This window comes from Nannobrachium achirus, assembly GCF_963921795.1.
Source record: "Nannobrachium achirus genome assembly, chromosome: 11".
Classification (NCBI taxonomy): Eukaryota; Metazoa; Chordata; class Actinopteri; order Myctophiformes; family Myctophidae; genus Nannobrachium; species Nannobrachium achirus.
Window position 1 is genome coordinate 54,523,996 of NC_137820.1, and position 224,849 is coordinate 54,748,844.

The 224,849-nt window shown below is 41.6% G+C and overlaps 11 protein-coding genes across 14 annotated transcripts; 5 read left to right on the plus strand and 6 right to left on the minus strand.

Annotated features, from left to right (window-relative positions):
- Nucleotides 1–39,293: 39,293 nt before the first annotated feature.
- Nucleotides 39,294–72,026, plus strand: LOC308294463 (diacylglycerol kinase zeta-like; the record flags this gene model as incomplete). Its single annotated transcript, XM_080737196.1, has 33 exons — nt 39,294–40,210; nt 40,738–40,846; nt 41,068–41,163; nt 41,702–41,779; nt 42,601–42,657; nt 42,763–42,831; nt 43,760–43,831; nt 44,506–44,622; nt 46,100–46,168; nt 46,402–46,500; nt 47,229–47,311; nt 47,581–47,641; nt 47,804–47,917; nt 48,514–48,654; nt 49,347–49,425; nt 49,939–49,994; nt 51,445–51,507; nt 52,709–52,782; nt 53,339–53,441; nt 55,813–56,012; nt 56,577–56,677; nt 56,897–56,982; nt 57,551–57,599; nt 59,169–59,209; nt 59,618–59,763; nt 60,973–61,050; nt 62,015–62,083; nt 62,224–62,249; nt 62,395–62,438; nt 68,829–68,949; nt 69,390–69,426; nt 70,056–70,155; nt 71,910–72,026. 33 exons carry the CDS (start codon nt 39,294–39,296, stop codon nt 72,024–72,026), a joined length of 3,672 nt encoding a protein of 1,223 aa, XP_080593322.1.
- Nucleotides 72,027–77,148: 5,122 nt separating this feature from the next.
- LOC308293873 (midkine-like) lies at nt 77,149–88,795 on the plus strand. Its single transcript, XM_080736517.1, has 5 exons — nt 77,149–77,182; nt 84,862–84,947; nt 85,634–85,801; nt 86,541–86,699; nt 88,707–88,795. Exons 2-5 carry the CDS (start codon nt 84,863–84,865, stop codon nt 88,727–88,729), a joined length of 435 nt encoding a protein of 144 aa, XP_080592643.1. The 5' UTR covers nt 77,149–77,182; nt 84,862; the 3' UTR covers nt 88,730–88,795.
- A 3,997-nt stretch (nt 88,796–92,792) lies between these two features.
- LOC308294676 (nucleobindin-2-like) lies at nt 92,793–114,990 on the plus strand. Its single transcript, XM_080737455.1, has 13 exons — nt 92,793–92,921; nt 93,992–94,150; nt 95,941–96,048; nt 97,236–97,368; nt 101,987–102,090; nt 105,704–105,889; nt 107,842–107,932; nt 108,745–108,803; nt 108,954–109,046; nt 109,762–109,851; nt 111,111–111,284; nt 112,508–112,592; nt 113,292–114,990. The coding sequence occupies exons 2-13, from the start codon at nt 93,992–93,994 to the stop codon at nt 113,387–113,389; spliced, it is 1,380 nt and encodes a 459-aa protein (XP_080593581.1). The 5' UTR covers nt 92,793–92,921; the 3' UTR covers nt 113,390–114,990.
- Nucleotides 114,991–115,152: 162 nt separating this feature from the next.
- LOC308293515 (uncharacterized protein) lies at nt 115,153–120,980 on the minus strand. Its single transcript, XM_080736083.1, has 7 exons — nt 120,770–120,980; nt 119,863–119,987; nt 119,415–119,481; nt 118,949–119,105; nt 118,205–118,350; nt 117,771–117,881; nt 115,153–116,515 (listed from the first exon to the last, which is right to left on the minus strand). Exons 1-7 carry the CDS (start codon nt 120,920–120,922, stop codon nt 116,336–116,338), a joined length of 939 nt encoding a protein of 312 aa, XP_080592209.1. The 5' UTR covers nt 120,923–120,980; the 3' UTR covers nt 115,153–116,335.
- A 625-nt stretch (nt 120,981–121,605) lies between these two features.
- On the plus strand, nt 121,606–134,153 carry LOC308294464 (patatin-like phospholipase domain-containing protein 2; the record flags this gene model as incomplete). Its single annotated transcript, XM_080737197.1, has 9 exons — nt 121,606–121,792; nt 124,592–124,824; nt 126,045–126,110; nt 127,319–127,528; nt 128,888–128,948; nt 129,210–129,356; nt 131,308–131,395; nt 132,313–132,420; nt 133,898–134,153. 9 exons carry the CDS (start codon nt 121,606–121,608, stop codon nt 134,151–134,153), a joined length of 1,356 nt encoding a protein of 451 aa, XP_080593323.1.
- Nucleotides 134,154–137,155: 3,002 nt separating this feature from the next.
- Nucleotides 137,156–145,060, plus strand: LOC308293832 (patatin-like phospholipase domain-containing protein 2). Of its 3 annotated transcripts, none has more exons than XR_013962494.1 (9): nt 137,156–137,371; nt 138,373–138,605; nt 140,155–140,220; nt 140,476–140,685; nt 141,366–141,426; nt 142,591–142,749; nt 143,474–143,608; nt 144,153–144,213; nt 144,423–145,060. XR_013962494.1 is itself a non-coding variant. In XM_080736470.1 (8 exons), exons 1-8 carry the CDS (start codon nt 137,173–137,175, stop codon nt 144,158–144,160), a joined length of 1,071 nt encoding a protein of 356 aa, XP_080592596.1. In that variant the 5' UTR covers nt 137,156–137,172; the 3' UTR covers nt 144,161–145,060. The 3 variants fall into 3 exon arrangements, 1 of the variants encoding a protein (XP_080592596.1); XR_013962495.1 differs by having other exon boundaries at nt 144,426–145,060; XM_080736470.1 differs by having other exon boundaries at nt 144,153–145,060.
- Nucleotides 145,061–152,445: 7,385 nt separating this feature from the next.
- On the minus strand, nt 152,446–163,013 carry tdg.1 (thymine DNA glycosylase, tandem duplicate 1). The gene is made up of 11 exons (XM_080737491.1): nt 162,882–163,013; nt 161,771–161,842; nt 159,744–160,027; nt 158,925–159,253; nt 158,708–158,777; nt 157,447–157,582; nt 156,246–156,328; nt 156,061–156,155; nt 155,745–155,916; nt 154,802–154,948; nt 152,446–153,774 (listed from the first exon to the last, which is right to left on the minus strand). The coding sequence occupies exons 2-11, from the start codon at nt 161,824–161,826 to the stop codon at nt 153,638–153,640; spliced, it is 1,509 nt and encodes a 502-aa protein (XP_080593617.1). The 5' UTR covers nt 161,827–161,842; nt 162,882–163,013; the 3' UTR covers nt 152,446–153,637.
- A 3,344-nt stretch (nt 163,014–166,357) lies between these two features.
- LOC308293787 (creatine kinase U-type, mitochondrial-like) lies at nt 166,358–188,387 on the minus strand. Of its 2 annotated transcripts, none has more exons than XM_080736415.1 (10): nt 188,253–188,387; nt 185,123–185,327; nt 179,161–179,359; nt 178,280–178,375; nt 177,630–177,854; nt 176,705–176,790; nt 171,979–172,102; nt 170,661–170,795; nt 169,807–169,932; nt 166,358–167,893 (listed from the first exon to the last, which is right to left on the minus strand). In XM_080736415.1, exons 2-10 carry the CDS (start codon nt 185,269–185,271, stop codon nt 167,780–167,782), a joined length of 1,254 nt encoding a protein of 417 aa, XP_080592541.1. In that variant the 5' UTR covers nt 185,272–185,327; nt 188,253–188,387; the 3' UTR covers nt 166,358–167,779. The 2 variants fall into 2 exon arrangements, with proteins under 2 accessions (XP_080592541.1, XP_080592542.1); XM_080736416.1 differs by having other exon boundaries at nt 185,123–185,378; nt 188,253–188,329.
- Nucleotides 188,388–189,827: 1,440 nt separating this feature from the next.
- ticrr (TopBP1-interacting, checkpoint, and replication regulator) lies at nt 189,828–207,662 on the minus strand (the record flags this gene model as incomplete). Its single annotated transcript, XM_080737198.1, has 21 exons — nt 189,828–189,962; nt 190,667–190,786; nt 191,714–193,820; nt 194,293–194,558; nt 194,734–194,792; nt 194,923–195,013; nt 195,667–195,798; nt 196,895–196,967; nt 197,100–197,187; nt 199,449–199,682; nt 200,502–200,584; nt 201,400–201,490; nt 202,078–202,178; nt 202,626–202,771; nt 202,870–203,070; nt 203,657–203,802; nt 204,269–204,413; nt 205,144–205,351; nt 205,707–205,942; nt 206,254–206,512; nt 206,994–207,662. The coding sequence occupies 21 exons, from the start codon at nt 207,660–207,662 to the stop codon at nt 189,865–189,867; spliced, it is 5,553 nt and encodes a 1,850-aa protein (XP_080593324.1). The 3' UTR covers nt 189,828–189,864.
- Nucleotides 207,663–211,275: 3,613 nt separating this feature from the next.
- Nucleotides 211,276–213,820, minus strand: cUnh11orf96 (chromosome Un C11orf96 homolog). Its single transcript, XM_080736102.1, has 2 exons — nt 213,489–213,820; nt 211,276–212,895 (listed from the first exon to the last, which is right to left on the minus strand). The coding sequence occupies exon 2, from the start codon at nt 212,848–212,850 to the stop codon at nt 212,434–212,436; it is 417 nt and encodes a 138-aa protein (XP_080592228.1). The 5' UTR covers nt 212,851–212,895; nt 213,489–213,820; the 3' UTR covers nt 211,276–212,433.
- A 3,375-nt stretch (nt 213,821–217,195) lies between these two features.
- LOC308294466 (kinesin-like protein KIF2A) lies at nt 217,196–219,031 on the minus strand (the record flags this gene model as incomplete). Its single annotated transcript, XM_080737199.1, has 1 exon — nt 217,196–219,031. The coding sequence occupies one exon, from the start codon at nt 219,029–219,031 to the stop codon at nt 217,196–217,198; it is 1,836 nt and encodes a 611-aa protein (XP_080593325.1).
- Between the last annotated feature and the right edge of the window lie 5,818 nt (nt 219,032–224,849).

Sequence of the window (224,849 nt, forward strand, 5' to 3'; positions counted from 1 at the left end):
GGCGACCCCCATTTAATGGCATTTCTATGTTAATTTAACTCTGACAGTGTACAAATGGAACCAAATTGATCCGTTAGGGCCATTTGGTTCCATTTCTGTACACTCATAAGGGTCCATTTGGTTCCTAAGTTGGGGTTTATGATGGGTCTGCTCTTTCCAAGTGAAATGCTGCTCATAGGGCTCAATTCTGTAAATAGGACTTTGAGCCCTGATATGTATAATTTTCATCAGGTGTTGTTATACTTTATTAATACTTTTAACCTTTGTTTTAGATTTGTATTCCTATTTATTGTTATGTGAACTTGGCCAAAAATCAGATTCTCATTCTTCTCTGGATCCCACCAAATTGTAAACTCATTCCTTTTGTACTTAGTATAGCCTAAAATACAAAATAATAAGTACTATTCTAAATACCTGCCTCTACCAATACTATCATAAATACAGTGACTTTAATCCACATTACCATCTTTGTTTGCCAGACCCATGAAATGGGTAGGCCTACATAAGCAAATGTCTGTCCGGGTTTTCTATATAAAGGGTAGACCTATATATGATGATGACATGATGATGACATGCCTACAAAAGGCATGATGTCATAAATGATGATGACAGACAGGGGGTCTGGCACAACCAGGTTGACCTGGTCTAGTTTACTTAAGATGTATTTATTTATTATTATTATGCTATTATTAGGCCTATTGTTATTATTATATAGATTTTATTTGTATTAAAATTATTTTTGTAGGCCTAAGTGTTTAGATAGATCTTTCTTCTTTCAGTTTGAATATGAGGCTAATAGTTATCTTTAAGCAGGTGCAGGCAGGGCAGAGGAGGCCTGGAGGCCACATAATGCTGTTCTGTGTATCCAAAAGGCTGCAGAGATGCTCTCTGCAACAGTCAATCTTACCAACGTCTTCCCTATCCTCTCATGGTTCAGTTTGGTTCTGCCACAGCGTTCCCCCCATTCTTTAATTTCTTTGGTCGGATCTTTTGTCAGATCACTCACTGAGGGCTGGTGGTGACTTGTGCTACGGCTCCCCTCTGAGGACAAACCGTACAAAACTACCGTTACCGTGTCCTTAATACTCAAGTTTGTGTGACTTAGTCCATTACATAGTTATTGACATTGACATGTTTGTGTTTCTTTGTTATTCCGGGCAGTCAATAGTGCCCTCGCTCCAGTAAGCAAGTTATAAATGTCATCCCTGTGAAACGCATAATACTTTAGTTTAGTGTATTTAGTGTATTTCAGACCAGAGGACGGACGAGGAGCATGATTGAAAACAACACATTTTTTTGCATCCAGGTTTCATTTCTAAAATACACCACAAGGGGTCGCTGTCTGCCTGTATAATCCAGGATGCTCTCACAGACCAACTCCATTTATGACTACAATGACAATCCTATTACCACTCGCCAACACCTTTCAAAATCTTACAATGTGGTTTACATAACAAACTAATCAAACATAATCAAATGATATACAATCAAAAGAAAACTAATTTAAGAGGTATGGGATGGGACCTTTACAATTAGCCTTAGAGCCTTTAGATTCATTAGTCTACTCCTGAAGACAGGAATATAATTTATTATACTTGGAAGAATTTGAAAATGAAATAGATTTAAGACGAAAATATGTTTTAGGAAAAGTATTTTCTTTTTAGCAGATTTTATATGTACGCTTGGGGGGGTTGCGGGAGTTTTTCTATATGTGCACCTCAATGATTTATATGTTGTGTCCTATACATATATTAAATGAGAATCAAAATTATTTTATTGCAAGGTATTTTTGACCCACACAGGATATTTGTCTCAGTGTACTAGTAGCCTATATAAATATTCCACAATGCACTTGAATGAATAAATAATTATTGAAGTTATTGTAGTGATTAATAATTTAATAAAACACATTTTATGACTTTAAAAGGTCAATATATAAAATAAACAAATTACTTTAAAAATACTTTCTTCCCAATACCCCTATAAAAAAGTTGTTTGGTTCAGTCAAAATGATATGTGAGAGAGAGATATGAAACTAGAAGCAGTGCTCTTCCGAGCACAGGTCTCCACCAGGCCAGGTAGGTCCTGGTGGTGCTAAATGTGAAAAGGGTGCCACTGCCATGTCTTCTTTGGCCTTTAATGGCAATGTATACGCTGCATGCATGATTTGAGGCATTTTGTTCCAAAAATTAGTCTGGGAAAAGTCAACCTGCTGGTTGCGCTATAACAGGCCAATGTGAAAAGAGTGGCATTTGTTCCTTGACCTAGTGGGAATGTGCATGCAGAATTTCTCTGTAATCCCAAACTGCGTTCACGATTTAATTCAATTTGTCCAAAATGGACCAATCCTGCAAACTTTGGAAGCAAATGTTAGCCAATTAGGATGGAATATGAAATATCGGACAGATCCGTCTTGATCACATAAGAGATACTGTGTACTGATTTGCATGGTTTTTGGATAAGATCTCAAGGAATAATAGGATTCTTTTTTTTACATAAGTCCTGGTGGCGCTATAAAAGGCAGATATGAAATATGCAGGGCAAAGGTTTTCCTTCGCCTCTAGGGAGTGCACATACAAAGTTGTACACTGATCAGTGGAATTATAGGTAAAAACACGAATCGGCCTGTTATAGAGCCACCATGAGGCTGATTTGAAGTGGCATTTATTCCTCTGCCTATTGGCACCAAAATCGCACACTGCATTCAGGCATTTTATACAAAACGGACCAATCCTGCAAACTTTGGAAGCCAGTTTTAGCCAATCAGGATGGAATATGGAAAATCGGACAGATCAATGTCGATCACATGACTGTAGAGAGTTAGACAGTATGTCTAACGTTTGCGTGATTTTTGGACGAAATCTGTAGGAGTACTGCATGGCCAAAAGTTGATTTAGCAAAAGTCGGCCTCCTGGTGGCGCTAGAACAGGCCCATGCGAAAGATTTGGGGCAGAGGTTCAGAATTGGTATCCACTAGTGTGTGTGCACAGTTTGGCAGCGACCGGGCCAACGGCGCCGGAGATTAGCTGGTAACGGACAGACGCACGGACTCACGGACGGACGGACGGACAGACAGGGGCGAAAACGTACTCTCCCCCATGCCTTCGGCTGGTGGAGACAATAACAAGACCCCCTAAAAGGGGATAATTTAGATTCAGATCTTCATGAGTTGAGCACATCAGTCAACAGCGGCAGCAGCACAGCACAGCAGCAGAGCAAGGAATGAGCAGGCAAACAGGAGGGTTTAACCCGCAAATAGCATGCATCTGAGTTGCTGCTATACTTTGAGTTGGCTGCCGGAACTAGCTCTGCAGGTTCTCCAGATAAACAGACAGTGGCAACACTAATGCCTCATTCACACTACAGATATATAGTTGAACGTTTTGCTTGGTAATTCAATGTAATCTCAATGGAAACCAGCGTTAAAGGCTGGATTCCAAGGACAGCCGACATGCCCAGCCTTTAAAGCTGGTTTCCATTGAGATTACATTGAATTACCAAGCAAAACGTTCAACTATATATCTGTAGTGTGAATGAGGCATTAGATTTCTTTTTTCCATCCACACCATGGTTTCTGCAGTGCAAATACATAGTCCAAAATGAACAATGCATTGGAACCCTAACCCGAGGTCATTTTAGCAGTAGAATTCATTTCTGCTTGGGGCATTTTTGTATCGTACATATTTAATTATATAATTTTCTGGATTCTTGCACAGATATTTGCAGTGTAACCAGTGTATGTTATGTATTATGTATGTGTAAGAGAGACGTGGCACTAGATCAGACACCAGAGGGGACTGATTGACATAGGAAAAGGTACATAGTGCACAGTTCACTGGTACAAGGTCAACTAAAAGGATAATCACAACAAGAAAGCCTTTGGCTTGTTTCAATTGGATAAAAAAACTAAACAAAACAATGAATAACTAGAAGCAGTGCTCTTCCGAGCACAGGTCTCCACCAGGTCAGGCGCTATAATAGGGCAATGTGAAAAGAGTGCCATGTCTTCTTTGGCCTTTCACAGCGATCGGATGCTGCATGCATAATCTGAGGCATTTGGTTCCAAAAATATTAGAAAACTAGAAAAGAAAATTTCGAAGAAATTTTAAGTGTGCCTGCAGCTCGCTAAGTGTGTGCAACCTTGTATGTGTTAACATTAGCATCTTTGTTAGCATTAGCATGTGTTAGCATTAGCAATATGGTTTCTTGTTTTTAAGAAATAGGCTCCTCCCACAAGTTCCGCAAGGCGATTACGTTGTCCCGTCGCTCCCGAGATCGTTTGTGTTTCGTTTTGAGAGGGTCGTTCCCCCTGAAAAACACGTTTTGGCATGAAACGGTTACGTTTTGCGCGTTTGTGGTGCCCGGTCGAAGTGGAAATGCTTTTGGGTATATGTTCAGTATAGCGCCTCCCACTTATGGTTAAAATTTGGTGTTGACTGGATGTTTCGTTTGTGATTTATGGCTACTTCTTACAAAACGGGCTCCTCCCGCTAACTTTGGAACCCTGTTACGGAAGAACGGTATGGACTATCAAAATATCGTTTAAATATGTTTATCGCATGAGTCCATAGATCGTGTGTATCGATTTTTGTGACATTTGGAGAAAATATGTAGGAAAAGGAGCAAAAAGTGTGTTTTGAAGAAAATTCAAAATGGCGGAAAATCTATCCTGACGCAAATGGGCGTGGCCTATATGAGGAGATGCGTCATGACCCAAGAAATCCAGGGAAAAAGGAATTTTAATTTTCCGACCCACGGTTCAAGAGTTACAGGCCGAAAGGTAAAGTGGACTGTTATAGCGCCACCATGAGGCCAACTGACGAAATTATTTTTTATTTAATCCTTGATATCATTATAAATCTCCTCTCCAAGTTTTGAAACTGTAGCCCCTATGGTTTGCGAGAAAAAAAATATTGAATGTGAGTTTTTGCGTTTCCCATTATAAGTCAATGGGTAAAATTAATTCACTAATAAATTAATATCAATTAAACGATACAACTTTTCTCTTAGAAAAGTAATAGCACACCATTCCCGGCCGAGCCGCACGTTTTGATGTATATATTGCGGCGGTGGCGTAAATTGTGCGGCAGTTATTAGCGCACCAAATTTGTGGGATCATTAACTACCCTAATTAAGTATGGCGGATTACAATAAGTGTTTTGCCATTGCATGGCAGGCACACTTAATTAGAAATTGTGAATATATACTGTAGATCTACTATCTTTACTACCATATGAAGAACGGAAAGACAGATTTTGTTCGGCGGTTCCCGACATTCGGTCGTGTTGGAAGTCACCATTATTACAGAAATATATACTGCATGCTATGCTGAACGTAATCCACTTACTGTCATCTTTTCAAAATGCATATTTACTGTACAGTTTGTGTTTGTATGCTTATTTCGCAATACCTATTGCGCAATCCTCTGTAGAGTGAGTTTGTCATTATCATCACGAAGGTATCGGGTTTCAAGAGGGAAGGGGGGGGTTAGAGAGAGAGAGAGAGGAGAGAGAGAAGAGAGAGAGAAGAGAGAGAGAGAGAGAGAGAGAGAGAGAGAGAGGTACAGTAAGATACAGTAGATTACAGTACAGTAAGATACAGTATAGCACAGCATAGTACAGTACAATACGGTACAGCAAGGTACAGTAGAGTACAGCAAAGTACAGTACAATACGGTACAGCAAGGTACAGCAGAGTACAGCAAAGTACAGTACAATACGGTACAGCAAGGTACAGTAGAGTACAGCAAAGTACAGTACAATACGGTACAGCAAGGTACAGTAGAGTACAGCAAAGTACAGTACAATACGGTACAGTCAGGTACAGTAGAGTAAAGCAAAGTACAGTAAGGTAAAGTAGAGTACAGTACAATATGGTACAGTCAGGTACAGTAGAGTACAGCAAAGTACAGTACAATACGGTACAGTCAGGTACAGTAGAGTACAGCAAAGTACAGTAAGGTAAAGTAGAGTACAGTAGAGTACAGCAAAGTACAGTAAGGTAAAGTAGAGTACAGTAGAGTACATTAAAGTACAGTACAGTAAGGTAAATTAGAGTACAGTAGAGTACATTAAAGTACAGTACAGTAAGGTACAGTAGAGTACAGTAGAGTACATTAAAGTACAGTACAGTAAGGTAAAGTAAGGTACAGTAGAGTACATTAAAGTACAGTAAGGTATAGTAAGGTACAGTAGAGTACATTAAAGTACAGTACAGTAAGGTATAGGGATGTGAAAAAAAATCGGAAATCGACGCGTCGATCGACTCACGCTCACAGCGACTCAAAAAGTACGAGTCGAAAAGTCGAAGAATATATATATTTTTTTATTTTTCAAAAGTTTTTCCCCCAAAAAAGGTTTTAATCGTTCAAAAACGTTATAAGCGTTAATGTTTTCCATATGTGAGAGGACCGTGTGTGTGTGTGTGTGTGTGTGTGTGTGTGTGTGTGTGTGTGTGTGTGTCTGTCTGTGTCGGAGACGAGTGCATGCCGCCTGCATGTGTTGTGCATTCGCATGCATGCGGCGCTAGTCAGGTCCGCGGACTACTGGTTGAGAAACACTGCTGGACCGTGCTGATGTGCGCGTCATAGCAGTGCGCGCTGACTTGCCTGACTGTATCTCTATGGACTGGATGCTTTTGTTTACCTCCTGCCTCTGCATGCACGCTTGACACGAAAGCTCGCTTGTTAATGGCAGCGTCGCCGTTGTGTGCGATGATCACAAACCACACTACTCGTCGTTAACGTTAATGCGACACACCGGGGATATATGAGAGCGAGCGGAGCGGTCAGCGCTCCCGCACGTTCCATGGACTTATTGTCACTCCGCTTCTAGTCTCTAGAGAACAGACTCCATGCTAACAAGGAAGAGCAATTATGTATTATCATTATTATTAGGGCTTTGATGCAAGTTCTGATGGGTGCAGCATACGTTGTGTTGTTTAAAGTAATGCGCCGTTGTGCTGCTCTCCTCTCAGCTGCTGCTTAGCGGAAAAAAAAAGTGAAAAAAGTCGATCGACGCGTCGATTTTCGGCCGCGACGCGTCGATTCGCCAATAATGCGTCGATTAACATCCCTAGTAAGGTATAGTAAGGTACAGTAGAGTACATTAAAGTACAGTATAGTAAGGTACAGTAGAGTACATTAAAGTACAGTACAGTAAGGTACAGTAGAGTACAGTAAAGTACAGTACAGTAAGGTACAGTACAGTACAGTAAGGTACAGTAGAGTACAGTAAAGTACAGTACAGTAAGTGGATGGATGGATGGATGGATGGATGGATGGATGGATGTGGATGGATGGATGCATGGATGGATGGATGGATGGATGTGGATGGATGGATGGATGGATGTGGATGGATGCATGGATGGATGGATGTGAATGGATGGATGTGGATGGATGGATGGATGTGGATGGATGGATGGATGGATGGATGTGGATGGATGGATGGATGGATGGATGTGGATGGATGGATGGATGTGGATGGACGGATGGATGGATGTGGATGGGTGGATGGGTGGATGGATGTGGATGGATGTGGATGGATGGACGGATGGATGGATGGATGGATGGATGTGGATGGATGTGGATGGATGGATGGATGCATGGATGCATGGATGGATGTGGATGGATGTGGATGGATGGATGGATGGATGCATGGATGGATGGATGCATGGATGGATGGATGGATGGATGTGGATGGATGGATGTGGATGGATGCATGTATGTGGATGGATGGATGCATGGATGTGGATGGATGTGGATGGATGGATGGATGTGGATGGATGGATGTGGATGGATGGATGGATGGATGGATGGATGTGGATGGATGGATGGATGGATGGATGGATGTGTGGATGGATGGATGGATGGATGTGGATGGATGGATGTGGATGGATGGATGGAAGTGGGTGGATCACTGCTGCAACGTAGCTGTGAGCGCCTGCGAAGCAGGCGCGATCTCTAGATGTGAGCGGCCCGAAGGGCCGCGAACCTCTAGTTTTCACAATAGAACCATGTTATACAAAATGTAATGCCTCAACTCTTAGTCCTCGTCAGGGTGAGGGGGTCCCCAGTTAAGCTACATGGACTAATCCAACACAGCTATATCCAGGAACAATTGGTGCCACAAGCCTTTGTTCAAGGACTCCTGTCTTCGAGACCATATCTGTGTCTCCAGCCTATACATGCCAGATGCCACGGTGCCCTCAGAGGAGCAGATCTGATAGTCCATACAGTATATTTTATCAACCATGCTTCGACTGACCCTGCCTTCATCTAACTAGCCAAGTGGGAGGACAATGTTGGGGACAGTGAGGAGCCAGTACAGTAAGTGTCTCCAGTTTCTCCTCACCAGTCACAAGTGACACTGGAAAGACAGAGGAAAGGCCAATTCTCTGCATGGCTGCTATACCACATAGTGTAAAATTGCAATCAAAGTCAAACCGCTGTAGAAACTGATCAGTCCCCTGGAACATCAGAGGGCTGTGCAACTTCCTTCCTGGGCCTGGTATCGTTATCATGGTTCATGCAGGACATGATCAACACCAGCCCCTCACACAGGCTGACACAAATAAGGACAGGCATTCTTTTGAGACGAGGCCTGCCACACTGCCTTTCATCAGTTATGGAAGGTGCTCACTAAAACCACATCCTGGCATACCCTGACCCAAATAGGCTGTTCATCATCAGCATGATGGCAACAGATGCCATCGATGGGGGCCTGTGCACAGTTCTGTCTCAAAAGGAGAAGAACAAAGAAAGAGTGTTTGCAATACTACAGCTGTTCCCTGAACTGTGCCAAGAGGAAGTTGAGGAACGCATGGCGTGACGAGAGCTGTCCGTGGTGCTGCGGGCTGTGAGGCATTTCCACCTGTATGGACACAAGTTCCTGTTCGACCACACATGTCTGACCTTATACTCCTAAATTGTAGAAGGACAGTTGACCCGGTGGCTTGAAATAACTTTGGTGTGCGCCATCAAGCAGGTTATCTCCATTGCAACACAGTTACAGTGCCCGATAGGAACCACGACAGCCCTGATTCCCCTGAACCCCTTCACCTACTGTACACAATCTGCAATGAGAGCAGAACAGCGACGTGGTCCAGCCACAACCAGGTTCGGAGTTGGATCAAAACTTCTCAGCGTGATCAGTGAAACCTTTGAGTAAAGAAAACAATGTATACTCGCAGTGGACCGGCCTCACTGCAATCAACAGCTTATGTATCGCTGTGTCAACAGAAGGTTAGTAAATTAAGTTTGTTATGTGACTTCTATCTGACAAACATAGCTTGCATGCAGGAACATTTGAAAAGGTCTACACACATAATGTAGTGGCAAGCAACATTATCCCACACCAGAGGACAATGCCTGGCAGCAGCAAATAATTCCAAACAAAGACACTTATAAACAGGCATAGTGATAGTAACGCTGATGTCACCAATGGTGTCAGAGAAGACAGTGGGGAATTCGTCCCCTATTTTTCTTTTTAATTGATATATTGATGATCTTTCTAAGCAGCTGATCTATTTAAGCTATCTTTTCATATTCACAGTGTCTGTACTCTGTAGTAAAGTCAAATATCTTGGACATTTTATTACAGAGCAAATGACAGATGGTGATTCACAGACAGTGCCGCTGGACATATGCATTGCACAAACAAACATGCTCACAAGTACTGTACGTTAAGCATGTGCTCAGAAGCACTTATTTAGACCGAGCTTACTGTACACCGCTCTACACTGCCCACTTGTGGTCAAGCTACAAAAAAAGCAAGTTTACAGAAACTGAAGGACTGTATTTTGATTGTCTTAAGTACCAGCTCTTATGCCTTAACTTAAAGCCCTGTCCATACTGTATCCGACCACTGAACTTTTCGTCAGAGAGTTCCGACTTTTGGACGTGCAGCTTTCCGAACTTTAATTTGTGGTAATTCTTTTCAGAAGATGCGAGTGACGTCATTTTGTAGTTGAACCAGACCTTTCAGACGAAAAGTTCGGTGGTTGAAGACAGTATGGACAGACCTTTAAGTTAAGGCATAAGAGCTGGTACTTAAGACAATCAAAATAGAGCCCTTAGTTCCTAATAATAATGATGCCTTGAGAATGTTAATCAAAATCCTAGATTGTGCAGTTTTGGGCTGCAAGAGTCAATACGTTTAAAGCGGTTCGTCTGAACTTAATACATAAATTCATGTGTCGCTTGGATCAGTCTGTGAATAGCATCATTGTCAGTAACCCTGTGAAGAGCTGCTATAGATACTAGCCTTATAGGCATTGGCTTAAGAGCCTGTACTTAAATTAACTGTCACAAATGCCCTGTCTAACATACAGTATGTTCATGGACTGTTTTCTGTTTACAGTATGTTCATTGTTGTATGTAATTGTATGTTTTTCTATGGACCATGAGTCTGCAATAAAGAGTAAAGACATTCATTCATTCATTCATTCATTCATTCACTCACAACACATTATGTTCTGGTGTAGATGGATGGATGGATGGATGGATGGATGGATGGATGGATGGATGGATGGATGGATAGATAGATAGATGGATGGATGGATGGATGGATGGATGGATGGATGGATGGATGGATGGATGGATGGATGGATGGATGGATGGATGGATGGATAGATAGATAGATAGATAGATAGATAGATAGATAGATAGATAGATAGATAGATAGATAGATAGATAGATAGATAGAGGGCTGAAGTGGTTAGTGTAGGTCTTGTAATAATAATCATAATAATCATAAAGTAACTAGTAATTTAAGTTTCCAAATATTTGTAGTGGAGTAAAAGTACATTATTTGCCTCTGAGATAGTGGAGTAGAAGTAGAAGTATTGAAAATTTGTACTTGAGGAAATGTACTTACTTTACACCACTGTTTAATGCTTTCCTTCCCATATACCTGTTTAGCTGATTCAGCTTTCTAACAATGAGCCTGACAAATCACTTTCCATTCCGCATGTCACTCTCTCTCTATCAACATGATGAAAATAGAATTCTGGCAATTTTCATATAGCCTACATATAAATAGGCCTACAATACATAAACATTACATAACCTAGCTGTCCTGACCTGAGGTGAAAGATATTTCTAGCTGGCAGGGTATTTTACATTACAGAAAACCGATCACATCATAGAGTCGGAACGTGTCGGTGTCATATTTCGGTGGGTCACCAGTTTCCGTATAACAGCGCAGAGGTAGAAGTGGAAGTGATGATGAATGGCGAAAAACAAGTTAAGGTGTGTTGTTAATGTCCGGAAGAAGAAGGTATTCACCATTGAATTTCACCGGCGACAGAGAGACAACAACAGCAGCCGACATGAACGAGTCAGCTCTGGCGATACATCAGCAGCTCTGCATGTGAGTTTCAAAATGAAATTAATCTGTCGTTTCACTTGTTCAACGCACGTTTTAGGATAACTTCTGGTTGTTTACAACCGACCAGTGGTTGGTACTGTAGTAACTACTTACTATTTTGAGGTATTTCTACTTTACTTGAGTAGCCTATTTCCAATTTACACACACACACACACACACACACACACACACACACACACACACACACACACACACACACACACACACACACACACACACAGTGGTTAGAGTAAATAAGTACATTTACTTAAGTACTGTAGTCAAGGTATTTGTTCTTTACTTTACAATTTCCAATAATTTTACTTCTACTACATCTCGGATCCAAATATTGTACTTTCCACTACATTTATTTGAAAACTTTAGTTACTAGTTACTTTGCAGATATACATTATTATATTATAAACCATACATTAACCACCTGAGCCCTATTTCATACATATGGCTATTTGAAAATAGCGTCACGTTGTGAGCTTATAGATTTGCTATTTTCAAACATTTTAGAACTTTTACTTGATGCCAATACTTTTGTACTTTTACTCAAGTACCATTTGGAACACAGGCCTTCTACACAGTATTTCTACATTCCATATTGATACTTTTACCTAAGTAAACAATGTGAGTAGGCTACTTTTCCACCCCTGCTATGTGGGTTGTTCTCACCACATTTGTCAATACAATCTTCCGGCATGAAAGCCTGAACCTTGTTGTTGTTGTTGTTGTTGTTGTTGTTGTTGTTGTTGTTGTTGTTGTTGTCTTAGTAGTAGTACCCCCTAAACTTCCTCGGGTTTAGGGGGCTGTTGTTGGGAGCTTGTGTGACCAATCAGGTTATTAGTGTCGGTCTAAAAGGTATTACGTCATATAGTGCAGGGGTCTTCAACAGGGACCCCTAGGCCTAGGAGGTCCTCAGAGTTACTATAGGGGGTCCTCCAAATCTTTGAGTGATAGAACGTTTTTTTCTCCTTTTTTTATATTAACCACTTGAACCCTAGTGTCCATATTTTGAGAACTTTAGCCAAAAAGAGCAGATCTACAAGCTTACAACGCCTCGCAGCGCGAGACGTTGTGAGCTTGTAGATTGGCTCTTTTCGGCAAAGTGGTTTGGTGTAGAGGGGAAAAAGAGCAGACCCAGTAGTGAAAGGTCAAGTTTATTAAGTATTGATGGTTCAAGTGGTTAAATATTTGAAAACACAAATTGACATGAATCCAAAATACACTGATGATTGTGCTGTCAAACGATGAAACTATGGAATCTATGATAAGGTTGTAGGGGTCCCTGCTTCATCAATCATCTCTCTCTCAACTAAGGGGTCCTTGGTGCGAAAACATTGAAGACCCCTGATATAGTGTGTTGTTTTCTCTTGTGTCCTTTAACTTGATTTAACACCATCTGGTGGTCTCTGCCCAGTCGCTGTCTGTCCAGCATCATCAATCATCTGCTCCCTCCCATAATAACATCCTCTCGGAGTCTGTCCCAGGCCCCATTATTATTATTATTATTACTACACATAATGTCATTACAGAGGTGTGTTCTGGCTAACGGGGTAACAGCCCCTCTCTTCAGGAGTCCTCCAGATGGGGTCTGCTCTCCTCTGATCATGGAATGCCCCTCCCGCTCAAATGACGAAAACGATACGCCTGGCTCGCTTCGCCGTGACTTAACGTGGCTTTGTGTGACAGAGTCTTGTGTCTGTGGCTGAGTTGAAAAGCAGAACGTGTTTGATCCTGGTGCAGTGTGTCGGCACATCAAAGTAATGAGAGAGGAGAATATTTTTCTCTCAACACAGTCATTAATTCATTTCTGGTTATGCCTGGTAGCTCAGCCCTTGCTTTAGTGATGATTGATTGATTGAATATTTTATTTGACAGAAATGTAAAACAGCACGAGTACAGTCAAAACACTTGGACTAAAAGGATTACAGTACACCAAAAAAAGGTCCTTGCAGTCTTGTCTCCATTGGGGTCCTTTGTATTAAATTAATCAAAGTAGCATCAAAAACATTCAATATCATTAAAACATTCAATATCATCATCAAGTATAAAACACTATGTACAGAGTAGAAAATAGGGTGGGGGTAAAGTAAATGTCTAATAGGGCAGGGGTTTTCAAAGTGGATGCCGGGGCACCCTGGGGTGCCGTGACGACAGTCCAGGGGTGCCGCGAGATAATTTGATAATATTTGGACACAAAATAATATAGCCTATATATTTAAACCTACAACCAATCAGAGTAGCGCAAAGGTGATAGGCCCACCCTACCTTTTCATACTGGGCCCTGGTAGGTTTCTCACGACCTAAAGCCCGCCATACTTTTGCATACTGGGCCCCTGGTTGGTTCCTCACGACTTGTGAGCCCTGAAATATTTGAATAACTGAGCAGGGCCAGAGCTAATTTGCCAAGGGCAAATTTTCTCTGCAATAGCAGATTCGTCTGGCTATGCAAGGCTAAGTTCTGATTGCTCATGATGGTAGCTGTGGATAAGAGTGTCAGTTCATATGCAAATCGTGAGATAAGCTCTCGCCGGAGGGCAAGTATTAGATCAGAGACGGCACTGAATTAGTATGTTTACTTTAAGCGTACTTTTGAAAACACGATGGCACACAACAAACTACAACATACCCACACAATACACCAGTAAGACTCCCTAATTGGGAGATAAGCAACCGTTACGTCGCATACAAATTGTAGCTGAAGTAACAAAATGATGTGGTCGAGTAGTGTCAATGTAAACTAACATGTGACCCGTGAGCTTGTAGATAGGCTATTTTTGTTACTTTTATGCAGAGCTGTCATCATATGAAGTATAAAATAGGACAGGGGTCTTCAACAGGGGGTCCGGGACCCTCAGAGTTACTACAGGGGGTCATCCAAATCTTGCGATAGTAGCTTTTTTTTCTCCTTTTCATTAACCGCTTGAACCTTAGCTTCCAATTCTGCGAACTTTAGCCAAAAATAGCAGATCTCACAACGCCTCGCAGCACGAGGCGTTGTGAGATCTGCTATTTTTGGCTAAAGAGGTTTCGTGTAGAGGGGAAAAGAACATATTAAGTAGGCAAAGAGGTTTCGTGTAGAGGGGAAAAATACTAAGTACAGAGTGAAAGGTCAAGTTTATTAAGTACTGACAGTTCAAGTGGTTAAATATCTGAAAACACAAATTGACATGGATCCAAAATATACTGATGATCGATCGGACTGTCAAACAATGAAACAATATGGAATCTATGAAAAGGTTGTGGGGGTCCCTGCTTCATCTCTCTCTCAGCTAGGGGGTCCTTTGCCTGAAAATGTTGAAGACCCCTGAAATAGGACATTAATTGGTGGAGAAAAAAAACATTAAAAGATGAAATATGGAGATACACGTTTTCTGCCTGACAGCAACGTTATCTTCCTTAAAGGAGTAGTTCACCCCAAAATGGCTTTTCTTCTATTGATTGCTCACATGGGGACTTGAGTTCAATATCTTTTTGTATTTGTTGCATTCCTAAGACAAAAATGTGATTATAGTAAATTTACCCCCATTGATTCCGGATGGGGACCCGAATAGATTTGGGTCCCCATCCGGAATCAATGTGGGTACATTTCTTGCAATCAATTTTTTGTCTCAGGAATGCAACAAAAAACAAAAAATATTATTGTACTCAAGTCTCCATGGCATGAGTAATCAATAGGGGAAAAAAAAGTCATTTTGGTGGTGAACTACTCCTTTAAATGGCTGTTTAGTTTTGAATAACTATGCATCAGTGTTGGTTATTATAGGTGAGTAATGTCTTATCTGTAACCCTAGTCAATCTGGGACAGGTTAGTTACCATGACAACCTGTAATCCTTGTTGTGCACACAGGCAGGATCTAGGGCACCTCACCTCTCCACCACCACCACATAGGGGTGGGCGATATGGTGATAAATATCGTTGAGATGATACATTGTCTTCACAATATGCCTTTTCAGAGATATCGTATATATCGTGATACACTGAGGGAGCCATATAAAAGATCCTGTTGAATTGTTAATTCAGAGATTCATTGCAGAATCCATTAAACCTGCATTTTGGTCCAAATCAGTGGTTCTCAAACTTTTAAATGTCAAGGTCTCCCCTTAACTCTGACAGCGGGTCCATTTGGTTTATTTTTTTATTCTGTCAGAGTTACATACTTATAAGGATCAATTTAGACCTCCCAAAAGGAACCCAGAGAGTCCCTGACTCCCTGGACACCACTTTGAGGACCACCTTTTGTTACCTTGTACTGTAGGTGGTTGTACTGTTAAGTAACTTGAAAAATAACCATAAAAACCAACATGAAAAAGAATCGTGATAAGATTGTGTATCGTGATACAGCTTGGAAAAATATTGTGATATTGTATTTTTCCATATCGCCCACCCCTAACCACCATTGTCTTCTTCATCACTAGCAGCAGGTCTTGTCCTCACAAATAAAGTACTGTTATTATTAATATTATTATTAAGCATAATTGTCATTCGCTTCATCTTTGTGTGTGAAAGCTCAGATTAAGACCAAAGATATTAACCATTACATTATAAAAAAAAAAATCCTTTTGATTGAACAGTATGTGTAACATTTTAGAGCGAAGTGTTTTAAAGAGTTGTCACTGGACCATACACTGATCTTTGTGTCCATGGTTTCATGCTTTCTCTTAACTTGACGCACATTAACAATTTTCATAATGCTCATTAAAAAATATCAATTGTGTTGAATTACCCAGCAGTGGTGTAAAGTAACTAAGTACTTTTACTTAAGTATTGTACTTAAGTACAGTTTTGAGGTATTTGTACTTTACTTGAGGATTTCCGATTTCCAATACTTTTACTTCTACTCCACTACATCTGGGATCCAAATGTTGTACTTTTACTCCACTACATTTATTTGAACACTTTAGTTACTATTTATTTTTCAGATACTTATAATATTCTAAAATGTTTTATACCTAGGCTGTTTGAAAATAGCCGATCTACAAGCTCACAATGTGTCGCATAATCGCATTGCGACACGTTGTAGATCTGCTATTTTCAAAGATTTTGTACTTTTACTTTTGGTACTTTAAGTACATTTTGATGCCAATACTTTCGTACTTTTACTCAAGTTCATTTTGAATTCCGGATTTTTACTTGTAACAGAGTACTTCTACTTTGCAGCATTGATACTTTTACTTAAGTAAAGAATGTGAGTACTTTTTCCACCACTGTTACCCAGTCTATGGTCTGGTCTGACCCTTTTGTAGTTAGCAAGTGTTACCTGGTCTGACACTACAAGGGAGCCCCCAGGGGTGACTGTCAGTACTGCGAGGTGAAAGAGACTGGATCCCAGTGGTGATTTTGATTTTCTTTTAATTGGCTGTCTAAAATAACAGCAAGGCTGAACTCAGGGGGGGGGGGGGACCCAGGGGACAGATCAGCACCACCAGCCACACGTGGATCACCGCTGTTTTGGCCTCGGTGCGTCCGTGCAGGCGTGCAACCTCTGCTTTTACTGCAGTATGCTCCTCTCTCCTCTTTCTCGGGTGTAGGCAGGTCGTTTATGTAAAGAGTGATGTGGGAGGGAGGCACGTTGCAGAGTGCAGCAGTAGAAATGTGAGGAGTGAGAGGCAGGTCAGGCAAGAATATGAAGCTACAAATGTTAATGCGCTTCAGAATCCGTTACTCGGCTGTATTGGACACGGAGGCTGTGACCTCCTCTCCAGCGCTATCGTGCAAGTTGTCCGTCATTGGTCAAGGTTAAGACCTCCACACACACCCACGTGTACCTTCTCAGGTGATTTATGATCTTGAAATACATAGGGTGCACTGTAAATCCTCAGTGTTAATTTGACTTTGTCTGACAGTTACAAATGGATACATCATGAACTTTCCCTTGATGATCATGATGAATATATCATTATGATCATCAACAACATGAACATTGAAGATTTTACTGTGTAATTGGCCTTATTTATATGGAGTTTACCTAAAAGCAGAGTTTACAAAAGCATAATATCAAGGAATAGTTACAGTATATGATTAAATGGAGACACATTAAGAAGTCAAGTGGACTCCACACCTGCAATACATCTGAGTCGCCTGTAGGTGGTGACTGGTGACATGCACAGTGCACACAGCACAGCAGCACTCTTCTCAACCAATCAAAGCAGAGTGTAGGAGGGGCAGAGAGAAAGAGAGGGAGAGTGGCTGAGATAAAAGTATGTGGAGAAGGGGAGAGATAAAGACAGATGACTGAGAGAAAAGAAGACGGGAAGCAACAGGTAGAGAGAGAGACGGCGAGAGAGACAGAGGGAGAGAGATGAGTGCATGTCTGTCTTCTCCCTTAAGCTTTGTTTTGATCAAGTCTCCTTTTTTGACACTTCCTGGATTGCTGGTGAGAGAGCAGCGTGCCTGGTGCTAGAGAGACAGCATGACAGCATGAGAATGTCATGGAGAGATAGATAGAAAGAGAGGGATAGAAAGAGAGCCAGCCAACAGGGATAAAGATAAAGATAGAAGTTTTGGGTGGGAGCAGGCGGATGGGGAAAGAGTATGACAAAACAGAGGTCTTTTAGAAAGAGTTTGGGTTTGAAAGGAAGGAAGTAACTAAGGAAGGAGAAGTTAGGAGAAGCTCACAAACTCACAGAGTCAGGAGGAGAATGGTTGGTTTTGTTTTTGACTCTGCGGCTGCAGCACTGGCTGAAGCAACCCCACACAGCGGGGAAGAACACACCATCCGTAAAAGAGGAGGAGAAAGATTGAAGCCTAAAAGTTGTTTTACTGTTTGTCCAACAACATTAACCTCCTCCTATTCAGTCTGACCGGCAGGGTAAATAATTAGGGTTAAGTCAGTAATACTACGTTCAGGTCCGTAAGGTCGTAGTATTATTATTATTAGTGCTTATTATAATATTATTAACCAGGTTATGGTTTTGCGGGATGTTTGGTTTAGGTGAGTAGTAGTCGTAGTTGATGTCCTACAGCTGTTGACCACTGAGCAGGGTTGGGGTCAGAGGTCAGTTTGGGTATAGGGGTGCAGAGCAGAAGGAACATCGGTCACCATGGAGGAGCAGCAGGCTGTAGAGGACCAGAGAGCAGGAACACCACCACCCCCTGCTCCTCCCCAGCCCAACAACACCTCCTTACACGATGGAGAAGAGGAACCTCTCACTGACGCCTCTGCTGTCAGTGTCTTCTCCTCGTCCTCTTCAACGTCGTCCGCCTCGTCGTGCAACGATGCCGGGTCGTGCGACGATGCCGCGCCGCCCTCGCCGGCCGCGCCTCCTTCCCCCCACTGCCCCGTGCACACCGGCCGGACGTTCGGCGGGCTCAAGATGTTCTGCAGGAGGTGAGCCCACAAAACTGGCATTTTGTGTTCCCCACATCTAGCAGTTAGATCTGAGGTTCAGATCCCAGGTCAGCAACGAACGTTGTGCTAAACCAATAGTAAGGCATACAAGAGTAAAGAACCAGGTGGGAGACCAGAGATGAGAAGGGAGACTAGAGGGAGAAGAGGGGGCAGACGGAGCCGTTTCTTTTATTTCTCACTGCACGTTATATTCTATACCAGTGTTTCTCAAACTTTCAAATTTCAAGGTCTCCCCTTAACTCTGACAGTGCACGAAATTTGTACACTGTCAGAGTTACATACTTGTATTCGTCAATTTATACCCCCTTAAAGGAACTTACAGAGTCCCTGGAATCCACTTTGAGAACCACTGTTCTATATTATAATACAAATATTAGCATATTCGTATTCTGTTGCTGATTACATTTATCTTTTGTCTTCGGTTTTATGTAAAGCACTTTGTAACTTTGTTTTGATAAGTGTTTATAAGTAACATTTATTATTATTGGTCTTATTTGTATTTATTATAATGAAGAAGAGGAGTTGGAGACAGAAGGTGGAAAAGAGGAGGTACGAACAGGAGAGTCAAGTGTCAGAGCCATAGTTCACACAGACATTCCTGTGATTCTGAAAGATCATGGAAGGAGGAGCTGACAGAGCCAGAACAGAAGTGGATTATCTATAGATGATGGTTGCATGTACAGTAGGTCCAACTGATGCTTGTCATACCCTGGAGGTCAGTCACAGTTCCTGAAACCCCAGGATACAATCTATCATAGTGCAGTTTTATCCGACGTCAGACGTCAACGCAAATGAACATCACACTACTGAGTGCCTGGATTATGTCTAAATATGGCCATGGCTGATGTCAACATACTGACATCATAGCTGACTGACATCTCTCCCAGTGCTGGGTGCTGAACACGCTGATCAACACCTCACAAAGCAATGACGAAACCTCGGCTGTACTTGATACTGTACTGTATTTACAACTGTACTGTATACTGTATTTATATTTAGAGATACAGCTACCCAGTGTTGATGGGTACTAACAATCTACAAGCTTTATTTTTGTCTTCTCTAGGCCAACAGACAAATACTATATTTTCTCCCCGTCTTTCGTGTATCATCATCCTTGATTATTGGGTGGCAACATTTGTTTCACAAGATTTTCTTGTTACTTGCAGGGGAGGCCACATGGAGGCTGTCGTCTTCTCCCCCATTTTCTCCCCTGTCTCTGTGTGAATCTTATGACACCACTGGACCGGTTGCTGTCAAACTTTGTATGCACACTCCCAGTAGGCCAAGGGTCTTCCACTTTCACCCCAAATTGTTCAGATCAGCCTCATGGTGGCGCTATACCAGGACCCTTTAGCTTTGGGCCTATACTTGTCTAATCTCATATGGCGTACAATAAAAAAATCAAAACAGTAATTTGCACCAAACTAGCAAAGACCACATCCCCAAGTGCAATAGTGCACATGGGAACTTCTGTAATTCAGTGAAGCCCCACCAGATAAACTACACATTTCTCTTCTCTCAACTCTAGTCTTCATTCTGCCTCTTTACATCAGGGATTCTCTGTGATTCTTTCTGAGTTACAGACCTGTTAATCGTAAATTTGGTTCCTAACAATTAATAATAAGCTTGTGTGCATAACTGTAGTTCCCTTTTCCAGAAAATGGCATAAACTTGTTCTGTTTCCCATAGCTTCATTTCATTGACTCAGCAGCAGATTTGAAGGCGTTTTTGGTTCAAATCTGCTGCTGAGCCAAACGTTTATGCCACCTGGAAAAGGGATCTACTGTTTTGCACAGCTAAGAGTCTATTTAGCTGGGGGCACCCAGGAACCCCCCAAGGACCCCTGGGGGTCCCCAGACCCCAGGTTCAGAACCAGTGCATTAACATCTGTGGATAAGAGAGTAACATAACTGATCAGAGTAATACACCTGGAGGTCTGCAAGCATGTCATAAAACCTTTCCCACTACTAGTAAAAAAAACAAAAAGTGTTGTTCCAGGTGCCACAAAAGTTGTTTGCCAACATGGCACAATACATGGCTGATTAATAGTCATTTCTGACAATCATAATCAGGCCGGCATGTGTCACATTTGGACCAACAATTCTGTAATCTCACTGCGAACGCTTGATTTTTAATATGATGTAATTTAGGAAATGAATGTTATTCTACTGCTTTGACTCAAGTGCTAGTCTGTGTAAGAGTGTCAGAAAATAATTCTAAATGTAAAATATAAATATGAATACAAGTGCATTTTGAAATTGAGGAGGAGGTTGTTAATCTCCCAGTGATCTCTTCCCCACTACTCTAATTATAGCTGCTATTAATGGATTGGAATAGAAATTAATTACAAGCGGTCATTTTTAGGGCCTAGTGGGAGCACTGTCCCTCTAGAGTGCAGAGAATTATATCTCTCTCCTCTCACAGGAGGGGAGTCGAGTCCAAGTCAACGCGGAGGGCACATTTGATATTTTAGTCGTTTATCTGACACACTTATGCACAGAGACCTGCCTCGACTGAGCAGGTTGGCGTTCAGTGTCTAGCTCAAGGACATCAGGACGAATGGCTCTGTTGGGGTACAGACGGTGAATTTGCTGTTAACAGGACGATTAATCTGTGCCAGAGAGTGGCTCCAGAGATGAAGCTTTCAGCACAAGACTGCTTGAGATATTTTGTGACCTTTCAACCGTCATATTGGAGTATCTTCTGGCCACTATGGCTCTGACCCTTGTAACACATACGGCTGTAATTTTTGTGATGGTCGTGATCTTGGAATTTAAGCCTTTTTTTACAATTCTTTATTCCTTTTCCTTTTTCTCCCAATTTAGTCACCAAATCCTGATTCTCTGTGTATTCTAGTTCGTTTAGTGAATGTAGGAGTCACTCCTACAGTTGGTTGCAAGAGAGAGCACAAATAGCCGCGCGCCTCCTTCGATACACGTGATGTCAAGGCCGCTCCTTTTCACCTGACAGCGAGAAGTTTCACTGGGAGGATGTAACACATGGAGAGGTACATGCTATTCTTCTCAGTTCCCCACCCCACTGTACAGGCACCTTAACCCAAACCTGTAGGAGTTGCTATAGTGCAGTGTCAGAGATTGCCCTCCCCGCACGGTTTGGCTTCCAACCCGCAGCGTGAACAGTGTGATTTGTGTTCATGGAGTGCGTGCGCCAAATTGTTTACTGCTGCTGAGCTACTATAATACAAAAAGTCAGTTTATGCAGAAGATAAATTATGCAATAGATCAGACTTCAGCACTCTCTTGAAACCATCAATAGTTGCACTTTCTTTTAAGTGTCTGCATAAGAGCTTAAGCTAGATGACTTATTTAAATGGGACGTATTGAGTCTCAGGATCAGTGCAGCCAGCTGCCAACTGTGTCTAACTTGATTAGGGCAGCTGGCAGGATGTATGGCTGCTCTGTGATTATTTTCGGTTATCATTATTACTGTCATATATAAATAACGCAGCTTCTGGAACCTGTCAATCACATGCAACCCTTCCTATACCTACCTGCAGCTAAGACACTACTATACAATACAAGACCAGGACTGTAGAGTCAACAACGGTATGGATTAAAGTTCTCAGTCGCCATGACCGATGTCATTTGCATTCCATACAAATCAGCCTTTGATGGAAGCATGTCCCACACCCCCCATAAATAGGCTATGTATCTACAAGATTACAATAAGCTTATAGACAGTCTATTTTCAGTTATTAGATTTAAGATTTGTTTTGGGGCTTTTATGCCTTTATTGATAGGACAGTAGACTGGAAATGGGGAGAGAGAGAGATGGAGAGTGACACGCAGCAAAGGTCGTTGGGACTCGGACCCACAACACGCTGTCAGGCATCAGAGCCTATGTGGTATGCGCCTGGACCGGTAGGCCAGTGGGCACCCCCAGTTATTAGTTATTTTAACTAAGATTAAAGAGTATTTGAAGAAACTACTAACTAGCATGTTCAATCTTCCAGAAAATGATCTGGGATATTTTATAAAAGCGAAGGTCAATCTGCAATTTCTTCAACTATATGCGTGTATAGCTAACCAAACATCATAATTTTACATATTGTGCTAATTGATTATGAAACACAGCGCTAGTGTGTGGAGCTTCTTTCACGCCGTTTCACAAATCACAGATTAGGACTTTGCCTAAGAAAGACGTGAGATTTGCCTAAGAAGTCGTGGACGATTTTTTTAAAACACATTTTTGGACACTGACTGCTCCCACAGATTTTGCCCTAAAATCACGCAAACCGGTCTACAGTCATGTCATCAAAATGCATCTGTCCCATCTAGCGCCACAATCCTCTTCTAGCGCCACCATGAGGCCGATTCTTACAAGACACAATTTTGGACACTGCTCCTACTGATTTTGCCCTAAAATCACGCAAACCGGTACACAGTATCTCTACAGTCATGTAATCAAAACGCATCTCTCCCATCTAGCGCCACCATCTGGACAATTTTTGAAAAACACACTTTTGGCCTATTTGTGTATTCAAATAGATAAGCGACCTAACGGTCTGTTATTGAGCCCAGCGGTCATTAACACACCGTTGAATTCACTAATTGACAAATCAGAACTAAGCATTCAACCAAGCTTTGTAATAAACGATTATTGCGACCATCAGGTCGCAGTTACTATCAAAACCTCGACCAGCTGGCCGTCAGTCCGTCCGTCCGTCCGTCCGTCAGTCCGTCCGTCCGTCCGTCCGTCCGTCCGTCCGTCTGTCCGTCCGTCTGTCCGTCAGTCTGTCTGTCACACGTCACATGTCACACTTTTGCCCTGCTCATATCTCCGCAACCGTTGCCCCGATCCATGCCAAATTTTGCATACACACTCCTTGCCTGCCAAACCACAACCTCCAATCAAATCACTACCTCCAATCAATTCTCACATGACCCTCTAGTCTTCTAGCGCCATCATGAGGCCGATTCTTGCAAAACACATTTATGGACACAGTTCCTACAGTTTTTTACCTAAATCGGTACACAGTATGTCTACACCCATGTCATCAACATGGATCTGTCCCATATAGCACCACCATCAGGCTGATTTTTTCAAACACGTTTTTGGACACTGCTCCTACAGATTTTGCCCTGAAATCACGCTGCGACCTGACGGTCGCTTATCTCCCGATTAGGGAGTCTTACTGGTATAGTATATTAAAGCTGCAAGCAGCAATGACCGGGCTCTCGCGGCTCTACCCCCGTCACTAGGGGTAGCAGCCACCATGAGGTTACCACAATTGGAGTGTATTTAGTGTGAAACTATTACTCCAAATACCAGGTTTAATGGACTAGGTTTAATGTTTGTGGTTTAACTGATTCACAGCCAAATCGCCAAAAATCGCCATTTTGGGGGGGGGCTGAGGCAACCAGATCGCCAAACGTCGCCTTTCTGATAATTTTCTGATTTTTTGGAAATTTTTAGAGCAAAAACTGACATTTCTAGGTTCATATAAGCTTAAGCAATGAATTTGCGATGGAAATGACGTCATCGCCGGAAACCGGAAATCGAGCGTTTCTCCCATGTAAACAACCATATTTTTTACATTGGAAGCCATTACAGCATCACCGCTAAATCTCAGCATCAATACGTCGGATTTTGATCCGGTTTGAAGTGTCTGTGCGTCTATTGCGCATCTAAGGCCATAGTCGCTAAGTTTTTTTAGACCATCAAGCGCGCGTATGGCGTGCACGGGTCCCGCGCTGTTCCATGCTAACGCTAACTTGAGGCCTTCTAGCAATCGCCAGAGACCTTAATCGTTGGCGACATCTAGTGTACATTATATAGACTACAGCCTACTAAAATTTCATGCATATGAGGGAGATCTACTGTGACTCTGAAAAATTAATAATATTCCTGGCAGTATAGGCGCACAAGCATATTGTAAATGGCTGTGAGTGGTTAAGGGTTAAGTTTAGTGATTCATTAGGATTGAGTGTTCTCAGAAGAACATGGTTTCAAAAGATTAGGGTTAGGGTTCAGGGGTTAGAGCTCATGTTGGTGTTGGCAGTGTCTGATGTCTGTGACTGGCCACTGAATGAGCTGCCGTAATCTGATAATACCACACCTGTGTGTGTGTGTGTGTGTGTGTGTGTGTGTGTGTGTGTGTGTGTGTGTGTGTGTGTGTGTGTGTGTGTGTGTGTGTGTGTGTGTGTGTGTGTGTGTGTGTGTGTGTGTGTGTGTGAAATCTGTCAAGTTTGCTCCCATGCCAGCTCAGTCATCTATAACCCGCTGTTATTACCGTTTATTACACGCCGTGGTTGAATGCTTGATTCTGATTCGTCAATCACTGAATTCATCTGTGTGTTATTTCTTGATAATGACCGCTCCGCTCAATAACTGGCCGCTGTCTAATCAAAGGCTGCTTGAATTTTATGCTGTATCAAACACTACATGGCTGTCAAACCTTTTGGGCTTCAATAGCCCCTTTTCCTGATTGCTGAATCCAAGTACCCCCTCTAATCGACAACATTTTGAACGAAATATACTGACATGTCAAAAGATCACTTTTTAGGTCAATATGCTGAAAATAAAAGTAATCAATTTCCATCTCTCAAGTACCCCCTGTCCTGTAGTACCTCTGCATACCCCTAGGGGTACACGTACCCCCATTTGAGAAACACTCTCCTAGAGTTTTCAGGCAAGGACCCCTTAGTTGAGAGAGAGATGAAGCAGGGACCCCCACAACCTCTTCATAGATTCCATATTATAGTTTAATTATTTGACAGCACAATCATCAGTGTATTTTGGATTCATGTGAATTTGTGTTTTCAGTTATTTAACCACTTGAACTGTCATTACCTAATAAACTTGACCTTTTATCTGTACTTGGTCTGCTCTGTATCCCCTTTACATCAAACCTCTTTGCCGAAAATAGCCGATAGATTATCCAACACGTTTTTATTACTCTTTCTTTAAATATTTCTCTCTTACACACACATTTGTGGATACAAATCACATAAATAGTTTGGCAAAGCGGAATTACTTGACATACGTAGTAGCTCGCTCGCTCCAACTTGAACATTATGACTGTAGCCCAGAGCAGGTAGGTATTCCTGTCTGTTACAATTGTTTCATTTAAGCTGGTAAATTCCTGCCCTGGTAACAATAGAGCATAGGCCTTTGTGCAAAAAACTAGAGGTCACACCTACATTGCACCGCCTATCCGAGCGATATGTCTGAGTCATAGTGTCTTTGTCAGAGTACCAATTGTTCCATTTTGTGCATATGTTCAGTATGTAGATCTTTGTATCTGTCTCTGTTGGGTTTGTTTATGGTTATTTGTGAGTCTTAGTGATATGCATATATGGGCATATCGGGTTTGTTGCGACCGACGGGTCGCACTTAGTATGAAAACGTCCAGCTCATGTCCGTGAGTCACGGTGCTAGAGTTCTCAAAGGGCCTGAAAATGAAGGCCCGGCCCTAACTGGGCCCTAACTGGGCATTGAGCCCAAGGACCTTTGTCAAGTCCCGCCCGTTGTCCCGCCCCTCTTCGCACCCATTGGTTGATGTGTCTTGGTGGGACAAAAGTAATTTCTCTCCATCCACTACCATTGAAATTCAGTTGCTTCTTATTGTTATTTTGTGTTTTCAATTCTCATTTTAATCTTGGTTTCAGTAAAAAGGAGCCTCTCAGGTGCAGTATAGTGACTGGGCATGTTTTTAAATGTTTTTATTTCTCCAAAAATGATGTTTTAGCAAATTCAACATAAAGGCGGGACAAGGCAGAAAGAGCCTGCTGGTTGGTCAGTCAGGGACCAATCAGAAGGCTGACAAAGGGTGCATTAGCATACATTTTAGGCCCTACCTGGCCCTAAATGTCGGTTCATATGGTTGGGTTCAGGCAGAATTTGAGAACTCTAAGTCAAGCTCATGTCCGTGAGCGAGTGATTCACGCTAATGCACAACATTTCGTTACCTATCGACTTCAGTTCCTCCCTCCCATCCATGAAGGCAGGTCACTACATTTGGTGTAACACTCACTCCATGGCTCTGTGGCGCGTCACTGATTGGCTCTCGTGTGTGTGTGTGTGTGTGTGTGTGTGTGTGTGTGTGTGTGTGTGTGTGTGTGTGTGTGTGTGTGTGTGTGTGTGTGTGTGTGTGTGTGTGTGTGTGTGTGTGTGTGTGTGTGTGTGTGTGTGTGTGTGTGTGTGTGTGTGTGTGTGTGTGTGTGTGTGTGTGTGCCTCAATATGTACAGTACGTATGAGTCAGAGTGACGTGGCATTCTGGGGTTTGTTTATGGTTGTGTCTGAGTCAGGACATGGCTGTGGTCTGCCAGCCGCCAGACGGCCAGTCCTCCCTTAAGCCAATTTTAATATAGGATAGGAATAGACCATTTTTTCATTTTAATGAAAATAAGTGTTTGAACAATATAATGTCCAATCAGACAGGATTGGTCAAGCTTCACTTGACATCACAATATGTAGGCACCACATTTGCAATTTCCCAGAATTGCACCTTTCTAGTTATTAATTGTTTTTGGAAGTACATTTTCACATTCTAATATCATTTGTTCTTGGAAGTTAATTTCCCCATTAGAACGTTCGAATGTAAATGCCTGCACGTGTGGGTGTGCGCGCACGCTCGTGTGTGTGTGTGTGTGTGTGTGTGTGGTGACACAGACCTAGTTCCTGCTCTATCTGTGTCTCCGACCTCCTTCTATCTATAGTCTGCCCTGGAGACACACAGGGAGCAGGAGAGAGGAGGACAGAGGAGACGAGGATGTGGATAGAGGAGGAGTGAGGAGAAGAGTAGGAGCACAGGAGGAGAAAGAAGGAGGTTGAGGAGACAGGAGAAAGAGGAAGACAAGGGGAAGAGGAGAGAAAGCAGGGGGGATGAGCCAGAGGAGTTAACTACTAAATCCATATAATACTTTGTTGTATGACAAATACCAAAGATAGCTTGCCTATTTTCACTATTTTGGTGGGGGTGTGCTATTTTTGAAACCAAAATGTAAAATAGAAAATTGTCCAAAAATAAGGATGCCTTGGTTAATGTGGTTAATCCCTGATTATACATGCCTCTTGCCAAGGGGGTCTGCAGACAGTGGATCATGCGACGTGGTTCTGATGATACTTACATTTGGTGTAGTGCAAGAGAGCAACACAAGCTGCACTCTGTACAATACAACTTCATTACCCTTTCTTCCAGACAACTGACGGACTTATGCCATGGCAAGACTACTGTCCAAGTTAACTCCTAACTTGTGTCAATTATTTCTTTGCATTCCTGTAATTCTGAAGACCTCAAATGCCTTACTTCAGAAAAACTTTGAGGTGTATTTTCATTCAGTTCTGCTTTTACCATTTAACAATCTTGCCAACGAACATCTTTCTCGAAGTCGTCCTCAGACAAACCCTCCATCGTCATTCGTCACCTCCAGTCATCCCGGTTCTCCATACATACACAACATTGTGCATCTTTCTTGAGTATGTTAATGTGGATGTTCTCGTATCCAGTGCCCTTGTGTTGGTTCCCACAGCACACATTTGCTGGCTGACAGTTCTTGATGTCTTTGGCCGTGTCCTGCTAATCTCATTCTGATGGCTGCTATTTTCTCACCCTTGGTATTCCCTCATACAGATCTGACGTCTCATTACTCCGATTGCGTGGCTACGTGTGCGGTTAGGGTTAGAGATGAGGTTAATGGGGAGAGTCGGACGAACACAACGCCCCCAACATGTTCACTCTTGCTGATGTTACTGTACAGCAGTATCACAACATTCGGCAAGCACACACGCACGCAACATTCTGTGTAGCACCCAGATTTCTGCAGAGTTAGATTCAGGGTCCAGCATTTGCTGCCATATAGGACAGTGGTTCTCAACCTGTGGGTTGGGACCCCCAGGGGGTCCCAAAATTATTTTGAGGGGGTCCCCAGATGATTAACTTAATATGCTTTGTTTTCTCACTCAACAGTAAACAAACCAACTTAAAAATTAAGTTAGAGGGTACCTGCACATTTCTAAAGTGACAATTTAAGGACTTTTTAATACCTCTAAAATGACAAATTAAACATTTACCAAATTGTCAAATATTTGATGCAGAATGTGTGAAAATAGCAGATCTGCTATTTTCACAATAGAACCGTGTTATACAAAACGTAATGCCTCAACTCTTAGTGCTCGTCAGGGTGGAGGGTACCCAGTTAAAATATGATTATGTTGGGGGTCGCGGCCTGAAAAGGTTGAGAACCACTGATATACAGTAGGAGGACAGAGACTATCGTTGCATACAAGAAGCTTAGTTTGATTTCTTTCAGGGGAGTTCCATACACTGTATTTCCAAACTGTATTCTGTATCCCAAGGAAGGATCAATCTGAAATGTTGTACTACACTTACTAGTTGTACCTTTTTAAATATTTTATTAATAACTATTTATTTTGTACTATACTGTTAGTCTGGTGGATACTGCCAATTCTGCCAATTCAACACTAATTGAATACAATCTTGTATTGCTCAGTGACTTAGGATAAAACCAACTAACTCTTCCTCTTAGCTCTCATCCTTACATAATCGTGCACAGTCTTTGACCAAATTTCTACTATATCGCGCACAGTGCTGACAAGGTTGTAATGGAGTATAAATGGAACTTTTCCTAGGATCACTTACACAAAAATGATCTGTCCTCTATGTCCCTGATCCTCTATTACTCTTATCCTAGTGCGCTTATCCTAGAAAGTTGCTGATAGGAACTTAAGAATATTGATTGTTGTCTAAATGTTGAAAGAACCTATTAATAATAGACAGACACTCACAGACAAACATTTATTTGTTTCTAATCCATTGTGATTACTGGGATGAAAGTCGAGTTTTTTATTTGCAAGATACAAACCTCATCACTAGATGGCAGCACTTCTGCATTGTATCAGTTTGAGGTTTCATGGGCAGATGCAATAAGAGAAGACTAAAATAATTTGCAGGTGGATGAGTCAATGAAGGTGCTGATGCAGAATTACAGAGCATACATTATGATGAGAGTTGAATGTGGAATGAATTGCAAAGAGGTGGATGTTTTGATGCAGAATTGCCTGACATTATCTTTATTTACTTTTTTTTTTTTATATAATTTTTATCCCACAATTTTGTAACCCATTTTTTCACCCAGTGCTAATTGCCTATGTAATCCTGGGCTCTGCTCTCCCTCTGCCGCGCCTGGGGAGACAACGGACTGACCTCATGCTTCCCTCTATGCATGAGGAGTCCAAGTTGCTTCTTTTCACCTGACAGTGGAGATTTCCCTGGTCTGGACGTAGCGCGTGGAAGGAACACGTTATTCCAACCAGTTCCTTTCCCCTCCATCAGGCGCCCTGGCTGGCCAGGGGGAGGCATTATTGAGACCAGGATTACGTGCATGTTTTTGTGAGGGTATCAACCCTAGGAGACACGGGGAGAACATGCAAACTCCACACAGAAAGGCCCTATCGCCAACCCCACCTAGGGTGTGGGCGCTGATGACGCGGAGGAGGAACACGCCGCCAGCGCCCACAGCGTCCCCCGGCGGGAATCGAACCCAGGACCTTCTAGCTCTTTACTAAGAGAAGCCAATATATTTCTCCCTTTTTTCTCATAATTGAGTCGTTATGCCAGTTCCCAAATCTTCCACACATTGCTGTGTAGTCTTGTCACTGTTGGCCCTCGTCACAGGGCCTCGTGGCTCACCTGCCAGTGAGGAACCCCCACAGAGAGGACTTGGGACCTCCATCTTACTCCTTTATTGTTCAACACCACCGCCGACAGGTGCCACCTATGGTACATCAATACCCGCCCTGTCCTACCCACCTGACTTCCCTCTATGAACATAGCCAATTGTGTTCATGTGGACACTCGGCCAAGCTGGAGACACTGTGGAGGATTCAGACCCCAATAACTTTACTCCTGTGCCACCCGAGCTGCACCAGGGGTAAAGGGAGCTTTGTTGCATCAACTTTAGCCATTTGCCAAATGAGCATGACATTGAACCTGCTCATTTTGTGTAAAATGGATAAAAGTTTAAGAAAAGACAACGCCCATGCCATGCCCAGCACTAGAACGGACAGATGGATTGACATTGCCTTCCATAGAGCCCTGCTGCTAGCATAAAAACACTCATCAGACTCTGTGCAGAGGACCGATTAGCAGGCACTCCAAAGCATAGATCTTTGCTGTTGCACTGGTGACTCTACTGGTTGGTCATGCAGGGTGCCTGTTCAGCAGGGAGGGGAACTGCTAGTTTGTTCCTCCGCGTGTGTTACCTTCCTCTGAATCCTCTCCCAATGAAACTCTTCACTGTCAGGTGAAAAGATGCGGCTGGTGAATCCATGTGTATCAGAGGATACTGATTTTGTTAATTGGACCTATTATATAGTCTCATTTCTTCTTACAGAATACAAATCACAAGGCTGGTTGCTATCCTGACAACTGCACAAATGGCCACCAGAATGTGGTTTGTCCCCCAGAAGCTGTTATTGGCTAGCTAGCGTTAGTTACTGTAGTTAGTTGGCTCCCGAATTAATTTCAGTCATTGTTGATGTTAACAGCTGTCCTTTGATTCAATGAATGTCTGCAATCTAAAGTCTACCAGAGAGTACATGACGTCTTTCTTTGTGCTTTTTGCCAAATTAACATTCAAGCTGCTGCTGTTTAGCTTTTTAAATGGACCAAGAACACTGCAGCCTGATGGCCTTGAAGTGTTAATGAGGAATATTATGGGATACCAGCCCTTTCATCTGTACAGAAGCTCAAGTGAGCTGATCACAAAAGACACAGAACTGTCGATCAGACAAACTGACTGACTGACATACAGACAGACCAGTCTTGGGTTGATGCCCAGAGAGATGTGACTCAGGTGGTGGATGTGGTGGTGGGGAGGGGGGTGTTAACTCATAAGCTTAGAGAGAGTGTTCATCCATTCCAGACTTAGCAACGGTTATTTTAAAACTGAAGCACTGCCCACCCTCTGTCTCATTTGCCTCTCTCTCTCTCTCTCTCTCTCTCTCTCTCTCTCTCTCTCTCTCTCGCTCTCTCTCTCTCTCGCTCTCTCTCTCTCTCTCTCTCTCTCTCTCGCTCTCTCTCTCTCTCTCTCTCTCTCCCTCTCTCTCTCTCTCTCTCTCTCTCTCTCTCTCTCTCTCTCTCTCTCTCTCTCTCTCTCTCTCTCTCTCTCTTGCTTTCCTCTCCTCTTTATCAGTATCTATTTGTTGTTCCATTTCACTCATTCTGACTGACAGCTGGACTGACGGGGTGACTCAGGTTGTATGCAGCCACTACTCTTACATTATAGTTGATTATGTCCACATGTTACACTTGTAGGCTCATAGATGTGTTTGTTAACTCAGTGGTAACATTGGTAGTTCAGTGCTTTTTGATTTTGTGTCTCAGGTTATTAAAAATTACTAGTATCACCTGTAGGTAGTGATAGTAAAACCAGTTACCAGACGGATAACTACACTAATAATAATAACAAATTTCATGTGCAACTGACGTGTAACCGTCTGTAGCTCTAGCAACTAGGAGATTGATAGAAATAAAGTAACATTGACATTTACAGTAGGTTGGTAGAAGTATACTAATGTAAATTTAAAATAATTATAGGCATATTTGTTGACAGAAGGCTAGTAATATAGATTGATATAAGTATAGTAATAATTGATGGTAGTCTAGTAATAATTATAGATTGAAGTACAGTATAGCGGAGGTTAACAGAATAGTAATATTGGTTGATAAAATAATAGGTTGATGGAAGTAATATAGTTTGATACAAGGGAAATGTATACATTGACACAAGTCTAAAAATATACAGTTGGTTCATAGAATTACCATTAATTAGTTCAGTAATGTACGTTGATAGAAGTTAATAATATAGGATGATTGGATTGTCATTGAATGTGGCAATTCTGTCCCTGTAAAGATTATTCATTCGTTTTTTTTTTTGTAAATTTACTATAAAGTAAATTTACAGTAAAGTAGCACAGAATTGTGTTTTTTATAAAATTGCAACGTAACTTCGTTCTGAGCATTTCTGATATAAAGTTATGAATGACAATAAAGAGGAGCTTGAACTTGAACATGAGCACTGGTGCTCCCAATTTCAAAGAAATAAAGGGATATTACACTTGAGATAAATAATTGGGTCCTTTTATCTTTACTCAGGCTTTTGTGAATACCCCAGACAGTTTTTAATTTGCTCGATTCAGTATTTAGATATTTGATATTCATTTTATCAGACACACCCCCTTCCTATACAAACCCATTTTAACTCCAAACTCTGTCGACAACACCCGTCCGTGGTTCTGGTGACTCATAATACCCTCCTAATACACGAGGGGGGCATTCTTTCGATTACTTTTTTTCCTATTTCTTTCTTATTTTATTTTATTATAAACAATAACAAAATAAATGTTCAAATAAATGAAGAAAGTAATTGAAAGAACACTCACATAATTAGATGGGCAGTACGAGTCACCAGAACCAAGGACGGGTGATTTTGATGAATCTATCATGGATTAAAATGCAGTTTGAAGTATAACCCTAACCCTTTGTATAGTTTATGTGTGTATTGTTTGCTTTTTCATTGTATAATTGAAGTTAAATGTTATTTGCATATACAGTATATATTGGTCAAAACATCAGTGGTCTGGGACTCAAACATCTGCATTGGACTAATACAATCTGGCATCTGTCAGTCTCTAATATACAAGTGAGATAAGCATATGCAATGAATTGATTTGATTGATTGATTATTTTTATTTGACAAAAATGGAGAACAGTATAGTATAGTTAAACACCCTGCCTAAAAGGAACATCCCAAATAAGACTTTTTACGGTCTTTTTTTCCGTTGGAAGCCTGTCACAATGCTGTAAAACAGTAATCCTGGTTTCTGGAATAATAACTTGAATTTATATATCGCCTTTCAAAAACTCAAGAATTCTTAGCAATACAAAGATAAACATTTCCCAAAAGCGTGAGTAAACAAGTGTCTCTTTAGTGAAAGGAAGGGTAATTGTAGTTGCTGTTTTAAGGCTTCATCGTAGAATGATTTGGAATCTCCCCAATAGCCTATATTTCAGGAATATGACACATGTATTGGTTATATATTTATGCTGTATCCTCTGTTGTGAGAGCTAGATTATGAATGGGAAACTTTCATCTGCTTGTTTTGTGGACTGTTGGATTGTATTAATAGGGCAATATATCAATATTGTATTGATATTGTGATATGACATTAGATAACCTGGGATTTTCTATATCATAATACATGTCATTTTTGTCAAGCAACATGATCATATGACGAAACCTTAGTTAAATTAAAACAGATAAACCAGTAAGACGCCAAAGGGCGAAAAGCGACCTCGCCCTTTATCTGTCTTGGCCATATATGGATTATGTTAGTGTGGTTCTCCTAACAGGGCATCATCTGGGATACAATCCCTTTTATGCCCACATATGGAGATCCCTGACAGAATCCCTTTTATGCCCATATATGGAGATCCCTGACAGAATCCCTTTTATGCCCACATATGGAGATCCCTGCTTTGAGTATCTGACGTCACTGTACGATGTTACCTGTTTAAGCCCATATATGCAGATCCCTGCTCTGAGTATCTGACATCACTGTGATGTCACCTGTGATGTCACAGTGATGTGTCAGGGGAACCACAGTGTCAGGCGTTACCCGTCCGGTCGACGGTTCTGATAGTAAACTGTGACCTACGGTCGCAATAATATTAAGGGTTCAGTGTTTAACACCTAAGGCCACTTTGCAAGGATACACTTTGGCTAGGGTCAGGCAATTACTGTATAGGTTAATCGAATAATCAAAAAGCAGTGTATACTGTATATATATAAATGTGTTTATATAAATGTATAAATTACTTTTGTTAAATATCAACAAATCAATATTCAAAAAGAAAATGGTACCGTACAAAAATGAATTCAATGTTATCTCATCCGATCGTTAATCATAATCGAGGCAAAAGTTTGAATTAATCACACTATTGATGCAAAAAAGACCAAGGCACTCTTGAGGGACAGTTAGACCTTTGTGACATAATCACACTATTGATTTGAAGTCATGATATTGCCCTAACATTGGCAATAGTGAAATGGACCCGGAGACCTTTAGAGTTAAAGGGCAGTCAATTCTATACCCACTGGCTACCATGCCAACGTACAGTAAGGTGCCGCTTGATTAGCTGACAGGACAGGAAGCGGAGGAGAAGGTGCTATAAATGGATTGTTACCCAGCAGGTCACTAATCTGCTGGCAGGTTGTCCTGACGATAATCAGTACTGTATATAAAGGTTTTCCTTGTTCTCCGCTGCTCACATCACTTCCTGTTATTAACCATTCAGAATGGGTACACATTATTGAGTATTATTATTTTATGCTTTAACTTTTAAAAAATAGCAGATATACAAGCTGGTGCCGCGCTGCGAGCTTTGTAGATCTGCTATTTTTGACCCGATTCTATAAGTGTCTTTTGTTTTTTGGAAACACCTATGTTTCTATGTCAGCAATCTGGCCAGCCATCGTCAAAGAAAAGGTCCTTTTCACTTAACTGGAGCTCAGTTAGTCTGTTCTTGAGAGACTACTTTGTCAGTGGTTCTCAAACTTTTTTGTTTGAAGGACCCCCAAAATGATATGTATTTGGCCACGGACCCACATCTCAAAATATTTAGTTCCAGGGACCCCCCAGAAGCAAAATTTGAGTAACAGACTTTTGCTTTAAAAATACATATATTCAAAGATTTGCACACATTTTCACGACTTTTTTCAAAAATATCAGATCTACAAGCTCGCAGCGCGGCTGTGAGCTTGTATATCTGCTATTTTTCAACAGCTAAAGCATTCAATAATCCTAGGCCTAAATGGGATTTAGGCCTAGAATTATTGAATGCTTTAACTATTGAAAAATAGCAGATATACAAGCTCACTGCGAGCTTTTAGATCTGCTATTTTTGAGAAATTGTGATTTGAAGCCTTTGAATATATCTTTTTAAAAGCAAACATTTGTATCTCACATATTTGCTTCTGGGTGGTCCCTGGAATAACATATTTTGAGTTCACAGGCCAATTACTTGTCATTTTGGGGGCCTTTGACAGGGAAAAAGTTTGAGAACCACTGATTTAGAAGAAGGATTTAGAAGACATTTATACAGAACTTGTATACGGTTATATTTCCAGATCCTAGATCAGCAACATTTCTTTCAACCAACTGTAAGGAATATGAGGTTCAGGGACAACGTTGACAGTAGACCCTTGAAAGTTTATGAAAACTCGATTGTGTACTGTGTCGCATACCGAAAATAGCCAGTCTACTATCTAGCTTCTGGAGCGGCTATTTCAGCCACACAACTAAGTGTAAATGGGCAGCAGTGGCTCAGGAGGTAGAGCGGCCGCTTGTGAACCGGAAGGTTGCCAGTTCGATCCCGGGCTCCCCAGAGTTGGTGTCGAAGTGTCCTTGAGCAAGACGCCCCTAATTGCTCCCGATAAGCAAGTTGGTGCCTTGCATGTTTGATTCTGCCAGCGGTGTATGAATGAGTGTGTGAATGGGTGAATGTATTGCACAATCATTGTAAAGCGCCCTGGATAAAGGCACTATATAAATGCACCATTTACCATTTATAAATTAGGTTTTAATTACTCTACGGTATATTAGTGTAGCCAATAGGACATGTTAGCGGGGGTGAAGTGAGGAATGGTTGTTGTTGAACAATGAACAGTGTCGAAGTAAATTGCCATCTTTTATCTCTTGCTCGGTCAAGTCAGTACTCAGTTTATCCTGGGGTTAATATCATCCTATTCTTATATTGTATCATCAGGAGAGATACACACACACACACGCACACGCACGCACACACACACACACACACACACACACACACACACACACACACACACACACACACACACACACACACACACACACACACACACAGTCACCACAGAGAAGAACAACATATGGTTCTGTATTTAATAATTGACACCAGTTTTGAGAAGTATGTTCATTGTAATCACATTACGGCTGGGCTACACCAAGCCGTTTTCGTATGCGGGGCGTGCACACTTATGCACGTTTTGGATAGATCCAATGTATATCAATTCAGCCGGCTACACCAGGCTCACGGATAGCGCGAACCACGGATACGCATGCTGTAAAAATAGTATCGGTTCTATTTTTTACATACGCGTATGCGTTTTGTACACAGACTCTCTGGTCTCCCGCACATATACCTCCTCCTTGGTGTAGCCAGGGGCTTTTCGCACACGCACAGACAGCGCACGCATACGCGCGCGTTTTCTGGTGTAGTCCGGCTGTAAGTATTGACAGCGCTTAGTGCTAGTACAAATTGTGTGTTGCATCATGTGAACTGTTCTCATGAGTATTTTGGTATACCGTTAATGGGATGGGGATGTGGGTGTGGGTGTGGGTGGAGGTTTGGAGCTGAGAGTCCAGTGAGTCAACGGTGTGCCTCTACACCTGTTAGTTGTACTGAGGTTCTCTTGGGATGTTTGAGATTAAGTGTTTAGTTACCACCAATCATTCTCTTCCTTGAATTTCAAGGACAGCTTTGTGCTGCATAAATGTCAAGTATTTTGTTTCCTATAGTATTGGCACTACGTAATCAAGTATCAAACGGAGTAAAAATTATGTTGGAGCTTATTTCCTGTCCTATAGAAAGTATTAGTACAGAATTTGATTGTATATCACTTCATAAGATTTATGGAAAGAAGTTGTTTGTTAAAGGAGCATTGAATTTGAAGTCAGGTCCAACAGTTCTCGAGATACGTGGATTACAGACGTAGGCCTACATTTTTACACAGTCATACATACAGAGATTCTGTGCATTTATTGTAAAGATAAGGCTGAAAAAATCGTGGTCCTTTAAGTGTAATGTAAGTGTTCTCTTATCGTTGGTTACTAAATAGTTTCTGTCCTGCAGAAAGGATCCAGATTATCTTAACTACCAGTAAGACTCCCTAATCGGGAGATAAGCGACCGTTGGTCGCTTATCTCCACAAATAGGCCAAAAGTTTGTTTTACCAATTATTACACTCTATGTGAACATTTACATCAACAAATCCCAAGTACTGTTTTTTAGGGGTGCTGAGTGTGGCGCAGCAGCGTGTCATGCATTTTCTGCAGGGCCTTGTCAATGGCTTTGCGTTCTTGCTGCTTTTTGTTGTTGTTGATCCTCTGAAAGCGCGCCCACTCGTTTGCGTGCAAATCAGCTGGATAGAGGCACAAGCCTTGCAGGGAGGTAACTCTGGAACAGCCAACGTAAGTGATACCCAAGGAGTGCTCAGAGGTTCCGATGTCAAGGCGCACTTTGTCGCGAGTCCAACCTTGGCTCTTGTGAATGGTGACAGCGAAGGCCAGAGAATAGCAACCATGTTTTTTACCTTAGCAACCAACTGTTTACCCTAGCAACCAACTGTTTACCACAGCAACCATGTTTTTTTTTACCCTAGCAACCAACTGTTTACCCTAGCAACCAATTGTTTACCATAGCAACCATGTTTTCTTACCCTAGCAGCAACCAACTGTTTACCCTAGCAACCAACTGTTTACCCTAGCAACCAACTGTTTACCATAGCAACCATGTTTTTTACCTTAGCAACCAACTGGTTACCATAGCAACCACTGTTTTAGACCGGTCTTATATAAGGGTCATTTGTGTACGGTGTGATGTCATACTGATGTCAGCAGTGTGATGTCATACTGATGCGGAGATATGAGCAGGGCAAAGGTGTGACGTGTGACCGACGGACGGACGGACGGACTGCCGGTGGAGGTTTTGATACTAAACTGCGACCTAACGGTCGCAATAACTGTACATATACCGTATGTTTATTGCTACTAGTATTGATGATGTCTTGTACCGGTCCGGTATAGTATTATGTCTTTAACTCATTTACTGCCCCAACCCGAGAATCCAGAGAAATAGCCGTTGGTCAGGGCTGCCATGCCCGAGAATCTCTTTTATAATTACTTTTATAAAAATGTACCCAAAACTTCGCAGTACCGAAGTGCCCCCAAAACAGTACTTCCTGTCTAGACCGGAAACTTAACCTGATCTAATTTTTTTTGTTTTTTCCTTTTAGCATCATTGTATAATCATACCACTGTGCTATTTGAAAACTCTTTATAAAGTTTCCAATCAAACGACACACGTGCATATCTCCTTGTATGGGCTGTTCTGTCTGTGACATCAGCGACTTTATGTGTATGAGAACCGATCTCCATACGTGGCCGGCACCTTAACCTTTAATGTGTCATGGCATCAGGCGCAAACAAATCAGACAACTCTATATATGGGCACAAAAGGGAGTATGCCCATATATGGGCATATACTGGTGACACCAGCGATCTCCATATATGGGCATTGACAAGGATCAACAGATACAAAGATCTACATATAAAGGCATATTGGTCGGATTGGATGTGCGACGTAGGTGTGATGGCCTCCTAGCGGCCTTAACTGTAGATCTCTAGTTAGTTACTAATAGTTTCTGACTGGTTTCTGCCCTGCCAGTTGTAGAGGTTTGACCTGCTGCTGGATGACTTTCCAACATGGACACTTTTTTCCGACGTCACTTTAAGAGGAAGGAGACTGCTGGGATTCACAGGCACTCAGAGGACACAGCCTGTCCCCAGCGGAGGCCAAGTGTCGCTCTGCCGACCAGCAAGGTCCGACGGCGCTCCAGTGTGGGCGTGGCCTCATCCAGCCTATCGCAGCGCAGACGCTCCAGCCTCCTGCTGCAAGGGGGGGTGCTACCCTTTGTAGGGGGACACTGTGCTGGGGGTGGGAGGCTTGGCAAGTCAGCCAGTCGCAGCAAAAGGGTGGCGCAGGGTCGCAGGCGCTCCAGCACCACCACCCCCATCTTTAATCCGCGATATGCTGTCCGGCGGAGGAAGGTGGGGAAACTTAGGACTATTGATACCCCGCTGCTGGGTCCTTCCATGCTATTGGCCAGTCTGATCCAGATGACCGACGAGGAGGAGGAGCTACCAGCTGGAGAACAACAGGTGGAGTTTAGGGACGGAGTAAGGACTCTGTCTCGCTCCAGCAGCCTCCAATCAGACGGAGACGAAGACAACTACACCAATGATGACGACAGCCAATCAGATAGCAGCCTGCTGTCGGAGGCAGAGCAGCTGGCTGAGGAGGATGAAGGCCCATCCTGCTTTAATCGTCCTAGCTCCTCTGCCTGCCCACCTTCACCCTCGCGGCCCCTGATCCGGGCCCCTCGTTGCCTGAGAAGGAATTCCTCTCACATCTTAGCCTTACCCCCTGACTCTGCCCCCTACACTCGGCCCAGCGCCTCCAGCCGCAAGCGGAGGAAGAGGAAGGTGTCAACAGTGGTGAAGCCTGGCAGCCCCTGGCCGGGTAAAGGCAGGATGTCACTATGCTACCTCCATCACCCTGCCTTCTCCAGGGGCCCCGGCTACTGTGACCCCCAGCTCAACAACTGGAGCACTTTCCTGCTGTATGTAACCCCCGATCGACCCCCCCTAACCTTCTATAGGAGACAACAGGCTAGTGGCCTTGAGGCAGAGCTTGTCTCTCTGAACAGAAGCTGTTAGATACAATCTCCAAACAGTTTGGGGATCGATTGTTCACACTCAGAGAGAAAGTAAAACAAAGAATAAGATCCATTCCTCAGCGCATCAAAACATCCTCTGTGTAGCTGGCTAATGAAAAGCGAACTCATTTGTGCCTAATGCTAACAATGAGGCCGAATCACTGACTATGTGTTTGTATGATGAGTTTTGGTAAAATCTTTGGTTTTCCCAAGTTAACCTCGTTCACGCATGGAAACATAACATTAACTTTGTATCAGCCATGTAAGATAATGTGTTTATGTAATATACTGTATTATTCTATCTACAGAACTGGAGATTTAAATGTGCGATTTAAGTTTTTTTGTAGTTAATAATTGAATACTTTTAAGATTTTCCTTGTAGCCTTCAAATGTTGTCTGTCTCTCCATCTGTTTGTCTATGTGTCTGACAGGAAGACTCAAGGTAAAGCAGCTGGACAGCATGCTGCAGCCCAGCCCAGTGTGTCAGCCCCCAGTGGAACTGAAACGCACCGAGAACTAAGTAGCACAGTGGACTGGAGCGTGAGTCACACACACACGCACGCACGCACGCACGCACGCACGCACGCACGCACGCACACACACACACACACACACACACACACACACACACACACACACACACACAGTATACGTCTAACATAATGTCATTGACTGACTTTATTCTACACATAGTGCAGACATCCTGTGTGCATCCAAAAGACGGGTATCTTTACTCCCTGTTGTGTCTGTTCTGTTGCCAGGACAATGCTCTGTTCGGTGATCATATTTGGTTCGAAACCAGCGGTTCTGGAGACTTCTGTTACGTTGGAGAGCAGCACTGCATCGCCAAGACTCTGGTGAGCCACCATTGACTTGACAACTGGTTTTCAGTCCTACCAGGACTTTGAAGACAGGTTTGGTTGACAACTGCTCTAGGAAGTCAATCAGATGTACTCATGAATTAAAGATCTCAGCCGCCATGACTGATTTCAGTCATTTGGATTCCATGATAGAAGCCAGCACGTCTTCAGTGGAAGCATGTTGTGCAGTGAAAACAGCTTAACTTAATAGATTGTTGGTTTAAGGTTATTATTTTAAACATGACTAAAACATGTGTTAATTGTGTAGGTTTCACAAGTCGCACATTAGGATTTGGTCATACAAACGTCGTGAGATTTGATTGTGCCATGCGTACTTGACTTCCCCCGACACTTCTTGAACAGACTTATAAAACCATGTTATACTTAGTTGCACGCCAAAAATGTCAGATCCACAAGCTCACAACGTGTCGCAGCTTGACGTGTTGTGAGCTATTTTTAGTGTGTGACACTGCATGTAACCAATTCTAAATCGGGCAATACAGAACCTGCTGTGACTGTTTTCCCCCCCCTGCAGCAAAAATCTGTGGCCAGGAAGAAATGTGCTGGATGTAAGATCTCAGTCCACATAATGTGCATGGAGCAACTGGAGACGGTATGGAAACACCACAAAACCATCACAATAACACTACAAACACCGCTCACATACTGGGTGTAGTAGCCTAGCATAGCCAGACAAAAGGTACAACTCTCACTCACCACAGCCTGAGGTTGCTTCCTCAAATGTGCCTCTGGCTTTATCGGGCTCTCCACGAACACAATTGGCAGTGTTCATGTGTGTCTCCTGTCCTTACACTAGTAACAGTTCGATACAGACAATGCATGTATTTATAGTTTATAGTAAATAATGCACGATACAGATGTGATGAACGTTTAATAGTGCATCCCTCATTTGGATAGGTTTCTCAATTGTTACTGACAAAATGGAAACGAACTAGAGCAGCACAACGTAACTTCGAAACGTCATTACTGATAAACGCGAAATGTGTTATGTGTTATATTTATTAATAACCTACTGTCTAGCAGTAAGCCCAGCCCACTGTGTCGCTGTCCGTGGTGCTGAAATGGTCTCTCTCTCTCTCTCTCTTTCTCACACACACACACACACACACACACACACACACACACACACACACACACACACACACACACACACACACACACAATGAAACCATTGTGGGAACGGACAGGAATGGTCAGAAATCCAACGGGAGCTGGAGGTAGCGGGACTAAGAAAGCTCTCGTAGGGCTCTAGTTGTTGGTGGTGACAGGGACCACTGTACACGAAAGGGAATTGGCAGTGGATCAGAACAAACAAACAAAAAATACCACCCAGAAATAATAAGCGATTAAAATGCCACATTTGTTTTGTTTTCTCTGTTTAACACGTACACATATGTTGATGCCTTTCTTCAGATAAACTTCAGGTGTAAGCCTTCCTTCAGGGAGCCAGGAACACGTGCAACCAGGGAGGTCAGTACCTGAATGGATGAACAGCGAGACGGACTGAAGATATATAAATAAGCACCTTTTTTCCCTCTCCATATTAAATCTTATTTTGTCTCTCCAATGTTTTAGCCCAGCACGGTGCGTCATCACTGGGTTCACAGACGCCGGCAGACTGGAAAATGTCGACACTGTGGAAAGGTCAGTCTCAAATCAACTGAAACTGCAGCAAAGCTCTCTCTCTCCAACCACTGCAAATTTTCTCCAATAGATCTAAACTCTCCACGGAAAATGAAACCACATCGCTTTGAGACCTTGAAAAGAGTATTTTCTCAGGCTTATGGAAAATAGTTCTTTGTTGTTTTGTTTTAGTTTTTTTGTTTTGTTCATTGTTTTTGGGTCTTTGGGTTCATGAAAGGCACTTTATAAAGTCAAGCTACTATTATTATTATTATTATTATGTCAACAGATGAAGGTAGCTGAAGGCCTTATAGCCTTATACAGTTACTCGAGTCAACCAGCTGCTAGCAAAGCAGTCAAGCGGTGCAAAGCTGTATGCAGTGCAAACTTAATCTTTACATGTTACGCCATGGTATGGCACAGTAGCTGCATACGCAGAGTGCAATCCATAGGATAGTGTAACTATACCCGCCACCGGAGAGACTTAAAATAAATAATGATTGGATTTGAAAAAGTAGAATTGAGGGAAATAGGGGTCCAGCATATTATCAAGAATCTGTTTATAAACTCCAAAACAACTCTCTCAGCGTAATGCCAAGTGTTCTGTAACCAATCATATGCCCAATACTTCCAAAACATCACTATTAAGCTGAAAATGTTTTTTCCGGTGTTAACCGTCTATTGCACGAGCAAGGAATGCACCTGGGCATGTGCAAAGGTTTCAATGCGAGCTTAATTCACATACCCACAAGCCTTTTTAGCCAGTTTCAAACAAAGTGTCAGCAAACGAGCCGTGTTATGTGGGAGATAACACAGACTGATGTTGTTGTTTTTGAGTTTCTAAAGTTTTGCTGTAATTAATGTTGGGCCCTCTTTTTCAACACAAACCCCACTCTAACCCTGTCTACATTTATTTCAGTTCTCATAATCGGTTGTGATTTTTCTCCAGGGCTTCCAGCAGAAGTTTTCGTTCCACAGTAAAGACATTGTCGCCATTAGCTGCTCCTGGTGCAAACAGGCTGTAAGTACCACAACAGATAGTACCATAACAGGTTGCTAATACAAAATATAAATGTTCTATTTACTCTACAAGAAGAAAACTCCAGTCTCTACATGCCCAGTATTGTGGGGTTGTGCTCTGACATCATGTTGCGAAGCGATGATCAGCACGTTCAGGTTCTGGTACCCAACATTGCTCGGGTTAATGTGTGGGTAAAATAGCCTCTTTCTCTCTCTCTCTCCCCAGTCTCCCTCTCCCTATCCATATCTCCATATTTGTCTCTGCCTCTGAGCAAGCTGTAGTCTGACACTACACACACACACACACAACCCCCTGCCTCCTCCTCTCCTCCTCCTCCCTGTCCCTATCCCACTGTCCCCCTCTCTCTTGCTTATTGAGCTCTGATCTGACCCGGGCAATGGTGGGTTACTGAAGCCCGAACACGCTGAACATCCATCGTGTGCTTCATGGCGTGTCGTCAGCGCAATATCCCTGTCAATGCTGGGCAAGTTGATAACGTGGTTTAAACATCAAGTCCCAAATAAAGAGTGTGTGTGTGTGTGTGTGTGTGTGTGTGTGTGTGTGTGTGTGTGTGTGTGTGTGTGTGTGTGTGTGTGTGTGTGTGTGTGTGTGTGTGTGTGTGTGTGTGTGTGTGTGTGTGTGTGTGTGTGTGTGTGTGTGTGTGTGTGTTTCAGTATCATAACAAGGTGACATGCTTCATGCTGCAGCAGATTGGAGAGAGCTGTGGTCTGGGTGCTCATGCTGCCCTCATTGTCCCTCCAACCTGGATTGTCAGAGTACGCAAACCACAGGTACACAGTACACACACGCACGCGCGTGCACACACAAAATACTAAATGTATACTAGTCCAGTAAACATGATGGAGAACACATGCTGTGAGGGAGAGTGGTTAGTCCTCATCCCTTTGAACTTTATTTACATTTTTTAAGATGGTAAGTACGAAAGCTGAGAGGGAAGGCGTAGATGGAGCAATGTATAACCCAGTGTCCAAAATTGCTTTAAAAGTCAATTGTGATTATTGTTATTATTTCCATGGCCATCTGAACTTTTGTCTACTTTATTACCTTCTTCACTTTCTATTTTCTTTCTACTTTCAATTTAAATGATGGCTTTGAACTAGAGATGGACCGATTGCAAAATTCTTGGCCGATACCGATCCTCCGGTTTTATGAAGGTCTGACCTGCCAAAGCCGATTTTTCCGATACCGATTTCTTTAGCTAAGAACTAGAAAATAGGGTTGCTCAAGTACCCTTTTTTCAGGCCAAGTAGGCCTACAAGACATACTTCAATTTGAGTACCAATAAGCTAGAAGAACACTAATGCCAAATCAATCACAATAGTACAATATCCAAAAACACAGATAATATCCAGTCTAATATGACCGTCTGTTTTTTTACTCCTTCTTTTTGGAGACGACATTGACACAGGATTATGGAATATATCCTTACATTGCAGTAATCAGCACCATTTGTATTCTGTAGGCTCCCACTAAGTAGACTGGCTGCTACTTGCTAATGTTTACTTTAGTCACAGGACCAGAGCATTATGCTGTGCAGTGCCATAGACACAATTGGCATACAACCGGTTTTATGTCAGTGACCTGCCGATCACCGATTCGGCCGGTTTGATATGATACCTGCCGATTTTTGATATTGGCTGATACCGATGTCCATCCCTACTTTGAACTTTTCAAAGCACTATAGACAATTACAGACGGTGAGAAGAATTGTCACATTGACATCATCCAAAGAAGTTTATAGCTATAAGGGGTAAGGCATGGATAAAGATTGAAGATATAGCTGGGAATCTCAACAAAAGACACAACAACAAAAGTCATGTTGTCTACATGACAAGAAAGACACTGGTGGTGTCTACATATTGACAAGAAAGAGACAGAGGAGAAAGTGGTACAGTCAGCTGGGGCATTATAGGCCACTGTGGCTTCAGGTCATGCCAAGGCCAAACTGAGGGGCAACGACGGCCATGGCCTTCATGGCCTCCCTGAAATTCCTGCCCTGGCCCTAACTCTTGATGAGGTGGTTGATTCCCTGTGTGTGTTTTCTGTTGTTCCCCCACAGGATAATAAAGGTATCTATTTATTGTAAAGATTGTAAAGCGCTTTAGATAAAGGCACTGTAGAAATGCTACGACTATCTTACCATTTACACACTCGCACACCTTCACTTCCTCTGCCTACACAACTACGGCTAGCCCAGAAGGTGCAATATACTGTACACATGTCTGAGTGTTGTCTTCTCTCATCTAGTCGTCTTTAAAATCCAGTAAAAAGAAGAAAAGAACATCACTGAAGAACAAGAACAGGAGGGTTGGAGAGGTGAGATAATAAGCACATGGATCAAATACAGTATGTGTGTTCATGCTACACAATAGATTATGGGATTATATCCTATTTTAACCAGAAATAGTGACTCAGCTTTGAGTAGTCCTCGACTCCTCGTCTGTAAACATTACAATTATGATTCATAATTATACTTAGTTTCTGTTTTCTGCTGTCTTTGTACCGTTTTAACTTGTTTTTGTTTCTTTTGCCTTTTGTGTTTTTAGCTCCCAGATGGCCGTTGGAGGCCCTTCCTTATTAAGCCCATCCCCTCTCAGCTGATGAAGCCTCTTCTAGTGTTTGTTAATCCAAAGAGTGGAGGAAACCAGGTAAACCGTCTGTCCCACACTCCTTTATTGTTCAATAATATCGCCTTTCAGCAGACCTGCTTGATCCTTTAAAAGATTTTCATTAGTTGGTTATTTGTTACATACAGTATTTGGTTGTACATCTTTGTTTTTATTTAAATTCTTATAGAATAGAATATTATGTGTTGCGACGATCCGTCCGTGGGTGGTCTCAACAGATGCACATGGGTTTCCTACTGCCGGGGGGAAGTATGGTCCGGCCGAGATAATCCTTTGCAGTGTTATAGCTAGTTGAATATGGCTTGTTTTTGCCAAAAAGAAGCACAAAGCAGAGAATTTTTCTTCATAAGAAGGGCTAGGAGTTTGTGGGTGCGCAACGGCACATCAGGTTCTCCTCTCTGCCATGTTTGTTGATCTTTTAAGCCCTGCCTCTTCGCAATTTTGATTCGACTGTCAATGAGTCATGTTGATGAGTGGTGTTGGTATCCAAATATTGAACTCATTTCTACAAAAGGTGTTGGCTGCCTGTTGTGTTCCGTTAAAACACAAGGTGCATGCATGGTAGAAAGACGCTGGCGGCTCAGAAATTATTTCTGTGGATACATCCCCTGAGAGGGTTATATGATGACGGTCTCACTGTACATGATCCATTATGTATGTAAAACAACTTGCTCATTGTAAACACAAAGAATGTTTTTCTTTTTTTCTTTAATCATTTCACTGAGCTGGATAAAATTGTTTATCTCTAGGGAACCAAGATCATCCAGTCTTTTATGTGGTATTTGAACCCACGACAAGTTTTTGACCTCACAAGGGGAGGGCCTAAAGAGGGGTAAGAGAGAACACGCTTGCGCATACACACACACACACACACACACACGCATACACACACACACACACACACACACACACACACACGCACGCGATAATGAACATTGCAGTCTTCCCAGTTTTAATTTGTGTGTGTGTGTGTGTGTGTGTGTGTGTGTGTGTGTGTGTGTGTGTGTGTGTGTGTGTGTGTGTGTGTGTGTGTGTGTGTGTGTGTGTGTGTGTGTGTGTGTGTGTGTGTGTGTGTGTGTGTGTGTGTGCGCGTGTCTCAAGGTTGGAACTGTTCTCCAGGGTTCCTAACCTGAGGGTCCTGGCCTGTGGAGGAGACGGCACGGTGAGGACGAGCCACTAATCATTCATTTACCATTTCACAATTCGTTTTGAGTAATGGGTTTTAAAATGTTGATAAGGGTGGACTGAATATAAACAGTGATAGACGCACAGACCTACTGCTACTAGTACTACTAAACATTATAAATGTCCTGTCTGTCTATAGGTTGGTTGGCTTCTGTCTGTTTTAGATGAGCTTCAGTTGAACCCGCAGCCTCCTGTAGCCATACTTCCCCTGGGGACGGGGAATGACCTGGCTAGGACACTCAACTGGGGAGGGGTGAGTGGACATTTATTTGTCCAGTGCTTCCCCAAACATAAGAACTAGACCCATTTTGTTGTTGTTGTTGTTGCTTTTTTCCCCAAAAAATGTTTTTAGTAGATAATTCAGTAAAATAAAATGGTTTATATCTACAGAGACAAAAGACTCCATTCCATCCATTCAATTCACTGTTGCTTTCAGACAGACACATCACAGAGCTTTAAAACAGTGGCTCTCAAAGTGGGGTCTGAGGACCCCTAGGGGTCTTTGAGGGTGTTCCAAGGGGTCCCCAGCAAGATTTGTAAATATGGCATAACCTTAACCACTTGAACCGTAATTCATACTTAAGCTATTAAAAATAAGATATCATTTTTTAAGATTATCTTTTAAGATTATTATATGAAATTTTTAACTACACAAATCTTCTTTTATGGTGCTCCGTGGCACAACACCTTTTCAGGTGGGGGACTGCGGAAATATCCGTTTGAGGGGGTACATATGTGATAGGACAGGTCGTTTGGGAGGTCCATATGTGATAGGACAGGTCGTTTGGGGGGTCCATATGTGATAGGACAGGTCGTCCCTGACTTCTAACACCTGACCTTTAACCCCAGGGTTACACTGACGAACCGGTGACCAAAATCCTGTCTCATGTGGAAGAGGGAACTGTCGTCCAATTAGATCGCTGGAATCTGGAGGTGGAGCCTAACCCTGACGCCCAGCAGGAGGAGCGGGAGGAGCATCAGACGGACAAGGTCAGTCGACCAATCAGAGCTCAGACTGCTAGATACTCAACCAGTATTAGATATAGCTCAATACATAATAATTATATACATTCCTAATTTGGTGAATGTTGGCTAAATATCATCGCACACATGCATTATCTCGGTGGTTCTCAACTTGTGGGTCGGGTCCCCCATGGGGGGTCCCTAAATTATTTTAGGGGGTCCCCAGATGATTAACTTAATGTGCAACATTGTTCTCTCACTCAACAGTAAACAAACCAACATCAAGTTTAAGTGTACAGAGGGTATCTGCACATTTCTAAAGTGACAATTTAAGGACTTTTTAATACCTCTAAAATGACAAATTAAACATTGGCCAAATTGTCAAATACTAGAGGGAGAAATTGTGAAAATAGCAGATCTACATGCTCACAACGCCTCAAACTGTGTTATACAAAATGTAATGCTTCAAGAGGTGCTAAAATATGATTATTTAGGGGTCGCTGCCTCTAAAGGTTGAGAACCACTGCATTATCTCATAACGCTAATGCAACTTTGAAAAAGAAATATGAAGATGGAGAAATAAGATGTCTGACAAAAATGTTAGTGAAGTGAAAAAACAAACAAAAAAACATTTGGCTCATCACCAGACAAACGGAGGATGTGCGTTATATGTTTTCTTCGACAAAAACAAATGGCAATCTCGTCAACTTGTTTTTCAGCTTCCAATCGATGTCTTCAACAACTACTTCAGTCTTGGCTTTGACGCTCACGTCACCCTGGGCTTCCATGAATCTAGAGGTACAACAGTACTGTATTGTGCTTTAACTATTAGCAGATATACATTGTAGGTCTGCTATTTTTGAAAAATCTTGAAAATTTGTGCAAGTCTTTGAATATTTCAAATCCTTCTTGGTTTTTTGATAAACCTATGTTTATTTCAGTGTTTCTCAAACCTTTTTCATGTGAACAACCCCCAAAATTATATATAGGGATTATATTTAGTTCCAGGGATCTCCCAGAAGCAAAATTTTAGTAACAAATATACGCTTAAAATTTGGATTTGCACACATTTTCAGGAGATCTACAGATCTACAAGCTCGCAGCGTGGCACTCGGAGCCGCGCTGTGAGCTTGTATACCTGCTATTTTTCAATAGCTAAAGTATAAAATAATTAAGGCCCCCCACCTTGGGCCCTAGTAACTCAGTCCCACTTTTCCCCCCCTTGTGACGCCCCTGGACACTAATGATTAATGACTAATCACAGCAATGCTAGAACCTGTTGAGCTCAAAGTTATTTTGTTTGTCTTTCAGAGGCCAACCCAGAGAAATTCAACAGCCGCTTCCGCAATAAGATGTTCTATGCAGGGGTGAGTGTCACACTTATCTATCTACAGTAGGGATGCACCGAACCTTCGGCCACCGAAAACATTCGGCCGAATAGTGCCAAAAACCGCATATTCGGTTTTGCGGCCAAATAAATATTACCGAATATCAAATACAGAATATTACCGAATACTACAGAATAATGTACAATATAGGCTATTCAACATTCTATTTGTTTTTATTGTATTTATTTATTTTTAATCATTTATTTAATTCTTTACATTGATATTTCTTTATTATGCAATATTTCAACTGTATGGCATGTTCATATTTTGAGACATATTGTCCTTTATTACAAATTTACTACACAATAGTAAATAAATAATTCTACACAATAAATAAATATAAGTTATAAATAACTGATCTCAATATGGACCCTTATACTTTTTGCCATAATCATGTAGCTCTACAACAGAGGCACAGCCATGAAAACATTGGTACCAAAAAAAATTATATATACCGGTAATTAACCCTAATCGTGCCTATCCCGAACAAGTTCGGCTTTATTTCAATCCAATACAATATTTTATTTGCTATTTTACTTACCCTGAGCTGCTTGGACCAACGTGGGTGGTCCTGGCTCGTCCAGCGCCTACCAACGAGAGACGCTAGATGGTCCGACGATTTATTCCATTGAAAATGGTTTAAAATAAAGTTTAGAGCCCCCCCAAAAAAACTCAATCTATACTGTCGGCGGCGTGACGTATTCCAGGGTGCCTATCCCGGACTAGTCCGGGATATTTAATAAAATGAATTAATTAATCGGAGGCCTCAACGGAGCCCCGGTCTAAATTTCCATCCATGGCCCGGGCCCCACTCGGCCATCCACGGGCCGTAATCGCGCAACGCGGCCGCATCGGGCCGCCCACTCCAATAATAAGTCACATCTTTAGAGAGGGTTTTCTCTGATTTCTGATTTGTGAACAACCAGAACGTTTTCTTTGCGACTGAAATAGCTTTAGATCTAAAAAATAAAACAGTGAATGGCTAAGTGTTAGCCAACTTCCTCCTCTAGTCCCCCATAGCAGCGGCTGCAGTGAAAACACAAGGCAGTACTAGTGTCTTCTTCTACGGTAGCTAGAGCGAAGGCCTATACAGATATTTCTGGCACTCTAGCGGCCACTTGTGGCCCGGGGCACTGTATGAGTTAAGAATTCGGCTATTCGGTTTTCGGCCAAGTGTTTCCTATATTCGGTATTCTGTTTCGGCCAAGAATTCTCCTTTTGGTACATCCCTAATCTACAGTATCTTTGCGTCCAACTATCTGTCCGTCTGTCCAGTATACAGTACATGAACTGTGTGTGTGTGTGTGTGTGTGTGTGTGTGTGTGTGTGTGTGTGTGTGTGTGTGTGTGTGTGTGTGTGTGTGTGTGTGTGTGTGTGTGTGTGTGTGTGTGTGTGTGTGTGTGTGTGTGTGTGTGTGTGTGTTTTTCAGACAGCCTTCTCAGACTTCTTGAGTGGTAGCTCCAAAGACCTAGCCAAGCACATCAAAGTTGAGGTGAGAACAACCTAACACGATTACATTAACACTAAAGATAACATATTAACTTGAACAACTTAACAGTTAACAAGGTAACATAATTTGTGTTGTATTAATATGTAGAATCTAACATTAAAATGAATGGTATCAACAATAACGCTATAATTAACTACAGAACACACAAATGGCGATGCTAACTGCTAATAACACTTACTGCATCATATTTGCTTTGAATTCAATCAGCCCTTTGATCAAGTGAACAGAAACACGAAATGATATTTTAGCCTTCGTAATTACGAGAGTAACTTTGTGTTCAGGCCGTAAATAGTGCTGCAAAACTGTACTTTGGTGTTCCCATTAGACTACTGTATATTAATGACACATAATGAAGTGGAGCCCACAATATTTGGATATTTCATATTTAACCAACTCACCACTCTGCACATGCAAATATAAAACAAGAATATAGCATCACATTATGGGCAATATTTGAGTTCGATGTGAACGGATTTGATTAGTAGCTCAGAGGGTGCACTGTAATTAACTTGACCTACGGTTTTGCTCAAAATTATTCAACCCCCCTCTCTCTGCAAATCTCGTTTATTGGCTAAATTCACAAACTGACAACTGAATGAGATAAATCAATCATACAAGAACAATGTTTTTTTTTAATTCAATGCTAAATGCCACTTTCAACGCAACTTTCACTTTCAATTATTCAACTCTTAATTATACCTGAAAACATCTGTAATCAACTGCAATCGACTAACCAAAGGCTTAAATAGTTGCATCAGATGTGCAATCTGGCCTGACAAGACGTTTGTTGACTTGTTGACTGTGATTAGAAACATGGCTAAGTTTAAGGAATGGTCAGAAAAGTTCAGAGAAGAGATTATTGCTTTGTAAAAAAGGAAAAGGTACAGTTTTGAGCATAGTTGACAAGTTCTAAGTCAAAGGAACAGTGGTTACACTAATGAACATATTTGTCAGAGGTGGTTGAATAATTTCGAGCACAACTGTAGATAATTAATGGATTGGACTGGCACTTTGTGATGTGAGAAGAACAACATCGATGGGAATGCCCAGAGGGTCGAAGGGCTAGCAAGAGGTGCTGAGAGGGATGACAATTACAATGGGATGGAGCCACTTAACTTCTAACCTACCTGTAGCATCTCCTGATCATGTGATTATGGTCTTTTCTGTGATTGGCTCTCTCCAGTGTGATGGGGTGGATCTGACCTCCAAAGTCCAGGAACTGAAGTTACTGTGCCTACTGTTCCTCAACATCCCCAGGTACAGCAAGCCTGGTGGGCCTAAAGACCTCTACTCTGGCCTGTATCTCAACAGGCCCAATCTTTAAGCGTCCGTAGCTGAGTGGTTAGAGAGGCTGTGTGGATATCAGAAGGTCACATGTCTTTTATGATATGAAAGTTATATTTTATTTTTACGTAACAGAATATTTCTACATTGTGCAGGGTCCCCACGGTCATGAAATTCCTGGAAATATTTTGAAATTCGGAAACGAAATATCTAACATAGTTTTTCGCCGAACGGGCTGCGTGATTGCAGCTTAATGTGTACCGGACTTGTGCTGGTGGTCACAATGTGCTGGTGGTATAGCAAAAAATGTGGCACGAAATTTGGAATGGAATTATAGTATTCTATGCTTTATTTTTTCTACACTGTCTGTCTTTGGGCATTGCACATAGGAGTAAGAGACTCATTATTGCGCTGAATGTTTGTTATATAGTCCTAGAAATTAGATTAAATATTCTGGAAAACTTTTGGAAATTCATTGGTAAAAATGTGTGGGAACCCTGATTGTGGTATTGCTGTGGCTGTGCTGTAGGTACTGTGCAGGGACCACGCCCTGGGGTCACCCCAGTGACTTTGACCCACAGCGCCAGGATGACGGCTTCATCGAGGTCATCGGCTTCACCTTGACTTCTCTGGTGAGTCCAGATACCTACCGTATTACTGAACTGTACTGTAACTAGATGTTCGCAGACCTTCGGGTTGCTCACGTCTAGAGATTGCATCCGCGGGGGCGCTCACAGCTTCATTGCAGCAGTGATCCAACTGATATGGCCATATATGGAGATCTGTAGCCTATCTGTCAGTCCTTGCTCAGAAGAATTTCACTTACGCCCTTTCCTCTCCAAGCCCTCGATATATAGAGATCTCTCTCTCTCTATAGAGATAGATAGATGTCTCTTTGTATGTCTGTGTATATTCACTGCCATGCACCTTTTAAGCCATCAGAGGGTGACCTCTAGTGGAGAAAAAGGACTCTTTTTCATTGGCATAGAGACACACGCCTACAAATATGGCCGCCCTATTGTGATAGCGACCCCACTTCGGTAAGGATGAACGGTGAACTGCAGCTGCCAATGCAATCCCAATGAGAGGCATTGTGAAATATCATAATTTCAGTGGTTGACTACTGAGTCCATAGCGATTTTTTTTGTGTTCTAATAAAGTGTCCCATGAGTTTAATTTTGCCTTTTTAAAGTGGCATATCTGTCATCTTGACACACTACCTACAATATACTTTAATATACTTCATCTGTGAGTCAAAAGTGCTAGCATTGGAAATCTTAAGTTTAGGTGGTCGCATGGTACATACGTCATGAACGCATCCCTTGAGGGTTTCAATACCCAGATTATGCTTGTCTCTCATGTATAATTAGGCTGTTTATTTTTGGAAAATGATCGCATCTCGCTTCTTCCAAACGGAGTCTTGCAGGTTATTTTTTGATTAATAATAACCTGGAGAATCCACTCTGTAGTTGAAAAGATCGGGATCTCATAAACGCACAGCAGTAAAGACAGTGATGTCACTGAAAAGCGACAGGTTTTCTCTCTGCCGTTTCCGCTCTTCTCTGTTAACATTATGGGTAATCCATTCAAGTGGCAAATTAAACGTGACACACATCATGTATTTAGCAAACAAGAAGATATGTTATCAGGGTCAGGCCATACATTTGAAAACAAATTTTTATTTAAATCAATATAGTCTTCAGTTCGTGTATGATTATTTTAATATTAGGCTAACCAAGGGTGAATTGCAATGACTTTCTATGGGCTGGCTTGCAGTTCACCGTTCTCCCTTACCCGAAGCGGGGCCGCTGTTTCAATTGTGGGCGTGAATTTGTAGGAGCCCGTCTGTCTCTATGTTCTGGGATTGACTTCATGGAATTTCCCACTGCACACACACGGCAAACAGATGAGTAGAAAAATATTAGCTACTATTAGCCCCATTTTGACTGAGTTTTCTCCCTCTCGCTCTCTCATCCAATCTCTCTCTCACACACTTTCTATGTGCGACGCGAGCATGTGTGGTGTTGCATATTATATGTCCAGTTGTCCAATTCTGTGACCTGCTTTAATGAAGGAGAGGGGAGATAACTGTATGTACTGAATAACTGAATGTACAGTAGCCGAAGCTTTTGAACCAGATTAGAAGATGCATAGTGTGAGTGTGTCAGGAGGGCAAGGCCTCCTTCAGAGGGGCCATGACTCAGTATAATCATGAATAGGTCTACATCGTTGGACATAATACAATCCTGACATATGAAAGACTTACTATTTAAAGACCTGACATATAAAATACTTATTATTCAAAGAGCTGACATTTAAAGGGACATTGGGGACCCCCTTGAAAAGATGAGGCATCTCAAGGGGGTTATCCTTCTAACAAAGGTACAACCACCAGTATTAAAACTAGTGGTTAATGGAATATGATCCTTGTTGATGACATGACTTTAGAGATACTGTGTACCGCTTTGTGTGATTTTAGGCCACAATCTGTAGGAGCAGTGTCCAAAAATGTGTTTTGCAAAAATCTGCCTGATGGTGGCGCTAGAAGAGGGCCATGTGAGAAATCATTTGTGTTTGTGATTTGCCATCCAAGGAGTGTGTGTGCAAAGTTTGGCATTAATAGGGCCAACGGTGGCAGAGATAAGAGTAGGAGCAAAAGTGTGACGTGATGTGACGTCGCGTGACGTGGCGGACGGACGGACGGACGGACGGACAGACAGACAGCCGGTGGCGCTTTTCATAGTAACTTGCGACCTGACAGTCGCAATTACGGCCATTTGAGAATAGCCATTTCAATGGGAATGGAGCGGTTTGTTGCCATTTAAAATAATAATAATTTAAAAAAAAATGCACTGGCAGAATCTGCCCACATAGGTAGAATAAAAGTGTGGCGTGACCGTGCCCTAACAGAGTATTTCTACATTGCAGTAATGATACTTTAACTCAAGTAAAAAAATGTATGACTCTTTCCACTGCTGTTATCTGCATGTTGTCTCTCTCCAGGCCACCCTGCAGGTGGGAGGTCACGGTGAGCGGTTAGCTCAGTGCAAGGAGGCGGTGCTGACCACCTATAAGAGCATCCCCATGCAGGTGGACGGAGAGCCCTGCAAACTGTCTCCTTCTGTCATCACAATCACCCTGAGGAACCAAGCCAACATGATCCAGAAGACCAAGAGACGGATCAACATCCCTCAGCTCAACGAGTAAGAACCGCTGCTTTCCTGACCTTTTTCTCTGGATCAGAGCCCACTTGAAAATCTCAAAAGTGTTTGCGTCCCTCCCACCTGACCACTTAACACGGCAGCCAAAAGAAAAAAATACCATGACGTTTTTTTGTTTTGTTTACATAACTTTTAAAAACAAATGTTAACTTTTTATATTAATGTTACTGTATGTTATAATCTGCTAAAATCTGCTACTTTTGGAGGTTAGCGTTAAATGTTGTTTATTATCGGTCTTCCAGTCGGAACTCCTTCCTACAGGGAATCGTCAGATTGCACCAAAGTACAGAAAAAATTCTTACGTCAGCTCCTGTGGGACAATGTCCCATTGGCCAGAGGGGATGTCAATCAAGTCCCTATAAGACCTGTGTCTTCCTTTTCGTTCTGTCTCTCTTAACAAATGTTAACTTTTTATATTAATGTTACTGTATGTTATAATCTGCTAAAATCTGTTACTTTTGGAGGTTAGCGTTAAATGTTGATTTTGTGTGTGTGTGTGTGTGTGTGGTGTGTGTGGTGTGTGTGCGCGCGCATACATGTGTGTAGTCAGCAGGTCTTTCCAGAGCAATTGGAGGTTACAGTGAAGAGGATCAACATGTACGACTATGAAACGCTTCACTACGACACACAGCAGCTTAAACACTCCTGTCAGTACCTGGAACCCAGACCACACACACACACACATACACAATGTTATAGTCTTTAGAGAAGTTGAAAAACATTTACAGCATGGTTATTGTGAAAAATATACCAGTGAAAGATTATAACAAAAATTACTTTTGTTTAATTGAAGAGGTTGCAGTTTTGTTTAATGTTAATGCCAATGTGTGGGCAGATAAATATTGATAGATTTGTTCTGCTTTCAGCCATCTCTCTAGGAGTCATTGTTGTCCCCGGAGACAGTGATCTGGAGACCTGTCGATCTCACATAGAACGTCTCCATGACGACCAGGTACTAGAGGTGTGTGTGTGTGTGTGCGTGCGTGTTGTAATAATAATCAAAATCTACAAAGTAACTTGTAACTATCGAGTGAACTGCTTCAGTCTGAAATCAGGCTAATTAGTAACTAAAGTTTTCAAATAAATGTATTGAAGTAAAAGTACAATATTTCGATCCGAGATGTAGTGGAGTAGAAGTAAAAGAATTGGAATTTGGAAATATTCAAATAGAGTACAAATGCCTCAAAATTGTAATTAAGTACAGTACTTTAATAAATGTACTTAGTTACTTTACACCACTGGAGTTTTTAGTGTGTTGGTGTAATACAGTTTGAGAGAACACATAACATATACTAGCTTAGTATGCACGTTGCCTGGCTGTTAGTTCACTATCTTCTCAAATTACCTTTTGTAGAATAGATTCAAACGGAGAATAGAAACCAGTGAGTAAAATAAAATGGAATACATAGTTTGTAGAATAGAAGTTGAGGTTGTCTGTACTGTAGGCTCTCCGTTGGCCTCTCTTGTCTGTTTGCCTGTCAGATTTGAGCAGGACAACATTGTGTCCCTCTGTTTTTCAGGAGAGCCCGTCACCACAGAGGCTCTCTCATCGGTGGTGTTTTCTTGACTGTAAGTCTAAACACATTCATTAACCTAGAATTATTGAATGCTTTAACCAGTGAAAAATAGCAGATATACAAGCTCACAGCGCGGCACCGAGTGCCGCGCTGCGAGCTTGTAGATCTGCTATTTTTGAAAAAAAGTCGTGAAAATGTGTGCAAATCTTTGAATATGTGTATTTTCAAAAGCGAACGTTTGTAACTCAAATTTTGCTTCTGGGTGGTCCCTGGAACTAGATATTTTGAGATGCGTGTCCGTGGTCAAATAAATATCAGTTTGGGGGTCCTTCACATGAAAAGGTTTGAGAACCACTGACATAGTAGTCTCTCAAGAACAGACTAACTGAGCTCCAGTTAAGTGAAAAGGACCTTTTCTTTGACGATGGCTAGCCAGATTGCTGACATAGAAACATAGGTTTTTCAAAAAACCTTAGAAGGATTCAAAAGACACTTATAGAATCGGGTCAAAATTCTAATCTTCACGATTTTTCAAAAATAGCAGATCTACAAGCTCGCAGCGCAGCACTCGGTGCCGCGCTGTGAGCTTGTATATCTGCTATTTTTCAATAGTTAAAGCATAAAATAATGATACACATTACACAATATAGTGTATAGTGTACCCGTTCTGAATGGGTTAATGTATAGCTGTTGTTGCACACATGTAGACCATATAACTGATCTAGGTAGGTTGCTCTGTAAGGGTCTGTGTCCACGATATTTTTTTTTCCTGAGCGCAGCTTTTGTTTTGAATTGTTTTCAATGGGAGCAGCTATTCCGTGCTTTGCCTCCACATATGGCATTTTTAGTTTGGAAGGGTTACTTTTTAGGCGAGCACCTTGCGTTTTCAGCTATGAAGAAGCGCTTTGGTGGGCAATACAAATCCAGGCCTCCACAAATACTTGTCACAAGAGCTTGAACATACATGGTGATTGATTCCAGTTATTCTAAACCAGTAGTCAACAAACTAAGATCACACAGAAGATTTGTTTCTCAAATCAGATCTTGGAGGGCTGACTGTCCATTTACTGTCTATTTGCAAGTGATCAGATTTGTGTTCAGACATCGCCGAAAATAGCCGATAGTCTATTTTTGATTGTCTATTTTCGACCAAAGCAGGCCCAAGTGACCAGACTGAGACATGTCTTGAGAATCTAATTTCAAACCTCCTCGCAATGGGGTTCAAATTTGATTCACAAAATGAAATGTGTTTTTTCTGCTGTTCATAAATCTAATTTGATTCCAATCTCAACAGGCCTGATGATGACTTGTCTAAAACATTTGACTATGTGACAACATGACATTAAAGACACATTTCAGTAGATCTGACATTTTGAGTACATTCAAGAGCACTACTTCCGTAATCACTTTGAACCAGACGTGCCTATTTTGTGCATGACGTTTTAAGGAAATTATTATTTATTATGCCTTACTGTGACAATTAGATCACCTATTTATACTGTGCGACACCATTGTATGACAATGTTTAAATCAAGTTAGTACTAGTTAGTGATGCTAGTTAGTGCTCTTCTGTGGTGCATTCCATGTTGGAGAATTGAAGAAGGTCTTGTTTATTTTTCAGGTACAACAGCGGATCGTTTCTACAGGATAGACCGGGCTCAGGTACTACTCATCATTAAAAGTGCTTGAAGTATCCTTTCTATACTCCATTGTGCCTCACGTGATTTGCTGGAAAGAACTGATTGTGACATGTTGTGGTTCTTGTCTGTGCAATGGATTACAAATTAAGATAGTCTCCTGTGTATGGTACCTACCGTACATCACATCCTTTTTATTGCTATTTAGCAGAATTCTGTGTATTGTGTTCTTTATTTCCAACCTATCATTGGTCATTTTAACTGTTTCCGTCAGACTATATTAAAGCAATAAGCCATCCGTCTGTGATTTACCACAGGACTCAAGAATCAAGGATTGGAACTGTCGGCTTTAGCATGCTTGTTTTTTTACCACTGTTTTGTAAAATGCATTGTAATGAAACTCTCAGTTGCCATCTCCTCTAATCACTTCCAGGAGCATCTAAACTTTGTGTCAGAGATCTCCCAGGAGGAGCTGTACATCCTCGACCCAGAGCTGGTGCAGAAGGAGACTGTCGGCACCTCCCCTAATCGTGCCTCTTCCGCCACCTCCACCCCCAACTCCTCTCCCACCACCATAAGGTAGGGGGGTGTGTGTGTGTGTGTGTGTGTGTGTGTGTGTGTGTGTGTGTGTGTGTGTGTGTGTGTGTGTGTGTGTGTGTGTGTGTGTGTGTGTGTGTGTGTGTGTGTGTGTGTGTGTGTGTGTGTGTGTGTGTGTGTGTGTGTGTGTGTGTGTGTGTGTGTGTGTGTGTGTGTGAGTGAGAGACTGACTGAAGGTGGACACTGGGCAGTAATTTACAGGCAGGCATCACTCCACTCATGTAATCTGGTATTATGACCTGTCGTGTTTACAGGCTGTTCTGTCCTACTTTATTATTAGTGTGGTTGCCTACAGGGCAACCAGACTATAGTTCTCGTCCAGGTTTATTATGTAAGGGATAATGAATGGCTCCGCGGTGATTGACGATACATAACAGACCGACAGCCTGATAACTCCCTGAGGCGCCAGCCAAGGGGAGTTATCAGGCTGAAGGGATGTTATGTATCGTCAATCACCAAGGAGCCATTCATTATCCCGCTTATTACCCGGCTACTAAATAAAATTAATAATTTGACTCAAAACTAAAAACAAAACAATGTATTTCCTTGTTTTCAGACTGCTGAAAGTATTCCACAAGTGTTGCGATGTGCGTCCCCCCCAGTGCAACACGGTCGCCTTGGAAAACAAGGAAGTGCTGATCAAAGAGAATTCATTTTCTGATACTGCGTCGTCTACTTCTCGCCTCAAATGTTTCTAAAACATTCTTGAGTGCAACGTTTAGTTGTAAATGACACTGTGTGTTTGTTTACATGGCTGACATGTTGGATACAGCACTAAATTCACGCAGTGCAGCCTGAATACAGCAGGTGCTCTGAGCCGTTGATGAGGCAGCAGTGAATTATAGAGTGGAGCGGTCATTATACGCCTATAATTCACTGCTGATTTCAGCGCTCGACCAATCAGAATCAAGCATTCAACCAAGCCGGGTAATAATATTATTTAATCTAGTAACCCCAAAATCATTGGGTTCAATTAACTGATATCAGTGTACTGGTATCAGTTAATTAACTAATATCAGTGTACTTTATCACAAACGCACCCGTTGCGAGGTCATGAGTAAGGTTTAGATTTTCTGTATGGCCTGTTAATGATACTAAACACTGTCCTTCCCTCCATGTCTCTCTCCTGTTCCCACTCTCTTTCTCTCTCCTCCTCTCTCTCTCTCACCTTCATCTCTTTCTTGCTCTCAGGGCAAGATACCTTCAGAGGAAGAGTATTTCTATTGACAGTTCATTGACTGATGCTGTGGCAAAGACTGCCCTCTGCAGGTAGGAAAAGGGATGAGTTGTGTTGTGTTCTATTACTGGTTTTCTATTCTACCAGGACCCTTGGTACCACTGTTCTCCTGTTCTACCAGGGCACCTAGCACTTCTGGTTTTCTATCCTCCCATGACCCTTAAAGGCCCGCTGACACGCCCCGAAATTATAATAGTATGATACAGGTCACGTGGTCTCTGAAACTCATGTCACAGTGTAATCTGCCCCTCGCTCCCAAACAACAGCTGACCAGTACAGTCAATTATTTTGATTGGCTCCCACAATGACATCATAAAAATATTAACTCATATTTTACCCCTGTGATTTGTACCCCTTTGATATAGCTGTTTTCTATCATACCAGGACCACTGTGTTAGTATATGTCAATATTATTATTAATAATAATAATAACTCGAATTTTTATAGAATTTATATACTGTATAACTTATTTATATATAACATTAGATTAAGGTAATAAAACGCCTTGTCAGGAATTCTCCTTTATCAAAAATAAACAAACTATTTGAGCAACAAATAGCAAACAATGTGTCTGTTCAGTGTGGACTTGAAAGAGGCCAATGCTATTGCTGGGTTTCTATCCTACTAGGACATTATTTGTCAAGCCTTCATCAGCGTTGTGACACAACGTGTACATTGTTCTGTCTGCTCTAGTATAGCAGTTTAGTATAACTTAAATGTGTAAATAAAAGTACCTTAAAAGACAGTTCCGTAAAGTAACTTTTCCATGCGCCCAGTATGAAAGCTCAGTAATATTGAAACTACAGTAGTTGGAGTCGTGCTCTCACCACAACAGACAGCATCTCCAAGGACAACCCTTGTCCTTACAGTTCCATGTATACAGTATTACATCCACATACATACTCTGCCTTTCTTTGTTGGTTGTTGTTGGTGTTGTTGTGCCAAAGTTGTTCATTGCCCATACTGTCTGCATTGTGCCATGTCTCTTATTTGAAGGCGAGGAGCTAAGATCATTAATTTCCATCGCTCCAACTCACCGCTCCCTATTTTCACACCCGTGCTTAGGTATGGTATTTGTGTGTGTCTATGTGTGTGTGTGTAGCATTTTTGTGTGTTATTCCATCTCTCTGTAGTGGGTTTGATTGATGATGGTGAATATCTGTGTACAATGTCTGACAATGTCTTTCTCTGCTAAACTCCTCCAGCCCTCCCTCATCTGACACTGAGAAAGGTAATCAGTTTGACTCTGTAATAAGTTGTATCGCCCTGTTATCTTCTGTTGCTGACTGGCTATTATTTAAGTTCTGTTTCAGTGTAAAAAGTCAGTGCAGTTGTCTGTGTTTCTGTGTAAACAGTGGGTTGTCTGTTTGTTTCAGTGTCAGAATTAATTAACTGCATCAAGTCTGAAGACATGGATAGAGTAAGTACCGTAACTATTTATTCTCTGCTAATGCAAGCTTCAGTTTTTTATGCAAAGTCGATTAAATATCTGTTCTGAAAAGAAACTAATATCTCTTTACTAAAAATCCTCAACTTAAAGGGATATTACACTTTCAAAAAACTTTTGGTCATTGTATGGTCTAATCAGGCTTGTATGAACACCCTGAACAGTTTTTAATTTGCTTCATTCAGTATTTAGATATTTGATGTAAATGTTACCAGCTCCAACACGCCCAGGCCCTCTCCACATACACACCCATTGTAACTTCAAACTCCATTTTAACCATGATAGATTCATTAAAAACACCCATTATTTTTTCTGGTGACTCATAATACCCTCCTAATACGTGAGCGTGTTTTTTCAATAACTTTTTTCATTTATTTTCAATAAAATATTATTGTATTTAATGTTTTCTATTTTCCCAAAGAATTATTAAAAATAAAAGAAAAAAGTTATTGAAAAAACACGGTCTGCTCACGTATTAGGAGGGTATTATGAGTCACCAGAAAAAATAATGGGTGTTTTTGATGAATCTATCATGGTTAAAATGGAGTTTGAAGTTACAATGGGTGTGTATGTGGAGAGGGCCTGGGCGTGTTGGAGCTGGTAACATTTACATCAAATATCTAAATACTGAATGAAGCAAATTAAAAACTGTTCAGGGTGTTCATACAAGCCTGATTAGACGATACAATGACAAAAAGTTTTTTGAAAGTGTAATATCCCTTTAACTTGGTTGTGTTGTGTGGCGCTGGTTAAGCATTATCTGACTGATATGCCCATATACTGTGTGGAGATCTCTGTGTCAGTCCCTTTTATGCCCATATATGGCCATGCTTCTTTTTTTACCCATATATGGAGCTGGCTGATTTGTGCCTGAGGTTAGACAACAAACTCCATATTTGAGCATAGCTCCATTGGGAACTTCTAAGTAACGAAGTTTGACGTCATTTACACATCCTACCTGGTTCGCCCCCCCCCCATTCTGAATTCCCATAGACTTTTTTCATATCGCGTCATATAAGAACTGTGTTTCAAACATAATCAAATGATCTCAGCGGTTTGACTCATATGGATATGAAGAATGAGAAAACGCTAATGTTACTGTCGCCGAATTATACCCAGGGGGCAAACCAGCCTTTTTTTAGGAAACCTGCATTTGCCCCGACATAAAAGGTTGTCCACCAGAAATATTATCTATGACCCAGTAGGATCACAACCTATATGGACAACCCGGTCAATTTGTACGGCAAAGTTCCAATATGGCCGCCTCAATATTAGCCCCTATTAGTTTTAATGGGGGGTGAATATGGAAAAATTTTAAACTGAGGGATATTTCCACGAAACTTCACAGGTTGATCAATGGTATACATATGAACATTTTTTGTATTGCAAGTTTCCATGAAATCCAATATGGCCGCCACAATATGGCCGCCATAATGTAAGGACCCAGAAAATAGGTTTTGCCTCTAACTTCTGAACCAGATGAGCTAGAAACGCAAACTTGGTGTCTATTTCATGGTGTCTGACCATGGGAGACTCAATGGAATAGCTAATTTTATTATTGGGTGTGTCTGGACCTTTATTGTGCATATTTGCAAGATGGTGGACTCCCAAAATAGAGCTTTAACATAATTTCTACCATGATTGTTGACTGCTTTTGCAAATACAAGCAATATGAATCCATTTGCTAAGATGTATGGCACAGAAGGGACTTATACCTGTATTATTCTTGAGTTTGCATGTTGTCAAAATGGCTGTAAACGAGATATTATATTTCCTGTCCGCAGTGTTGTACCCGAACGCGTTCAAAGAACGATCGTTCATGAACACGTTCATATTTTGGGCGAACGTGAACTGAACGTAATTGTTTTCGCTTGATGAACGATATTGTCGAACGCGGTCATTCTGACGCCCGTGAACGACGTTCGTCGGCGTTCGTCGGCCGTTCATGCGGCGGTCCGCGCCTCCGCGGTCGTCTGTCCTCTGCTCCTCTCGTCTCTCTTTTCATTCACATGCTCCAATAGTAGGCACTGCACGCAGCTCCTCGTGAACGTTCCTCCGTTGATATGCGGTGCTGTCTGCACTCTGCTGCTGCACTGTGAATCTCCTCCTCGTCTCGCAAGCCTGACTGACTATACTTTGTCCTATGTGTGTTGCACGGCGAAAATAGCTGATCTGCAAGCTCACAACGCGTCGCATCCACGAGACAATGTGAGCTTGTAGATCAGCTATTTTAACCAACGCGGAAACATGCTGTGCACGGTTTAGAAACGTCTGCCTTCTAGTGGGGTTCCTTGTACATGTAATTTTTTGGTTTTTTTCTAGTGGGGTTCCTTGTACATGTAATTTTTTGTTTTCATTTCAAATGTGTGTTAAAGTTTCTTTCACTTCCAATTTGTAGATTATGGTTTATAGAACAATTTTGGTTAGAGTGTCAAGACAGTAGATTGAAGAAAAATATATTTTTTGCCCCATTTCCAAAATGACCAAAATCGGAATTGTGTTTTTTGAACAATGTCTTAGTTTTCTGCTGTGTAATATATATATTTTTTTATTGCTATATCAAGTCAATACTGTGTGGGGAATCAATTGGAGTCAAATATTTGTTTTGAATATTATGATATTTCACACAATGAGACAATAACATGGTTATTACATTCAGCCCTTCACAATAAGGGTGCAGGAAGACTGGGAACTAGGCAGTGGGCACATAAATATTGTGGGCACCTCAATGTTAAGTTGGATGAAATTATTGCTGTGTGTGGTTCTATATGGGCTGAGTCAATAATGTTGACAAATAATAGCATGCAGCAACGTCTAAACATTTATATATATATAGACCTTTATATATTTTTTTTTCCTTTTTTTTTTTTTTTTGAATAGCCAAAAGTATAAAAAAAATATGGTTAAAAAAAGAACTAAAAAAGAACTATGTAGTTCATTTTGGGGAACCATGAACGTAAGTTCATAATGGGGAATTATGAACTAAAAATGAACTAGTTCATTTTAGAAGTTCTGAACTTGAACTTGAACTAGTTCGTTTTTAAAGTGAACTTTCCCAACACTGCCTGTCCGATTCTACTGTATGTAGTTGTAGCAATGACTTCAGATAAAATCAGAGACCAAAACAATGTATCTTAGAAATTATTTTTTTATTTAAAAAATTAATAAAAAAAGAGAGAGATTATCTCAATGAAATGAATGCAACTGCCCTTTTGGGTCTTTCACACATAGACATGCACATGCTTTCCAACAACTTCAGCTTCAGGGAAATTATAATGAACACATGATTAAAACAGGCTGCATTATAATGCAAATAATTGCTAGTCACTATCACTGTCATGTGTACCTATCCTGCTGCATCTTGTCTCCAGTCCTTGGCAACGACACCCCAAGTAGCATGCAATTCCCTTCTTCGCACATGAAGTTCAATCACCCGAGAGAGACTTGGAGTAGAACCGCTGCTCCTTCACTTGGAAAGGAGTCAGCTTAGGTGGTTCGGGCATCTAGTACGGATGCCCCCCGAGCGCCTTCCTAGGAAGGTCCTCGATGCACGTCCCACTGGGAGGAGACCCCGTGGCAGACCTAAGACCAGATGGAAGGATTATATCTCCAGACTGGCCTGGGAACGCCTCGGTATACTCCCAGAGGGAGTGGAGGAAGTTAGGCAGGATAAGGAAATCTGGAAGTCTCAGTTGGAACCGTTACCCCCGCGACCCGATTCCGGATAAGCGGTTGAAGATGGATGGATGGATGGATGGCACATGAACAGTTTTTCTGGCAGCCTTTGATACAGCTACATGATATTGCCTTGTCCATTGATATAGGCCAGGCTGGCTCTGTAGATGGACAGGGGACTGCCTTCCCATCACTGAGAGACCATCCATATTCAGTGAAGCAAGGGATGTCTGGCTTCGCGATGTGTGCAGTTTTATCTATTATGGCTGCAAGAGCAGCTCTTTTCAGGTGCAGGCCAAAGGCATTTTCTGTAGGTGGCAGCAGCTTCAACAGGGTTGATCGGTTATTTAGGAACTTGTACACTCTCAGCTTTGCCAGGTCAAAGTCCTCCGAATGGTCAGCTTTTGATGCATATACAGCTATCGTGAGGTCTCTAGCCTGATTCTTGACATCCTCTGAGAGGGAATAAGAGGAATTTTCACCAAACTCCTGAAGTGCAGGGAGATCTAGACCCATGCTGGTCTTGAACCATGCCTTCTTTCCAGTGAAAAAGGGATAGCTGGTGGTATCTCTGCCACTCAGGCTGTGAATAAAGGGCAGGGCACGACACTGTGCGAGTCCAAGGGCTGAGACCATGTGATGGATAGGAAGATATGCATCCTGCTCTGTTCTCACCCACAGCTCTGGAAGGTCTAGGAGGTGGGTGGCAGCATGATATAGATGCCTATATCATGCTGCCGCCATGGGAAGGCAGTCCCCTGTCCATCTACAGAGCCAGCCTGGCCTATATCAATGGACAAGGCAATATCATGTAGCTGTATCAAAGGCTGCCAGAAAAACTGTTCATGTGCGAAGAAGGGAATTGCATGCTACTTGGGGTGTCGTTGCCAAGGACTGGAGACAAGATGCAGCAGGATAGGTACACATGACAGTGAATGATAATATTTCTGGTGGACAACCTTTTATGTCGGGGCAAATGCAGCACACCTTCCTTTGCCCCCTGGGTATTAGTTACATTTTCGCTGGAAACGGACTGTATCAAATATTAGTCACTGACTATCAAAAAACATATACAGAGCCACCTCCCCGTCCCCGACAATATCGTGGAGACCGTTTGTTTATTTTTGGACCACAATGCTTATACTGTATGAGACGATTTTAAGATGACCCGATGTTATTCTCCATAGAGAAATTACTTCCGTGGAACCGTCATGACTTTGTTACTCTATGGCTGGGTCATGGTGACATGAGCGTGATGACGTTAATAATAGAATGCAAATTTAAATAAAATAAAAATAGAAGAAAAAAACCCCACATAACACACAGAATGCTGTGACAATACAAACAAACAAATCTCTACCCAAAATCCTAGTTATATCTCTCACTTTCCCCTGACCCCTAACCTGTCTGTGTGTTACAATCACCCTAAAGACTACAAACCAATGAATGACCTCTAGACCTACTGCATACGTATATAAACAGAGCTGAGGCTTTTTTTTTTTTGGTATTCTATTTCAAATCGTTTTGAGAAAAAATGCTTCTATTGCTTCTATTTGTTTCAAAAAGCTATATACGCTGTATATTGTGTGTGTGTGTGTGTGTATATATGTCACGTTTTTTTTGCGTCTCAGAGAATTAGAGAAACGGAGCGCTTGCCGTGCCGCACAGGGCGGAACAAGCGGTCGCCACAACAACGTCCTCCAGGCGGAGCCACTCGATTGTCCACGACATTGCAAGCGGCGCGAAGGCCAGCGGACCTTGGTCCTGCTCTTCGCCCCCGAGCGCCGCAGGCGCGAGTGGCCGCGAAGAGCGGGCCAGGGCCGCGCGGCCGGCGGAGCGCCGCGCGAGTTACGAAGCCGTGGTGAATGCAATCGTTATATTTATAAGCCCACGATAAACGCCCTGTCCAAGTGACTACAATGGAGCTAATGGCTAAGCTAGGCTAGGCTAGGCTAGGCTAGGCTAGGCTAGTAAATAAAGAAAGAGAGTCGCAAACGAGTGACGTCAGGGCCTTCACTATTGAATGGCTGCGTCGCCATCTGGTGGTGATTAGTGTGTGGTGAACTACAAAACGAGCGCTCTTACCACAGTCTCCCTGAGTTACCCAGTTACCCTGTAACATATATATATATATATATATATATATATATATATATATATATATATAGATATATAAAAACAACAAAATGAAATATATATTTCTGTTTACACAATGCTGTCCCTGTCCAACTGTATATATGTTCCCTTTTTCAACAGTCTTTTATTATATTTTGACACTTGCTTTGGCAATGTAAACATATCTCATGCCAATAAAGCTCCTTTGAATTCACCCTTTGTTAGCCTCCTGGTTGGTCCCTGACTGACCAACCAGCAGGCTCTATCTGCCTTGTCCCGCCCTGGTTCCGCCTTTTTTATGTTGAATTAGCTAAAACATAATTTTTGGAGAAATAAAAACATTTAAAAACATGCTGATTCACTATGCTGCCACTGAGCAGCTCCAATTGACTGAAACACAGTTTGAAATTAGAATTGAGCACACAGAATAACAATATGAAGCAACTGAATTAACATGGCAGTGGATGGAATGTCCCACTGAATGTCCCACCAAGACACAGCAACCAATGGGTGTGGAGAGGGGCAGGACAATGGGCGGGACTTGACAAAGGGTGAATTGAATTGTGTGTTTAGCTGGTACAGCTCCACCAGCAGGGGGCAGACCTGTTGGTCCAGGACTCTGAGGGCCGGACGTTAATTCACCATGCTGTCCAGACCGGCAACAAGGACCTCACCAAGTACCTCCTAGACCATGGTACTAACCTGTCCAAGCATTGGACATCACCAATAACTCATCAGCAGTGTTATCATTGATTTACTTTAGTCATAGACATAATCTTTTGAATGACATTTATTTTACTTTTTGTCATATTTTTGTCATCTGAAAAGTTTTAGTCTAGTTTTATCTGCGCAACACCTGACCACAGCCAAACATATTTAGTTCTACTGGATTTCTTCTCCACTAGTCCCTCCCTAACATTTAATCTAGTTTTTATTTGTTGACGAAATTGTAATTTTTATTGTTTTCGTCAGTGAAAAAAGGTAGTAAATGAAAATGTCTGTCAGTTTAGTCAACGAAATGAACACTGCTCCTCAGCCAACAGTCATGTCAACCTGTTATAAAATAATCCCAGTTTTACTGTATTCCTTTCCCCTGTGTTTTGGGTGTTAACGTGCCTGTGTATCTGTGTTCAGTGCCCACAATTCACCTGGACCTGACGGAAAAAGAAACGTAAGTGGAACTCTCACTGCATGTGAGGAGAGAACAAATTTTACTTTATCAAATTTGTTAGAATAGAATAACATGATTTAGTCTTGGTTACCTACTAAATGTTGGGTACCATGGAATTGTACAATCAATTAACTCTTAAACATGCTGTCAGCGTGGATAACTGAGTCTAATATTATCATAACATTTTAAATAAGCCCTAACTTCTTCAAAAGTATAATGTTTCTTCTTGTAGAACAGGGTTCCCCAGGGTTGCGAGGCGTTGTGTGCTTGTAGATCTGCTGTTTTCACTACTTTTGTGCGACGGCCTTGTATGATTTGCAAAAGAACGTACAAATTTGGAGATACGAGATTTCCACCCGACAACGACGATATACTAGTGTTGTTGCTGCTCTTATACCACCATTATTACTGGGGCTGGTGTGGGCCAGACAGTAGCCCCCCGCGGGCCGCCTATTGGGGAACCCTGTTGAAGAATGTACAGTTTTACCACAGATGTACATGGACACCTATTGTCTTAGTCAAACTAATATCATTAGTATGGTGTAGTATAACAGTTTCTCTCTCTCTCTCTCTCTCTCTCTCTCTCTCTCTTTGTGTGTGTGTGTGTGTGTGTGTGTGTGCGTGTGCAGAGGTGAGACAGCGCTTCATAAAGCAGCCACATCCTGTCAGAGGGCCATATGTCACTTCCTGGTGGAGGCAGGAGCCTCCCTCAGCAAGACAGACCTTAAGGTATCCCCTGACCAGTGTTGCCATGTCTGCTTATTATAAGCCACTTTGGGCTTTGTTTTGCTTGTAAATAGTGGTGGTTGCGGTTCCTAAATGTTGTTTCTTTCTTTTCAAATATTTTTATTACGTGTCTTTTTACAAAGCCCCGGCCCGGGGCAAGTATACACAATGTCTTAAACTTGAATGTATCACAAATATATAATAAAAAAATGCAAATAGAACTAAATGATGTTGTTTAAACCAGTCGTTCTCAAACATTTTTGTTCAAATTGAATGTATTTGTCCCTCTCTAACCCCTGTCTGAAAATATGTTGTGCCAGTAGGGAGCCCCATACCAGATTTTTTTAAATGTTTTTAAAAATCTTACAAATATTTCACATATTATTTAAAGATTCTTTTTTTAAATAGATCTATAAGCTCACAACACGTCACATTGGCGATTTTCAATTTGCCGATATAGTTTTAAAGCGCTTGTGTGGCCTGGTTGTTTCTTTTGAGCTTGGGAGCTTATTTCTCTCTGGCAACACTGCCCCTGACATCCAACCTCGCTCTAACCACTTTCAACCTGCTGTCTGTATTTTGGGCATATAATTCTAGGTGAAAATGTTGCAAGCATTTTCGGAAATAGCCAAAAACAGCTGGCTAATGAGGTTGTTTTTGCTCCATTGCGTCATATCAGACAAGCCGCACAAAGCAGCCGTATGTATCACAACTGTTCAGCATGGCAACAACTAGAAAAATGAGGCCCAAGTTGAAAAAGCAAAATGGACCTATTCTTTTAATCAGGGTATGATCAAATTATTACTGTGCATGTAAACACACTCAGTATGTGAACGGTGTGTTGGTATGTGAAGCTGTCTTTAACAATGATTAATGTTGCTTGTCAGAGAAAAATGGCATCATGGCAGGGCGCCTGGCGATGCTCCCAACCCGCACAATGGCGGTAGTGCTCTGTTACCATGGACGAGCTAATGGCAACTGGAAACAGCCCATAATATGAGAGATGTTTTTTTCCCCCCTCAACGGCCAATGAAAGGAATTGATAGATCAGTGACTGTGTCCATAATCTCCATATATGGCAACAAGAAAGCCTAGTTTTCTCTCGATTTCAGTTTCTCGTTCTTTCTTCTCATATCTGTCCATCCTTACGGTTTCTTTCAGTCTCTCAACTTCAAATGATCTTCTTTCGGCCTTCTCCGTCAGACAACAGACTAGACACTACATCTATTCACACAGTAGCCTTTGCATTAGATACTACTACATCCATTCAGACAGTAGACTACACATTAGACACAACAGCCATTCAAATGGTAGAATATCGTCGTTGTCGGGTGAAAAAACCTTGTATGTCCAAAACGTTTTGCATTTATCATTTTAAAAATGATTTAAACTAGTGAAAACAGCCGATCTACATGCACACAACGCCTCGCACCGCGAGGCGTTGTGTGCTTGTAGATCTGCTGTTTTCACTACTTTTGTGGGCCATGATAAAGCAGGGCTTTACTTTGCGAAAGAACGTACACATTTGAAACTTGGAGATACGAGGTTTCCACCCTACAACGACGATATACATTAGATACAGTGCACCATCATCCATTCAGACAGTAGGCTACACATAAAACACTACATCCATTCAGACATTTGAAAGACACTTTGTTGAATGTTGTGCTTGTGCATTTATTATTCTTGGTGAATAAAATAGCTTTGTGATAAAGTAAAATGATAATTATGCTAACTTAGTGTGTTGTTCACGTCAGGGCGACAGTCCCCGCCGGAGAGCGGAGGCTGCAGGTGACGAGGAGCTTTCTCACTACCTGGAAAACAGACAGCTTCAACAGACCCTCCAGACGCAGGACCATGAGACTACCGTCTGACTGCCTTTCTGACTGTCTGCAAGTCTGGCAGTCTCTGCCTGTCTCTCTCTCTCTTTAGTGCAGGGGTCAGCAACCCGTGGCTCTAGAGCCGCATGCGGCTCTTTAGCGCCACCCTAGTGGCTCCCTGGAGCTTTCTCAAAAATGTATGAAAATGAAAAAAGATGGGGGGGAAAAATGTATTTTTTGTTTTAAAGATTTTTTTAGCGTCACTGTCGGGCAGAAACCTTGTTATCTTCAAGTTTCAAATGTGTATGTTTTTTTTCCCCCGCAAAGTAAAGCATCATCATACAAGACTGACGCACAAAAGTAGTGAAAACAGCAGATCTACAAGCACACAACGCCTCGCACCGCGAGGCGTTGTGTGCTTGTAGATCGGCTGTTTTCACTAGTTTAGTTCATTTTGTAAATGATGAATACAAAACAAAGTATTGGACATACAAGGTTTCCACCCGACAACGACAATATATAAGGCTTTTATATTTTTTTGCGGCTCCAGACAGATTTGCTTTGGGTTTTTTGGGTCCAATATGGCTCTTTCAACATTTTGGGTTGCCGACCCCTGCTTTAGTGTCAGCTAGTGCTTCTGCTGTAGACATGTAGGTGAATATACAGATATAGACAGGGAGATGAACAAAGAGACGTGTAAAGGGATAGACGGATACTGTATAACACGAGTAGAAGAGATCGAGCATGTTCATTGTTTAGCATCTTTGAGTTAACCAGACAGACGAGACTGTGTGCAGACACACTGAAAGTGGTAAACTGTCAAAACTATTAGCTACCTGATTCTGTACAGATTACAGAACCTGTTGCCAGTCAGTTGTCTGTCTGACATGAAGTCAGTCCTGGGGAGGTCTTTGTCTTAACAACAGCTGAGGTTCCACAAAACATCTCTACAGAACTTGTTTTTTTTAAATGGACCAATCATGGGTATTGAGACGTGCCTGTGTTGTTCAAATGGACAAATCAGTGCTGGCTGTAGTTATCATGTCATTAGAACTGGATGTCTTTTCTTTTTCTTTGTCCAGTCCGAACAAATGACAGCTCTCAGCATTTGTGTGTGTTTCTGACTCTTAGATCTTTTTGTTTACTTGAATAAAACTGTTTGTTCAGCCTCTGATATTTAACTTAACTTAAATGTGTTATTTACTGTTAAACTATTTATAGAGAAGAGTATGTTCCATAATGGTTTCACTTGTTATTTTCCTTATTCTTCTTTGATTAGAATTAGTTTGGGATATTTCTATATAACTACAGTATGATAAATCTTTAAGATGTTTAGTTAGCATGGTGGTTTCTCTGTTAAGATTAATGTTAAGTGAAATGATCTTCTAAATGCTTACAGTCTCGTGATCTGGAGTCAGTGCTTGAATAGATTCTCTATTCTACTTCTTTCACCTCCTCTCGTTTCCTCCTGTTCTTTGACAGACTCTGGCTCTGTTTATACCTGGTCAGTAAAATGTGTCCCTGGTGTACTAATGGTGGCGCTAGAGGAAAGCCATTGGGCTACCAAAATCGGTAAGGGTCGTTCTCTGCAGAGCATGAACGGTGCACAGCAAATTCCATTGCAGTCAAGCCAGGAGTTTTTGACAAGCATTGTTTGGGGCAAAAGTGATGGACCAACATTGCCATTCGTAGACCCCCTGCTAGCAGGTCTAAAAAATACTACTGGCATTAATTTGTAATCTGAGCTGAATGTCATTTTTTCTTTATTTTTGTTTACTTTAGGTGAACTTCCTAGTTGTCTCAGCACATGAATGTTTATTTCCTTCCACATACCTGTAGTTCTGATGTGGACTGGAGATGTATTGCATTTTCACATTATTACTAATGTGGCCAAATGTATCTCAAACCGCCTCCTAAAGTAGTTTCACTAATTATAAGATATCGGCTCTTCTTCAATACATCTTGGAAGCATATACACCTGGATTATTTGTTTGTTTAAAAAGCACCAGCCGACAGCTGCATTATCTGATCACCCAAGATAGCAGAGGTAGGCTAAACATAATATGCATTAATAATATCTGGACGCATTCAAGATTCAAGATATTTTTTAATGGCAGATAGATCATCAGATTGAATCGCCAGGAATAGAAAACAAAGTAGAACATACAGACTGGTTACCACCCGGGACAGTAGATGTCTGATCCGTTGGAATGTATTTTACAGGCAGTTTGTTTCTGCTAAGGTCAGTCTGTGAGTGCCTATTCCATGTTAACAGACTAATGCCAGATTTATTCTTGTGTTACGCTCCTAAAATAGCAGATCTACAAGCTCACAACGCGTAATGGATGTGACAGTATTCAGGTCCGTCTTAAAGCTAACTTTGTCAAATGGCAGTCATTTGCTTCCACACTTTTCCCCACATTTTTTAAAATGGTTTTATTTTCTGACAGTCATTTGATAAAGTATAGCCTTTACATTAACACTGATTGTATCTTCTCTCCTCTCCAGCCAAACTAGTTAGCTGCTGTGAACATTTAGTTTTATAAACTTTCTTTAAACTGCCTCTTTTTTTCCTTCTTCTTTTTTGCCATGATGGAGGAATGCTTGTAAAAGCTGAGTTTTATGATTGCTTTATTGTTTGAGTTGCTGTGCAATTCACATACTGAGATGTTTGACTGTCATGAAATTAGATGTTTTTGTACTGGCCACAGCTCTTTGAAATGTAAAATAATAATAATAATAATAGTAATGAATGATCTACTGTTCCAGCTGCCATAATGGCAGTTGTGTACTTTTTCTCTGGAACCTAATAAATCTTCCAGTATGGAGTCAACACATGTGTGATTTTGTTTATGATGCTTCCCTTCAGTCAGATTACATGACATGCAGTGGTTCTCTATTATCCTCGACCTCTTTACCACAGAGGTAATAATAAGAACTTGAATTTATATATAGCGCCTTTCAAAAACCCAAGGACGCTTTACATCAACACAAATAAACAATTTGCCAAAAGCTTGAGAGTCTCTTCAGTGTGGACTGTACTCATGGTACTGTATCACCTAACTACAACATCATGGGTTTGATCCTGCCTGATCTTTCTAACATCTCGGCTCTGTATCTCTGCGTTCTGTCCTTTTCCTCTACCTCGTCTCTCTTACTGTCCTGTTTCTGTGCCGTGTCTCTCTTTCTGTCCTTATTTTCTGCCTTGTCTCTCTGCTTTCTGTCCTGTTTCACTGTCTTATCTGTCTCAGCTTTCTGCCTGTCTCCTATCTCTCTGCTCTCTTGCCTGTCTCTTCCTGTCCAGTCTGTCTTTCTCCTCTGCCATTTCTCTTTATCTTTCTGATCTCTGTCTTGTCTCTCTCTGTTCTCTCCTCTGCCTTGTCTCAAACCTCTGTATATTACAGTGGTTCTCAAAGTGTGCCACGAGGACCCCCAAGGGTCCTTGAAGCGGTTCCAGGGGGTCTCCAGCAATATGAGTTTACCACTCAAACTCTGATATACCCTTATACTAACTAGACCTACAAGCTCACGATGGGACGTGGGCTTGACACTTTCCTAACAACACAAATCTCTTGTGGGAGTCCATGTCAGGACTTCTTTTCAGATTTGGGTCCTTGATGTGAAAATGTTTGAGAACCACTGCCACGTAAAGAGATTGATGTTGTGGATTGATCTTTTTACTGACCTGGTGGTGAAGGGGGGGATCTTAAGGAGAAATACTCCTAGCTACCCCCCTCCTCTTTCTCCTCTAACACAAAGGCTGCTCCGCATGAATGCTCCTTCACAGCACACAGGCACCTGCTGCTCTCCTGCTGACTGAAGCTTAATGTTACTTTGTCCTACGACATCTCGCTGGCCATCATGTTTACTATAGCATATTATACACTAGTAAGACACCTCAGGGCAACAAGAGACCTCACCTCGCCCTTTTGCGCCACAGTGATGTGGACACCAGGGATGTGGACATCACAGATCTCCATATATGGGCATAACAGAGATTTGTTCCCCTGGCATCACAGGGATTTCCATATCTCCATATATGGGCATAAAAGGGATTTGTTCCTCTGGCATCACAGGGATCTCTCTAACAGGGCTTCATTAATATTGATGAGATCAGGGAACTCCATATTGACCATATATGGGCATAAAAGGGAGTCTGTTAGTGTGACATCACAGTGAAGCCAGAGCGTGATGTCAAAGCAGCAAACCCATTCTGGTGGAGTTGTTCCCCTGACATCACAGTGACATCAGAGCATGATGACACATTTCGACGGTCTATGGGTTTGCCCATAGACTGTCTACACGCGGACAAGCCATGACCTTTCTCATGGTAAACTGCGACCTTCGGTTCGCAATAACATGCAGATTTAGTTCCAACACGCCTATTGACAGTTTTGACTTTATCTCTGTAGGACAGTTACACCTGTTTGTAGGAAATACGGTAGCATTGTCATAGGTACATTGAGTTCTGTAGCGTACAGCAGGCTATACATTTTGCTGTACTGTACATGATGTAGGTTCTTTACCAACCTCTGGCCTGCATATACTGTACCAACCTCATTCCAACCGGTTGAATCATTTGCCAGCAGCGTTATTGTTCTCTTGTTGGAGTCACTGAGTCACTGCGTTTTTATCTCATAGTAAATCACTATCTGTACAGTTCTGCCCAGTTTACATTCTAATAATGTCTTTGTGTGCGTGCGTGTGTCTCCAATCCATAGAAGACTTCCTCCAGCACCTCCCAGTAGAACAGTTCTGTTCCTATCAGCAGCAGTACAAACAACCAACACCAGTAGAAGGCTCATAATATTCCTGCTATTCGGGATGTACCACACGTATTTGTGTTATTGTCATTGTCTTGTTTTGTTGTTGTTGAAATGAGCTGGTCTTGTTTTGTTCCTGATCCTGTGGATTAAAGAGTGGTTTGTGTGTGTGTGTGTGTGTGTGTGTGTGTGTGTGTGTGTCTGTGTGTGTGTGTGTGTGTGTGTGTGTGTGTGTGTGTGTGTGTGAGAGAGAGAGAGAGAGAGAGGGGGAGAGAGAGAGCTAGAGAGATGGGTGGGGTGCGTGCTTGTGTGCAGGCGGGCGGGCAAGCGGGGCGTGCATGAGTGTGTGTGTGTGTGTGTGTGTGTGTGTGTACAAGCAGATGTATTCAGGCAGCCACAGAAGCCATCAGTTCCTCTGTGTGATCAACTGCTCCCTGAGAAGAACAAGTGAGTTTGTCTTATTTATTCTTCTTTTTTCTTTAGTTTATTTGGTTTTATTTTATTTTGCATCATTATTATTATTAGTAATAAATAGTGTTATTAATAATGGATATACAGTACAGTAGGTGTGTTGCTTTCAGAATATGTTTCCATGTTCCATTATTATGAGTTGTCTTAATACGCAGCATCACATCAATATTACACACAATGTTGAGCTGAAACTTTCAGACTCTGAATGTCGTTTTGTTGGCCTTGATATCATTTGATTTGTTAGCTGCTTACATACATATTAGGCATAAACAAATGTACAAGTTATAGTACTTGCACAAAGTGATAAGTATTCAAAATAGACATTTGAAGATAGAATAAAAAGGAATTTGTCAAAAGACAAGAAATCTATAAGAATATATGCGTATTTCTATTTACAGAAATCTTTTTACAGATACTGGCATATATAGTCTGTGAATGAATATATATGCTTACCGCAACTGCACTTTATACTGTTTAAAAGCGCATTTATATACACTATGCAGTACATACAGTGTTGGAGAGCATTAAACTACATAGTGAACTATACGTAGTTGAATTAAATTTTGCTGTAGCTTGCTGGTAGTTAAAATAATAATAATTATTAACTTGATTTGTATAGCACTTTTCAAAAGCAAGTTTACAAAGCGCTTCACATCACAAAGCCCCAACAACAGTGTGGGAGAAGAAAAATAAAACCCCTGTTTTAAAGTTTTAAGAAGAGTTTTAAAATTAGGCAGTGAAGTAGCCTGTCTAACTTCCAGAGGAAGATTGTTCCACAAATGTGCAGCCCTTACGGCAAATACTCTACCTTCTGAGACAAGGTTTGCCGTTTTGACATCAATACATTCATATTTGTGTGGCGCGTCATTAGTTTAACTAATGTATTTGTAACTTTCCTACCCCGGCTTTGGACCCGGATCTCCTGCTAAAGTGCTGAAATATTTACCATTGAGATAATCAAGCCTGCCTGCTTGCTCAAGGGATACATTGAATCTTGACCTTTGTCGAAAAGGTTGTGCAAAAACAGAAACAAACTGGTAATCTTTTCCAGCTAAATAATTATTGCAGACCATCGAGACACACACCCACACACACACACACACACACACTGTACACAGATGTGGTGAAGGAGGAGGATAGGGTGACATATATTGTGATATTGTGCTGACAATGTGTCACTTTGCGAGGTGTTTTGTTATCCAGCATAAGATGATGTCAGTCAACTATGATGTCAGTATTGTGACATTAGATAATACAGTATGTCCATATTTGGGATTTTGGGCATAATCCAGGAACTTAGTACTGTGACTTGCTGTACTGTACACATTGATTTAACTGTTGCCATGTATGGGCATAATCTGGGTACACACACCCACAGGTGCCTTCATGGGTGCATGTGTGGCGTGCTGATTTGCACTGACATTGGGCATGTCCATCCACATGCGTACACATTATCAGCCTGCCCATCGTTGCCAGGATTATTGCGATAAAAATGTGTCTCGAATGTCCAGTCCATATATGGGCATATCTGCATAACCGCCACAGACAGACAGACAGACAGACGTGCAAGCAACTTCAATGGCCGGTTGACATGTATATTGTTCTGTCTTCATGGCTGTCTTATTTTATATTAGATTTATTTTTTAATCTACATTGCTGAGGAAAGTTTACAATATTTCAGTCATACTATTAATTAATTTATCCGTACATTTATCCAGTCCTTATATTCATTCATTGACACTATTATGACATTCATATTTTTCAAGTCATAATATTCATTTGTGTATTCATTCATTCATTCATTCATTCATTCATTCATTCATTCATTCATTCATGTATTCATTCATTCATAGAATTCATTCATACTATATACTGCTTTTATTGTCTACCATTGATGTTACATTTGTTTGGGATCCCGCTGCTTGTCAGCTGTCACATGTCAAAGCAGGAAGTGGTCGTGACTAGCTCTTTGTCTGGCGGTTCACTGGCTGTTCATTTCACTCAAGTTAAAGTAGTTAAAGTAGTCAGTTAATCTGAATAAATCAGATCCCTCAGTCCAAATGAACTTAAACAGTCTGTTATGTTGCCCTTATTTGTCCATACATTTTGGACAATAAACCTGAATCTCCATTAGCCTTGAAGGTTTCTGAAAATGCAGTATGCAGTGTACATTAGACAATATGCGACAACACAACATATAGTGGCCTATAAACGTTTGATATACCAACATTTTAAAATATTCTGGACGTTTCCACAGGATACATTACATGTTCTATGCAAGAGTCAAATTCTATTCACAAGAGGTTTCTCAACTCGTCTCAAACCGACTCATTCTCTTCTCTGCATCTTCACACTCATGTTTTAAAGCAGGCGTCTTCAACGTTTTCAGGCCAGGGACCCCCAAACTGATGGGGAGATGTAGCAGGGACCCCCTGCCTCGTAGGGTGGGGGTGGGGCTACAACATATATAGTATATTTATGTATAACATTGTGTTGTGTGTGTATAAACATACCATGTTATTGTCCATTCAATACTATGCCATTAAAATTATAGACTAATATATTCATGCTTTTATTTTAAGCATGTACAAGTGGCCGTACCACTGTCATTTATAAACGAGTGCATCTCTCCGTTCCGACATGTCTCCAATCCGACACTAACCCCTAACCTTAACCTCTATGGAAGTGTTGCCACTCCGACAATAAGAAGTCACTGTCGGAGTGGCGACATGTCGGAATGGAGAGCGCCCCCCCTTTATAAACATAACTTATTTACTGAGAACCAATGTCAATACTATCAATCTATCACTAACAATCTGTCAATTGCACAATAATCATGTATACAAGCTATTCAAAAGAGACCGACATTTTTTTAATTAAAAAATATATATAAAAAGTATCATGCAGTATCTCCATGGACCCCCTGTTGAAGACCCCTGTTTTAAAGTTCCTCCAGAGCCTGTCCCCAACACTGCCACCTCTGAACACCCCCACATCTCCATCCCCCCACACTTGTCCATGCCCACACCTCTTAACCTCCACCATGCCGCTTTCCCACCCACAACTTCCACCTGACTGGGTAGTTGTGTCGTATTGGTTGTGTGGCTGTGTGTGGGTTGTGTTGCTGCAGTGACCTTAGCTGAAGCTAGCAGAGTGAACTCGGGGCTCCATGAGGAAGTTCTCAGAATGTTCCTGTGGGTTTTTCCTAAAGAGAGCAGCTCACTGCCTTTCTTCAGCTCCACTCTCTATTGTCTCCTCATGCAAATCACTTTGTATTCACAACTGGGGCTGAAGCCAGGCGGGGAGGGGGGGGGGGGATGCTGGATATCGTTGCTGTCATTTGGAAACCTCACATGTCCAAAACTGTTTCTGTTCAGGATTAAAAAATAAAAAAATAGCAAAGATAGCAGATCTACGAGCTCAAAACACGTCACATTTTAAGCGTTTAGATCTGCTATTTTTGCTACTTTCGTGTGACCCTGTACAGCGTGACAAGGTAGGGCGTTAATTTACGAGAAAAAGTTAAAATATGGAGATACAAGGTTTTCTGCCCCGACTGCAACGATATGTGGGGGTCATTGGGCTGGGAGGGGGTTGAAAGCAGGTTGTTGGAGGCTGGCTGTTGTTCGGGGGCCATTGAATCAGAGTTCCATTGAAGAGGAGAAGTTTTAAAGAGGCTTTTTGAGATGCTCACTACAGACCTCCTTCCCCCACCCCTCCACACACACATGCACGCACGCACGCAAGCAAGCACAGATACACAGATACACGAATGCACATAGATACATATAGACACATATACACTAAAATTCATAAACATAAAGACATATGGTATATTATGTGCATTCACACATTTGCATTCACATACGGACACGCACGCACACACACACACACACACACACACACACACACACACACACACACACACACACGCACACACACACACACACACACACACACACACACACACACACACACACACACACATAGTGGTGTAAAGTAACTAAGTACATTTACTTAAGTACTGTACTTAAGTACAATTTTGAGGTATTTGTTCTTTACTTGAATATTCCCAATTTCCAATACTTTTACTTCTACTCCACTACATCTCGGATCCAAATATTGTACTTTTACTCCACTACATTTATTTGAAAACTTTAGTTACTTTGCAGATATAAATTATACTATTATAAAACATATTATAAAACTTGTAGAGCTGCTATTTTCAAACATTTTGTACTTTTACTTTTGGTAGGCCTACTTTAAGTAATTCTTTATGCCAAGACTTTCATATTTTTACTCGAGTGCATTTTGAATTCCGGACTTTTACTTGTAGAGTATTTCTATATTGCAGTATTGATACTTTTACTTCTGTTCTGTTACCCTCTGGACCCGATTCCGGATAAGCGTTTGAAGAAAGATGGATGGCTGGATGGATGCATTCGCTTTCGCGCTCGCGCGCGCACACACACACACACACACACACACACACACACACACACACACACACACACACACACACACACACACACACACACACACACACACACACACACACACACTGTCATTGAAGCAGGGCAGACTGGGGCCCCCTGCTGAGACGCTGTTCTGTTGAACACAAAAGGGGCCTGAAGGCCCTCAGCGGGAAGGGCTTCCATAGAGGAACACACATTCACTCACAGCATCGCTTTAATAGAGCTCTGAAAGAGAAGATGTGTGTGTGTGTGTGTGTGTGTGTGTGTGTGTGTGTGTGTGTGTGTGTGTGTGTGTGTGTGTGTGTGTGTGTGTGTGTGTGTGTGCGTGCGTGTGCACACACACACACACATGCACGCGCATTTTAGCGAGTGCGTACGTGTGTGACATGTGAAAGAAGAGCATCACTTTAATGGAGAGTACAAAAGCTGGAAAGAGAAAGTGTGTGTGTGCATTTGTGTGTGTCTGTGTGTGAGACACACACACACACACACACATACGCACAGAGCACATTATATGTCTGTATGTATTTACATGTCATGTGTAATGTGTACACGTATTTGTAAAACATAATGATCCGGAAACATTACATTTATTTATGGATGTCCAGCAGTGAGAACCATAATGGAATATGGTTTATGAACACACTTTAATGATGAACGAAGGCTCCAGACAGTACAACAACATGTGTGCCATGAACAGTAGCCATATGTGAATACATTAGCCTAGTTTCCTAATCCTACAGAGGACTCGGAGCCCACATGGATACAATGGACAGATTAGATGGATTAAGCATGCTGAGATTTGGGGCTTTGGGCTTTGATTTTGGACCTGATTGGAACCATTGGGGTCAGGCAGATCCACGCAGGCCTGATACTGGTGCTGTTCCAGTTGAACAGAACCAAGGAAAACCGCAGAACAGGAGACTTTAGCCACTTGAATCCTCTCATCCCTATACTGGGAGGAAGATTCGCCCCAAAATAGCTACAAGCTTCTAAAGCGATGCTTTGCAACACGCTGTGAGCTTGGAGATTGGCTATTTAGCTTGTAGATAGATAGATGAGTTTGTAGATCGGCTATTTCCGGTGAAGAGATTCTTTGTTGAGGGAAATACATGCATGGGAACTCCAGTCAAATACTTTAAGTATTGGGTTTAAACAGCCAACGTGCTGATCATCCCTGTGTCAGTTGTGTATTAGGTAGCCGTGTGTGTTTAAAGGGATATTACACTTTCAAAGTCATTTTATCGTCTAATCAGGCTTTTATGAACACCCTGAACAGTTTTTAATTTGCTTGATTCAATATTTAGATATTTGATGTAAATGTTACCAGGCCCGACACGCCCAGGCCCTCTCCACATACACACCCATTGTAACTTCAAACTCCATTTTAACCATGATAGATTCATTAAAAACACCTGTTGTTTTTTCTGTTGACTCATACTACCCTCCTAATACGTGAGCAGGCCGTGTTTTTTCGATAACTTTTTTCATTAATTTTTAATAATTATTTGGGAAAATGAAAAATATTTAATACAAAAATGGATTATTAAAAATAAATGAAAAAAGTTATCGAAAAAACACGGCCTGCTCACGTATTAGGAGGGTAGTTTGAGTCAGTTACAATGGGTGTGTATGTGGAGAGGGCCTGGGCGTGTCGGGCCTGGTAACATTTACATCAAATATCTAAATATTGAATCAAGCAAATTAAAAACTGTTCAGGGTGTTCATAAAAGCCTGATTAGACGATAAAATGACTTTGAAAGTGTAATATCCCTTTAAGCCTGTAGCCCAATCAGGGACCAGAATTTCTGGTAACATCATCATTAACAGCCAATGAGGGACCAGCATTCCTGGTGATGCCTGGTGAGGCCTACTTATGCTGGCGCATAAGTAGGCCATGCAGTGTAGCAAGTTGGCACCTCGACAGAGTGCAGTTCTAGTAGATTTTGGCCTAAAATCCCACAAAGCGGTACACAGTATCTCTAAAGTCATGTCATCAACATGGATCTGTCCCATTTCCCATATACCCTCCTGATTGGCTAAGATTGCCTTCTAAAGTTTGTGTATGCGACGTGACGGACGGTCATCTCCCGATTAGGGAGTCTTAAGCCTGTATCAGAGTCGGGTGTAGTGCCGTGTAGTCTTTTTGAGTCATAAAACTACAACGTTAACGCTCAAAAAGACTACACGGCACGACCGACTCTGATACGGGCTTTACTGGTTTATTTTACTTAGGGTTAGGGTTAGGGTCACTTTGTATTTGAGCTTAGCTCTTATTGTTACTCTTTTCTGTTACCACAATTTCTTACAGGAACCAATAGTTTTTGAATGTATGTAGGGGAAGACTGAGCAAGCTAACCTGATAATGTGCATCACTCATTCCTCCCAGGGAAGGAACGACTGAGTGAATGCACATTACCAGGCTGGCTTGCCAGGCTAAAGCTGGCCCACCCCTGTATCTAGAAAGCTCTACACATTGTGTTGTCATGTGAGCATACATTTAGTAAGCAGCCAACATTTCTATTTGTCTGTGAAGTTGGGAAGCACATGGAGAAAGTGGAAACCATTATTATACACACTGTTTTAGTACAAGTACAAGAAGATTTAGCCAGGCCTTATATATCATGCATGTTGGTGATTTGCCATGTGAATCATTATTAGCTAAAGATTTGGCTGAGGTATTATACTAGTAACTTAGACCACTGTTTCACAAATCATTTTTATGGGTCACGACCAGAGTAAAAATCTAATTTTATTTTCATATGTTTATATATTTCAGGAAGGAAATAATAATTAAGAAGTAGCGAAAACAGACGATCTACAAGCTCACAACGCAGCACGAAGTGACGTGTTGTGAGCTTGTAGATCTGCTATTTTCACAGATTTGAGTCCCGGGTAAACATCTATTTTCAATTTTGGGTCTCGAGCTAAAAGGTTTGGGAACCATTGACTTAGACAGTCCTGTCTAAAACGGTGGTTGTGGTGCAAAATGCTGCGGGTTAAATTGCGCCAATGATTCAATTAATCACCATTCATATACCAAATAAATATGTTTTACAGCAAGGTATGTTTGCACTATAAATAAAGACAATAATCATTGCGCTGTGGGAATGTTGTGATATGTGTTGGTGGTGTGTGGTTGTATTCACTTGTTCTTACTGTACTTTGTAATGTGTCCAGGATGAGAGGCCTGTTGTCAGTCAGTCTGCTGCTGCTGGCTCTGCTACTAGCGACCGCTGCTGGGAAACACAGACACCATCGCAAAGGTGAGAAGTCTGAGAATGGAACGGAGAAGGGTAAAGACTGGTCTAGTTACAGTAGTTGCACGGCAAAAAGTGCACATCTACAAGCTTACAGCACGTTATGAGCTTGGAGATGAGATTTATTTTGCACGATGCACAACCCAGTATACCAGTAAATCAGGTATAACTGACGCAAACACGTAAGATCCAGGAGGTCACCTGATTGCTCCACTGGAGCAGCCCATGCAGAGGCCAATAGTAGAAGACTGTCTGTGGTTGTACTGGGAAGCTCCCAGTAGTCAACAGAAGAGTTTTGTTGTGCTGGACAGCTCGATCCCAGTGGCCAAGTGGTCAACAGAAGAGTGTGGTTGTATTGGGCAGAATGCAGGTGTGAATATAACTCTATAAGTGTGAAATAAAGCAGTTATCCTTTCCTAGACACAAGAGGTACATTTTGACTAGAACTATCTCACAGGCTTGGCAAGATGACTTAGCATTTAACGTGTTGAGAGTTTGTAGATTCTATTTTTGCAGATTTTGAAAACTCTTACATTTATTAAAATCAAAGATAGCCTACTATTTGTCATATTTTGAAGATTTTTTCATTTGTTTGCCTAACATGCCCAACATAGGGATGTTAGGTTTAATGTGGTTACATGTCTGACCTGTACATTGAACGAGCTTTGTGTGCCGTGTGTCTGTCTGTGCAGGTCATAACAAACATGACAAGGCAGGCCTGGAGTGCTCCACTGACACCGAGTACGGGAAATGTGTTCCTGAGTCCGGGGACTGTGGGCCGGGCCTGAGGGAAGCCACCTGCAAGGACCGCACCGAGAAGATCCACTGTTCCATCCCCTGCAACTGGAAGAAAGACATCTGTAAGATACAGATTTATAGCTCTCTTAATCCAAGATTATCTCACCATCATTTATAATCCATTATAAAACATTTGTAATGTATGATTTGTCACGTACTACGTCCTCTTGGAGGCAATTGCAGCGGCTTGAACCATAGCCTTGAAATACCGTCTCATCTTACATTGTGTTTTAGTTCTAGTTTTTAAAATAATTAAAAGGGCCCTAACTTATCTCACCTTATCTAAACTGGTTCATCATAAAGTATGGCTGTTAAGAGATGTATAAACCATTAAAATATATCCTTAAAATTGGTGTAATGTGAGGTGTGTTGGTACTGGTCAGTGGTCAGTACCAGCTGAGCAGCTGAATTTTAACTGTAACTGACCTATAGTTTGTGTTTTGCTAGACCAGACATAAGAGCATTACAGTAATCCACCCTGCATGTCATAAAAGCATGCATTAGTCTCTTTAGTGTTGGCTTTAGAAAGAAACAGCCTTATTTGAGCAATATTCTTAAGATGATAAAATGCAGTGAAATGCATATTTTGTTCTAATAGCACAGAGAGGAATGATGTGAAGACACTGCAAAGAGACATATCACCACTTGTCTGTGTCATGTATTGTGCATCATCATGTATTGTGTACGCTTTACTGATTAAAGCATAGACAAGACGTAAAAACCAACAACCAACCAACAACACCAAACATGATGTATAGACAGTCCCCCACTAAACAATTGCACATGTTGTTTTTCCATCAGCTGACTGCAAGTATAAGTTTGGTGAATGGGGACCGTGTGACCCAGAAACCCTCACTAAGAGTCGATCTGGGACTTTCAAGAAGGCCTTCTTCAACGCTAAGTGTCAGAACACAATCAAGGTCTCCAAACCCTGTGCTACGAAACCCAAGAAGACAAGAGGTAGGCTAATCGAACATGGCAGACTGACACATCTGCAAATACACAGGATAATTTACCAACCAAAACGATGTGGTCTAACTGGTTAAGGGAAACCCCAATTTGTCCTTGGGTTGTCTTGCCAGGGGTTTTCAACTGGTGGTCTGTGGACCACTGATGGTCTGTGGAGGTGCATTCAGTATTGTAGGAAAGTTTTGTTATTTACGTTTAATTTTTCTTTTTTCATTATCTTTTAATTTTGGACAAACTTACTTAGTAACTTGGTATTTGAGGTCAGGGAAATTAAAGGCATCATTAGTATTATCAGTGGTTCTTTAAAGAGGCCATATTCTTCAATTCCTAAAGTACAATTCTTAACAACTACAAAAGAGAATCAGCTCATTGCCATGTCCACAGACTGTCAAGAGGCACATGAACACAGTCGCTTGTGAAGTTGTGGATGCGTAGCCACCAGGCAGAATTCCCAGAGCTAACAGTAAAAGCAAAATGTATTTGACCTTTTGTAACTACGTATCTCTGTGACAGTAGTATTTTCATGCTGGCATAGGGTACCTGAGGAATATGTACAGGGCAAGGTTCGAGCCAGAAAATGACATGAGACATGAGACTCCACTACATAGCCAAGAAGAGACAGACATGGACATGGACTGTAATCGTATCATGGACTGCTAGTGGTCCATGGACCACTGGTAGAGAAGTAGAGCAGTTACTGGGAAATAGGAGGTCAATAACATCCACAGAAAAGGACGTTTGAATCTCAAGAAGGAGAAGTGTACCGGATTGCCATAGTCATCATTAGTAGGAAATGTATTAGTCTGCTCACACATACAGTACATAAGTTACAAATCAGTATATCAGTTAACATGAGTTAGAAGGCTGGACAAAGTAAGAGAACATCACAGAAACACTTATTTCATTATTTATGAACATGTGTCCATGGACATTGAGAAACAAAAAGGGTTATGTGTATTTTATTTTTCAAAGCCTGCAGTTTCAGTGGAGTAGATCATTGAACCGTGATTGCTCTACATTCTGATAGTTATATCATTGATATAGCTAATAGTATGGACAACTTTAAGCACATGAATCCCAGATGAGCTGTATAACTTCCAGAGGTGCTTACTTTAACTTTGAGCTAGGAACACACTGAAGCCTTGTTCTGATCAGTAAACAACAATGTGGCATATAATATAATGTAAGGACAGTGAACACATCAGCATCTCTATAAAGTCCTGGCTGTGAATATAGGAGGAACTAGAACTGCACTCTGTCGAGGTGCCAACTTGCGCTTTGTGCACAAGTAGGCCATGTATGGCCTCCTTGTGCGCCAGCAGAGCGCGCCATGAGGTGCGCTCACCACTGGCATCACCAGGAATGCTGATCCTCATTAGCTGATTGGGCTGCAGGCTTTAACAAAGAAGGACACTGACATACATACGCAGCCGAACGCAGTACTTGCACGCTCTGCTGGCAGCCTGGCACAAGTAATAACGCGCCAAGAACACTTTTCTGATTTCTGATTTCTCAAGTTGAGAATTGATTTGACCAAAAAACATGACGCATTAACCACTTTCAACTTGGTGCCTAAAATGACTTATTCACGCCTACTACTACCCCTTCTGGGACATAGGCTGACAGCAAGCGATCTCCAGGCATCTCTGTCTTGAGCTGTTCTCTCCAGTTGGTTCCAGGTCATCTTCATGGTCTTGGTGTCTGCCTCCAGGTCTCGGTGCCAGGTGTTTCTTGGGAGAGCCTTTTCCGCTTGCCCAGCTGGTTCCATGTTAGGACTAGGTCTAATGATGGGAATGGGCATGTAACTCAAAACGTACAACATATATTAAGACATGTTCAACATTATAAAAAAAAGAAAAAAAAAAGAAACAGATCTACAAGCTCACAACCTGATGTGATGCAATGTGTTTTGCACATGTTGAATGAATAGTATTTTGAATAGGGCATAGTGTAAGTGTTTATGCCTGCTTTCTAACCATATCCCTTGTTTTTGTCCAGTTCCACAAGAGAAGACACAGTAAAGGAGGAGGCAGGAGATGACAGAAGAGGACAGGTTCTCCCCTCTCCCCTGCAGCACAACAATTGCCTTCCCCCAGAAACGACAAAATATCATTTTTTGTTCATGGCTTTTTTTGCCCTTACGTACTTCTCATCTTTTCGGTTCAGACTTTTCCTTTTCTTTTTTGAGTTTCTGTAAGTCTGTAAAGTTGTTTTCCAGGTATTTTGTCCAACTAGATAATGATGGTTAACTCTGTGCTACATGTCAATAGTTTTTCATTTTTAATGGAAAGTCCAGGAGTTCATCCTTAGCTAGTGGTTTATTGTAGCTGCTCTTGTCTGTAGAGCCTATGCATGTGCACCAGGGTCCAGTTGCATAAACTTTGTTTAAGACAGTTTAAAACATTAGATTATCTTAAATGAACCAATTTGAACAGACTATTACGTAATATGAGCCTACTGTATATTATTGTACAACAGCTAAAGGATCGTACAAGTAATGCTTCTGTATTATAATATATATTATGAGCCTTGTATTATTGTACAATAGCTAAAAGATCATACAAGTAATGCTTCTAGCTTTTAAATACTGTACATTTCTTTCTTTTTACATACAGTAGCTACATTTCAGGACCTATTTTTCATCTTTAAATCTAAATTGTGGCACAATTGAAAGAAATGACAGCTACCAGGCAATTTATATGCTAGCTGCCTGCTTTATTTGGTCATGCTTTCTTTCACATTTCAATCTATGTCTGATTAAAGTGACCAAAACATGAACTTGAATATGATGGTGTTGCTCGCCGAAAGCAACTGATTGTCAAATTAATGCAATGCATAGGGTCTTGTTTTGTTTTTTTAGGTGAGCGACATTGTTGTGTAAGTAAGCTTAATTTACTTCATCGCGTGAGCTTGTTGCTTGCAACACTGTCGTACTATATAGTATATTAGGCTTTATAAATTTGACTTTTTCTTTGTTATGCAACTGGCCCCAGCATGTCTGCTCTGTCCTACTCTTTTTTTACAACCAGATTTTGAAATATGCATACAGTATATGGGACTTCAGTACATCAGTAGATGGGTCTGTAATAGTGAAATCAATCATTCATTAAATCTATTTTTGAACTATAGATTTTGTCATTGCAAAATGAGGCTTGTATAATGGAGTAAAATAAATGTATAAAATAAATACTGTTTGTCTATTTGTCTCTCCTACACTGTCTCCCTCTCGGATACAGTACTTTCTGTCTCTCCTATACGCCGTCTCCCTCCGTCTTTCTCCCACACGTCTCTCCTACACTTTCTCCCTCTCAGCTTTCCTATCATCTCTCTCCTCTACAGTGTCTCCCTCTCATTTTTCATAAGCCTAGACTAGAGTGTGTCTCCTTTACACTGTCTCCCTTTCAGCTTTGTCAACAGTCTTTGTCAGTGAAGAAGCAATAAAAAGTTAAGTGGTCTGGTAAGATTCTTTCTACCACCAGGTATTGTTTGATCTTCGTTACAGCAGTTACGCCCCACCTAAAACAAACATTAGCGACATGCGCCTCAGGATCCATTTACATCAGTAAAAAATCAAATAGGCTAATAAGCATGGGAGATGAAGTTTGAAAATCATTTTCTCCGTTTCAAAACAGTACTCTTCATCTCTGTAGGACAGACTAGACTTTGATAACTTCTTTGCTTCAGTGATCTTAACCTGAGCAAAATAAATTGCCTTGAAACGTGTTTATAAATAACAATAAATGGGGTGCCCGCTGACCTACCGGTCCAGACGCATTCCACTTTTAGGCTCAGTGTAGCCTGACAGCGTGTCACTGGTTTGATTCCCGATCCCGACCAACCTTTTCTAATAGAATTTACTGTTAGAATGTATGCATGTTAGAATGTATGCATTTAGCAGATGCTTTTCATCCAGAGCAATTTACAAAGAGCAAGATCGGAGTAAACAGAAGGAATTCAACTCTACTCAACCAATAACAGCGTAAGTAAGCAGTCAAGTGCAGCCATAACTGATTAGGTAAAGATGCCTACTGTACTGGGAAATATAAGGTTTGTGCCTTGGCCCCGATCTAAATGTGTTGAAGTGTTCCTGAGCAAAATACTGCCCTGTAGTCCCCACTGCATCCTAATAATTAGGATGGGTAAAGGCAGAGGACAAATTTAATGTATGTGCAATGTAGTGACCAAAAAGTGGCAAGAAATCAGTGCTAGAATAACGGTTAGACAATAAACATTTATCTAAATCTTAATTTGCTTGATTCAATATTTAGATATTCATTTTATCAGACACTCCCCATCCAGGGCCCATTACAAACCCATTGTAACTTCAAACTCCATTTTAACCATGATAGATTCATCAAAAACAGCCATCTTTTTTCTGGTGACTCATACTACCCTCCTAATACGTGAGCTGGCCATGTTTTTTTGATAACCTTTTTCATTTATTTTTAATAATTCTTTGGGAAAATGGGGGAAAATAATTATACAATAGATTTATTAAAAATAAATGAAAACATTTATCGGAAAAAAGGGCCAGCTCACGTATTAGGAGGGTAGTAACCAGAAAAAAAAGACAGGTGTTTTTGATACAATGTTTGTGTTGATTAATGTTCCTCATTTTTCAAGATATTTTGGCAATAGCAGATCTACAGGCTTAAATGGAAACAGCTGGCTACATAAAGTTTCATAAAATTGATGATGAATGCACCAATTCAATTCTGCCTAAGCTGATTTCTGGAAGTGACAAACAACACGTATCTAATAGTGAACTGAGACTCAAGAAGGTGGAGGTTTATTTTCTTCTTGTACTTTTTTGTTTGAGTTCATGCTAATTAATCATGGTCTCATAGGCTATTCATTATTTAATTAAAAAGATCTATATAATATGCATGTGTTAACTAATTACATTGAGGTCAATTTATTAAATGGGCTTCACATTTGAATGGAAACAGGAAAATATCTGAAAAATCCACAAACATAATATGTAATTGTTGAATAACCCACTTATTACCCACTCTGTTACAGGTTACTTACAACTTGGTTTAGAAAACTATCATTGAATAGAAGGAGAGAGATTATTCAAGTAAGTAACCGGCTCAATGCTGCCACCTAGTGGTTTTCTGTACAGTCTGTCTGTGGTGTTCTAACCTCGCATCACCAGGCTTTCCGCTAGTGGTGTTCTGGGAGGGGATGGTGTTTTTTACTGGTGTTTCAGTCCGAGTGTGGGGAAAGGGTGCGTTCGGAAATGCGCACCGGACTGCGCGGGCGTTTATCGTGGGCTTGCCCAGGCCTTACGGCCTGGGCATAAATATAACGATTGCATTCACCACGGCTTCGTAACTCGCGCGGCGCTCCGCCGGCCGCGCGGCCCTGGCCCGCTCTTCGCGGCCACTCGCGCCTGCGGCGCTCGGGGGCGAAGAGCAGGACCAAGGTCCGCTGGCCTTCGCGCCGCTTGCAATGTCGTGGACAATAAAACGAGCGCACCCTTTCATACACTCTGACTGAATCACCAGTAAAAAACACTCTCTCGTTCTGGGAGAGCCGTTGAGAAGTGCTGTATGTATGTTGTTGTGAATAAAGAACACACATTTGGAACAATAGCCTATTAGCTTTATTAGCCTACTATGCAAAATTATATATGTTATTATCATAATTGCATTATGGTAATATTATGATAATACATAGACATACATTAATTGTGTTTTGAAATGTGTTAATGACAGGCATTATGAGCTGAGCTGAGTCTTATTTTGGCCTATTATTAATTATTGTATTTGTATATTCACTGTTTTTGCTAGCAGGTTTATAACTTTTCATTGAGATGATAAATATGCATAACTTGCGGGGTGACAAACTATCAAAACTGTGATGGTGTAAACCGCATGTAAACCAAACGCCACGTACCCTTTGCCTCTACGCACCTTGACCACAATAATAACGGTTGTTATTTTGAATGACACATCCTGTCGACCAATCGGCAGCCAACGCGAGTATTTTCCAACGAGAATAAATACTTTCGCCCAATAGACGTTGAGGGAGGCGGGGCGTTGCCATGGTAAGTTCTAATAAGTGTCTGTCTAGGTTGCGCCCCGCTATAAGACATGAGCGTTTAACTGACAGCTGTAAACAAGGGGCAGTCCATTTCTACCAGTTAACGGATTAACTGAAGGTCCCTGAAGCCCAGAGGAAAAAGGAAGGAAGAAAGACAAACGTAGGGTAAGTGTAAAATGACTCAATTGTGTTTGTATTTATTCTTACGATAACCTTAAACATTGATATTGCTTTGAAGATTTATCTCAAGTCAGAGGATGTTGACAATGTTTTAAAAAGGCTATTTTGTCTTATGTCTGGTTCTAATTCTAATTGAGACATCATTACCATTCTAAAGTGAACATGCCACCGTTATAGGGATGCATAACGGTAGGCTACTTGTCAGTTGTCACTGCCACATGGAATGAATGATTGACATACAATGCAGGAGAAAACGCAACTTTTGTGTGGTGGCTGGTAGGCTACTGGTTTTCAAAATGCAGTTATTCTGTACTGGAGCCAGTCAATTCTGTACAGTATGTCAGTCAATTAAAATGTGAAGATATGGATTGAGGAACAGAACAGGGGGGGTTGATTCAAGAAAATGCAAGCGTCATTTAATAATTGCACAATTAGGCTACTAGGATTATGAACATAATGTTTTGTGGTCATAATGTTGCAATAATTTCTCAAAGGCAACAATGCAATGCTTATGAGTCAGACATGGTAATGGCTTTAACCCCATATGGTGGTGTGGATGGCTGGCTGTGGCCTTGATCCATCACACACGTGTTTGTTGCATACTGTAGTCTTTTGCTTGTGGCTGCAGAGAGCTTGCTTTTGAGATTAAGCTTAAGTTACTTAACTGTTCTCACTGGGTGCTGTTTTGACTTGTAACTCAAAACTGTGAAGATTGCAAGCTTTAAGGTTTCACAAGTGATGCTGTTCAATAGCATAGTAGCAGCATGTTCTGACATTGCACTGAGCAAACATAGCCCTCCAAGCACTGAGAAAAGAATGAATAACATTTATAAAATTGTCAATTTAGGCATTTAGCAGACGTTCTTAATTCAGAGCGATTTACAATATGTACCTTTTACAGTTTTGTTACATGCAGTTTATGTACATTGCAGTTTATGTACATTGCAGTGTTTGCAGAAGATATTTGAATATGTTAACCTATAATGACATGCCCAATTTAGAGGTACAGTAGCAGGGTTAAAGTGGTTAACTTGTTCTATCTTGTCCTCTTGTAGATGTGGATAAAAGCGGTACACAGGTGCAAAGCCTTGTGCCACTGTGGGCTGCTTCTGGCCACCCTGTGGCTGGCGTGTATCCAGGCAGTGCCTGTAGCTGTTGTTGATAAGACCAAAGTCACCACCGCCCCAGAGCACCTGGACCCCCCACAGCCTGCCGTGAGTATTTACTGTGTGGGGACCTTGATATGAGCCATGATCTCTAAATGGAGAATGATGTCCTAAAGCAGGGGTCTTCAACGTTTTCAGGCTAAGGACCCCTTAGTTGAGAGAGAGATGAAGCAGGGACCCACACAACCTTTTCATAGATTCCATATAGTTTCATCGTTTGACAGCACAATCATCAGTGTGTTTTGGATTCATGTCAATTTGTGTTTTCATTTAACCACTTGAACCGTCAATACTTAATAAATTTGACCTTTCACTCTGTACTTAGTCTGCTCTTTTTCCCCTCTACACCAAACCTCTTTGCTGAAAATAGCCGATCTACAAGCTCATTGTGAGCTAAGCTTGTAGATCTGCTATTTTTGGCTAAAGTTCTCAGAATATGGATGCTAGGGTTCAAGTGGTTAATATATCACACTAAGATTTGGAGGACCCCCGGTAGTAACAATGAGAACCCCCTAGGGGTCCCGGACCCCCTGTTGAAGACCCCTGTCCTAAAGAGCAATACAAACACCTGGTAGAAAAATGTTGTCAAATGTCATACTGCACAGTGCATAGCATACTGGTACCTCATAGAATATCATGGAAGGCCTCCAGCAATTCCTTTGCAAGTTTATCTAGTTTTAATGACATGGGATTGGTCCATCAAGAAAATACATTTGTACCGTATACCTTTGTTAATGTGTTTATTTAGGCAAATTAATTAGTGGGAGCATCTGCTTCCTGTATTAACTTGCATGTCCAACAGTCAATACTTTTAACAGAATCAATTAGTGGGAGCAGCTGCTTCATACAGTACATTTCCTTCAGCTTGCATGTACAGTATAATACTGTTAATCATGTGTATTAGTTGGAAGGGTTGCTTAATGCAGCTTGAATGTTCAAAACTCTTAACAAAAATAATTGTTAGGAGCCATTGTTCACCCTGCCAGCAAACATAAAATATTTCAGTTATCTTAAAGAGAATCTATGTTGGTCCAAAGAATTATATTTGATATACAAGGACGTGTGCTTTTATGCAGCAACTTGGCAAGCACATAAAAGTTTTCTTTTAATACATAGGGTTTCTTTTTTGCCTCAGAAAGAGGAAGCTTGCTTTCAGTTTGAAGCAGATCTTTACTCTTCAGTCTTCACTGGAAACAGAAGTCGGACAAAATGGCTCTACACAGCCCTTTCAAAGCACCTCTAGCAATCTGGTATTATCAGTGGTTTAGAAATGCCCCATCTTTGTTAAAGGTCCTACACCATGCATTTAAAAATAATTTATATAACACTGTTTGTGTCCCAAAAACGTTTTTGAAAAGGTTTGAGGCTAAATTACCACTCCTGAATACAGAGCCCCTGTCATTTCTGCCTGGCTTTCAGAGCATTTTCAGCTGCAGTACCACCTTGTCCTGAGTGGGAGGACTGCGCTATTGAGCCAGTTTTGGCCCCACACTCCTCCCCACCTCCTGCTCAGCAGGCCTGCCCACCCCTCCCCTCTCCCAGCTCCTCCTGCCTCCTTCTCAGGCCTGCCCACCCCTCCCCAACCCTCTCCCAGCTCCTCCTGCCTCCTTCTCAGGCCTTGTGACATCACAAATCTGACATTTCACAATCAGGACCGTTCTGAGACATGCTAACATAGATCTGCCCATAAACTGAGAAAGACACAATGGTCAGAAATAGGACTTTGTGAGGATAGAAGTTGCTGGTGGGACACCAAGAAAATACATAAAAATTGGAAAAATGAAAATTCATGGTGTAGGCCCTTTAATGACAACAACCTGCTGGGATTTGTGCTTCAGGACACAGGACTGCACTATGACCGTTACCTCAGAGAGGTCATCGACTTTCTGGAGAAAGACAAGCACTTTAGAGAAAAACTCCATGACACAGATATGGACGCCATCAAGGTAGGACCGATACTGCCACTGAGAGCAGTTATTCCATTGTTTATTATGTCTTCTATTCACAATAGAACCGCAACTAACGTCTATTTTTGAATATTTGATTAATCTGTGATTAATGAGTGTAAATGCATATGGTACAGTATAATATATGAGACATCACTAAGGCCCTATTTACACTGGCAGTCAAATCCAGCCTGAATCAGATCTGTGCCACATCCAGATTGGAATCCGATTGGTTTAAATGGTCACATGGTCACACAGAACCAAATAGATAGCAATCTGGATGTGACACACATAGACATAAAAAGGTAGGCGCCTCCTTCGGATGTGGGGCATCCGTCTTGGTTGATAGGCAACTTTTCCAAGAATGTATGGCTCCAGGTGTGGACGCTTCCGCGTGTGTCACAGAAGGGGACGTTCGGTTGAGTTGAAGTCCTGGAAAACATGCGCTGCGATTGGCCAGTCGTTTTTTTGAGTGGTAGCCTGCCCTCGACACTTACGCATTTCTGCCTATCAATTTTGACGGGTCTCTCAAATGAACTCCAGCGGTGGACGAGGTATCTAGATTTTTATATCTGTGGTGACACAGATCTGATTCAGGCTCGATTTGGCTGCCAGTGTAAATGGGGCCTAATGTGATTATTTCATTAATTTGATTCATTTGCTGTCGATCGATGTAATCAATTTCACCCCTATTTCTGAATAATAAGACAGGGGTTGACACTATGGAATGTCCTATTGCCCGTCCAGGGCAAGAAAATATAGTCAGGAAAGTGAACATGATCTTTGTGGAAATAGAACATGACCTGTACTTTTGAGACCTCAGTGTCAACCCCTGTAAGGTAGTTCTGTACTAATGGTAGTAGAACATGGTACACTCACACAGAGAAATCAGGAGTGTTATTCTAACTCTGAGAGTATAAACCCTTATGGGTCTGTTTTTTACTCTGTCAAAGTTAAATACATACTCCAGATTTTACTGTGTGCCTGCACTGCAAGGGTTAGGTGACCCTCTCTGTGTGTAGCTCAATTAGCAGCGCCTGGCATTAACAGGTTCAGGGGTTCAGTTGACGTTGGGACCAAACCGTTTTAAATGAATGACACCCTTGCCGTTGTACTGTATCATGAGGTGCTTCGGATAAAACTGTCCACCAAATGATATACAGTATGTTCTGTTTGTTTGTTTGTAGGACGGAAAGCTTGCCAAAGAGTTGGACTTTGTGGGCCACCATGTACGAACACAGCTAGATGAGTTGAAGAGACAGGAAGTCAGCAGACTGAGGATGCTGATCAAAGTCAAACATGACATGGAGGGAGGGGTCGGTATGTGGTCCATGCTAAATGCTGAAAGAAAATATATTTTTTCATGTCAAAATATATGTCAAAAAATCTTCCATGAGGGAACAAAAAGCTTGTGAATTCTTTATATTGAACTGTATAAAATGGTTCAAAGTACAGTAGAAAACTTTGGGGGGCATATATGAGAAGCTACAGTATAGCTCCCTTTTCAGTTCCATATTTTGTATTTTTTTGGGTCAACTAAATTCACAACAACTGAAAAGGCTGCCAGTTACAATACAGGCTGGGTGGTGAAATCATCAGCAATAAGGAAGTGACTAGGCTATTTAAGCTTTGGGCGGCTACGGCAGATGACAATCGTAACCGGAAATGAATAGCGCTCGATAGATAAACCTGCCGCCACCGCGGCCTTCTCTACAACGGCAGAAGCTACCTTTCCACGTAGCGTCTACAACGTCTGCTGCGTATAGACGCGTCGCCATGGGAACCAAAGTGTTCAGTAAAAGGGGTGGGACCCCGTCGCCGACGGCTGTTTGCTTAACGATTTGGACCACAGCGGTCATCGCAGCCGTAGTCCCGCCTCATGTTGCGGTAGTAGAAACGGGCTCCTGAAATTCCCTAATGTCAGGCACAAGAACATGGCAATGTACCAATACACCTTATCATACTAACAGCCATACTGAAGAGGATCCTTAAAGGGAATACCACTCATTTTCAACATTGAACTATGTCATTAATATACCTTAGAATTGTTGTGTGGAAATAAGAAAAAAAGTCCCCCCTTCATGTGATCAGTGACATCATGAAGATGTACTCTTTGGCTTTCAGAGTGTCACTGAAACTTTATATACTTTGTTGTACGTAATGTCAATAGCAGAAATAGCCGCTATCCACCTGTTTCCGCGAGAATTTACTGTAGCATTATTTGCAGGACACTTCCGGTTAACAGCAGACATACAGGCTCACATCGCGTCGCAGATGCAACCGCTGTGAGCTTGTAGATCACTCTCGGCTGCTGCGCCGGAAGCTGCCTGCACATTCTGCGCAATGCACGATGGGATGTTGGAAAGTTGTGGATATACAAGTTTAACGTTTGCCTATTTTTGCCAAATGTTCTTCTAGTTTATAGTCTATATTGATAGGGGGGGGAAAGTAAACTCAAGAAGGCTTATGCAAGCAAGCTAGAAAAGACACCGTTAAGGAACAAATAATAACAGGAAGGAAGGAAAGGAGTTGTAAAAAGAGAAGAAAGGGGATGGAAAGTAAGAAAGTGAGAAAGAAAGAAAAATGCTGAGAATTAGGCTCTGCCAAATCCGATTTTTGGCCTATCTGGATTGGAATGAAATTAGTTTTATTAAGGCTTAACACCAAAACAACACATGGAAAGTGGTATGAAATGGGATTCAAGGAGAGACAGCCGCTGATACGAACGACCTACGGCCTGGTCGCGACCTAGGCCACGACCTGGAGGTCGTAGGTCCCGGTTCTGGAGGTCGTAGTTCGCGGTACATACTTGTTAGGTCGCGGCCGGTCTAGTTTCGCGACCCCCGGCCGTGGTTGCGCCACCTCGGTCGTCCCCGGGCCGTCTTTTTGCAGAATATTCTAGAGCAGCAGCGCTATTCAACCTTTTGAAGCTTGTGATTGGCTGAACCGGAGGTAGGAAGCGCTCCATTGTAGTCACTTGGACCGCGCGAGGTGCACCAAAACCTATCCTTAACCCTAACCCCAACTCTAACTCTAACCCTAACCTTAACCCTAACCCCAACTCTAACCCTAACCCTAACCCTAACCCTAACCCTAACCCTAACCTGCCGACACTGAGCTAACCTGCCGACGCTGTTGAAAACGAGCGCTCCTTCCCTTAGCAAGCGTAGAGTTTCTAAACTCGCGTCCCTTCCCTTAGCAAGCGTAGAGTTTCGATCGCGGCGCTCCTTCCCTTAGCAAGCGTAGAGTTTCTAAACTCGCGTCCCTTCCCTTAGCAAGCGTAGAGTTTCGATCGCGGACTTCCCAGGTCGCTGAATTACGACCGAGATCGCGCAAAACCTCCAGAACCGGGACCTACGACCTCCAAGTCGTGGCCTAAGTCGCGACCAGGCCGTAGGTCGTTTGTATCAGCGGCTCTTGCTGGAGACAAGTCTGATTTCCAGTGATGTCTCATTCTGGATAGTCAGAGGCTGAAGCTTGATTTATACTTTGCATCCCTCTGATTCTTTTACACGTTGTGAGCCTGTCGATTGGCTATTTTCTGCTATGTCTGAATATACACTTCCAATCTAATAACTTGCAAATAATAGTGTGGACACAGTTAGTTCTAAAGATTATATTTGAGAAACAGGTGGGATTTGCCGCAGTCTGAACAAAGCCTTATATACAGTGCAAGGAAAGTTGTGCAAGTAAGCCAGAGACTTTGGAGACTGAACAGATTACTAGCTAACATGTACATGTAACATTGCCTATGGTAGTAGATTATTCTGTTATCAAAGCAAAGTTGATCCAATTTCTATTAGTTGTGTGCCCATTTTTTGTCATGCAGTGTGGCGTGTTTTAGTGAAGCACCTTGATATGGAAGAGCCTTGATGAGAGCAGTGATGACGCATTAATAATTATATTTAGCCATAAGTCTGCGACTCTATTGGATTCCATCATCTTTAATATCATTGCTTTTATCAGTGTGTTCCCTCAGAATGCATGTGCCTTTTCAGAAATACCTGTTGCATACAGGTACATACATGCTGTACATGGGAGCTGCCCAGTGCAACCACATTCTTCAGATGTTGGTCACAGGACAGAGTGGACGCTGTAACCCTACAACCACAGTCTTCTGCTTTTGGTTCCTTGGAAGCTGCCCAGCACAACCAAAGCCATCTGCTGTTGGCTGCTGGGAGCTGCCCAGCACAAGCACAGTCTACCATTATCATATATATATATTTTTTTTTTATATATATCTTTATTCATGTCACATATGTTTCAACAGTATACATTAAACCAGTCAATATTGCAAAGACATTTTTTTTTCTTTTTTTCCCCCTTTCCCCAACCCTCCCCCCATATTGCTATCTTTAATCACTCCTTGAAAAATAATAAAGAGAAAATAATAATAAATAGAAAACAATAGATCAGCGTACACATTATACATGACAGTAAGGAAAAAGTTACACAAACAAGGTTAAGTACAGTAAATTAAAAGGAAAAAATAAATAAATAAAACATTGGAATTAAGTCTTCTAGAAATCATCGTTGTACTATTTACACAGATCAAGTCGATAGAGTGCTAACAGACATCATCCTTCTCAATTATGTATATTATTACAAGTTGCCCCGTCAGGTGGCCATTGAATATTCTGGGTTATACAGTGTTGGTCAATCTAAAGGCCACTTTTAACCGCACAGATTCGTCGACGATTCGGCGGCGGAAGGCGGTGGATAGCGTCGGTTGCCGAACGGGAGCTCATCGTCAGGTTTTCGGCAGCGGGTCGGGAACCTTATCGACCGAAAACTGGGAAACTGGACTTGCCCGGTTTTGTTGAGTCGGTCCCTTGACGGTCGGCAGTGAAATGAGCCAACGAGAGCGGATAAAAGACAACACACAATCCGCTGGTAGCTATCTGTTTGGCATACTGTTTCCACACAGTCACAGAGGACACCGAGACAACACACTACACATAACTGAATAAAGTGGGCGCGAGTGAACTGCCTAGCGCGATGTAGAAGTTGCCCAATTGCTACGCTTAGAAAGGTGCTTGATTGTATAATATCCACGTTTCAACTGGGTCCAGTTTGGTTATCTAGATTACCTCCTCTTTCAGCTGTGAAAAGCTGGATGTGTGCTTCAGCGTATGACGGTGCGTGTCGAGCATAGCAGACATACAAGCTCACAACGCTTCAAGTTCCGACATGTTGTGAGCTTGTAGCTCTGATATTTTCAATGCGCGACGTCACACGGAGGCAGAACGCTGAAGCAGCAACAAGATGTTGTGAAAGTGTCAGATCATGATACAATTTTAAATGATTATGATTGGTTTTAAAGGTTGTTCTACACTTCTACTTTATCCAAATAATAATATAAATAATAGGCTTAATAACAGCATTTTCCGACAGCGACGGCATGCAGGGACGATCAAGTATGGAGTGAAAATAGCCTTTCAGACTACTGCCACCTCCTGGTTTGGAATGGTATTTCATGCTATATCTCCCCGCATGCGCACAACTGCATACAGTAAGTACAGTCGGCATACAGTCGGCAGACAAAGTTCTGTGCAGTTCTTTGCAAGTTCTTTGCAGTTCTTTGCAGTCCTTTGCAAGTTCTTTGCAGTCCTTTGCAGACTTTTTGGTGTGGAGAGGCCTTAATGCAAGTTTCCTCAGACCCTCAAAGTATGTGATGAGTGGTTGCCAGGTTGAGAAAAATCTTTCTACCGATCCCCTCAGTGTGAATTTTATTTTTTCCAACCATTATCATATATTTTAGAGGCAGTGCATCTTTGCCAGGGACTGTAATGTGCAACTGAAACCGAGTGGTGCTTATTTTGCATTTACATAAACATCAGCCAGTGTACAGTACACTGTCACTCATGGCATAATGCAAAGCAAATTGAAAATCTACTGTATGAAATGGTCTCCTCACTGACACACCTCTGTCTTCCAGACAAAGCTATGGACCACAAGGCTTTGATGAGACAGTTTGAGTACCTCAACCACAAGAATCCACACACCTTTGAGGTGGAGGACCTGGATCGCCTCATCAAATCGGTATGGACTGTTGATGGTTTTCTACTGTAATTCATTCATTAAATATTTAATGCACGGTAAACTTTGACCTTTGGTGGTCCCAAGAGTCCCAATAAGAACGATTGTTCAATTTAACAATTTAAACTATTAATACTTTTGGTTCAAAATGGTTTGTGGCACTGCTTCTGGAACTGCAATCATGTAGTTAGCGAGGGGCCTGGGGTTAAAATGTATCTTGTGTCCCATGAGCCTTTGCGTGAAAGTTGGGCATCGCTCACTTCCTGTTCCTTTTGTGAGGCCCCGCCGAGCGAGCGGCATCGATCGGGGGGGAAATCTCGCTCTTTCGAATGACAGTCATTTCGACAAAGGAGCGTCGGGAGGGAGCGACTCACCCCACGGAGGTTAGGTTTAGGGTAAGGGTTAGAGTTGGGTGTCGAAAAAGATGACACGTAGTAACAGCGAAACGCTCCAGCGATCGAGTCGCCGGGCTGAGTGGTTCGAAGGTCGCATGAGCCGACTCAGCACAGTTGGAGTTACATATCGTCGTTGTCGGGTGGAAACCTTGTATCTCCAAGTTTCAAATTTGTACATTCTTTCGCAAAGTAAAGCCCTGCTTCATCATACAAGGCCGTCACACAAAAGTAGTGAAAACAGCAGATCTACAAGCACACAACGCCTCGTGGTGCGAGGCGTTGTGTGCTTGTAGATCGGCTGTTTTCACTAGTTTAAATCATTATTAAAATGATAAATAAACGGTTTTGGACATACAAGGTTTTCACCCGACAACGACGATATACTGGGGGACACAATAGTAAATATTGTCCTGAGGACTGCTTCTGCGTCCCAATGCGGCTCAAAGGGACTTCAGCCAATCACACGCTGGCTGGGTGGGGTTTGTCAAAATGCGGCTTCATATTGATATGATGCGTTTCATTCTGACTTGTTGCTGCTGCTACTGTGAGCCTGTGACACCTGAATCTCTGCATGGTGATTACATGATGCTTGTTGAGTGATTTGAATCAGCTGTGTAGAGGAAGTGAAGCCCACATTAATACATCCCCTTTTCCAGAGTAAGCTTGTTGGGAAACGTGTGGATACTATTACTGTTCTGCCAAACTGCTACAAACAATGAAGAGATCCATTTTGTGCTGACTCATTTAAGAGAAAAACAAACACCCCAAGAGGGAGGGCGAGTGCCAAAGTGCGGCCTGCACCCCAAAGCGTTCTACCATCAAACCACACTAACTGTTCAAACAGCACACATGGCTGAACAGGTTTGTGCTATCACAGCATACAGGCCATGTCAAGAGATACTTGCATTTACACTTTCCTGAGTAGACTACACTTTCCTGAGTAGACTACACTCAGTCTGTCTATTAATGCTCTGGAATTGATTAAGCTGAGCAGTAATGCTTGCGTTAACTCTGTAGTAGTTAACATTCGAGCGGTGCTAACAGTTCCAAACGTGTAATGCCCATTGAATGACATAAGAGACTGACACAATATGTCCATATGTGGGCATTCCCAGATAATATTGATGACATCAGGGATCTCCATATATGGGCATAAAAGGGACAAGGACAGAATTCATTTGCAAGTGTGGTTGCCGTGACGTGAGTCACACTTGCAAATGAATTCTGTCTTGGCCATATATGGAGCATGACATGAGGCGTGACTTACGGACTGACTGACTGACTGACTGACTGACTCACAACTACACATGACATGACGTCACATGCTCACTTCACACACTTCAGATTTTTCTATACAATACATGTTCTCCAAAAACACTTCAATAGGTTATTTTTAATGAAGTGGTTATAAAATGTGGAATGATTCTGTATTCTGATCGCCGATCCTGAATATGTGTTTCCTTCTGCCATTTTACCCTGTATGAATAAATGTTGGATTGTTCCGTCTGTCAGTTCTGTTAACCAGACCGGCCCCTTTCACTTGTAGATGTGTTAATACATGGAGGCACTGAGGTGATCAGAACTATTTTTCCTTTGTTGAAGAAGGATGGCTTGCCCAAGGTAACTTCCCAATCAGCTGTGACAGTGTAGTGACATGGGGAAATTACATATGGGGACATTGCCTGTGAGCTAAACTGGAAAAACAAACAGGGATATTTGCTTAATGGTGGAATGACCCTCCTTGTTTGCTTGATTCTTGTATCCCTCTGCATGCCCCTCCGATCTCTGTTGCTAAGTGAATGGAATTATACTGTAGTGTGGGTTTAATCTTTAAGCTTCTATCTTTCTCATGCAATGGTCAGCATGGTTGGTTGACTAAAACATAGTGGCCTTACTATTGCAACAGGCACATTAGCTTTTACAGTGAGATTGCCTGTACAAAAAAGCTCCTGGAAGAATCGTTGAACTGTCAGTAAACAGCCTACGGTACTTTATACAAAGCATTGGGCTGAAGCTAGGATTATGTTACTCTCCCTCTATATCACTGGTTCTCAAGCATTGTCATGTCAAGGACACACAAATTGATTTATAATACGATATGTATTAGGCAACAGACCTCCATTTGAAAGGAGTTTGTGCCAGGGATAGATCATTTGTCAAGATCTTTCAATACGTTTCTGAAACTTTCAAAAGAAAGAAAAAAAAGCTCACAACATGTCACATCGTGACATCGTTTAAGTGTTTAAACTGTTCCTCATTTTGTTTGGGACATCCTCCCTCAAGCAACCACTGCTTTATACTGTATGTCAGAGTCTCAGTTAAAACTCAGGCAAGCTTTAAGTAACCCCCCATACTGGACATCAAGTATCATTAAAACTGTTCAGCTGATAATAACCAGAGAGACATAAAGATGACTATTAACAATCTTTCCAGCAAAAAAAGCTCTTTTCATTGTGGGATGGGCCGGGAGAATAACATGAAGATAGCCATCGCCCCAGCTGGGTTCATGAAATAGAAACGTGAGGAATGATCAAAGATCACACAACCAAATCTTATTAAGAGATGTGTCGGTCTTCTTCACTACCCACTCTCTCAGCCAAAGGGACATAATTTCCATTGCCTGAATTAACCACAAAGAGCATGTTTCTAATTAAAAAGCATTAGAGTGTAGTCTCGCTCCCACCTGTGTTTTCTACATTAATATTCTGTAGACAGGAATGTTCACGATGCCTTATTTATAGTTAGTTGTATGATGATGTCCTGTGCTTAAAATGGCAAATATACAAGACCTACAAGCGTCATGGGACACATTGTGAGCTTGTAGATTTGCTATTTCTGGCATGGTACATACACCTTGACATTTATTGACTGGGACTCTGGGAGGCTGTTTGCTTTTGCCCTTGCGCTCCTTGGTTGCTTCTAAAATTGATGATTGGGCAGAATGGGCACTTACATTTTGCTGTGCTGCACTGATAGCAGCGTGGGCCTTCCTATTTGTTCTTAACTTCATAGGTAAGACTACTAACAAAACCAGCTTAATGATCTGCAGAGCATGTCATCATCCCCTGTTGCTATCATTTATCTCTGCAAAGCATTGACCACTAACTAAAGCCCCACCCCGAAGTCCATCTTGATCTTTTGTGTGTTCTGTGTGTGTGTGTGTGTGTGTGTGTGTGTGTGTGTGTGTGTGTGTGTGTGTGTGTGTGTGTGTGTGTGTGTAGGCCACCAGTGACCTGGAGAACTACGACAAGGACCGCCACGATGATTTCAAGAAGTACGAGATGGTGAAGGAGCACCACAGGAGAGAGAGGCTCAAGAACATGGACGAGGAGCACCGCAAGAACGAGGAGATGCATTACGAGGAGCTGAAGAAGAAACATGCAGAACACCCCAAAGTCCACCACCCTGTGAGACATGCACACACACACACACACACACACACACACACACACACACACACACACACACACACACATGCACATGCACACACATGGACGCATGCACAGGTTGGTGCAGGGGTTTCTCCGCCGCAATAATGCACATTATAAAACTCTTTTGATAAACTCGTATATACATTTACCATTTACACACGCGCACGCACACCTGGTCACACTTAGTTTAGATTGTGTAAGGGTGGATATGTTGGATATGTAATATTTAACACCATCGTTCCAACTGCCATTTATTGGGCATTCAGCCCAGCGATGCTAATGATAAGTAAAATAAAATAGAAAGATGGACTTCTGAGAAATTGCAAGTGTGGTTGCCCTGATGCGAGTCACAATGAATCAGCCGGGAAATGTATTCCGTCTTACCATTTGTCCCTTTCATGCCCATATATGGATATCTCTGTATCTGTCAGTCCTTGTCCCTATATGTGCTAACCATTCCGTCCTTGTCCCTTTTATGCCCATATATGGAGATCCCTGATGTCATCAATATTAAGCCCATAATCTTGGAATGCCCATAATATATGGACATACTGTGTCAGTCTTATGTGGTCTATGACGTCAGACATATATGATGTCTGTCATCTCCAAATTAGGGAAAAGTAAAATTTTTGCATTTTCCCATTCAAGTCAATGGAGAAAATGTATTCACAAATAAATGTATATAAATTAAACGTTAATTATAACATATCTCTTAGCAAAATGCAAGCAGACGAGTCCCGATGAAGCCCGTCGATTTGACATGTGGCAAAACTGTGGGAGGAGTAGCGTGTAAAAATAAAGTTTATCCGGAAAGATGGAAAGAAAGAAAGAATAGTCTGGTTGCCCTGTTAAGTACCATGCATAGTAGTACATAAGAACCGCAGGAATACATAAGCAACGGAGGGTGAGTTAAATTTCGTCCGGTTTGTCCGGTCTGTCTCCCACGCCTCCGTACTCCGGATGATTTATCTCCGTATACGGACCCTTACGGACAGCTCCCAACTGGACGGACTGAACGTACAAGATGTATCCGTAGAAGAAGTACCCACGGCCACCGTTATAAAACATAGGCGCAGTTGTGATGAAATTAACTCTGCTCTAACAGCGGTTCTCAAACTGTGTGTCCCAATAATAAATTATATTTTATCAAGAAACGGAAAAGGTCGCACAACCACTTGAAGAGGACGCCTCGACCTCTCTCTCTCTCTCTCTCTCTCTCTCTCTCTCTCTCTCTCTCTCTCTCTCTCTCACACACACACACACACCGCAACAACATTCATCAGCACAGACAGCGAGGCACAAGTCACAAGAAGAGATGATGATGCGGCTCATTTATTACTTGGATTATGTTCAATATATGAGCGGGTGTGTACGTGTGTTTTGTTATAATTACTCCGGGTCCGCATCCATGTGTTTAAATTTGTACCCTCGCGGAGTTGCATTTACCGCGATAACGTTGCTGAGTGCTGACAGTCAGCAGAACGAGTCCAGACTCCAGACTGTTACCACTTATTATTTATACCAAACATCACGGCGGGTCCAAAATCTGTGGTTCTACATATTTTGGCTAAATGCTAAGGTTTTTACACGTGTGAGAACCACCTTCATGTGGCGCGCGGCCAAAACGGGAGCAGAATTGGAGCGGAGAGCGGGTCGGAACATAAATAACGTGCATGTCTACTATGCATGGCGACGCGATTACCGTACGTAGTTCCTCACCCAAAACGTACACAAAATCAACCATACGTAACTATAAATGGCCCTTTAGGGAAATCACACTAAACAGTATATGAAATTTGGATAGGTAAAAACATTCCTTGAAATGTGTGTGTGTGTGTGTGTGTGTGTGTGTGTGTGTGTGTGTGTGTGTGTGTGTGTGTGTGTGTGTGTGTGTGTGTGTGTGTGTGTGTGTGTGTGTGTGTGTGTAGGGCAGTAAGGACCAGCTGAAGGAGGTATGGGAGGAGACAGACAAATTGGACCCAAAGGACTTTGACGCAAAGACCTTCTTCAATCTCCACGGTAACCAAGTATGGATGAAATGATAGCTAATACACGAAGAGTAAATCTTGGGAACATATAGCATAATGTAAATATAAACCTGGAGGTGTAAGGCAGCATATTTAGATCTACATCTCTCACTGTGACAATTTTAATGTATGGTTATTTCTTTACTTTACTGGAGTACTTCCAATTTTCAATAATTTTACTTCAAAATATTGTACTTTTACACCACTACAATTATTTGAAAACTTTAGTTACTGGTTACTTTGTAGATTTGTATTATTATTACAAAACCATTTCAGACCTATATATTCTTTGGCAATTTGAAAAAGCCATTGCTCTACATGTAAAGTGTCTTGAAACAACTTGTGATTACTGATTATATGATAATATTTTATTATGTCTTAATAAAACATTAATCGGACATTTGGCCTTGACCTTTTGGACCCAAACGTGAATCATCTCTTCTGGGCAACCCATTGATCATATCCCTCCTCTCATGTTATTAATGATAACAGAATGTGCAGAGTGACACCATTTGATGGTACAGTGGGGACATCACAGACGGCAAAGAATTACTTGATTGAATGCTCCAAGAGGAAACTAATGTGGCAAACCTCTGAGAGATGACCTGTTTATGTAATTATTTACTTTGACTTGTCCGACCCGAAAGTTATCTTACTGATCCTAGACACGCAGACAAACACACAGACAGGGGCGATTACAGTAACCTGCCATGCATTGCTGAAAGCAGTGTGATTGTACATAATAATGGAGATGAATCTGGTCTTTAAAGCCATCTGTTATTATTATTATTTTATTTTTTGCAGACACCAATGGAGATGGCTTCTTCGATGAACAGGAACTGGAGGCTCTCTTCACTAAAGAGGTGAAAACGGTGCATGTTTACCAGGTCTGGTTTTATATGCATCAGTCTACAATGGGACTGAAGAAGTGTGTGTGTGTGTGTGTGTGTGTGTGTGTGTGTGTGTGTGTGTGTGTGTGTGTGTGTGTGTGCACGTGCGTGTGTGTGTTTCAGCTGGAGAAGGTGTATGACCCCAACCGTGAGGAGGATGACATGGTAGAGATGGAGGAAGAGAGGCTGCGTATGAGAGAACACGTTTTCAACGAGGTCAGTGACACTCTCAGTGGCACTGTCTCACCGTCATAACTGTACTGTATGGACACACCTTCATGTGTCATCCAAGTTTTGATTCTTTTTTTCAAAGATCGTAAACATTTGTGCAAGTCTTTTGAATATTTTCTTTTTTTTTTACCAACGTGGCATATCTCCATGTTGATATTTTATTTTACACGGTACTTCACCTTAGTGGATGCAATAGCATTAATAACTTTTGTAATTGTAGAATTTAAATGATCTATAAGTCCATGACCGAGGCCCAAGTGTGGGTGGGTGGGTGGGTGTGGTAGAGAAAGTCAGAATAAATATTTCATTGATGAAGAACATAGATCCTCTCCCTCTAGGCTCTGATTACTCTCTTGTTTTAACCAAAGCTCTCTTCAGGTGGCGGCATTGGCTGCTTCTCTCAAAGGTCTTTGCCACTCTTATCTGCTCCTTTCCACTTGCTCTTGTCAACAGATGGGTGACACAGGAAGTAAAACATATGTTAGAGAAAAATATTTACTCCTGATTTGAAGTCCATCTTCCGTAAAAAGATGTTTGCGTTAAGGTGGCTTTTCACCAAACAGACTACAGGAGACTCCTTCTGTCTGTACACAGACTGCAAAGAAAAGACTAAGCACAGCTCTTTCTTATCAAAGCACTCTCCACTCTCCTTTTTTTTTTATGTACCGACATCCATGTTTCCATGTGTGTCCATGTCCAGGTGGACACCAACAAAGACAGGCTGATATCCAGGGAGGAATTCATGGCTGCCACCCAAAAGAAGGAGTTCCAGGAGGAAGCGCCCTGGGAGGTGAGATAACCAAACGCTAAACACTACCCATTATTTTATGCTTTAAAGAGGGGGTGCCATGATTCCCCCCCCCCCCCTCTAAAACATGATTGTCAGGTATTATGATTATACTAGGAGGAAGATTTTTTCCAAAAAAGTATACAGAAAGAGTTAAAATTGGGTTTTTATGTGGCCACACCCCCAGTTCATTAAGTATGCATGGATGGCATGGTGGGTGGTGACCCAGCTGATATAGCCACACCCCACAGTGTTGGGTGAATGGCAATTGGGGAGGAGTTGATACTGTGACACACTTAGTATCTGTGTTTTTTAACTGACACTTTTGACCACAAGGGGCAGCCTCCAAGAGAAAACAAACAAATACTAAGAGAATACATCATTTCTCAAAAAAAACACATCAGGGGGTCTAATGAAGTACTTTCAACCTCCTAGACACATGAAAAACAGAAAAAGTACAAAACTATGGCACCACCTCTTTAACTATTAAAAAATAGCAGATATACAAGCTCACAGCGCGGCACCGAGTGCCGCGCTGCGAGCTTGTAGATCTGCTATTTTTGAAAAATCGTGAAAATTAGAATTTTGACCCGATTTTATAAGTGTCTTTTGAATCCTTCTAAGATTTTTTGAAAAACCCTATGTTTCTATGTCAGCAATCTGGCTATAGCCATCGTCAAAGAAAAGGTCCTTTTCGCTTAACTGGAGCTCAGTTAGTCTGTTCTTGACTGAGAGACTATCATGTCAGTGGTTCTCAAACCTTTTCATGTGAAGGACCCCCAAAATGATATTTATTTGGCCACGGACTCCTATCTCAAAATATTTAGTTCCAGGGACCCCCCAGAAGCAAAATTTGAGTTACAAACGTTCGCTTTGAAAATTCATATATTCAAAGATTTGCACACATTTTCACAACTTTTTCAAAAATAGCAGATCTACAAGCTCGCAGCGCGGCACTCGGTGCCGCGCTGTGAGCTTGTATATCTGCTATTTTTCAATAGTTAAAGCATTAAATAATTCTAGGCCTAAATGGGTTAATTTATAAACTGTCTTCTTCTTTTGGCCAACTATCCCTGTATGATGGACAGGTGGTGTGCTCATCATATGGAACACGTTAGACAATTATCATGTACTGTAAGAGAGGTGAATACTAGGAATGGAAGGAAAACATAACACAATTATATCTCCTCTCCTCTTCCCCTGGCTCCTCTTCTCTCCTGTCGCTTCTTTCCCTTGGATGCTAAAATATAAAATTCCCCTAGACCTTGGAGCAGCAGAACCCTGTGTACACAGAGGAAGAGATGAGGGAGTATGAGGAGCAGTTGGCACGGGAGGAGAGCGAGTTGCAGCGCAAAACAGAGGAGCTGCAGAAACAGAAGGATGAGCTGCAACGACAGCAGGAAACGCTCGACTCCGAGAAGAGGGACCTGCAGCAGGTAAACCTGCACCTGGAATCCAACACAATCTACAAATACGTCAATTTTGTACACCTTTTCCTGTCCCCAGAGCTACACATCCGTATATCCTTAGAATTCATAATTATTCAATAATATATTTCAATAAATTGTATAAAATAAAGTAGGTATTTTTCAATTGGAGATACATTCCCCAGCGCAAACTTCTGTTAGACACAAATTAAAGTTTCAAAATAAAAATTCATATTAACACATTCCCCGCCATTTAACAATACCTTCGTACTCTCCCCTGCCTCTGTCTCCATAGACTTCCATGTAATTCATAGTGCACGGATCATGCACACCCATGCCTAGATAATGCACCACGTGTCTGCACATTGCTCACAGCTTTCAAACAAAAAAATCCGAATGGAAATCCGTTCAGGCATTCATGAGATAGCAGCCATTATGTTTTCCTAAAATGTAAACAAAGATGGCTGCCATGTTTGAAAGATGGGGTTGCTATGGGGGTTAAACATGCAATTTCGCGATTGCTATCATGCCTACTAAAGTTTTTGGGGTCCAAACATTTTTTGATTTTTTTTTTTTTTTTTTTTTTTTTTTTTCTCGGGATTATCGGGCCTGGCGGGGAAAGACATTGAAATAATCTCGGGACTATCGGGCCTGGCATGCAATGATTAATGGCAATTAATGTTAATAAAGTAGTTAGAAAACCCCAGCAAGCACGGTCAGGACCTGGACCAATCAGTGACGTCTCAATTGGGGCCAGATCGAGTCAAACCATATAGTCAGATCTGACCTAGAATATCACCTGATTCCAACCAACATAAATCCTGCCCACAAAAACAGATGTCCTGGATTAATCAGAGAGGGTCCAATCGAGGCCAGACAAATATAACTAGTCAGATATGTCCCAGAATATAACCTTACATGCTCATATTTCAACTAACATTACAAACAATAACAATAATCCTATAGTCCATATGACGTCCTGATAATGACGTCAAGATCATCCCCATATGGGCTGAGATCTGGCCTAGTTCTGAACGTTAGTTCTGAACGTCACCAGAGTCACCGGAGGACGTTATCATAACGTCATCATGACGTCATTTGGCTTGCAGGGTCAGGTCGAGCCACCGGGGGGGTGGGACTATATTTAGTTTGAAGATCTGTTCTTGTCAGCAAGCGACATGTTCATACTATAGTTAGGCTTTATAATGCCATTCTTCATCTTTTTCCCTCAGGCAGTACAAGATATGGAGAAATTGAAATCTGAAAATGCACAAAATCCACCTGGGGTTAAAGGACAACATCCACCTGGGGTTAAAGGTCAGTATCGGTTCTTGCTAATGAGGATGATTCAACAGTGTGTGACTTTCACCATCACTTACTTTCATTCACTGGCATTCAAGATGACAATGACACGGTTGGCATTCAGTCATATGTTCTATATTGAGAGAGCTTTCTGATATACCCTCTGGTCTTAAATGTTTTAGTCAGTGGTGATATGTTTTATCTCTGCTTCTTGTCAGACTGATGAATTATATACATGCATTTCCTTTTGGAAAATGTAAACTGTCTTATATGAGATATTCATGTTTGATTATATCAATTTAACAATATATATTGTTATTTATTTTAGAAATGTAAAAATCACACCCAGAGTGTGAAGTGAGCGGTGCCTTTGAGCAGTCCATTTCATTAAGCTATATATATGAATTCTTATGTTGTCCATTCATTTCAAGTGTTGGAGCTGTCAAGGCTCAACAGCGCCACTTGGGTCACCCAGCGGTATTGCAGCTGTTGAGGCCATCCTCATACATACACAGTTACACACTGAGGAACCGCCCACAAATATATATACGCTGATAATGGCTATTTTTCTGCTATTTGTCATACAAAGTATATATATAGGGCTTACATGGTATATTAATTAATTGCTTGGCCCTCCCATGGCACATAATCAGGCAGGCACCCAACTTGCATTCAGGATAATGTGGGTATTTTTCCCTTCTCTGTTCTGTGTAGAGCCCGCAGGCCAAAAAGCCCCAGCTATACCGGGAAGCAGTCAGCCTATGTCTCCTGATCACCAGCAACCAAACGCACCAGTGTCTGTACACTCTTAGCAGGTCCTGTATGTGGATGGATGTGTGTGTGTGTGTGTGTGTGTGTGTGTGCGCGCGCACACACGTGTGTGTGTGTGTGTGTGTGTGTGTGTGTTTACAGGGCATGAGTGTGTTGTTTGAGAGGGTATACAGTACATTCCCAAGTTCCTCTTCATACTGTACCATTCTCCAGCTCACCAATGCAGTTACATAATCAAGAGTTGAAATTATCTCCGGTCCATTCCCCACCAATAGCTTTTTTTGTTGTCATTGTTCCTTTTTCGTCCCCAACAGGGGATCTGTAATCTGTTTGTGTTGTGTTTACTTTTAATATGCCCCAGCCTAGAGCTTCTATTCACTGTTGGAGAGATTGGTATTTCTGTTTGTGTACTGTACAGTATAGAATTTATGTTTTTCTCACCAGAAGTGTCTTGTTAACGGGTATGTAAGAAAGAAACCTAAAGAGGTAAATATTTAACGAAAAAACAGAATTGTGCATGCTGTTCACTTGTACCGTAGGCTATGTCTTAATAGGTACATTTCAGCCACAAGACATTCAATCAGGCAAGAGTTCAGGCTTCAGACCAAAAATGTAGCCCAAAACACAAGTGAACACTGTGCGTGAATTAAAACTTGATTAATGTTAGCCATGTGACTGCAGAAATAATGCACTGCAGCTAGGTTCTGAATGAAAAAGCACTATACTCATGTCGTTACAGAAGTTTGGCACCTATTCATAAAACAAGTAATGCTGAATTCATAAAATAAATGAAAATATATTTTGACCACATTTCTTAAGCCATTGATTTACATTTGATCACGGTCGTGGTCATTTTTTTCTTCTTTGCATATTGATGCTGACAGTAAATTAAAATACTCCCAAGTCCCAAATAGTTCAAATTAATTTGTACCCACTGTACTACTGTTCATTCCTTTGCTAAAGTTTCCCTTGTGTAGCACACATTTTGTCAAAGTGGGGGGGCCACCAGCAGCCAGTGTTAATGGAAAAATAAATTCAATGAATATGTTTATTGTGCCAGTTTTAACTTTCAACCTGGTGTCTGTCAGGTCTATCTACAAGCTCACAACAGGTCGTGATGTGATGCATTGTGTCCTTGTAGATGCTTTTTTTAAAGCCTTGCCTTGTCAGCATTTATTTGGAAGTGGAGTGATGAAGATACAATATATGGGTTTACAGCCAAATCCAGACCTTATTTGAATGTTTTATTTAATGAGTGTATGGGTTCAGAAGCAGCTATGTGTGTTCATGAAAGTATGTATAGTATGTGTTCTTGACTCATTTGGAGTTCAGTTCAGTTCAGTTCATTAATTTATGTGGGTGGTGGTGGGCCCACATATGGTCACATTATTATAAGGAGCCTCTGTGAGTTCCCCAGCAGGAACCCCTTGGATCCTTCATAGGTTACAGCAGAAAAGTTGCATTTATTTGTCTTGATAAAATTCAATTGCAATATTCAATACTTTGATTAATTTTTAAAACTCCAATATGACATTGCTCTTGCAGAGCAGTTCATCTACACCCCCAGAACTTGCGGCGTGACAAATCCATAATGCTGTATATGGTTTGAATGAAGATATTAAAAGATGACAATGAGACTGCATGATGGATTCTTCTGTCTTTTATCATACATGAGCTACAGGCTCATACATGCATTTATAATGTCACGTTTATAAAGAATCACTTGTGCTCAAGTGTGCTTTCAAACATACAGTACTAGCGCAGTGTGCGTTTTGCAGCTGGACACAGTTTGGAATGTGTGTGCATTCAGTGCGGTCTGGTTCTGGAGAACCACTCATCATCCAATTGACACTGCACTACTAAGTGTCATGATGATCGGGTTGGGCTGCAACTATCCATTATTTTCGTAATGATTATTCGATCGATTATCGATTAACAGTTTATATATCAACAAATCATTAAGGCCAAACCGCACCAATGCAACTACTCGCAACATGCAGAATTTATTTGATCAGAATTTATTGAGAGGATAGCCCCTTGAGATGCAGCATAGCATTTTAGAGGGGGTCCTATACATAAGTGAACATTACATACCGGTACAGTACAAACATACAATATACACACACGTACAAGTACAGTATCTCACACCCACACCCCCAACCCCTCAACTAATTTTAAACTAAAAAGAATGGGGAATACAGTACTTTGACCTGTATCAAAGTTAGAAATAAAGTATTAGAAGCATGAACAGGTTCTTTCGAGATGTGAATACAAGGAAGTCTTGAAGTGGCCAAGAGAGGTAATAGATCTGAGTGAAAGAGGAAGATTGTTCCAGTCAGATGGAGCTTTGCAGTGGAATGACCTGCGTCCAGCTTCAGAAGATATTTTGCATTGGTGTGGTTTGGCCTTACATAAGTGTTATTTTATACTTAATCACACAATGGTATCATGCAAACATAGTGACAATAGCACATCTACAAGTTTAATAGGCTATCATGTACAGGTATATTATGTTTTATTTAGATTAACGAATCAATATGAAAGATTCCAAGTTTCTACAGAAGCCCATAAACATAGTATGATGTTAATATAATGTTTGTTTATGATTATTTCAAAATCTATTTGACATTAAATCGATTAGTTCAACAAACTATTGCAGCCCTATAGTACAAGTTTGTGAGATTAACTTTAGTTTGGACAGACACGCACTCTGCCTGGCAGAGATGAAGCAAAACTTCTTAATAAAATAAAAACATTTAAAACAGTGATTTGTGACTTCATATCAAATATCTAAGGATAACAGTTGAGATTTCCAAATTATTGAATCAATCTGTTAAATCATTAAAAAGAAAATCATTAAAATAGAGTTTTGATCATTTTTTCAAGAATACACCGTAGTGTACATGTCACACACAGTCTCAATTTAACATCCAAACTGTAAATCATTTTGTGAAAACACTATGTATTTAATATTTAGGGAGGAAATTTCATTTGTGTCCGTAAGAGTCTTGGAAGCGTTCCATGAGATAGGCGCCTCCCTTAACAGGAGGGTACTTATCAGAGCCATCGCAACACGTGATGAGAGCCTCGTCATCTGGTTGAACAAAGAATGCCAGAGATTGACGTGTGCTGGAGTCACCAGGTGGTGGCATCAAAACCTTATGAACCTGTAGAGAGGAAGAAACAACAGTCTCAAGTTTGATTAAAGATATAAAGAAGTTCAATACAAATTATCAGGAGGAATGCTTCACTTGTAGTTACAGGCAGAGAAGGAACATAAGTTACATAATTATAGTTTAAGGTAAATAAACTACCAACTAAAAGTTTGTAAACGTAACTTTTGTCGATTATATCTCCCTGTAATATTGTTCTGTTGGTATTCACCCTCGTTTTGAGTTGCTTGATGCATTGAAAGATTTCACTCTCCCACAGTAATAAGAAAAATGTAAAACACCACATATTGGCCATTTTTACACAATTAATTTTACACTCAGTGTCAGGGACCTCAGCCACAACAGCTTGGCACCTCCTTCACCTTGGAGTGAATGACAGCAGAACAATATTGCATGGGATTTTGGGGGGCGCTACCCACACGTTTAGCTGTGGTGCTCATTCCACAAATGCCCAATGCTTACAAGCTGTACCTCATTGTAAAGGTGACTAATCAACGATAAATATTATAATAAGACAATACCAATTGGTATTGAGTGCCTATCCCGAACTAGTTCGGCTTTATTATCGCATCCCAGAGTGCCAATCCCGAACTAGTTCGGCTTTTTAATAAAAAAAAAATAAAAAAAAATGATTTTTTTTTTTTGTCCTCTGTTTACAGAGGACGATATTTGCCGATATTTGCTGATATTTACCATCCACTCCAATGCAATCCAGGATCTTTAGAGCTCATTTTCTCTGTTTTTTCTCCCATGCATGAGGTGTGCAAGGTTTAATCATGGCTAAGTTGACGAAAATATAAATCTAAAATGCTTGGTAGCCAATAGCTAACTTCAAGCTAACTTCATCCTCTTCCTGTACATGCACAAAGGAAAGTGTTCTGGCAAGTCATGGCTCCAGGGCTTGGGCATGCATTACCAGCATATCTCTATTATTCTCTGGCCACTGGGCGCCCTCTAGTGGTGATAGGCTGGCATTAAATGAGTTAGATATAATCAACCAAAGTTTAGTTTCCGAACTTTTTGTGGGTAGTTTATTTTACTAATTTATTAGTATGATCATACATTGTTTAAGGTTGGCCAACAGTGGTGTGAGGCCTATCTGTAAAAGCACAAAATAAACAGAAATGAATGGGATTCGACCAAAACGTCGCGATCCTGAAAATTAACTAATGACATAATAATAATCACAATGATGTCATCTCGCAGATTACTTTAGGATCATTAGGTTCACACAAACATGTAAACTCACAGCAGAGATAAATGTGTCGCTCGTCCATCGCTGCATCAGGTCTGCAATGTTAATGAGCACTGTGCCGGGGATGCTGGGAGCGGAGATGTAGTCCCCTGACCGACCCAGGACCTACAGTATGTGAGAATGGGCATTCAAGAGATCACCTCCCTGAATATTATGTCCAGTTTAGCATGATTTAACACTTTGTCTTGCAGTGAGGCTGGAGCCAGCCTGGAATCACACACAATCGGCAAGGGAGCTGGAAAGCCATTCTCTCTGCTGCAGAGTCTATAGAGATCATTTGACTATTGTCAGTGCTTGCAATTGTATAGTTTGTGTGTCTGTGTGTTGCTGAAAAAGGGCAGATCTTATAGATGGCAAAAAAATACAGAGGAGAAGTGTTATTCAAGCCTATGGTTGCGAGTGTGTGTATGGGAGTCTATGTTTGTTACCTGCAGTCCTCCCTCCTGGCTCTGGAACACCAGTGTGATGCTCCCATAATCAGAATGTTCTCCGCACCGTAGCTGTCCCTCCTTCACCTTCCCACTGTCCACGGGGGGATAGTAGAGCGATCTGAGAGTTGAGCCATTCTCATCACCTGCAGGACACCACACCACAGTCATTTGTAAAATACATACATACATACACAAACACTCTGAGAGTGTACAAATGGAAACAAAAGGACCTGTAACGCAGGGGTCTTCAACATTTTCAGGCCAGGGACCCCTTAGTTGAGAGAGAGATGAAGCAGGGACCCCCACAACCTTTTCATAGATTCCATATAGTTTCATCATTTGATAGCACAATCATCAGTGTATTTTGGATTCATGTCAATTTGTGTTTTCAGATATTAAACCACTTGAACTGTTAATACTTAATAAAATTGACCTTTCACTCTGTACTTGGTCTGCTCTTTTTCCCCTCTACAAAACCTCTTTGCTGAAAATAGCGATCTACAAGCTCTGCGAGGCGTTGTGAGCTTGTAGATCAGCTATTTTTGGCTAAAGTTCTCAGAATATGGAGGCTAAGGTTCAAGTTGTTAATATAAAAAGGAATGGAAGATTTGGAGAACCCCCTGTAGTAACTCTGAGGACCCCCTAGGGATCCTGGACCCCTGTTGAAGACCCCTGTCGTAACGGATTTGTACATTCTCAGAGTCCCCGGAGCTCTGAGAACCACTACAATAGATTACCTACTCCCAATTAATGAGTGAGCGTCGAGAAAGATGGCTGGCTGCAGTTCCAGACTGAGTGCCATCACCCTGAGCACCCTGAGACACAGCTCCTTACAGCGCAGGAAAAATTCTGTCTGCACCTCTCGAAACCCTGACACCACACCACCCGACGGCCACTTCTACAATGGAATGGAAAGTTGATGGTTACAGTATAAATAGAATAAGCTAATCCATAGAACAGAATACATGTAGATCAAGCTTATAATTGAAACTCTAGGTTGTAAATTATTGTTAGTCAAAGCAGATAATGTCTATCACAAGAGCTGTAATTATAAAGAGACAATAAATACATCAACAGATCAAGAGTGCTCATATCTTGTATTGCAGTACAAACTTCATAGCAGTTAAAAGGTGATGATCATCATCAAAAGCAAAGTCAGAAGGTTAGCTTTATGAAATGTATTGAGCCAGAAGTTAAGAGTTCTCACTATGTCTGGGTGCAGACACGCAGTATTGAAGGCTTCCTTTAGATCCCCTGGTCGCCGTGGGTTCAGCCTGTGTAGTTAGTGTGTAGTCATTCATTGTAAATGCATTGTCTGTTACAAAGGACAAGTAGTACGTACTTTTGTTGAAGATGCTTAAAACTCTACTGGGGCTGTGTAGCTGTCTGTGTGTCTATCAGCAGGAAATGGTGCAAATATTGCTTTAGTTCCCTCTGGCTTATGGGATGTACTTGCAAGATTAACACGCACACACACACACACACACACACACACACACACACACACACATATAAACATGTAAACATCCCACAAACTGCAAGTCTTAAAGACCTTTTTTCCACACTTTTAAAGCATATCAGTGGTCATAATGAGGATATTTTAACAATGGATGCCAAAACATAAGTTAAATAATTAAAGAAATCTAATTTAAAACCTTTCAGTTTCTGATGAAACCCAGCCGTGATTCATGTTGTTGGAAAAGCTACCCCTGCTAAAGGGCAACTTCAATTCATCTGACTGCAGAAAGAACTTCTTGGAAATGTCCATAACATTGTTCACCTGGAAAAAACCCGAGAAGAAGAGGTATTAGTCCTCATCAATAAGATAACTTAATTCATAAACTTAATTCAATTGTAATGAAAGGATAAGGAACATTTATGTTATTGACTAACAAAAACATTCAATATAAAATAGGGGTGACTGGGGAAGTTACAACTGGATGGTTGCAACAGTCTCCTCCAACCAGATAAATGATAGCTAGAAACTAGTGATGACTCTCTGTGACATGGTTTTGTGTCAAGGTCAGATGTGTGTCTAGCTAGCACATGATGTTCTGTCATGAATGTGGCCATATCAAAACAATTACACATTACAACAGTATTATCAACATAAACAAGTGAAGTCAATTAGGGCAACCAGATACCTTGCAAAAACACACCACTTTTCATAAATAGTCAAAATAGATATCACTTCATATCAAATTAGCCTCTGATTTACAATACACTACAAAAAAATAAACTTTTAAATCCTTTAATCAAATTATTTGCGTATAGTTACTGCACTTTGGTAGAATAACATATTTAGTTTTTCACAAACCCGTGGAGGATCCGCTCCTCGCCACCGGGATAACACTGGCACCGAGATGACAGAGAGACCGCGCGGAACTTTGAACAGTGTAGCATACTAATACCTCGTCCTCACCCAGCGGAGAGAGAGGTTCTATTACGAGGCACACACCCGAGCCCAGCAAGCAAATCGCAAACTAGGGACCGAGTTATAGATCTAACAATGATTGATCCCAGCCCAGGTAAAGTCTATTTGTCACCTTTGCTTTGACTCACCTCTTCTTGAGAAATCCCAGTGTTTTTCAGGTAGACAAATCCCACTTCTGTGAAGGCTGCTTTTAGCTGTTCACTTAACTGAGTAAATTGATCGTCTAAAACAGTCTTTTCACTCAAGCTGTATAAACCAAAATCCACCACAGGAATCTTCATCTTGGACAAAAGGTGCAGATCACAGTCACAGACTGTGTTGCAGCCCAGCAGACCAGTATCAACAAATGCCTCTGCGACTGCGACTCTTCTGCTGCAGTGAACTTTGTTAGTTGGGTACGGTAAGCAACGGACTTGTGTTTTAGGACTTCAAAATAAAAGTAAAATAGACTACATGTCAAAAATAAAGAATCTTTTAGTGAACGGCTATGTAAAGTTTCTGGCCTAATAATAATAAAATATAGGCCTATATTTTCAATACAGTGAGACTGGGACTTAGCTGGCTGCACACAGTAACCAAATTCCCTATCATATTTTTCTCGTGTGGTTCTGAATTTTACTTTGAAGGTGCATTTCAAGCCCACCCCTCCACGCACGACGGCCCCTTCCTTCCCTCCCTCCCTCCCTCCCTCCCTCCCAGCCCACCCACACACCCACCATCACCCGTGCTGCAATGAGTGCAATCTGGGTTATCTCACTAAGAACAACTCATCTGTTGATTGGGGGAAATTGCACAACAACAACCATGTATTGGATTGTCAATGTCATAAATCTGCTTCACCCTAGATGTGATGTGAATGAAACCAGATTATTAGTAGGCTTACTTGTTTCAGGCTGCCAGCATAGAGCTTTAGGTCAACACACAGACACAGGTTCAATTTGTCTAATTATTACACCTGTGCAAGATGTTCGACCTGAAAAAAGAATGGAGTATCTCTTTCGCTGGCTGTGGCTTCATGGGGATTTATTATGTTGGAGCCTCAAGTTGTATCCTGGAGCGTTTTCCTGTGCTCATCGAAAACGCATCTAAAATATATGGGGCCTCGGCAGGTGCTCTAATCGCAGCGGCCCTCACAGTCGGAATCCCCATAGGTGAGAAACTGAGAATAAACAATTAAGAGATTTGATCATTTGAGTTAACAATGGCCCGTCTTTGCATGCAGGTAGGCCTATTTGGGATTGTGTTAAGATTTTTTTTTCTGTTCTCCTAAATTCATGTTGTGCAGTAATGACCAGAATCAGGTATGATGTAGCCAGGCCTAATCATGATATTAGCACAGGGAATTTCACTTGGTGAGACTGCTCTCTTGTAATGAATATGGCCTACACTTTTAAAATATTAACAAAATGAATGATTAAATAATAATGATTAGAATTGGGCTATATGGAGGTTGTAAAATTACTTGGGATGTAATACCATATAAGTTCTGCATTGCACTTGTTTTGTGTGTGTGTGTGTGTGTGTGTGTGTGTGTGTGTGTGTGTGTGTGTGTGTGTGTGTGTGTGTGTGTGTGTGTGTGTGTGTGTGTGTGTGTGTGTGTGTGTGTGTGTGTGTGTGTGTGTGTGTGTGTGTGTGTGTGTGTGTGTGCGCGCGCGCGCCCCACCCAGACAATAGCTAAATGTTTTGGTCTTGATGGACCCATTGTGTCTGGAATGGTGTCCAGGATGAGTGAGAAGTGGCAGCCAGGCCAATGCTCCTCAAACTATAATATTTACATGAAGGGAACACATTTAAAGAACAAATGGAACACAAAAACAGCAGACAGGTGTGAAACCTTTACCCTCAGTACCAGGCCAGATTAGGTAACCTTGTTCAAACTTTATTACATTAATCAGATTCATCGTCTGCTGGACTTTGCTCGATGCCTCACATTTCAAAGTAGGCCACTGCACCAATGGACTGCTGATTTAATACAGTACATGCCAACATTTTGAGTAGGCTATACAATGTAACAAAAATACGAATCATTTAGCATAATTATCTTGTTTTTTTCACCCCTGCAAGTGCCTGTCGGTCCGTCCGACCATCAGTCATTCAGTCAGTCTGTTGTTTTGGATACCGTCAGGCCGAAACTTTGTATGCACTCCCAGTAGGCCCAGGAAGACACTCTACTACACATTTTTCAAATCGACCTCATAAGGGCAATGGCAATCTTTTTTCTTTCTTCTATCAAACATATAATTTTCCAAATGTCTGATGTCTGTCTGAGTGAGTGTCTGTCTGTCACAGCGTTTCTCCTCGGTGGCTGGAGCAACTGATCTGAAATCGCATCACCATTAGCATTATGAACACACCTGACTGTCCCTGTTACAGATCTGTAGCCAACTAGCCATTAAACGAAACGGGTATTTCTTACATTGATGCTCCTACATATTATCATGCAAGCACCAGTTAAAGTTACTTTCCATCCCTCATATACTGTGTGCACAGTGCACACCCCATAACCCCATTTCGGAGTTCATATCTTTGAACGGGTAAGGGCTAGTTTTGATTATTGCCTTCCAGAACCTGCAGGAGGGGCGCATTTGACCAAAATGGCAAAAATGAAGATTGACCCGAGGGTTTTGGTGAAACCAGAGCCTAAAGCGATTCACTTAAACCCATAGAACGTGCCACACATGCTACAAAGGCTCTGTTTGTTACAGAAAGGTGTTTAAAAACAAACGAGGTACAAATGTACCTAGAAATGTTCTACAATGAATGTCAAACCGGGTTTTGATATTCCGTACGGGTTTCCTGTTCGAAAATAGGGGGCTAAACATCTGGCCTGGTGTAGCTAAGCCTATATTTGTAGCCCTAATTGCAACTTGTAAATGTATAGGTTTATACTGCTTTTAGAAGACATTTGTTTAAATAATAATTTAGAGATATTTTCATATTATGGATTTACTTTGTTGGGGCCACAAGTTGTATCCTGGAAGGAAATCATAGCCAATCAGAATGGAATATGAAAGAAAGAAGAAAAGATTGCATGACCTTTGGTTGCTTTACTTATGGAAAATTAATAAAGGAAAACAAAATGTATAAATTGGTGCCTCGGTAGGTGCTCTTAGCGCAGCTATCATAAAGAATAAGACATTTGGGTGTATTTGCATGCTCGTATTTGTGGCCTTTCCAATTCTGTAAATGTAATATTCAACATAATGGTAACACTCTATGAAGCCCAAATCTTTACATTATAATCTGTAGTGTTTATATTTATAACACTTTGTATTTATAGTTATAAGCAATCATAATACATTATTTAGCATTTTAAAAATGACATCTATGGTGAAGTAGGCCTATAAATCTGCTTATAAATGTATAATTACTGTTATAACCACAAGTAGTCATAACAAGAATAACAGAGATTTTATAATGGCTCATAAAGTCAAGTAAAGTATAATAATTTATAATTACTGGCTGGTAGTAACAGGCTTTTTCTTATTGTTGCTGTTGGGCAGAAACCTTATAGGCATATATCCATGTTTCAAGATTTAGCTTTTTCATAAATTGATGCCATCAGGCGCGCGGGAAGTAATAAATCTCAGGGTGGGCTGGACGGCGCGGCCGCGAAATTTTGCGTTTTTTTTGGCGGATTTGGGTGATTTCTATAGCGGTTTTGGGGGACTTTCATTGGGGTTTTGGGTGATTTTTCCCAGGAAATAACAGTTTTGCAAATAAGTCATGCTTTTTGCATACACAGCGGCAGCATAAGAAATATATTTCTCCAAGGGGGAAGGAGGGAGAGAGAGAGAGAAAGAGAGCACAGTATAAAGTCATTCTTACCTTGTTAAAACCCCCCTTTATCCGATAGCGTACGAACTGTCCATGATGTCATGCAATAATCCCTTGGTAAATGCTTTGTCGTTATCTAAATGCTTAAAATGTTTGTGTTCTTGTCCATGTAGAAGAAGTCTGTGCTGATTTGATGTGCATTGCCAAACGGGCAAGGAAGCACAAACTAGGACCACTGAGCCCAACATTCAACCTACTGCAGATTGTAAAGGAATCCATGCAGAGGATGTTGCCAGAAGACGCCCATGTCCGAGCCTCCGGGAAACTCAGTATTTCTGTTACCAGAGTGCCTGATGGAAAGAACGTTCTGGTGTCCGAGTTTGACACGAGAGAGGAACTCATCCAGGTACTGACACTGTGACAGCCAGGATATGTTGATTGAGGTGTGTGCTTTTGCAGTCTACTGCATGTTAGTGTGGGGATTTAAGGGGAGCAAATGCTAATTTCGTGCAAATTTGTCTTAAAGCGCAAAATTTTGCACAGATGTAGCCCAGGGCTTGCTCTAATGATTTAGCTAGGGCGCCCGAGCCGACGACCTTCGAGGTCGCCACAGTGGCCAAATCAAGTTGGGCTCCCATTGACTTTCTATAAAGGAGGAAAATACCCAGAAAAACATTTTTTTTCTGGGTATTTAAGTAGGATCTGAGGGGTCTAACTAGGGGTTTGTCATGATGCTGAATCCATTGCAGGCATTTGTTTTGCACAAAAAACATTCCTTGGGCCAGAAATGGCCTCAGAAAACGTATGTATGGGTGAGCATTCATGTTAGTCGGAGGCCTTAGGGTTTTTTTTTCTCGTGCTAATCAGTCTAAAAGTGCAACATTTTGCACAGATGTAGCTCAGTGCATGCTCTAATGATTTAGCTAGGGCGCCCGAGTCTGCGACATTCGGGGTCGCCACAGTGGCCAAATCAAGTTGGGCTCCCATGGTTTAGTGATGAAAAGTGATGAGACATCACTTTTCAGAGTTTTGTGGGTGTTTTCTGGAGCTGTGGTGACCCCGAAGGTCACCGACTAACATGAATGCTCATTTTCATGCATCGTTTTCTGAGGCCATTTCTAGCCCAAGGAATGTTTTTTGTGCAAAACAAATGCCTGCAATGGATTCAGCATCATAACAAACCCCTAGTTAGACCCCTCAGATCCTACTTAAATACCCAGAAAAAAAAATTTTTTCTGGGTATTTTCCTCCTGTATAGAAAGTCAATGGGAGCCCAACTTGATTTGGCCGCTGTAGCGACCCTGAAGGTCGTCGGCTCGGGCGCCCTAGCTAAAAATCATTAGAGCAAGCCCTGGGCTACATCTGTGCAAAAATTTGCGCTTTAAGACAAATTTGCACAAAATTAGCATTTGCTCCCCTTAAATCCCCACACTATGTGATACCATAGTGTTCATTGTGTATACTGTACGACTGCATAGCTCTAATATTAGCTATGGATTCTAAATGGGAATCTTGGTTTATCCCTGTGGGATGGTACGTAATCACAGCATCAACAAAAGGATAAAATAATAAGATAAGATGTTCATGATTCTGTGCAGTGAGCTGTCTAATGTTGTAATTTCCCAGGCTCTCCTATGCAGCTGTTTCATCCCAATATACTGTGGTGTGATTCCACCAACCTATCGAGGAGTTGTGAGTGGACCATTACATTGACCATAATTCTCATGGGTTGTCATTAGGGCTATAGGGCTCACCCTAGCTTAAACAACTCCAAACCTGTACCTAAACACTAACAACCTTAATGTTAACCTTAATGTTAATTAATTAATTAATCATTATACCTACATCATTCTAAATTTAAAGCAGGATTTCCGTCCTTTATATGGTGGCCATCTACTGTATATCCATATGTCGGCTAGTTTGTTCTTACTTCATATGAAGTAAGTTAGCAAAATGACCTGTACAGTGTGTGATTGTGGTCATGATTTGACAATTTGATAATTGACCTTGTTTTGCTCTGAATATAACCCAGATTTCAACAATGTCTCCCAATTCACAATCCATCTTAACTTTTTCTTCACATAACTTTCTCTTACTTAATTTCCTCTGTAGTATTTAAATTGTAAAACAGTTTTATTTTAATTTTACTTTTTTAAAGCCGTCGCCAAGTCTCAGTTATTTATAAACCACTTATAATGTGTACAGTATATATTAATTCACTGATAACAACTTTTTATATGCCTTCATCTGCACAAAACGAAGCTGTTTAACCCATTTAGGCCCGAACACATTATGACGCAATATTTTATGCTTTAAATATTGAAAAATAGCAGATATACAAGCTCACAGCGCGGCACCGAGTGCCGCGCTGCGAGCTTGTAGATCTGCTATTTTTGAAAAATCGTGAACATTTGATTTTTGACCCTATTCTATAAGTGTCTTTTGAATCTTTCTAAGATTTTTGAAAAAACCTATGTTTCTATGTCAGCAATTTGGCCAGCCATCGTCAAAGAAAAGGTCCTTTTCACTTAACTGGAGCTCAGTTAGTCTGTTCTTGAGATACTACTATGTCAGTGGTTCTTAAACCTTTTCATGTGAAGGACCCCCAAACTGATCTGTATTTGGCCACGGACCCACATTTCAAAATATCTAGTTTCAGGGACCACCCAGAAGCAAAATTTGAGTTGCAAACGTTCGCTTTGAAAATACATATATTCAAAGATTTGCACACATTTTCATGACTTTTTCAAAAATAGCAGATCTACAAGCTCGCAGCGCGGCACTCGGTGCCGCGCTGTGAGCTTGTATATCTGCTATTTTTCAATGGTTAAAGCATTCAATAATTCTAGGCCTAAATGGGTTAACTAATCTCAGACCCATCTAATGTACGTCTTTCCCAGCACTACATGGACGGTGCCATCAGCAATAACCTGCCCCACTGCCATGAGAGGAACACGCTGACCTTCTCAGCCTATGCTGGAAAGAGCGACATATGCCCACGTGACGGCACCCGCTACTTCCATGCTTTCAACTTTAATAACGTCAGCATCCAGGTCAACTCAGAAAACATGTACAGAGTCACCAGCACCTTCTTCCCACCTGAGCTTCAGGTGAGACCACTGGGCTCTTTTCCTCCTCTGATCCAAATCAAAACACAAATATCTTAAAGGTTGTTGTCTTTGCACATTTCCTACATTCCATGTCACTTTATAGAATTTTCAGCCATTTGTATTACTTTTGATATTATTATTATCATTGCGACTGTAGGTCGCAGTTTAGTATGTGAACGGTCATAGCTTGACCGTATCTCTGTCGCGCCTGACACTGTGGTTCCCCTGACACATCACAGTGATGTCAGATATACAGTTTGCCGCTCTGACATCACACTTTGACATCACTGTGATATCATGGGAACCAATCTAACATAATCCCTTTTATGCCCATAAATGGAGATCCCTGATGTCATCAATATTAAGCCCATATCTAACAGGACCTCATGGTATACTAAAAATATACAAAAAAACTGATTATACCTTTGTGTGTCTGAATCTGTTAAACTTTTGGGAGCACAAAATACTGTGTCAATGAGCATGCCTTTGTGGAACAAGCCTTGTGTCCCCAAAGACATTAGAGACGGGATTACTGAAAACTGAAGAATCAAGGGAATCAGAAAGACAAGAGATCTGTAATCAAAATGATTTAGCAGATTTCATTTTGTTGTTGTTCAGAAATTCAACTTAACATCATGCAATTTCAAAATATATACAGCTACGGAACTGGGTTAAAAAGAACAGCAACAGGTGTATGTGGGAACTGGGTTAAAAAGAACAGCAACAGGTGTGTGTGTGTGTGTGTGCGTGTGCGTGCGTGCGTGCGTGCGTGCTCTCTCTGACCAGACTTTACTACTCTTCTCCTAAAATTAAAGAGTAGCCTAGGTCAGCATTTACTGCTGGTTGCTATCTCAGGTGAGACACAGAATGGTCCCTCTGGTCAGAAGGTCAACTTAGCTCAGCTTAGTTCAGGCTAGATAAATGCACAGAGTGGAGACAATCATCCTACAGAATTTTAGCCTGTAGCCTTACAGGCCTGAACGTACTTTAGCTTGCAAAGTAACACTGCATGTGTCCAACCAGACTTTACTACTCTTCTCCTAAAATTAAAGAGTAGCCTAGGTCAGCATTTAGCAGTTGCTATCTCAGGTGAGACACAGAATGGTCCCTCTGGTCAGAAGGTCAACTTAGCTCAGCTTAGTTCAGGCTAGATAAATGCACAGAGTGGAGACAACCATCCTACAGAATTTTAGCCTGTAGCCTTACAGGCCTGAACGTACTTTAGCTTGCAAAGTAACACTGCATGTGTCCAATAATGTGACTTTAATTTGTGTCTAATATTCAAGAAAGTTAGTGTAAAGATACGTATACTTCAATGTTCAGCAGAGGGCAGCATTAAATGCACTTGTTTTGTTACAGATTATAGGTGGAATCTGCCATAGTGGCTACATGGATGCTCTTCGCTTCCTTCAAGAGAACTGTAAGCTCATCTGTATGCTAACGGGACTTTTCATTATTATATAATTAATATATGTCACATTTAAAACAGTAAGTATGACTTGGATTGTGTGAAATCCAGTTGAAAGTACCAAAGTAGTAGTTCACACATTTTTTGTCCAGAATTCAAATTGAGGAGCAAAACTATAAATTGTATATTGCTAAACTATTAACCAACATATCTACACTTTAGATCGCCATGCTTAATTCCAACTTTTCTCATGTTAAAAAATATCTACCACAGGCCTCGTCCATGTTGAGTCTCCCCTGGAGCCTAAGCCTCCCTGCTGTGAGCTGGTAGCAGGGCAGACCAGAGAGGAGCCTCCTAAAAAAGCACACTGTTGGCTGGACCATACAGATATACACAACCTCCCTGTCGGTATTAAAAAGGGTAAGAACAATTCACTGTGACCAGGAGGGTCACCCAATCCAACCCTTGATGCTGAGTGCCAAGCAGGGAGGCATTGGGTTCCAGTCTTTGGTATGACCCTGGCCGGATCGAACCCGATCTCCCAGTCTTAGGACATGGACCACTGTAACCACAAGGCCAGTGAGATGGAGAATGATAGTAGTTGATATAAAATCCTCATTAACTACAACAATGCTGGCCTCAAACCACACTATGCCAATACTTAAGTAGTCTTGCCTAGCCGATTGGAGATCTTGCCTACCAATCACCTGGAAAGATCTAAATTCAATGGTAGTGCTGGCCTTGACCAGCATAGAAAACCAACACTAACCAACCTACACCCACTGTTTTGAAAACCAATCCTGATACAATGAAGGACCGCCTGACATAGAAATCCTACATAATTTATGGACTCCATAGCGGAATTGAAACTCTCAAAAGATCAGCAAAACCTTGACTCAGAAATTATGTTAAAAGATAATAGAAAACATTTATTTACAGCGCTTTAACAGTCACACATAAATATACATCCCTCACCAACGACAGACAAGACAAGACTGCCTTGCCCTCCCCGTCTCTCAGTTCATAATTGGCTAAAGCAAAAACAATAACACATTCTTGTTAAAAAGCCAAGATCTCCTTATCTCCTGTGACCTTCCATCCTATCCTCCCTATCTCCTGACCTTATCTACAACTGGTGGTTGTTCTCAGGACTCGACTCAAACTAGCAAATGTATTCACTACTAAGCAATATAACGTAATAATATAATTTCACCTCATCACGCCCTAAAGCCTTTAAATTGGTTTGTTTTTAAATGTACAAATTGTTTTCGCCCAGTTCAAGACCCTATTGAATTTAGATGTCATAAGACGTATCGGTTGGTCGGAGATCTCCAATTGTTATGTGAGACTATTGGAGACATACGTACGTGCGAGCATTGTGCTGTGTTATGAACATGGCAAAAGACAATGATTCTTTTGTGTTTTGTGAAAGATGGTGAAAAACAACTTGTGATGCCCCAAGCCTGTCAGAATAGTTTTCTCATTAGTAGCTAGTGACAGCTTCAACAATGTTTTAATGTGGACGATGTCAGTCCCTGGACCTGGACAACTTCCTGGTGCTTTACCTGGAAAGATATGTACTGTAGTCTGTAGCTGTGAAAGAACTAAGCCGTGTCAAGAATGTTGTTTTATTGTCTAAACCTGACATATACATACACATAGTGACCATTCTCAAGTCTCATGTGGTCTGAGTTAGGGAATTTGAAGACTTACGCCATCTGCTGGTTAAAATGGTAAATGGCGCATTTATATAGCGCCTTTATCCAAGGCGCTTTTACAGAGATTGTGCATTACATTCACCCATTTACTCACACATTCATACACAGATGGCGGAGGAAACCATGCAAGGCACCAACCTGCTCACCGGGAGCAACTAGGGGTTCAGAGTCTTGCTCAAGGACTCTTCGACACTAATACTGGGGGAGCCCAGGATCGAACTGGGAACCTTTTGGGAATCCTACATTTTTAAGACGGCAACTCTACCCCTGAGTTACATCCATGTTTGATTCACCATTCATTTCTCCATAGATAAATAACTTTCCTGAAATAGACATTTTGCATACGCTTATTAAGCTAATAAGATATAAGAACAGATTATTTTGCAGAGCCATATGACGGGTGTAGATTGAACTACAGTACACAACTTTATTGCATCACTCAAACTGCTCTTAAATACAGTATTTCTATCTTTTACTGTCAAACATTTGAAACACTGGTTTCCAATATAACTGGAAAGGGAGGTGACATACTGTAAGTTGTACAACTGCGCATCCAATTCACTCTTACGTGTTCTGAATTAATTGTTACCCAATTCATTCAGCAGGTGGTCATTTGATTACTTTTGCTCACCATAAATGTGTGTTTGTGTCAGTTTTGTGTGAGGCATGCAGGGAGGGACATGAAGGAGTAACAGTGGCCTCCTACCTGCCTGTGAAGTCAATCTGGTCTCTGGGCCAGAGGTGAGACTCAGCATTAATATCATCAAGTGAGCCAATCATTATCTGATAAATCAGCCCTTGTTGCATAGGCTTCTAAAACAGTTTAATTTGCTGTGCATATTCAAGACTCAATTACCTAAAGCCTGTTGGCAGCCGGACTAACACTGGCTAGAACACTTTCTAACCACCTATATACCAAGACATCAGAGAGAGACACATACAGTACTTCCCACAGATTACACACCCAAATTGAGTTTGAAATGTGCGAACACAGCAGCAAGATTTGTGAACTGTTGCGATAAAAGAAGGCTAGATACTGGAATGCAACCACCCTAAGGACTACAAACCATTGGTTGACATCTATTTTCTTTTGGTGTACTATTTAAATCGTATTGATTAAAAAAATAAATGCCGCTATTTGTTCCAAAAGCTTTATACCCTGTGTACAGTATATGTAGAGAGACATACAGTATGTGTACAGTATATGTAGAGAGACATACAGTATAGAGTGTGACATAGCTCTGTTTACACAATACTGTGACCCCTCCAACTGTGTATACAATATGTTCCCCATTTTCAACTTTTTTTTTAATCATTTTTGACACTTGCTTTGGCAATGTAAACGTATGTTTTCTGCCAATAGGGCTCCTTTGAATTGTCAAAGCTACCACTCTAATGTCCTTCCACTTGATGTCCTGACTCCTCTCCGAAGATTGTTGCTCATCTTGGCCGGCACAATCGTCATCCAAAGCTCCTCAGCACCAATGCTTTATCAGCAGTGATTCATGTATTTACACAAAAGGCACAGACAATAACTAAACACAACTGTTAGGGCATAAGGGGAAAAACATTGTAGGGTGGTAGAGTGACTGTGTTGTCTTTGTAGACTGGTGGACTATAGGGTGGTAGGGTGACTATGTTGTATCTTGTCCGTGTAGACTGGTGGACTGGCTGCCTGCTGTATCCCAGGACATGACCTGGCTGTACCGCAGGGCTGGAGAGCTCTACAAGCAAGCCTGGATAGACGAGCCATTGCAACACAAAGGGTAAGTAAATCAATATATCGATAAAATACAGAAACCAGTTCGAATATACCATATCCAGATTTTAGCCAGTTTCAATCTAATTGAATCAATCACAAAGGTAGATAAGAATGAATTGTTTCCATATTATGTGAATTATCTCCCCAAAATTCATCTGGGCTGAGAAATGAGAATGTAAAGACCAGGCCTGGAATTTCGTCATTTCACGGGCAAGGCTACTTGGCCTTTGGTGTTGTCCATTTTTTGAGGGCACAAAGGCCAAATGCCAGGGCAGGAAGGCCATAAAATAAAAGAAGATATTAGTCCATTGAAAGAATTTGTTGAATCTAAGGGTTAGGGTTGATAACCTAATATGCAGTGAAATAGATAAATGGCTGGATTGGTTTAAAGATGGGGAGTTAAGATTTCAGAATATCAACAAAAGACATTGGTGGGTACATGACAAGAAAGAGACACCGGTGTCTACATATTGACAAGAAAGATACAGAGGAGAAAGTCGTACCGTCCAGCTGGGGTATTAAGGCCTCAGGTCATGACATTGTTTTGAGGGGCACAAGGCCAAACTGAGGGGCACCATGGCCTTCATGGCCTCCATGAAATTCCTGCCCTGGTAAAGACAGTGTATCATGAGGTAGTGTAGGATGATGTGAATGAAAAGTCCTGGGCTTTTGAAGCAAAATGAAACATTGTTTCAACTTCGGCTTCAGTTACTAAACCTTAGATTTCAATACCAGTTTTTAATTTTTCAGCGTGGCACAGTCTACAGTAGGGGGCCATCTAAATCAGAGCAGTTTGGGGATTCTTTTGCAAGTCGTTGCAAGTTGCATCTTGAATCACTGATGTGTTCAAGGCTTGTGTAAGAATGTTCATAGAAATTGCAGAACTGTCAGTGTATCTGAAAGTTTTCAATGCACATTTTCTTCACCACATTTGTAAACCTATTTTTAGCTGAGATTTAATAAAGGAAAGTGTACTGTTGTTACATATCTTTGCTGTTCACTGGTATATTTGGATGACTTGTGAGGTTTGGATAAATTATTGCACCTCAAGCCAATTTCTGGCTGGTCCGGTGCATCTCATGAGTGAGACTGGTAAGTAAAAAGAAGGAAGGCACTGGAGCAAACTCTGACAATTAAAGCCTTTTTAATAACAGTGTGCAGCCAAATAACATGACAATGATTTGATGTCAATACCTCTTCATCAGGTCATGACCTGATGAGGATGTATTGAAAAGTTGTCGAATAAATTATGTTTTAGTGTAATAAAAAAAAACTGTTGAATTAAATGCAAGGTTTGATACCATTAATGGTTAAATGAATGTTAAATGAAGCCCAAATTCCTACTGTAGTTGCAATAGTTGTACAGGTTCTTTTACCGTCTGACAAAATTATAATGATCAAATATCATTGATAAACTGAAGATAATCATTGTTACCTAAAACTATGGGCCTTTGACTTGTTTTTTTACGCCCTTTTCCCAGCGACACCCCACTGCGCAGATGTGTCAGCCTGCCCTCACACTTGGACGTGTGTTGCCCGAGAGAAGAAACTGAGCAGGTAGAAATGCCACCCCTGACCTCAACACCCCCACCCACCTCGAGCGACATCTTCTACTTGGATACCAATACAAACCCAGATTTCCTACCACTGACACCGCCCCCGACACCTACCACCAATCCAGAGTTCGGGTGTGTTGTGGATGCAAAATGCCAAACCAGACTAATCCCAGAACCCTGAGCCTATTATCTGGCAGCTGTGAATTAATTAATATGTTAACTGTAACATTGAAAGAGTACATTACGAAAATAATGAAAGATAAGAAGAAGGAATTGCTAAATGTGCGCTATGGCTATGTACTGGAATATATATTGGATTTGTAACAGTGAAGGACTTGTGCTTTAAACATCAGATTTCTCGTTTATGAAGCAACATCACGGCGAAGTACAGAAATTTAGTTTGTCTTGATAACTTTAAATCTGCCATCATGCAAGTGAATAGTCAAACTACAATACCTATGGTTATATGGAGCCTCAAGTCATTAAGTCTCTCTGAAAACCCTAGGCTGCTATATCTGTGGTTTTCATGTCGAGGACCCCCAAAAATATGTATTTGGCCGCCGACCCCCATCTCAAAATATTTTGCTCCAGGGACCCCCCACATTTTCACTTTAAAATATACATTTTAAGATTTGCACACATTTTCTCGATTTTTCAAAATAAATTTCCTTGTTGATAGATTAATAAATATGTATTTATTAGAAGGATATATTTCGTTTTGTATGTGCAGTCTCTTGTATTTGATAGATTGATACATATATTTATCAATAAATATGCAATGTATATATATCAATCTGATAACGATATACTTCATTTATATGTGCTTGTTATTTAATTTTTTTGTGCCTTTATTGATAGTTCAATAGACTGACAGGAAAGAGAGACAAGGGGAGTGACCCACGATTCATAGACATGCTGCATAAGCAGCCTGGGTGCCCGGACCGCTACCCTAGCCGTAAAAAAACGTAAACTTCAGAATATACTGTATCTTAACTATGCATTCCCAATGCTTGTAACATTATGTACTCATGATTTTTTTTTGATAGATTTTTCATCACTTGGTGCCACGCTGTGAGCTTGAACATCTGCTATTTATGAATAGCCAACGCTAAAATAGAAAATGACACAAAATGCTTTCCTGGGGTTAATTAGTTTCATCTGTTTATTGATTTAATTCATTAATTAATATTTGACAGACAGACAATGAGCTGTTTTTACTAGAGAAATTAAAGAGCCCAGAGCTGGATTCAGATCTGTCTCTGGAAAGCGGTAGCCACCTTCCAGCTTAAGAACCCTGAGGGACAGAATTTTGGAACCACCATTCTCCAATTTTCCGGTTAAAGGCTCACTTCACCTCTGGGACAACCAGATCTTATTTTATTGTTGTTTGGGACATGATCAACACAAAAGTTATTTCTTTTGTTCAATCTGTGTTTTGAGATATTTTAGTATTTCAGCATGACTAGTGATGCATTTTGCATCATATGATGCATCATGCTGCATCATCATTCCATATATAAATAAGACTATTTGCACATGGTCAATTGTGTTATTAAATTATTTTTTGATAAGTGAATACATTATTTGTTCAAGTTTAAACTTGAAATGTGGGTCAACTTGACTTGGATCAACTTGGGGCAATTTGAACCACATACTTTAGATTAGATCAGATAGATTAAACTGCTATCTAATTTTGCCTTGCTTCCAGGACAACTTAAGTGCAAAGTTTATCTTACCCCGTTCTTCCCTACGCTTCCTATGGAGATTTTCAACATGCACTGATGTCGAACACAACAGAAACCGTGTATTGTTTGATGTATTGTAAGTCTTTGACTTTACAGGTTGAGGTTGGTGATATTTTAACAGTAGCCATGTGACTGCAGCAGTATCAGTCCCTTCAAAGGTTTAAGCTATGGACTGCTCTTTATACGTAGATCTGATAGCACTGTTTAAGTTGGAAGCAGTCCAGAGCTATGATCCGTATCATTGTTGGTATGTTAACCAAAAAAAACACAGGACTGGTCTGTGTTGATCAGAAAAAAAGTATTATAAATATGCATACTACTACTAACCAGTTTACTGATATTTATCATATATTATGAATGGATCAAAGCAGAAATTAGTTATTCATTCAGAATGTCTGGGTGCATGTGTGCGCATGCTTGTATGAAGGTGCGTGTGGATGAGGTTTCACATTAACATTCATCCATACTGTCAGTATGTGCGCGTGCACATGCATCTTACAGTAACAGTCATTCAGATCTTAATTCATGAGGAAAAACTAGTCTTAAAAATCATGGATTCATAATTGGGCTATAATGTACCACACAGAAATACATAGCATAGCATAACAGCACATTGACGATGGTTTCTGTATTTGTGATATAGCTACCTTCCCTGTGCAGTACTGGTAAAAATGTGACAAAACTGTTACTAAAGGACTAAACATCTCAATATAAACAGACATTTCACTCTGCTGTCAGGTAGATTAGACTAGACCAGTGGTTCTCAAACAAAAGTGGGGCCCCCAAATTATTTTGTGGGGGTCCCCGCACTGCGAGGCTTTGTGAGCATGTAGATCTGCTATTTTCACAATATTTATCTGTGGAACCGAGTCACATTAAATGTAATACCTACAATTCCAAGTGCTTGTCAGGGTGGGGAGTCCCCTGTTCAAATATGTTTATTTTGGGGGTCACAGCCTAAAAAGGTTTGAGAACCCCTGGACTAGACGTCTGGATGAGCTGTTATAACGTCACCGAGTTTAAATTACATATTGATGAAAAATACACAGGATAATCATTTGAAGGGAGAAAAAAAACAGATTGGTAAATCAACAGAGCAAAGGCAAGATAGGATTGCATAGCATTTGCATTCAGACTTTGTCATAATCTTGTCAGTGTTGTAGGTAAGGTTCATGTGCTGTTCTATTTAGGGACTGGTCTCTTCTACTGAGAGCCTATTGGAAAGAAGCACATGGTTGACCTTTTCGCTTGTACTGTAGTAGTACTTTCAGTGAATGAGCCATGTGACATTTGAGCATAGTAGTAAAGTTGTGCAACCATCTGGCCACACTATGGTCACTTTTTGTTTATCTTTGGATGTCCCAGACATTTAAGAAAGGCTGATATTTATTTAGTCTAGTCTTACTGTACATGCCCTTTTGATGTTTTGACAGAATTTTTGTGTGACCAACTGCAATGCCAGAGACAAGGTTTTGCGCTGGGGAAAGATGGAATATCTCCTTTGCCGGGTGTGGATTCAGAAGTGTTTACTATATGGGAGCGTTGAGTTGTATTCTTGAACTTGTCCCACATTTGGTCCAAGGTGCATCTAAGATCAGTGGAGCGTCATCAGGGTGCCTGGTGGCTGCAAGCCTAGTCACTGGGATTCCCTTAGGTATGTAGATATATTACAGCCTATAGCCTATACTGGACCCTGATTAATTGATTGATTGATTCGTTTTAGATTTATTCTGAGTTGACAAAGTTTTCCAAATGAATTCAAATGAACGAGCCAATGATCATGCTGATTATTGAATTGTCTAATTAAGCCTCAGCCATTGTGATGTCTCTTTTATTTATAGTCTGGTGGGCTTTTGTCAGTGGAGTGGAGCAGTCTTTGAAGCAGCACAGTTTTTGACCACATTGTACAAGAAACACGTTTTTATTTTATTTTATTTAAGTAAAGCATATTCTTTTTATGATAAATACTGTCTGAATACTTGTTTTGTGCATCAAGCTTAATACCTACTACCTACTAGAAGTGTCCAAATGTATTGAAGGAAAAGAAGATTGCCACTTCACAAGTATACATAATACATTTAAAGTTTTAATAAAATGACTTGCAGCAAACAGCTGATGTTCATTTCTCACATATAAAAAGACAAAATGTTCACCCTTTATATCATCCCCTCGCTACTTTTGAGACCCAACAATAAGAAGTAAATTATGTTAGTGATTCCTCATGCCCCAGTTTCCCTTCAGGGATTAACAAAGTATATCTCATCTTATCATTCAATCAAACGCTGTAATGGCAATGGAGGGTGTCATTTAAACAGACAACTAAAATGAACATTGATTGGTTTGATTGCATGAGGACAACAATATCTTCATTCACACAAGTTCATTGACACACCTATGCAGCAGTAGGAGCAAATTCCATAAGGTCATACAGAGTTCAAACCATGCAGAGCAACATGAATGAGAAAAACATCTACAACAGTATCTCTCTTGCACTGTACCTTTCCCTATATGCAAACTTCTAATAAATACTTCAATCAATCAATCAATCCTTTGAGCCTAAATGTCTTACTGTACCTTTGTGCTGTTTACATTTCGGACATTTAAAGTATTCAATCAATCAATCCTCTCATTGCTGTTCTCTTCATCTCTGTGCAGAGAAATGCATCGCTGATGTCATGTCTACAGCTATTGAAGCCAGAAGACACACACTGGGGGTTTTCCACCCTACCTTTAACCTCCTGAAGATAGCTAAGGACTTCTTGGAGGAAAACCTTCCAGAAGACGGCCACGTGCGAGCGTCTGGGAGGCTCTTTGTGTCTCTGACCAGAATGTCTAATGGGAAGAATGTTCTAGTGTCAGAGTTTGACACCCGAGAGGAACTCATCCAGGTACTGTCCTTGTATACTATGGTCTTAAATGACAATTTGAGTTATAATTGCTCAAATACTTTGTAAAGTCATCCATGGCTACTATTTCATATCAGTTCCCGTGGTAGGTGACAGGGAAGGGCAGTGACGGATCAATTCTCTCCCCAGGGCCGTGGCGCTACACCAAATGAAAGGGCCCCTTTTATTTTTATGTTTATTAAAAACGGCTCTGCACGGCGGCAGAAGCAATAACAAATAATTAATAGGCTAATAACATGCATGTCTTACCTATTTGAGAGAAAGTACAGTCTCTCGCACCCAGTGAATGAATGCGCGCGTGTTCAGCGCACCCACCGCGCATGTGGCCACCGCCAGCACGATCACCGCTGACACAGGCACTGGGCACAGCCTTTCCAACTTCAGTCTCTTCTTATACACTGCTCAAAAAAATAAAGGGAACGCATAATCATTGCAATGTAACTCCAAGTCAATCACACTTTTGGGATATCAACCTGGCCAGTTAGGAAGCAACACTGATTATGAATCAGTTTCATCTGCTGTTGTGCAAATGGAAAAGACAACAGGTGAAAATGAGGCAATTTGCAAGACAACCCCTAAAAAAGGAATGGTTTTGCAGGTGGTGGCCACAGACCATTTGCCTGTCCTCATCCTTTCTGGCAGATTTTTGGTTAGTTTTGGATTTTGCCAGTGCCCTGACCACTAGAGGTAGCATGAGGCGGTATCTGCAACCCACAGAAGTTGCTCAGGTAGTGCTGCTCATCCAGGATGGCACATCAATGCGCACTGTGGCAAGAAGGTTTGCTGTGTCTCCCAGCACAGTGTCCAGAGCATGGAGGCGATACCAGGAGACAGGCCAGTACACCAGGAGACGTGGAGGGGGCCGTAGGAGGACAACAACCCAGCCGCAGGACCGCTATCTGGTCCTTTGTGCAAGGAGGAACAGGAGGAGCACTGCCAGAGCCCTACAAAACGACCTTCAGCAGGCCACTAATGTGAATGTTTCTGCTCAAACTGTGAGAAACAGACTCCATGATGATGGTATGAGGGCCCGACGTCCACAAGTGGGGCCTGTGCTCACAGCCCAACACCGTGCAGCCCGATTGACATTTGCCAGAGAACACATGGACTGGCAGGTCTATGTTGGGTTTTTTGGGTGTTCCCTTTATTCTTTTGAGCAGTGTATATATATAATGTCATACTGTATATATAATTTCACACAGGGCACTGCAGGCTGCGGGCCGTGGGGCTTAAGCACCACTAAGTTCCATTGTCAATCCGGCAGTGGGGAAGGGGCCCACATGACCCCATCTGCTACTGCTGTAGTGCAGGGTTTGAGTGAGAGCGAGGTAGGACCTTTATGGCCAGTAAAGTGGTCACGATGACAGATGGGCTGTGCCACATGTGAACACGCCTTACTGTTCTTATCCAGGGCCGACACCATGAGCAATTCAGGCCGTTGACCTGCTACTATCTAATTATCACAGGTGATGTTTTATCTCTTACTGTCTTGCTTGAATGCTTCTATCTAATGTTTTGCCACCTTTCACAGGTTCTGATGTGCAGCTGTTTTTTCCCTGGATACAGTGGAATGGTTCCTCCCTCATACCGTGGAGTAGTGAGTTCTGTGTGTGTGTGTGTGTGTGTGTGTGTGTGTGTGTGTGTGTGTGTGTGTGTGTGTGTGTGTGTGAAACAAGGAAGGAGCCAAATACACCTTATTAAATGGGTTAATAATGGTTAAGCCCGCTATTTCTTATACAATAAAAAGCAGAAAATAGCAGATCTACAAGCTCACAATGATGTCTTGTGAGGGGGTGTTTTTGAAAGATTTTGACAACCTTGAAAGTGATTGTGCTGTGTGTCCCCCTCTCAGTGGTATATGGATGGAGCACTGAGCAACAACATGCCACTGAGTGAGCAGAGAAACACCATCACTCTGGCTCCCTTCTCCGGTGAGAGCGACATCTGTCCCAGAGAGGGAATGCTCAACTTCCTGGAGGTTAACGCGTACAATCTCAGCATCCAGATCAACACCGGCAACGTGCACAGGGTCACGACCTCTTTCTGCCCTCCAGAGCCTAAGGTCACATCAGCCTTTGGCACGGCTCTGCTTGTCCCTATTTAGCTTTAGTTTTAGATGTGTCTAATTTAGCTATTGTGAAAAAAGAATAAGGCAAGAGGAGAAATAACGTGTGTGATTGCCCACACTTCCTTGACCGTGTTGAAACATCTCGCACTGCTGGACTGAGTTAGGTTTTAGGAAAAGGAAGGTGATTATATTTTGACTTTGGAGGAAAAGGCAGGGGACAGTGGAGTGATGTGAAAACGTGAAGAGTGTACTGTAGATGATGAAAAGACAAAACTTTACATTAAGAGAGAAAAGTGGAAAGGAGCTATACGTGTGTGTGTGTGTGTGTGTGTGTGTGTGTGTGTGTGTGTGTGTGTGTGTGTGTGTGTGTGAGTGTGAGTGTGAGTGTGAGTGTGAGTGTGAGCGTGCGCGTGTGTGTGTGTGTGTGTGTGTGAGTATTCATATAGTCGATCAAAGATTGATTGTAAATATCCTACAGTGCTGGTAAATCCTTTCAAAAGTGCCATTGTTCGTTGAACATTGATGCATATTTACTTTATGTACAGTGTGTCACTCTATTTGCAAATGTGTCCACTGGATGGTGCTGAAGCTGTGCACATCGGTCTGGGTTGCCTTATTTGTACTGTGCCAGAAGTTCCAAGTGCAGTAAATTGTTCAACTTTTTAACTCAACAGAAGTTGGCTGAGATCTGTCACTATGGCTACATGGACGCCCTTCACTTCCTGAGAGAGAATGGTGAATGACTTCCTCTTCCATTTTACCAATGACTTAATTTCAATATTGAGGGTTGTTGTGGCAATCAATTCAAATTAAGGCAAGAAACTCCCCCAAAATACTGAATTAATGAATAATCCCAGTACAATAAATGTATATGAATTTGGTGCCATTGGTAGTATGGTACGAAGATGTATCACCACCAGCATGAACAGTTGCAACAGACTTACATGTATAGACACACTGACACTACGCACATATGACACCTTCATATGTGTTTCTGGCTCTACTGAGCCAATCAAACAAACTATGGGAAGATGAACCAGAACAGGGAACTGTTATGAAACCTTCTGTAAACCCAGGACTTTTATGCACAGAGCCTATAGCTCCTTGGAGATGATGGATTGAGGTACAAACTGTATGGAAGTATTAGAGTTCTCAAATTCTGACGTTTCCGGGCCAGACCGGGCTTAAAATGTATGCTAATTAGTTAGACCGGGCGAGCCTCTAGCTCAATGAAAACAATACAAATTGTAATAATACCAGTGAGAAGTGATCGGTGATCTCCTCATATGGGCTGTTCTGTACTTAATTTGTACTTCTTGGCTAATTTCAGTAACTGCAAGGGCGCCTGCGCAAATCAGTGTTGATAGGCACACATGGCAATATATATCTTTTTTGTGTATGATGTCAGACTAGAGACCTAAGGTTTCATGTGCTTTTACTTTTACTTTTCGACTCCAACGACGAGAGAAGAAGCTTGTATTTTGGCTTACGCGAAATGTCCAGGATATGGGTTGGTCAGACTTGGCCCCTGAGTTTTGGGCCGGGGTCGGAAGGGTTCCGCCTGGGACCTGAGACAGTGACCACAATCTGTGCAAGTGTGGTTGCTGTCTCGGTTCCTTGGTGGTGTTTTTGCCGGCGCCGGTTTGACGTTCAGGAAAAGTCTGTTATGTTTGGTCCCTGCTAATCTTTTGGCTAACACGTGAGGTCATGGACACATCCGGAGGAGACCCAAGTTCCGCTCGGAGCCCGACAGGCCCGTTGAGAACGCTAGTTGTGATGAACTATCAAGATTCACGACAGAAGCACAGTGTTTAGAAGACCTGGTGTATGCTGAATTGTTGATTTTCATACCTAGACCCATGTTATCTTCTAAATGAGGTGTAATCATGTCCATTACAGGGTTCCTCAGTGTCACGGCTGTGGCAGAAGCCCCTAAACCTCCATGCTGTGAGCTAGTGACTGAAGAGACACAGTCCAGACAGAAGCATCCTCAGAAACAAAAACACTGGTGGCTAGACCACACAGTGATACACAACCTCCCTGTCAGTATTAAGAAAGGTAAGACGTCACAGTGCAGGATGCAAAGTGAGTTTCTACTGTTCAGTTTCTCCCATGATACGATCAGTTGTAAGATTTTACAATAAGGAACACTGAAATGGCACTGTGTGTCACACAAATAGTAACCTATCTGATGAGTCCTACACCCTAAAATTGCATTAAAGAGATTGAGAAACATGATGTTGTTGGGTTAATATTCCATTGGAGCCTTAACAGTGATGCTTGCCCACCACGGAAATTGTAGGAACACCGAACAATTGTCAATTGTCTCTCTCAATATGGAGGTGTATTATATTGTTGTTCCACTTATTTCTCCCTCATTTCCATTTTTCTTCAAATGGAGTCGTGCACCTGATACATGCTTTATCATCCCTTGGGATGGGCCTGTTATCACAGTCGTTATGCCAGTTCCACCCATGTGTGAAGACTCTGTCATTGCTAACTCCTACAGTTGGTCTTGGGAAGGGTGTATACAACCACGTGTCTCCTCCACATTCAAACCCTTTAAATATTTCTATGAGGAAAATAGTACTCATTCTAACTTCTAAGTTTGGTATTAGGTGTTTGGGTCAATGGAAAGTCCATAGTAATACGTGTGTGTGTGTGTGTGTGTGTGTGTGTGTGTGTGTGTGTGTGTGTGTGTGTGTGTGTGTGTGTGTGTGTGTGTGTGTGTGTGTGTGTGTGTGTGTGTGTGTGTGTGTGTGTGCTTGTGCGTGTGTGTCAGTGCTGTGTGAGTCGTGTAGGAGCCATGCAGGAGGTGATCTGAAAGGTTTGCTACCAGTCAAAGTGGTGTTCTACCTGCTGCTTCCCTGTACTCTGGTACTCTGCCTATGGAGCTGGCATTTATACTGGTCAAAAGGTAAGACACACTGGGCCCTATTTTCTGTCCATGCCTTACCCCTTATCCCTAAACTTCTTTGCCTTTTTTTACTATTTTGAAAAATATTTAAAAAAAATCTGATCTACAAGCTCACAACGTATCGATGTACAGTATATTGGTAGCCTGGAATCATACGAATCTGCCAGTGCAAAAAGAAACGCAGCAATGTGTTGTTTTTCAAAATAGTAAAACAAAATTGCACCTGAAGTGAGCGGTGCAAACACGACACACGTGCATATCTCCTTGTATGGGCCGATCTGTCCGTGATGTGAGTTACTTAATGTGTATGAGCACAGATCTCCATACATGGACAGAATCTGTACTAATACATTTTGACTAATACACACAAAGTGAAATGTAGGAGCGGTTTGCACGAAGTTTAAGGATATAAGGGGTAACGCATGGGCGAAAATATAGCTCACTGAGAACAGAATGGTTCCTCTCAGTCTCAACTAACTAGAGGTGAGAGACCATAATCTATATTTATAACCGCCTGATGTCTGGTTTTGTGGCTGTACTGAAGACTGTTGACCATAGTTGGAGACTTCTACAGGCAGACATGGATGAGGCAAGCAGGCCAACAGGTGAGTACACACAGTGCACACATCACAGGTCCTGCTGCTATTTGAATAGGCACTTCAGCACACTCAGGATTACACTCCTTACATTACAATACTGATGAAGGATGAAAGGCTGAAAATGTTTTCATGTTTTACTACTGAAGAAATGTAGGTTGGTCGGTGTTATAATCTCTCAAAACACCTCTGCCCTAAATGTGTAGCATTGTTGTTAGTAGGAAAAAACACAGCAGCACCTGGGAGGAAGTGGACTAAGAAAGGGGAGGAGCCAAACCGAGTTCCTGTTTCTACAAAAAAGAGGAGGTGGTGCTACCAAAGGCAAAAACAAAGGGAAAAAACAAACAATCTTCTTTTTTCTTTCCTTTTTTTAACACAGATTGTTGAAATGCTGATAAATCATACATCTCATTCCAGCAGTCTGTCCTTCAGAGGACTCTGTATAAACAGGGGAGAAGGAGAAGAATTACACCTTTCTCCTTTGACCTATGACCACCCACCTCTAGAAATGACTTCTACATGGACACCAATTATAACCTGGAGCATCTTTCCCTGACGGCAGACCCAACACCAACCGTCCCTCTACCTTAACACGTAGCAGCACCTACCGCCACTCATCCCACTAACACGACACCTCAAACCACTTATCCCACTACCCCAACATCTAGCACTGCCTGCCATACTGCCCCAACACCTACAAACACCCGTCCCTCTGCTAAAGAGAAGAAGTGGCAGCACTTCATTGTCCAAAGCATCTGGCAGTTGAAACCACAGTGGTAAATGGAAGGCTGTAAACTACAGCTGAATGGACAGTAAATTCTCTTAAAAAGGATATGGCATTTGATATATTTGTGAATGTAGTTTGAAATAATGTGACTTAATGGTTGGTGAATAATGGTTACCATGTAACAATAAAATATAAGAAATATATAGTTTTCTCCTGACCATATGATAGGATAAGTCTGGTCTGCTGTCAATCAACACTGATGAACTACACCTGTGTGTGCATGTGTGCGTGCATGCTTTCTTCATGTATATAATGTTGTGTGGAAAATCCTCAAACTATTTGATAATAATCAGGTACCAAAAAAATTCTCTCAGTTGTCATCCTGCAAGGGCACGGTTTTACAAAGTGTATGCCCCTTGGCATCCTAGGGTGCTGTGACACAGCAGTTGCAGCAAAATAATGCAGAGAATAAGGGACAGGTCGTTTTTTAGAGGGATAGGCTACTACTGGAGACAATGTATAAACCCTGATTAAAATGCTATGACCGAATGGGTGAGCATTATTCCTAAAACCTAAGGTTATTCCTAACCTGGAAATGAGAAAATAAAATTAAAAGTTAAATTGGAATTTGGCTCCCTTAAGTGAGATTCGAACTGACAAACTAGCAGTAACATCAGACTGAGAGTCGGATGACAAACATAATACACCGTCCAGATGGGTGGCAATTAGAGGCTGTATCGACATGGGTGGCAGATATGAGCTCTGAGACTTATATTGATGTAATGCTTGTCATTCAGGATGGAAAGAAATTACACCTATCTGAGCTTTTATGTGACAATATTAGTGAGGTCACTTCCTGAACTGCTCTCCTCCCTTTGATGCTTACACTTGCAGTGAGAGATGGTATAGTGCTGATCAGACCCTCAGCGGTGAGTTTCTGCACAGCACAAAGCTGCTAGGAGCGTCACAGTAGAGGTGAAACCACAAGCCAGTAGGCTACGTTTAAATATGGATTAGTTACCCTGGACAAATGTTATACCCTAGTGCGGTTGACAGTTTTGTTGCAAGGAGTTGCATGGCAAATCATTAGTTATATCTATATATATATATATGTGTGTGTGTGTGTGTGTGTGTGTGTGTGTGTGTGTGTGTGTGTGTGTGTGTGTGTGTGTGTGTGTGTGTGTGTGTGTGTGTGTGTGTATATGTATGTGTTAGGATTAAGTTCTTGGGGGAGGACCCTCAGACCCCATTTAGGGAATCTCCCACCTACCCCCTTAAAACATAGAAATCGAAATCTTGTTGATTCTGACATTCCAATGTTGCCAATAATGGTCTAGTGGACTAATGATTGGTCTCTCAGTTTAGAGGTGCCATGTTCAAATCCCAGTCCTCCCACAGTTTTTTTTCTTGGACCTTTTCAAGGTTCAAATACAAAAGAATTACTCAAGAGCACTCAAACGTTAGTGAGAGATGGAGTAGTGGTCTAAAGATCAGACTCTCATTGCTGATGTTCCATGTACAAATCCCAGTCTTCCTACATTGCTATTTTACTTTGACATTTTCATGGGTAAAATACAAAAGAATCACTCAAAAAGCACCTGATGTTCTTTAGGTTGGAGATGGTGTAGTGGTCTAAAGATCAGTTTAAGGTGCAGGGGTTCTGTGTTCAAATCCCAGTCACCCTACTAATTGCTGCTCTATTACTTGGATCTTTCCAAGGTTAAAATACAAGATAATTACTTAAAAGAACCAAAACATATTAACAGTGAGAGATGGCCTAGTGGTCTAGTGCTTAGACTCTCAGTTAATAGGTTCCATGTTCAAATCCCACTCTACCTACAGTAGGAGTACATTGACCTTTTTATGGCTAAAATTGTCTCAATTTTTTCCAGTGCTCTCAGGGCATGTGGTTCAGATTTTTTTTTCTGTAAAAGTTCAGTTAGACAGCATTCTTTCAGATATAACCCCCCACCTTTAGCTCTCAGGAAACAGGGGGAGGGACACCCCTCCACGATGGTCCTCCGTGTACCTTGGGCATGGGACTTGAACCTGTCTGAAACCTGCCTGTAACAGGGACAACCGTCCAAGCGACCATACCATTGAGCCAAGGCACCTTTGGGCCCTCAGCAGGTATCTCCTCGTTCTTTTGAGTTTGCTCTTGTATTTTAGCCTTGAAAAGATCAAAGTTCACAAGCAATGAAGTGTAGGAGGACTGGGATTTGAACATGTGAGGTCTGTATTGTGAGTCGGATCTTTAAACCACTACACCATCTCTAGGAGCAGATATATTCTGGTGATTTTGACTAGTTCTTTTGTATTTTAACCTTGAAAAGGTACATGTAACACAGCAATGATCTGCATGAGAACCAGGATTTGAACATATACTCTGAACTGAGAGTCTGATCTTTAGACCACTAAACAATATCTCATTTAGAGCAAATGCTTTTGACTAATTATTTTGTATTTTAACCTTGAAAGAAATGTTAAAGTAACACAGCAGTGTAGGAGAAGTGAGATTTGAACCTGTAACCTCCACACTATGAGTCAAATCTTTAGACCACTACACCATCACTCATTACAGATGTGTTCTGGTGTTTTTGAGTAATGCTTTGGTATTTTAGCCTTGGAAAGGTCCAAGTAATACAGCAACATAGGAGGACTGATTTGAACCTGTACCTCAGCACCGAGAGGCAGATCTTTATACCACTAGAGTTCAGTAGACCATCTCAGTCCTCCTATATTGCTGTATTACTTGTACCTTTCCAAGGCTAAAATACCAAAACATTTCTCAAAAGCACCAGAACACATCTGTAATGAGTGATGGTGTAGTGGTCTAAAGATTTGACACATGGTGTGGAGGTTCCATGTTCAAATCTCACTTTTTCTACTTTGCTGTGTTTCTTTAACATTTCTTTCAAGGTTAAAATACTAAAGAATTATTCAAAAGCATTTGCTCTAAATGAGATATGGTCTAGTGGTCTAAAGATCAGACTCTCAATTCAGAGTTTATGTTCAAATCCTGGTTCTCATGCAGATCATTGCTGTGTTACATGTACCTTTTCAAGGTTAAAATACAAAAGAAGTAGTCAAAATCACCAGAATACACCTGCTCCTGGAGATGGTGTAGTGGTTCAAAGATCCGACTCTCAATACAGAGGTCACATGTTCAAATCCCAGTCCTCCTACACTTCATTACTTGTGAACTTTGATCTTTTCAAGGCTAAAATACAAGAGCAAACTCAAAAGAACCAGGAGATACCTGCTGAGGGCCCAAAGGTGCCTTGGCTCAATGGTATGGTCGCTTGGACGGTTGTCCCTGTTACAGGCAGGTTTCAGACAGGTTCAAGTCCCATGCCCAAGGTACACGGAGGACCATTGTGGAGGGGTGTCCCTCCCCCTGTTTCCTGAGAGCCAAAGGTGGGGGGTTATATCTGAAAGAACGCTGAACTTTTACAGAAAAAAAAATGTGACCTATATGCCTTGAGAGCACTTGAAGAAATTCAGAAAATTGAGACAATTTTAGCCTCAAAAAAGGTCAACATACTCAAGAAATAGACCGTAGGGGGGTCATGGGATTTGAACATGGCACCACTTGACTGAGAGTCCAAGCATTAGACCATTAGGCCATCTCTCTCTGAAAATATGTTCTGATGCTTTTGAGCTTTTATGTTGTATTTTACCCATGAAAATGTCAAAGTAAAATGGCAATGTAGGAGGACTGAGATTTGTGCATGGAACACCAGCAATGGGAGTTTGATCTTTAAAACACTACTCCATCTCTCACTAACTTTTCAGTGCTCTTGACTGAGTAATTATTTTGTATTTGAACTTTGAAAAGGTCCAAGTAAAACAAAAGTGTGGCAGGAGTAAGATTTGAACATGGTACCTCTGAACTAAGAGACCGCTCATCAGTCCACTAGACCATATGCAGGGTTAGCAACATTGGAATGTCAGAATCAACAAGATTTAAATTTCTATATATATTTTTTCAAGGGGGTAGGGAGGAGATTCCCTAAAGGGGATCTGAGGGTCCTCCCCCAATAACTTAATCCTAACATATATGTAACGGAGGAGATCCAAACTACCCCACCCGGCTTCAAACCCAGGTCTCCCACGTGATAGTCCAATATCTTAACCATTACTCCAAAGGGACATCACTATGGAACGAGAACAGATAATAGACTTTTGAGGCTTCAGGCTGGGGCTGCGAACCTCTCCACCAGCTCCGCCGGAACCAGGTCACGGCATTAATGTAACGGAGGTGATCCGAACCTCCCCAACCAATTTCGATCCCCGGTCTCCCACGTGAAAGTCCAATATCTTAACCATTACTCCAAAGGGACATCACTATGGAACAAGAACAGATAATAGACTTTTGAGGCTTCAAGGCTGGGGCTGCGACTCTCTCCGTTCCCCCTGTGTTTTATTGAATTTTATACTAACGATTCACCATGCAACTCCTTGCTACAAAACTGTTCTAAGGTCAACCGCACCAAAGCAGCTCTTTGCAATTGCCATAATGGTTGCATGATGTTGCAAGGCCAATCATTGGTGTTAGGGCCTGAGAGTCTGCTATTCAGCCCACTGCACAATCTCTCAATGCAGGTTTATTTTAGTCCTTCTGAGTACTTCATTTATAACTTGCATGAAACATAGTAGAGCAATGCAGGAGGACTGAGATTCAAACATGGAAACTCTTGACTGATAGTCAGATATTCAGACCACTAGGCCTACACCATCTCTCATCGCTGGTATTTCCTATTTCCATTAGACTCTCAGAGAGCACAGGTTCCATGTTCAAATCTCAGTCATCCAACATTGTTCTAGTAGTACTTTGTCATTTTCAAGGTAGAAATACAAAGGAAGTACTCAAAAGCATCTTAACAACTCTGAAGTCAGAGATGGTGTGGTGGTCTTAACATTAAACTCTCAGTGCAGAGGTTCTGTGTTCAAATCTCAGTCCTCCTACATTCTTATACTACTTTGACATTTTCAAGGCTAAAATACAAGAGAACAACTCAAAAGCACCAGGAGATACCCATTCAGGGCTGGCTCAATGGTGTGTTGCGCTTGATCGGTTGTCCCGGTTGTACACAGAGGACCATCTGGAGGGGAGTTCCTCCCCCTGTTTCCTGAGAAGTAAAGGTGTAGGGTTATATCTGAAAGAACTCTGTCCAGCTATACATTTACAGGAAGAAGTTGTAAATGGTGAAATTCAACTGACTTTTTCTTCTGGATTCCAAGAATTGACAGTCACATGAAAAGAGTCAGTTGAATTCCACCAATGGTGCTCCTTGATGGCACCTTGATGGCATGGGAGTTGAACCTGTGATCTGTCTGTAGCAGAGGCACCCGATCAAGCGCACCACACCACTGAGCCAAGGCACCTTTGGGCCCTCAACAGGTATCCCCTGGTGCTTTTGAGTTGTTCTCTTGTCAAAGTAGTATAGCAATGTAGGACTGAGATTTGAACACAGAACTTCTGCACTGAGTCTAATGTTAAGACCGCCACACCAACAGGGCATCATCTGGAAATACCCATATATGGCCTTTTATTTTATTTTATCCTTTATTAATATATCGGACCAGTTACCCATATATGGAGATCCCCGATAGCCATATATGGAGATCCATGTTGTATATGGAGATATGGGCATATTGGTTAGACTGACATGTATATATATTGGCATTTACAGATAAGGAAGTCATGATGTCAGAATGAGCCAGCCATAGCCATATTATACTGTATGGATGATGTAGAGTTGATGATGTCAGTGTTGGTCAGCTCCATATATGGAGGTCGTCCATGACATCAGGGATCTCCATAAATGGGCAGGTCAGCCTCCATATATGGGCAGGGATCTCTATATATGGGCATTGGCTGACCACCACTGAGTGAGGTGTTACGGAATTCTGACCGGAATGAGACTTTGGTAAGCACTTCATTTTTGAAATCTGACGTCTGTAGCTCAAACCGTTGCTCTTTGTCTACCTCGCTAGATGCAAGGTATAGGTGGCAACATGACCATCATTTTAATATTGGATTCTCTTCCCAATCAATTATTTATTATTAGATATTAGATCATTATTATCTAATATTTGATTCATTACAAACAGACAACTAGGGGGCAAGCCCAACTTGTTTGCGATGTTTTTTGGAAACGTTATTTATAACCATACCTAACACCATACCAAAATTCAAAAACGTATCACCAAGTGCACGATTTCGATGATTTTGGCCAAATTCCCTCAAATAGGCGAAGACGATGGCCATTGTTGATAATTGTGAAAAAAAAGAGCAATTATTAGGGATGGGCGATATTATCTGCATATAAAAAATGACTATTTCATGCTATTTCAAAATTGTATGACCTTCCCCTAAGACTCGAAAAAAAAAAATGTGCTGACCCTCCCTTGGACTAAAATTAGAAAGGCATGACCCTCCCTCTCTCTAGCCACTAAGATACCTCCAAAGATATTGAATATTTGTTAGAAATTTAAATCACAAAATGAAAGAGAATATAACAGCCTAGCATGTGTCTAAAATGACATGCCATTATAGGATGAGGCATGTATTTTATATCATTAGCTGTGAACAAATTCTACACATCTGTTTGCGGTTAAAATAAATTCACAATTTGGGGCACAGTGGTGCAGTGGTTAGCACTTCGCCTCACAGCTAGAAGGTCCAGGGTTCGATTCCCGCCGGGGGAAGCTGAGGGCGTGTTTATCCACCCGCATCATCAGCACCCACACCTTAGGTGAGGTTGGCGATAGGGCCTTTCTGTGGTGAGTTTGCATGTTCTCCCCGTGTCTCCTTGGACATAGGCCCTCACACAAAAACATGCAGTAGTCCTGGTTTCTATACTACCTCCCCCTAGCCAGCCGGGTGCTCCCCAATGTCCCCTGGCGCGGCAGGGGGAAGAGCGGAAACCAGGACTACAGATTAGGTAGTCACTGGGTGAGAAAAAATGGGTTGCAAAAACCGTGGGATAAAAAAAAAAAAAAGAATCCACAATTTGGGGCGGCAGGTAGAGCGGCCGCAGTTCGATCCCGGGCTCTCCCAGAGTTGGGGTCGATCAGGTTGCTTCCTTGCAAAGGTTTGCTGTGCCATCGGTGTACGAATGTGTGAATGTAATGCACAATCATTGTAAAGTGCCTTGGATGGTAAATATTTAGCTGGATATATTTTACTAAAATGGTAATGCCAGATCTAAAGTGTCTTTATCTAAAGCGCTTTAAAACATGCATTACCTTCACACATTCAAGGCACCAACCTGCTCATTGGGAACAGGTTTAAGAACTTGGAACGTTCCGATTCCAAGCAGCCGCTCTACTGAGCCACTGCCGCTGAAGTAGAAACAGGCTGGCTAGATTCACAACATGTTTAGGGACTTAACATGTCATGGTGATGATGTAAGATTACTTCCATTAAATACAAAAGCTCTAAAATCATAGAATATTTAGGTTAATCGTAGAATGAGGGTCTACACATAAACGACAATATATATATAAAAAAAAAACATTTTAATGAACAAACAAGTTCCAGAAACGTCCTTGTGAATGACTTTCATAAAACATTAAAAATGTGATTCAAAAACTTCAAAAGGAAAAACAATAAAATTAGCACCCGTTTGAGTTATGCAACTCTGATGAAGGGTTTCTGTAGAATCAAAGACCCATGATCACAAACAACACTCACAGACCTCAATGGCAGGTGGAAACAAAACCAGTCAAGTGTGAAAATGTATTGTTTTGGAATAAAAACAAAATAAACTTGTAGTTCGTCACTTGAATGATACCAGTCATGTCTAACAACCAAGGATTAATTATCAGCACATCCTAGGTAATATCCATACCATACCCCTCGGTCTAGCTGCGTCATGTAGTTTGTCAATATGATGTCTTTTCACAATGCATAACCCACTGACAGATCACATTATATTGGATTTTGTAACATTAATGCAGGTCACTCAAGTTATGCTGAAAATGACAAGTGTACTTTGAGGACAAATTTGCTGTACCGTTCTACTAAACATGATATTAGCAAAATATGTAATATTTTGTTTTGTTGAAAGGTAATTCAAATATAGGATATTTTTATTATTTTAAGATTGTACTGCATGTACAATGTATTATCCCACCACAGGTTCCTATTGGTCCATTCCAATCCGAGTTCCCAGAGGTAATTTCTTCCGCCACTAGAGGGCAGAAAACTGAAAATTAGTCCAATTCTGACCAGTCAAAGGCTGTTTCTACTGCCAGGGCAGTAGTCATAAGTAAAACTACTGCAACACAGTGCAGTATTTTGCAATACAGAACTAACAACAAAATAAACATTTAAAATACATGCCCTAGTCCAAAGACAAGTTATCATTGTCAAAGTCCCTGATTTCACATATTTAAAATGACTGCCACGAGGACAATCATGCATGTATTGACTAACAAAAAGGGTAGAAAAGTGCAGAACATTTTCTGCAAAATCTCTACAAGTTCCATCTATGTATGTATACCATATATAACCAACTACATCACTAATTAAAAAGGGGAAATCTACAATTTGAAGATGGCCTTCTTTCTAAATGAGGTGCTGCCTCCTGTGAAGAGAGAGGTAACAAAAAAGCAGGTTTTCGGCAGACAACCCAAAGGCGGTTGAAGTCTTTGTATGTGCATACAGGGCTATTTGTTTTGGAGGCCAGGTTCCCCTCACACACTGGCCTCTGTGGGTGCACCAGCAATGTCTGGGATCTGGTCTGTAAAAGACTGGCTCATCCACTGTTTGTCTGGCAGATTGTCCTCTGTGGAAGGATTAGCTTGAGACGTGGTTGCCTTGTCTGAAGAACCTGGAATGACAGAAATATTGATGATACTACTACCACTGCTATTAAAGCTACTGGCAATGCTAATACTACTAGTAGCATTGCTAGTAATGCTGCTACTACTGCCGAACACACAGTACTGTATGGTATACTAGTGCTATAGTCAATCACGTGTCTGACATTCTAATGTCTAGTCGTCTTTTATGTGGTAGCAAAAACAAAACAAAAAGTACAGTAGTATGCACTATCCAGACTCAATTTCCACAATATTCCCAACAACAAATCAAACAGAAAAGATCTTTTTAAACACAATAACGATGATAATGAATCTTATAGAGCCCACCGTAAAATTATACAATAGGCTGTTTGGGTCAAGCATTTTGATTGATCGAAATGCTTGGTTTGAAAGGCTTGAAACGCAAGCATTTTGAAATCAAGATAACACCACAGCAGCCGTGCTTAATCACTGTAAATATTACTCTGTTACTGATTCAACCACAACGGAACACATTTCCATGGTAATGGAGATGTCTGGCTAATGTAATTTTGCTTTTCAAGGCTATTGGAATCTTCAGTGTGTAAGGAACTACCAAACTAGTTCACAGTACATTGTTCTGTGTCGAAACCTTTATCAACACTGTGGTATCCATAAAATAGTTTGGGGATGTTTTGCTATTGTAAAATTATTAAATCAAGAGACATAGAAACAAGTAACAGGCCAATGGCCAGTAGTGACCGTCAGGTCAGAGCTTCAAAAGTCGTTTCTTTGGCCATCGATCATGCGGTTTTTGAGGCGATGCACAGCGGTAACGTGATCCGCTTCTACAAATGCCTTCTACTGTTCTAAATGCCAAGAGTTTTCTTTTCCCAGTTTTAATGGGATAAGAGGGTTACAACATGTCTCCTTTCCGACATGTCTCCCTTCCGACACTAACCCTATCTCTAACCTCTATGAAGTGTTGCCACTCCGACAATAAGAAGTCAATGTCGGAGTGGCGACATGTCGGAATGGAGAGCGCCCCCCGGATAAAGGTATGTGTGTGTTGTGTACCTGTGTGTTCAGCATCTGAAAATATACAGTGACCATTGGTCTGAGGCTGCTCTGCCTCAGCTGCTCCCGGGACGTAGGCTCCTCCGTAGGCGTCCTCGTACCCGGGGTCGTACTGCTCCTCCTTAATCGCCATCCTCTTGGCATCCTCTGTTGGAGGTCACAAAAAACAAGTAGGGAATTATATGACTCAAAAATCAAAAAAGAAAAATGTACCGTTTCTTAGGGCAGTTTCTGAAAAGTATTATGGTATTATATATAATATTTGTTGTTACTAAACCATTCGTTATAGTGTGTGTGTGTGTGTGTGTGTGTGTGTGTGTGTGTTTTGTCACACACGCAAGTCATGAATCCAGGTTGAACAAAACCGCTTTTTTTTTAATAGTCAAACTTACAAGGGATTTTACAGAACATACTACACAAACTATTAGGGTTAAGGGCTGTCCATACTGTCTCCGACCACCAAACTTTTCAGAGAGTTCAGACTTTCAGATGTGCAGCTTTCTGAACTCTAATTCGGGGTAATGCTTTTCAGAAGTTAGGAGTGACGTCATTTTGTAGTTGAACCGGACCCTTCCGACGAAAGGTTTGGTGGTCGGAGACAGTATGGACAGGCCTTTGGGGTCCCAGACTCTGTTATATAAGGACCTGATTCCAAATGTCTTTCTGTCACAGACAGTAAGCAATAAAAGCAACACTGGTTCTGATCATTTATTGTCAATGTCATCTTGTCATTCCACCCAATAAATAGAAAAGTAGTGATCATTTTATAAATGAAACTTAATTAAAACAGTCTCGAAAACGTAATCTTGTAATCTATATCAATAGAAATGAATGGTCCTTATCCCTAAATACTGTGTATTCTATTAAATATATATTAGTATTTATTACACAGCAGCATCCATTTTGTTCTAGACATTACATAGTAGAGCCTTTTGCAGCTTACCCTTGGCCAGTCCCAGGTCGAAGGAGTAGTCGACTTCTTCAACTTCCTTCGCTCTCTGTATTCCCTTCAGGTGGTCTCTGAGCTCCCTCAGTTTGATGTAGAAGTGCACCTTGTCCTGGGCACGGGGGAACTGAGCGCAGCGGGCACTGGAGGATGGCATCAGATACAGAGCCTGTGTTGGGAAGATGGTGGCAGATACATCATCAATAACGTAAGCGGCACAATAATATTGTGCATAATAAAGATAAAATTCTATCCATCTTAGATCCATCTATGATATGACAAATATGTAAAACTGTTATGAAGTTGTACTTACCACATCACAGTCAGGGATCTTGAGCGGCTGCAATCCGAACTGAAGAGTCTTTGGCTTTTTACCAAACATCTCTCTGCAGAACATTTCATAGATGCCTGTAGGGAAAATGCATAATTTAAATTCTCACACGAAACATAAAAATACCCTTTTTTTTTTAATGTTTATTATGATTGATAATTACTTACATTTTCCATTGAAAACTGCTATGAGAGGCTTGTATTTCTTCAACTTCTCTGCAAGTATTGCGCCACCTTCACGTAATTCTTTACTGTAATGAGAAAGAAAAGTTGATTAAATATTACAATAAAAGACATACCACACAGATTGTAGTCTACAGGTCTGTCTCTAAAGCCCAAACCACACCAACGATTCGCCTTGCAACGACTTGCAACCATTATCCCCAATGGCAGTTGCATGGAGTTACATTGGTGTGGATGGCCATAAAACTGTTTTGTTGCAAGGAGTTGCATGACGAATCATTGGTGTTGTCCACATTAGGGAAATGTGGACATTATCTCACTCATTTCAGTGTCTATAAATTATTACTACTATTGCAGAGGGTAGAAAAACATCACCATACTGTCATTAACACTTGCAGGTGCATTGGTATGCATGACTGCATGTTTTTGTCATTGCATGTCATTTGTTTTCTGTTAACCTGTGCAAATGAATCATCGTTAACCTTCACAAGCAGTTACGGCTAATCTCTTGAGAAAGTGAAATATAATACTGCCTTTGTCTATGGGTAATGACCAATGTGGACAAAAGGAAAAGAGGCGTTTGCTTTGCTGTCATGACCTTAGGTGTAATATGTGTATATTTCCCTGTTGTGAATTGTCTTTCTTCCCTCATTGGTGTGTGCGAGTGGCTGATTGAGACTACCAGATGGTGTGAATGGTGACTGAGTGGAGTCTGAATGTGACTCTCTACTAGGTGTAGCCTGCTGGCGACTGGCTCCTGTGACCAGAGACTATAAAGATCATGTCTCCATTACCTCTGATGTCTTCATCCTAGCAACAGCACTTTGTTTTAGAATTAGATAATGCAATGCTTTAGGTGCATAAGGGTGGGTGACCTCTCTTTTTGTTATTAGGGTTTCTTTTTATATATATATATATATATTGGGTTAGATGTTTTTTGTTTACTTTAATGTTCATATTTCTATCTTAAATGTAAAATAAATTAATGACGTGTGGGATTTTATACCTGTGTGGCCTGGCTGTTTGTGGACTGGGAAGGTGCGTTGCAATGCATTGTGAGCTTGTAGATCTGCTATTTTCACCAAAGACATTTGGTATAGATGGAAATACTAGAGGATCTAGTGTAGAATCCTGGGGGATAATTTAAGTACTTTCATGTCACATTCTTTTTCTTATGTGTACCTACGTTGAGAGGTCTTTGCTCCCTGGAGTAGCCCTGGCCACCATGTTGGTGAAGCCGATCTTGTACTTTCCAGGCAGGATGGTGTCACTTGTATGGTTGAGCAGCTCATCAGTGAAACCAGACAAGAACAGACACTTCCCTGAAACACAAATAAGACTGTCATTAGCTTCACGTAGGGGTGGGCGATATGGGATAAATACGATATCACAATATTTTCCCAAGCTGTATCACGATACACGATTTCATCACGATTCTTTTGTTGGGTGTTGGGTTTTTTATGGTTATTTTTTCAAGTTACAGTACAACCACCTACAAGGTAACAAAAACTAAATGAAAAAAGGAGTAACAGACCATTTAGACCAGTGGTCCTCAAAGTGGGGTCCAGGGATTCTCTGGGTTCCTTTTAGAAGTTCTAAATTGATCCTTACAAGTATGTAACTCTGACAGTGTACAAATGAAACCAAATGGACCCGTTTTATTTGTATACTGTCAGAGTTAAGGGGAGACCTTGACGTTTTAAAGTTTGAGAACTACTGATTTAGACAAAAATGCAGGTTTAAAAGAATTCTGCAATGAATCTCTGTATTAACAATTCAACAGGATTTTGTATAAGGCTCCCTCATTGTATCACGATACATACACTATCTCTGAAAAGGCATATCGTGGAGACATTGTATCGTCTCAACGATATTTATCACCATATCGCCCACCCCTAGCTTCACGTTTAATTAAGGGATTGAATGTAGGCATCTCAGAAGTAATGTTGGAGTGCCCCTTGGGCAGATCTTTATGGGGTCCGCTCATTGTTCCGCCGGTCCGTTGTTCAGAGTAGCGTCGGCAGGTTTGTTACTCGTCACGGTTACCGAGGTTAGGTTTAAGGTTAGGGTTAGTTTTAGTGTTGGCATATCTTTATGCCCATATATGGTGTTCCATGTTGGAGTGCACGTTGAGCAGATCTTTATGCCCATACATGGTGTTCCATGTCCAGGCCAGTATGTGATGTTTAGTATCTGCGACATTGTTTACCATCAGTGATGTCAGCATGCAGACAGACGGTTACCATGGAGGCGACACCAACATATTGACCAATTCAATCTGGAACTTGGTTATTGAACATTGAGATCAATTGTCCATACCAAGGTTCCCATACATTTCCCATTTTAATTAACTTAATTAACATGGACTTCATATAACATCACAATCTTTAAAATTCTAACTAAAACCTTTCATGGGATATGACGACAATTTGTGAAATGTAACTTACAGAAATGATTTCCATGACCTGGGAACCAGCTTCCAATATAAGCTGCCATCAAACCAGGGTTGATGCCAATCTGAAAAATAGAAACGTTTTATGAAAACCTCTACTTAAGGTAGAGAACTGTTCCACTCAGACAGTTTACAGACATCTACACATGAAACTTCAATGTCATGGCTTTAGAATAACTAGCTACCCATCCCAAACCATTCACTTGACTTACAATGACATAGTCCAGGTTGTATTCTAGGAGATCTGGGAGAGTTTTAGTCATCACTTCCTCCTCTGTCATCCCTTTGAAACGATCAAATTTCCTCCTGACCTTCTTGAAAGTCTCATCGATCTTCTGCTGGCTGCCATCTGCCTCACCCTCCTTAGCTTTCTTGGACTTGGGGCCTGGTTTGGCCTTGGGTGCATTGGGGTCCTTAGGCGGTTTTGGTTCTTTTGGAGCCTTGGGAGGCTTTGGGGCCTTTGGAGGCTTTGGAGCCTTGGGAATTTTCGGAGGTTTGGGTTCCTTGGGCTGTGCTTGTCTGCCTCTCTTTTTGGCTGGGGCTGGAGGAGTCAGAAAGAAAGTAAATATTGGTGTTGTCGAAGTAAATACCTCCCCTCCTCCTCCTCCAACCACAATGCTTTCAGTTGGTACAGAGTCTCTCACAGAGATTCTGATCACTCCCACCTGCAACAAGGTTTTCTATTGAAGTTTGTCCGATTCCATTCCACAAAAACCAAAATCATAAGTTAATCTGTCAGTCTGTTTGTCTATGTGCATTTTTTATGCACTATTTGCATAATATGTTGAGCACATAATAATATATGCCTTACTTTTATATTAAATTATTGTGATGACCATAGTACAATAAAACACCCCATGACACAGAGAACATAAATCCATTGAATTACACTAGTACATACAGTTTTGCTTTTAAACCAGAGCATCTTTGATGTTCTGCATTATACTCATGGATACTTTATACATAACACCACACACAGCACCAATATTGATCTCATAAACAAAGCATCTATCCAAAAAGGATTACAGTACGTTTTGTGAGGTCTGCAGGCTCCTGCTGAACCATCATGGCCTCTGGATTGGCCGCCATGTTTGGCACAGCCCGCTCTTCTGCCTGTCCCACAGCCACTGGGTACTGAGGCTGCTTCTCTGCCGCCTGTCTCGCTGGGTACTGAGGCGGATTCTCTGCTGCGTGGCCCACCGGGTAGTGAGGCTGCTTCTGTAGAACCTGGCCCCCTGGGTAGTGAGACTGCTGTAGGGGGTTAAAGCCTGAATACTGGGCCTGGAGAGCCTGTAGCTGCTGGGCTGACTGGATCCTATCCAGGAGGGAGAGTAGGAAGAAAAATATATAATACAGAGGAGAGTCCAAGCATTAATACTAACTACACATGCAGGATGAAACTGAAGTGGGACCTGCTGGAAAGGAAGCCAAGTAAACATATCTCCCTCTCACACGCGTCTATCAAAACAGCATCCCGGATTCGACAATGGAAGCTTGTGATTGGCTGAACCAGAGGTAGGGAGCGCTGCGTTGTATTCGCCTGGACCGTGCGGAGGTGCCGAGAGCTCACTATTCTCTGGCCACTGGGCACCCTCTAGTGGTGATAGGCTGGCATTAAATGAGTTAAGAACCATTATCATAGTTATAATAGGCCTACATTTTTACAGTAGTTTAGGCATTTTGGTTTGATAATGTTGTGGGCAAACAATTTGTCCTTGTTTGTTATTTGACTATTTTTACTTTAATTATTAATAAAGACACTTCATAGTGAATTATATATAGCCTATGTCGTGATTGTTGTTATAGCTAGATCAGATTGTGTTTATAATATAACGCCGGCGCGCCTCCGTCATCTCCACCGAAAACAAGCGCTCCCCCATTGTTCCATTTTTGGATCCAGGATGCTGTTTTGATTCACGCCTCTCACACACACTAGGGCTGTCACGATTATGACATTTTACATGACGATTAATTGTCAATCAAATAATTGCGATTAACGATGTAATTGTGTTTCTGTCATTGACAATTACATTCCTGTTTGGCTTGTAGGCTTTGAAGTTGCACACGGCAGATATGACACATAACCTAAATATACAAAGAAATTACTTGCATATTTGACAACTTTATACTTGAAAAAGAACCTTGATAGTGGAAATAGCCGATCTACAAGCTAGCGAGCGTGTAGATCAGCCATTTCCACAATTTTTAAAATGTTTGAAAATATGAACATTTTTCAACATGTAAACGATTATGACAAAGTAATTGCGATTATGGCAAATAATGGCGATTAGACGATTATGTAATAATTGTGACAGCCCCCCCCCCACACACACACACACACAGATTTTCATACAAAGTCGAATTACAAATGTGGTTGATGTGCCCCCTAACAGGATACATTTGTCCCACTTTTTTTTTTACTACAAATAACATTTATAGTGTAGCATAAGCTGTTAATAAAGGTAAAAGAATAGACAGATCAATTGATGTAACAATGCATGTATTTTGTTTTCCAGTTATTACTCACACTACAATTTCATTAATTCATTGTATATTTTCTTTCCGTTTGGTTTGACTGAAAAGGGCATCATGATCAAAATCAATTAAGCGATCCTTCAGATTTGTGACAATAGAAGGCAGCAACCATCCACCATCTAAATTAATTACATCAACCTGATCCACAGTTGAACAACATGGTGAGTAGAAATACCACACAGCATCAGCATTAATAGACTCATGGATCACATAACATTCAATCTGATACCACATTCCTCTTTGCTCTGCTGGTGTTAACAGACAATTAAGTAGCCCAACCCCAAACACTCCCTCCAGTAAACAAGAATTCAAGCCCCCCCCTAGGCAGCAGCAGAAGCATGCAGCACAATCAAGATGATTATGCTGTAAAAACAATGGTGGGAAGAAAAAACAAAATAAAAAACGTTACATGGACGATTGTTCGCACATGCTTTCATTTCATTTTCACACTCGGCCATTCAAGAGGAGCTTTGCAATTAATCTGTGTCCTTTAAGCCACATTGGGATGGGGAAGGGGACTCACCACTGTTGAAGGTATTCCGAGGGGTAGGGCACTGATCCATACAGCTTTTCTTCCATCTTAAGGGTGGTTTGACTTTGTCAAATAGATTGATATTCATGTTGAGGATACATAATCGGGTGATACACCATTTGGGCATTTACATACATGTATGCATATTATCTGGCAGTGTATGAAAGTGAATGCATGTGCCAGCAGACAAACTGATAAAACTCAAAAGAAATTGAACCAAATGAAAAGTAAAGGAATTCGATGACAGATGGTACAGAATAACAATTCTACGGTTATATAAGTTTGAACATTATTAACCTCAGTTATCAAATGCTTTGGATTGCACCCAAAGCTCTGATTAACAAGTGCAACTTGCTCAAATTTGAATAATTATTCCTTTCACGGCTATTTTATTAAGTCTAACCTCGATATTACATTGCAGACCTGATATTTTTAACACTAGTCATAGTTGTTGCCTGGAAATAGAAATTTCTGTCATATTTAATTAACGGATTGTTTAAATTAGATTGATAGTATGAATTAGCTGAGTGGCTAAGCATTAGCTCGTGTATTGTGTATGGGGTACTTTTATGGCCTTGTTTACTCAAACAAGCCATTACTTCCCCTTCTCTCATCTAAAAAAGTCCTTCAATATGAAGTATATTCAATTTTATCGTTGTATTCGTCTATTCTATTTCTGACAGCTGACGTCCGAGGTGAATCTTATATATATATCGAAGAGTAACGCTTATTTCAAAGCAGTCCCATGATAGACCCGGAGGCTGGGGTTCTATATATGGGGCTAATTCAGAGAGGGGCCTTAAAATGCATGTTGTGTCGACAGAAGGAAATTTATGCGTAATAGTTAAAGATGTCGTTTTAAGGCCTCACGTTTAAAACAACAAAGCCCTCTTTAAGTTGTACGTGCCTTATTTATTTGTCTCATTTCACCAATCAAGGAAAATAAGGTAACCTAAGCGAGTAATTGTAGACACCGGCAGCTAGCTAGCCAACCGCGCTAACATTAGCTTATTTAGCAGATCTGAATCATTGCGGTTTACTAAGATTCCTTTATCGCTACAGAGTACAGATAAACGAGCGTTCAAAAAGAAAGTACACATACCCGTTACAGTTGTGGCTATATTCGCGTCTCCTGCACTGAAAATGGGTATATTTTCATTGATTCCTCGCTTCAAATTCAGATGTTTTCAGAAGCGCTGCCGACAACCAGCAACAAAGAAGACATGACAGACAGCACGTCACGCAACGTCAACTTTGACACCGGGAGATACCAAGTGAGAGATTCAAAGGGATCAACTTTCTTCTTTATTCGTTATGATGGAGAAAGCCCACACTAAATGACCCAGTTCAAAACTTAGAAATTAGAGTCTCTAACATAATATATATGTGGATATATTACAACATAGACTAAACTCTGAGACAGAAATAGAAAGCAGAAACCCCTAATCTTCCAGTGGTATGTTCTGTATTATAGACTTTTAAACTCTGTGAGGTTGTTTCTCATTGGCTCTTGAGAAGCGTCACGTTGTGATGTTTTTAGACGCAGTCGTGGCAACAGATTCGTCTTTTTATAACCTTATTTGTAGTATATTTGACTTGGTGCTCGTTGTAGCTATTTATTAAAATTACGCCATTAACAATGTCATAACGCAAAGCAAAGATAATTGTGCTAAATGTTGATGTGTGTGCACTTTATTATATACTTTATTTTAGGTATATTTTAAAATAAATGTATTTTATATTTACTCCTACAACAGGTGTTGTATCATTTTCTCACTCCCCGTCAGAATCTAACTCCCCACAATAAAGCGAACAGGGGATGTTGTTTTCAGTACGGCCAGCAGCTGGCGCCAGATAGTAAGGTTAGGGTTTAGGGTTAGCATTCACATTCACCCCTGACCTGGTGCTAGTTATGTACATTCAATAAGTAAATACAACATAATTACATAAAAAAAAAAAACAATAATAAATAGCTAAAAATAATAAACAGAGCATCAAACACCAGGACATATGCCACAATGGTCCCATAGTGCCATTAATTGCTTGTTCATTAAGTTAATCATGAATTATTGTTGCATTTCTTTGTCCTATATTGTGATATGGTGGTGGGACACTCATTTAATTGTTCTGTGAATACCATTTTTAATTCTGTGTAACTGTAACATTTCACCCAAAACAAAGTCAAGACAAAGCTTACAATGACCGAACAGTAAAGAGCAAAACTTGTCTTGTCTTGTCTTGTGTACTTCTAGTTGTAGTTGTGTTGGCTACTCATTTCCAGTTGAACACACCAGGGGGAGCCAACTTCCAGGTAAATAGTGATCATCCAACACATTCCTCTTAACATAGCCCTGAATGTGTCAATGTGGTTTTGTGTGAACAGATTAAGTAGAATAGATATCCTCTAGTCTAGATGTTACATGTTGCCTTTGCTAATGACTGCTCAAGTACATTTTTGGTTTATTAAACCTCCACTGAGAGTCTGTCACTATTTCAAGTATAGCGCAGAGGGAAGATGTTATGGGATCCAGGGAGATATGGGTTGGGAATCGATGGAGATCAGGCAAAAGGGAGAAGTGATTCGATTGTGGAACCGCCTCATTAATAAGTCAGAGGGTAGAAAAGGTGTTCAACTGGGATAAGGCACACCAATGGGCCATGGACTAAGGAAGTATTTTCTATTCTCGCAGAGGCAGATCTGGCTTATATTTTTCTATAGAGTTAAGTACAATAAAATGTAATTACTTTTCAACATCTTTCAGGTCACATATATTGCATATCCTATTCTCTTCTGGCACAGCTGAGAACCGCCCCACCTCAATAGCAAGAGGTAGGATACCAGGCAAATCTTAGCTGAGCAGTGAGCACACAATGACCGCTAGTTTCTCGTTAAAAGGGATTTTACATATGGGCTCAGTACCAAAACAATGCTTAATCTGGAAGTTGTGGCTTAGCCCATATGTCGTTTGACCATTTCTCTTTGTAATTACAAAATATTTTTTGTTTCAACAGGTTAATGTTACAACAAAGCATATATTGTGTATTTACTATAACACATTTTTACAGAATAAAATCAATCAACCATTTAAGCCCTATTTTATACTAGCGAAAATAGTTGATCTACAAAATAGCGACACCAGGTTGAAAATGGTTAAAGGGCCACATCACCTCTGGGACAACCCTATCTTATTTTATTGTTGTTTGGGACACGATCAACACAATCCTGAGTTATTTTTGGTGTTCAATCTGTGTTTTTAGATATTTTAGTATTTCAGCATGACTAGTGATGCATTTTGCATCATCAGTGATGCGTTTTGCAAACGCATCACTAGTACATGCTGAAATACTAAAATATCTAAAAAAAAACAGATTGAACACAAATAATAACTAAATAAAGGATTGTGTTGATCGTGTCCCAAAAATAAAATAAGATCGGTTGTCCCAGAGGTGAAGTGGCCCTTTAATTTAGCATCCCCGCAGGGCCGGAACACAGTGGCATCCATCATTCCTTTTTTTTTTTTTAAATCATTTTTATGAACTGGATTGTACTCTTGGTTTCTAAAATGCTATTGTAAAATGAAAGCTCCATACAGTAGCATAGCCTCTGTTGCCATTCCCCTGACTACCGCCACAAGCACATGGCCGTTAAACTGTCTACATGTTCACACAGAGCTGGACTGCCTGCCCTGGCTATCATTAGGGGTATTACATTATAAAGAGTCTTACAGCAGCCAGGCTAATAGGCTATAGCATTGTTATGGCTCGGACTACATATTGTCACATGACCCTCGCTGACCACCAAGCTGATCGTAATCACATTTACCCGAGTAGCTACCATGGTTACCATAAGTCACTCAAGCCTGGCTTACATGCTAGGGCCAAAATCTGCCTAGACCAGGGGTTTTCAAAGTGGGTGACAGGGCACCCTGGGGTGCCGTGACGGCAGTCCAGGGGTGCCGCGAGATAATTTGATAATATTTGGAATTTACTTGAAAAGAAATATTTAGTATAATTTTAAACTTGAAGTACAAAGTTATTTTCAGTCAGTTTTAACCAAAATGGCTATTATCTCTACGTTTTCCTCAATATAATGACTAAAATATCGTCACTGTCGGGCAGAAATCTCGTATTTCCAAGTTTAAAATGTGTACGTCTTTTGGTAAAGCGAAGCCATGCTTCATCATACAAGACCGTCGCACAAAACTAGTGAAAACAGCCGATCTACAAGCACACAACGCCTCGCGATGTGAGGCGTTGTGTGCTTGTAGATCTGCAGTTTTCACTAGTTTAGTACATTTTTTTAGATGATAAATACAAAACAAACGGTTTTGGACATACAAGGTTTCCACCTGTCAACGACGATATGCTATAAATATAAGGAGCTGGGAGTGAAAATTATAATGTAGGGGTGCCTCGGATTAAAAAAATATTTATGGCGTGCCCTGAGACAAAAAGGTTTGTGAACCCCTGGCCTAGACAGTGAAGAAATAAAAGTCTCATGATTAGGAAAATGAAAGAAATGTGTATTCCACACAGATGACAGAGAGACACCAAAGAGCGAGTATACTGTTAAACAGATCATCATGGCTTCTTTAATATTAAGAGCGTACAGCAGGACATTCAATATGAGTTGAAATGATATTGCTTCAAAAGCCTACAGTACTGAGAGTGTGTTAATCACTCGTCTTCTGTTAGCCACAACGTTGTTATACTTATAAATCCCTCTCTATGGGAACCTGAGACTTTTCAATCATAGATTCTACATTCAGATCCATTCACAATGGAAACAAACTACAACTAAATGCTGTACACACAATCCACAATGGAGCATACACCTGACAAGCACCGGGTAATAGTCACCTTCATATCAGATAATAGACCAAATCATCATGATGTCACCACAACAAAAAACATATTTCCGGGTAGATAAGGCCGGCAGTATTAATCGTACACCTTATTCTTGGAAAAACAGTACACTTATGATATTGTCACTATTAGAAACATATTATTTTGTTTTAAATATCCACAGGTTGACAAACTAAACGTTGCTAATGTACTAGATACTTATTATTTATCTTGTATTGTGTTGATAGATATCCATAGACATTCCACTCTGAGATACCACTTTACCTACTGTATATATTTACAAACATTCTGATTTGGTCTATAGTCAAGGCCAATGGATAGGCCTAGACAAGAAACAGGGGACATACTTATTTAGTGTATGACATGCAGTAGGACAGTACAGTAGATTCAAGCCTGGTATAATGTGCTTTAGGCTTACATATTAAGGAGCGCCATTGTACAAGTGCATTAGCTGCAGAGCCATATTGTGCGCGGATGCAGGGCTTGGTAAACAGGCAGCCATGTTTGCTCTGTTAAAACAGTTTCTTTTGCATTCTGGCTGCTATTTAGGTGCTCAATGGAAATGTCTTGACTTGGGTTTAATGGAATGTATCAAATCTTTTTTTGGTCAACTAAACTAAACCATTTAAATCCACATGGGAAATTCACAAACACATTAAACTGATACCGATGTAGCCTAAACATAGTACGATTCTCAGTAATGTAATCCAGTAATCCATTTGTAACTCAGAGTGCATAAATGTAACATTTGTACGCTCTAGGAGTTAAAATAACACACAGCTACACATAAATAAGTTGTTCTGTGGTGTGTTATAACACAGAACTCTTGTTAAACAATGTATGTGTATCTGAAATGCCCGTTGGCCAACTCCAGCATTCACTGGCTCTAGACGGGTTTAGGACGCATAGCTAGCTGCACATCATATAATTTAATATAATATAATTTAATATAATATATATAGAATATAACAGAAATAGTATGTATGACAGGGGTATATACTATATAGGTGTGTATCTGTGGGGTAGCTAGGAAGTAACAATAAAATGTAAAGGGGTAAATAACAGATATTAGTGAAGGACACTAATGTATGTCTGTGGGGTATGTGCATACAGTGTGTCAGTGGGGTCAGAGGTCTACTTGAACTGCTTGGAGGCTGCAGGGATCTTGATGTCCTGGCCTCTCTCCAGCCTCTTCTCACACTCAATCAAGTAGTTGACGCCATCAACCACTGTCTGCACCAGCTGGACCTGAGGACACACACACACACACACGCAAGCACACACATACATGCACGCGCACACACACAGATGGGTCAATTAAATATGAAACTATGATTTGCAGGTAGTTGAGAAGAAAAGGAGTACCACCGTGCCTCAGCCAAACAACAGCAGAGATGAAGAAGAGGATGTAGTTTACATCGAAACGTCACCTGAGTTAAGAGGCTTAAATGCCAGAGTGTCTTCTTCTCCAATTATTTGCAGGTGTCTGCATTTTCTATGAACAACCTTTACACACTTTATGTTGGCATGCACACACACACACACACACACACACACACACACACACACACACACACACACACACACACACACACACACACACACACACACACACACACACACACACACACACACACACACAGGTTTTCTTGGCACTAGCCTATTTTCTTGACTGATTACCCTGTTGTTGGCGGACTGGAGTTCATGCTGCTTACACCAATCTCACCCTCTGGATTAAAGTGTCTGCTAAATGCCTAAATCTGTCCCTCAAATAGTGCCTAAACCCAGATGGTTTTATAGAACACTCATTTCTTGAGGCAAAACAGTGTTTTGTCTACTCCAGCCCTCTTTAGAGCCTGTTGACCTTAGCCTGTCCTTGAGAACTGTCCAACAGACTGGCTAATAATGAAACACATACAAAACACATTTAGACAGGAACCTAAATGGAGATTGTGACATTTAGGAAAGAAAGTAGCAATTTACTCTTAATTAGCATGTTTAATAGCACAGAATTGAAACCAGTGGTCGAGAGTAGTACAGAGTACCCAAGTATATTTTCTCAAGTGCTGTACTTCAGTACAATTCTGAAATACTCCTGTACTTTACTTGATTATTTTCATTTACCGATGTTATACTTTTGCTCCACTACATCTACGAGGCAAATATTGTACTTATTACTCCACGACAATTATTTGACTGCACCAGTTACATGTTACTTTGCAAATTTAGATTAATCAAATATTAACCAATCTATTAATTATTATACGGTAGGTAAAAGTGATGAGTTTATATATTTACCTTTGACAGCTGAAAGTAATTTAACAAACCAGGTCTGTATAACCACTGGCTCTTGAAGCTGAAAGTAGGATTTTACAGTGTAGTAGAACACATTGTGATCCCAGAGATACAAATCGTGTCAAATAATGGTCCTGATGTAAATGAGGTCTTCTCTACATACTGTACATATTACGTAGGCTGTTATAACACCAAGGAAGGGCGGTGGGGAACATTGATCAATGCTCCTACTCTCCAGTGGCTCATCAGACAAGTGAACCAACTCTATTCTTCCACAAAATGTCACAACAATTTGAACCACGCGCTGCCGTAGGATGGAGCACAACACAACAGTACGATGAGCACTGATGAGCAACACTCTCCATGCCTGCAACCCAACACTGAAAGACCCCTGTCCATGTAATTATTACATCATGGATTTTACACAGAAACAGCACAAGCACACACATGCATCCACAAGAGTGTGTGTGTGTGTGTGTGTGTGTGTGTGTGTGTGTGTGTGTGTGTGTGTGTGTGTGTGTGTGTGTACGCGCGCGCACACAGACACATATGCACAAACATGCACAACTAACCCTGATTTAGATGTGGAGGCACGCCGGTGTCGCACACTGAAACTAGCCGATCTACAAGCTGTGGCCCTCACAGCCCAGCTGTGAGCTACTGTAAGCTCTGAGCTGTGCCTGTGTTCCATGCGCGGTATCGGCATGGAACTAACTATAAATCAGGCCTTAGAGAATGCCTGTATTGTGTGTGTAATCTGTAATCTATGTGACTCAGGCATGACAGCATGTTGAGAGACACAATACAGACTCTCCCCTCTCCTCCCCTCCCCTCCCCAGTAGAACTTGAATCCATGGTTGTGTTACCTCGGAGTGTCCCAGGCGGTCCAGGTTGGAGATATCAAATGTCCCCCCTACAGCTGCAGTGTCCACACCTCCAGTCCCTCTCTTCTGCAGACGCAGGTTCTCCAGGATCTTACTGAATCTAGGGTCCTGGGGAGAGTCAATACTAGACAGTTTTAAAGCACTCCAATTCAGCGTAGAACAGAAAAAGATAACGGAGCAAATATACATTTGTGAATATTAATCAATGTGTAGTTTATTGACTCATCCTGAGCTCGTAGCCTAAATGTAAAATAATTTCAGATACATTTTTGAGGACAGCCAGGGGTGTCGCGCCAAATTCTGGGACCTGGGTACTTTAACTATTGAAAAATAGCAGATATACAAGCTCACAGTGCAGCACCGAGTGCCGCGCTGCGAGCTTGTACATCTGCTATTTTTGAAAAATTGTCTTTGAATATTTCAAATATTCTAAGGTTTTTTGAAAAAACTATGTTTCTATGTCAGTGGTGCTCAAACCTTTTCATGTGAAGGACCCCCAAAATGATATGTATTTGGCCACGGACCCCCATCTCAAAATATTTAGTTCCAGGGACCCCCCAGAAGTAGAATTTGAGTAACAAATGTTCGCTTAACAAATACATATAATCAAAGATTTGCACACATTTTCACTACTTTTCAAAAATAGCAGATCTACAAGCTCGCAGCGCGACACTCGGTGCCGCGCTGTGAGCTTGTATACCTGCTATTTTTCAATAGCTAAAGTATAAAATGATTAAGGCCCCTCCACCTTGGGCCCTAGTAACTCAGTCCCACTCCCCCCCCCCCCCCCCCCCCCCCCCCTTGTGACGCCCCTGCGGACAGCGTATATTGCTGACCTTTGCGAGGTGGGGCAGCTTGACGTGGACACCAGCACGGAGCCCGGTGCCCAGGTTAGAGGGACAGGTGAGGATGTAACCCAGGTTCTCGTTCCACATAAACTCCCAACCTTTTTCCTGGATGAGATGCTCCACCTGGGAGGGAGGGAGAGAGAGAGAGTAAGAGAGAGAGAGAGAGAGAGAGAGAGAGAGAGAGAGAGAGAGAGAGAGAGATGGAAAGTGAGACAGAGAGGAGATAAACAGAAAGTAAAGGAGCGGATGGTAGGACTCATATGGCAGCACGTCTTTCTGTCACATTTAACTTACTAGTAAGACGCACTAAGGGATGACACCAAGGAGGATTGATATGGACTGAAATATGACGAAACATGATGTAAAAAGTTGACCCTGTGAATGTCTGCACATGTGACAAAATAAAAAGGGCGAGAAGCACTTGGGCGTGTGCACATGGGTGTGTGCACAAGGGCACGTGCACGCATCCGCCGGGCAGACTGCTGGGTGAGTTCTGGTGCTTTGGCATGGGATCAACTTTGACCAGAAATGCAGACCTGGTTGGTCTACTAGCTCACCACAAATCAACATAAATGGGGATGCCAGGTTAAAATCTGAATACTTGTACAAATACACTTGTACACTTCTGCATAATTGTACAAATGTTGTCAAAAAAGTCAAATATTGGCTGATATCTATTGGCCAAAACGATACATCGGTCATGTCATGCTCTTGCTTCTTAACAGCACAGTTTGGCCATTGCAATAGCACAACAACCTCACTTTCATGTTGACTACACTTTCTCTAATGGAAAACTTGGATCGCTTTCAGGGATAAATAATTGATGTTGGGGTTGCCTTGTGTGTATTGTGTATTGTGTGTGTGTGTGTGTGTGTGTGTGTGTGTGTGTGTGTGTGTGTGTGTGTGTGTGTGTGTGTGTGTGTGTGTGTGTGTGTGTGTGTCTGTCTCAGCTATAATGGGCAGTCTGTCTGTCTGGAGAAGGCGATGTTTTGTTTATCCCTGAGTGTAAAAAAAAAAAAGTATTTGGATCTATCTGTATTGCGCTTTTTGTGCAGATCCAAATAAAATAATTCAAATGTGTGTGCGCGCGTGAATGTGCATGTGCATGTGCATGTTTCAGCCTGCTGCCTTTGTGTTTACCATTTAAACTACTTGCATGTTTATATATGCACACTGGCATGAGGCACTGACACACACACACACACACACACACACACACACACACACACACACACACACACACACACACACACACACACACACACACACACACACACACACACACACACACACACACACACAGTACCTGTTTGAGACCATTGCAGAACCTGTCAAACACTCTCTTCATGTTTCCTCCCTTCTCCATGGAGATGACCCTGGTATGATCCTCCTCATTGATCCAAATCAGGAACGTCTTCTCGTTGTTGTGCCTACGGAGGTCAGGGAGGGACAAATATTAACAATTGTTTGCGACCGCAGGGTGCAGTTTACTATCAGAACCGTCACAGCTTGTCCGTAACGCCTGGTACTTGGTTCCCCTGACATCACTGTGACATCACAGGTGACATCACAGTGATGTCAGTAAGATACTCAGAACAGGGATCTCCATACAGTATATGGGCATAAACAGGTGACATCACAGTGATGTCAGATACTCAGTGTGGGGATCTCCATATATGGGCAAAAAGGGGATTCTGTTAGGGATATCCATATATAGGCATAAAAGGGATTGTATCCCAGATCATGCCCTGTTAGGAGAACCATCCATATATGGCCAGCCCAAGACTGATGGCCAAGACAGATGGCCCATCAGCCTATTTCAATATGGACCATTCCTATTTACCTTTTTTTTTTTGTCTTTCTAAGTCTACTTATCCCTCTATACTTCAATAAACCCTTTTGCAAATCCCGCCCCATTCTGCCCTGTTACTATGATGGGACATTAACCCTGGGCAGATTGTTTTTATAGTGGAAGTGGATGGGATTTTTTTCCCCTTCATAGCCTCATTACAGCTATATAAAGTACCAAAGGAAAAACACCTAGGTGATATTAATAAAAAGGGAAGACAAAGGTACAGTAGTTACATTGCAAAACAGGGGATTTACCCGAAAATATATGTTTTAATTTGTTTAATCCCAGTGGGACAGAATCCTCTTTGCAGATTCTTTTATAGTGGTAGTGGATGCGATTTTTTTTCCCTTCATAGCCTCATTACAGCTATATAAAGTACCACAAAAAACACATCTACGTGATATTAATAAAAAGGGAAGAAAAAGGTACAGTAATTACATAGCAAAACAGTAGTTTTCCCCCGAAAAATAAATGTTTTAATTAGTTTAATCCTCTGGATCAGAGATAGAAAGAGAAGCGCATTGCATCTTGGGTACTAGGAAGAGGACAGAGAGAATGTTTCTCCTCACATAATAGGCTGGCTTTTCGTAATTCTGCCCATTTAAATTATATGTACCCAATCGTGACTCTTAGACCATTGATAAGGTACATGTGAACTAGTTTGTTGAAGCTTATTCGTTATGATGAGCGAGATCGCTTGACGCTTGCCGTCGCTATCACCGTACCGGCCGATCTCCTTGTCGCGCACTGCGGACAGTTTTTGAAAGGCTGAAGCAACATTCTCCACTGCACAAACTCCACCCCCGATAGCAAAAAGTGAATGTTTTTTTCTGGTTGGCCAGTCAGGGAGTCTCAGGGACCAATCAGAAGGCTGACAAACGGTCTATTGACTGGGGTCCCCCAGGGGTCTATACTAGGGAAAGCCCTCCTTTTTCTGCTCTACACCAAATCTCTTTGCCAAAACCTGCGCCGATTTTCACTGATTAGTCAACCCAGAATAAGGATGCTAGGGGTTCTTGTGGTTAAGTTCAAATTCAAAAGCATGTTACCACATCATAAATTCATGTCATGTGCCAGACTTCGCAAGATAAATGTGTATCAGGGAATATGAATTTGACTATGTAGTCCATAGTCAAAGTCCAAAGTCCACACTGAATGCTTATTTTTGCAGCACCTCAGCAATATGTCTGCATGGTGCCTTTTATTAAAATTTGATTTACAGTAAAACATGATGTTACGACGTAGGATGTCCAGTGCACAGCAACAAAGTCACATACACCCCCCCCCCCCCCACACACACACACACACACACACACACACACACACAGGTAGTGGTTATGAGGGACATGCAACTTCTTTAGTAATAACAACCTCGATGAGAGACTGTCCCTTCTACATTCTTCAATAATTTCCCCTTCTTTATAGCATCAGTTACAAAACAATTGATTAGGCAAGAATTTAAAGGTGATACACCATGCATTTAAAAAGTATTTATGTCATATTGTTTATGTCCCAAAAACGTTTTTCAAAAGGTTTGAGGCTAAATTACCACTCCTGAATAGAGAGCCTCTCTCATTTTTGAGTGGCTCTCAGAGCATTTCAGCTGCAGTACCAGCTTTGACCTGAACTGCGCCACCCCCCCCCCCCCAAAAAAAATCTTTTTGAAAAAAAAAAATTTTTTAGAAAAAAAAAAAAAGAAAAAAAAAAGGCCGATGATGACGTCACAATCGGCAGCAAATCTGGACAGCCTGTTTTAAGAACCTGTGGGATACTTTTAACCTTTGCCTTCTCAAAACCAGAGAAAGACACAACGGTCAGAAATGGGACTTTGTGAGGATAGAAGGTGCTAGTGGGACCCCAAAAAAAGGTTTTAAAATAGAAAAAGTGAAATTTCATGGTGTATCACCTTTAATGAAGCAACATTTGTCCAACACACAGATAGGAAACTGAGGGCAGTGAAGGTGAAGGACATGCAACACTACAGGTCTCCAGCTGGTATCAAAGTAGGGAGTTGTGATTATGCAGTTGCTACCAGGGCGTCACAAGGGGGGAAAAGTGGAACTGAGTTACTTGGGCCCAAGGTGGAGGGGCCTTAATTATTTTATACTTTAGCTATTGAAAAATAGCAGATCTACAAGCTCACAGCTTCGAGCTTGTAGATCTGCTATTTTTGAAAAGTCGTAAAAATGTGTGCAAATCTTTGAATATATGTATTTTTTACGCGTCCCTGGCCAAATACATATTATTATGTTCACATGAAAAGGTTTGAGAACCACTGACAGAAACATGTTTTTTTCAAAAAACCTTAGAAGGATTTGAAATATTACTTGCACACATTTTCACAGTTTTTCAACACCCCGACACCCCTGACTGAGGGGGACATGCAACACAGGTCTCCAGCTGGTATCGAAGCAGGGAGTTGTGATTATGCAGTTGCTACAGTATCAAGACATTAGCATTCCGGATGCCTGATAGAAAGATCACCGCCTCTTTCCCTTCTTCTGCTGCAGCACAGTTACCTAAGCTGACCTTGCGAGGAACTGCTAGAGGTTTAATGAGGTAATGGATCCAGGAGAGAGATAGAGAGTTTCTGTAACAGAAAAGAGTGAAGGCAGAGAAAGCATGACTCGTGGGAAGGAACAGGGGAAAGAAGGGAGACAAGCAAGAACAGAGGAGGGACAAATGGAGAGAGAAGGAATAGAGAGATGGGAGAAGCAGATAAACAGTGACAGTAAATGATTAAAAAAAACACTTTGAGTCCAGTAAAAAAGAAACTAGTAGGGAAAACAAGGAAGGAGACAGAGAAAGATCAAAATGGAAGAGAGGGAATATATTAAGAGTGTGTGAGAGGAGGATTGGAGGTATGGTAGAGACAAAGAGAGAGGGTGCAGCAAGTGAAGGGAGGATGTAAGAGGAGAGAGAGATGGAAAGAAGAGATAAGGAGGGTGAGAGTGGCGAAGTGTTGGCATTGTGCCATCTCTGAGGACTGAGGCCAGCAGAAAGGGAGACAGAGAGGAATAGAGGTTTATGATGATGATGAGGATGATGATGATGATGATGACGATGGTGATGATGATGATACCACAACAGAGAGAGGGGTGGACAAAGAAAGAGTGAAAAGGAGGAAGGAAGGAAGGAAGGAAGGACATCTGGATAAAGAAACATTTAAGCGATAAGAGTGGCGAGAAGAGACCGAGAGAGATACTGTATGGTGGGAGAGAAGAGATAAGAGAAGAGACGAGACGGAGAAAGATAAGACAGGAGAGAATGAGGTGATTGATACAGGTTTAATCTATTTCTGTGCTGTAACCCAACTCTCCACAGTGCTAAAATGATCCACCACGTCTCAGGACCCTAGTCAATCTCATAAAACTGAACTGAGTAAAAACTAGCCATCTTTGCAAAATGGCAGAAAAACTAGTATTTCTATTATTTTTACATTTCCCCCTCAGTATTTGTTCCATTCCACACACCTTTGTATTATTATTTTTTTCTTAATTTAGGCAGATGGTTTGGGAGGCTGAAAGTGAGATAGTGACTATATTTAAATTCACAAGTATACAATATACTAATCTCAATTATTGTCTTTTTTATATGCTATTTACACGAGCCATCCACTTCTTTGCCTGCCAATAAACAGATTATCTGCATATCTCTGCACTAGCTCCAGCAAGCACCAGTGTTATCTGCTATGTGACTTCATTATGTTAGCAATTGGACTCATTTTACAATCCGTCCTCCATTGAAGTCATTGAGAAAGTGACGTGATAGATGAATATTTGATATTAATGTAATTCAGATATGAATGTAAACATATAATTAGTTAACAGAAGACACAGAGGAGCAAGGCTCTTCTGGGATTTGAACATAAGCCAGCTATGGCCTGGGTCCTACAGCGATCCTAAACTACAGACTGACAACATAATGTGGATCTATAGTGTAATGGCAAATATGGATCCACATCATTAATTACTTTAAAATCATTTTAAAATCATAATTACAATTATTCTATTGATCTTAATGAAAGGAAAATGCAAATGTACTTCTATTTTGTATAGTGTTATATAAAGTATTTTGTAAAAGTGCTATAGAAAAAAAGGATGCTTGCTGGATCAGAGGCTGACTATTACAGTATGTCAGAGTTTCAGTATCATCTGTTAGGATAGGATTCCTTGCTTACCATATACCACGGGCGTCGGGCCAATCACGGGCCATGCCTGCACAGGTCAGGAGAGGTGACACAGGCTTGTCAAACAGGAAGTGATCCTGTGAGAGACAGAAGACATTCTGGACATTGATGGTTGTTTTTTTGTTTGTTTTTTGCTTTTTGCTTTTTGGCAGCTCAACAAGCAGCATCTTTTAATCTGTCTACGTCTGTGCTAACAACTACACCCTGTATGGGAATCCAACCCAAGACCTGTATTACAGGTAATGTCCTCTCTTTACACCCTCCTTCATGTCCACAGAGTAACTAATAAAACACAAGAGAGGGAAACAGATCATTTGAAACACTGGAAATTCAAATAATTTGGAAAAACAGCACCAATTTTATAATTTGGCATTCTCATATACAAAAAATATGTCATACATTTAATTTCACAGTTAACCGTAGAGAGGCTTCCAGAGCATTGCAAATATAGCTGGTTTTGAATGAGAGACATTACATGACATTACAGTATACACTACAACTAGCAACTTCCTCCACTCGAGACATTATGATTCCCATTTTAAGTCATTTGCATATAGTTTTGTAAATAAGCTACTGTTATTGTTGTCTAGATATGATGTAAATATCGAAAGTCGTGACTTATCTTTCTACTCCTACCTTTAACATGTTCTACCAAAAAAAATAGAACACAGTAAAATCCTCAGTGTTAATTTATCCATTTGTAAGCTACAATTGGAGTTACAGACCCGTAATCAATAATTTTGCGGGGGACCCCCTGGAACCCCCACAAGGTCCCCTGAGGGTCCCTAGACCCCACATTGCAAACTAGTGGTTCAGAGTTAAATCATAGCAACGCTCAGGATTTCACTGTGAACTTTGCGTCAGTTTTTCAGGCAGAGGAGGACAGAAGATGCTTCAGCCACCTGAACAGACTCACGTCAATGAGCTGCTGCTGCTCCTGGTCTGTCAACAAGGTGAGGCTGTAATACTTCCCGGCCAGGTCTTCTCCCTTCAGTCCCGCCAGGGCGTCCACCACCACCCTCTCCACCTCGCGGCGCTCGGCGCGGGTGCAGGCGGGGGGCAGACTCAGCCCGCGGATGCTACGGCCTGTTCTCACCCTGGACGACAGCACATAGCGCTCGTCAAACTGGCCCGAATGAATCTGAGGGTGGCGGACAGGTTAGGATGTCAGTGCTGTCTGTGATATATGGATCTATATCTGTCATCTCATGTCTAACATAATGTCTTCGCTATAGACAGGATCGTAAGTAATTGGTGGGGGGATAGGGATAAGCAGATAAGTGTCTGGCAATCACAAGGTTTAAATATTTAACTTTAACTTCATAATGGAAACTGTGACTGGGCTGAATCTTTGCACACATTTGGAGTTATACTTATGTCATAAATACATCATAGACGTCATAGATGACTGACATTACAGGCTGGTGACCAAATGAAGTCTGAGATCCACAATGGAGCCACGAGGTTCTCATGTGGATCCACCATGATTCGCCCACATCCTGCCCCGATTGAAGATTGATAAATAAGCATATATTAGGCTTAAGCCCTGGCTGGAATATAAAGTACCTTACTACTATCCAGGTCAGTGGGGTGTTTCATGGTTAGAGGATCATAACCATTATGCCTTTCTTTAATGACCGGGTTCAACAGGTCACCAAACACCTAGAGGTAAACAAAACATCATCATTAATTCATTTGAATAACGTGTGTGTGGATTACAGTTTGATGAGTGTTTTTACATATACAGTACATCTCTGATTTCTCTTTTCTCTTTGTGGTACCTGTATATGACAGCTGGAATGTTGCCCCCCCAGAAAATGCCACATACAGTACTGTACAAACATGTGCATACTTGCTGCAAGGGTTGCTACATACTTGCTACAAGGGTTTCTACAGTACATCACTGTCAACCAACACAAGAACCCATCCTCTCCCACTTTCCGCAAGTCTAGTCTTGAATAGATTCATTTTCAAATTGACAGAGAAACAATGTAAAACAGCAAGTGGAAGAAACTGAGTCAGAAAGAAAGAGGCTTTCCCGCTACTACAGTAGGCAACACAGCCAAACACGTGATAGTTTTTAACCAAATACCGAGTTCAGTGTATCAACGGTCCAGTCAGAGGTGTGCAGAAATATTGACGAGTTTGAACGTCAACCCTGTGTTTAAAAACAATGTGCCGTTTCATTTCTTCTTTGATTGTTCATTGAAACCAAATGTCGCTACAAATCCAAAGTTCTTCTTTGGAATAATGTAAAATGCAGTGTTATGAATGAGCCGCATAAGGTTAATGGTCAAAGTGTTTGACTGACTTCACAAAGTCAAAAGCTGTTGGCAGGCTCCTTGTATACAGGTGTTCATTGAAACCATAGAAACATGTCAATAAAACAATTAAACACTGTCGTTAGATAAGGAAACCCTTTTTCTGTTCTATTATATATGTCTGACCTCGTATGACTCCTCGTCTCCAGCCACCATGCCCACGGTCTTGATGAAGGGGTGGCCAGGGTTGTCAACACCTGTCTGGATGGCCTGATCCAGGGTGTAGCCGTTGGGAGTGGCCTTGTCAACCAGCTTGGCATAGATAGCTGGGCTGAGGTGGCTGGCCATGCAGTTGTTGTGCTTGCGTAGGTCTGGGTACTCAGCACTGTTCAAAGAATTAGGTTTGTTTTAGTGTTTTGATTAGTCCTAGGATCACAGTGACTAAAGGGGGGGGAACACAGTGGTAAAATAGACATTAGACATTAGTTCAACTGAATTGAATGACAGAATTCCAGGTTAAACAGATTTAGTCATCGTTGAACCTATACAGTAACAATGTAAATACTTCTATTTTCCAATTGTCCAGGCTTAATTCATAAATCTGCAACTATGTCGTATGCCTGATTAGACATCATTTGTTTTAACTGTATGTGAGGTACTGTGGGCAAAAGATTCTATGTGAGTTCTCTCTGCTGATTGGATAACATTGGTAGTCCCGGGGCGCCCACTGGCCTACTGGTCCAGGCGCATACGACGATGCCACATAGGCACATGGATGCCTGGCGGCGGTTCGATTCCCGATCCAGAAGACCTTTGCCGCATGTCACTCCCTGTCTCTCCCCCCATTTCCTGTCAGTCTACAACTGTCCTATCAATAAAGCCTTAAAAGCCCAAAAACAAACAAAATAATTGGTATCCCGACCTGACAAATTATTTTCTATTTACCAAAGAGCTGGAGAGACGAGGAGACTCCTGTTACTTAAACAAACGCTCTATAGCTCTGAGCAGTGGTGGACAGGATTTGTACTTTACTTGAGTATTAGATTTCTTTGATACTTATTACTCTTACTCGAATATATTTCCAAGACAAATATTTGTCTTACTCGAGTAAATTTCTAGGAAGGCTGAAAAGTACATGAACAAAATTGGCCCGTGTTCAGTGGAGATACGTCGGGTAGGGAGGGGCTACTAACTGGGGCGGCACCCGTCAGCAAGCAGTGTTGGGCGGGAGGAGTAAGACAAAAGCTCAACGTCCTCCCGTTGGGGCCTCCTCACTGGCAGGTGAGTCAGTACAATACAACAGCAGTGACAACACAGAAATAAAAGTGTGTAGGGAGGAATCAATTTCAATTACGACTAAATAAGGGGAGGAACGGGGATAAAAAGCAGCCGGGTGACTAGGTGCTCACTCCCTCCCACCCATACCCATGCTTCCCACTATGGTGGACCAGTGCAAAATTACTAGAAGCTACAGTATGTTTGTTGTCTCCACCAGCCGAAGGCATGGGGAAGAGTATGTTTTCCCCTCCGTCCGTCCGTGTGTCCGTCCGTCCGTCCGTCCGTCCGTGCGTCCGTCCGTGCGTGCGTCCTCGCAGTTTGTGAGCAGCTAATCTCAGTCGCCGTTGGCCCGGACGCTGCCAAAGTGAGCACACACACTCCCTGGATGGCAATCTAGAACCTCTGCCCCAAATTTCTCAAATGGCCCTCATGGTGGCGCTATAACAGGCCCATTCGTCCTCCGAGTTTGTGTACAGCTAATCTCCGGCGCCGTTGGCCCGGTCGATCCCAAAATGAGCACACACACTCCCTGGATGCCAATTCAGAACCTCTGCCCCAAATTTTTCAAATGGCCCTCATGGTGGCGCTATAACAGGGCAATTTGTGTGGCCTGGTGGAGACCTGTGCTCGGAAGAGCACTGCTTCTAGTTCAGTCTCATTTTGGCTGCCGCAGTCTGTTGGACATGCGTGAAATGAAAGCATATTTTGTTTGTCAGTAGTAGCTGTGTAATACACAATAGGGCTTTGAGGGTCCTCTTCAGATCTCTCCAACCATGTTGTCCTGAATCCCAGAATATAGTTGAAATGGATCATGGCTTGTTAACAGAACAGGATATGTCTGCGCCTTCTTGAAAGAGAGCTCTGTCGCGATGCCACAAAACATCCAATATAAAATTGGAATTGTGCTGATTAGTGCAATTGCCTTACTGACTTTAGAACATCAAAATGTGATGGCTAACAAGCGTTTGTATATTCATTCTCCAAATAGCCACGTCTAGCCATGAAGACTGGAGCCAACGTTTGGAGCTTATCCAAAGACTCACTTCAATTTGGCTCTCAAATCCAACTGGAAAGATGCGCTCCATAGAGAACAGATCTCCCTTGCGGTGCTGCAGTCTCTTTGATCTCTCTCTATTTATATTGCAGGCCGCGTGCACGCGCAAGTGGTGTGTGTCGCAATGTATCTGTGTGTGGGGGGGCTGCACGTACACAGGTGCCTGCTTTGTTGGTCGCTGTGTATGTCTATTTCTGTCTCAGGAATTGGAAAACTGCTGTCGAAAACCAAGCATGGAGCTTGTAACTCCAGTAGGTAGAATCAATGACGTCACCATACTGTAGGCCAATAGAGGGACTTCTGTATAAACAGGGACACAGGCTTCTCCTTCCTTCTCTACTCTGGAGGGACTGCATTCACAAAAAATATTTGTGAATTTGTGGCATGATAAGCTCTTGTTATTGGATGTTATATTTTCTTAACCATCCTATCATGTTTAATCAGTATGTGTCATTGTTTTTTCTATGTGATGATGACCGTTATAAAAAATAGTATTTTCAGTGCGTACTATATTATGTTTAGTCTGGTTGCCCCTGCAGGGCAAACAGACTATAGTACTTGTCCGACTTCATTCCATCAGGGCCTCTTAGACAAACCTTTTTTCACGGTGCCCCTCCTCCAACAGTTTTTGCGGCACACACTTGGGCCATATGTAAAATCGACCAGCTTCATCAGGAATCGATTCCTTGCATTTTTCTAAGAGATACGTTATATATAGTTTAATTAAATGTATATTTGTGAATTAATTTTCTCACATAACTTTAATTAAAAATTGAACTTTTCCCAAATATGGAGATGACTGACATCATAGACATGAGACTGACACAGTATGTCCATATGGGCATTCCAAGATATGGGCTTAATACTGATGACATCATGGATCTCCATATATGGTCATAAAAGGGACAAGGACGGATTGGTTAGCACGGCTCGAATATGGACAAGGACTGACAGATAGATATTTGCAAGTGTGACCCGCCTCAAGGCAACCACACTTGCAATTTCCAATTGCATCATTCTAGTTTATAGTTTGGTAACAACAGTTCCCTCTGATGTCACTGTCAAGGCTAAATGTGTCTGTTTTCTTTGCACGTTATGTGTTTTCATTCTTATCAGGAAAATGTATAACTTATAGGCTTTAGAATAGGCTTTATATAACTTTAGAACTACCATGTGACACTGCCTGGTGTGACAACTGTGACTTCTGTTCTCCAAGCTTGTGCTTGCTTACAGATTGGTAATTCAACTGAATGACAGTCAGTCACCAGACCTTTCACCTCTTTAGAGGATGCTGAATGGTCACATTGCTCACATTGCTCACATTGTCATTACTGCGTAATACCATACAAAAATAGAAAATATGACAAATGTGAGCATGTACAGAAAATGCATGTAGCCTAAACTAGACTGCACTCTGTTGAGGTGCCAACTTGCGCCTTGTGCACTCATAGTAACTTTCTGAAGCAAACGAGAAGTGCGACCAGCAAAGCACGCAAGTAGGGTGATGAGGGTGGGTGTTTGCACTTGTTGGTGGTGACATCACCAAGAACGCTGCTCCCTCATTGGCTAAAGGCCCTGCCTTTGTACTGTCAGCCTAGTCTGGGATCACTTCACTTTACGAGGTTTGATCCGGTCGGGAGCGGAAACCACTTTACGTCATGTTGTAGTCCTAGACGGACTACACTTTGGCCGGAACTATCAACCGGATTCAGTTTTAACCCAAAATATTCCCCTGCACCCAAGGACATAGTTTTAGGGCCTACCTAATAAACACCTTGATGCGGCGTAGTTTTGCTTTCGAAAAATGTGTTTGGTATGTGCATCTTTTAGTCCAACTCGTAGCGACTGGCAAGACTACACTAGGCTTCTCGAGCATTTTAATAGTGATCGGGGAAACAAACGAAACCAAACGGTCTGTTGTGAACGAACACCAGGCTTTCTCCCGAGAAAGACTGGTAGGCGAGGTTACTGTCAGTCACATACCCACCCACCCATGCATACTGATAGCACTCATCACCCTACTTGCACGCTCTGCTGGGCACAAGTAATTATCAACTGTAAAATAAAGACATGGTAAATTAATTCCACTGGCCAGTGGCCATCCAGTCTCTTACAACTCTCTCCAGTAACCCTTGAAATGCCTCTTCCTCTTAGTTGCCCCCACCATTTATTCTAACGTCTCTTGCAAAGTGGCTGGCATGACAGAAGTTGATAGGATACATATTGTATATAGCCTATCAATGTTGGTGTTAAATCTGTTGTGGCTAGGTAAACTGGCGATTAGGGCAGAGGAGCTTCTTCAGAGGCTGCATGCATCACACGAACTGAATCCGTCTGCAGACAGGGAGGCAAACATAAAGCCTACTGTTGCATTACAGCAGTATGAAAGGGTAATAATGGAGAGACTAGTAGCAGGCTAAATGTAGGCTATATAGAGGGAGGTAGGTAGGTGTGTGTGTGTGTGTGTGTGTGTGTGTGTGTGTGTGTGTGTGTGTGTGTGTGTGTGTGTGTGTGTGTGTGTGTGTGTGTGTGTGTCCAATTGTCTCTGTCAGAGTGACAACCAACAGACAATTAAACCGCCCATCCCTTCAGGCCAAGGCGTAGCATATTATGATCCTCCTACCAATTACAAAGCGTTTTATAGGCTACAGCGCCCTGCATCCAGGCCACTATATGACGATGAATTATGAACCAGCTGGGTTGTCTTGGAGTTCAAGCGAGGACATTCCAGATCATTCTATCTTATTGGGCGCTATACACCTGCAGGCAGCTTGGAACATGGCAAAATTGCACGTCTATAAATCTCCATCCATTCACTGAAGGGGTTTTATTTAGGCTATCATCGTCATCATAAGATTATCCGCCTCTAAAACCATCACCGCGGGGTTTTATAGGCCTATTAGGCTAATCACGGTGTCCCAAGATGCGATAGTCGCCAAAGGGGGCGGCGCGTAAATTGGTGTAAATTAGAATCGCAAACGTTTTATTGACATAAGACCTAGAGCCTTACGCGTGATTCCTAAACCCACCAGGATTGAGTTAAGGCCCGCCTCGCGGAAACGCGAGGACTTCCAGGAGTGGCTGAAATCCCTGCCTGACACATGGAGGGTGGATAAAGTCAGAGGCATGAAGACTTGTACTTGAGAAAAGCCTGCATTTGCACAATACACAAATTAATATCTCACTACAGTGCTCAAAATAAACTGTGCTAAAAAAAACTTGAAACTGACTTAACTGTACTGTGCTTAATAAAGGGAAAACTTTGTAACTTTGCTAAAGAGAAAAACGTAGCCTACTGAGAAAGCTATTAATTTGTCACTACTGTGCTCAAAATAAAAACTCTTACTGATTATCAGTTAAATTGTTATGGTTTGGATATGGCTTTGGGCCTATTATGCTGCATGTATTATTGTAATGGATCAGTAGGTAGTAGGTACTTTGCAATTGAGCGAGCAGCACTAACGTTCATGGGCACTTTCATACTTAAGATTATCGAGAGGAGGCGGGTCTTAACTCAAGCCTGGTGGGTTTAGGAATCACGCGAGGCTTACAGGAGGAATTTGACTAAACTGATGTGCGTTCGAAAAAGCGAGATTTCCCCAGGCCTATCAATTAAAACGAAATATGAAATAGAAACATACATAATTATCAAGAATATTAGATCTGGTGACAGTGCGTGTGCGTAATAGACCTATATTTCTCGTAATAGAGGTTAAAAAAGGGAAATAAATAAATAAAATAGGCTACATGTGTGTCAATACTCAATAAAGTGCCGCCTATATGGGGCGGTCATGGTGTTTGAACTTGTAGACCTACCTGGCGGGGTACAGCCTCCGTACCGGGGTTCCAGCGCTGACATGTTCCCGGTGGAGCAGAAGCCCAGCTGTTAACGAGCCCGCTCCCACTAATGACAAGATGCCCAAATTCCGTTTAGAGGACACGATCCTAGTGAAGCTGCTGGCCATTTTCCCGTTTGATTTCCCAGCCTTTTATTTTCCTCTGTGATGATGATGCAACGCCTCTGGTGGAATGAGACAGAATGGAGAAGTGGATGGTTATGAGCGAAGCGAGGCTAGGGGAGAGCGAAAGAGAGAGAGAGAGAGAGAGAGAGAGCGAAAGAGAGAGAGAGAGAGAGAGAGAGAGAGAGAGAGAGAGAGAGAGAGAGTAAATATGATATAGCGATTATTCAGGTTCAGGTTCAGGTTTATTAGTCAAATGCATATCCATACAGGTATAGACATACAATGAAATGCTTGTGCCAAGAGCACTCTCAGCCTTATTACACACAAAAAAAAACAAGACAACAACAGGTCACCCAGGACAACCCAAAAACAACAAAACAACCATACAGTGTAACAGTGTACAGTTTAAAAACTGCGTATATTGCACATGACTACCTACGTCTCGCTTCCATCTCTTCGTTAAGCATCCTGATTGCTTGAGCATAAAAACTATTACTGAAACGGGTGGTGTGAGATTTGATGCTCTGGTAACGTTTTTTGGATGGGAGGAGATAGAACAGGGAATGGGCGGGATGACAGCTGTCCTTTAAGATGTTCTCTGTCTTTTTCTTACAGCGTGTGTTATAGATTGTGTGTAGCTGTGGTAATTCTGTGCCAATGATTTTGGCAGCTCTCTTCACAATTCTCTGTAACTGTGTACTGTCTTGAACAGTCACGTTACCAAACCACACTATAGCCTATTTGATCAAGCTGCTACCACTCCCACTTTAGAATCATTAGCCTACACCTGCTGTGCACACAGGAGTGGAGTAGGCTATTGTCTTTTTAAGATAACTGTTTCAATACACTCACACTGACACATTCTGATGCAGGGGTGTCGCACACCAAATTCTGGGCCCTGGGTACAAGGATTCACTGCGGGCCCCTGCACAATTATTTTGTGAAAAATAGCAGATATACAAGCTCGCTGCGAGCTTGTAGATCTGCTATTATATCTGCTATTTTTGAAAAATCTTGAAAAATCTCTTTCTCTCTCTCTTTTTCTTTCAATATTTAAAATCCTTTACGTTTTTTATTTTTTTCGTTTTTTTACTTATGTTTCTATGTCAGTGGTGCTCAAACTTTTTCATGTGAAGGACCCCCCAGAAGCAAAATTTTAGTTACAAATGTTTGCTTAAAAAATTCATGCACATATTTTCACGACTTTTCTAAAATAGCGGATTTACAAGCTCGCAGCGCAGCACAGCACTCGGTGCCGTGCTGTGAGCTTGTATATCTACTATTTTTCAATAGCTAAAGCATAAAATAATTTAGGCCCCTACACCTTGTGGGCCCTAGTCAGTCCCACTCCCCCCCCCCCACCTTGTGACACCCCTGCTCTGATGGGGTGACTGTGCGAAACCTGTTGCTGCAAGAGCATAGTGCAGGATCTATACATACATTTCAGAGAAGTAGGCAAATGTCACTTTCTTATGTGCCTGAATTTCATCCAGCTTGATGTGCAATTATTTTGTGAAGAAAATATAGCACTGAGGGCAGGTATATCAGATAGTGCCTTGAATGACAAACCCATATCCTTAATTATTCATAAAGACAATGACAAAATATTATTTGATCAAGTTCACAGGTTAATATTCGCCAAAGTATGTAGGCCTATATATCGTGATTCGTGACTTTTTTTCTTTTTTTTTTTTAACAAAATGGGTTTCCAGATTGGCAAATATCCCCAAATGTATCAATATATTTTGTGTTTTGGTTCCCTGCACATGGATACATGCAAGTGTCTCCTCAGCCATGAATCTAACCATGGTGGTAGCTAAGCAAAAAGAGGAAAAAATGTGCCACAGAGGCACAAAAATCCAGTTCCAGGCACTCAGGTGGATTTAACAATAAAAGGCCTGTATTACATGGGCTAGAACATTATTAAAAAACACCCAGAGTTTTGTTATCTTCTTTAAAACTTGGTGTCAGTGCAGCCAATGGTGCTAAATATGTTCTGAACAGCTTCCATAACCCCTCTGGAAAGAAATATGGCTTTAGCTTACACTGATTGGTCAGCAATCGTATAACGCTGGGCCCTAGGGCAGATAAGGAAGCTAACCAATCAGTGCAATCATTCTCTCGGTCCTTTTATCACCCCATGGCAAATAAGGTAATAAAGGCCAATAACGGTAAGGCAACACTGAATACAAATTGTGGGCCTACATTTTGAGTTGCTAATGTCAATTTTAAGACATTGTGAAAAATGTTATTTCAAAACATATTGGCCAATTATTGCATTAAAAAAATATTAATAGGCCTATTTGCCCACGGCAAAGTCACAATGGAACTTAACGGAGCGTGGTTAAGGACAAGGAACTCAATGTTTTGTTTCGCAATACTAGTAATTAATGTCTCAAGTCTTTATACTGTATGACCCAACCCTACTATCCGAGTTGCAGCAATGTCCTCATTCCTATGAATGAGTCAAATGCTTCTGGCAGGTTGCAACAGTCAACACACACACAAACTCTTTCACAAATATTGGAAGCAGGAACACTTGGCTCTCAGTAAGTACCCTGAGCTCCTTATGGGGGATAACTTCTGCACATGAATTTGCCAAAACGTGGGCATACAATACACTCAACAGGGCCTACCTACTGTAGTGTGTGTGTGTGTGTGTGTGTGTCTGTGTGTGCGTTTGTGTGGGGGGAATAAATAACATTTGGGTTTTCATCCAAATGACTACAGCCACAGCAGGGTTTTAATTTCCATCTGCTGTAGCCAGAAGAACCCTGTCAATAATGTATAGAATATTACACAAAAGGGATTTAGCATATTAGCAATAAATAATTAAATTATAATAATTGTAAATTAAAAGAAAATATTAAACAGCAAAATACGTAGTGTAAATTTAAAGTTACCGTACCACAGATTTTGCTGAGCAGATGTGATCAATTTGATCTTGTGTATAAAAATGTGCAGAGATGACAAGTTAGTCTTACCTGTTGCAGGACCCAGTATCTGGAAAGAACACGTCCTCTGTAAAGACACTGACTGCACCCAAACAAACAGTCCTGTGTAGGCGTGCCTGACGTGAACAATACAACACCAACAATGGCTGCCTGACACAACCTACTGCATGACTAATAAGATACACAGAAACAAAATACACCCAAGGAAACTATCAACTCTGCCAGAAAAAAGGGGGGGGGGGGGGTGGCAAGTGGGGATAAAAATGATTGGGCATCTAATTGAAGATGATCACTACTACTATTAGGTAATTAGATGTCATTAAACATGATGTCCCATCTACTGTAGTATATTACTGACAACTGTAGAGAGAGCGAGCACATGAAGGGCTCTGTGACCTTTGAACACCACAGTTTTAGTTGATTCAGGTTTACTTTTGTCAGGTGATAGCTGATAAAGCATACAGGACTCTGATTATTTCAGAGTGGTTTTCTCTACTGTAGTAGAGCTACTGTGCAGGCTACATTACTGTATTTAAATACAACAAAAAAATCTTACTGCCTGAGGAACATTTTTGCCTTCTAGTATTTTTATTTGGACTTGACTTTTTGGGAACACTAGTTAGTTTGTGTATTCAACACTTTGGTTTCAAACAACGTATATATAAATAAATAAATAAAAACTACGGGCTGAAATGCCATGGAATTTGCAGGGATCATGCTCCCCAGAGGATGTGAATCAAAATGAAATGTTTACATCCCCTCAATGATAGCAAGACAAATATGTAAACGCATAATACACTGTTAAACTATGCCTGGTTTATACTTGTTTACTTGATACTTGCAGAAAATGTCGCCCCCACAGAAGATATTGCAGACAACAGTGCTTTTTTGTCCCCAAAGATGAAGAAATGAACAACATTACTTTTTTACAGACTGCGTTCAAGATTGTACAGAGTTGGTCTGCAAATTGACACATTTTATGACATTCCAAAAATGTTCAAAAACATTGTTCCATGATACCGAAATAAATAAATAATACCTACAAGGGGATTTATTTAAGAAACATAGTTTTTATTTACAAAAAACTTTCACAATATATTTACATTATAAGTCACCAGTTCTTCCCTTTTATTTAAAATACAATTTTAGATAAAACAAAACATAAACTAATAAATAAACAGGTATATTACAGAAATTTGAGGAAAATGTGGTTTCTGAACTGATTGCGAAATGGCTGATTGCTATTTTGACGAACAAGGAAGTGATGGCATTTAAAATGATCACTTTCCAAGTTTACAGACAGGCACAATACATAAAAGAAAATGCTTAAACTTTTGGAATTTACAGCAAAAGTAATTTGAGATATCTTGACAGTTGCTCACAGTCACAACATTAAGAAATGTGTAGCTGAATATTTAGCGGGATATGGATCACCTTAATTCCCAAAATACATTGTTGAGACCTGCATGAGCAAAATGACCTTTAAGGAACACAACACCCATGCGACAAAATATGGCTCAGATGGTGTATTAGTGTTGTAATGGTGAACTGCAGTTGTTGTTTACGATAGAACTGAATTACTGTATTTCTGTTTAGAGCTGTATGGCTTGCCTTAGAAGGTCAGAGTGTCAGGAGCACTGGTTCAATCCAACAGTCTCTTTCTGCTGAAGGATTTCCCTGTGGTTGAACGTCTGAAGGGAGAGTGTTCCACCTCCACAGTCCTCTCACATACTGCATCATCTACAGGATTAGTGGAAAGTACATTTTTAGTCAAGTCAGTTCTATTTTTATAGCACATAGCGCATTTCATACAATGTAGTAAGTAACAATGTGCTCCACCTGAACCAATTTCAAATTGCCGTCCCAATATTGGCCATGTTATAGGCTTAAAGATTTCTTTGTGAGTGTGTAGATCAGCTATTTTCACCACGTGGCAACGTATTATGATGATAAAATGAGACTTAAATGGTGCAGAGACAACAAAAATATATCTACACTACAGGACTAAATATAGTCCTTCATCTCCATCCCACGCACATATAAAGCATTTATAAACAGTAACACCATCCATCCACACAACCCAACAACAAATCACACAAACACCCACACACAATTCTTGAGCTTATTTATAAGTGCCAGATATCAGGTTGGAAACTGTCTACAAGCGCCCTCTTGTGGATATAATAACAGTGCTTTACAGTGTAGAGTGGGTACCTCATGTTTTTGTCTGTTTGGTGATATGTTGTTTTGTGCTAGACATGAGGTGTGACTGACTGACTGACTGACGCACATGAGCTGCATGTTTTTATAGTAAATGCGACCTATGTTCACAATAAATAACTATTTGACAATGTGTCCCCTTTAACTGACATATGTCTACCTGTAATACAACCAGGTCATCCAATGCCAACCAACCAACAAATGTCAAAGGCCAAATGTTTTACCTTTAAATTGGGGCCTTTTCCTGACTGATCGGCCCTCAAACAACAGCGGCGACTGAGTGAGAGCGAAGATCCCACTGGCTGTCACCGCCTTCCTCCTCTTGGCGCTTGGTGGCGTCGCCACTGAACGACATAATAAGCATGGGAAAAGATTAATGGTTGAGATTAATATATTTGAATGTTACGGCATCAGTTTTAATATTCTATAAACTAATTATTTAGCTGCATTTTATTACATGCATTGCAGTTAGTGTTTATAAAACAAAGTGTTAATGTGTTTATACTCTATATATAAATTATTTAGCAGCATTTTATTATATGCATTGCAGTTGCAGTGTTTACAAAACAATGTGTTAATGTGTTCATCGTTTTAGCCAAGTACATTTTGTTATATATTCAGCACAATTATTGTATAAGTAAGAACTAAAGATTCGCATCCGTCACCACAGTGCTAAAGGGAAGTTGTGGATACAGGAAAGCATGCAAAACCAAGTTGCACCCTTGAAACAATTCAAACTAGACTTAAAGGACAACTTTGTTTTTTTACAACAAAGGTTCATATTTTAGATTGTGATTAGAGAAAAGAAATGATGAGTGTTAAAATGTTTTCATTTACTGCTTTCTATTGTTTTAGCGATTTTAACGATTTTGATTTCAGCAGGCTTTTTAGACACAATAAGCTGGCGATTCTTTATTTACGGTAACACTAATAGGGAATGGGCTTATTGTGTCTAAAAAGACATACATTATTTAGCCACTTGTACGCAAGCCCCCAACCACTGAAATCAAAATTGTTCAAATCGCTAAAACGATAGAAAGCAGTAAATGACAGCAGTAATTACAATCTAAATGAGTATGAGCCCTTGTTGTAAAAAAAACAAGTTGTCCAAACAAAAACAATAACAAATGTGATCAAATGATGTCAGTGACTATGGTTAAAGTATTATTACAAAATGAGGGTCCAAAACACATTGTGCACTCCATTAACTAAAATATATAATATATTTAGGAATAAAATTCCTTCAGGTATTCATAAACGTCTGATCTTACAGCACTTCCGGTCTCCATCTCCTGGCATCCACCCCTGGTGATCTCCAGTTGCATCACCCTGCTTGGACAGGCTCTCGATCCAGCCCATGTCCCCCTCTGGAGAAATAGGAGATGCGTCTTCTCCTATGAGAGGTGACCTCCTAGAGGGCGCACTCGGTGCAGCAGCTTTACTGCACGAAGGCTCATCGGGGTCCTCGGTATCCTGTAACCTCCTCACACCGAGCTCCACCTCCTCCAGTAGCTCCTCCTTCCGAGCCTGTTCCTTGCCTCCGAAAACACTGGCCTGCGCCCTCTTCTTCCTGGGCCAACTTTTAAGGTTGTCTGGGTTCACCCGCCCCATGTTCTGTGGAGATGGGGTCAGGGGAATGGCCTCTGCAGGTGCTAGGGGTGACATGGCTCCTGCCGCACTGCAGTGCTGCGTAGGGGTATAGGATTGGCAGATGTAGGTTTGGACACCTTTGCCAGGCGTGCTCTTGCCTGGGGTGACATGAGAGCAGAGTGAAGGTGAGACACAGCCAGGATCTCTGTGTTTGGAGAGCAGAGCCAATGGACTGTCCAGCTGAGCGGGATTGAAACCCACTGAGGGGCTCTGACCTCCTGACCTGGGATCTCCACTGTCAGCAGCAAAGGAGTCGGTGCGTCTGAACTTGAGCTTGAGCCCGGATTTTGGCATATCCAGTTCCACTTGGTACACCAATGGATTCGGAGTGGACACGCCCTTCCTTCGACGAGGTGTCACTGAACTCCTTGGGGTTGAAAAGCGAGGTGAATCAGAGTAGCCCCAACGAGCCGCTGCTTCCCTCTGTTGGCGGTCGGGTGTCTGTCGAAAGCCGTAGCTTCGTGATGGGGTTAGTTGCGCCGGGAGCGGGTGCGTTCTCGGTGAGGATGCTGCTGCAAACTCAAAGACTTCGCTGGACTTGGAAGGCTTCCTGGAGAAGCTGATGTTCATTTTGAGGCCTTGGGTGAGATCAGTCTTTACAATAGCAGCATCAATGATATCCATGCTGTCGCCCTCACTTCCCGTCTTCATGCTGATGCGAGAAGAGTCACAGTGCAGTGAGTCTGTGTGGGAACTGGTCTCGGAGGACTGAGAAGATTCAGACAAGGTTTTTTGTGGTGTCCGTGTTTCACACTCAATGTTTTCCGTTGTTACACGGTCGCTGGTCATAGCACAGCTAGAGTCTGTGTTTGGTGTGGAAGGAGGTAGGTTCTCATTTGATTGGGATCTCAAGTTGTGCCTGGTTCTGTTTTTAGCAGTTTGGCCAGGCCTGGTTTTATCTGGAGTTGTGCCTTTTACTTGAGACAATATGTTTTTGACAGGTGTTCTTCCAGAGCGGGTGACAATCTGAAGAACAGGGCTCTTGTCTAGGGTTATGGTGGTGGGTGTGCATGGGGAGAGGTTTGGAGGCGAGGTAGATTGAGGGGTTTCCTGAGAACAAAAAACTGCGTCGGCAGGGACTTCCTTGACCGGCGTGGTCATCTTGTCTGGAAGTCTTTTAATGAAACTATGGCATGGCTTCTCTGGTGTCTCCAGTAGAGTTACTGGGGAACTGATGCTATGTGCTACGTGGGAAGTTTTATCAGGGGTGTGGAAAACTTTTCTTTTGGCATCACGTCTTTTAAAAGGACTGTCAAAACTGTTGCTGGAGGCTTTCAACAACCTTGGGGAGGTACGATTTGAACTGATGCCGGGGGACTCTGGCACTTTGAAAGTACTGTTTTCACCGGGTCTACATTTCCGAGGTGACGGTGACCAGGTGACACTCTTTCTGGGTGTTGTTGAACAAGCTCCGGTAGGTGACATGTGTTCCAACAACCTGGCCTTGATAGGCGTTTTAAGGATCCCCTTCAGTGGGGTCCTCACAGGGCTGTCTTTCTGAGGAGTACCCAGCACCAGGACTCTGCTGGTCGGGGACCTGAACGGGCTGCCTCTAAGGGACATCCCCACCTGATGAGAGCAACTTGCTACAGGGCTGGCTGGGACCATGGTGGTACACAGCCTGGAGGATTGCGGAGTTCTGGGGGTCTGAGGGGTGCCGGGCGCCCTGTTCCCATGAGCAGCCCTTCCAGTTTTACCAGGTGATTTAGTTGGAGTTTTGTTAGGACTCTGTAGGAAAGAACGTTGAAAGATGTTAAAATTTAACAAGCTTTTGTTAAATTGATACCCACGTTTATAGACTAGACACTACAGCTGTCAAATGAAATGTCAACAGAGCTCAGATATTACATTTGAATTTTGGTCAATGGAAATATTGATGATGACATATTGGCTGATTTTCAATGATATCAGATTAGTTTTTGATTTAGCCAATTGCCAACAACAAGCTTTACAAAAGATAAGTGTGGAGCAACAGGCATGCTACATTAGTGAGGGCGCTAATGCTCTGTCTGGACCAGAGCTAGCATGCGATGCCTGTTGGTCCACGCTGTGTGCGTTCTCCGTTGCCGCTCTGTGTGTGTGTGTGTGTGTGTGTGTGTGTGTGTGTGTGTGTCTGCCACTGGTCACCCAGCAGCATTGCCGACTACAAGTGGGAAGCGGCTATCACCGCTCCAAAAAATAAACAAATGGGAGAACATACCTCAAACACATCAGAGTTACCAAACGACAGCAGTCTCCTGCTGGCCCTGGTGGGGTTAGAGGAGGTGGAGGGGCGACCAGGGGACTGAGCTGCTCCGAAAAGGATCCGGTGAGGAGAGTGGACAGCCCTGGGGTTGACACCGCTGACAGAGAGCTGGGAGGAGGACAAAGCTTTGTCCAGGTTGCGGGAACGAGGCTGAGAGCTGGAGTAGAAGACGCTGGAATTTCTTCTGGCAAATGACTTTATCCTCGGGCTCCTCCTCAGCTCTGAAGTGATAGAAAAGGGGTCAATCAAGGGTCAATCAATACGTAAATCGGTGGCCTACAACATATTTTGTCCGTCCTCACTTTATTTTTATTGATACAAAAAAAAATTTAGAGGGAGAAACTATTTTTTATAACTTTATTTTGCTCTTCATCAGCCCCCCCCCCCCTTGAGTACCTTCTGAAGGCTTCACTGGTGACTCCTCCACTATGCAATCATCCTCTGGGGCAGACCTCCTGTAAACAAGTGGACAAACAGTGCTGAAGCCTAATTTATTTATTTATATTTCCAGTTTCCACCTCAATGTGTCATTTAGAATAATCACTCTTGTTTAAGGTTTGTGTAGCTCCATAATTCATTCATTACCTTCCCATTCTCTGTCTGTACAGTAGGCGGCTGGACACCTGTTTGTGGTGGGGCGTTTCACATACTTTCTTTGTCAGGAGTGCATGCGATTCTGAAAAGCCAACATCTCATTAGAACATCACATGTGTCATATGCTGTGATCAGGGTGTCCTCGAAAAAGAGTGCTTGCACTCAATGGGCTCCCCTGAATAAATAAAGTATAAAGAAAGAAGAAAGACATAAATCAAGGGGGGGTCCTCAGAGTTACTACAGGGGGTCCTCCAAATCTTTGTGTGATAGAAACGTGTTTTTCTCATTTTTTTACATTAACCATTTGAACCCTAGTGTCCATATTCTGTGAACTTTAGCCAAAAATAGCAGATCTACAAGCTCACAACGCCTCACAGCGCGAGGCGTTGTGAGCTTGTAGATCGCCTATTTTTGGCAAAGAGCTTTGGTGTAGAGGGGGAAAAGAGCAGACTAAGTACAGAGTGAAAGGTCAAGTGTATCAAGTATTGACGGTTCAAGTGGTTAATCATCTGAAAACACGAATTCACATGAATCCAAAATACACTGACGACTGTGCTGTCAAACAATTAAACTATATGGAATCTATGAAAAGATTGTGGGGGTCCCTGCTTCACCTCTCTCTCAGTTAAGGGGTCCTTGGCCTGAAAACGTTGAAGACCCCCTGAAACAAACTAGGGTGGAAAGTGAAGACAGCCTAAACCTGGATAAGCCATTAAAGCCAGAAGTCATCATTACCTTCCGACTCCCGACTGTTTTTGCGGTTGAGTCCTTCCACAGCAGAGACAGACTGACTCCTGGGCAGTTTGGAGCGCTTGGGCAGAGAGGCCTTCTCCTGGTTGAACAGGTTCCTCCTCACCTTGGTCACCTCTATAGAGGCAGTCACATCACATCATGAATACTGACTAATCTGTTGCAGACTGAACTTATTAATTTAATTTCTCTATAAATTCTTACATCACATGGAATCATTATGTGGACAGGTGTGTTAACCAGATACATCCTAATGTCCAATAGGCAAACCACATTCAGCGAAAATAGGGGAAAAAAGCAGATCTGCAAGCCGTGAGCTTATAGATCGGCAATTTTTGCTGCCATTTGTCGTAGAATGCTTTATGTGGTTATTGTAGAAGAGAACACACTGGAGCAGCTCAGACTTTAAGTGGTTAAAGGGATATTTCACTTTCAAAAAAGCTTTTGGTCATTTTATCATCTAATCAGGCTTTTTGGAACGCCCTGGACAGATTTTAATTTGCTTCATTCGGTATTTAGATATTTGATGTAAATGTTACTTATCAGGCCCTCCAGGTCCAGGGCTCCACCCCATACACACCCATTGTAACTTCAAACTCCAATTTAACCATGATAGATTCATTAAAAACAACACCCATTCTTTTTTCTAGTGATTCATATTTCATAATACCCTCCTAATACATGAGCTGGCTGTGTTTTTTCAATAACTTCATTTATTTTTAATAATTCTTTGGAAAAGATGTAATACAATAAAATGTATTAAAAATAAATGAAAAACATTGTCGAGCGTTGAAGGAGCTATAGTCAACTTTTTCTTGAAAAACGGATGCTAAAATAAAAATGATGTTTCGAAAATATTTTATAAAAAAATAAGCTTCATATATGTGTTTCTATTCAAAAATTACCACAAAAAGCGTAAAATAATGATAAAATACTAATTTTGGCCCTTGTCAGACTTTGTTTACATTCTAGTCTATAGACTAGGATGTAAACAAAGTGTCGGCCCTACAATGAAAAAGTTGACTATAGCTCCTTTAAGCTAGATAAAAACTGCTAGACAGACAGTTACTACAATCTAGTATGTTCTCTATTATTGTCTTGCATTGTATTTTTGTTAGCACAGTATTGCGGAGCATGCAACACAAATATGTTGCTTGTATGAATGAGTGACAATTAAATAAACCCCTTTTGATTCTAACCGCACATACTGTACCTTGTGCTGCTTGTTTCTGAGGTGGTGGCGCTGGAACTGGTTTCTCCACTGGAACACTCGGTTTAGCTTTGGTCTGTGGGGTAAGACAATAAGTAATAGTAAGGCATTCTGAAAAACTACTATTCATGAATGTGTCCATAAAAATATCAGAGGGGCCATAAAAATAGAGAGGAGACTATAGGCATGAGCAATGTGTTCAGCTTACAGTTTTGGAGGTCTTTCTTGGGATCTCTATTTGGCGAAGACTCTGTGACGCTTCATTCATACTGCGATGGCGAGTCAGCATCCCACTCCTGCAACATAAGTTAATTAACATAAAATGGAAGACTGCAAATATATTAATATGGAAAAATTTCGCCCCACACACAGTCTCTTTTTTTTGGGTTAGGTTTTATAAATGATGGGGGATTGTGTGCCATAGCCATAGTTCTTCTTTATTTTCAACGATCACTCTCTCCTCGTCCATTGTGCCTTGACAACAACAGGTTGTGACTGACTTGTCTGGGAATACATTATGCTGTGGAGCCAGACGAGTTGCCATGCCCACCAGGGAGTACCCGGATGTATTATTTAAATAAATCACTAATACAGGGGTAGAGGGGCACGGTGGTGCAGTGGTTAGCACTTCGCCTCACAGCTAGAAGGTCCTGGGTTCGATTCCCACCGGGGGAAGCTGTGGGCGCTGGGGGCGTGTTCCTCCACCCGCGTCATCAGCACCCACACCCTAGGTGGGGTTGGCGATAGGGCCTTTCTGTGGTGAGTTTGCATGTTCTCCCCGTGTCTCCTCACACAAAAACACGCAGTAGTCCTGGTTTCTATACTACCTCCCCCTAGCCAGCCGGGTGCTCCCCAATGTCCCCTGGCGCGGCAGGGGGAAGAGCGGAAACCAGGACTACAGGTTATGTAGTCACCGGGTGAGAAAAAATGGGTTGCAAAACCGTGGGATAAAAAACATTAAAAAAATAAAATAAAATAATACAGGGGTAGACATTAAGGGAAATTTGCCACTGGCCCCCCATTGTAACCACTGGCGCGGAACAGGGACTGCCCCATAGGTCGAACTCCCGTTGGGTCGAACAGCGTCGGCAGATTAGATAATCACCCGCGTCACGGTTACTGAGGTTAGGGTTAGGGTTAGGCATAGTTTTACTGAGATTAGGGTTTGGGTTAGAGTTTGGTGGTTGATCTAAAGGGTGTTCGACCTAATGACATGTTACCGCCCGGAACATTTGTCAAATAGTCCCATTAGGATAATGAATGAATCCTGAATTTTTCCCTAAAATAAAAATCCCCTTATTTTCCCTGATAATAAATAAACCCAAAGATTACATCATAGAAGAGTGTTGCACTATAAAATAAAAAATAGCAGATCTACAAGCTCCCAACGCGTTAAGATATGATGTGTTATGTGCTTGTAGATCGGCTATTTTTTAGTTTTTTGTTAAGTTACTGTTTTGGACATAAAATGTTTATATATTGTTCTGTATCAGTATATCAGCCAGTTTGAGAAGATTCCATTCTAATTGGCCAATATGACAGCTTATGAATTTCACAGGCATGGGTTGGCCTGGCGGAGATCTGCTCCCAGCAGCACAGCAGGTGCAAACAATTAGGAATTTGCGACTGGCATTGCAGCAAAAAACTGATAGAACAATGTCAAACTGTTGATTATCTAGCTGCTGAAAACTTTTGGATCTGATTTAAAAAAGGAACAAAACATGGATGTTTTCTGCCAAAGGACTATTATTATTATTACTACTTGTTGTCTGTCAGAGTCAGAGCGGTAAGGTTTCACACCACGGAGTCAGATCTCTCTCTCTCTCCCTCCATTACACGGGACTGCGCAGTGCATATTTTATGCACTGTTTAGGCTACATATAACGTTATTGATCTTAAGTGTGGACGCTCATATACTGTAGTTATCGTACTCGCTTTTTGTGCAAGTCATTTCCAGTGGTCTTGTTGGAAACCAATTTTTCTCCCTCTTTTTCGTCTCCTTCTGCCACTTTCTTTTTTCATCATGGGTTTTTACCTACTGTTTCATAGTCACCGCATACTGGTGGGTTTAAAAGCATTTTGTAGATGAATAAAAAGGTCAAAGGATGAGAGGAAAAGGCTATTCTGTGAGACTACCATGCTCTAAATCATGCGCCTATCGTGGGTGCGAGCGAGCATTGAACTGCTTGCAACGAGATGCGGTGCGGTCTGTGGGCAGACCGCCCGTTCATGCAAAATATGACAAGGCTCACGTAACAACAATATGTTTTAATGGTAATTAACAAGACTATTTCACAGAAATGTTAACAGAACACACAGCAATACAGGGGAATAATGTGAAATTATTAAATGTTTTAATTCTATTTTCAAGGCATTATTTTCACTGGCCCCACCGGGCAAGTGGTTGGGTCATTCTGCTGGCCCTGGCGTGTTTAAAAGTGCACCCGGGCCACCGGGCCATTTAGAATGTCGACCCCTGTAATAGCAAGTATAGTTTGTAACTAGTGTTGATGTCTCAACCCACAATGAATCCAACCACAACCCCCCACTTCCTCACCTCCTCTTGCTAGGGGAGCGCTTTCTCAGGTCTTGTAGCCCATCCCCTGCATCTCCCCTTCCGTCTCCCATGGTTGAGAGGGAAGGGGACACGGTGGAAGGAGACAAACTGTCCTTGTTAAGAGACTCGTCACTGAAGAAGTCCGAAGGCAGTGCAGCCAGTAGGGCTTCAGGCAGCTGGCTTCCCAGACTGTGGTAGACGTCGGCCAACAGCCTGGGGATGGTCGTCAAAAACCTGACAGAACATGGACATTATAGTGGTTAGAATAATAGTACAATAACAAATCAAATGGAATAAGACACAGGTGAGCCAGAATTACTACAATCTCGTAGAAAAGATTTGCTCCTCGGAGGACAGCTTATTATGGGCCAGTAATGTTTCACGGCAATCGGATGCTGCCTTCATGATTTGAGGCATTTTGTTCAAAATGAGCCAGAACAGGAGCGCTCGTTTTTGGGCACAAGGTGGACCAACCGCCCTTCGGGGAACTAGGAATCTGAGGTTAGGTTTAGGCATAGTTTTACTGAGGTTAGGGTTAGGATTAGGGTTAGGTTTAGGCATAGTTTTACTGAGGTTAGGATTAGGATTAGGCATAGTTGAGGTTAGGTTTAGGCATAGTTTTACTGAGGTTAGGGTTAGGTTTAGGCATAGTAGCATTCACCAGGTTAGCATTCACCAGAGTTGGACTAATGGGAACAATGGAGGAACAATGAGACGTGAGACCAATGCAGTCAAATGCTCTACCACTGAGACATGAGCTTCTTCCACTTCCAGGTGAACTAAAACAAGAGCTCATTTCCCAATCTAACTGGTTTTTCAAACTAACTGTAACATAAATATATTAAAGAAAAGTTTTGTATAAATTGTGTGTGTGCACAGTTTCATTCGTTCCGATTGGGACAACATTGCCGGAAATTAACTGTACAGATGGACGGACAGGTGAACACACACACACACACACACGGATGGACGGACGGACCACAGGGGCAAAAACAGTCTCGGCCATGCTTTCGGCCTGGTGGAGACAATCATTGAGTCAGATAACTCACTCACCTGGGAAGCAGCTCATCCTGCAAGAACTTGGTGAGACAGACCGGGTCTTTGGTCAGAGAGATCATCCTCAGCATATCAGCCACCTAAGCAGCAGAAATACAACAAGTTTCATTTATTGTTTTATATTCATTAGTAACATACAAATCAATTTTAAGGTATCAAAACCTTAAACGTAACCATTTACCTCAATGGGTACTCAAGCTCTTTATTTGTTTAATGGGGAATTCCGTAGGAGTGCTTTTCCATCCATTAACAAATGGTAGAGGCGAAAATAATTTAATAAAAAAGGCAATTTTACCAAGTTAAGGTCTTTGCACACTGCTGCGTTTTTCGTTGCGAAATGCGTTTTTCAGGGCAAGGAGAGAGAGAGAGATAGAGAGAGCAAGGGACCGAGTGGTGCGCGAAACGGGCGGCAGTGTTCAAACGTGACTGACATAACGTGAGGTTGATTTTTTATTTGCACGCTCCGAAATTCACTCCGATATTCGGCCCGAAAAACGCAGCAGTGTGCAACCAGCTTTAGATGGGACAACTATTGTCAGTTTGCTTTGTTAAATCAGCTGCACAGAAACAATTATTTCATAATGTAATAATTTACACCATTATGAAAGTCAGATGTAAAAAAAGAAAAGAAAAGAAAAGAATAATAATTATCGAGTGATGCAAATAAGCAATTTAGCATTAAATCCCACCGCTCGCGGTCGGAGCTGCTGAGGACATGCGATGAAAAATAATAATAAAATGTACAGATCGTTCATGGACATCTTAACATCAGATTAAGACGGCTAGTCCGAAATACCCCTTTAATGGCATTTTATTGGAGCACTCATCACAAGGTCATAAAAACGAAAATAATGTGTTCTGCAATGTTTAAAACCAAATCATTTGTGTAGCCTACCTCCTCCACCATGTCTTCTGTGGCGGATGCATCCCTCTGTCCTGGAGAGAGTCTACACAACTCCAACCTCAGCACCGCCTGCAGCTTGCACCTAGGGGAGAAACAGACACACAGACAGACACGTCTAATTAACAGCAGAGTTCAATCAGATAATCTACAAATTAACTCTCAAATACCGGGAACGCACCGAGTCACATTAGATTTGAACCACTTTAACCATTATTTTAAGCTTTAACTTTAGAAAAATAGCAGATATACAAGCTCACAGCGCGGCACTCGAGCTTGTAGATCTGCTATTTTTGAAAAATCGTGAAAATGTGTGCAAGTCTTTGAATATCTTTGACACGATCTTTGACCCGACTTCTAAATCCTTCCTCTAAATTCAGTGGTTCTCAAACTTTTTCATGTCAAGGACCCCCAAAATTACAGGTATTTGGCCGCAGACCCCCATCTCAAAACATGTTGTTCCAGGGACCCCCCAGAAGCAAATATTTGAGTTACAAATGTTAGCTTTTAAATAGATATAATCAAAGACTTCCAAAAGAATCTTGATTTTTCAAAAATAGCAGATCTAGAAGCTCACAGCGCGGCACTCGGTGCCGCGCTGTGAGCTTGTATATCTGCTATTTTTCAATAGTTAAAGCATGGCTGGCACCACTACATGTTACAAAAACTCACTCTCTGACTTTGCTCTCAGGATCAGAGGCAGCACCATAAAACTGCCTGATGGATTTAGTGGACTTAAGAAGATGCTCCTGGACAAACTGAAAGGTCTTTACCTGTAAAGTGCAAGAGAAAACATACAAAGTGAAAACAGGAGACAGGACAGTATGTGCTACTCTGGAAAATAGCTTAACTCATTTGCTGCCCTTCGAAAATGTCTACTTTCAGGCTCAACTGCCACGATTTAGTTGTTAACGTGCACGATAGTGCACACCATGTGTTCGCGCCGTTCACAGCCTTCAAACAAAAAAATCCGCTTGGAAATCCGTTCAGGCATTCCTGAGATAGCAGCAATCATAGTTATTTCATCTTCTGAGTTGCATTAGATAGGAAAGTTATCAAAAATATATTTGAACATCAATGAATAAATTGATTTAATATTTAGTGACAAGACATCAAGTAATTGTTTATATCTGTACCATGACGAAGAAAAAGGGAGAGTTGACTCAAGATCTTAAAAAATAATAATAAAAAGGAAAATGCAGCTATGATATTTGTCTCACTGCCTGATCTGTCTTCAGTGTGATGAAGGATTTGACAGCAGCCAGAAGGTTTTGGGTCCCAGTGAGGATGCACAAATCTCTCTCAGCTACAGTCTTCTCATAACTGGACTTCAGATGAGCAACCAGCTCGGTCTCACTGCTGAAGACTGATGTGAGGGATAAAAACATGGTTAAATGTAATGAAATAAATAAAATAAAAATCTTCCCAAAAGTATTACTAAGGCTAAGACTATCAACCACTTACTCTGATGGCTGGCTCCTCCAGGTTTGGTCTTGTCACCAGAGCATCTCCTCCCTGGCTTGTCGTGGCCTTTGCCCTCTGAGCCCTGGTGTTCTGTCTCTAGTTCACGTTGGGCCTTGACATTGAGTCGAGCTACATTCAGCATCTGAAGGGAGCGACTCATCGTCTTCATCTTCTGCTTCACAGGCGTGCGCTGGGCCCCACCTACAGGCAGAATGAGACAAGTGACGGAAAAGGAAGAAGACACAAGTAACCTCATAATTAACCACAATAATAAACAATATGTCTGTTACAGTGAATTTGAGGAATCAGTGAGGTGGGTTAGGGAATTTCAAACTTAACAGGATTTGGGGAGCTGCTACTTTCACAGAATGTTCACCTCCAGAATAGGGACACAAGGCTTCATTATGATTAACCTAAACCTTAATCTGCCCATAACCTTAACCCTAAACCGTAACATAGACCCGAACGTGTCAAAAACAAATGTGTGTTATCTGGAATGTTAACTTTTCATCATGGTTAATGTCGGCTTTACCTCAAATTCCCTAACCTACTAGTGAGTTTGCAAATTCACAGATTACTCAATGTTAGATTTCTATTTGTTACCAACATAAAATAACCTGAAACATCCTCAATGCAAGTGTTTCATATGCCTGAGCATTTTTTTATTCATTACTGACATACTTTCTGAAAGATAATTTCCCTCTTTCTTGGGTATGTGGTCCATCTAAAAAAACACTGTGCCCAAATGTGTGAAATATGCATGACAAAGAGATCGCAGCATTCTTACGTTTCTTAGTTCTGTTGTTTCCAGGGCCCTGTGAGGCCTGGTAGAGTTCAGCCAGGCTGCTGACCAGCTCCTGTTGCAGCGCAGACAACTCTTCTCCCTGAGTCTCCTCTACTACTCCTTGCTGTTCTGGAACAGCATTCAACAATCTATAGAGAGACAGACAGACCAGAATATGTGTGCATTACTGTTTGTTGCTAAAACCGTGTCATCTTGTGATTCTGGATAAATTAAGCACTGCTTTCAAGCAGTTTCTATTTTTGTCTATTTTGTCAATAGACCTTTTTATAGAGCCGAGTATCATATCGCTGGTCCTGGATATGAATTTATTTCAATACTGGTTGCATGTATGAGTTCTATCAAATTATTTTAAATACATTCTAATTAATGAGAGAATAAACTATTGTTATCTATTCTATAAGATGTGTACATGCCATCCAAAACGGAACTACTTTCAAATTTCAATTTGCAGAAAATCCTAACAAAAGTAGTAGTAATGACAGTGCCAGTGGTTCTGACAGTTAATAGTAAAACTGGTTTCAGTAGCATCAATAATGGCAGTGAGAGAGCAGTTGCAGTAACTTGAGGAATAGTGCAGTATACAGCAGGGCATACCTCATTGACTCCATTAGATGGGAGCTGACTCCTGACTGGTCCGATTGAGGGAACCAGCTCTCCGTTAGGCTCGTCATCGGTGGTCTGCAAGAATGTCTAAGCTCCTGTTGAGCCCATTCTGGAACATGGGGCTCCATCGGCTGGACTGAGGAGCAAAAACAACTTAAAAGTCACCCTTACTAGTCAATTCCAGTGTTTTTATACCCGGACTCAATGGAGCGGGCGCATTGTAAATGCCCCAGTCTGTTTATTTAACTGTCAATAACTTAGACAGCCTTAAGCCACTATTGCTCAGGAGTAGGCCTGTTATTACATAGGCCAATTATTACATAATCGCTGAATTGCAATTATTTGAGATAAACAATTATTGTGCATAAATAAAACAGCAGATCTACAAGCTCACAACCCGTTGCATTAACACAGTGGTTCTCAAAATTGGGGTCGGGACCCCAAGTGGGGTCGCAAATTATTTTGTGGGTCCCCAGATGATTAGCTTAATTTCATTTTTTTTCTCACTCAATGGTAAACAAACCAACACACAGTATAAGTGTATACATGGTATCTGCACATTTCTAAAGTGACAATTTAAGGACTTTCAAGACCAAACTTGCCAAACTGTCAAATATTAAGTAAGCAAGAGGCGAACATTGGGAAAATAGCCGATCTACATGCACACAACGCCTCGCATTGCGAGGCGTTGTGAGCATGTAGATCGGCTATTTTCACAATATTCATCTGTGGAACCGAGTCACCTACAGGGTGGGGGTTTCCCAGTTCAAATATGTTTATTTTGAGGGTCACCGTCACAGCCTAAAAAGGTTTGAGAACCCCTGCATTAACATTATATTTCTGATAATGTTATATTATTTACTCACCCTCCTCAGTGTCTACATCCTGCTCCATGACCACGGACAGGACACTGCTGACCACGTCTGGTAGGTCGGAGAAGTTATCGGCATCGGCTGTCAGGGGCAGGCCAGGGTGGGCAACGTCAGGTTGGAAGATGGAAAGCAGAGCGTTGAAGGGAGACAGAGGAGAGAGTATGGCCGAGCACAACACACCACTGTCCTTTACCTCAGCCAACTGGAAAGAAACCAAGGGGAGAGAAGAGCTTTATTACAACAAATTTATGAGACAAATGTGGAACCCACTTACTAATTATGTATTTTTCGCAGTGCTACTTTTTTGTACATTTTCAACATACTGCCCCCCCTCCACACACACACAACACAACACAACAGGGACCGCTTTTTCTAGTTAAATATATGTTTCTTAAAACAAATACAACAGTACACCATGGTGAGTTTTATAGGTAATATTTAGCAAAATTATAGTTTTTAAACCCCCAGTTTATGTGGTGATATTGGTGGTGCTGTGTCACTGCCGATTCTGAATGAAAGAAGAATAACTGACAGCAGCCAATGGTTCCGCAGCTCACCATGTGCAGATCAAGTCTGGTGAGCTCCATTAGGAGTTGCTGAAAGGCTGTTTGGCCCGGGTCCTCGTCGTTACTGGGACACTGGAGGATCCATGACTCTGAGGAGGTCTTTGTTGGCGATGGGGCTCTCCAACCCTGGAGAACCCCTTTCAGACACACCTCCACCGGCTGAGGGAACAACTTCTGCCAGCAAGACACTGGCTCTACAGATACACTGCAGGTCTGGGTGGTATTTCCTGGGTTTGGGGAGAAGGCAATTAAAGCATAGGCCTACTTAGTTTATTTATAAAATGATTAATAAAGATAGATTTAGTATTATCTACACAGACCTCTCGCATGGGTTAGGGTGGGTGGAGAATAATGAATAATGAATGAATAATGGCAACAGACAAGTATTTTAGTTATTTTTCAAAAGCAAAACCTGGAATAATGTTTTAATTTTCAAGCTGAGTTTTAAGTCACAAAAACAATCGGTCATGTGTGTTTGATGTCTGTCCCACAGTGCAGTTGTGTCAAATGCTTATTTCTACTCAACCATGCAACCCACCTTGCTCCCAAATCAGAACACCTCCCAGGACAGGAAACGCCAATCGGTACAGCCGTTCAGAGGACAGAAGATATCCAATGCTGGATTCCAGAGGGAAAGCCCCTCTCTCTGGGCATAAATCCTGCACAGTCATCCCAGATGGCGTTCTCTGCGTGCAAGAGAGCTTCAGCAGAGTATCCATAGGAAGCTCTCTGCCACCCAGCTGCCCCAGTACCTCTGACAGCTTCTGAGAACCAACGTGGTCCTCACACCTCAGCACCTAGTTTAGATCAGTTGTTAGGGCAATAATGCACACATATAGAAGAACTATACTTTCAGATAGGCAGCAAAGACAGGCAACATGATTTTTTGTTTCCTTGATAATATATTTGAATCTAATTAACTGATATAAGCTAGAGATCAAAGTGTGGAATGAAATAATATTTCTGTTCCTCAGTCATATTCCAGTCAGCTTTGTGTGTGTGTGTGTGTGTGTGTGTGTGTGTGTGTGTGTGTGTGTGTGTGTGTGTGTGTGAGAGAGAGAGAGAGAGTGAGAGAGATTCTACTTCTCATAGTGGCTTCAGTGTCACTGTCAGCAGTACTAGTAATATCTAGTAGACAATGTTAAACCACTCTGGACCAGAGCTATGTAAAACCTTCATATTTTAGTTTAAATTACATAACTTCATGAACATCATCACAACCTCCTGAACCAACATTAAGGTATACGACTGATTCTTTAAAGGACCTTGAATCTTTACCTGTAGGTAGGACCTGCTGTCAACCCAGTGCAGGACCACCCGTCGCTGGACCAACATGTCATGAAGCCCCCTGGACAGAATCTGATAAAACTCATCCGTGTGCAGGTCTTGGACGCTCGTAGATGTGTATTTCTCGAGTTGTGCTCTCGAACGAGGGCACTCTGACAGAACAAACAACACGTTTCTCCCACCATCAGCTGAGGTGTCATCCTCTTGTGAGCCGTCTGCTTTCCCGACTCGGTTCGACTTCCTCGGTCTCAGGGACAGTTTGGTCGGAGAAGTGATGTCAGGCCTGTCCCACTGGAAGTCCAAAAGGGCCTCTTTCAGCGCATTCTGAACCAAGAGGGACGGACAGAACGTGAATTTCCTCCGAGCAGTGGAGCACACCTCGTCCTGCATGTCCAATTTGGCGTCGTATTCCATCTCAAAGTCCTCGAAAGTCTTGTACCGAAGTTCCTTGAAGTCGGAGCCCCTGGACAGGTTGCCACTTCGCCCAGACTTGGACTGGAAAAACTTGTAGCCCCATCGCACCTTGTCGAAGCCATACTTGTAGCCGAAATGCAGCAGGATCCGTAGAATCCCTCGCTTCAGTGGGTGTGTGGCCGCTTCAGTTCGGATGTGATCCTCACCGTCCAGATCAATGACAAAAACCAAGTTGTGCAGAGCCATAATAGTAACAGCTCACTGGCCGCTGATCCATTTACAACAGGTCGCAGTTGTTACGCCCGAATGCAAGAGTCTAGATAACCTGCAAACACTCTCCAAATATCGTCTGGATGTTGGATGAAATTTAGATGTCACCCGTCATGTCCGACTGTAACGTTGCAGCAGCTGGTAGAGGAAAGTAACGTTACCTAACTTGTTGTCTGAAGTTAGCTGTTTTGCTAACTCGGCTAAAGCTAACTACAGTAGAACGCGCCCGTTGTGGCGTTATTTCTTTCAAGCAACTCGGCCCAGCACTTATGATAGATAGGTAAACATTTACGCGCACCTTCATATAGGGAACGTGGTTTGTTACACGGAAGGTTGGAATGTTTTTTAAATTTCTTCCATGTTCGCCATTTTCTTTTTGCTTCTTGACTCTTCGCGCTCCTCGCACGCGACTCCACCCCTCGCTGTCATTGGCTGCAAGGTACTGCGCGAGCTGCACCGTCATTGGACTAGAGGGGACGAAAGCTTGTTTATGATTTGCCAACGAGTCCTCTAGCTTGTGATTGGCCAAAAGAAGTGTCATTTATCCTTTTGCGACAACGTTAGTGGAGGAGGATCTGATGTGTGCATTTAAACCTCAAGCAATGTGGCATCAGAAATGACCACAGTGGTGTGGTGGACAAAGTACTCACATTCTTTACTTTAGTAGAAGTATCAATACTGCAAAGTAGATGTACTCTTTTACAAGTATAAAAGTCCGGAATTCAAAATGTACTGGTACTTGACTAAAAGTATGAAAGTATTCGCATTAATAAGTAGCCTACTTTAAGTACCAAAAGTAAAAGCACAAAATGTTTGAAAATAGCCAAGGTACAAAATATGGCTAAAGTGGATTAATCATAAAGTAGCCTATGTTTTATAATATTATGTATATCTACAAAGTTACGTATAACTATTAAACGTTTTCAAATAAATGTAGCGGAGTAAAAGTACAATATTTCGATCCAAGATGTAATGGAGTAGAATTAAAAGTATTGGAAATTGGAAATACTCAAGTAAAATACAAATACCTCAAAACTGTACTTAAGTACAGGACTTAAAGGGGAAGACCACCCATTTTCAATATTGAACTGTGTCATTAATATACCTTAGAAAAGTTGTGTGGAAATAGAAAAAAGTTCCCCCCCTTCTGTGTTGCCTAGAACTGGAGGATTGATTTTGGGGTTTGTATTGTAAAGTACAACTTGATGACATCACACATTGTACTTTACAATACAAACCGCAAAATCAATCCTCCAGTTCTAGGCAACACAGAAGAGGGGGAACTTTTTTTCTATTTCCACACAACTCCTCTAAGGTATATTAATGACATATTTCAATATTGAAAATGGGTGGTCTTCCCCTTTAAGTAAAAGCACTTAGTTACTTTACACCACTGACTGAATGACCATAACAGGATAGTGGGCACCAAAACATTCTGGGCACTAGACAGTGGGCACTAGGGACATGTGAGCACCTGGAAGAGAGGGCAATTAGGGTGGAGAAGAGTGGCACTATGGAAATCTGGGCACCAGGAAGACTGGGCACTGGGATAACTGGGCACTATAGGAAGAGTGGGCTCTTAGTCTTACTAGGGAAATGTGGGAACCCAGAAGACTGAGCACAAGGACGAGTGAGCACTAGGTGCACTGGTGCAGTGCCTGTGAGATTGAATACTTTATTAACAATGACGCTAGAGGGTAAATGTGTCTTGTAAGGGAGACTGGGGACCATTTGACAAAAGTAATACTATCTACATTTTCCTTCAAGAGGTGGTGCCATAGTTGTGTACTTTGTTCTGTTCTGTTCTGTTTTGTATGTGTCTATGGAGTTAACATTACTCTAATAGACCCTGTGTGGTTATAATATGCAAATGTGTATTTTTGGTTACTTCCTTAAAGCTGAAAGAGTCAAATAGGCCTACTGACTTTTCTACAGCAGCAGAGGGGGGTAAAGAGCTGAGCGAGAGAAAGACCAATTGAATTGAATAGAACATTGAGAGAGAGGTTTGCGTTTTTTTCCTACTCTGTCTGTAAACTTGGTTTGTTTTGATGTGACCAATGTTTTTCCACAGCCTACAATGTATTATCAACAGACATAGCTAAATCAGCACAATGCAGCTGAAGTGCAAAACATATAGCCAAGTCTCCATATAGTGCAATTTCTATTTTTTCCCCCCCTTTTTAAAAAAATATATTTTTCTTGGCTTTTCTGCCTTTATTTATTGATAGAGTGACAGAAAACAGGGAGAGAGATGGGGGAATGACATGCAGCAAAGGTCCTTGTGATCGGGATTCAAACCCGCAACACACTGTCTGGCTTAGAGCCTATGTGGTATGCACCTGGACCGCTAGGCCAGCGGGCGGGCACCCCAACAGTGCACTTCTAGCTGACCGCTCTTCCAGCTTTGTGTGACGCACGCAAACCCCAGAGGGGAGGTGACCGCGCTCAAGTGTTGAGAGTTTACAAGAGCTCAGACTGTTACCAGTGTAGACAGAGCACAAGGAATCAAATCCCCCTCGATATGAGTTTGTAGAAAGGCCATTTATGGTGAAGAGTTTTGGTTTAGAGGGGAAGTAAAAGTCTGGGTTCCCGAGGCTAGAGGGGAAGAGGAGGGGGGAAAGTATAGACCCCTGGAGGGCCCCGGTCAATGAAGTGTAAGTGTAAGTGGTTAAAAAGGGGGGGGGGGAAAAAAGAATGGATTTTCTGCCTTATTTCTAACACCTTTGACTCTTATACACTTATAAATGTTAGGACGCAATATTTGTTACAGTTACAGACTTACAGTACATCTGTTATATGGTTCTAACTGTTGCACCCCCTACTATTGGTTATGGGTAATGTTGGTCATATGTTTATTCAGATCAGGGATCTCAAAGTTTTGGTGACAAACAGTCAAGAGACACACAAGACGATAATGTCTCAGATTTTAACCTTCACTTGATGTCTTTCAACCCTCAGCTCAAGTTTCCTCTGTCACTGAATGGATAAATGCACATGGCAGAATAGAAGGATATCTTGTACTGTAGCTGGCCTGCTAGCCGGACTTTGAGAACCCCTGATGAAGGATCTGCTTAAGAATTAATGAAAATACTGTAGTGTACTGTAGGACATTAACCAAAAAGTCGACAAGTCGACTCAGTCGACTTCAGTACATAAGTCAACTCCCACAAGGGAAGGTCGAAAGCCGAAAAAACTGAAAACAAACTAAAAACGTATTTTTTTATCATTATTTTTGCTCCATGTGTGCTTGTGTACAGCATTCAATGAGTAGGATTGTGTACTGTCAAGGACAGAATGATTCTCTCCTTTTCCAACTGTGTTTTTTCAATGGAATTAAGCACAGGGTTTCAGGTTTTGTCCCCCGTTCATGCACCCCTCCCCCCTCAATGTGATGACGTCATCAAACAAAAGTCGATTTCAACTCAACTTTTTACTGAGTCGAGTCGACTTGCAAAAATCAAAAGTCGTTAATGCCCTAGTGTACAGTATATCAGATTTATGAATGTACTACAATATTTGTAGCATGCCAAAAGTGATTCTTGTCTTTCATGAATATACCTTCCAAACATAATTCAGCCTGACTCAGAAATGTTTGTGAATATTTATTATAGTCCATATAACAAACAAAACACATTACAACATAACAAATATATGTAGAATGTAAAATAAAGTATAAAGGCTATTTCTACAGTAGTTGTCCACAAAAGAGAATAAATAACCATGACAACAGAAAAGGTATTTTGTTTTTGTGTGTTTTTAGAAAGATGCATAGAGGCAGCTTTCACTCACTTGAAGCCAAAATAATGGCTTTGTTAAGTTACCGGTACTTCAAATGACAGCCAGGTCACATTGAATCAGCACACGTATGAGTACTTTGTCCTGTTGAAATATTTACAGTTTGTAAGTAAGTCATAATAGTTACATTTATTTAACAGTCTAACTGGTCACTTATTTAAAATAAAAATACATATACAACTTTAGCATGGAAAAATATTCAGCTTTCATCTTTCAAGTTTCTCTTCCCTCTTATAAATCATCTAAGAGTGGAAAAGGGAATATAAAGGAATATGTATAGCTAATCTAAAGAAAGAGAAATGGTGTTTCAACACAGTGTCACCATGTTACCATTAAAAGCGAACACTTCTATTCCTTATATAACCAGCCAGTTTTAACAATACTGGTAAGAATAAGCAAATATGTGCATAGTGCATGTTTTGGCAATATACGTATGTGGGTATGTTAGTACATACTACGCTGTATAAACATCTATTGTCGCTGCCTGACAGTGGTAGCTACAAATAGACTGTCAAACAGTCTAGTTCGATTTCCATTTGGCCTCCATTTGACAAAGTCTTAGGTACAAATCCCAAAATGGGCAAGGCTTGTATCATGCTGCGTTCACATCATAAAGAAAATATGTTACTGTATGTACTTAATGCTTTCAGCTCTCAATTTGGATGTTGTGCAACAATGTCTGCAGTCAGACCTAAATCAACACCCACTTTCTCTCAGATAACTTCTGCCTTTTTCCTCAGCTAATGTGCCACAGACCTTCCAAATCAAAATTTCCAACTGTATCACTTCCAAAGCAAGCAAAGAAAAGGTCACTTCTACCATAAATTCCCAAATGATGTGAACAAAGCAGCATGATATCCAGGAGGAGGGAAGAAGGAGATGTAGAGGAGAGGTGGGAGGGGGGTAGGCGGGACTGAAGTGGGGCGTGTCCATACTTTTACCCCACCCACTTTCACTGGGTGGAGTCAGAGTCGCTGGAGTCCAGGCTGGCTTGCGGCGTGGGCGGTGTGCTGTGGTGACGGCTGGTAGCAGCGGTGGCGGCCAGCGGGCAGCCATGGTGAAGCGTTTGCGTGCTCCTCCTCAGGTTCTCCATTGACTGCAGGAATGAGCGCCTGGCCCTCTCCTCCTCCAGGGGAGAGGAGCCCTCCTCTTCCGCTTCCACTTCGGCGATCTCAGCGAATGTGACTGGCTGTGTTTTGAAGCGGGCGTCACGGGGTCGCCGCGAGCGGCTCTTTCCCCGGGCAGCAGGACCCTTGGGCACTGGAAGGTTCTGAGGGAACTCCTCCATGGTGGAGGCCATTAGGTGGGCAGGGAGGACGTGGAAACCCTGGTGGTGCAGGTCCATGGGCATCTGGCGCACGGCAGCCATGGCTGGACCGGCAAGGATCTGGGCAGACTGGATAGAGCCCTTAACCTGGATTTGGAGATAACATTTGTTATTGTAAACTATTTTAAGCACATGAACCCTAGCGTCCTTATTCTGGCCTGGGGCAAACACTCGGCAAAAATGGCAGATCTACAAGGCGTCGCAATGTGACTCGTTGTTTGCCTGTCATCAGCCAGACTGATAACATGGATTCACTCACATGTTCCTTCATGGCATCAGTCTGGACTTCGTCCCATAGGGAGCAAGTATGAGAAATCAGAAAATGATCGGGCCAATCAGTGACTGCTTTACACTGTTTAGTTGAAACGCAGTGGGCCGAAGTCCAGTCTGATACCGTGGAATAACGTGTGAGTGAATCCATGTTATCAGTCTGGCTGATGCCAGGCTAACTTGTTGTGATCAGCTATTTTGTAGCTTGTAGGTTGGCTATTTTCTGCGAACAGATTTGATGTAGAGGGGGACAAATAACTCAAAGAAGTATAATAACTCAATGAAGAATAAATGTATAGTTGTTACTTTCTTACTTAAAAATTTCTTACTTATACAATTTTGTCATTCTTGTTCAAACTGATGAGGAGCCAGTTGTGAATAAAGACAAAAAATACCACAGCTTTTCTTACCTGAACTCCTGCTGTCTCTGTGCTTCGCCGTCTCTCTCCCTCTGGCCCTCTCTGACCACTCGTCTTATTCAAAGAGTGGTCCGTATTATCAGGAAAGACAAAAAAGCCAAAGTCTTCTCAAATGTCAAATCCAAAAAACTCCTCAAAGCTCCAGATGTCCAGGCAAAAGGTCCTCTGGCCTTTCCCAACAAAAACAGGTCACTGCTGAGATACTGTGTTCTCCTCTCCTCGCACTTCTTGTCAAAATAAAACCTGTGGCTGTTTAGTTTCAGCTTCAGCTCCTTGGCACTCTTTGTCAATCTTAAAGCCTTCGTCCCTCTCTGGTTGCTGTCTGTAAGAGCTACTGCCGGTGACAGTGCGCTTATGTCTTATATAGAAGCTCTCTACACACTCAGCTTCAGTTTCTTCCCTCCCCTTCCCTCATGGTTCACTCCCTCACCCCCCTGTTTCCGCACAGGCTCCCCCCCTTACCTCCTACCTCCTCACTTCTCCTCTCCCCACTTCCTCTCCCTGTCACTGTCACAACTCCAGCTCCAATAACAGTCAGTGACAAGAGTCATCCAGCTGAAATAAACACACAAGAGGGAGGGAGGGGGAGAGAGAGATGAAGAAGGGGATTATGGAGTGGAAAAGAGAAAGGGAGAAGGAAGCAGAGTGAAATAAAAGGAGAACTTTAAATGCAGAGAAACGTTAGCAGAAAGAATCCCAGCAATCCCCTCATGCCCCTCACTAAACTTGCACTTGACCTTATCTGACCTTGACCTTGCTTTGACCGATTCATTATAACAAGACAGACTGGCTTCCCTGAGCACTCTGTAACATACTACAGTAGGTGTACAGTTTGTGAATGATGTTATGATTGTTCCATACAGCTACATATTTGTGCAAGATTGATTGGTGGTTCAGTGGAAATGTGAAAAACAGTCACGAATAACTGTTCATGCTTAAAACATCAGCTAAATGCTTAAAATGTAATGTAAATCATCAAGCCATGTTTTGAAACTTGAGTGAATTGAGTCGAGCGGGATTTAGGTCCATGAATTTGTCTGTCTGCGTGCTTTTTTATCTTCTATTTTTTTCTTTTTGGATTGAATCATTTATTTAGACAAACATGAGTAACATGACAAGTGCAGACTACACAAACATATGCAGTGCAGCACAGGCTGGTTAAACATGCCCAAAAAGGAACATCCCAATTAAGACCTTTAACAGCTTTGTTGATGTTGAAAGGCCTTGGCATTCAATATTCAATTTATCGCAAATAGTAACAACATTTAATGCAATTATAAAATACCATGACTGTGTCCACATGCATTGACTTCCCTGATTGGCAAACCCAATTCATGTTATTTATTTATTTGGGAGGGACAGAACAAATTCATGACCTAATAATGGCTGATCTGTGATTAGCTTCACAGAGCAGCTATAAGCTTTCTGTCATGTAATTATGGACTGCCACTGTACCAATGATATGATTTCTTTATTCACATACAGTATGGAGATCTCTGTGCTGGCATCATAAACTAGCCTCTGAGTACTATGATAATGGGTACAGCTCTGGATGGCATGTATTCCAACCATATGTGTCGTTCCCGGCTAAAGGCCAGATCATACCAATGCAACTTCGCAACTTCGCAACTCCTTGAAACAAAACAGTTTTAAGGCCAGTCCACATGCACCAATATAACTTCTTGCAATTTGGGATAATGGTTGCAAGCAGGGGTAGTTACAAATGTCCGCTTAAATACATATGTTCAAAGATTTGCACAAACTTTCACGACTTTTCAAAAATAGCAGATCTACAAGCTCGCAGCGCGGCACTCGGTGCCGCACTGTGAGCTTGTACATCTGCTATTTTTCAATAGTTAAAGTAGTAACTCAATAGTTAAAGTAGTAACTCAGTCCCACTTTCCCCCCTTGTGACGCCCCTGCAATTGGGGATAATGGTTGCAAGTAGTTGCATGTTGCAAGAAGTTGCAAGGGGTTGCATTGGTGTGGACTGGTCACATGAGTCCATAGTATGGACAAATGCTCTTCTAGACAGCTTTCCCCAATAATAATAATTAATAATATAGTTTCTGAAAACTACCCTTAACCCAAGTTTGATCCAAATTGGGTTAAAACTGACAGTCCTCAGTTTACTAGTTTATTTGATAATTTTAAAACAATTCAAGGAGACATACAGGTACTCACATGTTAGCATGAATCAAGGATGAACACAATAAAGTCAGATGTATTGTACATTAAGTTTGGCAATTGGTAGTGTGTGTGTGTGTGTGTGTGTGTGTGTGTGTGTGTGTGTGTGTGTGTGTGTGTGTGTGTGTGTGTGTGTGTGTGTGTGTGTGTGTGTTGTTTGTCCTGTGGGCTCAAATTGCTGCTGGACCTACACACAGTTTTGTTTATTTTCATGCATGGAAAGGACTAATACAGAAAAGTGAGGAAAAGAGGAAGAAGTAGGAGGAGGAGCAGTAATAAAGGGAGCAATTAGTTCAGCCAGGTCTCTCACTACATCACTGGTATTGCATCCAAGGTAAGCCAGTGATGTTGAAGCAGCTTAACAATCATTTTAGCAACCATGGCTTCTGCTACACTTTCAAAGGAAAATGGATTTTGATGGAACCACTTGGTGTAAGTGCTCTTTATTTCCTGTATGAAGCAGTTCGGTTAGGTAGATTTTTGAGCAACCCTACGGGCAACTGAAGTAATTTGTTTTGTTGACCTCAATTGTCCCATATATCTTTTGAGGTACAGCACGTCATAGATGTCTGACATGATATATTAGGTACATGAAGTCCGAGGTCCAGATGGTCATTGGACCTTGTCTTCTAATTTATCTTGCTATTTCACTTAAAATACTTAGTTGACGGTATTCCCAAGGGTTCTATACAAGGCCCCTTCTAGTTGACTCCACTAAATATCTTTAGCTACTAAATATCTTCTTAAACCCGACTTATAATAGGCCCTTTCCTGTTTCCGTTCTACACTAATTGTAATGTAATGTCCACCAAAAATAGCCAATCTACAAGCTCACAACATGTTGTGTTAGTTGCTACAGTGAGCTTGTAGATTTTCTATTTCACAACAGGGATGCTAGGCTTCAAGTGGTTAATTAGTGGGCTCAATCACTGAATCACTGTTCTTCTCACTATATATATTATAATTTGGCTCTTCCAAAGCCGGCTCAGGGGTAGAGTGACTGCTTGGCAACCAGTTCAATCCCCGGCTCCCCCAAAGTTGGGGTCAAAGTGTCCTTGAGCAAGACACGCAGGCAGGTGCCTTGCATGGTTTCCATCACCATCTGTGTGTGAATGAGTGAATGTAATGCACAATCTCTGTTAAGCACCTTGGATAAATATGCCATATAAATACACCATTGGCCCAAATAAGTTCTTTCTCTTTCCAGTCTCCTTCCATCCACTCTCTCCAGCTGGTTTTTGAGGGTCTTTGCCTTCAACATCTCACGTCTCTGCCTGTCCACTTCCACACGTCTGGTCCCACTGACCTTTTGTCAGGTTCATCTGCTCTATTGTCTTCATTGTTGCTACAATGTTGAGGAGCCAAAATCAAATTATTGTACTCTTGTGAATGCATATAAGATGTAACAATAAAAAAAATCTTTACTTCACATCCATGTTCTGCCATGTAGAGCAGTGCATTCGATCTGTCATGCTCCAAGCTCCGCCGCCTCCTCAGCCTCTGCCAAGGGTTCAGGCCTCATCAGTTGATCTCCAGTATTGGATAAACCTTTTCCAACGACTCTTCTTTTCCTTGTATTTGTTGGCGACATTGGCCCGGCGCTCTTCCAAAATCTCCCTGTGAATGGCAGGATTTAATACTTTATTGGTTGGTCTGTTTTTGAATTTGGCCTTGTCTATCATGTGTTTGAGTTTGGCCTTCTCTATCAAAACCTCCCTGTGATCGGCAGAAAGAAACGCTTTCTTGATAGATTTGTTGGTGAGTTTGGAATTCTCTTCCAAAACCTCCCTGTGATTGGCAGAAAGAAATACTTTCTTTTTAGGTTCGTCAGTGAGTTTGTCATACTCTTCTTCCAAAACCTCCCTCTGGTTGGCAGAAGTAATTACTTTCTTGGTAGGTTTGTTGTCGAGTTTGGCATTCTCCTCTTCAAAAACCTCCCTCTGATTGGCAGAAGTAATTACTTTCTTGGTAGGTTTGATGTCTAGTTTGGCATTCTCCTCTTCCAAAACCTCATTCTGGTTGGCAGAAAGATTGTCGACTTTGTTGATGAGTTTGGCATTCTGCTCTCTCAGAGTGGTATTCTCCTCTCTCAGACTGTTCTTCTCAGCCTCTAGTTGACTCAGTTTCAACCATGGATCGTCTTTGGATGATGATTGCTGAAACTGAGGCTCAGGCTGGTTGCTGACAGGCCACGCTTCCAAGATCTCTTCTTCCTGGTTGAGTTGACACCCTTTCTTTACCTGGTTGGGGTCAACTCTCAGCTCCTTCACCCTGTTAGCATAGTGTAATGTGTTGCGTGTATCTTCACATGAAATAATACCAGGAGATATGGTTGCAATCATGCACAAACGGGAGTTCTCTTCAACGAAGGAGTCTCTGAGGACCCGAGTGAGCTTGCTGTCTCTGAAGGGAGTATGAGGCTTCTTAAGTCCCAGAGCCCTGATGTACTCCTTTAGTGCCAGCAGACTTTTGTTAATCTCAGCTCCCTCTTGGCGAATCCGTCGGTCAGCACTGTATGCGTCTGCTCCTCTCACGCTCCCAGCCAGGTCGATGAGTGAGAACTTCCCATGCAACATCCCGTTACTACGTAGAATGATCTGGAACACAGCGTGGCTCCTAGAAGAGTGTTCGTTGGCCAAAGTCTTAGCTGATATTCTGCATTTGTTTCCCACTTCTATGAGTTTGAGAACATCCTCCATACATTTGACACATTCCTCCTGTAGTCCCACCACCTGAACCTGTTGCTGACCGTCCTCCATCACCCTCAGCTTTTCTTTTCTACCATTCAGCAGGTCAAACACATTCCCACTGTAGATTTCAAAGAAGGTTGCATACACTTGTAGTTCCAACGTCTTATAGTCAGGTTTTTCCAACATGTTAAATACATCCTGAGCAGTTAATGCACACAGTCCTGTGGACCAATCCTGGCTCTCTCCAGAAGAATCTCCACCCATAGTATGAGTTTTTCCACTTCCTGTCTGTCCATAGGCGAAGCAGGTAGCCATGCCCTTCTCAAAGATTGTCTCTACAAGAGGCCTCGCTGTGAACTTGTACACCATCTCATTGGTCGTGGAGTCATCGAAGGCGTGGTCAAAGCGGAAGGTCTGGTTCTCCAGGTAGGGGGTCATGTCAAACCTCTGTCTGGGTTTGTTGACTATCACCACATGTTTACTGGGAATGGTTATAACATCCAGTTGTTTCATTATCAATTCCTTCTTGTTCAGCGGACGCTTCCTCACACAAACAATTATTCTGTTTCTTTTTATAAGACCAGCTTTGGGACTAGCTTGACAATCCCCATTACTTACTACGTCCTCTTCAATCTTAGACCGTGTCGGTGGGGCCATATCCGGTCAGTTTATATGTTGTGTGGATCTTCCATCACAGAGACATTTGCAACATCTAAACTCTTCATTGCTGACACATTATTTATAGCCCCAAACTCTCCCAAGTTGGTGTGTAACACTGTGCGCTGATTGGACAGAGTTTACCACCTCTATGCCATGGTATGGTGGCAGAGATTAAGCAGGAGGGAGAAATCAGCCCTCAACGTCTTCTTGCAGAAATATCGTGCATTACGTGTTGATACATCTTGATACATTGTTGATACATCTGGCTGTGTCTGTATGTCCATCCCTAATAGAAAATGTACAGTACATCCCTCCTCCGACAGACTTTCGATTCAGCTCAAGCCCAAGTAGTATAAATGCTAAGACAGAATGAATTTCCCTGAGGAATCCACTGGGAAACTGTTCAAAAAGTCCTATCGTAATGGAGGGTTAATTGGGAAAGCAACCAAAAATGAGCATTGCAAAGATGGAAATATAATTTCACCATTTACCATTCAACAGCGCTGATGAGATTAATTGTATAAACCCTGGATAACACTGGATATTTGCGGTATTTTCTTTCTTCTTCTCGCAACACTAGAAGACTTGCAGGTGTCTTTTAAACAACCCAGCAGATGGAAATAATGGATATTATTCTTTAAAATCTCCAAAGGTAAGGCAGGGAACAGACAAGACGATTAGCAGTAAAAGAGTTAAAGAAGTATTCAGTGATAATGAAAGTGGCCGGGGGTCATCTTGTCCCTTACTGGCCTTACAGCGTGGAAATGTTTTTTATAGATTTTTTACACCATTATAATGTTCTCGTTTTGATCATTAGACCCAATCACTCAATATCGGCTTCAGGTGATGATACTGATTTACTACGAGACTGTGGCATTCTATGAGTTCAGTAGTTTACAATCTAGGCATTTAGCAGACGTTCTTAATTCAGATCGGTTCTCAAAACTTAGATTTTGACCATCATAACTAAACATCATAACATAACTACGGCCATACTCTACCCTGATTGGTCGAGGATGGCTGGCCACCTCTGAAAACCAAATCTAGCTATGCTCGCAACACGGGCCATGGTGGAAGTCCTTATATGGTCAGCACACATTCTAGTGAGGAGAATGAATGGAAAATGTACCAATTATATTTTTATTTGAATGAAATACAATCACTGAATATACCTTTAAGGTCCTTTTATGGAATCTGCGTCACGCGAGCTTGTGTGTCTCATTGGTCACGCAAATGAACCGGTGAGGTCAAGCTTGCAGTACCATAGTTGACCACTTGGCAAACTTTGCTTTAAAATGCTCTTCCAATCCTGGGGCCTTGGTGTTACCCGTGTATGACATCAATAATCTATGACATATCTATGACCTATGATTCCATATTTGGCCACGGTTTCAGCCCCCCATTGATTGACTTCCATAAAATCACACGACACCTGTGTGAAGTGAGCGGTGCTGATGATGATGATTGATGACGTCTCATCATTATACTGTCCAATCAGAAAAGCGACATACGGATAAGTAATAATAAGTAGGCCTATTTGATATTCACATGTTGTATAACCACACACAAACTGTACACAATGCAACGACAATAACTACTTGTACAAAATATCTAGTAAGACGCCTCAGGGCGACAAGCATGTCTTGGCCGTCTGTCCACTCCAGGGCTGTGTTGGGGAGACCGAACAAGACACCGCTACAGTAATCCAGACGGGAGGAGATGAAAGCGTGGATGAGGGTCTCAGCAAGTCTGTGAGTGATGGCCGGAGTCTGGAAATGTTTTTGAGGTAGAAGAAGTCTGGCTTTGTCTGTATGTCCGTCCTGCCCTGTCACGCATTGGCCAAGCTCCGCGGGATGCTAAATGAAACTAGAAAAGCAGTTCCTGTAGAAACTGTGTGGGCTCGCTGATAACACGCGCAAAGTATATTTTCCTCTGACGGACTTTCAATTCAGCTTACACCTCTGAAACTCTGTTCTGACACGCTCACACCCAACAGGTGAACTCAATGTTGACGTGATTTATGTCAAATGATATCTGCCCAGCCATACAACAGACCACAATGCAGAGAACAGACTCCATACACATACAATATGTCACCCAAAATAAAATACATTCTTAGACATTTACGGTAAAATAAACAATGAAATAAAATCAAACAAAATCTCGGGGACAGCTACAGGATGTGTGGAGGTATTTCCTTGGCCTACAAAACCTTTCTGGCTCCAAAATTAACAAAAACCCTTGTTCACGCACGCACGCACGCACACACACACACACACACGTCAACCAACTACATCTATAGCCTGTGCAGTCAGACACAGCTTGACCTGTTAGTTCCAGTAACACTAACAGTGTCACACACAAACTATGGCAGCTATTAGTGAAGTGTCAGGCATAAAGTGTCTGCAACTTTGTTAATTTATGGACAATTTATCTTACAAATGAAGTGTGCCAAATGAAGTGTGCCTGTGTGACATACTGTATGGTTTCGGGTCATATATCGCTTATACACATATATGTTACTTACTGTACATTTCACATTAATGTTTCAAAATATCGTACATTTAATCAAGTTGCATATTTGTAATATGATTTTGGATTCTATTTTCAAATTATGAAACTGTCTGATGGGAAGATCAGGGGCTTAACACACGTGACACAAGCAAGACATCCCCTGAATTCCTCTCCTTGTCAGTCATTCTAAAGCATAATTTATACTGTGTGAGCCAAGCCAGGGCTCATGTCTCCTAGCTCTGGACTAGACACTATGAGCCATGAGCCATGTCAGCTTGGCTCACACAACATAAATTTAGGCTTACGTCATTGGTTCTCAACATGGTGCCGGAGGAGGGGGTCCCACCAAGGGTTCTTGAGGGTATTCCAGCGGTTCCCAGCAAAATGATAGATAGTTAGGAACCTAATGGACCCTTAGGGGGTACAAATGGAACCAAGTTTAGTTCGACACTCTCTAGTTAAATGAACACTATGATTGGGGCCTCAGAGATTAAAAAAACTCAGTAAACTACGGTAATGCATATTAAACTGGGGGTCCTTGAAATTAGCCACACTTGACTGCTAGTGTCCCTATTTAGTGCATGTCATAACATTCTGTATAGGCGAAGTGATTTGGTGTAGAAAAAGGAGGGGACCAAGAATAGAGTCCTAGGTGATCCTGGTCAAGTTGTTAAGAAGGATGATAATCACTCTGGATGGGAGTGCCAGCCCTGTCATGTCCATTTCAAGACCCTACGTACGTGTCATACTGTACCTGCTCAGCCATAGTGGTTCTGGACGAGAGCGACTGCTAAATGTCTACGTCGTAACGTAATGTTACAATGACCTCATCATTGAGCTTCCTACAAAGTGTGAAGGAAGTTCACGGAACGCTCTAAAAGGGTTTCCGTTCAGTCTCACATTCCAGGGAGGACCTTGGGACACACACGCGCACCACACACGCACGCACACACACACACACTACTATGTAGTATTCATCTGCTCTATTTCAGTCATTGTAAGGTGACCCACTACCAGCTGCTTGTCAAGTGACATCACACAGCCCGCTCGCTCATTTTCACCCATGCATGGATGTGTGTGCGAGCATGTTTGTTTTCCTGTGAGCATTTGACACATGATGCTTGTTGCCTCATCTGTCAAAGGCCATGTTTGATATGCTGTGTTTGTGTTCATTCAGGCTTACAGGCATGTGTTACACCATGTTTTTGCCCTCTGGGAGGTCTGTGGGTCAGATGATTTATCATTGTCCTTGGGAATCCCTTGCTTGTGACACTCGAGAATTACGAATTTGCAACTCATGTACATGCAGTGTTGCAGTGCTATTTTTAAAAGTGGGGAGCGTATCGTAGCGTGCCACAGCCACTTACTAAACTGTTATATAGCTTTAACCACTTAAACCCTATATACTCCCTGTACGTCAAATAGCAAATGTTTGACGAATGTTCTCGCATGTTCACCCGTGTGATTACTCAGTGTAACTCAGACCAACACAAATGTTTTAATTTACACAAAATGTTTTTATGGCAAAAAGATGTAATTGCTTGTAGAGGGCAAATATAAACATGCTGCTATAAATCAATTGTGTTTTACTATATGATATATGACATCCATGAACTGTGTCTTTGAAAGCATACCATAAGTTCAAGTTGAAATGAGTTCAAATTCAGCTTTGCACCTGCTAAATGGTTGTTCAAAAGGGATGATTTGTCTTTTTACATAACCATAACAACATAAAATGGTGTTAAGTTTCAATGGTGCATGAATGAACATGCAGTGTGGTGTAGAATACATATAATATTATCAAGAAAATATTACATACAGGAGTAAATGCAGTAATGCACACACTGTATACATCTAATAACTTCTTCTGTCCATACAAACAATCATGTATTATCAAATGTTTTCTAGATGAAGCAAGATGGAGGATTAAAGTGTGACATCACCAATTTCTAACCTGAATCCTACCATTCTGTTGTGAGGAGGACATGTGAAAATCTGTCAACACTTCCCAATGCAATAACCTCAAAGATTCTGGAAAAATTATACACTTTTAATATTGCACAACAAAATCCCACTTAAAGTCAGTATGTATCAATGCTTAGGGCAACACCCTATTTCACACTACATTCACGTAAGTCATGTAACATTGTTCTTGGCGTATAGACTAGATTAAGCAGAATGTAACTTTTACAATTTCTATTCCATTCTAGTATTGTTTTCTTTTTATTTGTTTACCAAATGTCTGACAGCTGCTGTGTGAATCCCTCCTACTAAGGAACTGCAGCAATGGCAGCTGGGTAATAATCCTTTCTATAGGAGGCCTGTAAATAGCCTGGCATTTATCTTCCCCTTCCCTTCTACCTCTCCTCTCCCTGATCATCCCTCGTTCATTAAGTCTGGGCTCTCCAGTGGCCCTGACGTACAGAGAGAAAGATAGAAATCTGAGATACTGTCACTCACTAATAATGAGGACATGACCTGGCATAATATATAAAGTACATGTGGATTTATGCAATGCAATATGAATATACTAAGTATAACAGTGACAATGATATCTCAAGTCAACTCAAACTTTATTTATAAAGCACATTTACAGTACAACGACCAAAGGTCAAACAACCTGCTGCACAGTGTACAGGGTCAGAATAAAGAAACAAGACTGACAAAATTAAAGGCCTCTAGCAGGCCTGGAATTTCGTCACAAAGGCCAAATGCCAGGGCAGGAAGGCCATCAAATAAAACAATTTATTTGATGGCAATTTTAGTCCATTGAAAGAATTTGTTGAATTTAAGGGTTAGGGATGATAACCTAATCTGCAGTGAAATAAATAAATAATGATTAAAAGAGATTTATAAAGTTCCTCACTAAAGGTCTGGACTCACAGCATACTGTACATATACATTAAAATATCCAGAGATTAAAATATAATGATATTTTACCATGATATCTGATAAAAAGTCCCCAAAGCCTGAAGGAAGTTTGCATTAAATTTAGGGGGGCATAAACCACCTCACAGAACACTGGAGAGGACAGGTTCAACTGAATTGCTGCAGTTAAAAACTGTAATGGTTTGGTGTGGTTCTGGTTACACCCTCATTCGGTAGGGTTATTTATCTCTCTGTCTTTCTCCTCACTACTTATTACCTTGTTCATTTGGAAGGGACAGCATGCATTAATTAACAATACCTGATATATTGTAATGCACCAACCAGGTTTAGCAAGGATGCTAATTAACACCCTATTAAAGCTACACTCTGTAACTTTCCAGTTCTATACCGCGGATTCGAATCCGGGTGTCCT

Coding starts and splice junctions, on each gene's coding strand:
- LOC308293873 (XM_080736517.1), top strand. CDS start 84,863: ATGAGAGGCCTGTTGTCAGTCAGTCTGCTGCTGCTGGCTCTGCTACTA. Junction 85,802..86,540: donor CAACTGGAAGAAAGACATCT/GTAAGATACAGA, acceptor TTTTTCCATCAG/CTGACTGCAAGTATAAGTTT. Junction 86,700..88,706: donor GAAACCCAAGAAGACAAGAG/GTAGGCTAATCG, acceptor GTTTTTGTCCAG/TTCCACAAGAGAAGACACAG.
- LOC308294676 (XM_080737455.1), top strand. CDS start 93,992: ATGTGGATAAAAGCGGTACACAGGTGCAAAGCCTTGTGCCACTGTGGG. Junction 94,151..95,940: donor TGGACCCCCCACAGCCTGCC/GTGAGTATTTAC, acceptor TTTGTGCTTCAG/GACACAGGACTGCACTATGA. Junction 112,593..113,291: donor ACATCCACCTGGGGTTAAAG/GTCAGTATCGGT, acceptor TGTTCTGTGTAG/AGCCCGCAGGCCAAAAAGCC.
- LOC308293515 (XM_080736083.1), bottom strand. CDS start 120,922: ATGAAGATTCCTGTGGTGGATTTTGGTTTATACAGCTTGAGTGAAAAG. Junction 119,988..120,769: donor CTGGGATTTCTCAAGAAGAG/GTGAGTCAAAGC, acceptor GGTTTTTTCCAG/GTGAACAATGTTATGGACAT. Junction 119,106..119,414: donor CGTGTCTGCACCCAGACATA/GTGAGAACTCTT, acceptor ATTCCATTGTAG/AAGTGGCCGTCGGGTGGTGT.
- LOC308293832 (XM_080736470.1), top strand. CDS start 137,173: ATGCCAGAGACAAGGTTTTGCGCTGGGGAAAGATGGAATATCTCCTTT. Junction 140,686..141,365: donor TCTGCCCTCCAGAGCCTAAG/GTCACATCAGCC, acceptor TTAACTCAACAG/AAGTTGGCTGAGATCTGTCA. Junction 141,427..142,590: donor TCACTTCCTGAGAGAGAATG/GTGAATGACTTC, acceptor TGTCCATTACAG/GGTTCCTCAGTGTCACGGCT.
- tdg.1 (XM_080737491.1), bottom strand. CDS start 161,826: ATGGAAGAAAAGCTGTATGGATCAGTGCCCTACCCCTCGGAATACCTT. Junction 158,778..158,924: donor ACAACCTGGACTATGTCATT/GTAAGTCAAGTG, acceptor TCTATTTTTCAG/ATTGGCATCAACCCTGGTTT. Junction 156,156..156,245: donor AGCAGTTTTCAATGGAAAAT/GTAAGTAATTAT, acceptor TTTTCCCTACAG/GCATCTATGAAATGTTCTGC.
- LOC308293787 (XM_080736415.1), bottom strand. CDS start 185,271: ATGGCCAGCAGCTTCACTAGGATCGTGTCCTCTAAACGGAATTTGGGC. Junction 177,855..178,279: donor CTGACCTGGATAGTAGTAAG/GTACTTTATATT, acceptor CGCCACCCTCAG/ATTCATTCGGGCCAGTTTGA. Junction 169,933..170,660: donor AGCTGCCCCACCTCGCAAAG/GTCAGCAATATA, acceptor GACTCTCCCCAG/GACCCTAGATTCAGTAAGAT.
- cUnh11orf96 (XM_080736102.1), bottom strand. CDS start 212,850: ATGGCTGCCGTGCGCCAGATGCCCATGGACCTGCACCACCAGGGTTTC.